This window comes from Brienomyrus brachyistius, chromosome 9 (assembly GCF_023856365.1).
Source record: "Brienomyrus brachyistius isolate T26 chromosome 9, BBRACH_0.4, whole genome shotgun sequence".
NCBI lineage: Eukaryota > Metazoa > Chordata > Actinopteri > Osteoglossiformes > Mormyridae > Brienomyrus > Brienomyrus brachyistius.
This window is the reverse complement of record NC_064541.1, coordinates 374,327-650,000: the sequence shown is the minus strand read 5'-3', so window position 1 is coordinate 650,000 and position 275,674 is coordinate 374,327. Positions and strand designations below refer to the sequence as shown.

Genomic DNA, 275,674 nt, shown 5'->3' with positions numbered 1-275,674 from the left:
TAAGAGGCAATAAAACAATAAGCTTACAGGAGACAAAGGCTGAGCTTGTACATCAAGCCCACATTGAACAAATTATCCTGATGCTGACTTGTTTTTTTCCCCCATAACACTAAAGAGATGAGTTGTTACAATGCAAAGCTGATGAGAGCCCTATTGCAACTGACACAGAACTCTGCTTTGGCCAGATTTCAACTTAGTTTCTCCCTAGTAGTGGCACATGTTTACTTCAGAGGGAGAGAAAGTCGATTACCTCCCTCCCCACGGTGGAAAGCAGGTTGTACTGAGACACCTTAATTCTGCCTTAAGCTCCACAGGAGATAATCAGACCTCTCAACAAGTGTAGCCACATATGAAATGCGTCAATCTGTTTCCAGGGCAACGGGACGTGTTTTGGAGAGCAGACTGTGGGAGTAAATTGGGACTTGGCTGCCACAAGGTTTCAAACCTTTTGAATAAAAAATTTTGCAGCCTTTTAAATGTTTTCAACTTTTAACTGAAAACATGTCAAGAATGGCAGAATTCCCATTACAGAGCTAGAACCATCCCTTAGGAGTTAAGAGCATTTGTTGAAGGAACTGATCTCTGTATTGCCCCAAAAGAGGCCCTTTTGTTTAAATCTGACCAGGTGAAGCACGCTAACTACCTATCTGCTGAGCGGCCTGCAGGACATTCCTCAGCTCCCCAGAAGCAGTCTGCTGCGCACTCTTATCCAGGTGCTGGTTGAAGAACTGCACAACCTTCTTCCAGGTCAGGCCTTCCTTGGAGAACAGCTCCTGCCTCTTCAGCCGCTTGGCCTGAAATAAAGCACAGAAGTACATTTAGAATGTCACCGTGGCAGCTGACAAGGGAAAAAAACACACACACAAGTGGCACCGGTGTGCTGATGCACTCAGATTAGACGAAATGGTAAGAGACGGGGGCTCGTCAAAAATGTGACCGGCTGAAACTAAAGCCTCTCAGTGCCCCGCAAATCCATCACCTTGGTGGTCGGCGGTGTGATTTCCTCTCAACGGTCCAGGCCTAAAAGAGTGAAAAGTGAGGTTCCTAATGTGAGCGTCGGGTGGGGGGTGATTGGGAGCAAAGAACAGGCACCAGCCGCTGCACATCCCACCACCATGCAGACAGAGGAGGAGAAAGCCTCTCTTCCCTTTGTGCTGCCTTTACCGCACGACTCAGCGAGCGCACGTCACGCAGAACAGCTGACGGCGGGGTTTCAGCAAGGCCACAGCTTAAAATGCTTAAATTCTTAAAAGATGACACCTGATTGAGGAAAAACGCCCCCCCCCCCCACCCTGCTTTAAGAACGCAACCGCAACCCAAAACCTGCAGCAAATCTCAGAGTACCCCCAACCCGACCAATAGGATGCATACAGCCATGATTAATATGGACCCTGTTAGCGGTAGCGAGCGAAAGTACCTCTGGAGAGAGATGGACTGCTGCCTTTATATTGGGAAGCTGTCATCATTGTAGGAGGAACAGGAGTGATAAATACCACAAAATTATCCCAACTGCTGCCTGCCTGCACCCTCCACAAGCCTTCTGCTGATACACCAGCACTCCCGTTAATAGGAGAGCTGAGGGTCCCATCCAGGGAACAGCCTTTCAGCGCGTCTCAGACTGCCGTCTCTCCAGCTCTACCGGGCACGTTCTCCATTTATGGCTCTAACACCACCTCTGCCCAGCTGTCTCCGTTAATTGGCCTTCCGTTACCTGTGCCCAGTACGATCGCTGCTTGCCAAGGCAAGCAGGAAACTCAACCGGGGTTACTTGGGGTTGCAGCCCTAAGCACATTTTTTCCCCCCCAATCGCCTTGCCGCTCACTGCTAAGAAAACGAAAGCGGGAGAATAATTCCCAGTGGCATCACCGAACGCTGCTAACAGAACCAAAATGCATGAGAATAATCTGCCATCAGAAAGCCTAATAGGATGTGGAGTTACTCTAAGAATGGCCTGTAGCTGCTGATGCTGCACAAACACAAAGCAGGTTTAACTCCATCATTATTTATTTGTTTTCATATATATAGATGTTGATGCCCCGTAGAGGTCTGATAACCAGGATTGAACACTATACCAAACCAAAACCACATACAAAACAGACCCTAAATCGCCTGTGAATATTCAATGCTGTTGAACTCTAACCATTGCAAGTTAGACAGAAGAGTGATTTTCAAGTCAGTAAATACATTACATTTTATTTATCTAGCAGATGCTTTTTACCCAACGTGACGCACATCTTCGGGAAAGCAGGCTCAGAAAAAATTAGGGTTACCTTGCTCTGCCGTTGAAATCATTCAGCCGACCCTCGCATTTGAACCTGCGACTTTGTGATCACACACACAGCGTCCTAACCGACAGAGGCACACGATGTCCAATGCAACCTCACTAATACGCACAATTCAGTGCCTTTTTTAATCAGTGAAAACAGGAACATTAATATTTTAAACAACAGCTCTCTACGAATAAGTATATATGATTTGCATCAATATCTCTGCAAGCACATGATAATGGGCGCAGGTTTCATTTCAGCATCCCCCAAAAAAACACACAGTATTCCTACGATATCGGTAGGGACATGTCCCTACTGTCCATAACCAAATCTACACCCTTGCACCTGATGCTCTTCCTCCAGCAATGCATCACCAATGCTACTACTCAGCCAAACCATCAACAAGCAGACGCCACAATGGACGGCCCTCATATCAAGGCTAGTCTGCGCTATGTCACTGACCTGTCACAGTCAGCAAGACCATGATTCACTGGAAAATTATACTTTCATTTCTTAGTTACATTTTTCATGCTGCTGTTTCTTTTTTTTTTGTGTCCCGAAAGGTAGTCCAGCAGCAATGAATTGCAATGACATTCAAATGGTGCAATTTGCTTGAAAAATTATTTCGTTCCAAGGCCTTGATCAATAAGATATTCTGACCAGTCCAGGACATTAAAAATTGGAAGTTTACAATCAGGACTAAAGAAACATTGTGAGCCACATTCTACGTAGTCAGCCATCAATACAGGGAGCAAACATGAAAAAAGAAAAATCGATTAAGCCAATGAATGGAATAAAATGGCTAATTCAGTGCTGTATCATCATCTGTACTCAGCCCCAGTTCCGGGCACTGATCTAACAGGTGAATTCTTACTGGATTCTTAAACCTCGAGCTAATTAACTTGTAAACTGTAGTTACATTATTCTAATTAAAAACTGCATAAAAATGCAAACACCTTCTCCATTCAGTGTGCTCTGAAAATCTATTAATAAATAATAATAATAATAATAATAATAATAATAATAATAAATAATAATAATACAACATCCTTCTTACAAGGGGCGGTATGGTGGTGCAGTGGTTAGCACTGTTGCCTCACACCTCTGGGACCCGGGTTTGAGTCTCCGCCTGGGTCACATGTGTGCGGAGTTTGCATGTTCTCCCCATGTCATCGGGGGGTTTCCTCCGGGTACTCCGGTTTCCCCCCACAGTCCAAAAACATGCTGAGGCTAATTGGAGTTACTAAATTGCCTGTAGGTGTGCATGTGTGAGTGTACGGTGTGTGAGTGTGCCCTGCGATGGGCTGGCCCCCCATCCTGGGTTGTTCCCTGCCTCGTGCCCATTGCTTCCAGGATAGGCTCCAGACCCCCAGCGACCCAGTAGGATAAGCGCTTTGGAAAATGGATGGATGGATGGATGGATCCTTCCATCCTTCTTACATTCATTACAGGGTCCTGGGGACCTGGAGCCTGTCCCAGCAGCGCTGGGGGCCAAGGCAGCACAACATTTTGGACACAATGTCGGCTCATTATTAATCAAGTAATTAATAAACAAAGAAACAAACTACTTCCACCACTACTACTAATGATAATAACAATAATAATAATAGGAAGGTAAAGTTAATAAACAGTAGTTTGTGGATGCCTATCTGAAATTGTGAAGTTACTCAGGGTCCCGTTTTCTTTACATAATACATAAATACATGGCCGGTTGTGGTTAGAGGTGACAGAAGAAACTGGTCAAATGAGAGGAAAACAAACAGAACAGAAGTGGAATCAAAGATTACAGAAGAAAACAATATTTATACAGAAGAATAAATCATTGAAAACATAAAAATACTACTAATGAAGAGGAACACTGGAAAATAATGGCAAGACTTATGAAACAAATGCATGCTGGTGTGTGGCTTGAGCAGAAAAACCCCGATTAATTACTTGCCTTCAGATCGTAGGCTTCCACCATGCAGTCATCCTGCTTGCTGACGTTGGAGAAGGAGCGCAGGGCGCCCGTGAGCCGCGGCGGAGCCATCGATCCCAGACTCACGCAGCCAGGGAACCTCGGTCTGAGAAAGACTAATAATAGTTATAAATAAATAAACCTGAAAATTAAACTAACACCCCTAAGCGGCAGGGATGTACAAGGCACGTGAGCCGTACTCTGAGAAACACAGGTCAGTATTTTGTATATCAGGATAATATCGGGGAATCACAAAACGGGAAAAACCCGATTGTGAATTACAATCTTTTTCAGGATAAGCACAATTTCCAGTTCCGTTTTAAGAAAAAAATGTTTAAAAAGCTTAAAGCTCATATTTACTGTAATATTTCGTGTGACTATGACGTCAGTACTGCATGACATGACCCTTTGCACTTTTTAATTAGGTTACATGTCATGATTGATGAAACAAGGTGTTGCCAAAACAATGCGTATATTATACGTATATTTATGGTGTTTTTCCGCATTTGCCTCTAAATCTTAATGACATCCACATAAAATATAAACGAAAAGAAATAAACATATCTTAAAGTCAAGTAATGTAAACCATGCGGAGATGGGAGCACAGCTAGCCGATAACAGGTAGCAAAGGCCCCAAACTTACAGCCACCTGAAGAAAACAATATTAAACTGTAGAATTATGTTACGTAATGCGTGGAATGTGTACAGTTTCCCAAAATAATTGCAGATTATACTTTTTTAATAGATTATACCAGCAATTTTAGCTGCTACAAGCAGTTGTCATCATCCTCTACAAAGGCAGCTAGCTTCTTCGGGTAGTTTACTTTCGACACTACTTTTTGCAAACGCGTATGACCTTCCATGAATAAACGTAAGGAATTTAAAATATATCACCAGTGTCTAGATATTATTATTTAACTCACATTCAACCCACGAAATGCCGCCTGAAACTTGCTGAAGTGTACACTACTTCGTGATTCCAACTAGAACCGGCATGGATCCGCAACGCCTTCTGGGTGTTGTATTTCTTTTACTGACAACGACAGTAATTCGCGAAAGGTGAAATTGAAACATAGAAACTACACTACCCAGAGAAAGCAGTAACCAGGAAGAAGCGTAAAGAATAATGTGCAAAACATTTCGAGACACTATTAATCGATGGCCGAGGGTACAATACTACACATTTCTGTAATTCACGCTGACGTTTTGTATAAACTATGTTACTTATGCTCAGTTTTGTGGTCAGTATGAAGTTCTGAATATATAGGATTTAATTCCATTATATATGGGATAATAATTCCATTGCAAAAATTACAAACTAAACACATTAGCGAGGTTAAGAGGTAAAACATATGGCTCCACATCTAAGCGCAGTATCTGAGGGAAACGCTCCCTTAATGTTAGACGGGCTGAAACTTTTTTTTACGTATGATCTTTTTACAGAACTGACGACCTTTTTATGAAAACTATGCCATCATCGTTCCATCCATCTTCTATAACTGCTTTCCTGTAGGAAGGCGCGATGATATTGCTGCCAGCAGTATCACACAATAAGTTTACGTTTTTTATTTCCTGACCTTATTAAATACGATGGATATCAATGCTAATTCACTTCTACTATTTAATCTAGAATATTGGTGCAGAAAATTACATATTATTGTTGCCTGCATGATTGGACACGGTCCTGTTTTGTATTGCTTCCATTACTGTCACCTGTTTGCCAGAATATTGTTACTGCTGTATCCAGCAAACCCATATGCATCAGGTTGAAGGTAAATATGCTGCCCTTGACAGATGTTGTTGTTGCTATCTAGATTAGGTCATTCTTAGAGCACAGTGCTTATATCTTTGCAAAACATATCTGCTTTGTAAAAATATAACCTGAAACCACTTCACCTTACTCACAAAATGGTGATTTCCTGGATACACCATAGCAGCTCACAAGTCCATAGCATTCATTCCCTTCAAAATATGCACCATTTATTCAGTACCTATTGTCATGTTTTTGATTTTGCTATGATAACCACTTGCCACCATGACTTCAACCAATGAATTCTACAATAAGGTGCTTATGGTGTACTTAACGATCTTTATTGTGCTTATAGACAAATTCATTAATAATGGCATTGTACGTTCTTCAGGGAATTCTGTGAATATAATTTCATATAATAATATATAAAGCAAAGTAGAATTTTTGCCTGAAGTGTTGTTTTGTTTGTCTTCATTGTGGCTCAGCATTCGTCCAGGTATATTTATCCATATGCCTGATAGAGCTGCCAGGTACTTGCTAAATGAACAGCGCTGCTCTGCCACACTTGTAACATTTTAGCTGTGAGTTCCCCTGGCTGTGAGTGTGTATCTGCGTGTGGCTTTTCCATATTCTCCCTTTGTTTGTGTTGGCTACTTCCACCTGTGCAGTTAGTGAATTGATGTCTTTAAATTGGTCCTTTGTGTGAGCATGCCTTCTCTGGAATTACATCCTGACTACACTGCTCCCTGCTTCACTGCCTGCGCTTTCTGGGATAGTATTCAAGCTCTTTGTGACCCTGTCTAGTTAGACAAAATGGATGGATGATTGAATAGACACTTGAATCTTTTGACTGAGCTTTAATCCATAGTCTAAAGTTAATTCTAATTATAGCCCTAGATTCATAACCTAAAGCAAATGCACCAGTGGTCCCAGCTCATTATATTGGCACTCACATAATATTGTTGAATGATTCAAAACTTGTCCTTCTGTAAGTAAGGTGCTTTTAATGAAAATAGTATGACCTGGAGTGTGTTCCACGATGCAGGATTTCTTGCTTAGCCGGATAACTTTTAGTCGGATTTAAGGTATTCTGAGCTAAATGTAAATTAATGACGATTAAGATCCATTTAGCCTAGACTACTTTAAATCCAACACGTTATCTGGCTAAGCGAGAAATCCTTTTTTGTGGAACACCCCCCAGGGTTGAATTGCAACAGTGGGTGAATGTGGATAAAAAAAAACTAGAAAAATAATGTGTATCGAAAAAACAATTTATTGAGTGAATGACGGACTGTAATTGTTATTTATTATCCTTGCTATGGACCGACTTTGGTGTCTTTAGTAAAATGAACTAACTAACTAATGAGAAATAAAATCAAACGTGAACTCACACACAAAATTTCATGACCAGAATCAAGTTGTAGCAAAAAGACGAACAACTTCCCGAATTCCCCAGTTAGTCAAAAACAAGCTAATGCAAAACAAAACCGCAGTTACCTTTACAGTACACATCAGGGAACACACATGTGCCCACAATACAGAGGTCCAACAGGAATAGGTGAAATCGTCAGCGTATAAAAGGTACAGAAATCACAAAAGGACAGATACCAAATAAAAAGGCCTACGCGAAAATCTACAATCCACAATAATCCATAACCAAGAAGAAAACGGAAAGGTATGAGCTCAGAAATCAACCCATGAGCAAGGCAACGCTGGCGGATTGTCCGTGCCGACCATCTTCTGAAGGTCTTCTGAAGCTGGAGACCAGAGACAAACACCGAAGACAGGGACCTGATCGAAGGGGAAATAATGGGAAGAAATGGGGGGTGGAATCTCTGGAATGGAACGAAAAACAGAAAGAGCACCATGTAAAAATGGGAAAAACTTTATTATGCACTGCAGTTTTCTATTTTACACACATCACTTTAAGGCAATGAATCGTTGTCATTTAATTCGTAATGTAAAGCTGTTAAATATTCACAGCAATGTTTTTTTCATTGTTTATGATGTCATGTTTCCTGTACTGCTCACTAGCTGTATATTCTGCGGTGTATCGCTTCTCACATGTATGTTGCTGAGGTTCATCCTTCTGGCCTTTCTGATGTCCTTCAGAGGGACACTTAAAATGTCCAGAAGAGCAGGCTTTCTTTGTTTCTCTTCACCACCATCGTGTTTTTTCCCATCCTTCTATTTTGGTAGGCAAAGGGTCCTACGGAGGCTTACCTGTCCTTTTAAAATAATGTGTGAAATTAACAACCACAGTTTTGTTTCACTTAAATAATGCTGAACTGAATGCAGACTGAGTAATAATTTACTTCTCCGAAATCCAGGTTAAGGGTTATATTTTATAGTACATTAATTTTTATTTCCAGACTGAATTCCAAATTCATGTGAAAGGTGTCATTGTGTATCTGCATGTCTTAACCAGTGTCCTAATTTCACGTGAGCACCCCAACCATTGTGCTTTCCGCAGGCAAAGTCATTTTGTTGAGAGGTAACTAATCCCTCCCAGACGTGGTGAAAACGAAGCCTCAAGACACGTCAGAGACACGGGAGAGACAGGCGGAGAGAGAGAGCCAAGACTCTCATTGGATCGCCTGCTTATTGAGAGCTTTCATGCAACCTGGTGGACACTTGGTTTCAATTATATTAACCTAGATAATGTATCACTTTGTTAATGCACATTTGATACATTTTGCAGGTATTGTGAGATTTGAGGGGATGTGGAAGATTCTGTCTCCCACAGTGATTTCATTTTCCCACATCCCTGAGATGCTGCGCTAGGGGGACCCACTGGGGACGCATTCATTTCTGTAATGAGAGGAATATAATTATTATCTTCAAGCAGAAAAATAAAACCAGTGATGGCTGATCTTTGAAAAATCTGGTGTCCCGGGGTTATATCATGCGGGGATGCTGTTTTGATTATGCACTGAGAGAGTTTATCATGTTTGAATCATGTTAATTTAAGTAAATAATAAGACGGGAAACAAGGGCACAGATTTGTTTTGAAAGTTGTGTGGAGGCTGGAATGCAGGCCAGTCTGGGGAGTGTGGATGGAACAGATGCTCCTTACTAGTGTAACTACGATAGTTGCCTATCTGTGTGGGTGGGATATTAGAGCACAGGGCTGTGCACTGAGCCAGTTAAACCCATGCATGTTGGACTTTAGAGGCCAGAGAACAACTACCACAGATGTAGAGGCAATTCAATTATGGGTAAAAATTCTGACCTCCAAGTACAATTTCCCCTGGGAACACTCAAGAGGGTCACAAGTGACAGTAGAAACAAATTCTTGTAGATAAATTCTTATGGATGTGGTTGGGTGTGATTGAATCCATAATCCTTAGCTCATTGCAATGGGAAAGAAACATGTTCCCCTTCTGTGCATCCACTGGGATGGAGGAAATTACAGTTAATCCAAAAGAAATAATCATGGAGGTCATGAGATCTGCTGTTTTTCAAAGTACTCAAGTTATTCTCACAGACGTATATCTGCTTTTCACACCATTTGTGGGAGTTGTATTTAGACAAATATGTTCTGAAGGTAGAAGGAAAAATGATTGGTTTAGAGAGACAACCAATCAGATTACAGAGGAGGTGGGTCCCAGCAACTTGAGGAGGCAGGACCGACCAAACAAATGTTTTGGTCTTGTCTCCTCTAGTTGCTTGGACCCACCTCCGCTATAATCTGATTGGTTATCTCTCTGAACCAATCGTTTTCCTTCTGCCTTCAGATTCAGATTCAGACATTTCTGTCTAAGTAAAACTCCAGGAAGCCTTTACTCCAGCCTTGAATTAGTCTTTTTACCTTAAGCTTTCTGAATGTCCCATGGAGATGTGGTTGGTCTTGGTGCTGTTGTAGGACTCACCAAATCTGTATTAAAGTTACACCTTTCAGGGATTCCAAAAGAGCAACAGGAGCAATACCCTACAGTCATCAAAGAGATTTTCTTCGGCCTTGCAAAAGTAATCATTATCAGTTCAGTATAAATAAGGATTGGGGGTCATTACTCCACTGAATTGAGAATGGATCATAAATTACATTTCTTATATTTGACTTGATTTGAACTGAAATCGTCACAAAATCAGGGTCTTGACCTGGCAAATGTTATACCTGATTATTTAACAACATTGGGAAAAACATTCAGTGCAACTTGCTATCTGTGTTGCAAAAGGAATGTATGGAATGTATGGAATGTCAGAACTTTAATGGAAAAGTTGGCAGAAGCTAATGAGAGGTGCGATTTCGGTAGGTGGTTTCAAATTTCGGCATGTTAATGCAACCTGACAGCCAGTTAAAGATAATGAAGGCTGGCCTAGTGATCTTGAAAAGGTCTTGTTGGAGTTGCTTTATTCAATTAATTCCATAGGGGCTTAAGTTCATAGGGAAACTCTGGAGGTGACAAGAGAATCCTCATGTTTTAAATGCAAAACTCTTGCTAGGTCTGAAGACGGTCTTGTTTCCAGGTGGCTGGTACTCTTTATTTATGCCTTAGATTGGTATGTCACTGATGAGAAACGCCATTAAACAACTGCTGACACACAAGCTCTCAGTATCAAAGGATTTTGCATTTGGCCACCAGTATTTGTGACACATGAATGAACAGCCCAAAATACAGTTCAGACTTCAGATCAGGTACCAACACGCTTAACCCTGCCAGAATTAACCAATCACTTATCAGTGGGAGAAAAATGCTTTATATATTGGCAATGGTGTACATTTTCCTTTGTGCATCAGGAAAGATATTTCTTTTAAACGACATTTCAAGGACTTAATAATTAATGGTGAGTGACAGGACATTCTGTAACCGTACTCTGTGAACATGAGTCATATCTGAAATGTTATTGGCCTGATTATTTGTACTGCTTCTCACTTTTAAAAAGTGTCTCATCCCATGTTTGATCATCTAACCTATGTTTTGTGTTTATGGAAATACACAACCACACACACACACACACACACACATTCATATCTTTGTAGGGACTGTCCATTAATTTCTATGGGAAAAACCCTAATGCCACCTATGACAACCTTAACCCCTATCCAGCCCTAACCTGAACCATAAGTAACCAAAGAAAATACAAGATTTTGGCATTTTTACTTTTTTGATTGCAGTCACAGATTTTTATAAAATCCAGTGTTCCCTTTTGAGGATCGAAAAAATGGTCCCCACAACAACAAAATAACAGGTATCCGGTCCCCAAAATGTAATATGTGCAGGACTTACACACACTTTTCATATGTCTCTGCTACTCTGCCTCCATCAAAAGCTTGGATTTAAATCGTTATTGGCACGTGACAATGAAACGGGCAGAATAGGTGGAGGAAATGCTATGCAGAAACGGCTCCTTCTCCCCTGCGATGGTAAGGTTTGCATTGGGATTCCCCAGAAAAACTGAAAAAACAAGGGGACTTAATGAAAACTAGTGAAGGAAGCCCCACGCGGCCCCATTAGGGAACCTCCTCCAGCCAGTGCCAGAGCAGAGAGCAGGCATCACTAACAGGACCCCCCATTTGGTTCTCAGCCGTCAGAATGAAAGTTGACACAGGCCCAGCTGATTTGTAGTAGTAAATTAATGTTATTTGTATTATGTAAATGCCTTTGTGTGATCTATATCCTCCAAGCTTGCAGGCAGAATTTCAATATGAATGAGTCCAGTTCAAGTAAGAGCCCCTGTTAAAATCTGCTACTGCATTCTCCTACAGCACACAATGGCTGCTTGTCTCACAATGAAAGGAATCTGTTACTTCGATACAAAAAAGATTACAGTGGATCCGAAAGCATTCACGACGGACCACGATTGATATCTGTTCTTTCTAATGCATACTATATTATTTCTCACTTACGTGAAATAAATCTTTCATTTTTCCATTGATAAAACAATTGCTTTCACTTTGTTTGCTGTGGCAATCCGCATTCAATTCTTGGTTGTTAGTGTGTGCCACCTGGTGATTAGATGAGAATGGGATTTTTAAGGAGTTTCGCTATCAGCCCACTGAGTGGGTCATTTGTTTTTGTCGGAATGTGGCGGAAGCCTTCGTTAATGCAGATCCAGGACATACAACTCTGCCTGTCTGTGCAATCCTGGGCCGCAGATCAAATTATTCACATTTTGAGGAGACAATGCCTTATCCAGGCAACCAGCTGCCATTGGATACATTTTAATAAGTCACCTGTTAAAAGCATCCAGTCAAGGCCAGTTGTGTTCTCAGTCTGAAAGTGATTCATGTCACATGCCTGTTCATTCTAACACAGCTATATGAGGTATCATTTCCTCACAATAACTCCCTTCTACAGAATGAGTGCTGTGGAAACAATATGGTTTGTTAACAGACAGAGCCCCAGTAACATCTATAAGTGATTTAATTTCTCACCCGTTGCTTAGTGTCTGGTTCTATGATATCTTCACCTTTCCACTGCAAACATGCAATATTCAATGATATTTCAAAATGTAATATTTTTCAAATATCATAATGAAACATACAGTGCGCACAGAAGGTCTTGAGATGCTTGCTTGATTCAGTAAAAATATTGTAAATTTATTGGTTGCATAACAAAAATCAGTATTTAATTTGTTTACTATATATATATATATGGAATCCCTTTGGGAGCCAGTGACTACAACTGATATTAAAATCAAAATGGCAAGAACAGAACTGAATATTGTAAGTCAGTCAAAAAAATCATGACATTTAATAAAGTTGAAAATGTCTGTGTGGAAGATATGTGTGGATATGGTAAACATTGCCTGTCAATGGACTTTTGTTATGAAACCAATAAGTTTGCTAAATTTTTATAGAATTAAGTGAGCGTCCCAGGACTGTCTGTGAGCTCTGCAAAATTAAAAAAAAAAATCCCAATGGATTAATCAGAAAACGTGTCCCAGCAGCCAGCAGATGAGAACACATGTCCGGCCCTCATGGAACATGCTGGGGAGACAGATCACTGCAATGATTACATGTAACACAGAGCAGTGTTGTTGTGCTCCTGGCCATGAGACATGCCAAAGAATGTGCTAGGTCAGTGTTTCCCAATCCTGTCCTTGGGGACTCACAGACAGTCTACATTTTTGCTCTCCACCTGCTCCTACCGCAAGCTGTGAGGGAGCAAAAATGTGGACTGTTTGGCAGGGAGCTGGGAGGGAGCAAAAATGTAGCCTGTCTGTGAGTCCCCAAGGACAGGATTGGGAAACGCAGGCCTAGGTACATATTTATAGATTTATACAAAAGAAATCTATGTAGTGCTGTTTGTCTTGGTAACGTTTTTCTTATATGTGCAGTGAAATAATACTTTAAAATGGTAAAAAATTTTGTACTGTGAACTGAAAATGAAAATTACAGTAAACTCTTCCTGTGACCAGCCTGTAACATTCTGCATTTACAAAATAGTGTCAAAAGATATTTTATCACCTGTTTATATTTCACTGTCTCAAAAAAGATTAAAAATATTGCAAAAAGCTTTCCTGCATCCTGCCTCTAGCATTTTGCATTTACAAAATACAATGAAAAGGAAAAACATTTATCACATTTTTATATTTCACACTCCCAAAAAAGATTTTTTTATAATAAGTCCTGTACCACAAAATAGAATGCATTTGTTCAGTAATTTTTATGCTCTTGCGGGGCAGCTAAGAGGGCAGTTGACATTCTATTTAACTGTCCTGTTCCCACTCCATCAGATAACGGCTTCAATCAGGACAGAATGTGACCCAGGCTGGACGAGATTAACCCCTGGAAGAGTCGCTGGTATTGGTGGGTGGAAGGGAGGCACATGTAGGTCGGCTTAGTACTGTCAGATCTGCAGCAGGAAAGCATCTGCAAAACATAGGGTTTCTTGGCCAGAGAAAGCAGCCCTCCACTGTGACAGGATTTTGAATAGCATGCCCTGTTATACACATACACACACACACACACACACACACACACACGTAAATATGCATAGAATTCCAAAAGTTAGAGGTGTATGGGGGGCAGCTGAAAGCTGATTGGTCCCTGGAGTGCCCCCTCCCCTGTAACTTACCTGTTGAAACCATATCATTGGCTAGCAACAAGGATGGGTTCTCTGTATGAATTTTGATCTTGTTATGCCCCCCCCCCCCACCTTCAAAAATTTTAGTATCACCCCATCATAAATAAAATGCCGGTTTGAATTGAATCTCATTTTTGAATTAGCTGCTCTGTGACGGAGCTGTGCTAGAGGAGGATGGGTGGCAGTCTATATAGCATGGGCACTGAGGAGGCAATACCTGACCTAAGGTTTCAAATATGTAACAAGCAGTGCAGAGTAGGCCAGGCTTTTAAGTGTAGCTATAAGGATGGATGGAAGGATGGATGGATGAAAGAACAGTACATCATGGGTAACAAACTAGTTGTCAGGCATATTTTTCTTGCATAAATGAAATTGATAAATGGGCTCGCAACATTACGCAGAACTCTTACACTTTCCATGAAAACTTTTTTGTTTACGTCACACAAAATGCACTGTGAATGGTGCTGTAAGCACATCAGCAGCCCCAGTCCCTCTCCTCTGTGATTCGCTTCTCTCTCATCATCATAGTCGTAGAAAAAGACAACAGCAAGACGACTGAGGTCATTAAGTGGAAATGCTCCGTTTCGCCCCGTCTGCTTGTCTCCTATGGTCCTGACAATTTGCAGTTTGGGATGATCAATCCAACGAGACACAAATGAAGGGATTGATTTAAACCCCCAGCAACCAGACCCACTGCATCAGGAAAGTCCATCCATCATGCCCGCGGCAGGATCCGAGGAGTGTGGCTCCGCCCGTCGGCGGCGCCAGGAGTGCACGACGCAGCTCACTCCCATCCCGTTGCACATTAGCTAGCCGCATTGCGAAACAGACCAGTGTTTGGTCTTATGGATGAAGCCAAGTGTGAATACAGATACTGTATCCCAACACATACCACATGTCCTATTACACAGCAGATCCATTTTCCACAGCCTAACGCCGGACTGGCGGATATACAGGGAATGAGGAAATGAGGCAGTGTACACCCTGAGCACAACAGCAGGACACACACCCAATCGCACACCAAAGCCAGCAAGCTTCTGGTTCTCCACTGCACTTTATTATACTAAAAAGGGTCTTTGTTGGTGCAATTAATAATAAATGGTGCAATTAATAATAAATGTCTTTGATATTGCTGAACTTTGTTCCTCTGTTCTATTTGTTATAATGGTGACAGTTCGTTGCTTTGAGAAGCAAATAATGAGCTAATATACATATTACTGAAGGCAGTCGATTCATATTTAGGCAAATCTGCCGCTGCTCACATTTCTCTTTTTTTATATTCTTTTGATTTTTGCTTCTGTCGTCACACACCAATTGTCACAATAAGATTTAATTCGGATAAACAAAGAATAGCCACACAAATGAAATAAACTAATGGTATTTCTTGTAGGGCGCTGCTGTGACTCCACAGAACTCTTCGCTGGGTAGGAAAATAATTGTTTATTTTAAATATGGTTTAATTACTTCATACTGCAAAACTTTGCCAGGCTGGATGAGAATAATCGTAAAAACATGTAAATAAATTTGTACTGTTATTGATGACCAAAAAAAGCCAAAGCAAATGCTTGAAACATGTCGCATACACCCATGAAATACACCAGCAAAATTCTCAATCATGCACACACACACACACACACACACACACACACACACACACGCACCTTTCAATTTAATGAGATCCTACTGGATACACACTGTGATTGATAGGCTGTTATGCAATATGAAAGAACATCTGATAACAGGTATATTAGTAATTCTCATTCTTCTAAAAGACATTTTAATCTACTGAAGAGCTCATCTTCTTATTCTTTTTATCGGTTATCTTTTCATTTATGGTGAAGTGAAGTAGTTTCTTTTTCCAGCTCATTTATGTTTTAGGAAAGGTAGTGATCCACAAAAGATTTACATTTAGCCTGCTTCAGAGTTTGTGGACCTGTAGAGATCTAACGCCATTCTGGAATAATACCGTCGCTCATAATTCCAGTTGTTCCATTGTTCTGGAAGTTGCAAATAACCTGCATTTAGAAGACTCTAAATATGGTGGAGCAAATGTCGCTGAGTTTTGACTCAAGTAGAGTGTGTCTTTAAAGACAAGAACCAAACAACAGAGTCCAGATTTTATACAAAAGACAACAAAGATAAACAACCATACTTTATGGTTGATTTTACAAGTACTGTAGTATTTACATGAATATTCCTCAACCTCAGTAAATGAAAAATAGAACACAGCAGCTTATGCAAACACCAGGAAACAAATCAGTATGACCAATTTATGCTCAGTCCTGGCTGGGCTAATAGCTTGGTGAAGGGGTTACAAGGTCTGCTCAGGGGAAACACCAGAAAGTCAGAAAGTATTGGAGGAGGACAGGGAGACTCGGTCAAATGTTTAGCTTTTTAGGGTTTTTCAGTTTGAGTGGTTTTAGTTAATTTTCTTGAAGGGGATTTGATTGTCTGTGATTGTATTTGAATTTGTTGATTCCCTAACAAAGTGATTTGTTTTACCAAACTGACTTGTATAGTTTTGTCTTCTGCCCATGTCTCAAACCTTTCATTGCAGAGCTGGACATCCTGACAGCAGGAAACAGAACTTGCTTCAGCAGAAATCTTTGAGTGGCTGAGGTGTATCGGCGAGTGTAGTTGGCCATGTCTGATTGGTGAGTATCATAACTGATATTGCACACAGAAAACCAATCTCATACACTTCTTCAGTGCTCATTTTAAAATCTCTTTTTAAAAGGGTGCATTGTGAGTACCTTTGGCTTTAAATGCTGCAGTGTGTTTTCAGAGGACTGAGGTCAGACTGGGGAGCCTCTCATGCCTGGAGCAGATGCCTCCCCACCTGCTTCACCGTGATGTCATCGCAGCTAAAGCTTCTGATTGGCCTCCCACTGATTTACAACAGCTCTCTGTCTCTGGAGGAGATGTGACTGATACTTTGGATATACCCTCAAGCCCGTACAAATACCTAATAATCCTTTGTTTGTATACCAAACCTATTTTGCTGCATGTCTCTACAGCACTGTTTTCCAGTCCGTTCCTCGGGGATCTGCAGACAGTCCACATTTTTCTGCTACCAGGAACTGGAAGGGAGCAAAAACATAGACTGTCCGTCAGTCCCTGAGGACTGGGTTGGGAAACACTGTCCTACAGATACAGTTTTTTTTCTAGGAGTTCTTATTTCTTATGAGTTATGAGGTCTGTGTCTGCTCTGCCATGTGCACTTGTGCCACAACCTAAAAGACAGACTGCTGGTGGAAGATGAAAGGCACTGCATTCAGGTGTTCACACCTTTCTGGGTTCTCTTTAGACTCAGTATTGTACTTGGGAGTTGAGTGTCTCAGTCTGAACAAGATGTGCTCTCAGAGGCATCTCAGTATCTGAACAGTCTAGCACTTTCTTATTGTTATGTGACTGGAAAAGGTTTACGAAAAGGTTTATGGCCTGTTTTGATATTATTTAGGTATTGTTATAGTATTATTTATTTGTACTGTGTTAATAAAATGGTCAGACCAAATTATGGTGCTCAGTTTCACAAGTTGGTTGTCTGCCTTTACTTCTTCACCGACAACATTGCTGAACGACAGCACTGTAACACACCATCATTGATCAGAGAAGGGCAGTATTTAATTAAACGTATTTAATTACCTTTGAGCATTTTGTAATTTGTATTTTGCTGGATCAGATGTGATTTCTAAGAAATAACTTTGAGAGAATGTATTTTATGTATTTAAAATATTCAAAATACTTAATAAAATATATGATTGTATTTATTTTCTGTCATTTTAAGAACCTTCATCACCTCGCTTGCAGACTATCGCCTTTGGTTAGATGGAAGTAAATCATCTAGGGCTGGTCAATCCTATAGGCAACACAGGAGGCTGCCTGAGGCACCAGCTTCTAAGGGGGCGCCCACATGCCAGCCAATTTCACTTCACTTCAGATGGGGGGGGGGGGGGCAGTGGTGATACCTAGGCCACCACATTGGCAAGGACCGGTACTGACATGCAGGGGTGCTGCTAAGGATTTTGGGCCCCATGAAAAGAATCTTGACAGGGCCCCCAAAACATTTATTGGGGGCTTCTCTGGGCCCCCTCTCAGTCATGGGCCCCGAGAATCGTCATCGTTTACCCCCCCTTTACAGCGCCCCTGCTGACATGACCGAATCTGTTGGGCATATCTTGCTTATTGCTTGCTTTTCCTATGACCAGTAATCCAAGGAAAGAACCTGCTTTGGAGAATGCAAGTATGTCTAATGTGTCCATTTTTGGATATGATAAAGTGTGATTAGATATATAATCTGGGTTGACATGGCGCCGTGAGACACTTGGGGTCAAAGGATTCCCAATGACGCTAGATTGGCTGTTTGGATCCTTCATGGATCAAGAAACTTATGAAGACAGAACTAATTAAAGTCCAGATTTAAGTAATTCGAAGTTATTAACTAGTGATAAGATTGAGCTCTTTGCGATGTAAGCAGGTACCACCTGTCCTTGCTGTATAAACATGAATTGTTCTTAGTAGGGGAACACTGTGACATGTTGAACCTCATCTCCATAAGCAAGGGTCTGAACACAAAAACTGAAGTGCTGGTACAGGGATGCAGAAAAAATACATGCTGATTGTATCTCCAGCTGGGAACATAACCATGTGGTAAGGTGACTTGGCAGAGCAAAGCGGTTTTGTTTGCAATATTGTTCAAGGATAGCCAGAGATGGGTGACTGGGACTGGGCTAAAAAAGGTGGAGATAAGGTGTTGGGTTAACGGGCAGGGTTGGGCGAAAAGCTGAACTAATGCATCGGGACTGGAAGGATAACTGATTAGGAGGAGGAGAGCACAGTGTCGGGGCTGGTTTTAGCAGGTATTCCAGTTGCTGGGCATGGACTGATCCACATTATTCAGTTCCGATCCGATGCTGATACACAACTACAATATTGATACAGATTCCGATACGAGAGCTCTTTTTACTTTAATATTTAAATTATATACACACACAAACACACACTCACACACCATATACATAGTGTAGCGCCAGTGGGGTTTACATGTCCCAGGATGCCTCGTGAGTACTGTAAATAGCCCCTTGTTGTACTGTTGTGTTAATAGTTGTATTTTCTGATTGTGGCATGTATGTTTGCCTGTGTCTTATGTCTGATCCATGCATGTCCTTAGCTTTGTATAAATCTCCCATCATGTTTGAACCTTACAGTTCAGTGTCTGACCTCCCTGTGTTTCCTTGTTATGTTTGGTTCGGTGCTCATTGGGTGCCTATTATAGTCGTGTTAAGAACTGTAATAAAAGAGTGTGATCTTCCCAGCAAACAAGTCTCCTCGTCATCCGTGGCTATATTGGTGTCACAACTGGGATGCCGGGAGCGACCTCACTGGTGCTTTAGAACATTGTCATGCAAGCCTGTTCCAGCCTGGCGGACCTCGAGGCGGCCAAGAAGAGGCAGCACAGGAGGAAAACAACTAGGGACACAAAGCTCGTCTGCTGGTGCAGTGAGAGGAAGGGTCACCAGGTGCACTATTGCCCGTAAGCCAGAACGGGAGCAGCCAGCAGACAGGCAGAGAGCGCTGGAGCGAGGAAGGCTCCATCTGAGGTGCACCGGACCAGCACAGTGTGCCCTGAAGCCATCCTGCCAGTCAGCTGGACTCTCATCGGCGACGACCGCGTCATCAAGCGATGAAGGTGGGCTGTTCTATGGACTCTGGCCGCTCACCGGCCGTCACGTGTTCCCCACTCGTTAGGTGTGAAGAGCCGTGGAATGACCCCAGCTGCGAGCACAGCCAGCAGGCAGAGGCTGCTCTGCGTGACCGTGAGGAAGTGTGCCACAACTGGAAGGCCCAGCTAGCTGAAGAGCGCCGTGAGCTGGACGAGCGGCAGGAGCAGGACTATCAGAACCGGGAGTGTGTGTGTGTGGCAAGCTGGCCGGCTGGGAGCAGGAGCACAGCCCCCAGATGTGTCTGGCCGAGGCAGCGGAGGTGGTATTATGTGTCTGCGAGATGGCGCTGCTCGTCCTGGAGGAGGCGTGTTGAACACTGGTGACCTGGCTTCTGACTGCAGTGCACGAGAGGAACTGCAAAGCCACTTCATACAGGAGCAGGAGTCCCTGCGGCAGGACCAACCTGACACGCAACATCAGGGCCCCACTAAATGGGGGAGAAAGAAGGGCCAGGGCCCAGAGGAGGTCGCACTGCCAGTTACTCCATGCACTGGCAGTCCCCAGAGAAGGGACCCTGGTTGGTGGAGACACTGGGTGTCATGTTCCCTGGACAGGAGGACCCTCTGGAAGTGCTCTTAGATCCATGTAAGCTACACAAGAAGAAGGGTTGGCGGCCGGGGGGAGATCTGTCATGCCAGCGCCCGCTAACAGCTAACCACTCCAGTGCTTGGAGGCTAACAGCCCCCGTCATTGCAGGTGACGCAACAAGAGCCGCCACCGGGCCAGGGACTTGCGTCAGAACTGAGGTGGGGACTGGGGGTGGTAGTCACTGGGATGGTCGACCTCTGAGGAGGAGGCAGTGTAGCGCTTATGGGGTTTGCATGTCCCAGCATGCCTCGTGAGTACTGTAAATAGCCCTGTGTTGTACTGATGTGTTAATAGTTGCATTTCCCGATTGGGACGTGCACGTTTGCCAGTGTATTATATGCACCCTGTCTGATCCTTGTGAGAGCAGTGGCTGGGAACAGCAACTTATTGATGCTTGTGTGTTATTTCAATTTAAATTTTGGGTCTGCAGTTCACAAAATACAAATAAAATGTGATCTTTGTTCAAACAAAACACAACCTACAGTTTTAAGGCGTTTTAAAATGTTCAAACAAAAGGCAGCAGGGCTGTTATTTTTCTACATCTCACAGTTTAGATTCCTTACCAGGCTACAGACGATTCAGCTCTTCTGCCAGCTGATCCCTTCTTGCCCGCACTGCTGCCGGCATGTTGACATCGGCGTATGACGTTCAGCATCATGCCTTTTGAAGTCCTCTGAAGAGTCCTCATTTATGTCCAACAGGCATCCAGCACGCGTGGCAATGTTATGTAACATACAGCACGCCACAAGAAAAAAAAGGTTTGTTTTTTACTTAATATGTATTTATATTATTTATATTATATATGTTTTATTGGCCAGTATGACTACATGAAAGGACCAGTTATACACTATAATACAACTCATATAAATGAAATAAAATAAAATAAAATACCATTAGTGCACTTCCAGTGCATATCTGTGTCAATAACAAGCATCGTGCACCTGTACATTTATAAAATGCGCCGTTTTTACAGTGTGCCAGTGACGTTTGATGTGGTTTTTGTTGGTTAAAAGCACAATGTCATTTCACTGCCTTAAAATAGCAACGTGCCAACAATACTTCCGGCCACGCCTCAATTAAAAAGCGCCTCTCCTGTGAGCAGAAAGTGGGTGCATAATCATGTACTATTTTCACGACATGCATGCATGGTGTGAAAATGGGCAATGCTGGTATGAAACTAGCAAAACCGCTTTGCACCACACATTGCATAGCTGGAAAATGGAGCCCAGAATATCACAAGCTCTTGTACAGTGGTTGTCAACCTTTTTCACACTGTGACCCAATTTTTACCATGCCAGCTCTGTCGTGACCCTATATGAAATATAGGTTTAAATTAATGCTATGATGAAGCAGGCGATGCACTCTGCAATTTACGCCAATCAATGCCTATTGCACAAATCTGATTTGATGTGCCAGTGAATTTTAAATGAATCATCTGTGGTTTGGCTTCTTGGATTGGTTGAGTGAATAGTTTTGCACTAGGTAGTCGCAGACGCAAGACCCACTTATACAGGTTAATTCTAGGATTGGGGCTGCGAAATCTGATCGTAGATCAGCATAGGACCTTGCTGGTTCTAAAATGCTTACATTTTCTACTCTGCCTCGTGACCTTTTCAGAACTTTTGGGTTGCAACCCACGGGTTGAGAATAGTTACTGCAGTGTGTGTGCAAAACAGCCCAAGCTAGTGACTCCCAAATCATCCTTTGCTTTTTTTCATGTTACTCGTACAATTGCGTACACTTTGTTTAGCGAGATTTTCCACTAAATGCTGCTTCCACCTCTCAAAACCTTGTTTTTACAAAGATAACAAATCACTGTGCTACTAGTTATTAAAAGCATAGAATACTTCCGGATTGTCACCCTGTTATCTGATGTTCTTATGCTGCTCCTGCTGCAAAGGGTATGCGCATGATGTCACCACAGCAGGCAGAAGTCACTGCGCTCACATACACTGAGTGGTAAAAAGACCGAAAAAGAGCTGTCTTGCTACTGATTGTACAAATTGATTTAACAAGGAATAGGAACAATCTTTTTACAGACTAACCAAAACTAGAAAAGTAGGTCTTGGATGTGGATTTGTCACATATGGTCGATACCCAATCGATCTAATTGGCATGGATCGGTGTCGATAACGGATTGGATTGGTGCATCTCTACAGGTTACTGACGGCAGAAAGAAATCAGAATACACCAATTCATGCACTTTATGGAGAATGAAAGACAGGTGAAACTAATCAATACAAATAATCACAATCACTTGACTCTCTCAAATCCACCATTCACTCAGCCGCAGAATGATTTCTATGGGGAACACAATCATATGTAGGCCACCTTTTGCATGATATCTCTATCTGCATCTGTCCAAATTATTTGACCTTATATTAGATCTGGCAGACAGAACAATATTAGTAACAATGTGATATTAATAAAAATAAGGATAATGCTCACAATAGCAATTTAATAATAAAACACACATTCATAGAAACAGTATGAAATAATATGGATTATAATAATTGGAATGAAGTGAAATAAGTGAACCTTAATAAGAAGTTGATGGGTTATTATTTGCAGTGTGATCGCTGAGTACCTCCCCTGGGCATTCCTATCTCAGAACCTCCCTTTATCTAATTCACCCTCTATCTCTCACCCCGCCCCTTTCTCTCTCTGTCTCTCCATCTCTCCTTGGGGTACAGCTGAATTAAACACGGCTCCAAATTATGAGAGAATGATTGAGGGGCTCGATCAATAGCCTTTTAATCCCTCTTCCCCAATGGCCTCTTTTCTTGTTCATTTTGCCACCCTCTCACTCTGCTTCTTTATCAATTTGCTCCTCCATACCCACTTTTCAATTGGCCGCCCTATAGCGCACTCTTCCTTCTCCCCTGTTCTCCCTCTGTTTGTCTCTCCTCTTCTTTCTTGGAAGGATCACTTCTTCTGCCAATCAGAGAAGGATGAGGTCCCACATATCCCTGGGTCAGAAAAGATGGGGCTTGCATCTCACATTTTTAACCAATCACATTCTTCACTTTATGACATCACCGCATTCATTAACAACGGTGTTATTTGTTATGCTGCAAGGTGCACAGATTTTTTAAGTACTTATTCTGTATGCCTTTTGTTCAGGGTCGCATAGATATAAAACAGAGGAATATGCTTACCTGCTAAGGCTATACGGAGCAATGTAAAGGTGAAATCTTTATTTCATGATAATAATAATAATGACAAGGCTTGAACCGGTATCCTTCCAATCACAAGTACAGAGGCTTAGCCCCCTGAGATACACACTGCCCCATACAGGGTGACTGGATAGCTGGAAACCTTGAGTTTGAAAATGAGGAAAAAAAACACCCCAATGTGATGATGTCATACAATAAACACTGTGATTGGTTAAAAATGTGAAATGCAAGCCCGTACCTTGATGGCTTCGGAACACATATAAATTGTTTACTTTTTATTGTAACAATGAAATTGATTCACTTTTCAGCTCATCTTCATAGACACTGAGGGACGCCGCTCTACAGTTTGCTGACCACCTGTCCAACACAAGTGGTTTAACACCAAGCAACTTCAATTCACTGAACTGCTGCCTGGATCTGACAGTCAGGTTGAGCATACGGACTGCCTTCATGTATTTCTGCTAGAAACAGTATTTGCAGATGAAGTTATTTTTTTAGATTTCTGTCAGTCTTACTTTTTAATGAAGCCAGTTTTATATGTATTATTTGACATTTTCCAAAAGGTTGTGCTATATATTGCAGTACAATTTAATGAGGCAAATGTGACAACAGAGGAAATGCTGATCAACATGGCATAAGATCAAAGTTCGCCTCGTACCCCCAAATCATGCTGCTGGTCCAAAACTCACATGTCAAAATCAGAACTTCTGAACCTAAATGACAGAGAAAAGGCCTCTTAATCAAACACAGATCATGCACAGGTACAGTGACACATTTTCAGGGCAGCTATGAATGATCTATCTTTGTCTTTATTCAGTCACTCATTTATTTATTATTGCAACAATACAGGCAGTCCCCAGGTTACGAACGAGATCATTCCCTAAGCCTATATTTATGTCAAATTTGTAGCTAAGTCAGAAAAACAATATTACAGTAAATAATAATAATAATAATCATCAAAGTACATACGGTAGCGTACTGTACCTCAGCCCAATGAACTGCTGAAGCTGTGTGATATTTTCATGAGCATAACAAAGTACTGCGAGCGTTTGATATTACAAACCTTTGAATTTAACCCGAATATTTAATATAATAGTGTTTATGGTAGTCAGTTCGTAAGTATGAGTTGTCTGTAAGTCGGACATTTTTAACCTGGGGACTGTTTGTACGCTAACTGTATCCTTTTTGTTAGTGTGTGATGTTCTGGTAATCATATCATCCTTCAGTCAAATCAACGTTTTCTGTGTTACATCCTCCAGACTCCTACATTTGAGCTGTAGCACGGTTATGTTTAGTTTTAATTTTTTTAAGGGTTACATTTATTTTTATACAGTTTTGGAAGTGTGGGGTCATCTTAAGAAAGTACAAAATTTTGCACCCCTTGCAAAATTATTTCTAGCAAGCTATGCATAATTTTAATTTACACTGCACCGCAAAAGGTTAACATCAATTGTAAGGTCCAGTTTTGCACAATGGTAGATGGTAATCTCCAAGGAAAAGGGAAAAACACGTCTATAGCAGCTGTGAAAAAGATCAGCGATCGAGGCTGCTCTGCATTTAAAATTAGCTTCACCTGAGGTAAACGAGTAAAAGCTAAATTCACATCTGTTAGAGTATCATATAATATATTAGCAATATTATAGATAGCTGTAACAATACCTAATATTTAATATCCAACACAGTCATACATTCGGGCAGTGATGTGGATGGGCAGTGTTCATGCAGCTATATGGAATCTTTTTGTTTATTGGCCAGAGCCTCTCCCACTTTGACCACCCCAAAGTTCTGATTGGCTAGAAATCTTGTCCGTGTCATTTAAATAGCTCCCATAGCGCGATGCACAAACCAATCTGCTGAAAAAAATCCACTGAAGTCCCTCGACCACCATCCACTGTTATTCTTTATTCGTAAGCTGCACACCATCATGATATTAATGAAAATATTTCATCTGCTCTAATCTGTAGTCGCTCTGTGCTAACGACTACTAATTGCTGTCAGGGTCGACTCATTATGGACAACGAAGAAATCTTTAATTTCACATGATGGGGAGAGAATAAGGGGAGGAGAAAAAATCTGCATGAGCTCCCCTTGCTGTTTGTCAATGGCTGACACAGAGACCCTGCAGCGGAATCACGCCGCCGTTTAAGCAGATTATGTCAAACTCACCACTGTGTTCCTCCATCTCATTAAAACAAACCAGACTGCTAGGCTGAGCCTTTTGGGCCAGAAGATCTACGATACTGTTTGAGGCCCCTTCCAGGGCTAATCCAGAAAGAAAAAAACTACCCACATTATGAAGACGTGCCATTCCCAAGTCAACAAGTCAACTCAACAAGTCAACAAGTGTCTCAGAAGAGGAATTTATTGAGAGATAGCTGAGCAAGCAGAATTAATCGTTAATCAATAATTCAGCATTGCAGCAGTGTACTTAAGATTTTAATAAGACTGTTACTTATAAATTTACCTTAAGAAAACAATAATCCAGTTTGGCGGTAATTGCATTTAGTCAGTGGTGGTGGTAATGTTTGATGACTCTGTTAATGGATTTCTTCATCCGGCAAAAACATGCTGTTTTTAACGTGGCATTTTTCTGTCAATAACTATAGTATTTTCATATATTATGCTCAATTGAATTTTCTGGTGTCTTTACAGATGGTAATAAGAGAGATAACAGCTTTACCATGGAGTTCGCCCACGGACAACTCTCTCATACTAAATACTCAATAAGAGGTTAATTGTTGATTTTATTATTCATACGCAACAGGAAGAACACGTCTAATAAAACAGCCCAAGGCCTGTGTCATCTGTTTTCACTCTCTGAGCTGGATGTGTACTTTGGGGTGATTAAACTTATCTGCAGTTGTTGTGTTTTTTTTTTTGTTTTTTCAGTGGAGGCTGACGTTAAATGAGTCGCCTGAGGCCAATGATTCACCAGCAGTGGGACTGGATCTTATTTGTTCTGCACTGATGGCTAAGGCAGAGATGCCCAGCTCGAACCGCTGAACCAAACAAAAACACCTCTGGTTCATGTAGCTGTGCCGGTGACAGGGACCCTCCATCTTTGCGATGGTCAGCATTTTCTCCCTGCCGGGCCTTCAATGTAGAGCTACACGATTCTGGAGAAAACTGAAATTCAGAGTTCTGAAATCAGGTACCAACACTGAAATATTAGTGTCATAATATATTCAGACTAAAATAATGGCATCTGGAATGAGTAACACTTATATAAGAGCCATATCACTCAAGCACTGGTAGTTTCTACAGAGTAAAGTTCATGTTCAATAGTTTAACTCCACCTACATCATGAAGTGATGACCAGAGCTATTTATTATTGATATTATTATAAATATATCTGTACAATTCAGCAGTGTACCACTTCATGAAGAGAAACACACACACACAAATGCGCGGTTTGATTTTAAATCACTTGTCTGTAAATCATAACTGAAATGTTACACCATTGTTGAGAAACAGAGCAAGATAGTGAGCCTAATGGAAAAGGGGCGTGGAACTCGAATGAGACCCCTCATCGTTAATTAACAATCCTTCTTCCAGTAGTAATGTGATTTTTACATGCAGCACGTTTAAGACACTAAGGCAAACTCACTGTACGATATATCTGCCTCAAATGTGTTCCATTACTGACGGCTTCATCTCATACTGACATACACAAATACGCATACATGTTTAAGCATAAATCTACAATCCAGCATGGACGTGCATTTTAATATTTTAATCTACTGATCCAGGTTCAGATTTGAATTGGTTCCATAAATAAGCATTTTAGAAAGATCCTAGTACCTTGTGGCCCAAGAAACCCTGGTGAATGAGAAGGAGAGTGCTTTTTCCAGGCTATTAACTCACATCCATTTTCTCTTTATACATTTTTGTAGCAGAGGGATACTAAAGCAGATTAACAGCTATTGAGATGATCCATTATCTTTGGTCTGACCTCATTTTAATGTGACAGTTGCACAGCGACTGTGGAATGGTCCCGTTCTTACACTCACAGGTGCAACGACACCCTTGTTCTGATAATACACACAGGCAAATTCACACATTTTTGATCTGATGCAGTGGTTCCAGCAGGTAACTCAGGGGGTGAATAGGGCACAGATGCCGATGTTCTGCAGCCCGTGTTAAAGCAGAAATGCAGGGCGATGAAATTACATAAAGGCAATCGAACCAGCCAAGGCCTGGTTAGCAAACTGTTTTGTATCAGGGATTATTTCTCTGCTAGCTATTGCTTTTACTGGGAAAGGGACAATCGATTTAGTGTAATATTTTGGTGCTGTTACCTTTTGTCGCCTTTAAAGTTTTCTTGTTTTTCCCCTGGGCCCATTGTCTAATGCTGCAGTATGGTCTTCATGGTCAAGTAATGAAATGAATTACATGGATCAGACAAGAGGGACATGCTGATGAATGAAGGATAAGGGGAATTTTGTTCTCAATAGTTCAATCCCAGGCGTCAGTACTACCTGAAATCTGTGTTAGGTTAGTGATGTTCAGATTCTTAGGATTCTGGCCTTTTGGTCTCAGCCAGAATAACCCATTACTTTAGGGTGACGTATCTCTGTGCTTCCAGTCCATGCTTTGCCCGTGTCTCTCTGTACCTTAGTCATAATGGATATCTGACTACCATCTACCTTGTACAAAACTGAACTCATTTTTGTAATGTCAGGACTTTAGCTGTATGCTTGCAAAAAACTTGCTTTTTTGGAAATTAATCTTTAATTTTTATTAATTATTAAGAATAGCATAAGTCCAAGTCCACCATAACCCTCATCCAGACAGAATATTAAGTTTGAAGTATACAACTGTATTTAGTTCGCATTTGAATTGCTGCTATTTGTAACCTGGAAGTTGCTATTAATTGTTTGCCACAATAATATCATATAAGACATAAGTGGTCACTCTTAGGAGAATTTCCTGTGGCTGTGGTGTTATCATCACTGACTAGGGAGAAGAAATCAGGCCAGCTAGAGATTCAAGGAGAATGAGAATAAGTGTGAATGCTGTGATGGTTATCCTGAGTAAAGGCGTGATGCAGCAAATATCTCTATATTAGTATTTATTATAGGTTATTATTTTCATTGCCAGTTATCACTTCCTTAAACTAAAATTGTATTGTATTTAATTGATTCTATTGATTATTATAACCTAATATTATCTTTTTTCAGTGTGAAATTTATGTTCTATAGCGAACACTAATAAAACGTGAAATGTGTGTGAAATTTACATACTTGCAAATGCTAACAAATTGTTGGTGTGTCAAATCTAAGTGAAACTGAAATGAAATTATCTCAGAGAGTCGCGTCCCGCCTGTCATGTCCACCTGACCCCCCCCCCGACGTGGCCCTGATGAGCCACACTTGCTGTTTGTCTGCTCACTGGTGTTGCCCCACCCTTCCCATGTCCTTTCCCATACTTTCCTTCTTGTTTTGTCCCCTTATTTCCCTGTTACCTTCTAGTTAATAAAACCCACTTTTGCCTGACACTGGCCTTGAAGTCTTTTGTTCCGCATGCTGTGGTACAGAGTAGAAATATAATTCAAACTATATTTGAAATCTAAAAGATATATAAACTAAATTATCTTAGACTAGATATATAATTCAATAAATTCTCATTTTACTGGTTTTTACACTTTCGTTTAACCTGTTTTGATATAACAGATATATTCATGTTCCATTTAAGTAAACAACAACAATTTAAGGAGAAAAATACAAAACTTGAATTTCTCATTTCACTGCTGAAAATATGGGTAGAATTTGCCTTATAGCCCTTGATCTGACCAGACTTTTAAATGGAAATTAAACAGGAACACAAAGACATCAGTGCGTCAGAGAAATGTATGAAAAAATGTTTATCAGTTTTGTCGTTTATGTAAAATCACAAGAATATTTGCTGGGAAAAAAGGAAAATGTATTAAGGAATAAGCACTCAGTCAGTTCATGAGCTGTGCATGGGTAATGGCTGCTGTTAGAAGTGATGATGCTGGGAACGGCATTTGCAGTTGAACCATATAGTGAGGTACCTTGAAGTGAGCTTGTACACCGAGTGACAGCCAGCTTCTGTGAAACAGCACCTGCACACTCTTATCACTGACTGCAGGGGCAAACTTCAATGTCTGCAAATGGGGCTTTGTAAATGAAAAACATGACTATAAATATGTCACTTGCAGTTCACTGGATTGCCAAGGTACCGGTATGTGTTTATATAATATACAAATTTAGAAACAACGAGTGTAATTTCACATAATTCATAAACACCTTTTTCTCAATTAATACACATACATGTTCATTAACACCTTTTCTCACCCAATAGTTTTCTGGTAACACGCTACTTAAAACTGTAGTCTATAATGCATTATATATGCCTTCGTAATACATTAAAATGGTTGGTATAAGCATTAAGGATGTTTTGTATTGCATTGTAAAGGTATCTATATTGCATTATAGATGAGAGCTGCATATGTAAGGCATTCATAATGCACAATAAACACGGCTATAATGATTTATACCTTTTAATAAATATTTATAGTCATGTTTATAATACTTCATGAAGGCATTATCATGTGCGATGAATATGTTCATAGATTCTTATAGATATTACATTCATAGAAGTTTTTATCGTTTTTTTTCCAGCTAAGCGATGCCACAGCTACGTTTCATGCTTAGAAACGTGAATATCGCACATTGACATGGAAGATGTAAGGAACTCCTATGGATGCGAAATGATTTCCCCTTTTAAAGCTCTGACCTAAAGCTTCCTTAAGAACAATGCACCTTTGAGCGCAGTGCCGTCACTGCAGTCGTTTTTGTGAGAGCTGCTCCGCTAATGTATGGCCTGTTTGAATAAAGCAACCTCGCTGAAAGCCGTCCTTCCCACCACTTCCAGCTGCTGGCTGATTGCGCCGCTGCCGTGTCACTAATGCGATGGCTCGTTCTTAAAATAAACGGCTGTTCAAGCAGAGGCCCAAGTTCCTCAGCATAGTGACTGCCGGCTATTCAGTCAGATTTATTGTTCGCTTATCTGAATTTTCCCCAGCATTTTTCTTGACAGTAATGATTCTGTGTCATTTCATTCATGTCAGTTATGTTGCATTTTCTAAAAGACTGTTGAATGTAAATGTTACAGTGTAAATAGTTACAGGGTTGATTCCTTAAGTGTAATTGACTTGGCGTGGTGGGTAGTGGAAGTAGGTCTTCATGATTATATCGCTTTTCGCAAACCATACCAAAATGTGACTCGGAAGATTGTTGTTCCATTTTGGCATAGACGGCATGACGATCTGTAAGGCTTTTGTTCCTACTCCATGTCATGAACTGCCAAAGCTGGACACAGCCTTGAAATAGGCAATTTTTGACATTTTACAGCATCATCACAGAGTTGATATTTTTGTCTTCAAAATAGCCGTTTTGGAAAATGTCGCAAAAGCAGAAGCAGTGTCATAAATGCAGCCATTTATCTTTAGTACAGTTTACCAGAGATCCACCCAGTGGACCCCGGAATCATCAGTCTTATCAATCATATTTTACGATGTACCACCAGTCAATAATCAATACCTCTATAGATATACATGTAGGCATAGCTGAAAAACATCAGCTTGCTGCCTTTTGTGGGTTTTCTTGTATCAAGGTTATACAAATGTCTATAGGTATTTACATGAAAGTAACCAATGACTTTAGCGAGGCTAGTCCTGTGGCTGCCGCCTTTTTGAATTACGTCATGCGCTTACGGTCAATCCTGCAGTCCAGTGTGGCGGCCGCATGGGAAGGATAAATTAATGCAGGCCTAACAAGTTCATCCTTGTTAATGAAAAATGTTACTGCACAAACAATAAACTTTTTTTGGGCAAATTGCAGTGGTATAGATTTTTATTAAGAATAGCCAATAAGTCCAAGTCCACCATAACCCACATCCAGACAGAATATTAAGTTTGAAGTATACAACTGTATTTAGTTCGCATTTGAATCGCTGTTATTTGTAACCTGGAAGTTGCTATTAATAGCCCAGTGTTTGCCACAATAATATCAGATGAGGTAAGTGGTCACTCTTAGGAGAATTTCCTGTGGCTGTGGTGTTATTATCCCTGACTTGGGAGAAGAAAATCTCTATAGCAGTATTTATTATAGGTTATTATTTTTACTGCCAGTTATCAGATCCTTAAACTAAAATTGTATTGTATTTAATTACTGCTATTGATTTATTATAACCTAATGCTATGTTTTTCCATGTGAAATTGATGTACTATAGGGAAAGCTATTAAAAAGTTGGAACGTGTAATTTAAAAGAAGTTTTAATTAAATTATCTTATATATATATAATTCAATTATCATTTCGATGGTTTTTACACTTAGATTTCTTTACCTGTTTTGATAACAAGTAAATGCATTTTTCAAACAAGTTAAAACAACGGCAATTTAAGGAAAAAAAATACAAAAATTGAATTTCTCATTCAGCTGCTGCTGTAAACATGGCTTGAATTTCTTTTATAGCCCTTTGTGTGACATGATTTTTAAATGGAAACTAAATGGAAACACAAAGACATCAAGGCAGCGGTAGAGGGTGGGGTGTTGAAGTAGTGAGGAAGGCTTGTGGAATTGTACAAGAAGCGTGACGATTCACATTCAGTCCTGCCTTTCTTAGGATCCCAGGGGAAAATCAGCAGTGGCGACGTACTGCCAGTTCTTGTCAACAATGTGGCCATCTTATCATCATTTTACAGCTCGTCTGCATCAATGCAGCCTGACTACCATGACAGAATGCCTGCAAAAGCATACATATTAGTATTTTTTTCTCTGAATTATCACCTATCATAGTAATAACCTGTTATGTGTTAGTTAGCAGGCACTAAACTATTATTTTGTTTTGCTTTCCTTGGTTGAAACTGTGTGCGCCCTGCGGTGTGTTGGCGAGAGTTGGTTCCCGCCTGTGCCCATTACTCCCGGGATAGGCTCCAGTCCCTCCCGCGACCCCAGTTGGGATTAAGTGGTTTCAGAAAATGGAGGGATGGATGGATGGTTGAAACTGTATTTAAATGCATGAACTCATGAACTCATATCTAGGTATCTTTTTTGATACTGTGACCATGACATCAGTGCCTAAGGATGCATGCATAATGGTATCCAACCTTCCAAAATTACTTGTATGTAATTCTCGAGCAGTATAGCGATGGCTTCGACATCCAGCTCAATGGAGAAACAGTCGCCTTTTACCCTGAGTTAAAACCCTTTAACCTCAATTCCTCCTGTGAATATCTAGCTCAATAAATAGGAGAATGCAAGTTATTCAAGTTGTTATGGATAAGGTTGTTTGCAAAACAAATAAATAATGTAGTAATGCTCACAATTTTATATCTCACACATTATTCATCCAGACGGATGCCATCCTAGCACGGTGGCTGAGGTTAAGTACCTCGCTGAAGGGCATTTCATCGCAGTTTTCAAATCGCAGTCTTCCTCCCTGTCCTTTTTTGCCATTCTTCCCGCCGCTTTACTCACTCTGTCGCTTGTCTGCCAGTCGTGCGGCTCTCTCCCTGTCTATTCCTGCCTCTGCTGTCTTTATACCTGTGTCTCAACTTGTCTGCCCCCACATGTCCCTCTGATGTCTTGATTTTCCTGTAACTATGCCTGCCTACTATGTTTTACTTGGGCTGCAACATAGAATAAAAGCTCACCACGGCCATGCAATTTTATTTTTATAGCTTGTTATTTTGAGATGGAAATAAAAGGTAAAAACAGTTTTAAAAATAATCTGTAAATGCTACTATGGAGCAGAAAAAAGAATGATCAGTGTGACATATACATCACACTCTATGGTACTACAGTGTATTCAGAGGATGGTGTTAAGGTTTGTTTTGTTTTCCCTTGCTTCTATTTTAGGAAATAATAATAAGACTGGCTACATCCGAAGCATGACATGCTGTTACATGGAGCAGGTATGTGTGGTGTGCTGGTCAGCCAAGGGCCTTTAAGCCATGGTAGCGCTTCATAACTCAGAAAACAATCAAAAGGCTCTAAAACAGAAAAAATCACAAAAATAGTAACAATTCTAACAATGTATTTCATTCATGAACAGATTTTCATAGAAAATATCCAAAAATGCTCATTATCACAGCTGCTTGTCCTCCTGTTATGACACACCAAGGGCCTGTATCACAAAAACAGTTCAACAAAGTCAGGATTAGAAGATAAGTTTCATCTTAACAAAACCAGCCAAATGTAATTTCAGATAAATTATATCACAACGCTTGAATACCAGCAATCTATGTCAGCCAAGTTTTCTTACTGAAACCAAGATTACTCCTCGAGCATGTGCACATAAAAGTGTGCTGTGTGCAAGGATCAGCCAAACCTGCAAGCATGGATCGCAATAGGGCTACGTATTTAAATGCAGCTGAAGAGAGAATTACTGTGACAGTGAATAGCAATACCGTAGCTGCTGTCATGGCTGGAAGGGCGTGCTGCAGTGGGTCACTGACTACATAAATACAAATGTACAGTGTTGTTATGAAAATACATATAATTGTCTTAATTACCAAACATATGCTTTGCTGTTTTTGTAATTATTCATTACAATTTATTCCCATTTTTCCCATAATCACACACACACACACACACACACACACACACACACACATTTGTATGCATATCTTTGTGGGGACTCTCCATTCATTTCTATGGGAACAACCCTAATCCCTAATTCGATTGCTTTCACAGATTTTTATAAAATTCCCTTGTCGGGAGTGAAAAAATGGTCCTCACAAAGTCAAAGTACAGTATCAGGTTGTTATCACATTGTGGGACATTTGGTCCTCATAATGTAATACATGCATCACTGACACAAACACACGCAGTGTGGGTATGTGGCTGGGAATGTCAAAGGTGTTGACATATTTTAGAACTACATCTATGCTCATTCACAATTACGCCATTCAAGGTGCAAAGGATAGAATATAGAGGGTAGAACCTAAAGAGACAGGCATGTCCAGCAAAATGTGGTTTAAACGATGGACCATGGGGGACAACATGCACAACTTGATTTTCAGATTATGTATTTTTATACATATCAATTTATAATTCCATTGTGTACATTCACCAGCTACTGAACATGAAGTACCTATGCGAACATTGAAATATTAATTAAAATTTACCCGTAAAGTAGGCCTAATCTGGGAAACCAAGGGACGTACAAGAGTTGCTATCAACTCAAAATGCTAAACCAATATCTTGCTACAGCAGACATTGCCTCTTTTCATAGATATTAACAAGATTTAGCACACATAGTGAAAGGACTCTAAACACAAATATGATTGGTGCGCATCTCTGCCTGTGGACACCAAAGATCAATGATTAAAAACTGCCTGGCTTGCTTGTTGAAAGATATTACAGCCAGAAGACCGAATATCGAATATACAGCTAAATTTACCACAGCCACAGGATTTTCATGGACTAGCCATTTTGAGAGTTTGGGAAAACTCATTTACTGCATCGGGTAGCATACTTACTTCTTCTCTTTGACTGATCCAAGCACTGTTTCAGATATGCGATCCTGAAAGCTAACCTGCTCACAAGCAAGTATGGCGCGTAGCACGAGTTACCATGGTGATGTAGCCTGCTACGAAGTAAACCAGCATTTTGATATCGTAATACCAGACCTATCGCTGTTTACCCTGGAATCCGGCTTTGTGATACAGGCCCAAAACCAGTGTCTTGTCACCTACTTCAAAGTAGAGTGTTCCCCTTGTGCGGCAAAGAGTGAAACGTGCTCCAGGACTGGATATGAGAGGGACAGGGGAGGACAGGGACTGAGAGGCCAGACAAAAGGTGGTGTACGTTTTGAGACCAGTCTCAACACACATGCACATCTCTTCCTGACACCACTGGGAGCTCTTTAGTGATTCTTTTACTCAGGAACATTTGGCAACTTTCTCCCTGATCAAAACGACACTTATATATATATATATATATATATATAAATAAATATATATATATATATATATATATATATATATATATATATATATATATATATATATATATATATATATATATATATATATATATATATATATATACAGTACAACAACAATAGCAGCAACAACAACAACAGCAAGAATACCAACAAGAACAATACTGCTAAGTCTGATTTTGCATTTATGATATGTTTGATTGTTTTATAGGATAACCCCTGTGTAAGAAGAGTCTGATTTTGTGTGTGGTTGTACAGGCTGAGGTATTATTTCCACTGACAGATGAGATGAATAATTAATTTTCTCCACGACATGGAAGACTGCCTGTAATTAAAGAGAGAGGTTGAAGCAACTGAGCTCCTAGCAATGGAATGAACCGGCACACACAGGACTACAAAACATGCAAGCACACGGTGCAACAGTACATGCAGACACACACAATACATGGATAAGTACACTTAGGGATAAGAATTAATATCGTTTCAACAAGCACACACACTTCTGATAGTTCTTCGTAGTGGATCACAGGGCTGCCTTTCAGTATTTTACCCCCCTACAATCGCAGTCTTTATGCGGCTCACTGAGAGAGTCGTATCAAAGATCCCTTTCATTTCGTCACCCGTTCAGCTTAGATCACTTTCATCACCCTCACAAGCCCTCGCCGCAGGACGATCTTAATGCTGCCAGCGCGTGCCTCTTGCTTTCTAAATTGCGCGCTTAGCATCATGACTGCTTGAGCAGGACTAAGGTGCAGTTTTTGACAGATTTACATGAATAGTTCGTGCTCTTAAACTTATGATTTACTTTAATCTTAGATCATTTAAAAACAGACACGTAGACCATTGAAAGTAAAGGCACCAAAATCATACATGTTTATAACTGTTAGAAATGTTAGAACTACACTATTACTTCTACCGCGTTCTGAAAATGTTACGGGTAGCACATGCAAAGCGTAGAAATGTCTCTGCACACATGCGCTTGTCGTTAGTTGGAACATTTCTATAAATAAATAATTAATGAATCGCACAAGCATTCAACATTCACTACACTGCCAAGGAACACTGATACATTGGATATTAAAAATACAGATATATTAATGTTACTATTGACAGTATAATATTATTATCGCTTTCCTTCCAGGACATTCTCCTATTCAGGGTTGGTTGCTCGGATCAAGTCACCGGATTCACACTGCATTGGTTGTCATGGGATATTGAGACAGATGTCATTCACTACGCAAAGAAAAATATACGTGTAGTGAGCAAGCCTTATGCCATCCATCAGATGGGCTAAGAAGATCCGCCGGACTGCAGACCCCCTGTTGCTTTAAGCAGTGCCTCTTTTGCGCCGACAGGAGGCGTGTCTTCTCCATTGCCGGATCGTGTAGGGACTGGAGTCTGTAGGAGCGATCTCTGCTTTCCTATTGGAACAAATGAAGTACTTTCTCTGGCTCTTTTGGCCCTTCACGGCTCATTCGGACTAGATATTCCAACGTAAGAGTGCATTTTAAAAAGTTTATTACACGCGTTTCGATTACCGTTACTTTGGTTGTACTCAAAAAAATTATCCTAGAATTTGCTACCCCGAAAAACAACGCAGCTGAAAACAGGAGAGTTTTAATGAGATGTTCAAGTGTTGTGCTATTCTAAAAATTGCGTGTACATTAGTATTACTTTCGAAATTACGAGAAAGCCAGTATCACGCCGGGAAAGAATCCATCCCCGCGACATCTCTTTTCGGATCGTTCCACGGTGAGTGCTGTTTCTTTTCGTTTTTAAAAATTCCTTGTGTGGCATCGCATTGCATATTTTGCTTTCAGTAAACTTAAGAAGCCAAAGATTATTTATTAATGACCATATACGAACGTGACCTTGCGTTTCACAACTCCTATTTGAAATACAAGCCATGCAATTCAATTGTTTCCTGTGTTTTGTGTTCGTAGGCTACCTATGTTAAGGTTATTATATGCATGGAAAAAAAATCCTGTTGTCAGTGGCTTTAACGCGATTCGCTCTGTGAATAATCCGTACATAACGTTCAATCGTCCCTGGTGAAAAGTCTCCGACGACTAATGCATGCAAATTCTCCGTCCGATGGGCACATAATGGGGACGTTTCAAAGCCTTAAATCAAGTTTATGAGCCGGTGTCGCGGTCTGTCGCGGGCAAACCGCACAAATAAAACCACATTCAATTCTCACGCTACTTTTGTGGAGTCCACAGATTGAAATTGGAAACCGGTCATTAAAATGCAATAACCATCATAGTCCACGTGAAGATAGCTTGATAAAGAATTAACATCGGAACTGTCAGAGAATGACACCCCCCAATACACAAGTTAAATTAAAGGCTTATTCTTCTCAAAAAATGGGCTATCAGGATTGGTTTCTTAGCATCGGAGTAAATCCCTTCACAGTTTTACACCAAATATGGTATATAGTTTTCAGATTATGTTGAATAATTTCACTTTAATTGTTTATAGCTTGGAAACTACAAGGACATAATTTAAACGTATAGACGCGGACGACAATCGCCGAGTGCAAATCGCCTGCCCTTCACAAGTCGAGGCAGGAAAAATAACGTTCAATTAGTTATTATCATCATAACGACAATATCTGGTATTCAATGGGGGGAAATTTTGTACTCAGAGTCATTGATTTCATTATGGGAATCTGTCTACCTTTCTGCGGTAGGTCAGGAGGTTCTTCAGCCTGGGAATAAAATTTGACAGAACCGCGTAAGAGCACATTGTCTACTTCCGAGTACAATAAAATAATAACTTCTCAGAAATCGCTTCATAATGAATTGTGTTAAACATTGTTTTAATGCTCTTATGGCTGCATTTTAGCAATGACGAATTACATTGTAGATTTCACATAGGGGTTGCTTAATATTGGTATAGAATATTCAAAAAGTACCAGATGTATTACTATACGCAGGATATAAATAACAAACCAAAACGTACCGCTTCTCTGTGCGTTTTAAGCCACAAACCTCATCGTGTTGCTGTCCTTGGTGCTGAAATCTAGATGAAATCGATAAACGACGAAGCCATTTGTGCGGGCGATAAGATAAGCCGTGTTTTTACTAGAACTTTCGTAAACGATATCATTGCAGACTAACATTTTTTACACGGTTTATAATCTCAAAAGGCACTTAAGAAAAAACAGTAGAAGCATTTTAGAGAGCGATGCTGGGTTGTAATCGTGTACTGTGCATGGAGTAGCTTCACTGCTTCATGCCTCAGACGAGCAGTGTTTTCTCGACTCAGTGTAGAAGCTCTTTACACAATATCGGTAAGTATAATTGCGCGAAGTTACTATAAATTGGATGTTCTTTTCAAAGCTACAGACGTTGGAATAATATAAGGCATTATGTGAATATAACACAATAGTGTGAATTCTGCCAAGGTTGTAGTAGCTTTGAATAATTCACCCTTAGATAATTTTCCAGATGAAGTTATCACAACCTAAAGAAAAAGAAATCAGTAAAAACAACCAGTGGAAGAAATGAAGTTCATTAACGGGTCTCACATCCGTCAATTACACCTGTCCGCTACACAGTTAAAAATCACATTGCAAATATGCATTTCTGCCATCTGCATCTTTTTAACTGTTGTATTTTCTTTTAACATTAGAATGATAATTGTTATTTATTTAAATATTTTCCGGGAAAATATTACAAAAGTATCACTTCTGTTTCTGCTACTAATGACACTAATATTCATTAGCTTATTGTTTTCAGGTTCAGTATTTATAGCAACACTGAGTTGTGTTATAATCTCCGTGGAAATGTCCACAACGCGCTGTACCCGCTGTGGATCAATAAGGCTGTAAATGAATTGGTTCTCTGGATCGCCCAAGTCTTTTTGGATGACTCTCAATTTTCCGATTGAGTATGGGTGTGATATAGTTAGTCTTGCTAATATATGGCTATTTTACAAGTCTCTAACTATGACAATCACAAGCATTGCTGGTTTACAGATAGATCTTATCAGAAAATGAAATGTGTGCAATTCCTAACTGTCTTTGCACATTGTGGACATTCGAAGATGAATATTTATAGCACCAAAGGCATGCCCCCTCCCCCGCTACAGCAAAATTCTAATTATAGAAACGTTGCATCCTGTACTAGGGCGCAACACTGAATGATAGTTGCATGGATAACATGGGATCGGGAGCGCTCTGTGGTCAGTGGCACGAGCAGAAAAGGAAACTCTCCTCGCGCTTGCTCTCTCTCGCGCGCCCACTGATCTTGGCTCTACGTCAGAAGCTGTGCAGCAGTGCAGTAGAAGGGGAGCGCAGACAACTAGCTGCCTTATAGGTTGATCCTGCGATTCTGCCTTTGCGCGCTCCCCCTCTTCGTGGCGGTCCAGTCTGGATATTTAACGCTTCTCTTCCCTTCTTTTTTCAGACCCCCCGCGTATGGATTTCTTTCGGATTTGCACAGTCTAACATGGATGCCCCGCCGTTCCTTGAATCGGAAGGCTGTTTCTTGGCGCAGTGAGAGAGGGGACATGCAGGGATTGCTAATGGATTTGGGAAGCATATGCCCTCATCTCTAAGTGACCATGCCGTGATCCTGCGCCTGGGCCGTAACCCTGCTTAACGTCAACAGAAGAATTTCGGGGAATCTAACGATACGAGGAATGAACACTGTGCATTATACAAACACCATGAAGATTACCTCCCCATTGATAACTAATGTGAGCTTCAGGTGCACCGTTAGGTTTTCTCTGCTGCTATTACTATGTGTGGGATATTCTCGGGGGATGCCGCATGTTTTAAGATTTGGTAAGAACATTTTTCTTCACAAATTAATTATGTACATCAAAATGTATTTTTATGGTGGCGTTCAACAGTTTTTTTTCCTATGTGCTTAAGTTATTTTGGACGCCATAGCTACGGCTGCACTTCCCGTTCTACGTGTTGCCGTGACCCCATCAGTACCCTCGTTTTTTGTGTCTAATATGCACTCGCGTAACGGAGGCGGCCAGATAAGCTACAGGTGTACTGCCGTTCACTATCATGTGAATAAATCAAGAAATAATATGTAAGAAATATGAGTTAAAATCAAGAAAACAATCAATTCTGTCATGTCGAGGTAGCCTGAGAACACATGGTGAAAATTATGAAGTTACTAAACAAACACGTACGTCTGCTATCACCCAGCCGACCAACCAAAGTATCTATCTATCTATCTATCTATCTATCTATCTATCTATCTATCTATCTATCTATCTATCTATCTATCTATCTATCTATCTATCTAATTCCGTTAGGTTTTATGCCAGGGTTTCTTTTCACTAATCATAATTTTTTTTCTAGATTACACAAATGAACGTTAAAACACAACACTGCTAGCCTTTCACCAGTACTTTGTATTTTACATACCACACTATGTAGCCAAGGAAAATAAATAATTTTACTAAAGTCACGTAATGAATCAAATAACTTTGAGAAAATGTTATGAAAGATCCATATTTCCTAATGAATTTCCTCTGTTAAATGCTTAAATGCATGTAGCTGCAATTGAAATTACATATTACATGTCGATTAAAACGATTCTATTCCCAAAGTAACAGACAAAATGTTGAAATAGCCTTACGGGTTTGAATTTAAATGATTTTGATTAATGAGACGACTTAAAATTGCACTCCTTGCAGTTTTCCCATTTAGAGAAAGGCATGGCTTTTGTGGAAGGTAGATGTTTGTGTCTCGAGTAAGATTGGTAAGTATTTTGGAAGAAGCGTGCGGATCACGTGGTCCCTTTCTTCGGAGCTCAAGCATTAAGGCACCCATGACCTGTAACCTGAGAAACTTTTACTGTAAATTACTTGAACATTCTAATGCCAGTGGCATGTGAGTTTCTGCATGTGTTTGTGTAGCTTGTTTATCTGAGTTTGAATTTCCTATCCTGTTGATTCTTTGGTGCGCAAAACTCAATAATTCATATGATCTAAATCTGCTTCTTGTATAATTCCCAGGACTACGTGTCCTTCGTGTATTATTATTAGGTATGCCTTTTATATTGTATACTCACCGTTATGAACTGATGGACATAGGCCTTCGTTGTGTAATTATTAACCGGCCTCAGACATACCTACCTAGACCAAGCATATGTTAACTTTAAAAGTGCATGCCGACATTTAAAAGTAAGGAGAAGTAGTGACGAAAAGACTGATTTCTTATAACTTAAGCCTCGTCTCGCATTCATTGGTTGCTCTCGCTATGTTGCCATTAGCAACCATTGCACGGCATGCATTGTTCTCATCAGTTTTACATTTAACAGAATGATGCGAATTTGAAAAAAATACCTGGGCATATCAAGGGGATGCACTTCATGTTTGGTTACTCCAAACGCAGTTTGAGAATCTCATTCATTTACGGACACGGTCGGCCGGCGTGATTAGCCATCCATAGACGCTCATCAATTATTCCATCCTATCAGCAGTTTTCGCCGGAAACGCGTGTGGCGTTTGCCGAGCGCTGTATTGCTTTGATATGATTTCATATAATCGCCTTTCACCGTCGCGGCCCGTTAGTCTATCGCGGTTCTCAGTGTTCGGTGATACGACATCTCCCGTTTACAGTATTCCACAATGGCGTGCTTATACGAATGGCTGATGATCAAACGGCTGCCAGAGACACATATTACTAATCGTACGAAGCAAAAGCCCTGTTTGTAAGTCAGATCGCATCCACACTAGCTGGCACTATGGCAACGACCAGGGCTTTATCTATACTATTATCATTCCTCGTTAACTTCAGCACTCTTTTCGTCTTGCAAAAGCGGCTGGAAATGGAGGTGGGAAGCATCGGGAACAGGATACGCCTTGAAATGTACGTGTATGCTAAAACGTTCATTTGGATTTTTAAATAAATTTAAAGTAGTATATTGAGGAAGTATATGTTTTTAATGTCTGATTTACCATACCGAATCGTAGACCGTAAGCTTTACACTTTTCAGTGGAAGTCTACAAGTCACAGACTGCCCTAGTATTTAACGTCAGTTCATTGGTGAAGTTACTTTCTTGTTTCCATCCATCCATCCATCCATCCATCCATCCATTTTCTAATGCCTATCCTGCTCAGAGCCACGGGGAGCTCTCCTGCCCCCAATACTACCAGTACTATTTGTACTCCGTCATGGGCGGAGATCGCTCACCTCAGGAACTTCAGAGATATCCAGCCTGGCCCTTTCATCTGCACACGTCGTAGCATCGGTATCGGAAATGCTTAGATTTTAGAGATCAGCGTGGTTTAGAGTATAGACCTCTTTTTGGCGGAAGGGCGATGGATTGTCATCCAATGTGTGCAGTTGGATTAGGACTGTGACACAATGTTTCATGGAAATAATCAGCCTATTTGCGTCCTGGCTTTGCAGCAAACTAAATGATGCTTCATGACACTAGACAACATGCAACATACACTACAGTAGAGATTCCGTTAGGGAAGTGGACATTTCTAACAACAGCAATAATAATAATCATTATTATAATAACTTGATTTAGTTGAATTTGCTTAGTACCATTATGAAATTTAAACTACTTATCAGTTAATTATAGAATATGATCACCGTGTAACTATTCAATAGTTCGGCTTTTTTTTTTTTTAACCTGGGAAGAGTGTGCATTTGATTATTTAAACGAGGATGGCATTTCAATATTCGTCTGTTTTGGCTGAAGCCCATATCGACGGTTCGACTGTCTTCGTGAAGATGTGTTCTGATGGCAAACATTAATGGCACTTCTGGTTTTTACTTCACATATTTCCCTAGTGTCTAACAGACTCATTCAGTTATATAGAGATGAAAATATAGCCTAAGTGCATAAGCATGACAATGTTAATATGGATTATTGTTACCAAAATTATTGTTGTTCTTGGTAATGTTATTGTTGTTGCAACTGTTGTTATTTTAATAGTTAGAATTTGTATTGCAGTTTATAAAGCACACGTCCAGTAAGATGCTATTAACTGGGATTTTAATGTGACGTTAGATGCGGCCTACAATTATACATGGTTGTATTGTTCTAGAAACACATGCACACAATAGCCTGTATCCTTCTGGGAAGGCTTTTCCATTAGACGTTGGAACATTGCAGTTGGGATTTGCTGCCATTCAGGTTGGGTATTGATGTCGGGTGATCAGCTCCCTTTCTGTGAGCTTGTGTGGCCAAACGCTTCACAACTTGCTCTCAGACATTTTGACTTTCACTATCACTCAACTTGCGGTTGACCAGGGCAGCTCTAGCAGGACAGAAATGTGGAGACCCGACATGTTGGAAAGGTGTCTGATGACAGTGCTTGGTTGACTATCATCTTCTCTATGACCACCCATTCTGCTGCCATTGTTTGATGCTGGAGATGGCCTACTTCTGTGCTTAATTGTGAACCTGTACCATCCAAGTGTAAGATGATAACATCCTCAACTCTCCTCCCTAAATTCTGGGCCATCCTTGCATTTTGTTGGTAGAATCCGGAACCTGAAACTGAACCCAGCCATGCGGCGCCATCATGGCCATGATGTTGGCCTGCTGAGGATAGTGAGAATGTTATGAGGTCTGTGTTTAATGGTGCGGGGGGACACTGTCACACGCCCAATGTGAGACAGCATCACAGCCACATCTCCCCTATTCCATCTGCTTTCCCTGAAAGAGAAAATCTAAGCACAGAGGTTGTCTTTAAACTAGAAATTAACTTAGTGGCTGGTGTTCAATCGATTTAAATTTTTTTTTAGCAAGAATGCAAAATGATGCAGGTATTTCTGATTGACTGATTTTCACTTTGTGGGCAAAGCTGCTGAATAATATGATAACATTTTGATAACCAATTGAATGAGTTATGTCAGACACTGCAATGCTTTCACTCTGGGCATCCTATAACGAAGATAAGTAGCTAAACTCAAAACATTTAATTTAATCCTTTTGTAGTGACACTCTTGCAGTTCAAATTACAGTTGTGGATGACACTGTTGGTTACCTGAGAAGAGCTTGATATGCACACTTCCAGATCGATGTTACCATTGTCTCAAGGAAGAAAAGACGGCTTTAAATTACGGTCATAGCACACAAAGAACCACACTGTATGCGTTTTTCTGTGAATTGTTTGTGAGTAAGTAGCTTTTGTTTAAAAACAATGCCTGGATTAGTGAATCATTGAGTGGAAGTTGTTAGGTAACAAACAAGGCTTTATTAAATAAGCCAAAGTACTGAACAACTTGCTTCTCACCACATGTTAGTGGCTCCTAGTTCAAAAGGAGCCCATTTAGCATATTACCATGCTATATGTACATGATTTAGCATACCACCATGCTACCTGTATGTGATTTAGCATACCACCATGCTACCTGTATGTGATTTAGCATACCACCATGCTACCTGTATGTGATTTAGCATGCCACTATACTACCTGAATGTGCTAATATCATTATTATCAGACACCTTTGGGGATAAGCAGTAGCAGGCATATATAGCCACATATATAGCCACAGCACAAGCACGTATGGTTTCTGCAGCTTCTGTTTACCTCGGATGTGGACGGGCAGCACGAGTCTCCTTTTGGTTTTGCAGAAATGTCCTGAATATATTACCTGCTTTTCTATTCTGCTTTAATTTTGATAGTTATTCAAAAGTAACATAACCTGATGATTCGAGACCAGTTAATTTTATTTTCGACATTACAGCCATCAGATTTTATATCAGATTATGGATATATGGGTCTGTTCATTTCCAGTTATTTCATGTGTGATATGGCATTCATTGACATTTTACTATTTCTAATCACAGATTAATATAACAGATTTTCAGTCCTATGGAGTGGTGACTGTCTTCCTGCCATTAGTACAGATCAATTTTTTTCATATCCTTATGGCGACGGGCAGATTAAGGTTATGATTTAACTTCTTCAAATTCATATTCATGGTGTAGTATTTGCCACATGAGGCTGACATAATGCGACTGGTCTGGATAAAAAAAAAAAAACGAAACCTCATCAGTTGGCCAATAAAGCATCCAGAGCTTGTTGCCCAGGGTCAGGGGGCCATGTGTTTATTCCCACTGTGAACTTTTGACCCCTTGGTCATCTGCCATTGAGTTTCCGGCAAAGTGACAGTGGTGGAGCAGACTGGCCTCAGACGCCCACGGCGCTGTACTGATCCACTTATGCCGCTCGCACAGCGGGGGCGGGGCAGCGCCGACCAGCTCCGAGCACCTCCAAGCGCTGCAGATGCAGATACAATCTGAAACATCTTCAGCCTTTTTCCTCAGTGTCCCAGCAGGTTCCAAAACGCCCAACACCCCACAGACATGTAACAGTAGCTTACAGTAAAACAGCTTTGCTTTGAATGCGTCTCTCTGCAGCTGTGCAGGCTCCTCTGTTTACCCAGGCAGATAATAGGCACGTATCCCATGGTTGAATTTTAACTTAAGCGTCACATGCATGTGTAATATTACAAAAAAAAAAGTATATTCTATTCTTTCTCAATATTCTTATCTTACTACAGGAATCCTTTATCCGTATTAGAATCTTATACAGCTCTGGGAGATCTTAAGAGACCATTCGTTATTTTTTAAAAATCTGCATTTTTAAATTATAATCTTTAATTTAATCGTGGTTCTACTGACAGAAGGCTATGCTGAGCAGCAGGCTGCTTCCAGGTTCACATTTTTTGAAACAGCAGGACAGAAGAATAAGGTGAAGCAGGAGACACTGGGAACGACCAGAAACCAGCCAGGTAGAGGGCAGAAGCGACTTTGTAATGATAGAGATGGCCGTCAACTTATCCAGATTCTCTTGAATCGAAGGATGACTTCAAGTGACCTTCAAAAGGAATGGGGAACATGAAGTGCAGGTGTGAAGTGCACTGCTATGATGGTGCATATCAGGCTCCTAGAAGCTGGACGGAAGTCCCACAAAGCAAGGAAGAAGCCCTTCACTAATGAGAGAATAACATTTATTCACAGACACACAGGCATAAATTGAGAAGTGAGTGAAGCAAAAAAGTGTGTAGTGGTCTCTTAATTTTATCCACAGCTGTATTTGCACGTTTAATACGCTGTACTAGTGAGGCCAGTCCGATACAAAGCACAGTGGGCCATGGAAGCAACGTTTAAACTGGATTCCGTTTGAACATTCTAACATAACTTATTTTATATAAACAACACATTGTAGGCACAAAAATGAAGATTTGTATACAAATATTATTTAAAACCATAAACTCTGTCTTTATTGATGTGCCTGATGGATGCTTTTTATAAATATGTTTGTTATTAGATCAGGAAAATAGGAATCATTCAGATTTAATTTTGTATTGATGTAACAAGGAAATGTATTAAAGGAACTGGCCACAAGCAGCACTTCTGTGAATCAGATGACAGAAGGCCCCCAAAGGCAGGAAACGGCTTATTGTGCAAAGCCTGGCTTGAAGTGAAATCCCAAACCAGTGCATCTATTCTGTCAAACTGGGCTTCTTCAAACGGTAACACTGGCAGACACACTGACAGCTCTTTGCCAGCTTGCTTTTATTAACATTTTCCCCAATTATCATTAATTGTGGAAAAAAATTCTACTTCCTTAAATGGTTGCAAACCATATTCTTAGAAACCTGCCGTTCACCCATGGCAATAATGCCCCATAGTGGCCTGTGGGAAGGCCTGGCTCGCAGTACAGTGCTCAAGGCGGGCTGTAGGGGGCCCTTTAAGCTGCCATCAGAGGGGCACTGCAGGGCCCAGCCATTCCGGTCCACCCTCAATCTCTGTCCTGACCCCTATCTTATGTGTCTCACTTCAATTAAATTACACTGCGGATGAAATATTCCTGTTGCTCCAAACTGTACTTTGTTCATTCCATTGTTAATTGGATTGTCTAGTGATGCATTTCATTGAGTTAATACCTTAACTGCCCATTTAGAGTATGTATGCGGCTATTCATTCATTCATTCATTCATTCATTCATTTATTCATTCATGTGTTTATCTATCTATCTATCTATCTATCTATCTATCTATCTATCTGTCTGTCTGTTTGTTTGTTTATGGTTTGCATTTTCTGTGTGTGTGAATTTTAGACAGGAACCTGTAAATCGCACATGTCTCACACCTGGTCGGAAACCAGAATGGTAGAAGACTTTGCATGTTAAATGCAGAATTGAGAATTATAGGGGATTTTCTTCATACTTACATATCTTCCCTTGAGAATAATTGTCCAGGTAACATGCAGTTGTTCTGCAAGACTTCTATGACTTTTTCGTGAGGAGGGTTAGCCCTTACACTAGGAGTGATGAACCTGTTCCATGGAGGGACGGTGCAGGTTTTTGAGTTACCCTCTCCATCAGCTAATAATTAAGCAGTGGTTCTCATCTCCAGTCCTGAGGACCCACTGTTATTGGCTGATTGAGAAGTCATCCCAAAACCAGCACCCACACTGGCCCTACATGGAACAGGTTGTCTGCTGCAATAAACTAAACATGAAATGGATCAGATATCTGGACTGACTGCAGAAGCTACATGTGTTTCTTCTGTGGAATGTACTTAATAAAATACTAAAGCAATATCTTAAATAAGATGAAGAAAAACTCGGCTTTTATTTCTCACGCCATCGGAAATGGCTGGTGTTCTGATTCTACAGCTGATGCCGTATAGGGATATGAAGGAAAAAAGGCATCCATTTTACCCCTTCTGTCTTTGTCTTGCATCATTCTCTTCCAAAAGACTGTCAGTTGTACTTATGAGAAAGCAAATTTAATTTGCAGATCTTTTCCCAGTAAATATCGCTTTAAATCATTAATATTCATGATTTAATTAAAATTAATCTGCAGGGAAACTCAGCCGAGCACAATTCAAGATCGAGCGACTTAAGCAAAGTAATAGAGTATCATGTTAAGGTGTAAAGTTACGGAATGAATTTTTCGGCGCATGCTGCACTGCTTTTCCTGCAGAATTCCTTACCAGCATCAGGACGCAGCCTTAATGACGGTTAAAGCTGTGAAGCAGTATCTTGTGCTCTATCCGTTTTTTGGAGGCTGCTTATTGGCTGGATGTTTGGGTGGCTCAGGCCTCAGGGGTTTGAATCCCACCCGTGGCGCTCTGCGTGAAAGGTGATTGTTCTCCTGGGTTTCGCCCGGTTCCTGCAAGTTCATCTGCAGTCCCAAAACATGCATTGAATTAGCGACTCTGAACTTCAGCATAATGTGTGACTGTGAGTGAGTGCACTGCAACGGACTGGCATCTGCCTGGGGGTGTCCCCCGCCCTGTGCCCTCTGACTCCTGGGATTTGTCCCAAGCTGACCGTGACCCCATCCTGGATAAGGAGTACAGAGAAATGATGGATGGATGGATATTGTAAGAACTGCCCTGGTCAGGATGGCAAATGGAGTTGAGCAAATGATACGGGGAGGGGGTGAGGAATCACAGGTTTATCGGGAATGAGGTTGTACAGGGCTTAGGAAGATACAGAGTCAACACAGCTCAGAGGGGGAGCATTAACAGCCCGGGCTGGGATTTTACAGGGGCCTGCAAAAAACCACTCTGTATTGTTAGATGTGAAAAAGAGATGGATAGAGTTAACCTGTCCTTCCCCAGGCAGCTGTGCTAAAGCCTACGACACATTGTGTTGTGTGGCAAGTCCAGTTTCACATTATATGAGGTTGAATCCATACTGTAAAATGGTTTTATAAACAGCCAGGAATCTTTAACTTCCAAACAGGTCATCTTTCGATGGGCACAAGGAGTCTGTAACAAACACTCTAATTTTATTGGGGGGGAGGGTAACATTATTAAGGCTATTAAAATGGGATGAGGGATGAGGACTAACTGGCTGACCCTGTGCTCAGACCCCAAGCTTCACTCTTACCTGTGTGTGTGTGTGTGTGTGTGTGTGTGTGTGTGTGTGCGTGTGCGTCTTAAAGGAGAGTGAGATGGGATATCTGTGTGTGTACCTGTGCTCATACTTGTGCAAATGGCAAATAAAGCATTATGTCACAATTTCATTTCATATTGTTTGTCGAACATTATATTCCGGGAATTTGCTTTAGAATGATGTGCATTAAGGACTTTTAAATATGCTAGGATTTGTTATGTCTTTATCTAATTTTATCATTTTAGGTGAGTAGTAGGCCAACTCTCCTTACAACCTTCTAACAGGCCAAAGCTGTAAAAAGACCAGTGAAAATGCCGGTGGTCATCTGTGGATAAGTAACTAAGGAGGCGATTTAATTAGGATGATTGGCCTACAGAGTGAAATGGATGTCTTGACACGCAGCTCAGCATTCCGGTTGCACAAGCTGAGAGGTTGCTGCTTTTGTTGCAGTTTTAATGCCCCTCTTTAACAGGCATAAATCTTTCCGGAAGGTTCAATGACTGGCTTGAGGACGGCGTGATTAATGCGTAGTGCGTATAGCTAATATCTAAATTGGCAGAGGTCTGTCTACTTAATTGTAAATGGGGCTTTTATGGAGGAACTGTATTTGGAAGGACAGACGTTGAAAAGGGCATTTGATTTACCCAGGGACATTAAGGATATAAAAAAGATGCACGTGCAAACTGCTAAGTACGTGTGTACTTGTGGCTTCATCCTGCAGAATCTCTCCCTTCCACAGAGACCTGAGAATTAGTGAGCTGTGTGCAATGAACTGTAGGTCAAGGTGCACTCTCACCATCGTCCCACTACGGATTCATAATTAACATTAGACAATCTTAACACAAATAGGACTCTTCTAGCTGTTTACGGTAAGAATTTCCCTTGGTGGGGTTTCAGAAGCGTGAGACACAGCAACAGCTGTCAAAACAGGGACACGGCTGCATATTTATAGGAAGGGTTATATATAGCGATATTTAACAGGGAGTACATTCCACATTACACTATAATTGAAATGTTTGAATCGCTCTCAATATTTGCTTACAATTTCCTCTTGTTCCCTGTGTTTTATCTTTATTCCTTTAGTTTTATCTGCCCCGCAGTTTTCTGAAGGACATGGGGGTTGGAGATGAAGGAATTTAAAATGATTATTATAATTGACTTTATTTGCCTGGGTGCTGCCAGGCTGAATTATCAGCTTTCACTCTCAAATCGAGTTTAGCATTGCTGCTCGCATCCCGGCCTGCTGCCAGCGTGCTCACAGTAAATATATTTAAATCGCATCTAAGCTGCTTAAAATTTTCACGTTTCACTCATAGCTAGTTCATAGAAATGTGACACTATCCCAGCTACATGGTGCGCATAAAAATAAATATCAGGCAGCCCTTATTTCTCACAGCGTGCTGAACAAATTCAACACGCTGAATAGGGCAACTGTCTAAGTGTCCTTCTGATGTTTCCCACCAAAAAAATCTCCATATGATGTAGGAATTAAGAATTCATTCTTTGTGCCTGCCTTCGCTGGCTGAAGACATGCAGACTGAGCTCTTGCGGCTCTGCAGAACATGCGCGTTTGCATACTGGCTGCGATTGGGCACCTCACACAGTGCACCTGGCAGCCAGCTTTCATATGGACTTACGCATTGATCTTGTTGCCCTTTTCATCGTTATGGGCAGTTAGAAGTTTGTGCTGTAAGACGAACACATGCTGAAGAAAAATGCAGTTTGTAGAGATTATCCCATTTCATTGTTACTTATAGGGTTCTATTTATCATAGTCAGAACCACAAACCGACAGCATTATCTGATTCACGTTGAGATGGTTTCTACAGCCACTTTATATGACAGAGCTGTGTCTGCATCAATATCTCATTTGCAGCCCCATGAATCTAAAGGATATTGCTAACAGGAGGTTCAGCTCAGTCTGTGTCCTAATGCACGTCTTTGAAGAAACCTAATATATTTCTGTACTAAAGAAATCAATAATATGGCAGGTTAATAATGGCCAGTTCAAACAGCTGGATTTTATTCCATCAATTGTGAGATTTTATAACTGTATGTGTCATCTGTACATACGGTGCGCATGTATGTAGGTGCCTGTAAAGTTGGCCTACCTACTGTATCACAGTACAAAGGCATAAAAACGTTTGGCACAAACACTCATGCTATTATCTGAAGCTTACCTTTGTTAAAATATGTCTGTATGGGCCCATGGAAGGCCTTTCTCTAATTGCCTCTGCGGAACAATCAAAGAGAAGATAGACACGGAGGTTATAATTAAAAGCTCCCTCGATGGTGATTGATACATGTTAGGATAACGAAGTCAATAAGTTTAATGATAGCCATTTACAGTGCATCACTCTGTAGGTCCTTTCCTATGGGCAACTGCTTTATGTTGCGGTTTTTCCGTTGTACCTTGAAGCAGAGGTTCTTGAGCTGATTTTCCCCATTCAGCATTTAATCGAGTGGTATGAGAGTCACATATAGCTATGTCCTACTTTTCTATATGTAGGTCCTCATATATGAACCTGAATAAAGACAAAAGGATAGAAAAAGATTCCAGTACTTACTTAGAAAACGAAATAGAAGGAAATTGTAGGTAAATTCACAAAGTGAAACTAGTATGTTTATGATCATGTGGGCATGTATTGTGATGAATAACATTATTGGTAGCCACTGTCTGATAACAAAAGTGCTGTCTGCAGAATTTAGAATGAAGAGATGGGACAGCAGGCTGACTGGTCTCATTTTTAGGTTAATATATAAAACCCTGGGGAAGGAAGAAACTGCGTGTCTTTGTGTGGGTGTGAATCTTTTTAGAACTCGTGTACATGCACCAGCAGGGCGAAACCGGAAACTGATGTTGTATTTTTACTTGGCCTCAACACCAAACTGTCAGTGCTTCATTCCCCCCCCGTGGAATTTAATGCATAACTCGCTGAACTTGGTGGGGGGGGGGGGCTGTCCCGTGCCGTGGCAGTACTGTAAGTCAGCCATTATCCGTTTGCCCTGTCATCCCTGGTCCCAACTGCCTTCAGTGTGAGAGCCAGTGATGGGCCCGCGAGTCGCAGGATGGCAGATCATGCACAACGAAGATGTGGCCAAGGGACAGCTGGGGGAGTGGCAAGGACCACACTTAGGGGCTGAATGACAGTGCCCTGGGGGTGCGTGGCATTTATGGAAATATCCCTCCATCCATCCATCCATCCCTCCATCCATCCATCCATCCATCCATCTTCTAGACTACTCATTGTAGTTCTGGATCGTGAAAGGTGACACAGAGAGATGTCAAAGTTCAAATTTTAAAGTTCTTTATTTTTGACAGAGAGTCGCATTCATACAATATACAGTGAATTGCTTGTTCTGGCAGATTCACTGAGGTTCAGGGTCATGTAAGGGGACACAGAGGGATGTCAAAGTTCAAATTTTAAAGTTCTTTATTTTTGACATAGAGTCGCATTCATACAATATACAGTGAACTGCTTGTTCTGGCAGATTCACTGAGGTTCAGGATTGTGAAAGGGGACACAGAGGGATGTCAAAGTTCAAATTTGAAAGTTCTTTATTTTTGACATAGAGTCGCATTCATACAATATACAGTGAACTGCTTGTTCTGGCAGATTCACTGAGGTTCAGGGTCATGTAAGGGGACACAGAGGGATGTCAAAGTTCACATTTTAAAGTTCTTTATTTTTGACATAGAGTCGTATTCATATAATATGCAGTGAACTACTTGTTCTGGCAGATTCACTGAGGTTCAGGATCATGAAAGGGGACACAGGGATGTCAAAGTTCTTTACTTTTGACATAGAGTCACATTCATACAATATACAGTGAACTGCTTGTTCTGGCAGATTCACTGAGGTTCAGGATTGTGAAAGGGGACACAGAGGGATGTCAAAGTTCAAATTTTAAAGTTCTTTATTTTTGGCATAGAGTCGCATTCATACAATATACAGTGAACTGCTTGTTCTGGCAGATTCACTGAGGTTCAGGGTCATGTAAGGGGACACAGAGGGATGTCAAAGTTCACATTTTAAAGTTCTTTATTTTTGACATAGAGTCGTATTCATATAATATGCAGTGAACTGCTTGTTCTGGCAGATTCACTGAGGTTCAGGATCATGAAAGGGGACACAGGGATGTCAAAGTTCTTTACTTTTGACATAGAGTCGCATTCATACAATATACAGTGAACTGCTTGTTCTGGCAGATTCACTGAGGTTCAGGGTCATGTAAGGGGACACAGAGGGATGTCAAAGTTCACATTTTAAAGTTCTTTATTTTTGACATAGAGTCGTATTCATATAATATGCAGTGAACTACTTGTTCTGGCAGATTCACTGAGGTTCAGGATCATGAAAGGGGACACAGGGATGTCAAAGTTCTTTACTTTTGACATAGAGTCACATTCATACAATATACAGTGAACTGCTTGTTCTGGCAGATTCACTGAGGTTCAGGATTGTGAAAGGGGACACAGAGGGATGTCAAAGTTCAAATTTTAAAGTTCTTTATTTTTGACATAGAGTCGCATTCATACAATATACAGTGAACTGCTTGTTCTGGCAGATTCACTGAGGTTCAGGGTCATGTAAGGGGACACAGAGGGATGTCAAAGTTCACATTTTAAAGTTCTTTATTTTTGACATAGAGTCGTATTCATATAATATGCAGTGAACTGCTTGTTCTGGCAGATTCACTGAGGTTCAGGATCATGAAAGGGGACACAGGGATGTCAAAGTTCTTTACTTTTGACATAGAGTCGCATTCATACAATATACAGTGAACTGCTTGTTATGGCAGATTCACTGAGGTTCAAGATCGTGAAAGGGGGCACAGAGGGATGTCAAAGTTCAAATTTTAAAGTTCTTTACTTTTGACATAGAGTCGCATTCATACAATATACAGTGAACTGCTTGTTCTGGCAGATTCACTGAGGTTCAGGATCGTGAAAGGGGGCACAGAGGGATGTCAAAGTTCAAATTTTAAAGTTCTTTATTTTTGACATAGAGTCGCATTCATACAATATACAGTGAACTGCTTGTTCTGGCAGATTCACTGAGGTTCAGGGTCATGTAAGGGGACACAGAGGGATGTCAAAGTTCAAATTTTAAAGTTTTTTATTTTTGACATAGAGTCGCATTCATACAATATACATTGAACTGCTTGTTCTGGCAGATTCACTGACTGTGCTCTTTAAAAAAAGGAATATATTATATATTATACTAGGTACAATATATCTAAGCATACAGCAGTGTAGGACACAAGGTTTAATGTAATGAGTATTTATTCTGCATGTCAGAACCCAAAATCCTAGATGCATATCATTTTATGCATTCTACAGTAATACTTTGGGTATTACATATTTGTAATAAAGATTAAATATGGACTGGAGATAAAAAGAAGTCAGGATGTGTAAGACTGTGTTTTTTGTGATTGGCCAAGGCGGTGAGAGCCTTCAAGTCTGTCTGCCTGTCATTTTAGGAGCCCACTCAGTGCAGCAGAGTCCACATTTGAGATGGACCCAAGTGCCTTGGAGCATTCTTCTGGCTGTCACTCGTCTCAAAGATGGCCATGTTCACGTCTGCCGGGAAGCTTTATTTTCATTCTCCAGGGCCCTGCTGTTGTTGCAGTGGCCATGACAGCTGGGACTGGCAATAGGATGGGGACTTGTGGAATGAAAAGTCAGATAAATGGATGCACAAGACACACAGCCTTCTAGATGAGGCAATTGTGCAGTTGGGACCAAGTAGCTGTAGTTATGTCTGGGGCAGCTGCAGTGTAAAGAGGCTTTTGGAAATTCACTGCATCACCAACATGGTAGCGGTGAATAGCTGGTAACAGATAAATAAGGTAGTGAAAACGGGGAATGATCTGAAAAAGTGGACTGTAAACAAGAATGTCACAACGCGAGCAGAGAGTAGGTAAAATATTGCTACATACATTAAGCAACCTAGCATACGCAAATGTCAATTGAGGATATTGTTATATATAACGAGATAGTTTGGAAATATTGCTACTTAATCAGACTGGTGTGGCTGTCATTCATATTAGCTAGAAAATGCAGAATGTTTACTGGTAATGAGAGACCGCACATGAGATGAATGCTCAGTTTGAAATTCTGAATGATAACCTAAACAGACAGTTAACCCTTCACGGAAATGCCCATTAACTAATGGGGTGGCCTTACTCGGGACTTCAGATCATGTTCATCATCACGAAAGATCATACTATGGAGTTTCAGGACTTGTGTGATCCATTAGCTCTGCTCGATAACCATGCAGAAGATTATGATTTTGACAAGAGCACAGATTTTTGTCCTCAGTAGACACAGAACAATCTATCCCCCTTTTCTCATGAAACTCAACTGGATTCAGCACATCACTAATATAAGTGTGTGTGTTGCTGCCTTAAATGCTAGCTTGGGGTAATGGAGCCGTCTTGGATTCTCGGTCCAAAGTATTACGCCCTGGGTGTGAGCATGAATATATATACATGTATATCTATATGTACTTACAGTATAAAAGTCGGCAATATGGTGCATGAGCAGAGGGGTACTCTCAGCTTTCTGATGAATTTTATCTTACCTACATATGTTTCAGCAGAAAAAAATTGTAGATGAATGAAATGTAGGTTTTATATGCTATGTATCTGATCCGCAAACTTCCTCAGAGAGAATTATTTTGGGTTCCAAGTTTGCATTTAATGTTGGCATGTTGATAATAATCTTACCTGCTAGAAGTAAATACAGATTAAAATCAATTAAACACGATTAACTACAGGAAATCATAGATGCCCTATGTCATAACTGCACATCTAATTCAGAATCATTATAAAGGTTACCTACCCATATCGTTTTCCTAACGACCTGGCAACAGTACGGCGAAGTTTAAATATACTCTGAAGCACTTAACTTTAAATGGAAATTCTCTTTGCAATGCAGAATAATGCACAATAAAAACGCATAAAGGGATAAATAAGCTGGAAAAAATAAACCCCAACACCTATGAAATGAATTTTTATTTCTCAAGCCTACTGAGAGAAGGTTCTGTGATGATGCATCCTCTCCTGCAGTGACGCTCAGCTCTGTCAGGCATCTGACTTCTCCCAGACCCTGGTGCGGCTCACCGGCAAGGCAGCCTGACAGCCTGCAATGTGCTCTGCGGTGACCATGTTGGGGGGGGGGAGACGGGGGGGACGGGAGTGGCACTTTTATTTCCTTTTGATATAATAGGCAGACTCAAATCAATCAATACAGTGGGCAGCAGGCAGTGGCGCTGCTGTAGAGAAAGGGACAAGGGCCGCTATAAAAAAGAGAGATAAAGGAGGAAATTAATAAATTAAGTAATTAAATATCATCCGAAACTGCACTGAATTATGATAAGGAATAAACATTTATTCACTTTAGCTTCCTCCGTAGACCATAATGAGTCTGGCCATAAAGATCATTGGTCAAATCTCTGAACAGCAGGGGCAATGGTGGTTAAAGACATAGGTCTGAAACCTGCAAGTTTATTTCACAGGAGGGCACCTGCCATTTTGTATTTAAACAAAGTGCGTGAAGTAAACTGTTCTATTGAATTATGCTGGTGTTCCAATTGCTGCAAATTTGTTTTGGATAAAATATTAACAATCGTCTGTGGACGAAAGGAATGATTTAAGCCAGCGAAAACCCAGTAGGCTGCGATACGTGTCTTTTGTCATTAGGCAATTAGATTATTTTTTGAGTTATCTCCTTCATTTTTTGTTTTGGTTAATGCCTAATGCCTCTTCATCCCTACAATGCCCCTGACAGCCTACAAAGTGCTTGGTTACACAGTTTGCCTTTTGGGAGACAAGCATGTAGCAGTGCTGATGTTTATACTCTAATTAATAGGATTCTGCACCCACAGGGCAGACACCCCATAACCTTATTTTGGACGCCATGCTGAGGTCAGAGCTCCTGGGACAGACCGCTAGCTGCATTAGTGTGGCACTTCGCAGAGAGACGTCTCCAGTTTTCCCCTCCAGGATATTTAGGTTTCCCGTTGTGCTGCGTTTTCCTTTCCATGGATTTGAATATGGGCTCTTGCGCCTTTGTCAATTAACTGGAATAAATACGCAGTGTTTTGGAAAATCCTGTCGCGATGATTCTCTTCTGAGGTGAAAAATAAGCACTCTAGCACTGAATGATTGTGTATTAGCAGGGCGTGACGGAGCAGGTTGCAGGGCGTTCGGCGCTGGCCCGCGTTACGGGCTGATCGAAGCGATCCGTTTTGTTTTACTTCCCTGGTGAAGTGCAGCGAGGAGAATGAATATTAGATAAACCAGCCTACCTGTCGATTCCCACTTGTCAAATCTAATGTGCTAAGGACATGCTGTTTGAAGCAGCAGTTCTGTAGGCCTTATAGGGGGTAAAACAAGGTTGTTTGTAACCTTGTTTTACTCCGAAAACTGATGGCCAGTCATGTATTGTGGTGAAACCGTGGTTCTTGAAGACTGAGAGTCTGAATCCCAGGTGGGACATTGTAGTGGCGTCCTTGCGAAAGGTCCTCCATCAGTTCTGCGAGTGAGACTGTGAGGGTGGCAGCTTATAGGCATCTATAACAATGATGTAAATGCTCTTAAAGAAGGAGGCCAGAGCCTAACCCAATTTTTACTTGCGAAATAGACACTTTCCATACTGAGTTTCCAGGTCTCTTTGGTGATAAAAAAAGCTAACAGGATAATGTAATACTGCTCAAAATAATTTCAGCATGGCTAGTGTGTCGAAGTGTCCAGAAATGCAGGCACTTGGAGAAAATTACGCAACTCTCGTTTTCCAAACGCAGATGTATAAGAAGCACGCATTTTGACTTGTTACTCTTGAATGTCGCTGCGTCGTCTCTCAAAAGATGCAATGACGTTTTGTGCTCAGTTCAAGAAAATAGTACATTTTTCATTAAATTATATTTCTATGTGGAATATTTATCCTACACATTAAAGATGGTTATGATAGGAGCCACACTACATCCATGACGAATGTCCAAACGAAGTAGTGTGTTAACTTAGGTTTCAGGTTACATCCTCAGCAAGGTGGAGATCGATACACCTTAAATAGTTTCCTGTACAAACAGAAAAAGGATGAGTGCACCATGATAATAGCATCTGCTAATTAAATGCATTATTTAACAATTCAACATTTTCATTCCTTTTAATTATTACTTGAATTTGTTCTGCTTAGCAATTTAGGGAGTATGGGGGCTTTGAAAAGGTTTTCTTAATTAGTTAATGTTTTGAAAGGTTTTCTGCAGAACAATGTGTAGACCTTCTGTTCCATTCAGTTTTTATTTCACAATTTTTCCCGTTGTCTGAAGGATGGCAATTATGGCATGTTTTAAGAGCGTAATTGTATCTCTTTTGATCGGTTAAAGTTGTCTGTGTGTTAACATTACACACTTGAATCCATAGTTTGGTTAACAGGATAGGGGATATTGATGGTCTATAATGAAAGACCATCAGAGCAGAGCTTGGAGCAGTGATTGGGAGCGATGGTTCAGCCTGACAGAGCGTCAGCATTGCCTGAATGTCTCCTGGGGCTTTACAAATCTGTGTGTTCTTTGCAGATTCTAGAGACTTGTTGACTTGTGAACTCAGTTACGGAGGTAAACAACATCTTCCCAAGTATGGAGTTTGACCAGGATTATGTCAGTCCTTGGTATCTTTGCATTATTCAGGATGATCAGTTGTGCATTTATTCTCCACAAAACTCTTTCTACCAGAGCTAAGAATAAAGTGAGAATCCTTTTTCGGTACTTTGTTTTTGGTACTTTTTATGCCTGTCTGTAAATCCGTTGTCTAAATCGAAGCCTTTATGGATTGCAAGATATATGCAGTATTCAGCATTATTAAGCTTGAGACCAGCAGATTGTGGGATTTGGCCATATGTACCCTCAGGCCAATAGGCAGAGTCACTTAGCAACCTTCTGCCATGTCCACACGGTGGTGTCTAAGCAGCCCTCAGCCACATAGACCCCCAGCCTCACTGCATGGCAGGAACAGTAGGGCTGGGGTATGGTGAGCACGGCATGTAGTGAGTTGGGATGCAGGTTCAGTGGTTCGTCATGGTGAGCGGGGCGATGTGGAAGTTTTGTGTTACAGACGGGTCTTTTCTCTCTGAAGTACAGTCCTGATGAAAAATATGTGACGCTTGTTTTGCTCTGCAGGAGAAAAGCCATCCGTTTGTTGCCTTAATTGAGTGATATTTTGGCTCTGCTGACCCTTGAAGAGCCGGCAGTCTGTGATCACTATTGGCTGGGATATCAGTCACATTATCACCATTCATCCCGATGCAGCAGCATAACCCTGCTAGCGCCTGTCGCCGTTTCCAGAAACATATTGAATTTTAGGCCTGAAACTGAATTACAGACAGGACATAAAAGCCAATCAGCTCCTGACGATATCTGAGTTGTAGCTGTCTTTATCACATTTTTTACCCAGGTTACCTGAATTTGAGCTCTCAGGCATCTGTTAAAACAAACAAATAAAGCCCAGATATGTAGAGAAATATCACACAGCAGGCCAAAGGAAAGCCTGATACAGGAAAGGTAGGGTTACAGTTTTTCTCTACTGCTTTGGCACATTTCATGAAGCATCTTTCTCCTGACTATATCTGAAAACAGTTTATGCATATAGCACAACACTATAGTAAGGCTGCAAAACAATCAAGTTTGGTTTCAAATGCAAATAATTCTATCAATGAATTAGTCAGTGGCACTAAAATCATTTTACTGTAACCTTGAGAGTCCAAATGTTATATTGTCAAAATGTCAGTGTTTGTCTGCTCCTGAACTCCAAAATTCTGAACGATAATTATTCTCACGGTCACTGACTGATCATTCTTCTTTCAAAAAGTGATACATATTCATGTGAGAGACATTATAAGGCTCTACATTAGAGTTTGTAAAGTTCACTGGGAAGAGAAAGCACTGGCATGCACCCGTAAGATCTCAGCACACAATAGCCGACTTAACAGTGACACAGCACTGCATAACACCAACACAGCAAAATGGCAAGACTAGAAAAACAAAGTGGCAAAAATACAACACTGTATTGCTGCATGTAATGGAATATATTCTTGAATTATTGTGGAAGTTTGGTGAACTGTTATGTATGTGGTGATTTACGCGATGATACTACATAATCCATTCTGAGCAATAAGACCTAAGCAAGTAACAATTATGCCAAATGATGACAATTGTGCAAAACCATTTGCATTCCTGTTGTAAAACAGTTGGTAATACTGTCTTGGGGCACAAATAGTATAGTATTATGCTACATTATGGTAGTTTTTCCTTTCCACTGTCGCCTCTGGCTTGCTCACTGGGAGCATTGGGCGGGGAAAATGTAAAGGGCTCTGAGACAATGTTGTGAAAATGCGCTGTACAAATGAAACTGAATTGAATTGAATATTAATTATGCATTAATTAACAAAAACTCTTAGTTATTTACTGATGTCATGTTAATCTATGATTCCTGAATCGTAGTGCATGCTAGCAGTTACTATATTTGTTACTGTTAATTCTGTAAATCTTTGTTAACTACTGAAGGAACAACTAAGGAACTACTGAAGGAACAAGATATGAACAACACAAGTAAAATACTGCTCTCGTTTGTTTATTTGTACTTCAGTAGTTACTGTGTCCTGTGAGGTGAAGTGTTACCAAACAGTTTAGGTTTGAGTGAAACAGTGAGAAATGTCGTTCTGATATGCACAGCATGGCATGGGGATTACACTCGTTCTTATGCAAATGTTCTTCTTCATTTAAGAAATGTGCCAAAGCGATCGAGAAAAAACTGCATTGACTAGCATTCTGCAGTTACTTCTGCTCGGTTCTGCTCAGCCTGGTGTAGAGCCCCTCCCCCCCCTCCCCATCCACCGGCTGTATGCGGACAAGACACAGAGCTTTGAAAAAGGAGGAGCAGAAGGGTGACTCAGGGGGGAGGACTGTTACAGTGCACCCCCAGGACTGGTGTTTAATTCCCGGTCCCACTCCATGTGTGGAGTCCCTATGCTCTTCCCATGTCACACCGGTGTCCTCCTGCAGTCCAAAAACAAGCGATTAGACTGATTAACATCTCCAGATTGCCTGTAGTGTCTTTGTGTGTGTGTCTCTGTGCCCTGCGATGGAATGGCGTCTTGTTCGGGCTGCATTTCTACCATCACTGCCTGGAATAGACTCGCCCCCCCACCCCACCCCCACCCCTGACTATCCTGCCCCTAGGAAGGTGGTTAAAAGATCGATGGATGGTCAAAGGGAGGAATGTAAGGGAAAGTGAAGAAGGATATTGAGATGAAAGAAAGGAGAACACATAGATTTTGCTTGCTGTAGCTGTTACTTTCTATACACTCTCTTACTCTTTTATTGTGGGTGGTTGTTTGTCACATTAGGGGGGAGAGGACCTCTGAATATTTAGGCATTTGTTCCAGCTTAGGTTTAGTAATCCGACATCTGAGCTTCCAGTCGCCTCCTGGAAATAGCTGGATGTCTTGCTGAGCTATTCAGCTACTGTACACAAATAAGAGGAAAAAAACAATTAGATGAAATGCAGGCCGCATTTGTTTCCGATACAACCAAGAATGTGTATCACAGATGTTCACAAGCATTGGTTTATTAAGTTTAAAGTAGTTCCTTTTATAGTAATTTATGAGACACGGCTTTCGAATAGTTCAATGGAATCATATTCGAAAGCGTGGAGTTTTATTTCAGAAAAGCTTTTATAAAACAGTCAAAAAAAAAAATCAAGGAACTTTTAAGAGGTCTAGTAAATTTGTTTATCACTATTGGATTGTATTCTGTCTATCGAATTGTTTTTAAGTTGACAGCTTAAGAATAGCTCTGTTTGCAGTCATTTATTCTGGAGTCACGTGGCTCTTCATTCACTGCAGCCCTTCCGTGGCAAATATGGCAGATATTGAACAAAAGCCCCCACACCACAGGAATGTTTCCCGTCTAAGGCTGCACCATCTAGTGCCCCAGCATCCCTGCCAAACACAAAAGCTTCAAGAACAATTTACCTTTATCAGGGGACCAACATAATGTGGCTGCTGCTGCAACGTTTCCCCTTCTCAATATCAATATTACAACAGGCAGCCTTGATGAGAGAGAGAGAAAGAGCTGAGGACAAAGGTGAGATACAGTCCTCTGAACTGAATATCACACCTCTTCAGCCGGTCGTCACGCTTGTAGTGAAGGTGTGCCTCTCTGTACAGGCTTCTCCATGTGATAATTCATAGGCTTCATCCGCAAGGACGTTGCATTGTCTTCTCATTAAGAATCTCCAAGTACCCAGTTATCAATGGATTGGAGAGTAAGATCATAAGCAGCGGCCTTCCCTTCATCCAGACTAATCCGCTCTGACTTTCTCATTTCCTGTCACAGAAAATCAATGTCCCTAACTTGAGACTTTGTGTGTCCCCCCCCCCATTAAACCTAGTCATCACAGAGCGGGGTGACATCCGGGAGGTGGGTGTATTAGGAGCAGAGGTCTGCCAGAAGCATCAGCAAAGCCATTCATCCAACTTCCAAAGCTACTGGGTCATGGTGAGCCTGGACAACAGCCCAGGAAACACACGGCACGAGGCAGGGTGACAGCATGGCGGTTCATCATGGAGCTCCACCAACACACACACACACACACACACATGCACACACACATGCACACTCACATGCACGCACACGTGCACACACAAACACACATACACGCATGCATGCGCATGTGCAGACACACACACAGACACACACACAGACACACACATATACGCACGTGCTTAGAGATGCCAAATCATCTAACTGGCAGTCTTGTCAGTGAGAGGAAACCTGAGTATCTGAAAGGACCCCACAAGGGCTGAAGGAGAGTATGCCAACCCACTTCAGCGTCATGAAAGCATCATGTGTAATGCGCTATTGTGTAAAATCAGGCAAAGATGAGTGGGCAAATTTGCATATATGATAGGGTGACATTGATCTCGTGTTCTGAGCGTGGTCACCCTGTGTCTGTGGGGATACCTGTGTGTGCTAAAACCAAAATCGAGAGGATGGAGTGGGTCTGTCTCTCCACGGGTCCTGAGGAGAGTCACGAGAGGGGAGAAAAGGGCCCCCCTCCCTCAGCATTGGTTATTCCTGGTTTGACCCTCAGAATGAGACGGCGATAGCGGCCCCCACTGGATCCACGTATCTCGGTGGCGACTACTTAGCGCGCGCCCGCCCTGGCAGGGAATAGACGCCTCCATATGGCACAGTAGGACCCTTCAGAGCGCGGGAGCTGTTCATTAGCATTCTGCGTGCCATGGGAAATTAGCAGCCCTCACACTTGTTTAAGCTTAATAAAAATCATTTTAGAGAAAGCGCCGGGATGAGGTTGCCATCTGTCACCTGCTAATGCCACTTTCCAATGTGCGAAAGCCGAAAGGAGAGGGGAGCGCGGCTCGCTCTGCCTCCCTCTCACGCCGTCCCCCCAGGCTCAGCGCTTGTGTTCATATTAAGTGGAGGAAAATCAGCTTTATGGCCGAATTTGCCATTGACACACATGCTCCTGATTGATTTTCACATCAACTTTTAGCTGCGCTGTGAAGATTAAGGATGAAAGCCTGTAATCATTACTCATTAACAGTGGGTTTGCCTATTTACCCTGCTGCACACGGACTGTAGGTTTATAAAACAGTACAGTAACTGTTGACTGTGAAATGAACAAGAGTGCTTCTTTAAAATGCAGCTTTGCAGAGATGTACTAGTAGAGTGCTGGTTAATGTAATGTATGTATAATGCTTCGGTCACCAACCTTTTTTACAGTGTGAGCTACTTTTACAAGGAAAATAGTCTGGGGAGCTGTTGCAACTCTACATTTTGCTGACTGACTTTTGTAAAGTTTTTCTTGTGTTTGTTTTATTCATATCTCTTGTCTCATATCTGTTCATACTTGTTCTCGCAAAGTGTGCTTTGGTAGGGCACTTCAGGCTTCGTAATGTCCACAGTCCCTTTACATTTTTGCTGTGGTGTGACTTGCTAAATGTGACTAAAATGGTTTGGACTTTAATGGTGGTGTCTAGTTTACTCTCTGTTGCCTATAAATGATGGAGGCTCAGTGATTAGCTAGAAATTGTAACAAACAAAATATCACCTTGTACTGGCGGTACAGTTTTACAAATAATCTTACATACTTAAGATCCCTACAAAGTGCTGGGCCCCCTGGGCCCTCCCAGGGTATCCGTGCCCCTTTGATGCCCCTTGTTAATGCGGTTTGGCTCACTCTTCCAGGGCTGTACGTTCGATCTCCACCACTGTGTGTATCGTGTTTACACGGGTCTCCACTGCAACTTCTTCTTTCCTCTTCCAGTCCAAAAACAGGAGGCCAGATGAACTGGTGTGTCTACATTACTCATAGTGTATGATCATGGCTGTGAGTGTGCAGCCTTCAATGCATGGCAGATCAGGCAGGGATTCTCCTGGCCTGATTCCTATGAGAGGTTTCAGGCTCTCTGTTTCCTTTAAGAGGTTTCAGACTCTGTTTCCTCTAAGAGGTTTCAGACTCTGTTTCCTATGAGAGGTTTCAGGCTCGCTCTTTCTTGTAAGAGGTTTCAGGCTCTTTGTTTCCTGTGAGAGGTATCAGGCTCTCTGTTTTCTCTAAGAGGTTTCAGACTCTGTTTCCTCTAAGAGGTTTCAGGCTCTCTGTTTCCTTTAAGAGGTTTCAGACTCTGTTTCCTGAGAGAGGTTTCAGGCTCTCTGTTTCCTCTAAGAGGTTTCAGGCTTGCTGCACTCAGCATATGGAAAATAAAGGGATGCCTGTCAACCCCATATAGCATGATGCAGTTTAAAACCTTCCATGGAGTCAAGGTTGAAAAATCACATTATGATTATTCCTTTTCCGATCTCACTCATTTTTCCAGAATGTTCTTTAATGGCTCTGACTATAGACTAGTTTCACTTTTATGGCATGATAGTGCTGACAAAAATTATGATGTAAAGTACAATAAGGCTGGAGAATGAAAAGGAACTGATGGATTTTATGTCTTAAAGTATAAGGTGTCGACATCTGCTAGAGGTCTATTCTGCATTTAATTATCACATTCTTATCAGGAAAAATCCATGGCAGTGTGTGCTGTACATTTGCAGAAAATACAAAACCCCACTTTTCACCATTTTACAATAACTTAGATCAGTCAATATAATAAATACAAATATACTGTTGTTTTGAGTTTATTTTTTGATTTATTATGCCATGAAAGGACAGAGGTGTATCCAGGCTTGGACAGCGGAATGTAATGCACCGTCCATTGAGTTTTGCTGGCTGATTTCTCTTCCTGCTCTAACAGAGGGTGGTGTGATTGCTCTAACGGAAACAGAATCTCCACAAACAATGCCCAACCCATGCCTTCTGGCTTCTCCTAATACCATTTTCCCCCGTTTTGGCTCTGATGGGTTTACTGTGGCACTTTGCTCACAGATCATTACAAAATCAAAGAGCCCTTTTAAGACAGACTCCCTCATTAATTTAATGAGATGTGCATTTTTCTAAGCAAGAAAATCTTAGATCTTAAAAAGGACATCGAGGCGCCTGAATAAACTATTTTGTTTTACGATTATTATGGTCAAAATTAAGGAGAAAACTTTATACTGTAATTGGAATTAAAAAGAAAATTAATCTCTTCCTCAAGAAAAATTGAGTTTAAAGAGAAAGTGAAAAATTCTGCATATATAAATTAAGCAGACATAAGCAGAAGGTAATCTAAAGTGGCATGGTTAGTGTTCATAGTTAAGTTTTAACCAAGAGTATTATGCTAAAATCATGTGATTAATAAATGCCAACTGAAGCCATGACTGTACATCTGCCAATAGCAATGTACTGCATATGGTCATATAACACACAGAAACACCACAGGCATGATGCACCCAGACAGGCAATGCAGGCAAACACGCAGAAACATTTAATTTACTTAGTGGACACATTCTTACACATATTGGATGATGCATGCAAGCAACCTGAGAGACAAACGCGCACACATGCATTAGTGATATGCATTGACAATGACACACAGCCAAACCTGGTGTGGTCTGGATGCTGGAAATGGGTTGGTACATCACGTAAGGGCCATGCATATTAATACTGATGCCAGTCACCCTGAAACACAGCTGGATGCGCGTGTGCAGGGAGTGCGAGATTAGTGATTGCTCGGTTTCCGCAGAAAAAATGTAACGGCCCCCACCCAGTCCGATAAACAGCCACATCACTTAGGCCTTGTGTTAGGCTAAAAGGTAGCAGGCTATGACAATAAAGATGAAACGTTTGTTCACTCATGCTTTCTTTAAACACTTTGTGGCGTGGGGGAGGGCGTGGATGTCGTGGAGGAGGGATGAGGTCACGGCACAAGCCTCTCTACTCTACTGTAACTAACTGTCTTAGAGTTTGACGCAAGTGTGGTAAAGGAGAGAGAGAGAAAGCATCTGGAAGCAGCAGACTGCCTCTTGTGGCTTTATGTCTGGCTCTGAATTAGAGAGCAAAGCAGCCGGTTTTACATGAAGCTCAGTCCACCTGCCACATCCTGGGGGTGCCTATATATCCCAAAACTTCCATTCTTCGGTTCCTGTGTCCTATGGACCAAGGATTTTCCTGGCTTTTCCTGTGATGGCCCATAATGCTCCTTGAATGACAGAAACTTTCCACCTTTGCAAATATGTATTCATCCATCCATCTGTCCGTCCGTCCGTCCATCTTTCAACTGCTTATTCAGATCAGGATCACATGTATTTTCATATACTGCGCAATATAAATAAATGTAAACTGCACAGGTTTATGCATGATTACACTGAAACATCTGAAGATAAAATGAATTAAAGGGATCATATAATAAATAATTGGCGAATATTCAGGGAATAAATAAAACTGCTGAAATGCACTGATTCTGAGTCAGGTTGCCAGAATAAGTCAGAGGGAACAGCTCTGCTTGTAGACAGCTCTACTTAAACCGAAGAGAGGAAAATAATTAAAACACTAAAAAAAAAAAATTGAGAAACGCGCCAACCATGTGTGAAAGCACGTCTCAGCAGGATCACAAAGTTGACCTCTGCCCCCAATTTATAAAGACAGTGAATCAGGGCAGGGAACGGGAGGAGGGGGCGTGGAGATTATTGCGGCTGGATGACCGGCTCCCTCGCCTGAGCCGCGCGTGTTTGGTGCCGCGGTCCTCGTTACGAGCTCTACACGGGAAGACGTGTGGGCTGAAGCGGCCAGGCGACTCCCACATACCAGCACCATTTAGCATTAAGTGCCACTTATTCAAATTGCGGAGCGGTTTGTGTTTAAACATATGTTTCGTAACACAGCGGGGATGGCAATTGCAAAGAAGAAATCTCGCTGTCTTCTCCTCTGCTTTTTTTGCCGGAAGTGTTAGCGATGCTGATCCCCTCCATCTCCACTTCCTGAGCTTTCCCTCTTTCCAGCTGCTGTTGATTCTGTCCAGCTAACCTCCCGACATCCTGCATCATAAATATGTTCCTCACCTATGATCCTCACAGAAACCTCCTTCCCACCACTGACAGCAGAGAGTCATGCTGTCCCTCCAGGCACAGTTAGACCCCCTCCTTCAGCCCTCCCTTCCTCTTACAGACAGCATGTCTCTCACACCCCAGGCTGAAGCGGCACAGACCAATGCACAGTATAGGCACACTGAGCACAGTGCATGATGCCTGGTCCCGGCCTGCAGCAATACATCCTGTACATGCATATCTGTGATTCTATCATGCTGAGAAAGCAGTCCGGCAGTGACCCTCCCAGGTAATGCCTGAAGGTTAAAAGTTGTGAGTAAGATTTCTGGCCAGGCCGAGAGTTTGAGGTCACTGGCAACTCGCGGATTTTACTGCAGTGCTCATAATTTATGACTGTATTACTCAAGGAAATGCTTATTATCAACGGGATTGGCCTACCCTACAGGTCACATAAGCAATTGCCTAGGGTGTTATTTGACTACTGGGTGTAAAAGAGCCAGTGAAAATATCATGAAAAATACTTCCGGTTGCATTTCACCATGTTATAGCTTTTTACACTAGTTTTAATATTTCACTTCTTTTCTCCCGAATCAGACACGAGCTAGCTAGTTAGCAGCCAGACACCCTGTGCTACGGAAATGTTTTAATATAAAGGAATTGACAAAATGTGTCTTCTGCTACTCTGGGTGGGGGGTGGGGGTCCCTGTAAAATCTCACCTAGGGCACCAGAACACCCTGGGCTGGCCCTCATCATTAATCGGGTTTAGGACAGCTATCTAGTTCACAGATCAGTTGCATCCAGCGAAACTCGCTCCATGGTTAAGATTGCCGTGCATCCAGAATAACACCACACACAATATATACTATCAAATGTCTTTCAAAAAAAATCATGGTCCACTTTTATACCAAAGCTTGTAACTGGAATAGACAGGCTTTATATATTCTGCTGTACACTCCGACATCAAAGCAGTCAAAGGGAATGAGGCTACACTAAAAGGGGATGATGGAAGTAATGCTGGACCAGATCTGTACATCGATGATTACAGGCCTGTCTGTCTGCTGCCATGACCACACAGTCCAGCATTACCGGTTCTACCATGAGCATTACCACTTCAGAGGTCTCATGGGGTCTGGCATGTAGCCAGGGGTCTGGGTCTGGATCTGTATCACTCACCCATAGTGGCTTGTCCGCTGTAGGGTCACAGCTAGCCTGAAATCCAAGGAACCACAGGGAAGAGGAAATCCTGAATGGGATTCAGGTGCGGGCACTCAAACATGCGCAGAAATAGCATTATGCCTGTGTTTCGATTGGAAAGAAACTAGATTTAACATACAATTATTATTACTGTTATTATTATTATTATTAGTATTATTATTATTATTCACAGATCTCAAGATTCTCCTTCTGAACCTTAATTATTAAGACTGGAAACCCATAAGAAGAAAATTTAGACTAGTGTGGTACTTGCCGAAGGAAAATGTGTACGTGTTAATATATAGCACCAGTTAATGGGCCGTCTCATGCCAAGAGATGAGAAATACCTTGAATTAGCTGTAACATACTTTAGCTGTAATTAGCTTCTCCATTATATGAGAGCCTTTATGCTGTGGGTAGCTTTACCCGATCAGACTGCTTTGTACTTAGAGTCATTCAGTATTTCCTGTGGTTTAAATACAGTTGACGCAGCACCACTGAAAGTATTGACAAACCTGACATTAGAGCATTTGTTCAAAGCCTATGAACATTATGTGTTCAATAATTTATTTTGCTTCACAGGTTCCTTATTGGAATTTTCCCTGCTTTGATTGTATTAGTAAAAGCCCTGCCCTTATCCCAGAGGTTCAATGGTGCTATATTATTGTTTTTTTCCAAAAACTACAATCCCATGGGCCCTGGATCTGAGACACTTTTTGGCTGGTCCAGGAGGAAGAGGTGCCTGAAGAAATTGCTTTGCAGGGCACCACACAGATTATGGAGAGTGTAATCACTTTCAAAAAGCAGAAGATTGAGAGATGAAGCCTCTGGTGTTTGAATATCACATTACCGAGAATTAATGTCTTTGTGAAACCCATTCTGTTTTTTTCTCTCTTTTTTTGGTGATATTATTATATGCGTCTGTTTCTCTCTGTCTCACTTGTATAATTCAATCTTTTAACATTTGCAACACAATAGATTGAGACCTTATCTTCTTGCACTATTTTTGTTCAATTCAGTGTTAGGTGATGACTAGTTTGCATGAGAGTTGCATCATGGACCCATTGTGACTTGGAAAAGATACCTCTGTGTCTGTTTGTGAAGGTGGCAGCGGGGTTGGGGGGGGGTAGTTGCAGATGAGAGGTTCATCTCTGTTGATGTGTGTCCTTATTTGCAAAAAAATAAATAGCTTTTATTTACTAGCCAGTTAGTGAAAGTCAGTGAAGCATATCGAGCTTCTCTCGCGCTCAATGAAACAAAAGGAGACAAATTTTATTATTGGAAATTGCATTGTTTTCACACCAAAATGATACAATGCACTCTGACAGAAGCTGTTTCTATCTAATACTGGAAAAAAATGCATCTCCTGGTTCAATCCTACCCCAAATCTTCATATAACTGACTCCTTTGCCCTGGGTTTTTAGTTTTGGAAAAAAAAATAGTTCCATACTGAAATATTAATTCATCCTTCTGAATCTAAATCCAGTTTTCTAATCTGCTGCTCATAAAAATTTCATTGTGAGACATTTGCTTTATTTGAATACGACCTACAGCATAGTTACATAGCATGACAAGGGTTTTAGATTTATGCAACATTAGAGAGTCAGGTCCCACAAGGCCAGCTCCCCAGATTATTCAAGCAAACATACCACACTCTTGCCATAAATGTGTGAATCTGCGTCTCTTAGAGAACTGGACGCCATCCAAAATGAATACCACGGCAATCACATAAAGGATGCTGACATCAAGCGAGGCTAATAATACTGTTTTGTTCTAGTAAAAATAACTAGAGACTGACTTGACATATGTCAAGCAAAACATAAGGTCAGAGCTGTCATGCGAACTTTGAACTTTGTATTTTTTTTTCACCTCGTCAATAATCTGTGTCTGTTTCCAATACTCCCAATGCATTTTGGGAAGTCAGGCATCTCCCTTTTCTTCTTTTTTCATTCTTTATAGTGAAAAAATGTCCTTTTTAAATTAAGTTATTCTTCTATGGTCAGGGACAATGCACCTACAAGAAAGAAGAAAAAAACCTGGCACAGTCTGACTTTCTGTAAGAACGGGATGTGTGGTTGTCAGTGGGCTGGCATTTGACAGATGATAGTGCTACTGCCAGGTGGTTTTGGCCCTTGGATACCATACTTGTGATCTCAGCAAAAGGAACTGACTCATCACAAGTCAAAAGAGGAAGAGGCAGAGATCATGGGTTCTGGGCACGCTCAGCATATGGGATCCTTTGAAACAGCCCATGCAGTCGGTGACCAGGCTTGACTTTCCTCAGCCCTTTTCCCAAATACCCATTTGTTTGAAAATAGATCTTGAGCCAACATGTCCTGCAGGCAATTCCTGCTCTGAAGAAGGTCCCATTTCCTGTTAGTCTGCCGCCTCACTGCGGTGCGGCGCGGGCAGAAACGTATGTCATTGCTCTGTTATGATTCGTGGGCCTGCCCCCACCCCCACACTCCCTGGTGGCACTTGGGTATATGTGTCCTTTTCAAAGTGCAGAAGGAGATCATTTGCGGAAAAGAGGACCGCAAGTGAGCCATTGTCTACAGGAAAAAAGGCTGTCAGCTACAGCCCCTCACAGGTCATCAATATACAGTTAAAACATTAATAAAGAAAACAAATGCACAGGCACAGAAAAGAGAGAGAGCAGCACAGTCTGGGTAGGTGTGATAGGGTTAGAGACAAAGAAACCAGACCATTCTTGACCACAGTTTACAGAGTCCTCCTCCCTTTGCCTGTTTTTGTTTTATTCTGTCTTACTGATGTTGTCATTTATCACAACACACCCATGCAATGTGCCTTGGGGCGACTCTGTTGTGGTAGGCGCTATATATAAAAGAATTAAACTGCATTGAATATATATCCAGCTACATAAGGTGCAGGTGCGCTGAATTATGGCAATAGTCCTCCCTTCTCTGAATGACAAAATGCAGAGAGATCAGCTTTACATCATAACTGGACTTTATAATGGTACGAGGTGTGCCCTTTGCTACATAAGCGCAGTAAGTTTAATAAAACTTTAATAGTGTTTATTTGGCTGCCAGATGTTTCAAGTTCATGTGCTCGTTTGCCGGCTTATGGCAGGCTTTCAAAGAGGAATCTCGTATATCCGCACGGACACATGCAGCGTGTGGTCAGGATGCAGAAACATCTCTCTGCGTGTGTGCACAGGCCATTGCTGTTTATTTACCCTAACAATGCAGGCCTCCTTCGCAGGCTGCGTGGTGAATTGCTGTAGATAATATAGTGCCACTGTTTTGCATGAGTGGGCATGCTGCTGTATGACAGAAACATGGGCTTTGAGTGCGTCATAGATTAGAGGCTGGATGTTTACAATCTGAGCCTGGTCTTGGATGCAACCGATGCAGCCATCAGCCTTGAAACAGAGCTACCTCAGCCAGGCCTGGGTGCATGAGGGGGCTTCGCTCCATCTTAATGTGTGGTATTTGTTTCTCGGGGGCGCTGGGTTTGTCTGCTATGTGTGTGGCTGGCATGCTGCTGGGTGCCTTCTCCACTGATGGAGGAGAGCCCCTCAGGTTTTCACAGTGTTTCAGAAGAATTTCACGTTTTTTTTCCCCAGTAGAACAGCTTGGAGTGCTGTGTCACATCACGCTAAACTGAGGTAGCAATGGTGCCGGGGAACGGCGGAAGACTCGCTCTGGGCTGGATGGCAAACAGGCGCGTGAGGCAGGTTTGGGAAGAAGGTCAGGGGGCGGGAGTGCAGATGAGTGGGGAGGGGAAAAATGGAAGACAGTGGTTTCAATGTCAACACAATGGAAGACAAATGCAAAACAAAAGAAACAAAAGGTAACGCAAAGGGCGAGTCGGATATCAGGGTCTCTGCACCAGCTGAATGAGCATATTTGTCACCTGTCTACCTGCTGGTTCCAGAATATCCCAGTCTCACAAAGGTGTTCTTTGGTACTAGAACTTGAGGGAATACACTGGATTCTGGCGGAAACTGACCTATCTTTTTAATGAAAGAATGAATGAATTTGGATTTGATCTTCGTATTTACATATATTAAAATACAAAGTCCATTTTGTCTCGATTTAGGATCCGCCTGTCCCCAGACAGTTGTGCCTTTCCTCCAGAGGGAAGCAGAAAGTGTAGCAGAGTAGTGTGGAGGTGAGAAGGAGTCTGCCAGCGCGACTGTCGATGCTGATCACACGCCCACAGAGAGCGCCGTGCCTAATGAGCGGCTGCCGTTCCACTGTTTTCCAGCAAATTAGCACCCTTAACGTGCAGAACATCTGCGCAGTGTCAGTCAGGACTGCGCAGCAGCAAGTCATAGTTGCGCAGCTAGAAGATGAAATGATCATTGCTGCAAAATGTTACATTAACATACAGCCCTTCTGTGCGGATTGGCTTATGGATTTCTTTCCCCCAGAAAATATTCTTTAACTAAATAAGTTTCGGTTAGAATTGCAGTCGAGGAGCTCAAAACGTGTTTCATTGTTCCAGGATTTGAAGCACCCTGAACAGGACTGTCCCACCCACATTAGGAGGCTTTCTGCCCCACAACCCCTGAGTCTTTTGGCCAGAAAAGCCACAGGAAATGGGAAACTGTCGTGACTTGGGGCTGCTGACTGGACAGGTGGCTGTGGAAAAAGGTGCCCTGGAAGAGGACTCAGGTTACGGATGATTGGTGTGAACTGGAACCAGAAAATGGTGACCTGGAGAGTGGGACTATAAGACAAAACCAAAAAATGGATTATGGGACCAAACCCAGGAATTTCCAGTTCCAATAAAGGACCCTGGCATGCGGCATGTAAATCAGAAATGGCAATTACATGTGTGTGTGTGTATACATATATATATATATATACATACACATATAAATATATGTGTGTGTATATATATATATATATATATATATATATATATATATATATATATATATATATGAAATAATTCATTCTCGTCATTTCTACTTCTTGACTATACAGTCGGAATTGCAGAAACAGATCATTTTTGTTTTTATTGAAAAAGAACTATGTGTAAATGGGGGGTGGGGGTGGGGGGGGATATCCATCCCAGGAGACACAGCTGCATCTGGTAGAAGGTGCATTACCATGGAAATCTGCAGGAACACCAGGGTGCCCTTCACAAGCTGCCAAGTCAGGCTTTCATAAAAGATAGCTGCTCTGCGGAGAGGAGAGGACAGCGCGGTCACACAGTCGCCTTCTCTATAAACAGCCCTATGTGATTTGAAGTGATACCTATGTGTTGCTCCAGCTGTGAGGCAACCTGGTTCACTGTAATACTGTGAGTAGGATACAAGTGCATGAATAACAATTTGGCTAATTCGAAGAATGGATAATTAGGTGGCGAGCGCCATCTCTTACCCTGAAAAGTAGGGCAGTGTTGTGTTTTCTCACAGAGCTGTGATGGATGGCTGAACTGATGCCGCAGATTTGGAGATGCACCACTGTCACCATTCATTGAGTTGTCATGATCAGTGGGAGGTCCTTCCCTGGGTAGAAAGCGTTTTACCCCTCCCATGGGGGGTGCAGCAGATCCTGAAGTCAGAGCAGATGGCTTCTTTTCTTGTGTGTGTCTGGGGGGGGGAGTGTAGAGAAAGCCAAGGACAAGACATTCTTGTATTCCCCAGAACCATACCTCCCCTCCCCGGCCCACCGTCACGGCAAATCGAACAGCTTCTTCTCTTGGTTTTTTATCTGGCCTAGGAGCATAGTTGCTGCACCTTTGCGATGGACGGGGTGTCGTGAGACGCTGTGTATGAATTGTGTGGCGATAGAAGGCTGAACTGGGTTTGCTGGTCATTACCTGACCCCCCCTGCCTGCCAGTAGCCCCGCGGTGCTGGACTCCGCTTCAGCTAATGTCATTTAAAATGCCATTTAAGGCATTAACTGGGCCGCAATGGATGCGAAGGCTTACACCTACTGATACACGGCCTTCTTCCGGAGGAGAAAGCGGCCCCATGCTGCGTAATCCCAAATAATGCCGCGACTGGACATGTACGGCACCCTGCCAGAGGATTATTCCCTCCCTCACGATCACAATTGCTCAGTTACTGAACACCGAGCCAGAGCAATGGGCCGCAGGCTGTCCTCTTATGCAGGCCACTCGGGTACCAAACATGAAGGATGCGGCAGATCCAGAATCTCCAGGGAGGAGGATTCAGCCGAGCGGGAGAGCTGCCGACAGCAAAGGTTCTTTCAAAGGCTTATTTGTGATAAATATCTAACCTGATTCCACCAGGTTGGAGCTTGAAGAATATGCAGTAAGCCCACTCGCCAAAAAATGATGCGCAGCGCAAAGGGCACTGCAGCCACAGAGGGTCGGGTGGCATCAAAAGTCACATAAATCGGTCATGCCTCACAAACAGCTTTACAGCATTACTGTGCACTAATTGTGTTTTTACGAAAAGTATATGGGAAATTTGTCACACTTTTATGAGAATTAGAACCTTTATTACCCTCTTATTAGTAGACTAATTTTGACCTTTCCGATTTGGTGTGGGGCAGTGTGTTGGTGCGGTGGTTCACACTGTTGCCATGCTTGGGACTATGGTCTCTGACCTTGCTCCGTATGTGGAGCTTGCATGCTCTCCACCGTGTTATTCTTTAGTACTCCGGTTTCCCCTCACAGTTCAACATCATTTCAAGGTGAATATCAGCTGCCATACTGTGCGTTTGTGTCTGTGAGTGTGCCCTACAATGGGTTGGTGCCCCATCCTGGGTTATTCCCTACCTTACCCCTGTAACTTTCAGGATAGGTTCCGGACCCCCATGACCCTGCATAAGACAAACAGCTTTTGTGTGAAGTCTGAAGCAGCCGTCTATGGTCCTTTCCTGGAGCAGCATCTTCATGGGGCTTTTATAAACATTTGCTTTATTATGGAAGCCACAGTAATGTCCACAGAGATCTCTGTTCGTCTTTTAACACTGTGTAAAAAACAAGCCTATTTGACCAAAGCAATGAGCAAAGAGTTGCAGCTTTTGTAAATAAATGTGCGAGTGGGACAAAATATTATTATTTTCTTGGATAGAATTAGTAACGGTTTCCTCTTGTGAGTGATGCCTTAAGCATAAGGGGAGTCTTCAATTCGAGAAGTTCAGTATAGCAACCACAGCCCTCTATTCCTTTAAATGTTCCCAAAAGAACATTCTGAAACCGTGACAACCTGTTTGATGAAGGTTCCGCAGTTGCCATGGAGCCCACCTGTCTGTGACCTTGCGGCTATGGTGGAGTCCCATTTGTTACCGAACCCAGATGTGGATGGTCTGTTCACTGAGGCAGGCCAGCCAATGAGAGCGCATCATGTTTAAGCAGCGACAGTTGCACATAAGATGGATGCAAGCTTCTCCAGCAGTATATCTTCATTTTCTGTGTAGTGGCTGCACACACATACCCATCACAGGTGTGTCTGTGTGTCTGTTTTCTGGATGTCTGTTTTCCCTTATTTATACATAAGATAAATTTAATATAGACATTTGGCAAAATTCCTTTTTAAATTACATAATTTTCGTAATGAAATATGCTATTCATATCGCAATCCTTCAATATACTATAGACAAACCTTTTTCACAGTTATTCTTTTCACTCTGTAGGCTTAACCAGACTTCCCACAGTATAATAATGTGGAATAATGTAATACTTATTCTACAGCATGTACACCATACTTTCCAAAAAAATGTTTTATATCTTCACATGGTGTACGGTATCATCATTCCCTTTCCATAAATTAACAAGCCAGGGTCCTGGGAACAATTCGGCAGAAAGTGAATTCTCAATAAAATGGCCCAAGCATTGAAAATACTTCATGGCTGTTAAGAGATAATAGACGACTGTGTAAGAATTGCCCCCGGCAGGACGATGAAAAAAACCAAATGACATGGGAATGGAAGTACAAAACAGGATCTTTATTTGGGAACTTTATCTGAGTTGAGAAGAATTTAACATAAACAGTGCATTTGACAAAAGCTAAAGACAGACATTTTAGCATTAGAAGACAAAATTGGTCAGGGTACTGTGACTGATAATGTGAGAGAAAACAGAACTCACGCTTTATACAATAACTGGCAATGAAGGTTTGTTCCAGCCATATTGTTGGATCACAGCACTGCTGTTTAACTTAGACTCACATGCTCTGATTAGCTGAATGGGCAAATTGCTACAAAGAGATAATGTCACCTGGTTGAATTCCCCTGGAAAGTGATCTCCAATTGGAGCTAAACTCCACCGTTCTCACATAGGAGTTGTTTATACTCACAGATGAAGACATTTACAGTTCAGCTTGTGACATTTTGAAGGTGCAGATAGTCTCCATACTTTTGCTTAACCTCTCTATCAGAAACACCACATGCAGTGTTAAGTGGGCACTGTACTCTGGCATACAGTAAGTGCCAGTCTTTTGATATCAGCTTGACAGCAGGTGTTGGTGAGCTGACAGGAGGTATTTGGTGCTAGTGTTTGTTTTATTGACAGTGGGTGGTTGTCTTGTTGCCTATGGATATTGATGCAGATGACAGTAGGTGTTTGTTTTATTGACAGTAACAGTCAGTGTAGTTGACAACAAGTGATGAACCTCCAGTTTAGTTTTCTTACTTGTTAAAGCTGCCTTTGTTTCTGGGCTGTGACAATGCTAAAGGTGATGTACAGGGTACAGTCTGTCATACTCAAGGAAGACACTGAGATAAATAAATAAGAGAATGCAAGCAACTCTCTTCTCAGCTTTGGGTTATTTAGCGATCCAAAAACCTAAAAAAAAAACGGACTCGATCAATGTTACACATGAAGAGGTTGCTAATGGGCATTAAAGTGAATTTATTAATTAAAGAAACCCAGGGGTTGTTTGGAAACAGTAAACCCTGTACTCCTAATCATAATATAGACATTACACTTTAATTAATTTACACAAAGAGCGTGTTGCCCTCAATAGCTTAGTCATCTGGCTAGAGATTACTGTTTAAGGTTTAACCCTCAGCCCCAAATGTGATAGATTATTCTGATCCTGAACCACAAAATTGTTACATATAGTCAAAGCAACTTGTTAACTGAAAACAGCAAAGATGCTGTTGACAGTTTGTGTCTGAATGTAAAGTTGCTTGGCTATAAAATCAGATTTGTGTTATGTGAACTGATGTTTAGTGTTGACCTGTATGGGTTCTGTCAAAAGACAATCTCATATAGTGCAGCCATACTAGAGCCAAATATATGCGGTAAGACGTGTTCACTTTCACTGGTCATAGGTGTCCGCTTATAACGCACCTGTAGCCACTCTTAACAGGGCAAAGAGAACACTTTATAAGGGAATGGTAATTTGCTGTAGCATTAGCTGATATAATGCAGTGTAGTAAATCTATGGGATTTCCACCTGTCGGAAAGGTCAGAGCTGAATTTTGATCAGGGATACAGGCCAGCTGCTCGATAGCAGGGCTTTGTGTATTGAAGGAAATAGCAGCAACACAGTGGAAAATGCTGGCACCTCATGTTCTCTTTGTTTCACCTTCATGTCATGTGAGCAAGCCTTATCTAGGGAAATTAACTTTAATTAAGAGCAAAGGCCACTATTTATTGAATTTATTTTTTACAACCCAAACAGAACACCGAGATAAGTTTAGGAGAGTCAATCAGTGGAAAAATGGACTGGAATTTCAAATGAAATTCATTTTGGCGAATGGAACTTATAGACAGAAAAACTACTAAGCACTGAATGTTAAGCTTTTTCATTTTAAGCTGTGTTTAATGCTACATTATCAGCATACTTCGTAGATATTAGTGTCAGTCAGATTTTAGTTCATCTGAATTATTTAAAGTCATGTGCAAAGATTTGTAACAATAAATCACTAAAAATAGGTACAATATATGAATATTGTAAAACTATTACATTATGTATCTATGGCCAAAATGTAAACTAGGTGAAGGAGGGAATAGATTGAATCACTGCTGTACATAAGAAATTTTTACCAGCATTTCAGCACACAGATGATATGAAACCGCTGCCGACAAAGTAATTTTAAACGTTTTCATAAAAAAAGAGAATTGGCTCTATAAACTAACAAATAAATTAAGATTTGCCTCTAGTTGCGAGAGGCATCGTGCTGGAGTACATTACGAAGTTAAATGGAAGAACAGAGGAAACAGCGATAAAGATACGCCTGTCATATACATCACAGGCTTTAGTGAGAAGCCTATAAGAATCCTACACCAAATGGCGCACATGTACTGTAGGAGTAAAGGGGTGGAAAATTCCATATTCACAGGAACATGGAATATGAGTTTAGCGTTTTAAAATAATCAAATACCTATCTGTAGCAATTTGTACATTTTTGACTGCTGCAGAGTATTGTTAATTATTATTATCATCATCCTCATTATTATTAACAGCAACAACAACAACAACAATAACAATTTGCAGCTGCTTTATGATCCGATATATGATTGAAGCCCTATTTTGACAATGAACATTTTCTTATGTCTCACATCATATCTCGTCTCTTGTGAAACCAAAATGATGTCTAAGACATAGCTGTTATTTAGCTCTTTGGTTTTAATAAAGACAGAATATGTTGTGCATGAATGTTACGATACGTTGGTGTTCTGATGCTGGTGGACATCAATCTGTCAACAATAAAGACATTTTTATTGTTCAGATAAATAATTGAAACAATGTCAAAATGTCAGGAACAATGTCAAAATGAAACCTGATTGATTTTTGATTATCTTAAAAAGAATATTGAGACAGATGATGCTTCATTACTTTATTTGCATTATTATATAATGGCAGTCAAAGAAAATGTTTAAAGTTGTTTATCTGGATAATAACTGTATATCTCCTTGGAGAAAAGTAGAACATATGAAAATAAACAGTAACAAAAAAAAGAAAAAAAATTAAGAAAAAAACTGGAATTTCCTCTTTCCCAATAAGTTGATATCTTGTTGGAAGGCGAGGTGAACAGCTTGTCCCCAAACGTCTCATCAGGGGCACCCCAGTCATTTCTCACATTTCACTATTAGCTCACTTAATCAATTAACTTAAGTAGTTAAAGAATTCGATGAGGTATTAATTAACCAAACGTGGTATGCTGGTTGAGTCAACAAACATATATGTATATTGGATTATTACTGCAAATACTGGGGAGACTTTTGGAGAGGTTTTTAAATGGATAAGTTAATGGACTTTGAAAGACAGAAAATTATAGTTTTGCACCAACATGATTATCGTTTACACATTGTTTTCATTGAATGCCTAAGACACTTGCACAGTACTCTATTTTGTTTATGTATATAAAGGATTTGTGTGTTACTTGTGACAATCTTATGGTTATGATTAACCTTTATACAGTCTTTGTAACATCTGTAGAATCACTAGCCTATATGAAAACTATAGTTTCACATATTCAATCATAAAGAAATGGTATTAAGTTATTAAAAAACCCGTAGGCCAAATTACTTATTGTTTAAGTGTGCAGGTAGACTTTTTACTGTTTTTTAGGTTCCCTGCTCATCTGTAGGACAGAAAGGCCCTTGTGTTGCTTATGCCCTTTTCTTTACAATTTCAGGTCCTTAGCCACCATACAACTTACTTTTCTTATACTTTAAATAAACAGCATTGGTAATACTGTTCATCGGGTGAACCTGCTTTATGAGGGCACATGAATATGAATACTTTTTCAAGTATTTTTCTTTTTTCCAACTCTAATTTAGAAGTTCGAGTTCCCTGATCAGCATAGGTTAAACTCCCTCAGGTTGGCATGGCAGCTGTTGTGACAGAAAAACAAAATCATGTTAACCTACTAACAACATCAGAATTATCGACTGAAATGATATCAATCAAAGCAATTGTTCTGTTTGCTGGAGCATAGCCTTTCCCACCCATAAATATAGTCACACTGTTTCTTAATGTAATGACTTAATATTTATTGCGATGATTCAAGAGAACAGCATCACCAAAGGTGCAAAAATAACATCTCTTCCAATTTCTTTTAGATTTTAATATTGTTTTAATTTTACTACAAGAGAAGCTAAAACCTGAAACAGAAGTAATGACATTTATGAGATAAAATGCAATTTTTTCCTTCTTTTGTAGAGGACTAGCTATGACTATTGATACATTTGCAGTGACCACATCAAATTCAGCAATGTGGAAACACAGGAATAGAAGCAGTGCACTTCAAGGCTTCCAGTTAGAAAACTAGCCTACAGAGAATTACGATATCGATCACGCTGACAGATTGGCGTGATCAGCAGCCAGTCTGCCTTGAGTTACAATCATAAAGAGCATGGTGAATCTGGGTAAACGCTGCGGTGCCCACTTACACAAGAGCATCGATTGAGGAGCGTGTACCTGTTTGATTAATAATTAACCGTTACTGAATTTTGTATCGATTGCGTGATGCCAGCTGTGATGTATTGAAGGAGGCAGGACCGAGTGTCAGCTATACACTGCAATCAGCTGGGTATGACAGGAAGACCAAGGGCCACCCACCGGGATCCCTCTGATGATCACTATGGGAACATTTCTACCTCCACGAACACAGAATCACAGGATTTGTTCTATTCATTAAAGGCAGCAGTTGAACGTAGCCCTGAATGCTTTTGTACGTTGAGATTAAAATGTGACTCTATGAAGAAATCTTCTGTGAAGCTTAAAATTGTTGTTGTGAGTACTGTATGGTTGTAGTACAAGGCAATTATTATTATTATTATTACTATTAAACTTTATTTTCGGGGCATCTCCTTTAGCTTTTGTGGACTTGATTGACTTTTAGGTGAGTAGGACTTAGTGGTCAAAATGGCAGCATGTTACTCAGCACAGTAGTGTGAAGCTCATTACTTTGGGTGGAACATTCTGAAACTCTGCCTGCAGACTCATGGAACCTCACATAGATTTGCACACATATTACTGAATTCCTCCTATGTGGTTATGGCACAGTGGCTCTCAGGGCAGTACTTCTACAGAGACACCACGCGTCACCCTGGCTCCTTCGAAAGGTTCAACCAGCCCCACCGCTTGCCCATAGTGTGTGCGGATGCATGTTGGGTGGGTGGTGAGCACCCAGCTCCCATGATGGGACGGTCGCTAGTTTGGGTCTGGCTTCAGCAGAAGACTCACATCTTTATTAGCCCCTTGATCGAGGCCTTTAACCTCCCTCTCCCCGCCCCCAAAATGCTCTAGGGGCACGAGATAAGTGGCTGTGCTCAGATGCAAAGCTTCTCTCACAGCTGTGCATACGTGTGTGTTCATCTTGAAGAAGAGTACGATTGTATACGCGATAATAAGCACTCCAATATACGCACACCAATGGCAAATATAACATCATCGCTTTAAAAAAGAGACTCCATCACCTCACCAAAGAAAAGCAGGAAGCAAAAAAGTAAAATGAAATAATGATTGTCAGATAAAACTATAGGAAACTCATCCATGCAACACGCATAAATGGTCATGTTGCCCTCCAGTCGTTCAATGCATTATCAGTAAAGGCAAAATGATGCATCAGTATCATGTCTAAGGAGCGTAATTTACTTTATATTTTCACATAATTTACCATTAATGTAAGGGGAAAGGCATTTATGTGAACATCTATTAAGTATGAATGAGGGTTGCAAATGCCCAGGCTTCCAATTATAGTTCATCCAATTTAACTAAGTTATCAGTTCCTTCAAGCTCATCACAACATGCAAATAGGCTTCCCCCTTGGGAAGAATGTTAATCAGGGTAAAATTTCCACAGTCATAGTTGCCAATTGTCTTCTTGTGGTTGTCGTTCACTGGATTCCCATATTCTTTACTATATTTTGATTGGGTTTCATGACCAAAATGATTAATGTAACTTTCATTTCACTACAATATGCTTAATATGAAGCCGCACTTTCTTTAGAGCATATAGTTATCATAAAAAAATGTGAAAGAATTGCCATGTATAATGCAAATTAATTTCTATAGCATTTTCAGATAATCTTTTGCGGCAGTATTGGTATGTAAATAGTCTGAATCTTTCATTGTTATGCTGTAAAATAAACAAGTAATATACAGTCAAATCTCTGATTGCTAGTAACTTAGTTGGCAAGTATTTTGCAAGATGAGCAAAAATTTAAAATAAATTTTAACTTGACAAACGAGCGAGGTCTTGCAATACAAATATTACGTATAAGCTTTGTCTGCCGCGCGTCACGTGATCACAACTGAGCCGATGGTTCTTCCTTCTCTCTCGCTGTGGGATTGTGGGAAATCATCTCCCATGCTCGGTCTTGGTCTGCGTGCCTCACTCGTTTTCAAAATTTTGTAGAAAAGCACCACCTGAATAAGGGTGTAGCAGTACGAGCGATGAATCTGTTTAACAACAATGCAATGTCCATATTTCCGCAAAATCGAAAATGAGGCAAGGCGGCTGTCATTGGGTAGGTTCCTTGTTAAAGTTGCACAACAAGAAAAAGATTCTAGTGAGCCAACAGATGATGGCACTGATCAGCAGTGATTCCGTTAGTTTTAATGAAAGCCTTCCTACAAAATAACCATCCTTTTCTCCTCTTTCTCGTCTCCCTAACACCATCCATGATTCTTTTCAAATGTAAAGTGCAGGTTAATTTGTTTTATGGATTTTTTACTTTATATTTTGTATTAATCATTTTTATATGAATATTTTTGGGTTGTGGAACGAATCATCTGAGTTTCCATTATTTCTAATAGGAAAATTGGGAAAAATGCAAAATCGTAAACTGAGAAATCAAGCTAACGGTCATGGAGTACAGCATCCGAAATCAGGGAGGAAAATTTTGATTTGGCTATATGGTTTGTCCCAAGGGTTTAAGTATGTGACCGATAATGCAACACAGGTGTTAACAATCAGTAAGCCGAACAGTCCCTTCAGGATATGTGTGTGTGTGTGTGTGTGTGTGTGTGGGGGGGGATTCTGTATGGTGAAATCTGAGGTCTGAGATGGCATGACTGTAGATATGAAAGTGGTCATTAATTTGACAGATTTACAGTTTTCTGATGCCAGATATTAAATGGAAATTATGAATAATAATTATGAAATGAGTCACTTTGTATAAATGCTAATCACATAGTAGGAATTCATAACCCAATGGTAACATTCTGTCTGTTCCTCATCCAGGTGGAATCTTTGAATCTATCGAAAGTGGCCCATCAGGAGCAGAAGAACTGGCCTTCAAATTTGCTTTAAACACAATCAACAGAAACAGAACTCTACTGCCAAACACAACTCTGACATACGACATCCAAAGGATTAACATTTATGACAGTTTTGAAGCTTCAAGAAAAGGTAAACTTTTTTTATAGAAAAAATATATAACTTGTACTTAATGAGCGGTTAAGAACTGTGTATTTGCTTGAGTGGGGTTTTTAGTCGTCTACTGGTGTGTATATGCCAGGAAAAACACAACTATGTGGTTAAGAAATAATTAGTTTTATATAATGACGGCCATAAGCAGCCGGAGTGGCACTGATGATGAAGTCTATCATGGTTAACCGTCCATTCCTGGTAAAGTCTGCTTTAGGGTCACTGTGTACCGCGGCCATCCCACTGCAAATCCGGATGATTAATCGCTGCAGTGATTTTGCATTACGTATATATAATTTCTGATTTTGAAGGTTTTAAAAATTCTGCACCCACAGAGGGTGGAGTTGTGCATAGCCTTATGTCATAGTGTTCCCCAAGCTGCAACCAGTAAATAGGAACTGTAAATCACAGTCCGTAAATAGCTCACTGCGTAAATGGGACACTGCGGCCAGCATATGTACCCATACACTGATGTCCTCTCATTACAAGGATTGAGCCCAATCTTAGTTTTCTTATGCTGTTATATTAAGCTTTTGTTATCAGTCTGAATAAATTACAGCTGTGTGTTTAAAAGAGACCCAACTGGATTAAATTCAGTTCAACCTTCAACAAGCTTCTGGACAGCAGAAGTGCAAAATAGATTGAAAACTGTGCACTTGTTATTCATTTATTTCAGTATGGATTGTGTAGAAACCTTGCTAAGTTTGTCCATAGGACTTTGGAAATACACAAACATAAATTCAAGAATCTGAAAGGGATATACTTTGTTTCACCTCTTTTATATATATAAAAAAATTATTTAAAAAGCATCAGGAAGAGGTTTGACTGCTTGCTGACTGGGTGATAAACAGAGAGGTAGCAATTCTTTCCTCTGACCAAACAGCTATTAGAACTCCAAAACTAATAAATTGATTACTAAATCAAATTTTAATATACTTATATACTATATTAAATAAATGATTTAATCAATGGAAGTTTTTTTTCAGCTCTCTGACGCCAGCAACCAATACGTGCATGCCACATTACATCGTTTACAACCCGAATAAAGTATTTGAAATGAATTTAGTACATACAATCAAGAAAATTATTTATTTAATAGGTATTTTTTTAAAGCTGGTTTTGCAGGCATTGACGGTACAGTTATGTACCTACACTGGCTAGCATAGGATCTGTCAGCATATTTGCCCTTTTTTTCCTCCTGTTATTGATAGACTTCTGTCTTCTCTCCAGCCTGTGACCAGCTGTCCCTGGGGGTGGCAGCCATCTTTGGTCCCTCCCACAGCTCCTCGGCCAATGCTGTCCAATCCATCTGCAACGCGCTGGGCGTGCCACACATCCAGACCAAATGGAAGCACCAGGTCTCTGATAACAGGGACTCCTTCTACGTCAGCCTCTACCCAGATTTCTCCTCCCTCAGCCGGGCTATTCTAGACCTGGTCCATTTCTTCAAGTGGAAGACGGTCACCGTTGTCTATGACGACAGCACAGGTGAGTGCTAGTCAGACTCCTGCCCAGTCGGACAGAACTGTTGGTGTGATGTTGGAGTTGACAGACTTTTGGCTTGCTTTTGCTGCCCTGGGGTCTTTGAAACATTACATCTCAGTGCTAATCTCAGCTTCTCTACTTTTTGAAAAAATGGCCATGAAATTAGCAGATGTAGTTTTAAACTGTAAAAGGACACCATGGTTAACTACTGAATATGAAAAAGAATACAAAGCCTTATGAGAAATGTACGACTGTGTGTCCATTCAGCCAGCCATCCATCTATTTTCTGAAACTACTTGTCCTATTCAGGGTTGCGGGGGTCGAGAGCCTATCCCAGAGGCTACAGGCACTGCAGGGCAGTGAACTACCCAGGATGGGGCACCAACCCATTGCATGCCACGCGCACACACACACACACACACACACACACACACACACACACACACACACACACACACACACACACACACACACACACACACACACACACAAAAAACCAGGTTGGTTATTATATCTTGGTGGGGATTCTCCATTCAATTCTATAGGGAAAACTCTCATCCCAACATGATGACCTTAAGCCCTACCCAGCCCTAACCTTAACCATAAGTAACCAAACAAAACAAGAAACTTTTTACTTTTCTGATCACATTCACAGATCTTTGTGGGAACCTGAAACATGGCCCTCACAATGTCAAAAAACAGCTTTTTATTACATTGTGGGGCACATTTGGTCCCCACAATGTAATATAAACCTACTCCACACACCATTTACTTCTGTGTATGTTATATATAATTTAAATTGTAGTGGCAACAATTTAGAAAATGGTGGTTGGCACATATGCAGATGCTCCTTTTTGTGTGTTACAGAAATCTGTACAGTATGAGGCTGCAGCAGCGCCCCTAAATCTTGGAGCCCTTTCATTTTCCTGCAGCTGAAATTGATTTCTACTGGACCTGATGCTGCTGTTGATCCATGTAGATGGTTATGGTGACTTTGAGATAGGGTTAACAGCGATATGATTTTCGTGTCACAAGGCTGGGAAATTGGATCCCCAGGGACCACATGAGATGCAGATCTTTCCCATTATTTTAATCCCGAAGTCCCCACTGGCGTTGATTCTGCTAAATGTCTGGATCTAATTTTAACATTCCCCCTAAGTAGCTTAAAATAAACATGCAGTCATTTTCTGAAGTTGCATGAAAAAAAGCTGGTGAAAATTTGGTTCATTTGGTACATTGGTTTGCACAGCTCACTTAATTTAAGGGAAATGTTTTCAAAGCATTTCTAGGATGGTTGGATTTTCTGTAAGTGGTGTTGCCACAAAACTCAAGGATTAATAAAATTCCATTCCACATATGCATTTAGAAAACGTGTTTATTTGAGTTTCTCATCCAACATGTGAATCAGTTAGCTGGAAAAGCCCAGCTTATGTATCAGAAAGTCAAGAAAATGTGCTTTAATGTCACATCGGTGTCACCTTTTGTGAGGATATCATGGGTTAATGGAATCTGTGATTTTGTTAGCTGCAAAGCAGAAGCAGGTGCTTTCAGAGAAGAAGTGCGCAGTGAATGTGTAGTGTCATGCCTGGCCACCTTGTTGCTGCTAAAGCAGGGTTTATGTGCCTGTTGCCATGACAATGCCACCAGCAACAGAGAGAATAGGGAGAGAACTGGAAAGCACAGGTAATCATGTAAGAGCAATAAGTAACATACAACTAAAGTAACACAGCTATTAATTAATTATGCAGTCACCCCTTCTCATGAAATTAAAAAGTCAAACAGTTGTTTAATTATTCATTAATTGATTACGCAGTCATAGCTCTATGGATGGTAAAATAAATTTTGCTATCCGTAAAGCAGTGCATAATTAATTACCCTGTCGAATTAATATTTCTGTGTCGCACTGGGATTCTGTCATTATTTAAATATACATATAATTTTCACTCCCTCCACCTGTGCATACACCGCGAGTCTGGAGCCAATCCCAGGAAGCACAGGTCACAATGTGGGTAGCCCCCGGGGAGCCTGTCCCTCACAGGGGACACTCGGGCCAGTTGATGAGGGCTGATTTGCCTAAGCGCATGTTTTTGGCTGTGGGAGGGAATCACGTGACCTAAAGAGAACGTGCGCAGTGTGCGTGTGTGTATATATATATATATATATATACACACACATACTTTATAGCTTTGGTCAGCTGGTTGGAGTGAGATTTTCAATTCGAAGGCTGCACACACATGCATACACATTTACATACGAGTAACACCTTTATTACCTTGTAAATAGTCTGTAGGGTGTGCAAACCGCTCCAACGCTTTTGATATAGCTGTTAGATTTTTAATGGAATAATATATACAATATACTTGCCGTCAGATTTCTTGCGTGAGCCTATGTGTCACGCCAGATGAGTTGGCAGCCCCGCATTAGTCTGCAGAAAGCATGGTAGTAGCAATGGATTGTACTGAATCGCCAATAAACTTGAAACCTGAGCTGCTGTAATACTCAGAGAAGATTTTCCCCCGCCCAATCGTTACCATAAGTGTGTTTATAGCCACGCTGATGTCTTTTTTAATTTTGTTCATTTAAAGGTCAGCGTGGGCTCGTAAGAGCGCATTCACCGAGGAGCGTTTGACTGTTGGACATTTGCGGCGAGCCGCTTTAGCGAAGGCAGATGAAAGTTGAGCGGCGTTTTCCGAAGGGTTTTGTGGAAGAAAGCGGTCGATGTTCCAATGTGTTTATGATGCTGACCTTTATTCGGCATCTCGAGAGACTGAGTGTAAAAAGAAAAAAAACGCAGTCATACAGACCTGATTCACGATAAGCGCCTTGAAGCTCAGAGACCGCGTCCACCTCTTGTCAGAACTGCCACGCAGATCGATATATATTTTTGTATTTACTCAGGCCGGGGTCCTCCAAGTATATCTCAGAGTAAGGTAGCGACGTGAATATGAGCAAGCTGTGCTGGAAAAGATCCAGCGCGTCCCAGGTCCCCTCCAGTAATCTGTTTCAATTTGATGTGTGTGAGTGCACCGATCTCGCGCAGGAGACAGTAATGAATAAGGCACTGCGAGTGCAATGTCCATCACGCGCCCCACTGCAGCCTGCCACCCTGTTTGGTGCCTCGTGAGCTGTTGGCATTAATGCGGTGGTAATTCAGGTTTACCGTTTCAATTTTTAACGATGTTTTTTAATTAAATAAGTGCCATAATGAACCGGCGTGCACTGCGGTGTTTTATAAGCGTCAGCCGGCGCGCTGGCTGCTCGGCAGAAGGCTCGTAACGCTCTTAATGGACATGACGGCGTCGTGATGCCTGCAGTGAAATCTCTCCTTGTTCACAACCTGACCGTGGCACCGTTGACTGTCTGCGCCAAACAAAGTTAGACCAATTAAATGTCATCTCGTTTTCTAATGCCATCTTAAGCGCGAACACAATTTATCATTCACATTCTTTTGCTGTTTAGTTTTTAGACAGCAAATTACTTTCATTTATTAGAACAATCTCCATTTACTTCGGTGCAGCCATTGCTAGCACGAAAAACATGGAATCTGGTTATTTTATTTAAAAAGAGAAAGACGTGATGGACAGGCACCCAGTCCAGGGCACCTCCCGCCTGTGCCCTCTGCTTCCTTAGGTAATTGTATGTTATGTAAATCGATGTTAAGCTATTCAGTGAATTGTTTCGTCTCATTTACCCTTTCCCATAAAATATTTTTGTCTCGGGGGGGGGCTATCACAGGGATAACATGGTTGTAAAGGGTGGGATCTGGAAGAAACCAATCTCACATGGTGAGAAACTGTAAACTCCATGCAAGTCCCCCAAACTCTGACCTACCATCCACCCTGTATTACATACGCTAGTGGCCAAAATTGTGGAAACACTTCCAGTATTTAGGAATTGCAGAGCTTTATTCAGCTGTTGCTCCAGTTACTTATTTAATCATCCAATGTATGATTTTACAAATATCTTACATTGGAAGATGAAATAAGTAACTGGAGCAACATCTGAATAAAGTTATGCAATCTCTAAAAACTGGAAGTATTTCCACAATTTTGGCCACTTGTATGTATGTGCACGTGTTCCCCCAGTCTGATAAAAATCTATTATTTTGACATTGTAGGGATCATTTTTTATATAAATACAAATATGTGTGTGTGTATGTTTATTGTATATATTGTATTGTCACGATCGCCCGGGAACGCTGGGGAGCGGGTGATCGCTCGGGCAGGCAGACGGGCAGAAAGCAGGCAGACAGGCCAAAAACGGGGAATTACGGGGTTTATTACGGGTTAGGGAACAAGGAAACATCTGACGCCAATGAACATCAATGACAGACGAACGACTCAGGCAAGACATGGACTTAAAAAGACAGGACTGGTTGAAAATAATCAGACACAGCTGGGCACGATCAGGGAAGCACACGTGGATAATCAGGGGGGCGTGGCACACACGAGGATCGTACGAGCTGGGCGTGACATGTATGTTATAGGTATATAAAAATAGGTTTATATGTATGAGATGGCTGCACAGTCCAGAGTTATGGGACAAATCCTGCTCTGTACTGGTGAAGTTGCATGGTCTTCCTGTCTTTAACAGGTTTCCTCTGGTATTGTCTTTAAATTACACTTAGTATGCGTGTTTGTGTAATATGATGGAGGCCTTTTGCACTACCTAGAGCGGGGAGGATTAAAATAAGTGTATAGTGCTCACTGGCCGCACCCCATGTGACCCTGAACGCTGAAGCAGCTGGAGGATGGATGGAATGATGTACACATGCAGTAATACACATGATGATTTTGCTACATATTCTGCTGTATGAATGAATACAATTTTTTGATAAAAATGTCAGGGATGCTGTGAGATGAAATTTATAATTATCGTACTGTAAAAGAGCTTTTCATTTAAACGGTTATGTAGAATAATTATCGCATTTTAGTTTGATACAGCGTTAAAAAAACTCCCCACAAAATACCCCACATTTGAGGTGAAATCTGAGGTCAAATTCAGCTCAAACAGTCTGTAATATAAGTATGTACATTTTTTTGGATGCATTCTTTGAACGGCCAGGACAAGCGGTTAGAGAGTGGATGGATGAATGGATGTTTGAAAGACATGTAGAAGATACACGATATTGTCAGTCATCAGATGCCATAAACTGGATTTGCCCTTCTGCCATGTCTAATTATCTGCTACAGCTCATTTTTAATTACAAAGAATACATGATAATATTTGGCATTGTTCTTCTGCACTGTGGATGATGGATCGTTGTTTCACTGAGAACTGTACCTCATCTTACCTACTTAATGTTTATTTAAAGCTTAGAATAATTTTAATGGTATTGAAATACTTTTTTATTTGTGACTGCAAAGCTCAGCAGAGGATAGGATGCATACTTACATTCTCTCATCTGCTTAAATTAGTATTTTAAATAAAATTAGGAATACATGAATATGAATGTAATAATCACCTTCTTCTAGACATATCTCATTATGCACACAATTACACATATAATTATATTACCTGATCAAATAAGGAACAGCTAGTTATGTAATCAAAGAAGGCATTTTCTTTGAATGTTTATAGGCTAAATTACACATAGATGCAAGTTCAATTTTGTTCTTTTTAAATAATTGTCATAGGATCTTTATCAGATTCTATATTATGTTTAATTGTTCATGATATAATTAAAGGACGATTTGCATAATTGAAGGTGGCTGTAATTTATTAGAAATCTCAAAGTTTATCAATGAAGCAACATTCTGGTCACGTTTATTTTTATTGTTAGTTTTTCCCTTTCATCCTTGATTTGCCTCCATAAGCGTATGGTGTAATTAAGTACAGAGAGTGGCATGAACCCTTGTGACAAGGTGTTTAAGATTATAACACGCATATAGTTGCGAGCCAGATGTTCCCATATATTAAATAAATTGTGCTTAATTGCTGTGGAGAGCTGCAGCATATTAATGTGCAGCTTGGAGCTCAAAGTCAGAGTGACAAAGGTGTTTTCTCCCTGGTCAGTCAGTGAACCCCTTTGCAGTCCCCTGAAAGGTCCAGAAAAAGAAAGGAGAAATTAAATTCTTTCATGAATGGGTGCATGTGTGTAATTGCCCAAAATGAATGGTTCTGTGTCCCTGAATGAACTGTTAAAACCTTTGACCGGAAACACGTTTTAATGTTTTTTTTTCCCTCCCATTTATTCACCACGTTTAATCGAATGTGAAAATAAAGAAAGGGCAGTGGCGTTGCCGCATTAAGCCCGACCTTTTGTACCTGGAGCGAGCCTTGTGATTTACCACTGGCCGCCAGAGCAGAACGGAGCGTCGCCGTGGGCGACGGGCAGACGGCCCCATCCAAAAACACCTGTCTCTCTCTTCCTCCACGAGGCCGGCTGGCGAGCCGGCGAAGGTTGTTCCGCTTAACATATTTGGAGGCTTTGAGCAGCATGTTTGAGTGATGCAACTGTTTTGGTTATTTATTGGTGACTTTCTTCCCCTCCCCCCACTCACGGCTCGTGGGGAGCTCCCTGTGACCGAGAGGACTGCTAATAAACGTTCTGAGCGGATGAAATATTCATGCGGAGTTAAATTTGGATCCCGGAGACGTTGGGAGGAATTAGGCGCAGTCTGTAAAGATCAAAGCTGACAGGGCCACTTTTGGCTTGCAGAAAACTCTCCTGTGAATTTTTCTATTTTTGGTGGCACCTTATTAGACACGCAGAGGTGGATTCCCTGAGTTATTCATGCGTTTTTGGTTTATTGTCCTATATCTTACAATATATTGTCATTTTATTTTGATGCATTTGTTTTTGTTTGTTTTCCATGCTATGGAATAGATCACACTTCAGCATATACACGTGGCTGAACGCTACTGAATGTGAAAAACAAACGAGAATCTGAATGTAAAACTGTCTCGACTTGTGGACGGAAGCATGTGACATGGTGTCAGGCAGGGAACAGGGAATGTCGTGTCTTTTTCAGGGGGAGCAGGACGGCGCAGGAACGGGACTGACAGCACACACTGAGGAAATAAGACAAGAACAGAAAGCTGGCGTTTTGGCAGGGACTGAAATGCAGACAGTGGGTGGGCTGAGGGCAGGAGAGCGTGGACCTGTCAGCGGCTTCTACCGCTCGGGTAGTTGTTGCGTCTCTCCGCTTACTAGAGGCAAAAGCAAAAAATCAGTTTATACCCATGACAGGGAGAGATGAGATTAATCATCACAGCAGACTTGATCAGTTTACATTAATTTATTTAGCAGACACTTTTGTCCAAAGCAACACACAAGTGAGGATTAGTGAGCAAGGTCAGACACAGTCCCTGAGGAGGTTGGGGTTACGGGCCTGGCTCAAGGGCCTGATGGTGCAATCATTCTGCAAGCCATGGGCTTTGAACTAGTGACCTTCCGATCACGGGCACAGTGTCCTGACAGGCAGAGCCACATACCCCCAGATCCCTCAATGATCAGCACCTCCGCAACCTCTAACCTTATTAGCTATATTAAGGAATAAAAGTGCACATGGCCCACTCAGTATAGTGGAGTACAAACAACAGAGAAACATGGACAGTAAGTGGAGGTTTGCAGACAGTGTGCTTAACAATCTGCACATCTAATCAGTGGAGAGTCATTCAGAGGGACTGGAACAACTGGAAAGTGTGGAGGGGATCACCCTTGGCATTCCTGTGGAGTCACTCAGTGGTCTTTGCTCAGCCCCCGGAGGCCGATTTGTGTGACTCCTAGCTGCATGTGTCCAGCTGCATCTTGCAGCTTCTGAGCCTTCGGGGTTGTATCAGCTCGCCATGGCCGAGGAAGCAGCAGTGGTGTGCGACAGGGCATTGCGGCGTGACCCGCAGGCCCAACGTGCCGGCCTAGCGCGCAGGCCTACTGCGCCGGCCTTGGATAGAGGAGCGCCTGGGGTCCGCTAGAGAAGATCCCGCTTCGCGTTTAGCGTCCCACAGTGTGACGCATTCAAGCGGAAAAAGAATCTAAGTAAACAACGCTTTGAGGAAATCGCCTTGGGACTCGACAATGCAGGATGAGAAAACATCTGGTTATGGCTGCTGCTTCACCAAGTATATAGAGAATATTCCTCCTTGTGTATTACCCATGCCAGAAAATGTACCTGTTTTATACAAACTTAATTTAAAATATTAATATAGTTTTTACCCAAATTTTACCGGGGCTCGATATGCCATACACTGTTTGCTGCCCATGCCAGTTCAAAAAGAGTAAAGTCTATGATAGACCACATTATACTGACAAGGAGCACATATGATTTTCAGGCGATTCTGATATATGTCATCGGTTACCCTCATCTTTCTGGAATAACCTGATAAATGAAGCTAGCAAAATAATGAGCAAACGACTCATGTTGAGCTGGTTACGGCTATTACAGATGTCCCCGGCTAGTTTTGAAGAGGAATTTCCAGATTATGGGAATCATTAAGCATCTATCCATCGGACTCATTTATGTAATTCTAATTAAAATACATCCATCCATTTCCTGCGAGGGCTTATTTGGTGCATAGTCACAGAGTCCCTGGATGGGACAGTAATTCATCTGAAACATATGTCTTTTTGTAGCGGGGGGTAACCAAGGCACCTGAAGGAAGTCCATGCAAACCCAGCATGTTTATGCAGACTCTGCAAACATAGGCTGGGGCAGGAATGAAGCCCACCAGCAGGGGGCGTGAGCCCACTGCGTTCCCACTGATCTAGTGTAAAAGCTCAGCAAGTTTAAAAAAAAGCATGTGAAGTAGCTTCAAATGTGACATGATTTGGTCTCTGCTGCAATAGAGAACTTCAGAGTGATCATTATATCTGGTAAATCATTTCGAGGGAGCTTTATCTATAATGGATATCGTGGTTTTGTGGCTTCGCTGGCATATACAGTAATGTAATGGCAAAGTGATATTAGCAGTAAGACAGCAAGGAAAGTGGGCAATAACATATGCTTCGGGGTTAGAGAATAGAGTTGTGGGAATGGGCAGTTTGGCTCCTGACAGATGTGTGTGAGAGAGACCTGGGCTAGTGGCTAGGTCAATAGCAAGGGGAAGGCAGGAGAGAACAGACAACAAAAAATGGCAGTTCACCCTAGCAAAATGCTCAGTAACAGACAAAAGGTACTGATGGACACACAGCCACAGAGTAATTAGAGTCAGCACGTTAGGAACGATGTCTAACAGATTCTAGCAGCCTAATGGCACTGCAGCACTGCAAGCTGGCCCAGGCTATGTAGCCAGGTGGGAACAGGTGTCATCATCAGATTGGCTCTCAGCCGGATCGAGGCATGATGGGAAGGGCATGTCATGGGAGTTCCTCCGGAAATCAAAAAAAATGTTTTGGCATCCACCCACCCCACCCTCTAGTGGCAGGAAGCCTTAACAAACAAATATTCTTAGTAGAGGACAATCCTGGTTTGCTTTGGACCATAAATGGGGAACTTTATGTGTTAGATGGAAATGGAAGGAGCAAACGAGAATGTTTGCAAGGGTTGTGTGGATCGTGTGCCTCTCCATTGCCACTGCTGCTGCTGACAGGCCCCAGGAGCCACTGAGCAACTGCTTAACTTCAGTTTGCAGGCATATGGATGGGAGTGGGGTCATTGTCCAGGGTACTGAATTTTTATGTTGTGAAGTGGTGCTGAATAGACAGTGTTCCCGACATCGAGGACCATGCCCCTGCGACCCTCTGCCCCCCCACGGCGTTACGGCCAGGGGAAGCAGCGAGGTTCTAGCCGGTGAATTGCATTTTTTTGTGTTATGCAAATGTGCAGTGGCCACGGGAGCGATTCCTTTCTCCGTAAATGTGCTCCTCTTCACGGTGTTCCATTCACCGTGTTCTCTCCCTAGGTCTCATTCGGTTGCAAGAGCTTATAAAAGCCCCGTCTCGCTACAACATTCGGCTGAAGATACGACAGTTGCCGGCAGAGACGAAGGACGCCAAACCGCTGCTGAAGGAGATGAAGAGAGGGAAAGAGTTCCACGTTATCTTTGACTGTGGGCATGAGATGGCAGCTGGGATCCTTAAGCAGGTGAACCATTGTCTCTGCATGCTCTCTCTCTCTCTCTCCCCCTCTCTCTTTCTCTCTCTCTCTCTCTCTCTCTCTCTCTCTCACACACACACACACCCCTGCAGATTGAAATACTTACACCCAAGTATAATAGAAGCACTGGATGGGCAGTACTGGATGGCTATAACTTATATTTTTATCTTTTATTTCATTCTGACAGCGCTATTTATCACAATGTTATTTATAAATTGTTTGCAGTGGGTGAATTATTTTTGCCATTGACTGATCTGTCTGTTTGTGGGCATTTGAAACTTGATGTCACAATGGGTTTCTCTTAAATGCCTCATATGGTATAAATATTAAATGTAGGCACAGTTTCCAAATGCAGAAAACATCCAGCACTGTGAATGTGAGGCAGCAGTTAAAGATTGAAGGCCTGGCTTCTTTGCAGAAACAGAAGGCCTGTTAGCCAAAAAATGCAGCCCAGACTGACAGGTGACGATCTCTGTGCCATAACGAGCTGAGAAGGATGAAGCTCCCGATTGTCTCATTAATACAAAAGACTGGCTCCTAAGGACCAGAATCCATGGCTTGTCATTGTTTACAGGGGTTATGTATTAGAAGAAATTAATCATGGCTGTACTGCAGGTGAAAGTGGATGGGTCATGATACACAGGGTATCATCAATTGTTGACCAGTGCCTTGCTAATTAATAGTTTTGTACTTTATCTCCACTTTCCTGCTTGTTGTAATATGCTCTATATTTAATGATGTTCATGCCAATAAAACAATAGATACTGGGATATTACTGCAACACTGATCTGCCAATTGTAAAGCCGTATATTAATCTGACAAAGAAGTTAGCGCATGAATGCTGAAACGGTAGCAACATTTGTCATCATTTATCTAATCTGTGCCATGGATTCTACAGGAAATAATCCTGCTCCAAACACCATATGAATTACCATTTTAGCATTACCATTGCATAAACTACTATTGATTAATTAAATGTATCATTTTAATCAGGAAAGCTCCTTAATTAAAATGTTTTTTTTTTTGGTTTCTTTTCATGCACTAAAGAAATGTAATCTTGTAAATAACTTCGGTGTTTTGTATCTCTGCAATGCTTTCATGGAAATGGATGTTTTAAACTTCTATAATTAAAGAGCTGTGGTTTTCTCCCAGGATTCCAGACTTGCATTAAATATTAAAGATAACATGGTTCACCCAGGCACTTACAAGGCTATTAATCAATTGCCGAAATGCAGATTGATAGTGAAGGTCAAGGACGCCTTGCATCAGTGGCAAGTGGCATGCAGTGTATGTCCCACTAATGAGCTGTAATAGAAGGCAGCTTCATTTTGTAGCATACCACTAATAATCAGGCTCATTTCTCTCTGTGAAACTTCTGCAGTGCTCGATGGATTACATCACAATGTTCTTCGGCAAACTGTTTGTTCTGATCTGTTCTGTTAACCCATCATTTCAACAAGCGATGTAATTCATAGAACAAGCCAGCCCCTATGATCTATCTCCAGGAATGCGTGTTCGGGGTTGCTGGTGTGGCTTGCACAAAGTAGCTATAGTAACAATATATGACCGCTGTAAATAAAAAGTGATAGTCAATGACCTAATTGCATTTAAAATAGGTGAATACTGCCTCTGCCAATCAGAATTAGCTGAAATTATCTGAGAAAAATCGATTACTGTCCATCTTTATAGATAGGATTATGGTTGCTTTCCATGCTTGCTTTTCAGGAACTGGTTATGGGTTTCTGCAGGACAAGAACTTGGTACAATAACAGCCCCATTGATATAAAATACAACATTATAGACACAACAAAAATAAGATTCAAGGCTAATTGCAATACAATGTTACTATACAACATAGTGCATCTATGCCCTATGCAGCTTAGTGCATGCGAGCACAATAACGCAATGTCATACAACAAACAGAATGTACAACAACACTGATGTACAACAGCCAAGTAATACTGCAACACTGAACTGAGTTGAGGTGCTGTGATCGGCCACCTGACGAGGTGCATGGCAGCCCTGCCACCTCTAATCTTCATCCTTGCAGTGAAAGGGACTTCTACCTGGTATGTGATCTTTTCAGCAGTGGAGACCACCTGCTGTGGCCTGATCTTAGAGAGGGAGGGCGTTGGGGGGGGGGGGGGGGGGGGGACCAGGCTATGATTGAGGTAGTCAGCAGTAGTTCATCATGATGGAAGGTGAGCTTAGCATTGGAAGGCCAACCTCTCCTAGGATTTACTAATGATGGAGGTGGAGATAATGTCCCACCTCAAGGTGCTGGTGGACCTCAGAAATATTAATGGCTCAACCAATGACTTGGCTTGGCCATTGATTTTGAAGGAGAGTCATGCAGGAGGATGTCTACTAGTGTCCACCAGTCCACTACCCTTGACACCATCTTGATAGTGTTGACTTGGAGGTTATGAGTGCACCATGCTACAAGACTGATCACCTTCATTCAGAAGGTCTCATCATTAGATATGAGGCCCGCTACTATCGTGTCATCCATAGACAAGGAATTTGGTGCATTTGTAGAGGTGTCAGCCTTTTCTGCATGCTGACATTTTCATGCATATGATCTGTTCTAAGTGTCCTATATGTGATGAAAATGATGACTGTGACAAAGATGCACTAAAGCCGTCCCCCAGCACTACTGCTGTAACAAGCTTAGTGTCAGGGCTTACACAAGCCACTTTACATGTTCCATTAGTGGGACTGCTAATTTGCATTTAACATAATAGAAAAGCATTGCATGTTGCCTGCAGTGCCATCTTGCTCTGTTCATAGTTCCATTCAAGAACCAGAACTTTTGAGTTAACTTTTCTGGGTACACAAGCTATTTGAGAACTTGTGCTTGTCATGGATTCCGATTGTTTGCCCTGTATTATGTATGTTCTGTCTTATGCAAGCAAATGAAAAAAAAACATATAATGTAAGTTCCTGAACATTAAATTCTGCAATTATACATATCCTAACAGGACAAATCCTCACAGGGGAATCAGTCCAAGATGCTGGAGACTAAATTATGTTGTTTAAATTCTGTTATGCAACATTTTCAGTAACAATCGACTAACAAAACGAACCAACCCATCTGCTTGTAGACTTTAAATCTCTTTTTTGAGTGGCTGGTAGCAAATGTTATTAATTTTCCACACAACAACTTCACAGTCAAATCCAAACTTTCATTTTAAGCTTATTCTTTCTGTTTTGCCTTTCTTACCCCATCTTGTTATGTGAAAATCAGATTCTGTAAACAGTGAGTGGACTGTATAATTTCTGCTTTACAGAAATGTTGATGTAGTCATTGGGCTTTGTGTGGTTATTCCTGATTGCTATTGGGGTTTGCGGACCTTTTGAAATGAGGTGTACGCTGCCTGATGAGGGGATTGGCTTGAGGGTGGGATGGAGGGACGGGGAGTGGGGATCAGTCTAAGGGAGAAATGAATTGCCCACAATGCAGGGGACAGTGCCAAAGGTGACCCTTTAGATGCACCTCATTAAATGCATGCACATACCTGTCAAACACGCACACTCTCACACACACTTACACACACACACACACCAGACACCGTCAGAAACGCACACAGACACAGACACAGACACACACACACCAATTTGTATTTGTGTCTTCCTGGGACTGTCCATTCATTTCTTACTATGGGCAAAACCTTAACCCCAACAATGGCAACCTTAACTCCTACCCAGCCCTAACCTTTCCCATAAGTACCCAAACGAAATACATGATGATTGAAATTTTTAGATTTTTGATTGATTGATTTATATACAACTGAGTTTCGCCCCGTGGGGATCAAAAAATGGTCTCCACAATGTCAAAATAACATGTTTTTATCACATTGTGGGAACATTTGGTCCTCATGATGAAATATATATATATATATATATATATATATATATATATATATATATATATATATATATATATATATATGACCACACACACACACACACAATAACATACATACATACATATATATATATATATATATATATATATATATATATATATATATATATATATATATTTTAAAGGAGAGAAACACATAGGAAAATGCGAAGTCAAGGACATCAAATATAAAATAACCAGACTTTTAATCTTACAGACTGTTATGGGTGGGTATGGAAAGAAAACAAATGTCAGTTCTTTTCCCAGTGTTTATGAAATGCTTCAAAAGGCTTTCAAAGGAATATCTCTGTGCAGAAATGGTATAAAACGTTACCATGGCACTAAAATAACAATGAGCTGGACAGGCATATGGAGTAACTGTCATTTGGAGAGAGCGCCTTTCCCTTTCCTGCGTGTACCATTAGTCCTCCACACCACTCGGCTATTATTTCCTTTTAAACATTAACTCAGACTAATTTATGCAGTTTCCCTGCAGTTTACTCTTGGTACCATCATGCATTATGCATGAAAGATGAGGTTATCGCTTTATGTTGTGCACAGAACAAAACTGTGAATTTTTTATTTAAATAAGGATTTTAAAATAGCAAAGATACAGGCATGCAAACACGTTCCCTCTTGATTTTTTTCCCCCTGACGTCCTCTTTCAACAAAATGGTCTCTAATGTTTTTTTTTCTCTCTCTCTGTGAATCTGAGTTGCGGCCCTCGCAAATAGGTTACGTTGTAGATACACTGAGCTGTTTTTGTGCCGCGCGCCAGACTCGCGTGTCAGCGAGGCATTGGTACGGTGACAGACACTGTTTTCCTATCTCTCTTGCAGGCGCTAGCCATGGGTATGATGACGGAGTATTACCACTACATCTTTACAACGCTGGTAAGCAATTTTACACACAATGGTATTTGGCGCCGCTGTTTAGGCGCTAATGGATATTTATTTCTCAGCGCCTCCATTACGAGACGTGAGCATTTCACGACTGTTTAATAGGCTGAGTGGAAAGCTGTAGTTTTTTGACAATAAGAGCGAGCCAGATGGATCCAGCGTACTGTTTGTGGTGTTTAACAAGCAGACTAACGTCCTTGAAGGAGGTGAATCCATATGAGGTAGCTTTTAAACTTATGAGCAGCAGAAACTACAGCACAGCAGAGGGCGGGGATCTGGCTGGCGATGCCCAGTCTGCAGCAGTGGCCGACTGGGGTGTGACCCTATCCAACGCCGCGACTACATGACGACCTTGTACTTATTTCTAAATGGAAACTGATCAGTTAAGATTCATGTCATAAATTAAATGTGCGTGTAAATTTGTCTGCCCAATAGATACGCATGCAGTTTCCCGGTGTCATTATTTTGTTTACCAATAGAATAATTAATAGTTAACCGGAAAAAGTCGGTATTGATGCTTGCACATGAGGCTAATATTTGACACAATTACAAAGAACCTTGCTAGCCTTTCTGGAGATTTATAGTTAGATTTTATGGCTGTACAATGTGATAGGTCTTGTTTCACTGCCTATTTCAGAGGCATATTTCCTTGATAAGACTTTGACAAGCATTCCTTAGTCCCCTTGGACATTAGGTCGATATCCATTCCGCCCTTCGGATGAGAGATAGGGTAATCATACTTCATAGAGCTCAGCGTGATGAGAGACGGTCAAGAAAATTGATTTTGAATGAGGGTTCTCCTTTGTTTAAATGCAGTTAATCATTATTGTCCGGCTTAAGATTACCGCGAGCACACAATAGTAAACACAAAATGGCTTTGATGTATGTAGAAAGGAGGGATGGCTTTTTCATATGGATGACAGTCAGTTTATGTCTCCTTACAACCCTGATGATTCTCTGATGGCACGGGCATCTGTGTCTGCTGCCCCCTCCTGAGACCCTGCCGCCTGGTCCGGCTCACCCAGGATCCCCCCCCCCCCCCCCCCCCCCCCGCTAAGTTTAGGTCTCCATGCAGCAGAAGGGGTTTTCAGATTGCGAGAAGTTTATGAAAAAAGTGAAAATGGAGGAAAAATAGGAATTGGGGAGGTGATTTAGCCAAGAACTTTGGCAGACAAGTGGGCCAGAATTGTGAGCTTAATTTGCCAACCAGAAAATACAAACCAGCCATAGAGAGCCGGCATATGGCCTTCATCTTCTGCCAGCTTTCGTTCTCATTGCTGGTGTAATTTCTTGGAGATAAGCGTGTGCTAGTCGCCATTAGTGGGTGTTTTTTTCTGTCTGCGCGAATGTACAAGAGCAGACCTGTATGGTTGCGTCTGGCTGTGTCTCTCTCTCAGAAGTTTGTCCATACAAGCTCCTGCCTGTGAGTGTGCGTGAATTTCAGGATCTCTGTGTAGGTGTGACACAGCATCTGTGTTCATGAGGCTGCTTTGACGTCTGTTGTGCACAGTGCACAGGTTTGTGTGTACGTGTGTGTATTTAAATCATCACAGCAGAACTCATATGAAAAGGTCCGCTTGGCGTGATGGTTGCAGGGATGTTCCAGCTGCTGTATCGTACTTTATGGACGATCAAGACACAGAACAACCTGAAAACGCTGCATTCGATCACATTAATGTTGCCCACACACTGCCAGTGCTGCCAGTTAATGGCCTGCACCTGGTTTCCATTTCTAGGATCTCTTCGCCCTGGATGTGGAACCGTACCGCTACAGCGGGGTTAACATGACTGGCTTCCGGATCCTCAACACCGAGAACACACAGGTGTCCTCTATCATCGAGAAGTGGTCCATGGAGAGGCTTCAGGCGCCCCCGAAACCCGACTCGGGCCTGCTAGACGGGTTCATGACGGTAAGTGAGCTGGCTGATACCCTGTAAAATGCAGCGACTCTACGCGGTTTTGCGGCCAGAGCATTAGAAGATCAAAGACTTTATCTTCATGATGTTCTGTTTAAATCTTTAATATGCTTGCAGCTAAATGTTTATATGTTACATGTCAGCTTTGTGAAGTACTGCCAATTTGCATCTTTAGAAGCATCAGAGTAAATAATTACAATGTCGGAAGATTTGGAACAATTTCTTTCTGAATAACAACCTCTTATTAATCACTGCTTTTCCAATTTAAATGATAAAATCAGTAAAATATTTAAAATGTCAATTGTTCTATGTTCTATTCTCGGGCAGACTATGATTTTCGTTGTTCTTGGGACATTTAGAGGGAATGACTTTGACTGGGAATGACCCGGTGTCCGCTGGCTGTGAGTGCGAGGCCCCTACGCAGCGGAAACGGAGCCGTTTTGACAGCTTGATTGGCCATCGCTGGGGCTCAGGCGTCTGTAAAATCTCACAGACAGTAATGACCGCTCTTCAACGCTCCAACACTTATGCTCTTTAGCTGGGAACGCAGCCAGAAATGAAAACTGTCAGGGTACAAAGACAGAGAAATTAGAGTTCCGGTTTTGAGGCATCTGCCAAAACAACTGTTACGATGATAGAGGTGGAGCGCTACAAACTGGTCTGAGACCAGTCAAGGTTCCGTGAGCGGCTGATGTGAAGCGAGTGCTGATTTGAAGGGGGTCACTAGCTGGTAGACGGAAGGGCATTTCGTTTTGTGTGAAGCTTCAGATCATTGCAGTTTGCTTTGTTGCTGCGCGTTGACTCTGGGTGTTGATGGAACAGTTTAACTATTAATGTTCCTCTGATGTTTGTTGGGTGAGGAAGTAGGTGCGGTGCAGGTGTGGGGTGCCCTTAAGTTTATATATGAGGCTTTTAGCACATAGTCAGTTAAAACTCAGAGCCTTTGCACCAGCTAACTCAGGCCAGCTGTCGTGATCTCATCTCTGAGTGGAAGGACTCAACAGTGCGCTTAAAATCACCTCCGCCCTACTCCCTAGCATCTGCTCTTTGCTTTTAGCTCTCCTTGCAGATAAATAACTTTAATTTCTTTTGACTAAAGAAAAAAGAGATTTATGTACGTCAAGGCTGTACGGCTTGTGAATGAGATAATAGAATGTGAGTTAGAATGAGCGATTGATTAATTAGGCAAATGGCAAATCAGTCAACGCCTAATGCATATTGACATGGCAAAAGGTTTCTTAAACGTTTGATTAACTGCTTCATTTGTGCGACTTATTTATGGTTTGCTGTCTTAAAAAACAAACTTTTTGAAACACCGAGTAGGGATCTGATGAATGCGATTTTTTTAGTTTGTCATACGCAAACAGTTTTCCATACGTCGTTCTTCGTTGAATCACATGATGATGACGTCGATGACCGCGACCGAGTTCTATGATTTCCTGGGGGTCGCCGCATGGTACTGATGAATTCTGCTGATGTAAGTACAGTAAAACCTCGGATCGCGAGTAACTTGGTTTGCAGCATTTTAAAATAAATTATAACTTGATAAACGAGCGAGGTCTTGTAATACGAGTATTATGTATAGGCTTCGTCTGCCAAGCGTCACGTAATTACAACTGAGCCGATGGTTCTTCTCTCTCTCTCTCTCTCTCCTCTCTCCTCTCTCTCTCTCTCTCTCTCTCTCTCTCTCTCTCTCTCTCTCTCTCTCTCTCTCTCTGCGGGATTGTGGGTAATCGTTTCCCATACTCAGTCTCAGTCGGCGTGCCTCACTCGTATAGTCAAAAGTTAGTAGAAAAGCACCACCCAAATAAAGCCGTAGCAGTGCGAGCGATGAATCTATTTAACGACAATACAATGTCCACATTTCCTCGAAATTGGAAAGGAGGCAAAAGCAGCTGTCATTGGATAGGTTCCTTGTTAAAGTTGCACAAAAAGAAAAAAATTCCAGTGAGCCAACAGATGATTCGGGTGATTCTGTTAGTTATAGTGAAAGTCGTCCTACAAAATAACCCTCCTCTTCTCCTCTCTCTCATCTCTATCACACCATCCACGATTCTTTTCAAAGGTAAAGTGCAGGTTAATTTGTTTTATGTATTTTTTACTTTATTTTTTTAATTCATCATTTTTATATGAATATTTTTGAGTTGCGGAATGAATCATCTGTATTTCCATTATTTCTAATGGGAAAATTCGCTTTGATATACAAGTTCTTTGGATTACGAGCACGTTTCCGGAACGAATTATGCTGGCAATCCGAGGTTTTATTGTAGTTTTATCACATTTAAATTATGGCAATATTGTCCTTCAAATTACACGTGACCTTGACTCGTTTTATGTTGCCTTCAGGTAAATCTTTCAGAACAATTGAAAAATAAGGGGTAACAATGAAGCTGTTTGATTTTGTGGTTTAGTCAAGTGTAGATGACTGCATGTTCCAGTTTGTAGGATGTTAGCTAGTGGATGCCGAACATTTACGCACAATTGCCTGCACAGGTTGGCACTGAGCTCATCCAGCACTCTGAACCGCAGGGTAAAGTGTGAACAGCAGTGACTATCTGAGGGGCGGCACACTGGTGCAGTTGTTAGCACTGTCACCTCACACCTCTGGGACTTGACTTAAAATCTCAGCTAGGGTTCAATGTGTGTGGAGTTTGCATGTTCTCCCTGTGTCATTGGGGGGGGGGGGTTCCTTTGGGTACTCTGATTTCCCCCCCACAGTTAAAAAACATGTTGAGGATACTTGGACTTACCAAATTGCCTGTAGATCTGCATATGTGAGTGAATGGTGTGTGAGTGTGCCTTGTGATGGGTTAGCATCCCATCTTCGGTTGTTCCCTGCTTTGTACCTATAGGCTCTGTGACCCTGAATAGGACTAACATTTACAGAAAATGGGTGGAAGGATGGATGAATATCTGCCACGTACTCAGCTGGCAAAAAAATGGTCATAACTTTATCCTTCTCCTTTTATTTGGCAGGAACGACAAATAAAATAATGAAATACTGCTCAGTAATGCAGGCGTTATGAAATAAAAATAACAATTAGTCTGTTGAAATATTATCCTCGAAAGTGTGGCTTTTAGTTTGTTTGTGAGTTCTGGATTATAAACTCTAATTCTGCATTTTTTGTTTATGCTACTATTAATCTGCTTTTGAAAACTTCTGCCCAGAGCCACAGCTTAACACGCATAATGAAAATGACCCAACAGGCTTGGCAGGACATTAGCATATTTTCTTTCTCAGCTAATTGCTTTACCTCCTGTGTGATTTACTCAGCACACCCTAATCTTGTGCAGATTATGCAGCACCAGGGTCTGGTCCGAGCCACAGATCTCTCAGTAAACAAGGATTGCTTGAGTTTGACTGAGAGTGACCGCAGCTTTCCATCTCTTTGTCTCACTTCTTCGTCCCGTGCTTTGCTCAAGGTCAGGAGAACACAGCATGGTCAGCTGACTCGCTCTTTTTTTAACGTAGAAGCGGACAACCTTCAGGAGTGAGGTTTTTGTGTTGTTGGATTTGATTTGACCCAGCAGCATAAGTTTTTATTTCCTGCATTTTTAGATTCCTCACAAATGACGCTCCCAGTGTAGGCCGAAGGGCTAAGGTGTGATCTGTGCTCTCGGATTGTTTAAATATAAAAAAACTAATTCATATTCGACACAGAATGACTTGTAAGCATGATGGACAGCAGCTTGGGCAAATCTAAACGGACACATCCGAATAGGTTGTCACCCTCTCGAGGGCTCCATTTTCAGCTTGCGTGACACATATTGACATAAATTTCTGCAAATCCAGACTGTGCAGAAATGAGGGGAAAAAAATCTATCTCAGCATTCAAATGAAGGGAGATCATATTTAACAGAGCTCAGCCTTTGTGATGCCAGGGAGAGGCAGGAAGCAGAGCTCTCCCTTACCACCCAGGATAGCCGCTCTCCTCCATCGGGCTGTCCATCACAGCGTCTGTGGGATTGTGGCAGCAGAAAAATCTCAGTGTACCAGCAGGAGATACTGCTATCTGAGAGGCACGCAGGAGCACAGCAGCCAGCTGGACCGGCTGAAGAAATACAGATCTTAAAAGATCAAATAAAGGCTTATGGTCTGGGGGTGGAATTGTTGGGGGGTAGGGGGAGGTTTCAACTGGAAAAGCTACATCCAGCATCTCATCGGCATCTTTCAAAAACCACAGCCTCAAAATAGCCAGAAAATGAGCCGGTCATATTCTTTTAAACATGGATCTGATGAACCGCGTACATCAGGTAATCACTGTCGTAGACGCTTAATAATCTTAAGCAGTCATTTCACTCTTTATGTAATGATGACCTGCAGCATGCACAATTTGCTGGCATGCAGCGGAAACCCCGAAAGGAAAAAGCCGCAAAATTTGTTATTGTAGCCATATAACACAATGCGCCCCCGTGTGGATAACGGTGGATTGCGACGATGCGCCCCCTTGTGGATGTTGGTGGATGTGAGGCTGTAAAGTGAGAAGGCGAGTGTGTCTTTGTGCATACGGACGGGTGGGCTAGTTTGGACGAGAGGTCCGAGCCCCCGTCCTCTCCCAGCCTCATGTGGAAGCTCTGTTGGAAGGGAACGCTGACCCGGACGCTACCCGCAAATTAAAGAGCGGTTAGCGGCGGCCTCTCTTCCCGGCTTGTTAGGGAGCTGTTGGTTTTGGAAACGGGAAGCGTGATTTGGCTCCCCGCTGGCCACATGCCGCGCAAAGTATGCTTGGACCAGGACCCAGCATGCATTTTTCCGGCAGCTGGGCCGGCACGGGGTCCAGCTGGCGCTTGCCCCCGTCCTCTCGCTCGCCTCGTGGGCCAAGAGCAAGGTGTCGGCGCCATGCCCCCCCCCCGCGGAAACGGAGCCCTCTCCTCGCCTTCCGCAGGCCCCCGAATCGACGGATGGCGCTGCAGCACACTGAGCCTGATGGCAGGACTCTGCAAACAGCGACACATGTGACCGATGGCCAGTTCCCGCCCCTTCGCTGTCGCTGCCTGCGGGGCTCTATGCTAACAGCACGTTCTTTCCATCTCTCATGGAGGCACCTGTTATGTCAATTGGTGCATTTTCCTGTGACCAATCCCAGCTCGCCAGGTCTGTCAGGTGTCTGTCTGGTTCTGTTTAATCTCATAGTAAATAAAAAGAGTATATGAACAAGAATTGTTCCTCCCGCTGCCTGAAAAGCAACTGAATAATCGGATGTAGTTCCAAGTCTGAAGCCTTTTAGCACTCAGGGGAGACAGCGTTTTGGCTTCAAGACTAACTCAGATTTCTTTAGTTAAATTATTCTAGTATATTTAACAATATTATATTTGGGATAGGCTCTGGACCACCCATGACCCTCAATCGGAAGAATGGTTACAGATGATGGATGGATGGATGGATATGCTAATATATTACACCTAACAGAACACCAATAAAAACACATATAACCTTTTCAAGAATGAAAAGAAATGAAATGAAGAAAGTGTGGAGAGTAATTAAAATACAGTGAGAATATAAGTGCAGTGGCATAGTGGGTGTGGAGCCTTAGCTACAGAGGCAGATTTAGCAGTAGTCTTTGTTAATATTAACATGCTGTTCTCCTGGGGGAAACGGTTAAAATGATGACAGAATGGTATCACTTAAAATAGCACCACTTCTCTATAGGATTTGTTTTATATATATATATATATATATATATATATATATATATATATATATATATATATAAAACATTAAGAAAGTGCAGGTATTTCCTGTAATTATTAAGCATGTCTACAATGCTTTAAAGTTTTTATGGCATCTGTCATTCACCAACAGAAACTGTATTAGCTTGATTAAATTAGCAGTGTTATTTTATATATTTTTTTGCGGTTTAAAAAGTAAAGTTGCTAGGATGCACTTTTACTTTTCTACAATTGTGCAAAAAAACAACTTACAGGTTCTTATTACTCTTCTAATTAGAGCTTCTATTATCTGGGGAGGGACTCATTTCCCAGTCCAGGTTGGAGTGCCCCCCCCCGGACCTATATGTGTACTTGTGGATTTTGCATAGATTTTTTGAGGGTGCCAAGCTTTCCTTCTACAGTCCATAAACATACAAGCAGATGAATTTTTATTTCTGGATGGACTGGCATCTCATACAGGGTGTCCCCTGTTTTGTGCCCTGTGCTACCTGTGAGAAACTGTCCATGAAGAGTGTGTGCATTTGACAGTGAGTGTGATCATGTGTCTTTAGTCCCGCATACAATAATATTTTAAATGTACAAGAAGGGGCGGCATGGTGGTGCAGTGGTTAGCACTGTTGCCTCACACCTCTGGGACCCGGGTTCGAGTCTCCGCCTGGGTCACATGTGTGGAGTTTACATGTTCTCCCCATGTCGTCGTGGGGTTTCCCCCCACAGTCCAAAAACATGCTGAGGCTAATTGGAGTTACTAAATTGCCTGTACGTGTGCATGTGTGAGTCAATGGTATGTGAGTGTGCCCTGCGATGGGCTGGCCCCCCATCCTGGGTTGTTCCCTGCCTCGTGCCCATTGATTCCGGGATAGACTCCGGACCCCCCGCGACCCAGTAGGATAAGCAGTTTGGAAAATGGATGGATGGATGTATAAGAAGAAAAAGTTGTGTAGCTTTGGAGCACAGCAGTGATCAGCTTCTGTAGATCTTATACATCATTGCCCTCTGTTAACCTTCAGTGAAAAAAGCAAATATTTAGCCAAATTATGAGTTTATTATGTTTCATAATAGGTGATGGTGGACAGTGTCGAATGCTGAAGCAGCAGCTTAGCATTCAGCCCATAATAGGCAGGCAGTTGGACCTGTCCACACTCCTTCATAAATACCCTATATTGTCCAACATTAACATTTAAGTGCAAGGAATGGTTCCGAAAGAGTTTACAAGAAAGGTCAATGTTTTAGTCCTAAAGTCATTTGGTGTGTTTATAGCAATGGACTATTTCTGGACCCATGGACTTCAGTAAATGTGTAATCTCATGCTTCTAGTCATTACATAGTAGAGTGTGCCCCTGCCTTGTGCCTGTTCTCCCTGACTTAGGCTGAATGGATGGATGGATTTTTTTTGTCTTTTTGTACTGTAGAATTCTCTCATATCTCCTGTAGAATGTTTTTTACTGTAGTGTAGTCCAAATCCTGTTCCGTGAATTGACTGACTATATTTATATACACAAATCCATCCATCCATCCATCCATCCATCCATCCATCCATCCATCCATCCATCCATCCATCCATCCATCCACGTTTCAGGCCTTTATCCTAGTCAGTATTGCAGGTATAATAGACAAATATTCACTTCCAGATGCTTTAAATGACAATTTATAACAATTTCTTTAAATACTGTATGGACTTTTCCATTTATGAAAATAAGATGACAGTATGTGCTTTTCTGCCTTGTTCAGGCCGAATGGCCACGTATCCCGTCTTTAGCTGCCAGCCTCACTCCCAATCTCCCTGGGCCATTTGTCCAGCCCCCAAGGGTTCACGGTGAATTGCCACCAAAGCCTGAATTTAAAAAATCCACCTTAGGCCATTTCTATTAATGGGATAATTCTAATAATAAAATTCCGCGTCTCTGTGGCCATACTGTCATGGACGTGACACGCCAGAGGGCCACCGTGTCAGGGCCTTACGCATTTAAAAATGCGACTCTGAGAGCAGGGGGGAGATTGCAGACAGGGAGACAGAGTGTGGCAGCATGGAGGAAGCTTCAGGCTGATGAGGGAGGCGACTTTCTGCAGATACATTCCCAGATAACGATGGCAGCAGCAACAACAATAATCATTATCGTCAGCGATAATCACAGCGTTGGAGTCTTAAATTAATTCAGCTATGGATGAACTATGGTCCATAAAAATCACAGCTGGAGGAACATTATGCAGCGATGAGTAGGAGACGGAGCGCCACTCTCATTTCCGTGACGCCCAGCTCCCTCCGCTGAGCGCTTTGACGTCAGCTCTCCTGTTTCCCCAATGCACACTTAAGCAGAGTTTCCTGGAGTTTACACTAAAGACAATGCACACTGTTTGACTATCGCACACAGTACCACGCAGTTAAATGCTGTGTTCTTCCTGATGGACAATCTGTTCCAGTAATAGGCTGCTCTTTTTGTGTAGCGATTACACTCTGTTAGCACTGACCATAACATTGCAGTCTTACCATTCTAGAATGATAAACACTGTGAATATTACAACTGTTACGTTAATCGCACAGACAATAACTGGCATCTCGCAAATGCTGAAGTGTTACAATGAATAAAAAAAACTTAAGTGTCACTAAAATCATTCTTGCTATAACATTTTGGTGTGACTGCAGGGTAACTTACCTACCTTGCTAATTGGCATTTTCGAGTTTGATTACAGCAAAAAGATCGATATGCACACATACATATATATTTGATTGTTTGCGGGGGAATATTACATTAGATTACCATTATTAATTTTAACGGACATATTTTTTAATTGCAGTGTTTCCATATAATTGTGACCATACCTGCACAGAGTATACAAACAAATTTTATCTGAATTTTCAGTAGGAATCAAATACTTTCACCAGACTTAATGGAACTGAAAGCTGTTTATGCTGGAACCGAACCGTGAATGTAAGATTGACCAGCTTGTGGAGGCACTTATAAACACGTGTACGATGGGGGAGTGTAGCTTATGAGGGACATGTACCCTTTCTCCGGTCCTTATAGCTGGCATTTTCTGGCCCCTGCTAAGTACCCAAACCCTGACTCGTGACCTCACATCCAGTTATAGCCCTTTCTTTGACCTAATGCCAGTTTTTTTTCCTCTGAGTGTTTTAGCCTCTAGCGCTGATATAAAAATGGCTCTTTTTTTTTTGCTGCTGTTAAATCTGTCTCCATGCCTATCTCACATGGTTCCTGCCTGGAGGTAGTCTTACCGTGCCTGATCGTCCAGTGGCAAAAAATAAGAAAATTCTTTGAATTATAGTCGTTCTTTCTACTACAGCTGAATGTGGGGATGTATTTATTCTTTTTTTTTTTTTGGCTACAGATGGTCTGGATGAAGGTCTTTCGTTTGACTCTGCATTTTAATTATGTTTTTTTGCGTTTTTTTTTCCCCTTTAGAAATTCCCCCATTTAGATCATTGGCTAAAACCTGAATCCGGCATACGGGCCGATCAATTAAAATAAAAATATTCATGGCCGGCACAGCGATGTTTTGATAATTGGAATAGCTACCCTTAGAGATTTAGGATTTTAGGTCTTAAAAGTGAGATCAAATGGCAAGCTTGTGGAGGCGTCCACGGGATCGTTGGCGGCATGGTGGGCCTATTCAGGCTCGACTCGTTATGCCTGCTTATTACTGTGAGGAGGGAGGCCCATTTTCCTAAATGTCCTTTTAATCAGGCGCGAGTCGCGCGGCATGGTGCTAAGTGGGCAGTCCCTCTGCCAACACCCTCGGCCTGTCAGTGATGTATAGGGGATAATGGCACACTCGTATACCCTCCCTTTCTCTGACTTCATAATATTTTCTGTGTTTATTATTTATCTGTTCGCTCCCCAGACATCCTAATCCAGCATGACTCACATTGAGCGTCATTACCCAGTTAAACATCTGGCCAACATCTCCCTTGAATGCCAAGCAGCATCCGCAGAAGTTAAAACTACAGTGTCTTGGGCCTAAATGTATTTTTTTTTTTTTTTAAATCAATTGCTGCATTCTACTTCCTCCTTAGTCATATTCCGAGTCACATTCACATCTCACAAACGATATATTTTTTTTCTTCTTCACCAAAATGTCACTTTTTGCCTCCACACAAATTCAAATCCACCTGTGTGCTGACTGCAGCCAGCAGGGGTGGGCAATGCCTGTTTGTGCTTTATTTATGGCAAGAAAAAATAGCTTGAAGCACTAAAAAAATTAAAATAGCAGTAATGCAATAACTGATTCCTGGACTGGAGCCATATAACTGACCAGTCAGCTTACTGTATAAGTCCTTTTGTCTGAAAGAGATAATGCTCAATATCAGTCACTGTGTTGGATCCTGTTGCAATAACCTTCATATATAAATACTGCAACTAATTCACAAGTGAAAGATGTGACAGGAGAGACGAAAAGCTGGGCTTTCTGTGTCTGGTTCTGGCTTTTTGTATGGCAGGACTAGCATTTCAAAAGACTGATATTTCAAAGGTTTGAACAATTTTGTTTTTCTGATCAGTTCTACAAGTATAAAGGACACAGGGGCATGAAAAGCAAGTAAGGTCACAACATTTAATGCCGGATTGCAATGAGTCATGCATGGTCTTCAAACCGTTTTGATAATAGGGTTTCCCCCCCCCCCCTGTCATTTACAAAGTGCTGCCTCCACGAGGCTGTTTGCACAGAGTATTCTCAAGGGTACCGTCATAAAGCCCGCAGAATGTATCTGGGGAAGAAGATTCTTCTCTGTCACCTCTGAGTCGCCAGGGGAGTAACCCTTGTGCACTTGGGAAATAGCTCAGGACTCACTCAACATTTTTGTTGTGTTTTTTAAGACTGAGCTTTTTATTGGGTACTTAAGTGAGAGATTGAGAATCACAGAGCCAGTTAGCTCATTGTACGGACAGTGACTTGGGAGAGTGCCATTTAGGAACATACTACATGGTGCTTCACTGCACTCAAGGTCCCATAGAGTGCAAATAACTGCAATGCCAGTAACTGAATCAGTATATCAACTGCGGGGGCCATTAACTGTGTTTGTGGTTGTTTACTGTTAACGTTCATGTCAACTAAGTCAATGTTCGGAAGATTAAGTAGTTTTTTGTAAACGTTTTGTTGTGCATCGCAGTGACATACAAGATGATAAGTGATATTGTTTATGGAGAGCTGAGATATAAGTGGCTTATATTAGGCCATAACATATATACACATTACATTGACAAAAATATTGGGATACCTGGCTATTACACCTACAGGAGCTACAGGCACTGATGCTGGATGTGAAGGCCTGGCTCAAAATCTCTGTTGTAGTTCATCACAAGGTGTTTGATGGGGTTGAGGTCGGAACTCTGTGTGGTCCAGTCAAGTTCTTTCATGTTGTTTTGTTCATGCTGGAACAGAAAAAGGCCTTCCCCAAACTGTTCCCACAAATTCGGAAGCATTGAATTGCTCAAAAAGTCTTGGTATGTTGAAGCATTAAGAGTTCCCTTCACTGAAACCAAGGGGCCTAGCATAACCACTGAAAAACAACCCCAAACCATTATCCTTCCTCCAGCAAACTTTTCCGTTGGCACAATGCAGTCAGGCAGGTAATGTTCTCCTGGCATCTGCCACACCCAGACTTGTCCAATAGACTGCCAGACAGAGAAGTGTGATTCTTCTGCCACAACACATTTCCACTGCTCCAGAGTCCAGTGGCGGCATGCTTTACCACTCCATCCAACGCTTGGCATTGCGCTTGGTGATGTAAGGCTTGCATGCAGCTGCCTGGCCATAGAAGCCCATTCCATGAAGCTCTCAGCTCACAATTTTTGTGCTGGGGTTAATGCCAGAGGAAGTTTGAAACTCTGCATTTATTGAGTCAACAGAGCTTTGCCGACTTTTATGCACTATGCTCCTCAGTTACTTTACCTGGTTTGCCACATCATGGCTGAATTTCTGTTGTTCCTAAATGCTTCTACTTTGCAATAATACCACAGTTGACTGTGGAATATCAGGGAAGAAATTTCACAACTTACTTTTTGCAAAGGTGCCATCCCATGTCAATGTCATATAGTGTACGTTGATTGATAAAATCCTACCGATAAAGCACCAATAATATCTCAGAACATTTATGATGAAATGTAAATGAGCCCAAGACAATGCTGAGAAGCTATGCTTCCTGTATAATCACTTACTGCCCATAATTTGGCATCATTAGTAAGTGTTATGGTTCAGTCTGTGATTAAACCATGACCAAATGGGTGTCCAGAGCATATGCCAAATAAAAACTTTAAATCCAAAAGTTATATATTTTTAAAGCTATTATTGTTATGTAGAACAGACTATTGTGGTCTATTTAATTTTTGACTTTAGTCAATATTATCGGTTTCTGGAATTTTAGCTCCTTATTATGGGTATCAGGATTGATCAGTATTGATCTGACCCTAGTAGCTATAGATATTCTGGTCATCTGTAATTCGGTGAATTTTTTATTTTATTCACTGAGGGATGTATGGGATAAGAGAAGGTTGCTTACTGTATGTTTGCTTGCTATTTTCCACCATTAAACCAAGTACTGCGCTGATTTGTCTGTGTTTTCTCAGATTTAATGAATTGAGAGGTGTTTGTTGACACATTATGGGATAGTGAATTACGAAGTGGCACCTACCTCCAAAAAAAACCCAACGTGAAACCAAAAACAAACATCAACCCATCCCTCCTCACCTCCAGGTAGAGGAAGTGTGACGGTATGTTAACATGAAAACTCCCCTGAGCCGCCACTTCTCACGTTGGTGACGTGGTGGTGCCGCCTGATGATCTGGTGGGCCAGTGCGTCACTGTGCCCTCCAGGCAGCATGTACACCAACAGCGGCAGCGTGTTATGCACCATGGTGCTGATGCCGTGTGACATCTGCATAGTGGGAAGGTTTACAGGTCTACGTCAGGTGTGTTGACTCTACTGGGCTCTCCTTCTAGAACAGGACAAGCAAATACTCTTCATAAAAAACACACAACTTTGCCTTTTAAATTCAGCCTATGGGAGGCCTGAAATGTCAATGGGATTCTCTGGTGGGTCAGGCTGCTTCTGGGGAGCAAGTCGAATCAGTGGTTTGCTGTGACTGCGGGGGTTCATATGGCCTCCTTCCTCTTATTACATATTACTAGATGCCAGGAGCTTCTTGTTACCCTTGTGATAATGAGGTGATTATTTTAACTTTCCACACAGTTAGGGACTTGTAGAGCTTGTTTTCCATTCCATTATAATAGCATCACCTCTGTACCTTGGCATGGATACGCCTGAAAACTCAAGGTGCATCCAATTGATCCGAGGTGGTTGTGTATCCTTAGGCGAAGGGGAGATGTTGTTGGATTAAGGAAATTCTCAGGCCAGAAGCAATATTGTTAAGCACACTTACTCAGGCATAATTTGAATTATACAGCTAGATATACACTTATGCTGCTGTGTACTATTCTGTCGGAAATTATGACTTGATGTGGCTGTATCAGCACAGACACGCCTTCAACAAAACTGCAAATGTTGTATTTCGATTATCTCCTCCTTATTCGGTGACCCTTTGGGGCTCTTTGCGTGGTCGTATAGTCTGAAGAACAAAAAAGGCTCAAATACAAACCGGCCTGCACAACTTGGTTTGCCGCATCAAGCATGATAACTTCCTCTCCAGAAATCAGTTACCAGAATATGTCAGAAATCAACAGAATTCAACTACTTAATAAAACGTTTCTGGGAGGTGGTGTGGCTGTGTTGTTTCTTTTTGGGGGGGGGGGGTGTCAAAACTAGAAAAGCAGCGGGGTGTATATGAGGTTTTCTAATGGATGCATCATGCTGGTAGACTATTCTTACCAACAGGAGACATGTGTGAGAGCCAATACACATTAGGGCGAAATGGCCCGTTGTAAGCACGTGGAACATGCTCGCTTGGGATTAAAAAAACTCATGGCCCATCACGGCCCATCGCCAAAACAACAGAAAAAACAATGACATTAAATTGGAGTCTGAAAACAGATGAGTTCCTATTTACTAGCTCATTGATTCCTCCTTTATTCTGGGTCCTGTCTTGGGCTGTGATGGCCATTCCCCCCTGCCCAGCCCAACCCCACCCCCTCCCACCCAGCTCACAATGGGACCCCCACCACTTTGGTTTCCCTTTGACTGCACTGGGGAGAAGAGAGAAGGCAGTGATGTAGGGGGCCATTCTGGCAGCAAACCAAGCCAATTTGCTGTCGGCAGCTCATCTGCGTTTAAGTAACACAGAAATGTGTGGAAAATGGGAGGCTGTGTAAACAGAGGTATTGTGTCGGGGGAAAAGTGTGTCAGAAAGGGTGCTTGCTGTGAAATTGTCTGGACGTGTGTACCATTCAACTTTCTGACGGTTTACAAGAAAACCTCAAATATTCATGGAGAAAAAAAATGATATATATATTTTTTCCCTTTAGCCTAAATGACATAATTACACATTTTTGAAGACTTCTATAGTAACATTGAATCAGAAGACGCCATTTTAATATTTCTTGTTCCGTTTTACCCATTATGATGATTTTTTTTTACAGTCTGCAAATTAATCAAAAACTCAGCAAGGGTCAGTGGAAATGCAAACAGTTGCTTGTTTTCAGGTGGGTGACTGGCACACTGAGCCATGACCCTCCAGCATGCCTTAGGATTTAAGAGTTTCATGGAGACATTTAGCTGTCCCAAGGTGATGCACCAATGATGATGAGGAGGAGTATGATGAGTGGCGGACCTGAAAGGATGGTGACGGAAACAGACGGATCCAGGCGCTGTGGAAACCACTTCCCAGTTTTAGAATGTTTGCCAAACACAGAAGCCTTGCAAACTCAATTAAAACCCAGATTTCCCCCAGGAAGAAAGGAAATGTGAAATTATCCTTGCTTGTTAAACCTGTCACTTAATTTCAGTCTAATTATTAGTTATGATCCCAGAGACCTCTAGGCTAATTGTTTTTTCCCTCTTCGTCTTCGTTCCATTTTCTGAAGACTAGTAGGTTTTCTGTGACTCTCCGTATTTTACAAAATTGTGACGTATATTGATGTAGCAAGAGCTTGAGGTAACTGGATTACTTGTCTCGAGCCTTTTAGTTTGATTTGGTTTGACAGCTACATTTCGTCTTGAATATGTTTCAAATTTGAAACCTTTTTTATGGAGGACGACCTACTTTTTTGTTACGAACTATCTGTCTTCAGGGATAGATCTGTCTCAATCACAGAAGTAAGTTAATCTCTTTTATTATTTACACGCTGAAACTCCTGAATAAGAAGCACATAGTCGCACCATGTGCTGCTTTTATATGGCACCTACTGAGTTGTTTGAAAAGCGTTTGTTCAGATATAAGAAACATGAAAGCACCTGCACATTATTCTTATTGCACTCGCACCGCATCACTTAAATCTTCAAACGCCTCACGGTTTGATAATTCTGTTACCATGGTTACAGCGTGGAGGCTTCCGAATTGTCACGGAGGTTCAAGACGAGGACGTAGAAAAATGGGCTGAGACTGACTGGGGTGTGAATGGTGCCAGGGAGTCACGTAGAGCTGGGAGGGCGTGATCAGGTCGAGCAGATCAGGAAAGGAAGAGGAGAGGTGGAGAGACAGAAGACAAAGGAACGATGAGTTTCAGGTTAGAAGGGAAAAGAAGGCCAAGGAGAAAGCGTGTCAGGTGGCCCAGCAGACTGCAAAAAACCCCTTATTCCATTAAAATATCAAAAGCTTGGACTCCCCTGGAGGTCAAGTTAAAGCATCCTCTACGCCTGAATCGCCCCATCGAACACCTATGACACCCCTGCAAGACAGACACCGATATCACTCATGTTTTGTAATTGTACAAGGAATTGTAAATTATAACGTGCGTCATTGTGGGGTTTCCCTCTGGTTTCTCTGGTTTCCCCCCACAGTTCAAAAACTTGCCGTGGTCAATTGGAGTTACCATAGGTGTGAGTGTGCGTGTGCCCTCTGATGGGTTGGCACCCTGTCCTGGGTTGTTCCCTGCCTTGTGCACTTCTGGGACAGGCTCCAGATCCCAGCAAACGGATGGATGGATGGAACACGCCATTGTTGGCCATGTTCTCTGTCACCTCCTGAACCAAGCTTACCAAGCACTGCACTCAGTCTGTCATTGTTGAGATGATGTCCCAGCCTGGAACAAGTTTAGGAATTTTTTTTGTGTGCCTCAAACAGGCTTTGTGAGAGTGGCAGCTGTACCCCACGGCTGATTTCATGTTAACGGTCGCTATAGGGAGTCTGCCTTTGTGGCATCCAGGGTAGGAGCGTGCCCACCTGGGTCTGTGCCTAGGCAGGGCGACTCAGCATTGAGAATCAAGCATCACTTCCTCTTCGTGGAGCTTCAGGGTAGCACATGAATGACATGAACCGAAGAATGATGGAGGAAATGGAGGAGCATCACTGCTGGCAACAGTTCTGCAGCTTATTTATAATAAACCCTATTGGGTTTATTGTACTGATTTTTAGCAGGAGGAAATGGCATTTTTAAATTTTCCTAGTGGCTTAGAGAGAGAGCGAGATCTTCCTAGAGAGCATCATGAAGACCACGTTGTGAGCGTACTCGTCTAAGCAGAAACTCCATCTGGCTAACCAGAGGTTAAATTGAATTGTCTGTATTAAAAGGAAAATGGGAATGCAAAAATAGTAAGATTGTCGGCTATATAATGTATTTTTAGTAAGCGTATCCCATTGGTTTATCTCTTTATTGTGAAAGTCACTTTGATGTGCATAGTGTGTGATGAAGTGAGGTGATGTCAGCTCTAAATGAGTTTTCATCCTCATGATAGAAATTAATCAAAGTGCCCATAGCCCGCTGATGAAGTGATTTTCTGACTCTGTGAGAAAGGCCCTCTTCTGAAAGTCATGAGAAGGTGTCGTTTTACGCTGACTCATACACTTACATATCTGGAGAAGATAACTGCGAATGCCAGTATCCCTGACGATTCTCAGAAAGACGGATGAACGTGCTGATGAGCGCCCCCCTTTTGTTTGACCCAAATCACAATGAGGCCTCTGTCTCTTTTTTGCTGGGACCAAATTAAAAGTTCTATGCTCTCACTGGCCACTAGGGAGTGCTGACCCATACCCTGGGGAAATCTGCAGGAAAAATGATCTGTTCCGTGTAGTAATTTAATCTTTTATTTGAAATGAGCGATTCATTATGCATGTACGGTATATGCGTGGCTATGGATACATGGATATATATATATATATGTTTAAAATACATATACATTTTCTGTCATGCTATATAAATACTTCCATAAAAGGAGAAGGGAAGTGTACTGAAAATGAGAATAATGAAAAATCTATTAGCGGTAGCTAATTATTTTAACGTGCAGCTCATTTCTGCAGGGTACAACTATTAAATATCAGGAGGATATGAGGGATCTAGAACAGTGATTGGAAGAGAGTTAAGGCTTTGCCTGTTCTGCAGAAATAATTGGGGGACCAGAAGCAGGGAATTCTCAAGGCATCGGTGGTGATTTGAGCCGATTGATATTCCGCTCAAAGTGTGGGGCCAACCTCTGGTCCTCATATTTGACCAAGCGGCAGGTTTGGAGGGTAAATGCGTGTGCTGGCAGGGCCGTGCATCGCAGAGGAACATCGGAGGCCGAGTCAGAGCCCTGCAGACCAGACATGCTCAAGTGGGCCTCTAACATGTTCTCATTACCCAGAAGGCCAAGCAAGGTCAGGGTGATGTGTGTGGAATGGAACGATGAGGGCTTGCCGTTTTTTAAAATCACTCCATCGCCTCATTGAGTGTCACACCCACCCCTTGGAGATTTGTGTTCTCAGCTGGCTGCTGCAGGAAGCATCGCTGCAGAATCAGTGATGCCTTATGAGGATCCTGTCAGGCTGCATATACTGTTTATCTATCTATCTGTCTGTCTGTCTGTCTGTCATCCATCCATCCATCCATCTATTAAAATATTTTCAAGCAGTAACTCTTCCCAAGAATGGTGTGTGAGTGTGCCCTGCGATTGGCTGGGTCCTCATCCTTGGTTGTTCCCTGCCTCGTGCCCATTGCTCTCGGGGTAGGCTCCGGACCCCCCGCGACCCAGTAGGATAAGCGGTTTGGAAAATGGATGGATGGATGGAACTCTTCCCAATCATGGCTTAATGGTTATGAACAGGCACTTGTAATTGAAAGATGACCAACAAAGTACTACTGAGGTACTTTGAGTAAGGTACCATCCCAAAGCACTGCTGCCTGGGTGTTGAATTAGCTGCCCCTTACTGCGTCACATATTGGTTAAATGCGGAGGACACATTGTGTGCTGTGGTGTGTCAACAATGGCAACTAATCACTTTCCCTTTTCTATGTAGATTTTAGGCCTATGACTTATAATACATGTGGATGTTTTTTTGCTCTAATTGGAATTTATTGGTTTTAATTTTTAGAATTAATCCCTTTGCAATAGTAGTATTGGACTGTAGGGAACAGAACAGAAGTAGAACTTATTATTTATTAAACCATATTCATGCCTTTAAAAAGGAAAAATCATCTCTGTGTAATATTGCTTTTTCTATTAATTCTGTACCCATAATGCAGTCTGGCAACTTGCTGTTGGGCTGGTTGACAGGAGGGCTACAATAAGGAAGTTTCCCAGGTGCACAGCGTTCCTGCTCACTTTCCCAACACTGATAACAAACTTACTCACTAACAAGTTCGGGCTAACACTTAGGCTGGAAGCAACTTTATGGTTCGGTAAAGGGCGCTCAGGTTTGCTGTGCTGTTAGCAATGGCTTCTCTGACACTCTGAAGAAGACAAAATAAAGATGAAAGATCAGAAAACACATGATCTGTAATCTGGGCACATTTCTGAGTTAATCTATTGGCCTGACACGATGAAGCTACTACATACTGATTTAACATAATTTGTTGATTAAAAATCTGATTTACCACTTACTTTGCATTCTGAAATAAACAGACACAATGACTTATGTCCTGTTAGCCCTTGGCAGTGCCCCACAAAGAGCAAGAGACAATTGGGCCAGAGGGCCTTAGGGAGTTAGATAGGAAGGTGAAAAGGGAAATCTACGCTTAAAGAAGACTGTGTTCTGCTGGGCATCATCTCAGAACCCTCCACCTCGAATAAAAGACGTCCTTGCTGCCAGTTACAGATTCCTCTGTGTTTGCTCTCTGTGATTAACTGCGGAGGAAAGTGAGATCTGCTCCATTCCTTATTGTCTCCTTGTTTTCCGAAGCGCTGCAGGACAGTCGCCTGGGACTTTGGAGCCACTGAGAGGCGTCTTTGACATTGACTGGCTTGCTGTCTGTTCTTATTTGAGCCCAGCCTTCTCTGACCCTTCCCCAGACCTGAAGCGCATCACCTGCCGACCGCCGCACTGCAAATCAATCAGGGAAAAAAAACATGGCAGCCTAGCATTATGCAGTAATCTGCATCCATAACTATGCTTTTAATTAAAGTACGGGCCCGGTAACGGTTTCAAGCGACAGACTTCTCGTGCTTTTATTGATTCAGTGGCCATATGCTGCTGTCATCAATAACTGAGGCTTATTTGACAGCAAAACTTTTTTTTTTCCTCTCTTTCTTTTTTTGTTTTTTTTTTTGCTGCGGTGCTGTTTGTGCAGGCTGCTTCTGGATGCTCGCCGTCGTGTCTGCACTGGACCCTGAGCAGTCAGCTCCACTATCACTGTATGTTACCGCAGCGTATGTCTGCAGGGCCTGTTCATGTGGCCGTCTACGCAGTCAACCTCTTTGGAGATGCACGGAGCTCCGCGAAGACTCGCCGTGTGTGTTTGCAGCACTGTCTGTGCATCGAGCTTCAGCCCAGGATCCTGGGGGCTTTTTCCTGAGCCGTCACAGAAAATCTCATGTCTTTCATGCGCTCGTAGCTATTTCGGTTTTAAGGCAGACATGCATGTGACGCTGTGCTATTTCCGCACTCCCACCACCCGGGCAGTATCACGTCGTCTTTTAAAATACATAAATACCATAAATCATCTATAAAATCATACCATAAATCATCTTACAGTAATATATGTCTTTGGCAGAGGTTATAACAGCAGAGATCTTCTCCCTGCTCCATCCTCTGTTGGACAGGTGAGGTTATTTTTCCAATATTAATGCCAGAACAATATCACATTGAAATTCCCTATGGAATGAAAATGAAAAAAAGAAAGAGGTGTCCAAGGTAATGATGGGAAAATCTGACTTGCTGGAGCTGATTTAATCTTTCCTGATCAACTACAGATCCAGGACCAAACTGTAGATCCGGTAAAAGCAGAAAAAGGCAAATGAGTCATTCTTTTAAAACACATGCAGTGGGAACAGCGTCACATTTGAGCATTTTACTGGTATTATAGTTTGACCTGGTTACTATTGATACTATTTTTGACTTCTGCCTGCCTGTCTATTTATGTAGATATATGTGTCTGAATATATCTATATATTTGTCTGAAGCCATAGCTGTAATCATGTAAGGAACTTGCATGAAGGTACAATTGAAATCAGAATATAAGTAGAAATGTCACAGGAAAAAGCAAACATTTTCACTATACTGATGGAACCATGGAAAGATTAATATATGGCACAACTTAAGTCATTAAAAGTGTAGAAACTGAATCTACAGCACATGCACCTGCAATGGGATTTTTTTAGAAACGTTTCGTGAGTATAGAATGTGATGTGTATCCAAATGTTTCATTTTCTTCTCTTGATTGCTTAGGTCTGACAGTGTCACAGCCTAGGTGTCACCTGAGATCATTATACACGGTCAATCCCGGCAGCTGCTGGCTCGCCTTCTGAATAAACGGCAATAATGTGTGAGAATCCAAACAAGCAGACAACCGTAGGCAGCTTCTGCCTGGGTGCGCGTTATTCTCAAGAAGAGCGAATGCTTTCTCAGCTCTTTCTCGCTGGGCTTCGCTTGAGAGGGTCGGCGTGAGGCGATGGAGGGATTGGAGCTGTGCGTTCATATCGTTTGCAGCCCCCCCTCCCCCCCCGTCGGCCAGGTTTGCTGAGGCTGTTTATGTTTCAATCAAAGGAGCCAGAGCACCGTGACGGACTGTGGCGTTTCCGGGGATCGAGCGCCTTCGCGAGTAAACACCAAGATGCCGCGACGGATTGTTTCTCAAAATTTCAAGCATCTCACGAATTGCCAATACTCAGATGGGTACAAGCAGAGTCGTCCCATGACTCATGCAAAGAAAAAATCTAAACAAAAATGGAAACAAACTCAATTTCTTTGAATTTCAGCAGTAATTTAAATTTTGCCCGGTCAGGTGGTCCTTCCTTTCCGTACCGAACTCGGCTAAATTAAAAACCGTTTAAAATTTATTGAAAAAGCAATGCTGAACAGGAAGTGTGTGTGTGCACATTTTTGTGCATTTGAAAAACATAATCATTGCAAAAGGCATTGCTAGTTTTAATTGGCAGTTGAAGAAGGAGCGCGGCCCGAGCAGGCAGGCAGGACCGGAGCAGGCAGGCAGGACCGGAGCCAGCCACAGGCGAGCACGTACACAACAATTCATAAATGACTGAAGTCAGTCGACGGTTAGGAGATTGGCTTAAGCTCTCTCTGAGTTCACAGCTGTGTGATAAACGAGACACGGGGAGTGCGAACAGAAAAGTATCAGGGAAATATTTATATTAGCCGACACAAGGGAAATGTGGCTTTTGAGGCATTTAGGTCTAATTCTGTTTGGTGGTGACATAATTGATTTTAATGAGGTGTTTATGGAGTGAGACAACAGCAGAATGGAGGCACCTCTGTCCATAATTTAGTCTCTCTCTCTCTCTCTCTATATATATATATATATATATATATATATATATATATATATATATATATATATATATATATATATATATATATACTGTATATGTATATATATATATACATACTGTATATGTATATACACACACACATATCATCTATATATAATGCATGTATATATAGGCAAGTATCTTGTGCTCATTTCGTTCTGCTGTTATATATTCTCTGCTATAATAGTGCTCTCTTTTGATGTCCTACCTCTATTAGTCTTGTATGGTGCTTGGTGAGACGGGGAAGGTTATGTCCGGCAGTGTCGGGTATATCCAGAACTTGTACTTTACGTGCAGTACTCAGAAGTATGACCCGGCACTGAGAGGTGTGTGCTGATGGTGTATCCAGGACGAGGGAACTGTGAAACTTTCCCCATTGTGCAGAACTGCCTGATGCTCAAGTGCAGCTTTCGAACAATATGCTGGCCGATAATGGAGTCATTACTGCCTTTCAGCTTTGCAGAGAGCCTTGTGTTGGTCCTTTTTTAGTGCTTAGTGAGCTGTTGCTATCGGCTTTTGGCTACCAGAAGCATGCATAAGGGCCTCTCAGACAATAGCGCTGCGGTAAACTGGAACGCAGCTGCGCCTGCAGTGCCTGGGCTGGCCGCCAGTGAGGTCTTGTGTGGTCTTTGTGTGCTGTGCTCCTGTGTGGCCTCCACTGGCCCTCTCCGTGCCTCCTCTAACGGAATGCACTGTATAGTTCCGGCAGCTCGGAGAAGCGGGCTGGCAGATTAGCCTGTTTCACAGTTCTGTGCAATGCAAGGCGCTGATTGGCGCTTGCGTGAGCAGCCATAACAGGACGTCCGATTCATGCCTGGGGCAGTTTAGCAGAATGGGGTAGCTGATTTGTGTTTGCCTCCCACGTGCGGCATTGTGCCTCTCGGTAGCGAAAGTAGCCATCATAGCTCATTAAACTGTGTGGCTAACGCGGCACAGGATGGCTCTTTCGTCTCGTAGTCTGACCCTTCGACCATTAGCTGCCACCCGACACTGTCTTACTGTGGTGACTGACGGACGCAGATGTCTGACGGGGGCCTAGAAGTGGTGGTCGAGGAAATGGTTGGCGCAGTGAGCAATTGGCTGGTTGGGCTGTGTGCAGACGTACACCTGCACACTCGGAGAGGAAGGCATCGGAAAGACAAACACTCTCATAGGCATGCCGGTGTGCTGTATGCACACCAGCAGAAACAAGTAGTAGTGTATTTACCCACACAAAAACAGGCATGGACACTGACACCAATACATTTGCATAAACATTCACAAAAACACAATTAGGCTCTCACACTGACAGACAGACCCTCTGGGGGCCATTGTCAGCCGATGACTAGACCCTCCGGGGTAAACCTAGACCGGAGCCTTGATGGAGGGGCTGTGTGTGTCACTAAGGAGTACGGGGAACCGTTCCATCGTCCGTAGGTTAATGAGCCTTAGGTGGGATTGGCAGGGGTTATTAATGGCTTTTATTACAACGAAGAGCTTCTCTTCCACTAGTATAGGTCCAAGAAATGATTTTAACGGAGGATCTCAGGATGGAGTGTATGATTGCGCTGTCCTTCGAGGAAATCTGAAAAGGGTCTGAGACAGTGCCTTCATTCCCTCTTCTTATTATTGAATCACACGGCAAAATTAGGGAAACTTTAATCCAGTACTTCAGTCCAGTGGGGTGAGTCACTCCATTTCCCTTTTAATTGCTTTGCTTCTGCGCACGCAGCTTTCAGGCACTATAGGCTGGGCATGAGGGAGGCCTTTTCCGGTCCATGATGCTGGACATCCAGTGTTTTCTGTATGCCAAAATCCCTCCACACTTATATGTGTAGGACGTCTCTAAGGACAGTCCTAATTACTATGCAAATTTATATAATTTATTTAAGGATTGGAACTTGATCAAACATGGCGTTGTATGAATACACAGATCCACTTTTTGCTATGAATGGTGAAAAAATATAGTATTCCATAAAAAATAAGTGCTGATGAGTAATCTGCTAGACGACTGTCAAATGTGCCAAAAACGTTTCCACATGACAGATTTTTAACAGGGTTGTACTGAAACAAAACATTATTAATGTTTTCTAAGATCTTAAATATAGGGATTATTTTACAAAATAGGGCTTTTATTTTTTCCTTATTTCTTAAAGCGACACATTTGTAGGATGAACAAACGGCACAGAATTCCGAAACCTAAAGCTGCCACCACTCTTGGAACGATTGGGTGGTGGTCTACAGACTAATGAAACACATGATGATGGTTTTAGGTGTAGCAGGACTAATGAGACACTTTTTACGGTCATAGACAGGTGAGTGATCTACAGACTAATGCAACACATTAAGATGGTTTAAACTATATTGGGACTAATGGGATAGTTTCTGTGGTTGCAGGCAGGGTGGTAGTCTACAGACCAATTGGACATGTTACGATTGTTTGAATTATAATGGGACTAATGAGACACTTTCTATGATTGCAGGCAGGGTGGTAGTCTACAGACTAACACATCGTGATACTTATAACTGTCAAGGGACTAATGAGACACTTTGTGTGTTTGCAGGCAGAGTGGTGGTCTACAGACTAACACATTGTGATACTTATAATTGTAAGGAGACTAATGGGATGCTTTCTGTGTTTGCAGACAGACGCGGCTCTCATGTACGATGCTGTCCACATCGTCGCTGTGGCAGTCCAGCAGTCCCAGCAGATCACGGTCAGTTCCCTGCAGTGCAACCGCCACAAGCCTTGGCGTTTCGGCAATCGCTTCATGGCGCTGATCAAAGAGGTACGGGGGCAACTCTTTCCGGCCGCACACACACACGCACTGACGGGTACAGTGTACCCGTGTACAGTGACTGTACATCCACTCAGGAGCATGCATGTGTCCCTACACGCATGTGGACGCACATGCAATGAAAGCAAGAATGCGAGTTAATAAGAATGTTTATTAATAATTTCCTTCATCATTAATTACTTTTGATTGTATTATTTGAAATAAAAAATAACAGTAATTAAAGTGGTAGTGCAGCAATTTTTATGTCCATGCAAATAAAACTATTCGGTTTGAAGAGAAAAGGAGACATTATCTCTTGCCTTTCTTCTGTGTAGTAGTTCTAATTCTGGGTTTTAATTTCTAAAAGCCAATTTATAAAGAATCTTTGTGTGTACACCTGCGCATGTGTGCTTGTTAGAATGTGTGCAAATATTATTCCTCCAGGGCTTTCCGTTTCCCAGTCCAGGATATTGTATATTTGAAATTAGTCTCACAGAGAACTTCTAATTTATCTTAATCTTCAGTAATTATTGTTCAGCGTGCCAGATTCTGGAAAGTGGGACAGCTAATCCAAGCCTCCCCATCACTTAAGCGCGGGACTGTGCAGCCTATATTTAGGCATGATAAACCTCCTCAGTGTTTGCTCTCCAGTATATCAGGAGATTGTCGCTAAGACCTGAGCCACAGAGTGTGTTGGGGGGGGGGGGGGGGGGCACAGGATAGTGTGTGACACATTAAAGCACAATAGTTCTCGGCATTGAACCAGCGCAGAAGTAATCTCCAATCTCTTATTTTCGCTGCCATTTCTCCCGGCGGTAGAAAGTTTTCTCAGTTCCTTTGTAACGATTCTTCCAGTAGCGCTGAACTCTATGCCCGACAAGTGGAGTCAGGTTCTGCGCTGTCGCACACAAAAGCAGTTACCGGCTGCCCCCACCCCCCACACTGTAAGCAGGAATCTCCTGAGGTGTGGCAGAGTCCTAGATAAACCTCAGACTCCGATGTGCACTGTCATTTAAACCCCGGCCTGTGCAGTGTACCTGTGACCCTCTGAGTTAACACAGGAATTGCAGTTTCTGTTACCAAAGGCAAGTTCTCATTACAGCACATGTAGGCATATTGCTCAGCCATTTCCATATACCTTTTCATCCTGTCATGACAGCATAATGATACTTTATATGCCATTTGAACATGTACAGGTTCATAGGAATGCTTTTATTTTCACATATTCCGTGTTCTTCTCCTATGAGAGTGAGGTACGTGGTCCGAACACAAGGTCAGCCACATTTCTGATGCCCCAGAGCAGTTTTGGGGGTCGAGAGCCTTGCACAAGGGCCCAATATGATTACTCTGCTGACCGTGGGATTCAATCCAATGACCTTCCGGCCACAGGCCCAGACTGCTAACCCACAGAGGCACTGATCTAGAGTAAAAGCTTAACTTAATCTCTCTAAACTTGGCATTGCTGTAGTGTCAAAGGTCAGGGGTAAATGTGCAAGGAAATGTGATTAAAATCACTGATCACCATTTTTTTAAATTGCTATGTAATGTAGATCATATTCTTTGTACCTTAATCCGGTATAAATTGCCACTGTTGTAAAGACAAACTGAAAATTGCTGCCTGAATTCTCTTTATCCAGCAGCTGTATGTCAGGATCCGTCAGAGATGTTTTAATATGCTTGAAGGGACGGTGGCTTAGGTCATGTGTCATGGATGAGATCTCTGTGCACTTGAGTGACAGCGCATCAGTGTGTATAAGCAGTCATGACAAATGACACTGTTTGTGCGGGTTCCTGATTGAACATATCACACTGTGCTAAGTGTACTGCTCTCGGTATGCGAGCAGGATCAATGCCTGCTTTCCCATTTAATGCAGATCTGGCAGATGCGTTCATTTAAAGTTGCTCCAATAGCGTCTGCTTGCCCCTGTTTGTGCCTCTGGCTTTGTGCTGAATCAGGTTACTTTTGATCGTCCTACTCAAAAAAAAATTTGGCTAAATGGCCAGTCTCCGTGACAGTGAATTACAGTGATGGTGTTTAAATATTAGGGTGCTTACATGAAGTACAACTGGTCTCGCATTCAAGAGGTACAGTGCATCGATCACGTCACGCCACAATCTCATCCGTATCAGAAATCAGCTTCAGCGATGGTTAGGCATTAGCCCTATGCATTATTTGTGTTCACTGTGGGCATTTCTCAGTTATCTGTGACCTTGAATATATTTCATCCTGTCCAGTTTCTTGAAGGTGAATAGTGATTTTTTTATTGAATAATCATCTAATATTTCTCTTTTGCAAGCACTGTATTTATTTTTCCTTTCGTTCGCTCCTTTGTTATGGATTATTTTTTGCCCTTTCCACCCCTTTAGGCCCACTGGGAAGGCTTGACAGGACGGATAACTTTCAACAAAACCAACGGCCTGAGGACCGATTTTGACTTGGACGTGATCAGCCTGAAAGAGGAGGGACTTGAGAAGGTACCGCAGGAGCGTGGTGATGGCTGTCCGTGCTCTGTGTGTCTGAGAGCGAGGAGCGGAGATGGGCAGACACGCATGCGGACAGGGAGGCGCAGGGGGAATCGGCTCATCCAGATGGAGGGCTGCCTGCTCCTCTGCAGTCTGTGACTCCCCCCCCCCCCCCATCCACACCTCCACCCCCTCCCCCCACGACTGTGCGTGCCTCTACACTTCTCTGAATAATTTACTCTTCTAATAAAAACCCCTTTAGAAGCCCTCCAGGTTCAAGGAGGCTGAATTAAAGAGTTGATTTGCAATTACAAACTACAGTTTAAACATTTCTGAAGGCATCTGAAGTGCTTTGTTTGGCAGTTGAGTTTATTGCTTTGAAAATGATCTGCAAGGCAGCACCAAGGCTGCTGAGAGTCCCAGGGCTGTTGACTCTGTACAAGAGGATCCTGAGAGCCAAAGGTTTCTCCTCAGGTCAGCCAGGGTGGGCTTCTCATAACCGTCATCCCCCTGCCCTGGGAGGTGGCCAGCGATGTTCACCAGCACTCCTCAGCTCACTTCTGGGTCTTTCGCCGTGGGAGGTTGTTAGTGCGCGTGTGTGTGTGTGTGTGTGTGTGTGTGTGTGTGTGTGTGTGTGTGTGTGTGTGTGTGTGTGTGCAAAACCAACACAGAATTCAGACGCCAAAGCTTTTCTGGGTTATATGTATCAGAGGTGGATGTTCTTAATAAAGGAAGACCTTTAAAGAGAGAGTAGAATGTGACCAGTGGTGGAGGAATGAAGTGCCACCTATTTAGACAGCCTCAGAAGTTAAATTAAAATGTAAAATTTAGTTTGTGCTTCTGGGACAGCTGTTTAAATATTTGCTAATATACCATATAATTCAGTATGAGTGTCCTCTGTGCTCGTGGCTGTAGAGTGTGTTGTGACTTCAGCACATTTGTCATGCGTGACAGTTTAGATAAAAGCATGTGGCTGAGGGCCCTGCTTCCTCCCTTAATATGAAAGGGGTGGTGGGTATTGGTGTTTGTTTTTGGTATGAATCCATGACACCCCCAGACTCTTCATCACTATTATCTATACTATCCTAGAATATTATGTCTTTCATTATGATGTAGGATCATAGACTGCAGAACCGGGTGGGGGGAGGGGGGGTAACTTTTGGAGCAACATTAAGATTGCAGTGACGAACAATTACAAACAAATTATCTGCAAATAACTGAATGATGCAGAGTCTAAGACTTTAAACCGTTAAAACTTTATTGATAAAAGGCCTGAATCACATCCATGTTCTTTAAAAACACAGATTATAAGAGTTTTCAAAGCAAACATACAAGTGCACGAAACTTACATTCTGTACTCAGATACATTCTGTGGTCCATGTGAAGAAAGGCAGACCATACTTGTATTTTGCATGCCTGGTGCTTGGATTTGCACTGTTTATGTAAGCACTGTATGACTTCCCACAGATTGGAACATGGGACCCCCCGAGTGGCCTGAACATGACTGAGAACCAGAAGGGCAAGTCTACCAACGTCACCGATTCCTTATCCAACAGGTCACTGGTTGTGTCCACCATTCTGGTAAATGCATTTTCTTTGTCCTGACCTTCTATACCAGTCCTTCATAAAGAGTGCATGCAAATCAAAAATAAGATCATGTGAAAAATAAAATCAGAAATCCAAATATTATGCTGATGTCACCCGGCTGGGAAGTAAAGAAATATGTGTAACAGCATTACGTATTCAAAATATAAATAAAAAAAATTATTTTGTTACAGTTACAGGAAAAAAAGACTATAAGATAACCAATATATGTAGAAGAAATTTGGGCTTTTACCAGGAATACACTTAAAACAAAGAACCGTTTTCTGTAGAAACAGCACATGTGCACGCAATGCCTCTCTCAAAGCATTACTCTACCCTCATGAGATCCATTCACCAAGGCAGTCACTACAAAACATGCTTTCACTGTGTGGAAATTGCACCGCTGTTTACACCGCCGTAGATGTGTGTGTGCGTGTGTGTCTGTGTGTGTTCGTGTTGAATTGTTTCTTGTACCTGTTTTAATGGAGTAATATAGACATGTAGAGAACTGATTTCTGCAATGCGCAAAGCACAGATGGAATTGCATAATCTAAACAAAAAAAATGGAATTGACGTTAAAACACAAAATCTTATGGAATTTAACAGGTTTCTGATTAATCAAAGGCCATTATAAATTATTGTCAATGCTAATTATCTGCTGTGGTTTCTTTATTCGATTGTTAGGTTATATTACAAAATGACCACATTTACTAGAAAATGTGAATGCTGTATGGTCTCAGTACTCTGTTTTACTTTGCTCTTCCATCCAAAACACTGTCCATTTCCACGGATGCAGGACAGATCTTTTCAGTATGAGTAGGAATGAATTCAGGTAGGACTAACTGACTAATCCAATAAGATTTCACAGTCTAAAGTTCTCCTTCCTATCTGTCAGTCAGTTACTGTCACTAGATCCAACAGAGTAAAGTACAGGTAACTTTTAAGAACTTCAGAACTTCAGAAAGAGAATTGACCAGAACTGTTTAAAATACTCACTGCATTAACACCAAAAAAACTGCAATGGTACCTTCCGGTATCAATCATGTGTTCATATAAGGACTTGAAAATTAATGCAAAACAGTGTTTTTCATAGGTTCATTCATTATTACCAGTGTAATTTATACAAAGACCACTTCATTTTCACATAGATTAACATTAACATATTATTTTCAATAAACAAGACATAAAACAAAGCAATGCTGATAATAGTAATAATGAGAGCAGGCAAATACGAAAACAGTTTGCTATCCTGAAAATGATTACAAAATGGGAGCTTTAAGAAAAACATTCTCTGAACTGCTGGTATTTTTTTTTTTGCCCAAAGATACAAAATGTGTTGCCTTTCATCGCCGAGGTACTGAAAGGATGTGAGTCATAATGACAAAATAGGAAGCCATCTGTACTGCCATTATTACATTGCAAAGAGGCAAAACAATGATATCAAATAAAATTGATGGTTGTCATTATTTATCCTCTATTTTCCATGCATATTGTATACAAAATTGCAGTTATTATTTGAGATCACACATTCCAGTAATTGCTGTGTTGAACTAGATGCATATACACAGTGTGATAGTTTAACCATGAAAAGTGTGGGTAATATTCAGGTTTAGAGAGGAATTTATCTTCCACGGTATGTAGGAGAACTACTTAACTATGGTTTAGTTAAACTTAAACAGCTCTGATATGAATGGAAACCTGTGTTTCCGTGGGATGTCCAGTGCTGTCAGGTAACTGTTTCTTTCCAGGGTAAATACAGAAGTCAAAATGGAGCCATTGTGTAAACCAGAGACCAGACCACAGGGGAACATTCTGAAGGCATTCCTACTATTTGTCAATTTTAGGACCATGTCTGAGACTGATTGGAGGCACTGAAGGGGAACCTCACAAGCTCACCTCTTTCAGGGAGGAGTCTATTTCCATGTATAAACAATTTGTATGCTAGACACGAGGAACAATTAATTGAATTTGATATGAGGCTTTAATTTACTCCCATTGTGCAATCTATCAGTCACCAATCGAGGTGCATTAAGGTGTACAAATTTACATCCTTACTGTCAGGCGCCTGAGGATCAAAGGTGTCACAAGGAGACAGAGAGAGAGAGGGGAAATGATGAAAGCAAACGTCTTAAAATGAATAAATAATGTATTCAGGTTTGTTATGAATTTTTTATTGTGTCGGTATTCTCCGCAAAATATATTTTGATGGGCTGCGGGAAAACAGCAAGCTGGGTTCCCCGATTCTGAGCACGTCGTCATTATTAGGAATGAACAAAACAAAAATTACGAAGATCATTGGGAACATGTCTGGGATCTGTAAGGAGACAGGGCAAGGACTGTTGCCTGTAAAAAATGTATGTCTGCATATTTCAGCAATTTATTGTTACTGGATTCATACCGCTTGAATCAGGCTTTTGTAAGAGTTGTGTGTGAACCCTGCCTAAAGGTGCATATTTACATACGACCCCCATGACCCAGAGCTAATGACCTGAAACACAGAAGCACAGATTGAGCTCACAGATCAATAAAAGTACAAAATAAAGGTGTGATGCAAGGCATTACAGATATTAGACCATAAAAATTGAGAATAAGAGTCAGATTTAAATCATGAGTGATGTTTTAATCCACATACATGAGCCCTGCTACTGTGGTCTTGCTTCTTCATTTGAAGAAGACTCTTCTTTCGAACAAGCGTACCCTGTTTCATTAGATGTCATAGTGCTGAGGAGCCTGTATTAGTGCTTGGAATGTTCATGTTCCACAAATGAGGTGCTGTGTTCTGTGCCAGCCTGACTTTACAATAGCTTGGTAAAGAGATACAGTTGTTAATGGTGTGAGTTCCTTTAGGTGAATAGTCAAATAAATGAAAAAAAAAAAACTAAGAGTAATCACCTAATTCGTATCCATTTAAATGTTCCGCAGTGACGCAGTGGGTAGTACGGTTATCTCACACCTTCTGGATTAGGGATTTCAGTCCCTGTTAACTCCAATGTCCCCACAATGTGGTAAATACCTGTTATTTTGACATTGTTGGGAGCACCTTCTGGGTCCCCACAGGAGAAACTCAATTTTTATAAAAATCTATGACTGCATTCAAAAAATTGAAAGTGTAAGTATATTGAAGTATATGAAAGTATATTATATTGGTATGCTTGGTTACTTCTGGTTAAGGTTAGACCTGGTTAGGGGTTTATGGTTGTCATTATTGGGATTGGGGTTTTGCCCATAGAAATGTGCAAGCAAATGTGTTTGTGTGACATTTGCGGGTTTCTTCCAGGTTCTCTAGTTTCCCTCTGAAGTCCAGAAAAGCAGTTAAGCAATTGGCTTCTCTAAATAGCCAGCAGGGTATGACGGAGAGTGTGTGCTTGAGCATGTGTGTGCCCTGTGATGGTCTGGCATCCACAGTTTACCCCTGCCTTGTGCCCTGGGCCCCCCCCCCCCCCCCCATTCTGAGCGGGACAAACCGTTGGAAAATCTAGCCTTCAGTTAGATTGGCCTGACTAAACGTTAATCTAGCTAGAACAATTTCTTACATGGAAAGCTGTAAGTGTTTTATAATATATAGATACTATGGTGTGAAATATTAGGACCCTTCACCTGCTGTTCCTCCTGTTCAGATGCGCAGGCTGTTTCCATGAACAAGATTTAAGTTCACTGTGGAATATCAGAATTCTCCTGGTGAAACGTTTACTTTTTAGCTCACATAAAAGTTTAGGATTTGTATTGTAGTGTATTTGTGGGTGATAACTGATTCTGTGACCGGTCACACTGTTGAGTTGGTGTTTTTTGCCCTGCTAACGCCACAATGTGAAAAGAAGAGATCGATAACACCAAAATGAATGTTTAAAATGACTGAAATGGTTGAAAATCATTTGTTTCCAAGGAGACATATAATCTATTGTGCAATTTACTTGAGAAGGATAAGGATAATTTTGCGGTTATTGAATGTATCTCCTGAGTAAAACAAATGCCTTATTGTTTTAATTAGATTTGTTTTTAATTTAGATATGCCTTTAGTTTTTCAGGAGGGTGGTCGTATGCATTCTGCTCAGTCTCCGAATGAGATGGTAATTTTCAATATGTGGAATTGAGCGCAATGATAACTATACTGCCTGCTTACTAGCTTATCAGTTTGTCTGGAATAAGACTCCTATATGACCTTTGATGACCTTTGAACGGAGGCACCATGTGATGGAGGTCCATGTCTGGATGTATCTGCGTTCCATTCCCGACCGGGAGAGTGGCTTACAGCTATATCCCTGTGTTGGTGGTTTATTGTGTTCGAAAGAGAAATAAAAAAAAAAACCTAAGTGGAAACGCATTTTGTATTTTTCTATTGTAACAGGAGAAGTTCTGACATGATGCAAGGTTTCGCTTCATTATAGCGAAAGGCTGTGATGTTTTCATGGGCTTAATTTGAGGGTAGCCCATTAAAAAAGCTCCCTCTTTCGTCAAAGTAATGGAAATAAAAATCCACGTATGATAATTACTATCCGTTTTCCAAACCGGTTATCCTACTGGGTCGCGGGAGGTCCGGAGCCTATCCCAGAAGCAATGGGCATGAGGCAGGGAACTACCCAGGAGGGGGGCCAGCCCATCGCAGGGGCCACTCACACACCAGTCACTCACACATGCACACCTATGGGCAATTTAGCTACTGATAATTACCAAATAATGTAATTATTGGTTACTGAGTTCTACGTGCTCTTTTATCTGTGAACATAGGACGGATTAATTTGGTGTCCTAATTGGCAAGAGTGAGGGCCCTCCTGATTGAGTTGACAGTTATTCAAATTCTGGATTTCTAGTACACTAAAGGCTCAAATCATAGCAGGGGAGCCTAAAATATTGCACATTCAGGCATTTGGGGTTGTTTGGCAGAGTTTTCAAGCTAGAAGTTTCTGCCAAGTGCAGTCTATCTGGCATGACGATCCCCGGTAGTCAATAGCACTGGTCTGTCCTTGGTATCGTCCACGACCCTTCATGCCTCCCCCGGCTCCATTCTGCTCTGCAGGTTCCTCTCAAACTAGGTCAGAAATAGAGGCAGTGCCCCCCTCACCCCATCTATCATGTTTAGGGCAGTGATCAGAATTCTGGGAGACCCTGGTGTTTATAGAGCAGAATCACCAGGAGAAATGCTGGACTGTTTAACTTCCCCTTAAAGAATTATTGATGTTTTATTGGTTTTGTTTTTTTTTTGCCCCATTTTACGGTATTTTTTTATGTTGTCATTTTCCTGTGGATATAAAATACTTGAAAACAACAAGCATTCTATTATTTCCAGTGAATGTTCTCTGGGTTTGTTTATGGTTACTTGAATTTGCTGAGGCTAATTTAGGACTGAACCATTTTTACGAAATATCAAGGATATACTTCAGATTTGTCATAAATGGCTATTTCATGAGCTGATGTAATGAAGTGACCAGAGCCGAAAGCTGTGCGCTACTGTATAAAACAGTGATACTTCCATGGTCATGGTTAGTCAGTGCATGGCACCTCTGTTGCCATGACAACACAGATACACAGAGCCAGTCCACTTCCAGCTATTCAGAGGATCTTGTTTTTCTGATAGAGCTGGAGAGGAAAGTATCCAGCGGGCCTCTGCATGAAAGTAGAAACACAGCGGGGATCAAGCATGCGCTCGTTGTTCTGGAGAGGACATGCTCCTGTGTGTCCTGAAGGAGACATGGATTCTCCTTTTGGTCCTGGTACACTGAGGTGTCTGGGATATGTCCAGGGTTACGGTGCTGCTAAGATTATTACTATTCTAATGGCTTATTTTTATGCCGTCTGTGAATATAAGGTTTGTTGGCATACTGATTCCAGCTTCGATAGAATCTGATAGAGGCTCTGAATTCATGTTGTGGCACTCCTCCATGCATGCCGGTCCCAAAATACTGTGCCATTAAGATCTACTGATCAGTGATGATCAGGGATGTGCACAGGCTGGTCTTCGTAGTCTCTCCCTTGCTAATTTAAGTGTCTCTTGGAAATGCCTTATTCTTCTTTTTTGACCCTTCTTTTATCTACCTTTTCTTTGGTGTCCTTTATACTCTTCAAAGCCCCCATAGCTGTGTTTTCCCCTATGACAGTGTCAGCCTTCACATTCTCAGCCTGTATGGCCCAGTCTGAGCTGCTCTTTAAAGAAAGAATCAATAAGTGACCTTGCCCACTTTCTGGTCCTACATCCTGGATCCCCTTAATATTCCCCACAGGTAACTAAACACCTGATTGGTGTGCATGGTAACTAACTGCTTACTCTGTGTCTTATCACAGGATGTGCAGGTTAGCTTTTCCCCTCCCTGAGGGTGTAATCAAGGTCCATACCTTGAATCTTGAACCTCGCCTTTCTCAGCCACTCCTATATATACCAAGGCTGTCCTGACATTTTATAGCCTATATACCAGGGATTCCCCGGCATTATATAGCCTATATACCAGGGCTGCCCCGACATTATATAGCCTATATACCAGGGCTGCCCTGACATTATATAGCCTATATACCAGGGCTGGCGCGGCATTATATAGCCTATATATCAGGGTTGTCCCGGCATTATATAGCCTATATACCAAGGATTCCCTGGCATTATATAGCCTGTATACCAGGGATTTTCCAGCATTATATAGCCTGTATACCAGGGCTGCCCCGACATTTTATAGCCTATATACCAGGGTTGCCCGGGCATTATATAGCCTATATACCAGGGATTCCCTGGCATTATATAGCCTATATACCAGGAATGCCCAGCCCCTTGATCGATTTCGGCACGTTTCCAGGTCGATCACAGGAGATGGTACTCTACACCCCTCCACCGCCCCAATTCCCGGGCTACTTTCTGCTGCCAGTCTGCCCCTGTGCCACAGTGTTCTGTTTTTATTCAAGGTGTGGAAGCAGGGTAAACATTTGATGTACACAGTCTGTCTTCAGTTGTTCTGTGGATCCCCTTGCAGTTCAAGTCTTAGGGTATTTACTTCCTTATATCACATTACAAATTTCTGCTTCAGTTAGGATATTTCAGGTATACGCTTCTGGCTTATACTATCTGCCAGTAAATAAACAAAATAAATTTCCTGCTGTGTAGTGAGTTCCATAGGAATTTTTCTGTATAGAAAAAGCATTGCTGTCTTTGGAAATTGGTATTGTGAGATTGGATGGATTTGGTTTAAATTTGTTTACTGTCTGTGATGTTTTAATTGCTAAGCAATGTTAAGGGACTGGTAATTTTCTTGTAAAACTCGACTCATGTAATTCTGCTTTAGCAAACTATGCTTTTCCTCTACAAAATAAAAAATATTTTCTCATTTTCATGCCATTTATTACATACTTGAGCAATCAACGATAAATAGTTGTGAGAACATTTTTGCCTGTTGGAAAGGCTATGGGATCAGACCTCTACTGGAGTAGCCAGCGGCACAGCTGATCGCATCGTTGCCTCATACCTCTAGTAATTGGGCTTCGATTGGTACTTGCGTGGAGGTTGTATGTCCTCTCCAGATTCTTTCTGCACTTCAAGGACATTCATTTATAACTGACAACAGAATGTGAGTATGTGTCCTATGAAGATGTCCCATCCAAGATATCTGCCTGCTCTGTTCTGCATGTGTCTTAAGCAGTATGGGTTAGCATATACCTCCTCCTGTGACCTGTAAGGCACTGTCAGTTACAAGAAGGATGGATGAATTGCTTATGTGCTTACTGGTCTTGTTCGGGTTATTGGGTTAATGCCCAGAAATATACATTACCTTTTTCTTAATAGTGCAGGTGGTTGTTTGTGTGCTTATAAATGTCATATTCTCTTCAGCACAAATAATATTATGATGGAGTTGTCCCTTTGCAGTATTATTGGTAATAAATATGCAAATGGAATGTGAGAGTGGCTGTCTGGGTGGTGATTTAATTTACTTTTATCTGTCATTGCAAGCGACCCATTTGCACTATTGCTGTGTCTCGTGTATAGGATCAATACCATATTGAATATCCAATACATGCTTGATTCTTTGGCTGTAGCCCAGGATATCGTTGTAAGATAGACCTCAGAAGGATTCAAATGCAGTTCTCTTATTCGTTTTTTTGTTTTTTCATGAGAAAATAAGTATGCAAATAAATGAATAACTTTCGTTTTACGAAGTATATGTGTTTTAGGGCTGCCCGTTACCAACAGTTTTTCTATGGATTACTATTTTACTGATTAATCCATTAATATAAACGATTAATTTTCTTCCAGAAAATCAAGCAGACCATTTAATTTAAGTAAATTTTATTTTGACGACAACAGACTATGTTATTGCAGGGCTTTAGATAATGGACACTGGCTTTTTGGCACTATTATTCTCTCCCACAATTCTATAAGCAAATTAGTAGGACACTTAAAATATTAATGAAATGCATATTTCGACGCCCAAAAGCTGTCACTCTGCATAAATATGGTTTACCCTTATGTTTATTATATTTGGTTAGTTGAGCACGCCGCATGCAACTGTTTTGGTAAATCCTGGTGTTTCCATGGACAATACTTATGGTAGGGTCTGTCGCCCAGAATAGCGCCTGTGTGTTTTCGCTTCACTGCCACTGTGGTATGCCATCAAACTTTGCCACCTTTCTGTTTTATGATAATTTTAACTACTACATAGTGATATTAAAAGAAAGCATTTGTTATATTGGATTGAAACATTTTAGAAATCCATCCATTTTCCAAACCGCTTATCCTATTGGGTCGCGGGGGGTCCGGAGCCTATCCCGGAAACAATGGGCACGAGGCAGGGAACAACCCAGGATGGGGGGCCAGCCCATCGCAGGGCACACTCACACACCATGCACTCACACCTACGGGCAATTTAGCAACTCCAATTAGCCTCAGCATGTTTTTGGACTGTGGGGGGAAACCAGAGTACCCGGAGGAAACCCCACGACGACATGGGGAGAACATGCAAACTCCACACACATGTGACCCAGGCGGAGACTCAAACCCGGGTCCCAGAGGTGTGAGGCAACAGTGCTAACCACTGCACCACCATGCCGCCCCCATTTTAGAAATCATAATGGTAATTTCATAAAAATAATTTTAAAAGAAACAATGTGTCGATTTAAAATGTTGATGTTGACGTCATTGTCTTCGTTGACTGATCACAGCAGCCCTAATGTGTTTCAGTAGTTTCGAGAGAAAAGCTTGCGTTATCTCTGCTCGTCATAACGTGTGGCCTTGACATCATCATATCTCAGCCTAAAAGCTTCTGCCCCCTTCAAACGCTTGCAATAATCTACTGTACTTCATGAGCTTTGGCAGAGTCTGGTAGAGAGAGTGAGAGATGGAGGCAGATGGAGGCTGAAGGAGCAGAGGTAATCTCCTCAGCTTCACAAAGCTCAGCAGTGCGCTTTGGCGCCTGTACTTCAGCATATCACTGTATTTAATCTTTCGCATGGGTCACTTTCAGCATGAAAGCACAAGTGAGAGATATGAAGGATTATTCCGTTGTTGGCAAGCGATGCTTTTGGCACCTTCTACTGGTGTAGAGTATCAGAAAGGCCATGTGTTGATCTTTATTCTTTACCCCCAAGAACCGATTTTCTTCCAGATATCCGTGTGTGAGCAGGCAACGGAAGTTTTTGGAATAACAGGTGTCCTTTGGCCATAATGTCCGAAAAGCTAGGCTTAGTCATCGCCGTCATGCTGAGTCTAGCCTCGCCCAGCCTCGCCCATATCACGACTGGTCACTCTTTTCTGTCCACTGCTACAGGAGGAGCCCTATGTCATGTTCAAGAAGTCAGACAAGCCTCTGTATGGCAACGATCGTTTTGAAGGCTACTGCATTGACCTCCTGCGTGAGCTTGCTAACATACTGGGCTTCAGCTACGAAGTGCGCCTGGTTGAGGATGGCAAGTACGGCGCACAGGAGGAAACCACTGGTCAGTGGAACGGCATCGTCAAGGAGCTCATGGACCACGTGAGTCTCAGTTACTCTAATAATAAGCTGAAAACCTAGAAATAGTCATGAGGCTTTCAGTGTTGTGTATGATTCTGTTTCAGTAGTGATCCTTTCTTTGAAGCATTTAGATCTTTCAGGTTGAAAGTTTGTGTTTAAGGAAAGTAAGTGTTTGTTAACAAATCATTAGCTTGTCATGACCGTGCTGGACATTTGGATTTTGCCAAGTTTGATTTGTCCCTGGGTCAACAAGGGAGGGGCTTGCGTTTCATGTCTTTAAACGATGACAGTCTTCATCGTATGACATCACATTTTTTTCTCATGTTCCCACAGCAGTGTGTGGCTTAGCAGGCGAAACCATTGTGCTCGTGATTGGAAGGTTGCTGGTTCAGTCCTTGTTGTTGTTGTTGTTGTTATTATTATTACTATTATTATTATTATTATCTTCATGATCATCTTCATGAAATAAAGATGCACCCTTACATTGCTCTGTACAGCCTTTGCAGGTAAGCATGTTCCTATGTCTATGTTTATCATTGAATTCTATCATTTTACGTGTCTCTTAACAAAATACATACATACACGAAATAAAACAAGTACTTTAGAAATTTGGATTTAATGAATGCGGTGATGTTATTCAATGAAAACAGTGATTGGTTAAAGAAGTGCAACGCAAGCCCCTCCCTTGTTTACCCAGGGACACATTGAACTTGGGATGTGCTGAAAGTGCTTATTAAAACAGTATTAACAGTAGTAGTAAGATGTACAAGAAGCCAGTAAGAACCTGTGTAAAGGGAAGGCTCGTCGACTGTTACGGGAAGCTCGTGGCATCCTGGCTAATGCCACAGCTGCACACTTACACCCCCAGTCTTGATGCTGAGATGCTGATCCCTTGTCCCCTCATGTTTAGCAAATCAAATTACAACCAAAGTGGTTTAATAACATTACATCACGTTGCTTGTATAATGCCTAAATTGAAACTGACGTGTTGCATTGTTGCGCTGTGGAGGTACGCACGAGGAAAAGCAATTTGTCTGGAATCATCCCACACTTTTTAATCATATTACCACTCAATTACCAACTTTAGCCAAAGAAATTGGTATTATTGAATTACAATTCCCTACATCGGCAAACAAATCTAGATTCATTCCCCTCATTTGTGTGCTCCCTCTGCATAATCTGAGAGTCAGGGGGTTGAAATGAATATAATGCAGTCCTTAGGTTGGTTATATAGTGAAGGAAAGATGGGTGGGCTGTGTTATTGCTGGGGGGGGAGCATTCTGTTTTGCCCCAAAGCATTTCTTAAAAGATAGAAATGCTATCATTTTTATATAAAACCATTGCTGGCATATGGGCTGTAAACTGTAGGGACAATGATTTGAGTGTGATTTGTAAGGAGCCTCACCATGAAGAGCAAGCATAAGCAGGTGTGAATCAGATTGATTCTTCGCTTCAGGCTCAACACCACATGATGGGAGATATCGGTTATTGATCGCAAAGAGCAGTTTGCCCTGTTGGATGAGGAAAGAGTCTAATTACCCGTGACAGAAAGAGGATCCTGTTTCCTATGAAATGTGTGGGTGGGTTAATTCCCCGATTTATGCACAAAAGGGAACACGCACAATTCATCTTCCGTAGACAAACCCCTTAAAGGTTTGTCAAATGATAACGTAAAGGAGGATGAAACTCAGATTAATACAAATTCCTTCAAACTGTGGAAACGAGACCTAAATATATATATTTTTTTCTTTAATCAGACAGTTTCTCTTTGTTGAACCTCCCCTTGATTCAATCTGCACAAATGTCTCTTTAACTTTGAATGACTAATTTAAGCACGCTTGCCTTACTTTGTGTTCATTACTTAACATCAAAAGTTTTTCTAAGAAGAAGGCTGTTCAGGTGAAGTGAAGTGGATTTACTGTAATTTGTTTCTCAGTGTCAAAGGCAAATCACAAATCAGCAGAAATAATCCAGCCAGTACCATCTTTACACCAATGACTAGATAATAAATGGGGTACACCCTGAACAGGATACCCGTCTATTGCAGGGCACAGGGCTGGGGACACCCTGGACAGGATGACAGTCCATAACAGGGCATAGGGCAGGGGACACCCTGGACAGGATGCCCGTCTATTGCAGGGCACAGGGCTAGGGACACCCTGGACAGGATGCCAGTCCATAACAGGGCATAGGGCTGGGGGACACCCTGGACAGGATACCAGTCCATCACTTTGCATAGAGGACACCCTGGACGGGATGCCGGTCCATTATAGGGCACTAGAGCCCTAATCCCAAGAATGACAACCCTAACCCTACCCAGCCTTAACTTAAACCATAAGTAACCAAATAGATAGACTTTTAGTTTTTAGAATGCACTCACAGATTTTTATAACTTTGAGTTTCTCCTCATGGAGATGGAAAAGGTAGATCCCAAAACATCAGAATAACAGGTTATCACATTGTGTGGACAGTTGATCCACATAATGTAATATATACATGACACATACACACACACACACGTATCCATATTTTTATGGGGATTCTATATAGTATAAATTCCTTAACCCCTACATAGTGCTAAACTTAAGCACCAACGGTTTTTATTACATTATGGGGAAATCTGGTCCCCACAATGTAATAATTGCAAAATTACAGTCCTAAAGGCAGATGGCAACAGTTCTGTGAGCAAATTCAAATTTAATGCTTTCGTGGAATAGAAGTTACTGGAATAGAAAACACAAAAATATTGTGTTTTCCGTCAGTACATAGGAAACTTAACGTAGTAGATAATCTGATCATTTTTCAACTTTGAGCCTGAAATTTTGAGCCACATTTTCATATGAGTCTCACATGATCAAAGTTAAAATCCACGTTACATCCATGTTTTCTGCAGTATTGCTGTACCTCTTATTTAGCAAAATCATATTTGACTATTCCGATACGTGACGCTGTCACAGATTTAATGAGCTCTCAGGCGTTACATGACTGAGGGGGGAAACCTTAAAAATGCCCAAAGTCCGGGAAGAGACAGTTTTCTCTTAGATCCTCCCCCAGGAGTGACCTCTGCTTCTGGGCCACCTCCACTCTCGCTCGATACCCGTGGATAGGGGCCGTCCTTAGAAACTTATCGCGGAGCAGAACTGTTGAAGCAGCAGTTGCTAAATCAACACTCCTTAACTGATAAACAAGGCCTTTAAATTTTGACTTGCCAGCAGCGGTTACTGTCTCTCGTGTGCACAGGGCTCGTTTCCGTAATTGGATTGCCTCTAATGCATCTCCCTCCCATGACTTATGGTCCGTTTCTCTCCGCTGCTCTGCTTTGTGTCCACAGAAAGCTGACCTTGCAGTGGCTCCTTTGGCTATTACCTACGTGAGGGAGAAGGTCATCGACTTCTCCAAACCCTTCATGACACTGGGGATAAGTATTTTGTACCGGAAGCCCAATGGTACAAACCCCGGAGTTTTCTCCTTCCTCAACCCGCTCTCGCCTGATATCTGGATGTATATTCTGCTGGCTTACTTGGGTGTCAGTTGTGTGCTGTTTGTCATAGCCAGGTAACATGTCCGTTTCAGTGATTTTAAAAATGCACACACACACACGAACACACATGCCATTAACCTTTCACACTAACTTTAATCTCTTTCTGATAAAAAAAGATTCTGGCACTGGGTAGAATTCCGCTGACGGATGCTAGTGAGATCTGTTTCAGTGGTATGTCACTGTCTGTGTTGCAAAATGCACAGATCAAGAATGTTTTCTAAAAAGAAGAATTACAAAACATGATGTAGCCCATGCAAATCAGACTGTTATGATTGGTTGAAGGTCCAGGCCTTTATTGGCCACACCAACCGAGGCATGTTTAACCAGCCAATGAGCTGTTGTGCTGGCATGTCTCTCTTCTTCACTTGCCTTTTTTCTGGTTCATTCATTCAATCAGAAGTCGGCGCACGGCCTCCCGGTGTTAAGTATTGTGAGGAGGCTTGTCATGTATAATAATAAAATCACAAAATAAAATACCAAACAATGGAGTGATGCTTTCTGCAAAATCTAGTCCAATTCCATGTTCCTGCCACTGTAATGTTATAAGGCTAAGATGAAAAGCAGTTGGATGAAACTAAAACATGGAAAATGAGCTGAGAAAAACTCCCAATACGAATGTCTGAATAATGTATAATACGAACAGACCTCAATTTAGATTGTCGGCAAAATTCTCGCAAGTGCTGGTTTCTGATATAGTAGTGCTGAGAATATGTGAGCACAAACTCATTGTGAGAGGGGTATGCTTTATCTGAAATCAGCTTTGGGTTCCAGAGCCCAATCTAGCCGGGGACTCGGCCCTCCTAGAACAATCGGAAGAGTTGCTGACTTCTTCTCGTTCTACAAGTTAGCTCAGTTTGCACCTTGGTGCAGAGGACACCATGCTCAAACCCTGCACGCACCCACGTTCCCAGGGGAGAGAAATCGTATATGTGCGTGTCCATGTATGCTTGCACGTGTGCGTGCCTGAGGAGAAACAGAAGCACAGAGTGTCCAAGCACAATCATTGCCCCCTCTTCATCCTGTTAGAAGCATTATAACTATTTTTCATTTCTTCTCTCTATTCTTTTCATCATGCTTCAAATGCCGTGGATTGTTTTTTATGGAGTAATGATGAGACTTTATGGTATTCCGGCCCATAAAAGGGTGGGGAAAAAAATCCGTTTTAGGAGTATTGTTGTCACTGGCAGGGCATACTTGGTATAAATATAGTATTCAGGGGCTGTAGAACTAAAGAGACTGAATCATAAAGCGTTATTTTCCCTTTTCTTTCCACACTCAAATTTATAATGAAGAATGTGCTGGCAAAGAGACGAATGAGTCTGGCTAATTATAATTAGCTGTAATGTTTATGCAGTTGGCCACATTATCTAAATCTAACTTTCAAAAATGCATTCCTTCTTGAGTCCATCTTCCTTGGGATAATGACAAATAACGCTTCTGCAATGCAAATTCACACGGCCGTGAAGACCAGAGTGAGGCTAGATTAACTTTAGCCAATGTCATTGTGACAAAAATTAAATCTAATTGTTGTGAATGGATTTACATTTGAGTAAATCCCAGTTGATACATGGTGTTTTGGTTTTTTAAGTTGTTGTGTGCCTTTCATTGGCTTTAATTATGCTCAGTGACTGGTGGTGCTTTTAATAGACCAGTATAAGGATAGATTTCATATTCTTATCACATGGAGGGCTGACATTTACTGTTGGGTGAAGGGCGCTGATGAATTATCAAACGCTCTAAAATGGATAACTGTTTTGCCGTGGTGTTCAATGCAAATCTAATCAGCTGTCAGAAAGGCTGTTGTCATGTGAAAATTAAATGCCAGGATGTCGGCACAAAACTCTTTCCCTTCTTTACGATGTTGCCATTCCAGGAAGACAAACTTAATTTTTCCATGAATTGCCCCACTGTCTAGGAAAACAATACTGAGTTCCCCATTAACTACAGACTTTCTCTGCCTTGATGTGACAGATCAGTGTTAAGGTTAGATCAATTTGTGAATTACGCCATTAGTGTAATTTACTGGATTTGGTTGCCAGTGCGTTATTTTTTTATGTCCAGTTATGGTTTATTGAGCTCATCATACTAAAAAAAATCCTATAGACTGGGTACATGTGTAGCCATATTTCTTTACTATGCAGATATGTTTTTTTAAGGTTTTTTTAATGCCTTTGCCATCTCTGTCTCATGATTTTAGATGCGATGATTTCATCAGTACCTGTTGTCTGAACATGGCTGGTAATTTCTGGTCTTGTCCATTGGACTCCCTGAGCTGAAGAATTGGCAGAATCTGAGAAAGACCAATGATCCAAACCTTCCCCTTACCGGGGGAAGATGAAGGCAGACCTTTGTAAGTGTACCTAGCAGAATGACTGGGAGCTTCTTTATGCAGGCTCTGATAGATCCTGTGATGTAGTCCTGCTCCAAGGTTAGAATTCTGGTGACATCTATAGGATGGTCCTGCAATAGGTCACATGGTCATGTAGGGCGTCAGGACTGTGGAGAGTAGATGATATGCAGGGACATGGGCTTGCCAGGTGGTCATGCTTTGTTCTAAGGAGAATCTAGGATCTTCTCAGTCCTTCAAACTTGTATCTCCTCAAGGTTTTAAAAATAAACAATAGTGTGACCATGTGGATTTTTTTTGTATTCACTCTACGAACATGGATATATAAGCTGAAGCATGGTGGAAAAAAGAGAAGAAATGAAAAAACAAATAATTAACCCTAGAACTTTTGGGCCAGCAGCAGTATTTTCTCTTCCATCCCGAGAGTTTTAAGGTTAATGTCCATTTTTCCAATGTTACTGGCAATATGATCACACAAATAAAAACAAAGCTGCAACTGTCATCTAAGTTGGTTCAGAATATGCACCTAACTGTTTAAGAACTCGTAAAAACACAACTGGGTAAGTTGTATTTTCTGATTCAAGCTGTTTATCTTATGCTCATATTTCAAACAAATGAGAACTTTATCGGCATGCTCGTCTCTTTCGCCCTTTTATTGATATTCAGCCTTAGGAACATTACCACAGATGTTAGCCTAAGTCTGTGAGAGGAAAAAAAACATGTAGAACTGATTTGGTTTGGAAATGTTTGTGTATGGTATGCTCAAGGCTGCTGGTATGTCTGCGCTTGCCCCTGTTGTGTGTTTGTGTGTGAGAGACAGAGAGAGAATGTCCGCCAAATCACAGGGTTACTACCTGATATCTGCCATTTAAAGAGAACATCTTTGACTTGCCGATCAAAACTAAAATATTCAGGATGCTTGTATTTTCTGCATATTTCATAGTTGATCTATCGCTTCCATTCGTTATTTTGTCTCTGTGTTCTGTGGAGCAGTTTATGAAAGAGGGAACTTTAATGAGTTCCCTAATAATGAGAAGCTTTATTGCCTAGTCATTTTGGGAATCAAATATTATTTCTTTTTCCTCTGTTTTGCTTTTGCTTAAATTTAGGCCTTTTTACAACATTGTTTGAGGTGAATAACTTAGCCTTGTAATCGGAGTGTTTAATTAGGCTTCTCTTTCTACAATGGTTACTTGTGCAGATGATTAATTATGGTTTAAGGATATGGCGAAACAGCAGTGTTGTTGCTCTCTATAATGTGAACACCAAAAATTAGTGTGACAAAATACACCAGATTTAGGGGAGACAATTGGCCATTGTTTCAACATGTTTTTGCTGCAGAGCAACAACACAAATAGCCTGTAATTATTTAAGCAAAGGGATTAGAAAGGAATAGTAAAGCAAATCTCAAGTGATGGTAATCTTAGCAGAACGTTAATTGTTGCATTGACTGAGCTGTAAATTAATTGATGTGCGTAGCTTCAGTGGAGCGTTTACTTCCAAGGAATGCTGTGGTTTAAATCTCCTACAAGTTGGGTCGTCCCTGAAGCCTGTTTTGTTGGGTCAAAGAAACAAAGGCAGTGTGTGTGTGTGTGTGTGTTTGTGTGTGTGTGTGTGTGTGTGTGTGTGGGGGGGGGGGGGTGGGGTCAATGGAGAGGGGAAAGGGCCTCACAGCTTACACAGGGCAGCTACGGTGTCTTAGGTCTTCTTGCATGCTGAATTATTGTCAAAGATTAGGCAGAGGTCACCCGAATGGTGCATTTGTTATTTGTCTTATCTAATTCCCCCCCCCCCAAACTGCTCCCTCCTCTAAATACTCTTTGAATTAGTTTCACCCCCCCAGCACACACATGCACAGTCCCGGTAGTCACAAAGCTATTATTCTGCAGAATAAACTGTTTTTGTGTACGTAAACCTGTGAAAATGACATTGTGAGGAATGCTTCCTCGCTGGCACTGTGTGTGGTGAGCATTCCTGCCCGTTTTTCTCAACATGGGCCAAGTACACTAGCACACTGAATAGGTACATTAGCATTCCAGTAAAAGTGAGAATAACAGCTCCATTATCATATCTCACAGAAAGGTATTTCACCGGTTTGAGATGTTTCGCATGTTTTACTGCACTTTACATTACAAATGGCTGCACAGTCCCATGATGCTTTGCAGCAGATGTTTCTTCCCTCCCATATCTGTCTGGTTTACCCCCTGGTGGATGGATTTTTCTACCTCCCCTCGCAGTCATACCTCAGCCAGATGAAGGCATTGGCTCCCAAAATATCCACATGGTTTTTTAGCATCTGAATAACATGTTGAAGTTTGTGCCCACTGCATAATTGGCAGTAGGGTGAGCTCCCCTTTCCCTGTTCCTGGACAGGGTAACTCAGCCCCGTCTGATGCCAGTCTCCGCTGTCCCCATCCTCACCTCATTCTCAACTTTTTCAAAGTTCTAGCCTAAATTTTTGAGGGAAGTCTTTCATTAACAATGCATAAACGTCCCATATCTTTTTTTTTCCAAGGATCTAGGTTCAAAACAAACAAACAGATGAAAGTGCCCCAAGTATGTGATGCCGTTTATTTACGGCAATTATGTTTCAGGATTATGGAGAATCTGGAACACATTCCACCATCACAGCCCATGATCTCTAACTGAATGAACAGGTTAAAGATGGAGGTCTGAGCATCAGAAACCTGTAATGGGTAACTGTAGAAAACAGGAAAAGCAGGGAAAAAAGTTCCTTACCAAACCATGGAGTGTGACTTGCTGTGGCATGAAGAAGGGGTTTAATGAATTATACAATTATTATTTTCAGGAAAGTTCCCTAAAGAGATAAACCACAACTGTATATATATCCCTTTGGCCGCTATTCTAAATGTTAGCAGTTCCATAATGCATGGGAAATCAGACCCACTGAACAGTCCAACATTTACATTTCATCTGTATCAATTAGATTTCTGTGTCTCCATGTTCTCTGTTGCCTCCAGATGGTTCCTGAATACTGTTTACTCTTTATCCACACTGCTTAACCCCCCCCCCCCCCCCACCTATGGCCTGGTTGTTATGGTCCCACTCTATTCACTGACATGCAGTCTACCTACTACATCTGCTTACAGCATCTTGATTTCCTACCCCCCGATTCCACCCCTCACTACGCTGCTTAGCCTTCTACTCTGCGGCCAAGAGACTTACATCACTAAATAGCCTTGATTCAGATTCTTGGAACAATGTTCGGTCTTCTTAACAAGAGGTCGGCGGTTAATATTCACCTTGTTTGCTATAATAGGTAATAGATTTTTGTTCGATTCATTATTGCCCCCTGGAAAACTGTGATCAGTACTAATCCTCGGTAGCTAGGAGCTGCACTGGCAGATTTCTCACCCAGAATGGTAAGGAGGCTTATAAACCAGAGCCACTGTCTCCCCTACCCCCCCACCCCGTATCTCATGTGCCCGTAATCTCACACCACATGTTATGAAAGTGATAGCTAAGCAGCACCAGGCAATTTCACGCACATATCTTACCAACGCCAGCCTTTCAGCGTCTTGGTGGTCTAACTGTTATCAGGTGATCAAGGACTTGATTTTGATTGGCAGGTGCAAGTTCTCCTGTAGACTTGCATTTTATTTAGCAAACTCTTTTCTCCTGAGCAACATGCATTATTGAGAAAGCAGAGAGCAATTGGGGTTAATAGCCTTGTTCAACGGCCCCACCGCGAATCACTCTGTCGACCCTGGGATTTAAACACAGTTTTCATGCCAGTGTCCTAACCCACTCAGCCACACACTGCCCCTTCAGGCCAATGACGGTACAGCCAGCATGCCGTTAAGCTTTCTGCATTAACTGGGCAGGCATGTTTTTAGAGTATCCCTGTAGAAATAAACAAACTCTGCCAAATCGGTTCTAATACAAAATCCCATAGTCCCACAATCCTTTTCTAATACTCAAAGTCCTTTGAATCAGTACATCAACATCAGCAGTGTCCTGCTTTTGACCGTCTCCCTCGCAGTTTCCTGGTCCTAATGCGGCTGTGCTTTCACCAAGCATCCCTCTATGCCGCAGCAGTTCTCACTATTCATCATTTTGGCACTTTGTCATCACCTCGCTTCTTACTGCTCTTCTTCCCTTTGCTGCTTGATTGTCCACTAACTGCAGAACTAAGCAACTGCTAAGTAACTTTAAACACATGAGAGCCTCTCATTGCTGACATTACACACTGCTCATGGTCTTGCTGCTTCTCATGTGATGGGCTATTAATCTAAGATGTAGTCCGCCCTATATCCTATGTCCATGTCCTCGGACACCCACAGACAGTCCAGGTTTTTTCTCCCTCCCAGCTCCGGAGCAAAAATATCTGACTGGGAGATCAGAGGAAGCAAAATCATGGACCGACTGTGGGTCCCCAAGGACCAGATTGGGAGACACTGCCCAACGTATCTGGAGTTCTGCAGCAGCTTACTTAATTGGATTATTTCAAAAGAATATGGAGGCATATCAAGAAAGACAGAACCGTAATGTAGCAATAAATATGAGCAATTTGAGCTTTGCTGTTTTTGGTAAACCAGACCAGGCAAGCTCATACAAGGCAGAGAATTTCCCTCATCCTGACTGGGCACTATGATCTCATTTAACGCTACATCCTTTATGTTGCTAGACCAGGTTGAGGAGAGCAGTCTTGCCTGTGCATCCACTTGTTTTTTTGTCTCATGCACATTTAATCAGCTTTCTGTGCAATGTCTTGGGTGATAAATCAGGCATTTATGGGGGTCAGACTTTAAATGAAACACTGATTGGTACCACAGATTGGCAAACAAACCAGCCAGCAGGTTGACACAAACCGATTCAAGCGAGAGAACGGTGACCATATCTTCCTGATTTCTGAAAGCCTGCCGATTGTTCACGTCATAATAGATTTAAGTTACTCCTATATTTTAGGGCTATGGGTTTTTGCCAGTGTAATGTGAAAAAGTAGGCATTTGTGGACCTAATGTCTAAAGACCACTTCATCATCATTTGATTATTCGTCGCTTCTCATTGTGACTAGCTTAACTTTAACCGTTTTCTGATCTTAGCACTTCAGAGTAAAGAAATCAGGTCGTGATACTTAATTGTAGCCCAATCAACCTTTACTAATGTAATGTCACTTTTACTTAACATAAATAAATGGAAATCTCTTTGCCTGTGAAGTGTGTGTGTAGGGAGTGGGTGTGCAATATCATGTTGGGATGATGAGAACGGAGTGTTTGATCTCATGAATTTTAATAAGTTTGAAAGATTATCATGATTGCTTTTTCCAAAGTGACAAAGAAGTTATTGAGATTTCATTGATTAAATTGCAGAATTATTTTCTTTTAATATGAATATTCCAGAATGTACTTTTCACTTGGCTAGACAGCTGCCTGAAATTAGAAAAAAAGAAAATGAGTTTAATTAACTTTAGATTTTTCAAGCAATAACGGTTGTTTATAATGTAACCCTTCACAATGGAGTTGTCACATATATTTTATGTTTTATCTAAACAAAGATATTAACATCTAACTAATGCTAAGTGCTGTATGTAAATGTTACCAAGTGTCCATTATATATGTTTCTTTTCCTTTAGATTTGCGTTTTATTGTATTGAACAGCGTAAAATGACTTGCATCTCTAATACTATCTGTATGCATTGAGAATTGTTACTTTTTATGATGATAACTATGTATTCTATTCTATAAATTTGCATTGTGATTGTTTCCTTAATCGGTGTTTAACATCTGTCTCTCCCGCTATCTCTACAGGTGAACCGAGCTTTATTTACAAGAAAGAATTCCAACGTCCATTCTTGTGCTAAAACTGTGTGTTCTTCTCTGTCAATTGCCACAGGTTTAGTCCCTATGAGTGGTATAACCCTCATCCCTGCAACCCAGACTCTGACGTGGTGGAAAACAATTTCACGTTGCTAAATAGTTTCTGGTTCGGAGTTGGAGCTCTCATGCAGCAAGGTAGACGCCTCTGCCTGCTCCCCTTTGTGGCTCACGTCCCACTCTTTGCTGGGGGTCAATCTGCACTTATCAGGCCCAAACTGATGCATGGGTGCCTCTGTGCATGTAGCTAGATGCAGAACTTGATTGCAAAGATAAAGAAGCAGGGTTGGGCCAAGAGAAGGCTTTGGGGCGGCTAAGGAGCTTGTTCCCGGGAAATGGGTGATGTGTGTGTGGTGCAGACCTAACCGACAAGCAGGGAGAAACCAGCCTCACTCACCCAGCCATGCATGACACCTTCATTCACTCCTACTCACCCTCACAGATCCTCAGATTGGGTAAGTGTCATCCACATCAGACAGAGAGAGGAACAATGTCTGTCTGTTTAGCCTAGCCCTCTCATTTTCGGTTTCCTCCTGTAACCTGTCACCATATCTTCTCAACTAGTCTTCCGCCCCCAGAGTTCAGAAAAAGAAACTATGTATGGCATCGGTGAAACGGAGCAATTTCATTCAAAGCTAATGCGTTTTCCGACCTGCATGCCAATGAGATATGTTGCATTGTAAGCGCAGCGCCAGTCAGTACAGTCATGTTGTTGGCTGATGCAACATATCGGAGGCTGAGGATGACAAGTGTGCAAGGCAGCATGGTTTCTGTTGAGCCTGCTCTGAAAGCGAATGTAGCGTACAGACAGGAGGCTTCCAGACATCTGCTGGGAGCTGAACTTTTACTGATGCATTTTGGCGTATTTGAAGTCCAGCAGAATGTGGCTGGCAGTTATTCCATGGCCCATTCTTGCATGCACAACAAACATGACGCATGGTAAAATTATTTTGTCATGCAGAATTTAAGAATGATGATGAATATAATATGAAGGGCTAAGACCAGACTAGATTTTAAGCCTGTCATGGAATTGCAGTAAATAACTCCGAACAGAAGTGCAATCTAATGGGATTGTCCAATGTCCCCTCACTCATATGCGGTGACTAGAGAATTAATATTTTAGCCATTATCTTCATTGTGAAGATAGTTGTTAATCCAGAACATACTCTAGTCACATGTTTTTTGTTAGTTTTTTTTGTAAATACACCATACCATTGTAATAAAATTCCATACACTTCTGAACATTTATGGGACGTTCTTATGGATGGATGGTTTATCTTTTTGTTCTTGTTCATTTGATCTTTTTACTTGTGACCTGCTCATGGTGGTCTAGATATACTTAGGATACTCCGGTGACGCAGTACAGATGCAAATCCACTTGAAGTGATGTTGAGAAGATCTGGAGATGGACCTGGGGGAGAGAGGGAGGGCAGGATGAAAAAATTCAGACACTGTTCCCCCCCACAGCATGATGCCCCTTCTTGCAAACACACACGGCTGCTGTGGACTACAGTGTAGAGAGGCTCCCGTGTTCATGGCTTGCTAGCCCCCAGAAAACTGTGGGATGTGGTGTTTTGGACATGACGTTACCTTGGGTACATGACAGTCAGCCCCAACCAGGTTCTGTTGTGATGCACCTGGCCTAATGCGGGCCAGCTTGGGGCATTCAAGCACATGGGGTAAGGCGTGAGCTGGGATTTATGGATCTTCCACCATTTCTCCTTCCCTGGTTTTGCTCCTTAGTTATTTTTTTTTTGTTCTTTGTTTTCATTTTTTGTTCTTTGTTGTTTTTTCCTGTCTTGTTTCAAAGGGCAGTGCAGACTGCTGGTTATGATGGGTAATCATGTTCCTGGTTGAATCATGTCTAACTGCCTGGCTTGACCAGGTAGCAGGCACGTCTCTCTCTTCCTTTACAGCTCTCTAGGCAGATGTCTGAAGGTGGAGGTGGCTGTCATGTCCAGGCTCGTTTCTAGAGTGACAGGTTTTAGACCAAACTGTGAGAAAGTCATAACAAGGGTGCTGAAGGGATGTTTGAAAATTAAATAAAAAAAAAAACTCTATGGTCACTTCAAAGAGCAAAGATCTTTCCCACAGTCCTTTTGCCTGAATTTGCCAGATTACAACTTAAAAGAGCTTTAGATTGCTTGAGAAAAATAATATTAACTTGGTGCTGTCCTTCCATGGACCGTTCTTCATCTTCTGGCCTCACTCCATCAATTCCAGTGTGACCTTTGACTTGCCCCACTCATATCTTTCATGAGGCTTGCTTGAAATTACAAATACTTCTGATGACCTGGAGACCTACGGTTAGGGAGGCTTTATGTAAAGAAGCAAAGCCTTGCTCATTTTTAGTAAATCCAGCTTTTAAACATGTTTTAAAGCAATTTTAAAACAATATAATTATTATTGTTGCTGTGGTTGTTGTTTCTAAACGAAGTGCAATTAAGGTGCTTATAAACGATGACGTCCATCACATTTTTCCTGCTGATTGTTCAGGTGGCGCCTTCCCCATGTGCACTGCCGTGTAACGAATGGACCCTTCCTGTGTTATTGAACTGTTTATCTGGAAAAAAAAAAGCAGTATTGATTCATGGGCAATCAACTTCAGCCAGAAACGCGGAGCTGAAATGAGTGTGAATTGGGACTGTGGGACTACTATATATAAAAGTATTCTTTGCTGTTTTGTTTCAATTTCTATTTTAAATCTTCATTCAAGACTAGCAAGGACTCAAATTTTTGTGAATCCTGGAAAACTAGAGAGAAGCTTGGAAAGAATCAAATATTAATCTGACAAATAAGTGAAAAGAATCTAAAAGTTACTTTTAATTTTATTAGATAGTTACATACAGGTAGAGCCACTGTTTAATCAAATCTGGCTGCAATATTTCAGATGTCAACATATTAAAAAATATTACAGGAAAATGTTACTATAAAGGATAATTCAAATGCATAGAACAATGGGGGTTAAGATTGTCTGTATGATTAAGCAACGGAAGCTGCCTGATGCTGTCTGAAATTAATTTAACAGACGTATACATGATTCAGCCATCTCCACCTCTGTACTGCCTTGCGCCATTTTAAAGTTAAGAAAATGCCTTCTGCAGTTACCTGAAATCACCAGCTTATGAACACCGTCAGCATCATTATCCAGCTGAAGATTTTTCAAAGCAAATAAGACTCTCTCAACATAGCAGAGTCACACTTAGATACCTGGTGTGATTTGAAAACACACTTAGTAACCGTTTGGGTAGGACTCCCAGAGTTTCATGTTCCAGAATGAGTCCAGAAACTCTCACCGTCAGAGACATACCACGGGGGAGTGCTTGCTCTGTGAAGTCTGCTTGTAATATGAATTTTAAAGGAGGTAGATGACTCATAAACACCTGTCAGTTTAAAATTAATCTACGAGATGAAAATATTGGGCTTCTCCTACCTCGTTTGTGATGAACTGCAGCGTAGAATCTGAGCCTATGTGTTAACTTGTTTGTGTGGTAATATTACAATGCCGTTAATTGTGTGTGTTGAAGCTAGTAAACGCAGATATCCATATTCAAACCACCCAACATCTAGTCTGGTCTGTGTCACTAAAGCAAGGCCCGGCCAGGCCTCCCCTCCTGGAGATATCCTGGGTGTGGTCTGGGTGGGAAACCCTGTCTTGTTCTGAGTGACCCACAGCCAGAGCAAATTGGGTTGATGTCTCTCTCTGCTCCCCCCTCCTTGCCAGGTTCAGAGCTGATGCCCAAAGCCCTCTCCACCAGGATAGTGGGGGGCATCTGGTGGTTTTTCACTCTCATCATCATTTCTTCCTACACCGCTAACCTCGCAGCCTTCCTCACCGTGGAGCGCATGGAGTCGCCCATCGACTCCGCCGACGACCTCGCCAAGCAGACCAAGATCGAGTATGGTGTGGTGGAAGATGGCTCCACCATGACCTTCTTTAAGGTGGGCCGCTGCCATTTGTAATCCGTAGTGATTATTTTCCATTGTGATAAAAAAAAAAAAAAACATCTTGGTGTGAAAGACCATTTTCCTGTGACCAGTTTCTCACTAAATAATAAAGCTGATTTTGAGCACAGTTATCTTTATGGTGTAACGATACAGTATTATTATTGTTATTGCAGAGTTCACAGTCAATGAGACAGAGATTTCTCTGTTGCTCTGATGGGGGCATTTAGTGTAGCACTTCCTGATTTTTTTTTGCCAAGTTCAGTATATCCCTGGGTCAACAAGGGAGGGGCTTGCGTTTTGCTTCAATAACCAATCACAGTCTTCATTGTATGACATCACCGCATTCATTAAAACCAGCGTTTTGTGTTAAGTGGCAAGGTGCACAGATCTTCCTGCCTTATTCTGTATGCCTTTTGTTTAGGGACATGTCATAGATACAAAACATAGGAATATTCTTACCTGCAAAGGCTTCAGAGAGCAATGTAAGGGTGCGTCTTTATTTCATGATGATAATAACAACAACAACAATAATAATAATAATAATAATAGTAACAAGGTTTGAACCACTATCTTTCCACAGGCAGAGACGCTTAGCCCCCTGAGATACACCCCCCCTCCCCCCCCGTGCTGGGTGACTGGATGGCTGGAAGCCTTGAGTTAGGAAATGAAAAAAAAAACGGACCAGTGTTATGATGTCATATGTTGAAGACTGTGATTGGTTAAAGAAGCAAAATGCAAGCCCCTCCCTTGTTGATCCAGGCACATGAACTCTGCAAAATCAGGATGTCCTTTAGTATATGTTAGCATATGTCAAAGAGCTTGTAATTGTCCCTTGTGTATACTTACTCAGCAATAAAAGCTTAAAATCATTCTGTATGTATGACACATTGTAAGCATAACGCACTGGATGTCCTTCAATGTAACTGATTGGTGGTATAAGAAGATATTGTTGGTGAGCCTTTGGACTTTGACATCCTGTGGCAACATAGGCCTATAATTTACTGTCTTTGATCCTGAACATTGTTTGCTTGCTGGTTTCTTCAGTGTTGCAATCCAATATTAAATATCAAAAGTCCAGTGTACAGTAGTTCACCCGTATCCATGGGTGTTACATTCCAAGATCTGCTGTAGATACAGTAGCTGAAACTGCGGATAATAGCAAACAATCCACGGACCCCATATATAAAGGATGAAGGAACAATTAAAAAACATAGGCTACTGTTACAATAGTTTTCATTGTAAAATGTGTATGTTGTACCTGTACATAACCTGTAATGGGAACATTTTATTTGAACATTATATTGTGGGCGGGGCGGCATGGTGGTGCAGTGATTAGCACTGTTGCCTCACACCTCTGGGACCCGGGTTCGAGTCTCCACCTGGGTCACATGTGTGTGGAGTTTGCATGTTCTCCCCATGTCGTCGTGGGGTTTCCTCCAGGTACTCTGGTTTCCCTCCACAGTCCAAAAACATGCTGAGGCTAATTGGACTTGCTAAATTGCCCGTAGGTGTGCATGTGTGTGTGAATGGTGTGTGTGTGAATGATGTGTGAGTGTGCCCTACGATGGGCTGGCCTCCCATCCTGGGTTATTCCCTGCCTCGTGCCCATTGCTTCCGGGATAGGCTCCGGACCCCCCGCGACCCAGTAAGATAAGCGGTTTGGAAGATGGATGGATGGATGTATTGCGGGCACTCACTGACTTAAAGCCTGTCCTCGCTTGGCATGCAGTTTGAAACATATCAAATATTTCAGGAATGTTTTTTAATAAGTGGGTGCTACTATACAGCTTATACAGTAGCATAAAGCAGTCACCTTAGGACCACTAAGATAGGATAGCCAAACTTAATATATTATATACTTATATTTGACAAAAAAGTCTCTGTTTTGGGCTTTGTGGGTCCCTCCTTCATCATCCAGACACAATCACCATGGCAATCACAATTGTATATTTATGCATGAGAATTGTTTGGCATTTAGGTGGAAGTCAGTTGCATTGACACTGGGGACAATAGTGGGTGGGACAGGTCATATGCAGCAGAGCTTCTGCTGTTTCACAGAGGACTTAATGGATCCATTGCACTCTCTTCTGGGCGCCTAATGTGACATTTGCCTATTTATAACTATGGCTGTAATCCGGTGTGCTGTAGACTCACATTCCTGGAGAGCTGTGAGGCTGGGGCCCTGATTGCTACAATGTGTGATTTCCCAGATGTATGGATTGGTGAGACTGTTAGCCGGATAGTTGGCTTACTGACTGGGGCTTTGATTCCTGCTCCTTCTGTGTGTGTTGAGTTCTCCTCATGTTCCAGTGAGGTTTCTCTGGATACATCTTTCTCCTCCCATAGTCCAAAAAAGTGATGTTAGGGTAATTGCTGTTAAGGGTAATCACCCTTATTTCAAGAGAGTGTACCTTGGATTGAACTGGAGTCCCATTCAGCATGTCCCTGTCTCGTTCCTTCTGCTTACTGTGATAGGATCAAAGCACGTTATGATCTTTTGTTGGACAAGTGCTTATAGATGAATGCTCTGAGCATAGAAGTTGCCCTGATCAACCTTGTTAAAGAAGCTAAAAAAATCAATATTTCAGTATGATTCCTGCCACAAGTGATGCCACCAGTATTGGTTTTGAGTGTACAAGACCATGTCGGTCCCTGAACAACAAGGCTGAAGAGGATTTTACATGCGGTTGTTATAGTCCACTTAGCTGAGATTTCTCCATAAACCTCTCAATCAAGCTTTGCAGTGATTTGCTCGTCACCACGTTTGAGACACAGGACAGCTGTAATCTATATCTGAATCTACGCAGGGCCTTTACAGCATACAGCAGCCATCTGTTCCCAAACCTTCCTGCTTTGCAATGAGCTTTGGCACTGAATTGTGGGACGCTATGTTATTTGGATTTAATAGTAATCAGCAGGTTAGTTGTTTTCTTTGTAAACGAGGCAGAAATGCCTAAACATTTTTGGTGCTGTTAATCAAACTGAGAAAAGGATTCCTTCTGATTTGCTGCACCCTCATTAGTCATCTCGCACTTTCACTTTTTACCCATTGACAGCTTGTGCGGAAACAAACATAGTTCCATTAATTACACATCGGTATGAAGTCTTTAAGATTACAAAATGGGTAGCACTCCCTGGATTGGCTCACTGTTCATTTTCACGATTTCAAAGAAAAAAAAAAAAGATACAAATCCTGCCATTTATGCAATTATTTACACAGATTTATTCTGGAAAAATAAATGTATAATGATGGGTAATTATGTGAATGGCAGCTTGGGAGAGTCTGGGAATCAGTTTAGAACATGAGTATTTTTTATGTTCTACCGAGGAAGCATCCCTGCAGACTTTGAACACCAACACTGAATTATTTATTAACTGCAGTCACTTCATCTCACTTATCTAATAAAATCACATCTTATTAGGGGCCTGAGAGTGCTGCTGTGTGCTGCCGCCGCTGCTGTGAGCAGAGACGAGGCCGAGCCGCCTCACGCAGCCACTCTGAATGCCGCCCGCTCCAGGAAGGCCACGCCCACCATGATATTTTTGTTGTGTTTTATTTTTTGTTAAGCAGCCTGCCGTATTGAGTGTAAGTGGGATATGTAGAGCGTTTTGACACACAGCAGTGAGGGAGGGAGAGGGAGGAGAGGAAACTGGTGGAAGATGGGATGTGGGGGGGGGGAGATTTATGCTAAGCACTGTCTTGCCCCCAGGCCTGCTCAAGTTCCCATCACTCGCAGCCTCTCTGCAACGGCTGCCCCCCTCCTGTAATGAAGCTCCTTCTTCCCCACGCTTGGCAGATAGCAGATTCCCCTGGGCAGATAATCACCAAACCACTGTTATCCTGGTTACAGGCAATAACAATCAATGGTTATTCCATTCCCCCCCCCCCCCCAGTTCGGTTTGCAATATTAATATGGGGCTATTATAAGTAAGGAAAATGGAGGCTGGAACGAAAGCTGCAAATAGGGTAGTGGTGACAGCGTGCGAAGGCCGCTGGCTTTTGAAATTCTAGGCCTGGCATCACCTCTGACCTTCGGTTGAACAGAGCTTGTCACTTTGAAATTCCGCTCGACCTATCAGAATTGATGGCAAGGGCAAAGCATGCCCCATCGCCCTGACAACCACATGAATCTCATCATGGTGCATGTTGGCTGAATTTGAAAGGCAGTCATGCTTCTGATCTATGTATTTTAACACACGGAAGCACCCATGGAGTCAGGCAAACACATATGGCCGATATTCCATTAAGTGGGAGATTGATTTGGCTGTATTTTAAATATATTCCTTTTAATGTGATTTTTGTTTAGATCTTTTGGGGATAAAATTCACTGCTGGGTATGTTTTTAACGGACCTGTTTGTGTCTGTGACTGAATGTTGGTGGCAGTAGTCAGTATACTAGAACAATACTAGTGTTTGGATGGCAAAGGAAAATATATTTTTTTAATGATTCTTTTATTATAAGAAATAAGATTAACTCCGTAATAACTTCAATGCTAAAAATTTTATGTTGACAGAGATCACTGATTACCTACAGTGTAGATGCTTCAGCAACATATTAACCATTTGAATCATTTCCACACCAAAACTGTATAACATGCCGATTTTATATTTGACCCCATGAATACTGTACCTGGCTGCAGGTTTTTTGGACGGCAAAACATGAAGAAAAATTACCTGATAGCAGAAAGTCGACAGGTTCTAAAAGCTATATTCATTTTTTAATAGATTTGTTTTTTTGTCATTTTAAAATCTGTTCTAGCTTTTTGTTTTATCATCAAAAATGCTCTTATCAAACACAAAAGCTAGGCTGGCAGTCTGACTTTTCCTACTGATGGTTTTTTTCCACTTTATGTTTTCATACGTGTCAACATCAAAACAATCTGCTGAGCAAAGCACATCCTCTTTTCTGCCTTTTTTCTCCTGTCACCCTTCAGCCAATTCTTTTCTTCTGTTCACTATTTTAAAACAACCACAACCGTATGCTTTTTTGCAAAAGGCATCTTTGCTCTGCACCCTGTCCCAGCTCAGGTCGGGACCGAGTCTTGCCAGACAGGAACCTGGCATCATTGACTGGGTACCGTCTCTGTGCTATTCTGTCTGTAACAGGAATGGCTAAATGATCCCCCCCCCCACATTTGGGCACCGACCCCTAGACAAGTCTATATGGGTCCACCCTTGATTAGATGCCTGCCTGCCTTTATTATGTTGTGGGACGCGCACACACAGACACACACACACACACAGGGTGGACATGTGACTCATTCTCCAGCTGGTCTCTATGTCACTGTGTTTTTATTAGTACTTATTCATATTTTGTTACTCTTCTTAATCCGTAATGCTTAGCACATGGTGTAGTGGCCAGCAAAATATTTTAATTTGGAGTCTTGTCTGAGCTCTCTCCATGCTAACGGAAAATGCTAAGGAATATTTCAGAGTGAATTCGGAATCAGAACTCAGAAGTAGCTTTTTAAAGCAGATATAATAACTGAGTGAAAACTAATTAGCTTCCATCTCTCCGTTTACTGCTTATCCAGTAGAGGGTGATCCTAGAGCCTCTTCCTGCAAGTTTAGAACATGAGGTAGGGCACAGCCTGGACAGTATGCCAGTCTATTACAGGTTGCAGGGCTGGGGAACACTCTGGAGAGGATGCCAGTCCATCACAGGGCACAGGGCAGGGGACATCCTGGACAGGATGCCAGTCCATCACAGGGCACAGGGCAGGGGACATCCTGGACAGGATGCCAGTCCATCACAGGGCAGGGGACACCCTGGACAGGATGCCAGTCCATCACAGGGCACAGGGCAGGGGACATCCTGGACAGGATGCCAGTCCATCACAGGGCAGGGGACACCCTGGACAGGATGCCAGTCCATCACAGGGCAGGGGACACCCTGGACAGGATGCCAGTCCATCACAGGGCAGGGGACACCCTGGACAGGATGCCAGTCCATCACAGGGCTCACACTCACAAACTGTATGCAATTTATAGACGCCATTTGATCCGATTGCATGTTTTTGGAAAGTGAGCATAAATCCGTGCCAACCAGCAGCCACACAGACTTCCCACACTGAGCCTGGAGTAGTAAATAAAAAACCCCAACCCCAGAGGTGTGAGGCTGTGGGGCTCCCTACTGTATCACCTGCTCACCAAAATGTACAGGTACAAAAACAAGCCAAAGCCCACATCTTACTAGCTATCACTTTAGAAAAACAGAAATACAAGTGAGTGGTTTAATAGAGAAATGTTACTGTTACTCGAGAGCAGTGTAATGGCTGCAGTCCAGATGCTTTATTAGACTTGTATTCTGATAAAGAACGTCTGGTAGGCAGTCATGACCCAATATACACAGTTTCAATGGTCCACATGGGAGTTGGGGACCATGCCATTTATTTATTTTTTTGTCGTTAAACATTTTATCTTTAGCCATCAATCAGGCCCATGTGTCAGTGCAGACATGTGGACACTGTGGTTTAATGTCAAGGAATTCCTGGTCATGTTTGTTTGCTTAACTCAGGGACATTTGCTCTTTGTCACCAGGTGACAGTTTAGTGTTTGAGTCTGTGATGTATCACAAGTCCTATCTGTCAAGTTTAAGACACAGGACTTGTATGAAAAAATCCCTTTTATTTTTGAATATATTCTAATTTCTGCACAAGCTCCTGATTTCTTTGATTGTTGTTCTTTGAAAATATGCAAAACACTTTTCAAATCAAGATGTCCTGACGGGTCTGACAATGTGAGACAGCAAGGCCTTCTGGGGGATTATTTAATCACTGTATACACATACGCACACACACACACTGGATTTGTAATTATATCTTTGTGGGGATTTTGCATTTGTTTCTATGGGGAAAACGCTAATCCCAACATGATGACCATAACCCCTACCCAGCCCTAACTTTAACCATTAGTAACCAAACAAAATATGAGTTTTTGGCATTTTTACTTTTCTGATTGCATTCAAAGATCTTTGTTGGGATCTGAAAAATGGTCCCCATAACATCAAAATAACAGGTTTTTATTGCATCGTGGGGAACATTTAGTCCCCACAATGTAATGTACACATAATCCACACGCAGACACACACACATAGAGAAACATAAATACGTCTGCAAACACAAACATTAAAAAGTAATACATTTACATAGATACGCAGATATTAAACTGAAAATGCAAATATAAAATCTATAAAAATATTAAATCCCCCTCATTGAAAATCAGACTTGTGATGTGTTGAGACTTTAAATCCTGAAAGTAAACAAACAAACACACGATGCAGTATGTTTCCTGAGTGAGTGCTGCCTTAATTGATTGGTGATTTATTTTCCCTTTTAATTAAGTATTTTACAAGTCCTTTGGTATGCAGTTTGCCAAGTAACAGCATTGATTCCTCAATGGGGCCACTTATTCAATTTACATTTGGTTTATTTGATTAGGCAATTCATCTTCTCCAGAATATAATAGTGCTGTAGTACATAAATACATGCTGAGTTGGATGAGCGTCTGTGTGTCATTACATGGTCATAAAATTCTTTAGTTTTTTTTTAACTTGTAATAGCAACTTATTGGAATTTTTTAAGTGAATGGGATTCACTGACCTGCGGTCGCATTTATATAATAAGAAAATTAATTGCACTTGTTTGTTTGTTTGTTGTTGTTTTTTTTTACCTTAAAAAATGACAGTGACGCCTGCATTTCCAACAATTCCGGGGGCACATTTTCAGACTTACTGGACCCTGTGCGGGGCCCCAGGGGTGTGCTTTCACAGACCTCTGCCGTGCTTTTTAATTGCACAAGTGTTCCTCTGTGTGGAGAACGAAGCGCTGCAGCCACACCGGCTCTGTGCGTCTCGCTGTGCTGAGCAGGGCAATTGGAGGCACGCCTTCCCTCCATAACGCTCAACTAAACTCGGGCACTTGAAACGGATTGGGAGCAACAGGGCCGAGTTGCTGAGATGTGGACCTTTTTAATGAGCTCCTCTAAAGAGCTCAGGGGAGATCTCAGCTCCGTTCCCAGGCGTTCAGAGGAGCCAGGCTTCAGCGCTGAAATCGATACCGCCCATCGAAAAATGCTATTTCATCATCAGATCAAATCCTACGCGCGGAAATGTAAAGTGGCTTAATTTCACTCAATCGGGAGGAAATAACACAAGTCTGTATCCATATGCAATGAGGGGAATGTGAGTGAGACTTACTTATTTACGAGGGAGACTCTCAAGGTGATTTGGAATGAGCATGTTTGCCTGTCTGTTCTTGATTAAAGCTTATAAGTGTGTATTGTTCTGGAGTACGTCATTCATCACTGCCAAGCCCATTATCATCACAGTGCAGAAATAATGCATTAGCGCAAGGGGAACATTCCACAATGGCGGTAAAGTTCATGTACAGCCTCCTCCTCGCTTATAAATTCATAGACGCTGGTACTTTACAGATTTTGTCATCCAGTAAGTGGCAACCATGGACCATGGTGTCAGATAAAGTTTCCAGCGGAAGTGGTTAAAGGTTGTGGGCATTTCAGTATTAGAAGACAATGTGCCTACTGTAACTTCAGGAAGCATCAATATACAGTAAAAACAAGTTACTTTGGTTATGTGCTGCAGACGTAGGGTGTGGTTTATCTAGAGAAGGTTGTCCGGTGACAGTATTGTGTTTTTTTTCCCCCATATAACCAGTATTCTAAAGATGACTCTTCTACTTGGATTGCTCTGTGTTGCTTGGTAACTCCAGTCACCCCAGATCTGTTTTCATGTCTTTGGTTCCATTTCCGGTCCCTCAAAGATTCTGTCCTTAAGTCACACCAGATTCTAATCAGCAGTGTACATCACAGCACACCAGACTTTGCTCTGTAAATGTGTCATTTTGGGCCACACACTATACAAACCGCTGTTCTCATTGAGGTCCCACTCTGCATTCTCCTCTTAGCAGTACGGTCATTCCAGCTCACTGTTGCAGAGACTTCATTCTGTAATGGCAGCTCATTTGAAATCGGAATCATTTTAAAATCGCCGGGCTATTACTGGAGCACGTTAGTGATAAAACAACATTGGGAATTCAGTTGAGAGTAACAAAGGTTTGTAATTTCATTTTTAACTCCTCGCCTGGAAAAATTCCTTAAGCTGCCTCTGCTACAAAGTTCAGTGGCTTTAATGGGTATCGTAACATTATTTTTAGTAATATGTGTTCATAGTTGGTGTGGAGGAGAAAAATATTTTGAAAAGTAGCCGGCAAATAAAAGGCACTCAAAGCTTTGCTCCAAAACCATACACCTTGCCTTACGGGTGCCGAAAATATATTACATGCTTTGCAGCGATTATCAGTGTGATCTATCTCCAACCTGGTGTTATTTAAGCATGAGTAATGTGAACTTCTTTATGTAGTAGTAATAAAAATCTCTCTCATTCATATATTATTCTCTCCTCTTCGTACAGCCGGGAAATAGTTAAATAATGGTTAATTTCTGTCTGCTAAAATATTCCAATGAAACTTTTCATATACTGTAAATTGCAATATCTTCAATACTTATCACTTGTATGTTTAACAATATAATCTTTAGATATAATAAATTTCGAATTCCGAATATTGGAAGGTTGCAAGCTGTGTGCTGCCAGTTTTGTTTGAAGGATTTATTCAGTTGGTATCAAATTCATCTATTGCTAAGAAGAAATGGCCTTGCAGGATGCCAGACCTATATGGTAGGGTAACCCTGATTTAACCAAATTCTGCGTCATCCAAATTACCTTTTGCGTTTGTGCACCTTTCTGTGATGTCTTGTATGTACAAAGGACTTGGAGCCAGAATGATGTCACAATGAGGTATCGACTCTATCGATTCTAGGGACTCCCTATAGCAAAAGATGGGGCCCTCCATCTCACCTTCCACATGGGAAAATTACCATTATTTTAGCTTGAAGTCTAAATTAATAATGTAAACAAAGAAATTAATAATCACAAGTCCCGTGGTTTCATGTTTGCGAAAAACAGAATACATAAATAAAGCAGATCTGTTGTTGCAGTGTACTATGTAGTCAGTCGCCCTCGGGGCCCCCCCAGCTTGAGGGCCCCAGGCTATTGCCCTCCTTGCCTGTCCAGTCCCTGCACCTCGGAGCAGGTCTGTGCCACATGAGCCATCTTGGCCTGGGGGCTACGCCAGGCCCTTATTCTTTAGTAAACCCTTGTCTTTGAGGACACTGGTCCTCATCTATATGAAGCCGAAATCCAAAACATGGAATTTTCCATGGCTCAAAGAAATGGTGTATTCCCTCCTGCAAATCTTATTTTGTATATTTTCGTTCATATTTACCTTCCAGTAGAACTCTTATGCTTTCAGCGCTTGTTGTTTTTCATGATTCATTTTATTCTATACTCTCTTTTTTCTCTCATCAGACTTATTTCACCACCAGTGTTTACCGCAATTTTGCTTGATCCTTTGTACATGTTTTCACAGGAAGATTTTAAGTCTGTTCCTGTTTCTGGCCTTTTAAGCTCAAAACATAAATGAATTAAATTGATATGATGGATTGGTAGACCAGGCTTATTTGCAGATTTGAACGGCTCCTGCAATGTGAATTGATTGAGGTAACAAAATCTGAATGGCAGGGAAAAGTCATAACCTGTAAATGACACTTTGATCTAAAGGTTGTACTACATACCTGTATATTACGGAAAAATCAAACGTAAATATAGTAAGACTTTATGAACCTGTAGATTTGACATGTTGCTTTTCGTTGACTCCCACTGTTTCACAGCAATTAGCACGTAACAGTTGATCATAATTTGCTATCCTCTTTCATGCTACTGATCCATGTGAAATGATGCAGATAGTTCAGTGCGTCATTTGCAAGGAGTGTACAATACAGCTTTGCATATAGATTAGACTGCCATCCATGAATGGTTCTTTTGGATTAATCAATCAATCAATCAATAAGCAAATGAATTAATGAATGAATGAAGTTTAGTCTGCATACATTTGACCAAAGAGTCAACATCCAATTAAAAATGTAAAAATAAGTCATGGCACAAATGGATTGAAGCATCATCATCCAGAAAGGGTTGTAGGAACTATCATCGTGATCAGTGTCAGCACTGGGTGCAGTATCAGGTTCCCAAAATTTACTTAATACTTAAACATGAATACTGAGATATATTTTTCAGGTGGGACAGTTATGCCCTTATAATTTGTTTTCAGAATCTGAATCATTTATTGGGAAGCATTTATTATCTCAGACAAAATTGTTCGTGATTACAAACTGCACAACCACACAAATAGGTGGGAATAGACAAAAATAGACAATGCACTGTGCCACATGCTCATCTGTAACATACGGTATTTCATTGGCTGGAGGGATTTTAGTTTAGCATTGCCTGAAACTTTTCACTGTCAGATGGAATGGTGAGTAAGTCAGGCTCTCTATTGCTTTATATCGCCCTCGCCTGGGATTTAAATGCAGCCTCAGCTCTGCTGGAGTCTGCATATTCTCCCTTTGTTGATTTTCTCCTACAGTCCAAAGACATGCATTTAGGCCTCTTGTAGTCCCACCTTGTTGCCTCTGCTGACTGTGATAGGCTCTGGGACCCCCACATGACCCTTTGCCTCCACTGTGACTGGACGATGGATGGCAGGTGTGAAGTGGAATCCCCATAGACATCTACAGTACAGGATCAAACAGACGATATCAAACCAAGCTTATTTGTCTTACATGGTGTATTATCATGTATTATTCAAGTTTTCTGTCATTATTAATAATATTAAATTGTTATAATGTATTGATATATAATTATGATACTACACCAGTCTTTGTTTTATGTGCATTCAGTATCCAAATTATCACTTATCCTGATCAGATGCAAAACCCCCACTTACACTTTTTATAATTATCCTGTCTGTCTTGTTCACTACTTATATGGGAATAGCATTTTTAAGAAGCAATGGATGATATTTCATGATTGTATTTTGTTTTATTTTTTTGTGGAATTTTCCCCAAGTAGAATTGTTTCAAATTTCATTCAATGCATTATACACAGTATTGTTATGATTTAATTTGGTCAAACTATTCATAATTAGTAACAAGTAAAAAAAACAGCAAACAGCAGTAGAATCTGAATATTATACATCTAGACTTGCTGTCACAGTAAATGACAATAATTTAGTTACTACAGAAGTTTTGGTACTTAAATATTGGGTTTATGTGATCCCTGTGGATTGATGGATTCATGAAAGTGGATTTTCATGTAGAGAAGCTCAATAGTCACTGTCAGTATGTGTACTGCATATTTGAAAAGGAATATCTGGGGCTCATTTGAACGCTTGATATAAGAAAATCTTTTTGTTTTAAAATAAATCATCTATCTGCATCTTAGCATAAATCTTGTGGTAGCACCAGTGGAAACGATCTTAAATAATAGTGATATTGTGTAATATTTTGTATTGATGAAACCCTTCTATTAAAACTCCAAAGGTGAGCCTATCCCCGGTAGCTTCTTTGAGTTGAAGTGGTTATCTATCCTCACGTGTATTCAAATAGAACAATTTTGCATTATCAGCAGGCCACTCGGCAAGCTAAATCAGCTGATTTCTCAAGGGTGACTCGAAAAGATTCTGATAGGCAGTTCACAAATCACCCAGTTGATCTAAAATATTGATTGGCCACAAAAAGTCATTACCATGCGATGATGGCAGATGGGTCCTTCAAGATGTAACTTCATTTTGTGCAGAAAATATTCCTTTCAGAGAATTTAATACTCACACAATTATAGAACATACAAATTCTGCTGCTTTTGCAGTACAAAGCTATAATGTCTATTCTCCCTGCAGGTAAATGCTGATTGGTAGAGATGATATAGAGAAGAAAGTGTTAGCAAGTCACGGTTTCGGCAGTGTGACCAAAAGCACGAAAAGGGAAAATAAACTAGCTAGGAATGGCTTACCTTGACGAGACATCAGCTTCGGTGAATGGTCACCCAAAAAACACATTGTAAAATTGTAAAACTGTATGCTGTGGAAGTTTGGGGAAAAAGTAACTGCTTATCAAAAAATCAAATAATGCAGGTACTCTAACGGTGCTATATGCAGGGAGTTAAGAAGCTATCTGTGGAACTTAAAAAGAACACAATTCAGCTTTCTACTAGATGTCATTATGAGTAATATTTGAATCTGTATCACTTTCGTCTCTGTGGAATAAAGGAGTTTCTGATGCCAGTTGTTTATGAGAAATGATACCCTTTATCTCACAATTCTATAAAAGAACATTTTTGTAGCCTATTATAGCCTTAACTTCTTTGTTTGCAAAGAATGTGTTGCTTGGCTCGTCCGCCGCAAACAAACCTTTTTCAGGGGCAATTTGTAGTCATTATCACGTGGCAGTCTTACCAGCAGTGCTACAGTACCATGAAGAAAGCATCCATGAAGAAAGGGTGGGGTGCACGTAATGACCAGGAAGGGGGTGTCTGTACTTTGGTGTCAGAAAAATGACTAATTTCTAAAAAAAAAAAAAAAACACTTTAATTGTAAATTACCTTTGGCTTGTCTTGACAGCCATTTTTTTTTTCGAAGTCAAGTGGCTTTTTATCTATTTCAGGGTCCTTATTCTCACTTTATAGGCTGAATTTCAGTATTTGTATATTTGCCGGATTAAAAATAAGGTCGGGTATAAACTGTCACCAGTGCAAAATAAAATTAATATATTCTGCATTTATTATGACACATGGCAGCTGTTAATTCAACAGAAGTTTGGATCAGAAGACACAAAAATAATTTGATTTGTTTTGGAATGTGTATGTGAATCAGTCCTGTAAATGGAGGGACTGAATAAGGCTGGAACGTTAGAGCAAATACAGGAGCTGTTTTATATTTAGACATTGTGAGGTTTTGATGGCCTGTGAAATTGCAGCCATTTTAAAGATATTTTTGCACCTGTTATAACAGCGCTGTCTCGTCAGTGGAGGTGCTTGGTCATTTAGCAGGAAGTCCTTATACGGTCATTCCTGACTGCTGCCCTGCCCATTCTCTCTCCCCAGAAAACCAAGATCTCAACCTACGACAAAATGTGGGAGTTCATGAGCAGTCGCAGGCACTCAGTGATGGTGAAGAACGTGGAGGAGGGCATCCAGCGAGTGCTAACATCCGACTATGCCTTCCTCATGGAGTCCACCACCATCGAGTTCGTCACGCAGCGCAACTGCAACCTGACACAGATTGGCGGTCTCATCGACTCCAAGGCCTACGGGGTGGGCACGCCCATGGGTAGGTTCAGCATGAACTGCCCTTTCATGCACTTACCAGTCTGTTTTATAAGCTAATGGAAGTGAAGGCCAGGGGAGTCAACAGCTCCTGTTCACAGAGGCCAAGCCGCATATACCCAGGATGCATTTTCTCATTCACACTTACATGCTATAAATATTTCAGCCCAGAAGGAGAATGACAAATTATCGGGCAAATGGCATGTGAACGATTGAACAAGTAACTAATAAACCAAAACAGAGAGACATCACTTCCATTTCATTCCAGAAAAAGGAAGGTGAATTTTTTTCAACTTTCTTCTGCGACAAAATGTGTGATTTTCAGTCTCACAGATGTGTATTCTGTAGCCTTGGTGGGCCCCGCTAATGCGGGATTCAGAACAGACAGCTTTCGGATGTTACTCTGGGATGTCTCAGCAGAATGCAGTCGGGCAGGTTTCTCTCTGTTTTGCTGCTCACGTCTTGTGGGAATGTGAAATGCATGGACACAAACCAATTGATGTGTATCTGTTGTTCACTTGGTATGATATGCTTACAGATCTGTGAGAACAAATACCGAAAAAGTTTATGTGGAGACAAATTCCATATAAAGTTTATGTGAAAGAAAACTTAGGGACACATTAGCAAAGAGATGGGTGAAATACAGGATGCAGTGGTTCGTTTTATGCAGTGGTCACGCACGGGAAAAAATTGAGTGGTTTTTCTTTGTTTGGAGGATGGTTACAAATTTTGAAACATATTGCTGTAATCTCTGGTAAAAATTGGCAGGATATGTAAATTACACAGGTCAAAGTGTGTGCTTGATGATTATTAGGCATATTTTTCGAAATATTTTTCATACACCCCAGACCAAAGTTTGAACTGCTCAGTGAGGACATTTTTGGCAGTCATTTCAAAGACCTGCTATGGACCAGAATCTGCTTTAATTAACTCATCCCTTAGGTTTAATGTGTGACGATTTTTTTGTCTATACTTCAACTCGGGCCTTGGTCAGAACTTTGAGTAACAATCGTTACCGTCTTGCGCTGATTAGCAGGATGTTGTCATGACGCCTCTCTGAACGGCGGGGCGAGGTGATTAACGACTCTGCCAACAACCACCCGAAATGGACTTCACACACTGTTGCCTTCTCACAAGCAGGGCATTAATCCTATGGACGGTGCTGGTCGAGTCATTTCCCGCCGTTGTTTATGCCACGGATCATTATCTCAGTTCCACACTCTGCATTTCCATGGGCACTTATGCGTTTTAAAGCTTGAGAGTACACAGGTTTCTCCGAGTGTGCGTGGTGTGCATATGTGTGTGTGTGTGTGTGTGTGTGTGTGTGTGTGTGTGTGTGTGTGTTTGTGTGTGTGTGTGTGTGTGCGTGTGTGTGTGTGTGTTTGTGTGTGTGTGTGTGTGTGTGTGTGTGTGTGTGTGTGTGTGTGCGTGTGTGTTTGTGTGTGTGTGTGCGTGTGTGTGTTTGTGTGTGTGTGTGTGTGTGTGTGTGTGTGTGTGTGTGTGTGTGTGTGTGTGTGTGTGTGTGTGTGTGTGTGTGTGTGTGTGCGTGTGGTCCCTAGAATGTGATAAAAGCTTGTTATTTTGATGCTGTTGGAACCATTTTTTCGATCGACACAAGGGGGAATTCAACTTTTATAAAAATCTGTGAATGCAATCAAAAATATATAAATGCCAAAAGTCTTGTATTTTGTTTGATCACTTATGGTTAAGGTTAGGACTGGTTAGGGGTTAAGGTCGTCATTGTTGGAATAGAGTTTTGCCCATGGAAATGAATGGATGGTCCCCAGAAAGATACATGTCTGTCTGTCTGTCTGGCTGTTTAGCCACTGTAAAGCAGCATTTAGTGTTGTTGGTCCCCAGTGTGAAATTTGCAAGCTGTCAAGAATGACCCAGTTGGATAACTAATTCTCACCTTTTTTTTTAACAGTACCATATATTTTCCCATGAATTTCTTAGTGTCACTGTACGGGTTTTTAATTATGAACATTTCACTCATTCCGCTCCACCTCATCCCCTAAGAGTGACTCGGGAAGCATAAATCGCTGTCCAAATCTAAACGACATCATTCGCTGAGGTAACCTGTTGGAGAGCAATCGCCAGCGTGCACGATGTCTGTGGAGTATTTTACCGCACAGCATCACCGTGACCGGCTGCGTGCCGGCAGAGCCAATGTGAAATAAATATCCAGAGGGAAAAAAAAACACAAAGTGTGACTCCCACATTGGGGACACCCCCGTACTGTCACCAAGAAAAGACATCCCTCTGCAGTGCGAGTTATATAATCGCAGACATACGAAAATAGAACTGCAGAAATCAGGGACGGAAGGCAAAACAAAGACAAAAGAAAATATACATGCGAAACATAATCTGTGGTGTGAGTGCTTTGTAGAATGTTTAAAAAAAAATTTATGTATCTTGCATGGCAGTGCACAGTTCCGGAGTCCCTTACAAAGCTTATAATTTGCTCCTTATCTCCAGCTACCAGAGCTGGGTATTAGCTGGGCATTAGGTTATGCACCTCAGGTCCTAGGGTTAGAACCAGCAATCATCGAATTGCAAATTGACAGGAAGCGCACATAAAGACGATGCACCAAGTAGCGAATCTGGCCGTCCTCGTACACCACAGCCTCTCGGGACGCTGTACATGTGCACTGGTTCTGTGTGGCCCACCCTGCACCTATGAATCTTCTGGCTCGTTAACGCAGTCACTTAAACCGTGCTAATGCTGCTAATTTGTTTTCAAGCCTCCAGATTAAAAATGTAGAAGGTTCCGTTTGTCATTAAGAAACACAGAGTGCAAAAAAAAAAAAAAAACTAATCTGCAATGATGTTAAAGGACAAAATCTCAGTGCTACAAATACGATTTTGGTCTTATAGCAGCTCATTTGAATTTTCGTGTTTACAAAGAATGCATTGGGGACATCACCAGTTCCCTTTTAGCACGCTGCAGCTACTCTCCTTTTGCAGCACAGTTTACTAGACAGCATTTTCCTCAATCAGGATTTAACGTATTAGTCACTAAGGGCCCGGTGGGCACATTCATTTTCACGAGTGAATGCACGGTGGGGAACAAAAAAAAACTTAATTTTTCATATGGCTGAATCAAGGAAGAAGTCAGTTTGCATTAGAGAAAATAACCAATAGTTTTTTTCTTTCCATATTATTTTATTATTTTTTTTTTACAGAGGATACTGTCAGTTGTACTTAGCTTAAGGTTAGACGTACTTTAATCAAACTGCTGTCAGGCAACACTCAGGTTTTGTTTCCTGCATAATTCTTTGCTCACTCATCACCATCGTTTGTCTCCTTGAAGACTTCTCAGGCTTATTCTGCCCTTATGCACTATATCAGTGTAAATATGCTCCTTTTTTCCTCCGGTAGGGATAAATTTGGCTTTTACGTGAAGCGGGCACGGCGCTGTGGGTGTGCTGTGCTCCGTGCGGAGGTGGGGGTTACTCTGAAGCTTAGAGTCTGACCCAGGCTTCCCACGCTCAAAGCAGGTTCTGCCCTTGTGGGAAGCCCAGGATACCAAACTTGAAGGTTCTTCCATTGTCAAGGGCACGGAGGACTGCGAGTTCCTTGTCCTTTAATGCTGACAAGTCAGCAGTGTAACCTACCTTTTAAACCCTGGCATCTCATCGGGTTAGTGCATCACATTACTTAAAAGAGGCATCAGATGTACTCTGAATGGCGCTGTGGTGGGCATACAGCAGACAAATATCCAGCATGGGGATTAGGTACAGAATCGTTTCTTTATTGTGGACATGGTACCCTTTATGGGAACTGAGTAGTAACAGAACCAACACAGCACAAATAGGAGAATCAACAAAGAGAGGAGCCATTTTGCTGATAAAAAGGAACTTACTGAGCATAATTATGAACAGAATCCAGTTTTCCAAGAATGCAGGGTGGAAGGAACCAACAGAAGTTACCCCAGTCAGCCGACTCTCTGTGAGATGCCTTTTTGGTTTGTCGAGAATGTAAATTATGTTCTCCTGCATGTGTGTAGGAGGCTTCAGAAGGGCCCACTGGGGGTCTGCATCACTGGGAGCACTTGAAATCTCCTGATACCTATAGTGTCCCAGAATGAGGTAAACGTAGGAACCTCTTCAAAGCACTCAAACTGGGAAGTAATTTATCTTCTAAGACAGCGACAGCAACAGGAAACATTGCTGCATAACTGTTTTTAATTAGTGAGAGCGGCTCTAACGGCTGAAAGATATTGCCAGGACCCCAAATTCGCAGCAAGGTGTGATATCAACATTAGCAGTTCTGCTAAAATAGTCACAGTTAAGGCGCCTTGGGGCAGAAGGTTCTCCGCGCAGGGTGCATTAACTCAAAGATTGAAGGGCCTCATAGCCAAGTACCCACACATTCTGCTGTTACTGAGTGCAGAAGATCAGTATACTGCTGTTTTGTAATGTTTAGTAACTTTGCACCCAAATGCAGATAATTTTACCCATAGATTCAGTGGGAGAAGTTTTGATTCCAGGCAAAGCTGTGCCAACGGCAGCTTGACAGTGCAGCCAAATTGCTTGCATACTGTACTTGTCACCATATATTTTTTGATGCAAATGGATATTTTACGAAATATATATTAGAGCATAATTCTGAGAAGTATAATACCCTTTCTTGGGATTTCATTCCACAAGCATCTAGTTGCTGAGCTACTGCAGTAATGAATTTCCAGACACGGGCAATGCCAGGGTCCCCCGTCTTCCAGCGGGCTAACCGTCAATCCCCATCCACCTCCCAGGCTCTCCATACCGGGACAAGATCACCATCGCCATCCTGCAGCTGCAGGAGGAGGGGAAGCTGCACATGATGAAGGAAAAGTGGTGGCGAGGCAATGGCTGCCCAGAGGAGGAGAGCAAGGAGGCGAGCGCCCTGGGCGTGCAGAACATCGGCGGCATCTTCATCGTGCTGGCCGCTGGCCTCGTCCTCTCTGTGTTTGTGGCCGTCGGCGAGTTCTTGTATAAGTCCAAACAAAATGCACAACTCGAAAAGGTAAAAAAACATTTTCACATTTCTGGCCTGCAATGATAATGTGCAAAATGTGTATATTTGTGTGTGTATATATATTATATATATATATGTGTGTGTGTGTGTGCGTGTGTGATTACTTGAGTTTTCTTTGCTTTACCTTATATACCTTTTTATATGCTTACAAACGATGCTATTTTCTGATGTCATTTTTGGTATTTTTGTGAACGATTGTTTTTTAAAGAGCGGCTCTAACATACTGTCGAAAAGCACAATTGCTGATGCTAATTTCACAAAAGTGCATGTATGCGTGTAGATGTGCGTGACACTGAATTTGATTATTATTACTCACTTCTGAGTAACTAAAACATGTCAGATGCCTGAACCACCTCTGGTTTTGTACAGAGGTCGTCATAATGTGTTTTATGTATGAGTTTATTCTTGCATTTGCCTTGATGATTGATCTGAAATAAGGTGAAGAATGTAGAGCAGTATTAAGCTATAGAGATGCCAAGAGGGTAGAATGTCAGCCATAGATGCAAGATGAATACCTTGTGTTCAGATGACAGTCAGCATGCATTTGAAGCTGCCATCTTGGTGATCATGTCTCATGTTATGCTCTGCTTGGTTTGGCCTAAGCTACCACACCATCACTTTCTGTCTGAGCCTCGCTCAGTTCTTTACAAGTCCTACGTCTAATGGGATAAGTGCTGCAGAATTTAATAGCCAACCAAGTGCATTCATGCGACTGCATGCCCAGATGACCTGGCAAACGCGAGGACCATTTCCTGTGATGTGTCCCAACGTTTTCCACATTTCAACAGTTGTCGGCCTCCATAATATCTCCATGTTTCACATGCAGCATGCGTTCATCTATTTTAGGGGGTCTGATCACGGGAAGCCTGAGGCGTGAGGCAGGGTACACCAGGGACACCAATCCGTCGGAGGACACTTACACACAGTCCTGCATTATAAGCAATTTAGAGACACCCGAAAGGCATGTTTTTGAACTGCAGGATGAAACCTGTGTAAATAAAGGGAACTGGGGCTTGGAATGAACCCACAACCCTGGAACACTGGACACTGTTGTACCTGCTGAATGACCACGCCTCTCATGCCATGTACAAAAAGCAAAAGAGCATTACTGACGTCGAAGCAACAGATCTTAAAATACATTCCCATTCGCATACAGTATTTCTCATTATTCAGCAGTAAAAACTCTCATTATTCATCACATTGTTAAAAACATTTTGTTTCGCTGTTCCACATTCGTTCATGTGCTTAAAACGAAAAAGCTTTCGCTTTCATTTTCAATTTCTGCTGTCCTCCCGATCTCCTTCCCAGCAATGGGTCTGTATCAACATTAGCCATGTAAATCTTGATCATTCATCACCACTTAGCCTGCCTCTCCAGGGGACGGCTTTAAAAGCCTTTCCTACACCCTTTATCGATTGGAAACGGTGTTTTTGTTTGTTGAACCATCAACCATGTATTGATATTTTCAACGCGTTCTGCTGTGAGGTATTGTTCTACGATAAGTCCTTTGTTATTGACCCTCTCAGAAATATAGTCCCTCGGTGAATAATTGTAGGGGTCCTCCTTTCTTTTTTAACGGAAGGTGAGGAATGAAGCCCTAGTGAAAGTCAGCAAGCAGTGACAGCAGCCCTGACCCACTCTCTGTTAAATACGCCAGACGCTCAGAAACTGATTGTGGCAGCGCGGATCTTACAGCGGTTCGCAAACTAACGTGGCACTAAGAGGACATGTTGTGCTTACTTTCAGATCTCTAAATCTGGGGGGTATAAGACGTCCCTTTAATGTCTGCATAAAAGTTTATATGTGAAAATGAAGGGAGAATAGCTAATTGCATATATTTCATGTTGTGAGCAATAAATCTCAGAATGCAAGAAGTGTTTATTAATTCCGTAGGTGGTGTTTTGATGAAAAATTGTGTTTATTTTCACCTCAGACTGTATTACAAGTAACTTTCATTTTACAGTGCTTGACACATAGTTGTTGAATATTTTAATAAAAGACTGAAAACTTGTAGGATGGCGTTTTTGAGATTCGCTGTTTGATCATTCAGCCTGTGAGTTCTAGCTAATTCAGAGTTATTGTTCCCAGGTTGCTCTCATGCCTCCACACAGTCTCATGACCACATGCTTCGCTTGACATGACACCCTTTCTATCCACTTGGTTCATGTATGCGCATTCCAGCTGTCAAACATGCCACCATGCCCAGATATGTACACACAGGCATCGATCCACAGCCTGGCAGACATTTTATATGAGTTTATACAAACACACTATACTTCTTTTAGAGAAAGATAAACTTGCCATTGGTCACTTGTAGCTACTCTTAAATGTTTAAAATGGTTTACATTGGTATGGTTATGGAAATATTAAAAGCTTATGTATTACTTTAAAGGATCTGTAAACTGTACTCAGAACAAATCAAAGGCTGTTCTGTTTATCCAAGGTTTTTTTATTATTATCATTCTTTTATTATTTTCATTATTGATACACATTTTTGTTATTTTTGGTTTCATCAAAAATTCTCTTTAATGAAATGAGAATGAAGATGTTTCTTTGTGTTTTTATCTATGGAAACAACCCTCATCAAAATAAAAAGTGTACATGCAGTACCTATGTTCTCTATCCTGCACATACTACAGAACTGTGACAGCAGAACAACTATAGCAATGAAAATTAAAAATGGAGTTAGGTATTAGCTGGCTAATACTTTCGTTCAAGCAGCGCCCAGCGTTGCACGATCAAACAATCCAGTGCCTTGCTTAAAGGTACAGTACCCGAAATTCTGGGCACCTTCTAGTATTTCAACCAGCAACCCTTAAGCAAGAAATGCACGTCATGAATGACATGACCGATCTCCATGCCTCTGTCTGAATTACACTACCATTCCATCAGAGAACGCAGACCCACCCTAATAACTATGGTTTCTGTAGGGTCACATGTCATCGTTTTCCTCGTTCTCCCATCATGGCTGACAGCGGTGGTTCCTCTGGGATGACCAACTGTTCACTGCGATGCCCATGTCCGCTTAAAGGCCACTGCCATTTCTCCATTTTCTCCTCCCTTTCCCTCCTTCTCCATTGCTTTCTGTCATCTGGATGTTATGATTCTATCCTCTCTTGCAATGGGCCAAACTGGTTAAAGCAGCCACCTCCTCGGTACATAGCTATTACCCATCACTAAGTGTGGAGACGCGCTATTCTGAACCTCGACAAAAGATGGCAAAAAGAGCGAGGGACGCAGAGACAAAAAGGTAGAGCGAGAGAAGCTGAGAGGGGCGTTCTAGCATGAGAGCTGTCAGAGGATCCAGGTTAGTGCTTCTGTGTTTATTTTTTAAAGTGTTTCACTGCCTCTGTCTGTCTTTCAGTTTCCGCATGACTGACTCGATTTAAAAGCACGTCACGTTTGCTGAGGATGCGGGTGTGAAATGGCATAGTGCGCGGGAAAGAAATCGCAGGCTGTATAATGACTGAGTAAATTGAAACTGGTTTCCTTTTTCTGCTTTTAATGAAAGTAGATTGATGTATTAATACGTCCCACAACTAGATTTCCGCCTTCCATGCAATCAGCCGATTGTCGTCTGCTTGCTGCAACAAAAATCCCACTGTCTGTGAAGAAGTTGTTATCATTATTACCACGATCAATTTGATATGTTAGTATGAAATCTCTCTATTCAAGTTAGACCCCCTCAATCATGCTCTTCATCCTGTATTGTGGACTTAGCATTGGGAGAGTTGGTTGGCTGGAGGCAACGAGAAATAAAGGTGGCAGATTGTGACTCCTGGGGGTTTTAATGATCTCCGTCCAGGACAATCCTAGAGTTTAAGCTCCTTCTGGGATGCAGGGGCCCTTGAAGTAAATGACTTCCTGTTTGGTGTCTGTGGTGAGCTGGATCACTACGCTGCTGCTGAAAGTGTATGAAATATTTTTGCCCCATGTTGTGCATCAAAAGAGGTATTGATTCAGACATAAAACACTGTAGATGGCATTTGCTCCATGTCACTCCATTATTGCTATTTATTACTGGCATGAAACTTTATCTGCCACTCTAAATGAAAACAGCACACCCAGACGCTTCTGCCCATACAAAATACTCTACAGTGCATAAAGAAAACAGAGGAGAGTATAACTATTTTGGTCATTGGATTTTTTGATTTTTTTTTTTATGGTGACTACAAGTCATTTTTATATGGAGACTAAGCAATGCCTATGGTTCTTGTTTCCGCAAAGGCCAAACACATCATGGTGTCTCAGGCAAGACTTACTGACACCACCCCAGGGCTTAATTGGTCATGGAGATGCTTAGGATTTTAGCTCGCAGAAATGTTGTATGCATCAGTAAGTCATCCTACTTGATGGAGGAAGATGAGTAAAGGGTTAGTCAATGTGCTCTGGGCTCTGATCCTGAACTGCTGGGAAAAGTGACACAAACAAGAGCAGGACAGGGAAAGAATATGGAGTAGCGTAAAAGAAGGTAGGGCCTAATATAGTAGGAAAGGGTGTTTACAGCTATAGAGAGGGCGGGGATATGCAGATTAGATCAGAACTCAGCTGCGGTGAGAGGGCGGGGATATGCAGATTAGATCAGAACTCAGCTGCGGTGAGAGGGCGGGGATATGCAGATTAGATCAGAACCCAGCTGTGGGGAGAGGGAGGGGCTGTGCAGGTTAGACCAGAACCCAGCTGTGGGGAGAGGGAGGGGCTGTGCAGCTTAAACCAGAACCCAGCTGCGGGGAGAGGGAGGGGCTGTGCAGGTTAGACCAGAACCCAGCTGTGGGGAGAGGGAGGGGCTGTGCAGTTTAGACCAGAACCCAGCTGTGGGGAGAGGGAGGGGCTGTGCAGGTTAGACCAGAACCCAGCTGTGGGGAGAGGGAGGGGCTGTGCAGGTTTAGACCAGAACCCAGCTGTGGGGAGAGGGAGGGGCTGTGCAGTTTAGACCAGAACCCAGCTGTGGGGAGAGGGAGGGGCTGTGCAGGTTTACCAGAACCCAGCTGTGGGGAGAGGGAGGGGCTGTGCAGTTTAGACCAGAACCCAGCTGTGGGGAGAGGGAGGGGCTGTGCAGGTTTAGACCAGAACCCAGCAGTGATTATGAAATCCTCAGCAGCCTTTCTGCCAATGCATCCCATAACGCTTGGATGGGAACATTTTTCCAACCTATCTTCTCTTCTACAGAGGTCCTTCTGCAGTGCCATGGTGGACGAGCTCCGCGTGTCACTCAAGTGTCAACGGCGGCTGAAACACAAGCCCCAGGCTCCCGTCATGGTCAAAACCGAGGAGGTCATCAACATGCACACATTCAACGACAGGAGACTGCCCGGCAAGGAAACCATGGCGTAAAGAATTGTAGTAATAAGACAACACGCCATTTTGCTTTTGTTCGGTGATGGAAACGGGGACCGGGGGGTGGGATTATGGGGGGTAGCTGGCTGAGTTTGGGGAAAGGAAATGGGTGAATGCCTGGAGCACAGACTGTCATCATTGTTCAAAACAATTTGCCAGAAAAGAAAAATGTTTCCTGTGGAAATATTCAAACCCGGGCAAAATCCAATGAGTTACCTCATAAATCTGACACTTGGGAGCTTGTGCAGCAAAATTCAGAAAATAAAATGTAAAAAAAAAGATAATATTACAAAAAGACTCTGATGGTTTGGAGCAGAGTTAAGGGATGTGTATTTGCATTTGAGTTTAATGGGCATTGTCTCAGTTTAACTGTCCTTTCTTTGGAATTTCAATGTAAATCTGAGTTCTCTAGAGAACACAACTATTGCGTTTCATGAACACAATATGCATTACACACGTATACAGTATAAAACTGGAAAAACAAGTAGTACGTGGACTGCAAGGGAATATGTGGTGTTCTTGTTTGACGTTTTCTATGACCTTATGTTTTCTAACCTTTATAATTGATATAATAAAATGTAGTACAAAAGTTTGGTTCAAAAATATTTGGGGGAAAAATCCCAGCAACATAAACCAAAAATGATAAGTTGCAAGTCCTAAAGTACAATTGATCTGAAAAAGCAGAGAGGAAATACCATCCTACCCGCAATAAGTTATTAAAAGGTGTCGAGATTATAAAATACTGGCTGAGATATATACGTAATATATAATCTGTCTTTTTTAAGTATTTGATGGTAGAGTATCAGGCTGCTGTTGGACCTTGAGAGGATCGATGAGCTGCACCCAAAGACAGGCATTGAGACCCATCGTCACTTGAGAAACCGTGACCCTCCCCCCCCCCCACAACTGGAATGTAGATCCTGGGGGCTAAAGCAAACTACCAGCTACTAGAAACGAGACAGCTGTATTTATTTACTTATTATTTTAATTTATTAATTTGCTTGTTTATCATTTTATGCGCGTCATTAAGACTCAAAATTGTGAGGATTCACCTCAAATAAAATTGCCGGTTTCCGTTCATTTTTATATATATATATATATATATATATATATATATATATATATATATATATATATATAATTATTTTTTTTCTGTTTCTTATTCCTATTTTAGGGGCAAAATCTTCACGTGTTCTTGTGGAAATGCAAGATTTCTATGAAAAAGTGTTTTTTGTAAGAGTAACGAAAAAAAATTAAAAAAAAAAACAAAAAGAAAAAAACAATTTTGTAATCATTTTTATCAACCAAACTGGCCATGGGGGTGTCTGGGTCTGGGGGTGTCAGTGAACCCTCCCCCACACACACGTGCTCTGCGGCTGCCTGAGCAGGATCAACGCTACGGGGGGTGTCCATGGAAACTGAGAACGCTCTCCATGCGTCTGTGTTCGTTTGTTTAGGGCTGGGGGCCCTAGCATGCCTGGTAGTGCAGAAGCAACACCTTTTCGACAAAACCTATTTTTTATCTTGTAAAGGAATCACATTTAAAGAAAATATTTTTACTTGGAGTAACAAGAGAGTAGACACACAAAAACTGTATATATATATATATATACAGCAAATAAAAGTAAGACGGAGGTGGACTCTGCCAATGTTGCTTTTCATTCTACCCCTGATTTCCAATAGACTGCTAGTATTCAGTGCTGAGAAATTGTGTGTAAATGATTTAAAATGGAAGATATATATATATATATATATATATATATATAAAATAAAAAATACTAAACTAATTTTGACCATGTTGTGAAAACAAAATGGAGTGCACACAGTTTACTGTTTGAATTTGATGCACAACTTTAAAAAAAAAAAAAAAAAATTAAAAAAATATACGAAATGTTTGCTTTGTTGGTTTTTCTCTTCAAGTACATGCCAGAGAAAAGTGCATTTCTAATTAAATGGACATAGGTGGGTTTTTTTGGATAGATAAGCTTTATACACAATAGAGTTTGTTAGAGGTCATTTCCAAGCCTGAGCAAGACTGGTCACTCACACAGCCGCAGAGAGCTCTGACTTGTGAGATGTTACATCCAGTGACTGACTTGCAGTCCCTTCAGTTACCTCAGTCAGTACAGATCCATACAGTGACACAAAACCTTAGAGTACAGATACTCCCAACACGAAGTACTTTTAAAGTTATGGTATTGTACGAGCTCTTTCAACTCCAACAAGAAAGTAGTGTTTTGACAGGCAAAGAACACACCGTTCAACGTCTTGCATCTTGCGTGTGATTTAATGTCTTGTTATTGCCACTGAAAGTGCTTAAATGCCCACAATAAACTTCGTTTTAATCATGTTTGATAAGATCCATCCTCGACCTTTCTGAAAGGCGTGGCGTTAAAGCATCACGAAGTGTTGCACGCTGTGAGATCCTGCCAACGGGCTGATTCAAGTTGCAGGACAATGTAGGAAATACACTAAAATCTCTGAGAGCTCAGGCCATCTTCTGAAAAAAAAGCACTTGTATTCCCTTAAAATATAATCTCCTATCCATAAAAATGAAATAAGAATAAATAACGTTTCTCCTCTGATCGCTCTGCTTACATTTGGAATCTGAAGCCATTGGGCCATTGTGATCTCTAAACAAATGAAAATAATTTCTATGACTCTCTGGTTAATTAAGGCATTATTACACACAAACTCTCTCACTCCAACTACATATCAATTGTGCAGTGCATCTGTCTTATTCAAGGCTGCTTTTCGCCATGTGCATTGCAGACCAAAGTATCTCCTATCTTTTCATTAACTCAGCTATTACATTCAATTTGGAATTAATTGGTTAAACACAAGAGAAATGGCAGCGAGGCAGTGCTTAGCGGAAGATGCTCATTTGTAGCACTGACTGAGTGAGTTTTTCTTTCTCTTTGGCCAAACTGGTGAAGTGCTAAGCAGCACTTAAAATGGTGAGGCGCTGGTAGGGTGATAATGCGACACGGGTCCTTCACCTGGCCCTCTCTGTTTCCGCACAAGTTCACAGAACAGAGAGCCGTGTGCTGAAGGGCTGACACACACACACACACACACACACACACAATGTTAAGCAATAAATAGCTGCTTATGAAATGGAGATTAATGCAAAGCACAAGCCCTGAGAAAATATACTGCTCAAAGTATAACCTCTCACAGCAAATATAACATTTAGTGCCAGTCAGAAAGAGCTCCCTTGGCAACTGAAGCAACGTCATTCCAAGCACATTAACATCTTTCTTTTTCTTTCTTTCTTTCTTTCTTTCTTTCTTTCTTTCTTTCTTTCTTTCTCGTTCTTGCGACATCACATCTACACATTGCATTTTAGAGCCAGGTCATACAAAATTTTGAGAATAAAAAGCATGCAAGCCCATGGACCTCTGAACACAGGGGTTTGACGTGGGTTTGATGGGGCGGGGGATTGGAAGGTGGACAGGAGGCCATCTACAGACATCAGCATACTTTCCATTGCTCGATCTATCTATCGATCTATTGCTCATCCACATTTAATAACTTCTTTCCTAGTATCGGGTCTTAGTGCCAGTCATTTCATCTTGTCTGGTTTTAGACTTTCCTTCTGAATGCATGCGACCTGGTTTGATATAATGTGTTCTGCACAATTAATGTTAAAAGCTCCTGGATTGGGTGGTATGGTGGCACGGTGCTTAGCGCTGTTGCTTCTGACTTGTAGGATCAGGGTTCAAGGCTCTGTGTGTGGAGTTTGCCTGTTCTCCCTGTGTCATTTTGCCGTTTTCCCTGGGTGCTCTGATCCCCCCCCACCCCCACCCCCACAGTCCAAAAACATGCTGAGACTAATTGGAGTTACCAAATTGCCTGTAGGTCTGCATGTGTGAGTGAACGGTGTGTGAGTGTGCCCTGCGATGGGTTGGTGCCTTATCCTGGGTTGAGCCCATAGGCTCTGGACCCCCTGCGACCGTAAATGATACAAGTGCTTACAGAAAATGGATGAAGGGAAATCACTAGACTTTCAATGGGAGACATTCTTCCAATGCTGGAACTTTAGTTCTAAACGTGCATTTTGGCAGTGTGTGGTTCTGTGCGTCAGGAGTCTGCCCGTGACTAGACTGTCAGTGGTTCAAATCCCAGTGTTGGCAGAGTGATGTCACCATCGGGCCCCTGAGCAAAGGCCCTTAACACCAATTGCTCCAGAGACACTGGCTCACCCTGCTTTCCAATCCTCACCTGCTTGCAAGTAATGATATTTTAAAGAAGATGCTGGTTATTTATTAAGTTCATAGATATTTAATAAGTGCATTATTTCTGGAAGGAAAAGGGAAAAAGGTCACGGAGAAACGGAACCTGGCCACCAACAAAAAAAAAACGTATGTAAAGGGTGGAATGACTCATACAGAAACATTCTGAATGTCGACAGAAAGCATCTAGTGAGAAAGAAAGCATTCAATATGGTGAAGGGTAACATGAATACATTCTTACGGGTAAAGCGGCAAAGGTCACAGAGAAAGGCTTGAACAAAGTAGGATGAGTGCGGTGAATGGGAAAATATGAGCAGGACAAGAGTGCATATGTTCATGGATGGTTCAAGAGAGCTTCAGGAGGAGGTTGGACACTTGTGGGTAGTTAATGCCGGCTGTGACAGAAAGGTGTCAGAACACACTGCATCACAGCCTGCTGAGTATGGAGCTGCGTAGCTGCAGAGCGGTCAGAGTGTCCATGCCAACCCCTGTCCACCGCTGAAAGTGCCAACCATGGCGGGGACTATTCCGGAATGCATTCGTCAATTCCAGTCCAAATTAGGAAATGCATTACGGTGGCAGATAAGTGTCAACTACCCTGCAAATTCAGAAAAAAAACTATTCTGAAAACATATGCAAATAAAAAATAAAAATGCCAAAAAATGTGATCGCAACGAAACGGAAGTGAATCACAATGATTCACAATTAGACTGACATAGAGTATGTGGATGCTGGATGTGGATTACAGATATTTCTTGCCCACAGGGACACCATCAAGGGCACTGGCAGATTTAGGTAGGGGCGACATGGGCAGCCTTCCAGGATGGCATCTTGCCGGGGGCAACATGGGGCACCCACACAAAAAAAATCGGTTGTGACGTTTGCATGATTTTCTTTCACATTTGCACATCACATCAACGATATGATGTCACTGTTGTGGGTGAAATTAACCTCGTCAGAGTGAGCTTGCAGGCTACCACTCAGAAGTACGAGATGGGGATGGGGCTGGGCTGACCTCAGGGTGCCCCACTGGAAGCCCTAGGTAGGGGAGTGGGAAAATCTATCAAATAATGCACCCCTAAGTTTGTAATATACTGATGCAATTAGTAAAAATGTCTCATTATTTGTATCATTCCTAGTTTCTTATTATGGGTGGTGGGAGATAAACACTTTTGTGGTTGGCGTATGGGGGTTTCCCTGGACGCCATAGAACCACCACTAAAGGAACAACACCTCAATCATTGAAAACCTCTGACCCAACACATGTAACCCCAACCTCTGATGAGTCAGCGGGACAGAGAATCAGGCCAGATTAGGCCCAATTCTAAGTCTCCCGCCTCTGGGAATAATGCACTACAGTGACTCAGTATCAGTGTTTTTGGAAAAGGAAAAATATAAAAAAGGGCATTTTTAAAACGCATATTAGTTGGTTTGTCATATTTTTACAATGACGTCCAAGCCTCCATCCATCTTTCAATTTTTATTTCCATGATATCTCAGTGTATCTCAGGTATCACTGTTGCGTCACACCTTGCACAATTCACTGACTTATACGTATGTGATCTACAACAGATCGGCATCCTATCCACTGTGTGGAGTACGGGGGCTAAGTTCCTTCGGATAGGCTTAAAGACAGCCACCGACCCTGACCGCTAAAAGCCGATAAAAGATGGATGGATGGATGTATTATTATTGTTATCTACTATATAACTTTCAAGAAGAGGTCTTGTGACAGAATGTGCTATGCCCCTGTCACGCTTTCATGTCTGGCTTGAAGCAGGAATAAGTATAGAAACTATTTTTTTGTACCCTGTCATCAGAACACCAGGGGCTGCGGCAGATCCCCCTGCGACATATTTATTTATGGAGTTTTATTTGGCAACATTTACATACATGTTATCTGAATGTATCTTTAACCATGCTTGTCACTTGAAGGTGAGTTCGAGGCAAACATGTTGCTTTTTTCCCCATTCCTATGCCAACCAAAAAACAGGCTTACAAAGCCAAATCAGGTTTGTCAGGCTGGAAGTACCTGCTGTTCCATTATTAGACACCCCGACTGTCACCATTGACAGTCAGGTGGTTCATAAAGCTAGCCTGTTTAAAATTATTACTTACCTTATCTAATATCACAATGTATTCACATTAAGATAAAACTAGCAGTAAGCATTCGTATATGAAAATGCACAAATGTCAGCTGGATTAATATGTAATAACTAATTAAAAAATAGACGTGGGCTTACCTCAGCTGAAAAGCATTAATTTTTAATTACTTTAATATTTCTTGAGTATAACAGAGGTGGTGCCGTGCTTAGTGCCGTCGTTTTACACCAATTCTCCGTCCGGGTTCCATGTGTGTGGAGTTTGCATGTTCTCCCCATGTCGTCGTGGGGTTTCCTCCAGGTGCTTCAGGTTCCTCCCACAGTCCAAAAACATGCTGAGGTTAATTGGAGTTATTAAATTGCCTGTAGGCTTGGCTGTGTGAGTGAATGGTGTGAGTGGGCTCTGCGATGGGTTGGCACCTCATCCTGGGCTGTTCTCGCCTTGTGCCCATAGCCTCTGGGATGGGCTCTGGACCCCCCCGCGACCCAGAATAGGACGTTAAATAAAGTGCGTATGTAAAATGTATGAATATTGAGGGTTGTAGACTGAAAGCTTAAAATGTTTCTCGTCTGCAACTGACATTTCAGGTTCCGACCCAGAGAAATCCCAATGCCAAATCATCGACCGCATGTGACTGAATGTGTATATCAGCAGTGGTGGACAGGCTTCTGCCAATCTGCTAATTAGCGAAGCTAACTTCTTCCTTGGCAAATGGAAGTTTCCACGAACTGAAAACCATTTAGCTTCCCTTAAATTTAGTTCCGGTAGCAGTAAATCCGCTAACATTTTCACAGGTAAAATAAATAAAGTTTATTATTCAAAAATGTTTTTTAAACCCTAAAATCATACATATTTGTTCCTGTCTGTTGTGAACATGTCTGCAACAGTCTATCTGGCACGCTGTTGGTTGAGTATGAGTAAACACAAGACGTGATTGGTCGATAACTTGTCGGATTTAAGATAGTCTATGCTACATGAAGAAAAGATAAAGCCCATTTTAACTGGGGTACCCTGAACTAAACGGAGAATAGGGGCCTGTATCACAAAGCTGGAATATTAAGACATTTTCTATTAGTAAATCAGCAAACTACTTAAGCACAGATTAGAGTTTTTCATAACCTCAGGACGTCACAATCACTCTCCTTAGAGCCACCAAAAGGATTTAGTAGTTTGTTGGGTTAGTAGCTTAAAGGAAAAGTGATTCTCAACAGCTGGCCCACGGACAATAGTAGCTTTTCTGACATTAAATATACAGCCCCCAGTGGCAGCCCTGCCTATTTATACCTTTTGGTTCCACTGATTGCCTGTGAAATAAGCCAGACCATCCAACAGTGTATCGAAATATCATTATCACCACTGGAAAAAGGCACTTGAGGCTGTAGTAGCCCAATGGTTAGGGAAGCATGCTTGTGATTGAATGGTTGCTGGTTTGAATCCCCAACCAGCAAGATACCACTAATGTATTCTGAGCAAGTTACTGCTCCCATCCATCCATCCAATTTCTAAGCCGCTTATCCTACTGGGTTGCGGGGGGTCTGGAGCCTATCCTGGAAGCAATGGGCATGAGGCAGGGAACAACCCAGGATTGGGGGCCAGCCCATCGCAGAGCACACTCACACACCATTCACGCACACATGCGCAATTAGCCTCAGCATGTTTTTGGACTCTGGGGGGAAACCGGGCGGAGACTCGAACCCGGGTCCCGGAGGTGTGAGGCAACAGTGCTAACCACTGCACCACCATGCCGCCCCGTTACTGCTCCCCCAGTGCTAAATAATAGCTGTCCACTGCTATGTCCCTGTTAAATATGGCTTGAATGCAGAGGACACATTTTGTTGTTGTTGTAGTGTGTCATCTATGACTTTTATTCACTTTCACTTCACAGGTGTGAGGTAGTTCAGGGCAAAAGTAGTGTAGCACTGATGGGGCGCATGTCCCAGCATGCACCACGTGTAGTTGTAAATAGTCCTTGTATTGTTGCTGCTATAGTTAATGGTTATTTTTCCTTATTGTTGCGTGTGTTTACCTGTGTCTTGTATGTACTCGGCCCGATCCTCATGTATAATTAGCTTACATAAGTCTCCCACCATGTATGCGTCTTACAGTTCTGCGCCTGACAACCTCGTGTTTCTTGTATGTAATTGGACCAGCTCGTTGGGTGCCTGATGTCGTCCTTTTCAGGACTACCAATGAAGAGTGTGTTCTCCCCGGCATGTGAGTGTCCGTGTCTCTCTCCGCTCCTGCGATGCCTCGGTCTGTCCGACGCCACAAATTTTCTTACTGGTTCTGTTTTGTCTGTTTTAGACAGTTTTTATCGACCATTTGCCATATTACTATTTTTACTATTAGTATGGGGTTCTTCAAATGGATCCTGAATCAGGAACTCCCCTAGCTACTGTCCCTACAAATGTATGAATGAGGTTTAACAGTGTCCTGGCCCATCCGGTGTATTGTTAGGTCATAAGAACAAAGGTGAGTATATTGCCATACTTCCCATCAAGCCCAGTTAAACCAATTTTTGATCAATACGTGAGGGTTGGAGTTAAATTCACATGCTTAGGAAGCTCACCGTGAACCCATCCAGAGTGGTATTAACAGCAATAAGTCAGACCAATCACCCAATGGAAGCAACAATATTGCACCTTTGCCCGTGTCAATGTGAAGTGATGAAAAACAAGGTTTGTCCTCAAGTTACATTCCCCAGAAAGAAAAGGGAAAAAAGGAGACCCGAATGAGGAAAACGGTCGGGCAAAGGTAAGAGTGTGTTGACCGTTCGGGAGTTTCATTCAATCCCCATTGTACTTTAAGAGGGTGAAAAAACAGACAAGGAAAGTATAAAAATCTAGTAATCAAACAGAAGTGTATGTCCATTTGCTGGGGTTAATGACCCTCACACCAGTGTCGCACTGATAGTGTGCTGCATACTGACCCCCCAGTAATTACCCATGGGTTATATTAAATTCATTGGGTAGTAAATGAAAAATACTGTTTGGGTAACTTGGCTTAATTAAATAAAATTATTTCTTTGAGCATAACAGTGACTTATTCTTGCACATTTTTAATCTCACGAATATTAAGGGTTAGGGTTATCCAAAAGCCTAAGTTTTTTATTAAAACTAACTGAAACTTCAGCAAAACTGAAGAATTAATACAAGATCATAAGAAAATTATGTCTGCTATATTTCTTTTCTTTTTATAAATTTCAGTTGCATTATTAATTTCTGTAGCTGCCCCCCCCCCCCCCCCCAAACTAAAACCCTGCCTTCATATTGCTCCGCACCCCCTGTGAATCCTGTTGGATGGCCATCCATTCCCATGATATTTAACATTCTTTTGGGCAAACATGCAGTTATAGACTAGACCACTGGATTGCTTGATATGGTGGTAAATCTTGCTACACTTTGTGACTTAGATAATTCTCAGGGATAAACTTTCAGGATCCTACCTCCCTGTCAGCTGTCATACAGTTGAAATGATGAGACAGAATTCCAAAGATGCCCACACTTTATTACAGCCTCTTGTAGAATTTGAGCGATGAAGAAGGAAGGAATGAGCTCCGCATATAATAGTGTCAGATGAATCTCTGCGTTAAAGTGCGTGACTTTCTTCCAGAACCACAAGTGAGCAGCTGACTAAATAGTAATTGTTTCTCAATACCGTTGTTAGTTTCATAAACTATAACTTTATATGAACCCACTGTGCATCCCTTTGTCAAGCCACAATTCTTCTATAAATATCGGTTCCCTGCTCTACACTTACTCCTCATGCTTCATGCTTCCAGTGCACCATGACCATAGTTACTCAGTGAAAATACCTTTATCCTCAGAGTTTTCGGATGTTTTTTTTTCCTTAGATAAGGTTTAGGAATATATAATGACTGTTCACTCTAGATAAATTATTAGCAGAAAATGATTTTAATAACCCATCATTAATAAAATATAACATTAAAATTTCTATTGGTTTAAAATTGTCATATAAAGATTATACCATTATACAATAAGGCAGTGTTTCCCCAGCCAGTCCTCGGGGAACCCTGGCAGTCCACGTTTTTGTTTCCTCTCAGCTCCCTGCGCACCTGTACCGGGTATCCGGTGTTCCTGATTGGCTGCGAGCTGGGAGGGAGCAAAAAACATGGACTGTCCGGGTTTCCCCCGAGGACTGGGTTGGGAGACACTACAATATGGCATATGACATAGTTCTGATGACTGGCGCAGTTTTAAATAAGTATTTCAACATTCTGACTCCTTTTGGTTACAATGTTTTCACCCTGGAAGACATTTACATAGAGAGTTTTCCCTTCAGTCTGGCTATACGGCGTAGCAAAACAGAACCCATAAATATTCTATATGTAGGGTAAGATTTTAACATTTAAAACTATTTTTTTCCCAAATAGGATTGCATTTCTATTTCAAAAATATATTAACAGAATGTAAAAATACACATACACGTAAGAAGCTATTTTTAACCCCAGAACTGTACTTAAAGACCTCAGTGAATGTAATTTGCAGATTTGCCTTTCATATTTTAAAATGCAAATTACAAGCAATTAAATTTACATTTACCATTTTGAAACAGTATAAATTTATTACACAACTGCATTTGTTTAAACTTTTGCAATACATATTTAAGTACAAATTTCCAGATACACGTTAAACTACATTTTGCCATTCCAGAGCTTACAAAGTATAATCATGTGTACTACAGTATAATCATTCTTTCTTTATCCACATAAGATAGATAGATTATCTATCTATCTATCTATCTATCTATCTATCTATCTATCTATCTATCTATCTATCTAATCTCAGGACAAGTAATTAAATAAATTGATTAAAACAACCCTGTAACACAGTTTCAGCTCAAGCAGACAGTACTTGTTTCAGGCCTGGTTACTTTGTGAGTCTTTGACACCTCTCAGCAGTTTGTTGATGATTATTTACAATTTAGCCCCAAAATAAATCCACTAACCACTAAGTTAGTTAAATACTAGGAGTTATTCACTCATACAGTGGTATTCATTGGAAATATAAGGAAAGAGGACCAGTGTCAGAGGAATCACTTACGCATATAGTATTTGAGTTTTTTTACCATCTTCGGAGACTCGTCAAAAGTGGAAAACATACTGTAGGGGGTGCAAACTTCTGAAACTGAACAAAAGGTTCGAAATTTTGCACTACATAATTCTGATGCCAAGTCATTAGCAAACTGTACTATTGCATGCTCAATCACTTTATGCAGTATAATTAAAACACAATATTGGTCAATTGGTTCCAAAAGCCAATCTGAGATTGTTTACCCCAATTTACAGCCTGGTGAAACTGGAAGCTGTTGTCAATTACTTTGAGTGAGCTTGTGAATCGTCCGTGTGGCACGAATGCTTGCTTGCTTCACTAGTCTTAATAAGGAAAACAAGACGTGACCCCTGAGGACAGCTTAAATCCAGAGAGGTGTCATTAATGTTCCCTGTAGATGGGGGGTGGGGGTGGGTTCAATGCACTGTTGCCTCCAACCTGTGTGAAAATACCTTCGAAGGGACCAGACATATTAGTAGCATGTTTCCCACACAGACAGTAAACCTGACTGAGTATGGTGGGGGTTTTGATTTTTATTTTGTAAAAAACATTTTAATCTAGTTCTGATATAATGAGATATGAGTTAATAGCGAGATTGCCTGCACCAAATACTTTATACATTTCCTAAATTCTAATGTCAACTCAACCTAAGTAACAAAGTACAAAGGAGTAACAAAAGAGTAAGGAAGGATGAAGGAGTGACAGAAGAGTAAGGAAGGACAAAAGAATAACAAAGAAATGTTCATCCAAATATACAATACGTAAGTACATAAAACTATGAATAAAAAATAGATATTAAGGTAAGAATGGGCAAAGTCACACGCGCCCTTGTGCCCTGGATACTGGATCCATAACCAGATAACCAACATCTGGTTACATTAGCATGTGCAATATTACATCTGTCTGGATGCCAGCGCCAGCTAAAAATGAAATGGTCCATTGTGTGACATGAATGACAGCAGTATTCTCCATATGTACATTGTGCATTTTCTCCACAACCTTTGTGGATTGTACAATAGTTTTGAAATGAGAAAGCTAGAACTGTGTGAATGATCTGCAGTTTGGAGCAGTCACCTTCATATCCACATCCTGCCCCGCCTCCAGAAAGATTTCCTGGCAGTGTCACTATTCTCGAGGGTGCATATTTAAAGGGGACACCCTGAGTCCCGCTGACACATGCTAGGCCTTAGATTTCCCAAAATACACATTTTTCAACTTATTGAAATAGTGTCATCCAAACAGGAGCACAGCTAGAGATTTTAGGTCCCATGAAAGCATATTGTATAATCATATTGGGCTCCCAACCCAGACCAATCCAATTATGCCCCCCCCCTGCCCTTTGCAAGACACCTGCATTCAAATGATCCATATACATATTACATTTCCATGACACAGAATGAAACACAACTGTGTCACTGTGTTACGTCCTGCCTGCCGGGTCCCCATGACCCTCATGTCTCCTCCCTGATGTGACCCTGATGAGCCATACCTGTTGCTTGTTGTCCCTCATTAGTCTTTGTAAAAGAGTGCCTGTCTGCCTCATCACCCCCAGTCTGATCAATGACCTCCTGTTACCTGTGTCTCACTCTACACTGATCTTCCCATTTTGATGCCTTATGGTTCTGTTTTGTTTCCTTGCTTCTGTATATTTTCCTCAATAAAGGCCCCCTTTAATTCACCTTACATCTGCTCATGAGTTGTTCATTTCTGTCTCGTGATGCTCTGGTAGCAGATAAAGAATTTCAATCTAAAGGCTAAAAGACCATGTAGTAGCTACTCCAAACTGGACACATGAAATTCTTTACTTCAAAAGAAAAACTATATGCATAAGGATGTTTACCAAGACACTGTATTGTGATTTTGTATTATTAATATTATTATTTTTATTAACATGAACATGAATTCTGCTGATAGACAGAAATCATAACTGGACTTTCATTATTAAATAGGGCCAATTATTACCTGGAATATTACTGAATGCCCCTTCAGTAAAACAAAAAAAATGTTAATTGCCCATATCAAATGTTTTCTTCACAATACAAAGAAGGGCAATGTAATTAGCCCAGTAATATGTGGGAAGAACTGAAAACTAATGCAACCACAATGTAATGTTTATTTTTAAATGTTGTTAACCTATGCACAAAACAGAACAAATACAGTCACATCCGTAAACTGAGTGCCAGGCATTAAACTAAAACATATCACATTGATACTGCAAACCAATTAACAATGCATTCATAATGTGTCTGCTAACACATCAGACAGTACAGACAAATGCAGTTACTAACATTAATACATAATATAGTGAATATAATGAAATATATTGGGCATTTTACATCAATTAGAAAATCAATGACAAAGCCTGGGCACATGTAAGTGAATTTATTCAGTCTGAAAATCTGTTTCGCCAAATGCCTTTTAAACACGTTTCAAACCTGCCGGTGATGCATTAAGAATATGTGAAGATGTATATTTCATACTAGAAATATACTACTGGTGAATTGCAAATAAAATGCAAAATAATAAACATTTCATTGAGCACATGTGCTGTCACAAAAATTTCAAAAGACGTCGCAAGCAACACAGAATACTTTATTATTATCCAAATTATCAACATTGGTATTTCACTATATAGACTGATATGTCTAATACTGAAGTTTACTGGAAATGCTAAAAATCACCCTAACCCTTATAGTTGAATAACACAACACACTTTTGTTTCTGTATTAATGCATTTGTTCAGTTGATGTTGCGTCAATGTATTTGTCGAATATGGAGAGAATCATCCACCCATCTTCCAAAATGCTTATCATACTGGGTCGCAGGGGGTCCGGAGCCTATCCCGGAAGCATTGCGCACGAGGCAGGGAACAACCCAGGATGGGGGGCCAACCCATCGCAGGACACACTGACACACCAGTCACACCTACGGGCAATTTAGTAACTCCAATTAGCCTCAGCATGTTTTTGGACTGTGTAGGGAAACCGGAGTACCTGGAGGAAACCCCACGACGACATGGGGAGAACATGCAAACTGTGACCTAGGCGGAGACTCGAACCCGGGTCCCAGAGGTGTGAGGCAACAGTGCTAACCACTGCACCACCATACCACCCCGGAAAGAATCATTTAATTCAAAATCACCAGCATTTTTTTTAAATTAAGATAAAATGTAACAGCTTCAAAGAGATAAGTGAAGCGACCAATATTTCTTTAGGCCCCTAAAGCTAGTTTATGATTGTCGTTTCTGGTAGAAGGAATGCAACAGAACTTATTTTGTTATAGTAAACCATAAAATGAAAAGATCTTGCAGATATTTATCAATATTACTTACTTTATCTTTCAGTGACATAACAAGAAACATACTTACGTATGTTGACGGTTTGGACTGTTGTCTCAGGGGATTTTGAGCCAGATTAACTTTACCTTTTGAATTCTGTGTAAAAAGAACCATTTGAGTTTTTTTTTGGATTGCTAGTATCTGATTATTCAGTTTTCTGATTTAATCGGCTAAACTGATGTTTCACCGTGTTTCCAGCACATTTGGGATGACAAAATATATTAGAAATCCTTCTAAATGACAAATTTGTATTAAAGCAAATAAATAAACCAGCAAAAAACAAAATACAATATAATAAAAACTTGAAATAACTGAAATAGGAATTTAGAAATTTGTCTCTTCTTCTAAACCCTCTTTTCCCCTTTGGTCTTACGTGAATATTCAAATCCACAAACAGCAAATTTCTTTTGAGTAGTAAAGGTTAACTATAATTAAATGACTGGGATGAGAAATAAGACCAGAAAGCCCAAAAACTGACTAATATGACATTAACAGACCTGTTAATTGTTAAAAACAAATTAATCCTGAAGACAATGTGGCTGTACAGGGCCGTGATGTCATATGTGCGAAGACCTCAGTAATTCTGAAGGTGATTGAAAGGCCACTCGTTAAGGACGGCTGAGTGGGCGTTTTCAAGGGTAAATGATGAAGCGTTTCACATCACTTTCAATAATAACCTTAATTTGGGGACACAACAACATCTTGAACTAATTTACTATTCTATTCAGAGGACTTCATGCTCGTTATCCATCTTTTAGAATGATGACCTAACCTTCCATTTTACAGCAAATACAAACTCATAAAGGGGGGGAAATGGACTGTATCGAAAGAAAGAACAATTAAGTATTTATTTATATTATTGTTTTGGTAATTAAATATATATATATATATATATATATATATATATATATATATATATATATATATATATATACAACATTATGTTGCACAAATATCCATCTCAATACTGTTTTGCTCAAGAGACTAAATGAAGGAATGATTAGCATTTAAAGCATTCTTTAGCTATATGCAATCATAAAATTGAACAGTGTAGCATGATGGGATTTATATTCAAGCACTTCTTTTCATCACCCACTTTTCACCCCCTAAAAGTATTTTGGAGACACTGGAACACCCAACAAACAGGAAGATTCCAAAACCTTTCCTTTCTTTAAGGTTCTTGATAGTGGGATAGTAGTAGACCTTTAACCATTTTCACTTAAAATCCCATTTTCATTTAGACTCTATATATGCAAAGAAAACATAGAAAGAAGGGATTCCTGCTCTTCTGTCTGCTGTGGAAAAACCACAGCATGAAACCACATCGAGACACGCAACTGTATCCAAAAACCAGATTCAATATCCAATCCAGGTTACATTCAGTTTGACTCTTCAGGATCTGGGAACCGAGCCCACAACTGAGGCCACTGACCTTGATGTTTGGGGTAACAGTACTAAATGTACTAGCTGCTAAACTGGCAGAATGAAATGCGCAGATTTATTTTTGAAAAGTTGTATTTGTTTGCATTATTTTAAAATTATACTTTCCTTCGTGGTTATTGTTATACTGCAAATTGTCCTGGTACATCAGGCATTCCTGATCATTTATCATGCACTATACTAAGTAAAATTTCGCTTACTGATTAATTGATGTGCGAAAGTCTCCTTCATGAGATCTGTGGTTTTGGCCCAGCCTCCGGCTGGAAGCCCAGGCCGTATCTGCAGAGGGGGAGATGATTGGCCAAACGAGTCCCATACCAGTTTAAATCTCCTGAGCTGACCGCAAAACCTCAATTAAAAAACAACTGGAGCTCAGCAGTCGACTTGATATTCAGCAACTGTCCAATAAATGCTCTTATTAGACCGATCCATTTGCCTTAGTCTGTCATTCGCCTTTTACTGTTTATGGGTGTTTCCGACTTGGATGGAGAATAAAGCAAAACTAATGTGTTAATGGCCTCCACTCTGCTCAGAGGAGAGTGCAACCTTGAGATGAAAACCGCGAGATTTATTCTGCCTTTGCTAAGTGCCTGTCAATTCATTCTCCTACAGACCATTTGCTTCTGGCATCCAAAGACAATGTCATGCTTGGAGGGGGGTGGTTTAGGGGTGATGCCTGAACAGCGGTCTTTAGAAAACCGAAAGCGTTCTTTGTCATTGTGCAGACAGCAAGTCCCAAGAAAGTCAATCTTCCCCTGTCCCATCTTGCTCTCCTTTGAGACAGATACACACATGAGGGTGAAGCCGGGGGTCACAGCACATGCTCAGCTATTTTTCCAGCACTCATTGGAGCAGTGCTTGGAATTAAGGACCTTGCGCAAAAGCTCAGCACTGATCTGATGACTCTACCGCCCTAGGATTCAAACCTGCAACATTTTAAACTTTGGCATTTGACCTGCAGTGCCACCCAGCACTGTCTACTCAAACATGGGTGGAATTTAAATGAATATTTATAGAAAATTAATACAAAAAATGAACTAGCAATATGCAATACTCAGAATTCACTTTGCTGTAGTCTTGTCAAATAATTGCACATAAAGTGTTATCATTTTATTTTCTTCCTTTTAATGAATCTGTCAAGCAAGTGTTTACTTTGAATTGAAATGGTAGATTAATGTAATCAGTCTTGTAAGAAACCTTACCATTGCATTTCTTATAGTTTAATTCCAGGGAGGGGGTGAGGGGGGTGAGTGTCCCTACATTAGACACCTCATATAATATTAGCCACCAAACTGTGACAAAACAGCCCAATGCATCACCTGAGGAAAAAGATTTTCCATTTCCTCCCTAGAAAAACATATAAATATTCAGGCAGTTTAAGCATAGCAGCTTCCCATTGCAGCAGGCCGACACCTCTATCGTAGCGCTATAGGAAATTATCTTCACACTTTTCTGGTCACAGTAACACAAGTTCCACTCGGCTCCGTGGGCCCCGCCCTTCCCCACTGCCAATCGCCAGGCCCTCCCATCTTGCTGCCTGCTATCCTCACCTCATTCTTTATGACGGCATGTTGCTGGGGACAGTTCCAGATGGACGGGTGCGTCGTGCTTCCTTGATCTTACCGAACTCAGTCTTATCAGCGGCGGTGGGCTGGTCTGCCTGTCAGTAACTGGTTTGTCGCAGGAAAGCACACAGTCTGTCACGCAACAGAGAGGGAGATGAAGGATAAATAATCATTAAAAATGGTCATTAGAAAGACAAGACTGCTAACCGAAGGGTGTTATATAAGCTTCGAAACTCGGACTCGGAAAGTCAGGATTTGGGAGGATCCCGAGGTGTCCGATGAGTGCAGCCTGCTTATGCATCATGCATCCATGTGTTAGGATGTGGCCAAACACAGCTAGTCAGCTAATATGGACGCCTTTGTGCATCACTGGAGCAGCTGTCATGGAGAAGAACCCTCTCCCAGCTCGCATTTATTTTACTAATCCGAGTTGGGTTACTGTGTTGGGCAACAGGAACCCTGGTTCCACCTTACCTCCAACTGTCTACCCCCGCCTCTGGTGTACATACCCCAACAGCATTAAAATTAGATAGATCTCCTTTCTGTGCTCTACAGGTTACCCCATTTAAAGAAAAAAAAAGAAAGAAAAACTGTATATTATGGGTTGCCTCAGCATGACAGGAAAGTATGCTTTGCATGGTACATTATGTAATAAGTGACCGTTTATATTGTACATGGTGTAAGTGACTAATTATTGCACAGAGATCCCTTTAATTTCTACCAGGACATTTACAATTAAAAGTATGCTTAGAATATGCAATGCCTGAATGCATTCGCCATCTTCTGCCCTTTGGAAGATAGAGAGGACATTTTTGTGTGTGGAAGACTGCATAGGAAAATGAATGAACTTGCTTGTCTTTGGAAGAGCTCTTCAGTACTTTGTGTAAGATAACCTGTCAGGTTTCAGGTAACTGTCTCTTTTTTGTCTTAATATTTGTCTTAATAAGTTATGTTTTGCTTATACACCATAATATTGATGTACTCATTAGCCCAAGGTTAGGAACTACAAATAGTCATAGAAGACTCTAATATTGGCAGTATTTGAATGCATGCAAATTTCTGCACAAAATACAACTCTGGGAAAAATTAAGAGACCACTCTATATTTTTAAAGAAATCTGCATTTTTAAATCCTGATTTAATCATGGTTCTGCTGGCAGAAGGCTACACTGAGCAGCAGGTTCCTTCCAGGAACAGCGGAACACAAGAAGGTGAAGCAGAGAGACACTGGAAACGAGCAGAAACCAACCAGGTAAAGGGTGGAGGAGACACTGGGTGAAAATTCTCACGTGACCTTCACTGAGCAGAGCGGGGCACGTCTCTGTGACGTGCTGCACAGCGCCATTCCCAGGCCAGTTCCTGCTCACCCACAGTCATTCCCTTCTTCATTGTGTCCATGTATATTTACAGTTCATTAAAAAAAAATCACATTAGAATCTACTCTGATAAAATCAAAATAACTGATAAAAAGTGCTAGCAAACAGAACCGCAACTACTCTATTCATGAATGTAATAACAGGGAGGGAAAAATAATTCACACATGAATGTATTTCTTAAAAAAACACACATATAAACTTTTTTTTAATGAAATGTAGTAATAATTTAGCTACACATTTGGACACTTGGCAATTACACTTACAAGAACGTTTATGGCATCCCATTATAAATCCATAGGCATCAATATGGAGTTGGTCCTGCCTTTGCTTTGCATTTTTGTACCATTTTGTACCATTAATGTTGTTTATGCTTTGGGGTACAAAACTGTACCAGAGCTGAACCTTTTTTCTGACAGTTTATTCACTTTGAGCGTATCCACTCGAAAAAGCAACACAATAAAATTAATAATAATAATGAACTATTTAAAAATACAGTATTGTATTGTCTTTGCCAGGGGTGGTTTTCTTGCAGTGCCTGAAGTCAGCAATATATCTAAATTGATCTAAATTTAATTGATCCAAATTTGTGACACATCAAAAGGATTATATGCAACAGTAATAGTACAAATACAAAATAAGAGCCGACAGAAGTCTCTACATTCTAAGTTCAGATACATTCAGATTGAAATGATGTCAATGAAATGCATAACACCACTTTACACCGTCCATCCATCCATCCATCCATCCATCCATCCATCCATCCATCCATCCATCCAGCCGTTATCTACCGCTTTTCCGGGTCGGGTCGCAGTGGCAGCAGTCTAAGCAGGGAAACCCAGACTTCCCTCTCCCCGGCCACTTCATCCAGCTCCTCTGGGGGAATTCCGAGGTGTTCCCAGGCCAGCTGGAGGAGCGCTCTCCAACACCCCTTCCAAGGACTCCAAAAAGGGTGGGTATTCTGAACTGCCATTTGGCGCATAAACGCAAACAACAGTCAGGACCCGTCCCCAAACCCGAAGGCGAAGGGAGGCTACCCTCTCGTCTACTGCGGTAAACCCCAATGTACAGGCGCCCAGCCAGGGGGCAATAAGTATGTCCACCCTTGTTCGGCACCTCTCCCTGCGAGCAACTTAGAGTCCCCTCAAGGAGACTGGTTCCAGAGCCCAAGCCGTGCGTCAAGGTGAACCCGACTATATCCAGTCGGAACCTGATAACCTAGCACACCAGCTCAGGGTCCTTCCCCATCAGAGAGATGACCTTCCATGTCCCTAGAGCTAGCTTCTGCAGGCGAGGATCGGACCGCCAAGGTCCCCGCCTTCGGCCACTGCCCAACTCGCACTGCACCCACCCCTTTGGCCCCTCCTATAGGTGCTGAGCCCATTGGAGGGTGGACCCACATGCATTCTTCGGGCTGTGCCTGATCAGGCCCCATGGGTGCAGGCCTGGCCACCAGGAGCTCGCCTTCGAGTCCCACCTGGCTCCGGGGGGGGGGGCCCGGTGACCCGTGTCCGGGGGAGGGAAAACGTGGCTCTATGCTTCTACTCATCATAAGGGGTCTGATGAGCCGCACTCTGTCTGGTTCCTCACCCAGGACCTGTTTGTCTTGGGTGACCCTACCAGGGACATAAAGCCCCGAGCAACTTAGGTGCTTTTCCACCACACAGAGTACGGTACTTTCGCTTTTCCATTAACTTCCGGTCGAGTACCAATACCGAAAGTTCCAGTACCAAAACTGCCAAACCAGGTACTTCTTTGGTACTTTGGTACTTTGGGGTGGGACTTGGAAACGTATTTGCTGTCAATTGGTTATGCAAATAACCTGCCACTGAAACACAAAATACAATCACCATCTTTTGAAACACACAGCGAACAGCGAGAAATAAAATAAAAAGCAGTAGAAACAAAAATATTAAAAAAGTAAAACTGAACCTGGTAGGTAGGAGATTTTTTCACATGTTGCATCTTACTCGCCAATAAGACACACATGTAAGCTAGACCAAAGCCTGGGGTCAGATTCAGGGTCAGCTTGTTATTCGGTGCCCCTGTAGAAGTTTTCAGGGTTAAGGACCTTGCTTAAGGGCCTCACCTTGATATGATCATTCCGCCAGCCTCGGGATTCAAACCAATAACATTACAATCAGGGGCACAGAACCATACACCACCCCCATTTCCACAAGACCTAGTTATATTGCGAATTCTAATTTTCTGCTCTTTATCCTGATTTTGATTGTGGCTATAGCTGTGATGGAACTTGATGCCAAATGGAAGAGAGAATATAGAAAATAATGTAAAAACAATAGCATGATCAGTAAGTTAACAAAAAAAGATGCTTTATCAGTGCTGTGATCACCCAGCGGAATTCATGTGCACTGCAAGATGAAGGGAAATATCAGCAGTTTATGAAGTGGAGCATAAGTGCAAAGTTCACATGTACACAGTTAGGAATAAGGACTTTTTAAATGCTTTTTTTGAAAGAAAATACGCCATTAAGATCATGAATGAATTAAATCACATGGAAAGCCAGACAGTGCAGGATGAACTGAATAAATGTTACGGCACTTCAAAGGCTGACTCAGTTCCCTGATGCGCTGGTAGGATGTGCTGCCGAGTAGTTGGGCGCCCACGTCTCGCCCAGATCACATTCACCAGCGCCCAGTCTGTACCCTACCAGGGTGATCAGAACCAGCACAGGCAACTGACAGATGGCAAAGGTCTGATCCCAGGAGAGGGGGAATTCGCTGGAGCATGGTTACCTAGCTGATCGATCACCGTCGCCGAGCCTCAGCTCGAAGCGGGGGTCCGAGAAGCAGGATGGCGGGGGTGCGGCTGCTGCCTTGTGCCAGGGAATGCGGGAGTCCTCGCTCATCTTCCATCCAGTCCCCTTCTGTTAGGCGCTTAATTAACGGGACAGAGTCTAAGCCCATCGGGAAGCAGTTTCCCCCTTTCCTTCTTGATGTCCCGTCATCATTCACTGAAGTTTTTACCCTCAGCCGAACACGAGCGGATGGGGAGGAGCAAAGTCAGAAATGTAGCTGCGGAAATGGTGAGCCACAATAAACTGATGTCTTGAAAGGGGAAAGCGTGTGCAGAGAATGAACTGGAGCAAAACAAACCATTAAGGTTGTGTCAGGTGGGAAGATAGGAGTGAGGCAAAATGAAGACAGGAAAATGACATTTCAGCTGTCCTGTATGCTTGGGGAGATAGCCATTTTATTAAAGTGTGATGGAGCGGACACATTTTCAAATGAGTCCCTCCCCCTGCAGACATTTTTTACGTTACTTCATGTGGGCGTGGTGGAGCTGTCTGAGAACTCACTTATTCAGTAATATTCAATGCTAGATATTACAATTTGATTATTAAAATGAGAAAAAATAAACCCCTGGGATAGATTTGCATTCGGAATCAAAATGAAATTCGCAGGCTCTTTACAAAATATAAATTACATCAGTTGTTGTTAAATATAAATGAATTCAGATAAAGGAGGTAGTAGTGAGAGCATGAGAAGTTCTCTTGTTACAGTGATGAACATAAAGTGATGCAGGAAAGGAAATGGCTGGGGTTCGAAGTCCTGATCTGGAACACTAGACATGGAACAAAACAGAACATAATCCAGGGGAATGAATGAAAGAATGAATGAATGAATGAATAAATGAATGAATGAATGACTTTATTGTCATTGCATATGGTACAATGAAAGAGGGGAACAAGGCATAGGGGAAATGTATTGATACAGCAGGCTCCACTCACCAGACATTCCCTCCCAAGACGGTTGCAAGAAACAGCTTCTACTCCTCCCACAGACTGACTACCACATGAGGAGGAATATATCCATTATATCCCAAAATATCAGATACACATCATTTGCTAAATGTTAGTGTGTCTGGCTTGATGCATACATACCTAGGTAGCTGAAAAATGTACATTCTTTTCATGTATACAACAGCATATTTGTCAAAACCATTCAAATATGCACACGCATCCCGAGCCACACAGAAAAAGGTTGGAACACAAAAAGAAGAATTTATGCACTGAGAGATGACAAAAGGCATAGGCACCATCGGGGATTTCAGCTAAGGTTCCTCAGTAATCAAAGACGCTGTTGATGTTGTTTTCAGTTCTTATGGGGTCCACAGTAATATCTTGCTGTTGACACACTAAGCTTAACACCCAGACGTTCTCTGTGGCCACCGAAAGCTCTGGGAAATCATCACGGCTCTCGCTTTTCTCCAGGCCTTCGCTGGACTTCTTGTGATTGTATGGTGGTTCTTATCATTTTTGACACTCTTCCCAAAGATTCCTTCCAGCCTCCCTTCCCTCTGAAAATTAATTCACATTTTACTGCATTTTTTGGCTTTTATAAAGCAGAATTGCTAGTTAAAGAGCATGTTCCACTTGGGTATAATAATGCTTATAATAATGCTTAATTCATGATGGCCAAAGTACACCAAGGAGCAGCCTTAAACAATGTGGAGATTTAATAAATAGCCCATTCTAATTAGAAGATAAGACATTGCAGTAATATGTTAATTTGCTGGCAATTTTAGCTACATGTGTCAATTATTTCCTTTTGTAAGAATGATAATACTAATGAACCATTTATGAGCTCGAGTATTTGAGTATGTGTTGCACAAGCTGAAATGCTGTGGTTACTTTGGAACAACATTCTGAAGCTGTACGGGTCATGGGGGAGTAATTGACAGTGTCTTGCAGTTTAGGACAGTGATCAGTGGTCAATGCCGGCAGTGCTTAGACATCTCTGTGACCTGGACAGCAGTATGATGAGCTAGACATGTATGAAGGTGGTGTCCATCCATCCATCCATTTTCCAAACCGCTTATCCTACTGGGTCGTGGTGGGTCCGGAGCCTATCCCGGAAGCAATGGGCACGAGGCAGGGAATAACCCAGGATGGGGGGCCAGACCATCGCAGGGCACACTCACACACCATTCACATGCACACCTATGGGCAATTTAGCAAGTCCAATTAGCCTCAGCATGTTTTTGGACTGTGGGGTAAAACCGGAGTACCCAGAGGAAACCCCACGACGACATGGAGAGAACATGCAAACTCCACACACATGTGACCCAGGCGGAACCCGGGTCCCAGAGGTGTGAGGCAACAATGTTAACCACTGCACCACCATGCTGCCCCACTTGGTGTCTTAATAGAATATTTTTATAGGAAAAAGCCAGGAGCACATACTCCATTGCGATGATCAGCACAGCCCGGGTTTTATGTATTCATTAGCTTATACAATCCAGAGAATATCAAGCTTTTTATGAAAACTATCTGACAGCGTATGTAGGCACAAGTTAATGCATTACTTGTTCGGTTCAAGCTCCAGGAAACAGTGTTTGTATCTCTCCAGATGTGTATTATTTTGCAGTTCGAGCCATTTTATTATGCGGCAGAGAGAGCCTTCTTAATGGAAAAACCATTAGGGTAAATATTATGCAAATGAAACAGCCTGTCTCCTTCTGCTTTGTTTGAAGCCTAAGGGTTAGATAACGAGGTTTTATATTTTCCTGGAATGAGAATTAGCTTTCAAAAGCTTGGAGATAAAGGGGACCGACCAAAAGTTTAAATCATTTCCTCTTCAGCCTTACTGTTGGACTCCACTTAAGTTGTTCCTGCTGTCTTACACTCAAAATTTGGAAAAGCATATATTTTTCTATAGGAGAAGAAAAGAACAAGATTATGGGTTACTGACTCCTACATCACTCTGAATGATGTACCTTAAGCAGGGTCAAAAACCTCTGCACAGAATCGTTCATCACACTCATTACTCCATGACAAAGGCCACTGTTTTCTCCTATTTTTACTTATTTTTATTGACTGTCTATGGGAGACACGGAGGCATCTTTCAGGTTCAGTTTTCGTCCGGAAGTTGTTTTCCTTCTATGCTTCATAGTACGCCTTTAATTGGTTTGAATCTGTATACTGTGCGCACAATATCTTTTCAGCAAATGTAGAAATTACTTTCTTGTTATCAATAAATTAAAAAGAATTAATTTCTCTGGGTCCATTTTTTGAAAAACTATTTCCTTATTCATTATTAGATTTTTATATGTACACCACAGAAGCTGAATTTGTTTGGATTAAACAGTTTCCATCACTCTTAAACGACGTCAGGCTCTGAATGCGTGTAATAATTCTTGGCATTGATTTCTGAGGCAGCGTTGAATCGAGCTTAATGTTTTTGAGGGAATAACAATTAATTTTCAGAGGACCAAGTCTCTCTAAGCTAAGGAAAACATCTCTGAATCCGTAAACTGTAACCTACATTTTACACTCATCATAATCCCATTAACAGCTGTGTATTTATAGTATGTCGAAACAACAGAATAATTCATACTGCCATCCCTGTTTTTCACTGCAGATACATGGAGTCAGACAGGGCGGATGTATCAGGGCAGAAGAAATGCAGAGAATTAGATTTTATCTGAAGGGACCAGAGCATGAAGTATAAAATATATTAATAGAATCCTTCAAGTATTGATTTAAAAATATGTATTTTTCTCATCTTGTGTATCAGTACAAACTATTTCAAGGCCTAGGACTGGCACATTGACATGCATAATATTTAATATAGTTTACCTCATACTTGCATTATATGAGGATACAGGCTCACTGGCCACTTTATTAGGTACACCTGTTCAGTTGCTTGTTGAAGCAAATATCAGCAAATCATATGCCAACAGCACAAAGTTTAAAATTATGCAAATGCAGGTCAGGAGCTTTAGTAGTTGTTCACGTGAAACACCAGAATGGGGAAGAAATGTGATTTAAGTGACTGTGAACGTGGCATGGTTTTTGGTGCCAGATGAGCTAGTATGAATATTTCAGAAACTGCTGATCTACTGGGATTTTCACGCAGAACTATCTCTTGGGGTTACAAAGAATGGGTGAGAAAAGAAAAACCATCCAGTGAGCGACAGTTCTGTGGGAGAAGGGAAGGGGGAGATGATTAGTTCTCATTACTGACACACCATAACACACAGTGCACGACAACAAAATGCATCCTGTGCATCTAACCCATACGTCACATCATGACATAGCAGGGGGCACCTAATTGAGCACCCAGGATACAGTGCTTGGGGAAGGTACCTTACTGTACTTAGGTACTTTGCTGGTCAGGGATTCAAACCAGCAATCTTTTATTTACAAGTGCACATCCCTAACCATTAGGTCACCCTGTTGATGGCAGAAGGCTGAGAATAGTAGCCAGACTAGTTATGACTAATTAAAAGGCAACAGTAACTCAAATAACCACTCGTTACAACCAACGTATCTCCGAATGCACAACACGTCAAACCTTAAAGCGGATGGGCTACCAGGAAAGAGCAGGAAACTGAGGCTATAGTGGGCACAGACTCACCAAAACTGGATAAAGGAAGACTGGAAAAATGATGCCTGGTCAGATAAGTCTCGGTCTCTGCTGTGATTTTGAGATGGTAGGTGTAGAATTTGGAGTAAACAACATGAAAGCATGTATCCATCATACCTTGCATCAACAATTCAGACTGGTGGTGGGGTGGGGGATATTTACTTGGCACAGCACTGAGCTAAGTCAGCACCCAGGGAGCAGTACCTTGCTCAGGGTACCTCAGTGGTGCCTTGCAGGCCAGGGATTTGAACCTACAATCACTCAATTATAAGTGCACTTCCCTAACCATTAACACTAGAACTGCCAAATCTACGCAAATTTGCGTAAATTCCCTGGGCCTAACACCTACTAGCATCCCTGCTGAGAGTTTCTTGGGCCATTGTCCTCCTGCTTTTGTTGTGCAAACACACCCATTACCTGTGAGGCCTGGCACATTTGCATTTTTTTACTCAGAGCAGCTCAAATCCAAGGCAGGCTAAACCTCTGTGTGTGACATGGAAACCTTCACAAAAGTCTGCCATATCTATACCAAATATCCCACATGCTGACTGACCTGCAAATATGAAAGACACACATTCACAAAATATATGGAAGCACAAGTCTGTTTTATTTATAAAAAAAATTAAGTGTTTCAAACTTTGCAGTGTTTGCAGACCCAGTGACCATCATCCCTGCATTTGGCGCAAGTGAATTTGTAAAACTTTGCACTGGTAAACCTGCTGCGGTTTCTGTTGCAGTTCTCCTGTACCTGACACTGAGTTGTCCATACAAGTCCTGGCACAGCAGCAGCCTTCCTCTGTCCCCATAGCCTTTTGTGGCATAAATTGGCAATGGAGTTCCTTGGCTAGATGACTCAAAAATAATCTTCTTTTGCCTTCCCACCCTGTACATGCCTTGTACAGAACGTAGGAATTTGCCACCACCAGGTCCAGCATGTTGTAAAATACAGCTACTGGCCACCTGCATGTTGCTGCTCTTACGGAATACATGCGCGCCATTTGGTCCAACACATTTACACCACACTATAACAGCAGAGAGAGAGAGAGTCATGAGTGTATTTGCTTTTTTTCTACCTTCTTTCTATATAGGCCTGTATAGTACATATCAGAAAACATTGTAGCACTGATGTAAAATTATACACACATTCACATACCTTCATGTGGTTATAGTCTGTTATCGTGTTGGGTTTCCTCTTTCTGCCTTCACAGATCGCCACATCTTGGTCCAAGGAACTCAGAACACACACAATCTTGTTTTTTTAGGTGCATAAATTGTCAAGGAGACACTGCCACTTCTAAGCACTGACGCGGAGAATTCCTCTTGCTGTGCAGTGTCCTTTGAAATTGGAGGAAGTTCATACCAAACTTTATTCCCTGTGCTCAGTAGTGTTGTTTTGCGCTGAAGCAGTCTGTGTGACAGTGCCAGTGAGGTGAAGAAATTGTCCGTTGTGACATTTCTCCCGTCATCCAGAAATGGCTCCATCAGACTCATGACCATGTTCTCTGCCAGCCTCTCCCTTTTCTGGTGACTGGGGTCCTTTCCCAAGTTAGGGGACACGTTGCAGACGTATTTGGTCTCCAAATCCGTGGCCATCCAGAACTTGATCCCAAATTTGTCCGGCTTGGATGCGATATACCAAGTGACATGGAATGGATCCACATCTACTCCACGTTGTCTTTCCACCGGTGTCCCTCAGGGCTCGGTTCTTGGCCCTCTCCTATTCTCCCTCTACACTAAATCTCTTGGCGAAGTTATATCCTCACATGGCTTCTCCTACCACTGCTATGCCGATGACACTCAACTCATCCTCTCCTTCCCTCCCTCAGACACTCATGTCTCCACTAAGATCTCTACATGCTTGGCAGACATCTCATCTTGGATGACCACTCACCAGCTAAAACTCAAAACTAGTAAAACTGAGTTGCTTTACATCCCGGCTGACTCATCCCCCCTCCAGGACCTTGCGATCTCCTTTGACAACTCCCTGATCCGTCCTTCGGTTTCTGCTAGAAACCTTGGAGTTACCATAGATGATCGGTTGTCATTTTCCTCACATATCGCCAGTCTTTCTCGCTCTTGTCGGTTTCTCCTCTTTAACATCAGGAGGATACGTCCATTTCTTTCCACCCAGGCTACCCAGATACTCGTCCAGTCCCTCGTCATCTCACGCCTTGACTACTGCAACTCGCTTCTAGCGGGTTTACCACTGAGCGCCATCCGTCCCCTCCAACTGATTCAGAATGCAGCTGCTCGTCTTGTTTTCATCCTTCCCAAGTTCTCCCACACCACTCCTTTGCTGCGCTCCCTCCACTGGCTTCCTGTAGCTGCACGCATCAGATTCAAAACACTGATGCTCGCATACAAAGCCAAAAATTCTCTGGCACCATCCTACCTAAAGGACCTCATCACACCCCGCTCTGCACCACGATCTCTCCGATCCTCCAGCACTGCTCGACTGGTCCCACCTCCCCTCAAGGCACAAGGAAGACACGCATCTCGGCTCTTCTCTGTCCTGGCACCTAATTGATGGAATGAACTCCCCCTAGATGTCCGAACAGCTGAATCCTTGAATGTCTTCAAGCGACGACTCAAAACTTTTCTTTTTCAGAAATACCTGACGTAGAACTTCTATATTCTTACTCGACTCTTTTTCTGGTGTGTGTTTTAAAAAAATTAAATAAAATAAAAATTCTGCACTACTCAATGGCGTTCTCAGAGATAGTATTCGTAGCTGGGGTCCTTATTGAGCTAGCATCGGAAATTCATTGCAGAGTCTCAAAGCACTTATGTATGTCGCTCTGGCTAAGGGCGTCTGCCAAATCCTGTAAATGTAAATGTAAATATACTGCATGGACAATGAACCTTGGTCGAGAACAGCTGTACATCTATGTTCATGTGTTCTCCTGGAGTGAAACTTTCAGCACAGTTCTTGGTGAAGGCTGGCAGAGAACGTGGTCATGAGTCTGATGGAGTCATTTCTGGATGACGGGAGAAATGTCACAATGGACAATTTCTTCACCTCACTGTCACTGTCACACAGACTGCTTCACTTTACTGGGCATGGTGAATAACGTTTGCCGTGAACTTCCTCCATTGGCAAAGGACACTGCACAGGGAGAGGAATTCTCCACGTCAGTGTTTAGAATGGCGCGCATGTATTCAGTACGAGCAGCAACAAGCAAGTGGCCAGTAGCTGTGTTTTACAACATGCTGGACTTGGTGGCGGTGAATGCCTACGTTCTGTACAAAGCATCTACAGGGTGGAAAGGAAAAAGAAGATTGTTTCCGATTCTTCTAGCCAAGGAACTCCATTGCCAAATACAGGGATGATGGTCACTGGGTTTTCAAACGCTGCAAACACAGACTTTGAAAGATAGACAGACTGTGTGGGACAGTAACCACTGAGACAAAAGGCAGAAAGATGACGAAGAGATGAACCTGGAACTGAGGCACGGATACATCAATTTTTACATGAACAGCCAAACATGCAAAGCTGGAGAGATCACACAAAAACAAAATTCACTTTTGGTGTTATAATTCAGTGATGGCCAATGAAAATGAAATGACATTTTATTCTGTATGTGTATGAGCATGTCAAAAACCATGGACCATGACTTCACTCAGCTTATGACATTTATATACAAACATGCATTGGAGACTGAAGTGTTAGCATGTTTTCATTTTATTCATTTCATTCTATTAGCAACTTTTCATTCTATTTTCACTCAATTTGTTTTATAAATAACACAGACTTGTGTTTCCATATATTTTGTGAATGTGCGTCTTTCATATTTGCAGGTCAGTCAGCGTGTGGGATATTTGGTATAGATATGGCAGACTTTTGTGAAGGTTTCCATGTCACACACAGAGGTTTAGCCTGCCTTGGATTTGAGCTACTCTGAGTAAAAAATGCAAATGCGCCAGGCCTCACAGGTAATGGGTGTGTTTGCACAACAAAAGCAGGAGGAGGATGGGGCTGAAGACCTGCGAAAATCACAGCAGGGGTGACAAACACCTTGGGACTCTCAGCAGAGAATAAAAACTCGGTAAATCTAGTGTTAAGCCACCACAGTCACCTCACAACAGACAATAACATCAGGGAGTGAGGCTGGCTCATCTTCCAAAGGTACTGTAATTTTGTATATAATTTCTTTTATACTTTTTAAAATGACTATTCATAAATTCATTAAGTACTTTATTGTTATTAATTTATTACAATTTCTATTTATTTGCATATTTGAGCCCATTCACAGTCCATGTTCCCCTACTCACTCATTCTTTCCTTACTTTTCCTCCGTATAACTTACCATGAGCTTCAATTAGCCCACTCCTCTGCTTAAACTACTTAAATTTTGAGTGCCTAAGTGAATGCAGTTACGAAACTCAAAATAGCAAGTTTAAGTACGGGAGTAGGCTATTTGAGGGTAACAGCTATGCTCACTAGTCATAGTGATTTAGTAATGGTAACGGCAGACTTGGTCGCTAAAAAGGTACCACTTCATTTAGCATTTTTTTGCACAGTAAAACTAATTGAACTCTTCTGAATGTGAAATCCTGAGTTTCAGCATATACAGTGTTCTGTTTTGTTTTTCTTTTTTTCTATGATCGGGGACAACTTCATTCTTTTATTTTGTTTGACTTGTCGTTTTTATCTGTTATTAACCAATCAGAAAAAGTACTTATTTTGATTCGTTGAAATCGGACCAGGTGGACTAAACTTTGGCTGCTCAAATGCAATGCTGAAAATTAGGATTAATACAGGCACTGCAATAAATATCACTCAATTATTATGCATTTCCTAAAGAAATATTCTCCGTTAAATGGGCAGGGCGAGAATCTGTAAAAGAGAGTTAAGAACAATATAATGATTAGGAATTATTTGTTTAAGACAATGGGAGAGTTCGCTTTGTAGCTAAATTTTAATCCTCAGTTTTGCGATACAAATAGATTCTACCTGATTTACTGAGGCAGGTGCAAAGCAGGTAGACATAAAAATTATTTTCAAATGTGACTAGCAGAGACACTCGGATTATCAATGTGCAGAGAATCACTGTGCTGCTCCAACATCGCAATGTCTGGCAGCCATCAGCAATGGGTGATGGCTTCATCCATCAGCCAGACCCTACTTTGTTCCAGTTGAGCATCATTTAAATGCCACAGCCTACCTTAGTATTGCTGACCATGTCCATCCCTTTATGACTACAGTGTACCCAGTGTCTAATGGCTACTTCCAGTGATATAATGTGCCGTGTCAAAGCTCATATCATCTCAGACTGGTTCCTTGAACATAGCAATGAGTTCACTGTATTAAAATGGCTTCCACAGTCACCAGCTATGGAATGTGGTACAACGAGAGATTCGCATCATGAAGGTGCAGCTGACAAATCTGTAGCAACTGCCTGATGCCATGATGTCAACATGGACCAAAGTCTCTGAGGAATATTTCAAGCACCTTGTAGAATCTATGCCATGAAGAATTCAGGCAGTTCCGAAAGCAAAAGCAGGTCCAACACATTAATAGCACGGTGTCCCTAATGAAGTGGCCAGTTAATGTTTATTACTTGTGTAAGTGCGGAGCTAAGGGTACATTGTTCCGTAGAGAGATGTGAAAGCTTTATGCGTAATGATACGCTTAATAACACACAAATATACAAGTGGCTTCATGTTCACGCGTTAATAGAAGTATCATAACCATTTATGCTTCTAATATTATGTAAAATCTTCAAATTTTGAACACTTTGGTAACATTCTCTCTTCCTCGGTCACATGGCTTAAGGCTGTTAAACTTTCCTTGTTTTTTTCCCTTGATGGGTATTAATAAGAAATTAACAAAACAAAAAGTTTTGATGCTTCAGATTTATCAAATCTTTACCAATCTTTCAAAGAAAGACTTATAAGGTACTTATATAAGGTATTAATGAATTTCACTACAATAAGCAAGCTGATCTTTTCTAATATTACACACCAGCAAGGAAAAAAAAATTCCCTCCTTGATGAAGTTATTAATTAAAACTTAAACAGTAATTGTGTCTAGCAACATTTTTCAGCTCTGTCAAAACAATCCAGAAAAGTGGGACCTGTCATGCCTTATTGTTTAGAGATAATGGAGAAAACATGTATGTAATGAACTCTGTAACCAATCAGTTCCTGAGCATGCTTCTGTAAAATTGCCTATTCTCTATGATCCCCTGAGTGGGGTTGTATGTGACGTACCACAGCGCTGAACACAGGGGTGTCGTAAATGGGGTGGAAACTGTCAATGATCTAAGGCTTGAGGGTGAAGGCCCTGGACTCTTAGGTTCACCCCATTAAACCACACCTTTGTATGCTCTGGTGACCAATCACAGAAACCTGAGCCATGTCCATGCAGAGTAGAAGTATACTGCACTTCGGGACAAGGCGGAGATGTGTTTGGTTGGGCCAAATAAGTAACCAAATTGTGAATGATCAAATGAACAGTGAAAAAGGTGCAGTAGTATAGAAGAAGGACAGGGTATTCATGAGTCTGCTTTTGCACAACTGACACAAGGAATTGCACAGGAGCATAACTCACCATTTGCTGGCACATGAAGACAGCCCTGCCATTAAATATGAAAGGCTGTACATCCTCTTGTCTGATTGGTGTGTGCAGCGCTTAGCTAGAATGAAAGCAGTGACCTAAAAAAGTGACACTTTTCCTTTCCAGTCTATTACCATTTCACCCATCTTTTCATTACCACCTGACACAACATGCACATTAATCATGCCCGTTGCTAATTCATCTTTTGTAGATTGTATTGACAATGTACCCAACACCTTCTTTGGTGTGTCACTCCAGTGCTGTAAAATCAAGGGATTATTCAAGGTAAGCAGATTGTAGGCGAAATGGCAGTAATTTGGAAATTAGCGGGAGAACATTTAAAAATGAATCTGAGGAAGCATTTCTTGACACAGCGTGTAGTTAGAGTATGGAATAGTCTTCCTGCTAGTGTAGCACAGGCTAAAACCCTGGGTTCCTTTAAATCAGAGCTAGATAAGATTTTAACAACTCTGAGCTATTAGTTAAGTTCTCCCCAAACGAGCTTGATGGGCCAAATGGCCTCCTCTCATTTGTAAAATCCTTATGTTCTTATGTTATACATCAGTATTTGATCCTCCATGTTGCCATATTGATATTTAGGATAAAGTCTGAAGAGGATGATCAAGGTATACTTTTAGGTATCCCAAATTTATTTCTTCAGTGTGGATTGTAAATCATTGGATAAATGCAGCATATGAGAAGTTAAATACAATTTAAAAAGAGTTAAACTCAAACAGAAGCCTGAACTCAGAGGTAATCTGATAGTTTGAGTCTATGTTCCTGTGCTGTGTTGGGTCAGCTGATCTGGATGAGTCCTTTGTGGTGTATATCAGACAACGTAGATCTGTTCAAAAAAGTCCCTCAGATGCTCTACGTTTGATACTTTCACCTGCCCATTCGTGGCGCCATCGTTCTGGAGCCGGAGTGGTGCACTGCTCGCAACACTTTCGAGGACTTAGCGAAATGGCAGCCATTTTCATTGAGGAAAACAGCTGTCTGATCTGATTATCCATCCCTTTGATCTTCGACGCCTTCAAGCCTTTGAAAGACGGATGGCTGCTTGAAGAAACACAGAACAAAGGGGCGGTGAGGAGGGGTTCCTTCTGATCCATACAGAGCGGTATGACTATGGCTGTAAAAGAAGCAAAAGAATAAAAAATAAAAAGTGAAAGTAGGTGTTCAGAAAGAATAGGAAGCAGGGAGGCTCACTCACAATGCAAAGTTAAACTTCGAATTAGGGGAACTGTGACGGAACTTTGACTTTTTGGAAAATCTATTGTGGAATCTATAAACTATTTTTATGTATGCTACTATTTTTCCTAGCGACTGCCCCTCCTGGAGTTTCGAAAGCCCAAAGTCACTAGACACTCTGACTATATCAGGATGTATTGAGCATTAATCTACATCATACTTACCCTTCTGGAGTCTGAGGCCTGTCAGTTTCTTTTGAGTTAGTCTGACATGCCTTGGCATTTTTATATATTTCACATATATGAAAAACATTTACCTCAAAGTGCTACATGGGCTTTAATTAATCCAGCACAAACTCGGCACAGATAATCTGAAACCATTAAGCGGGAACCTTAAAGTGCCTTAAACTGAATTCGTGAACAATGCAGCCGTCATTCTGACATGTCATGTGTCCAGACATCTATTTTCCAGTCATGGCCAACATGCATGTGTCTCTAGTTCACATATATGCCAAATTATAATTAGGCACAACATCCTGATTTGACCATGATGCACTGAGGGCCATGAATGTGCACTGCAATACAGCCCCTGTCAATTTCTACTCTTCTTTCTGATCTGTAAGGCACTGCAGAAGACAGTTTGAAACATTCAGAGGTGAAGAGCACATCCCTAGGTGATGTTTGTACAGCAGTATCCTGGTACAGTCTATTTTTGGCATGAGTCGAACCAATGACCGTCTTGCTAATGTCACACACATAGCTAGCTCCACAAAGGCTCTCATTGCAGAGAATCTGTTTTTTTTTGCTGCTATACAGCAACCATCTGAGCGTTTACAAGCACACATTCAAGAAGAGTCCATGCTGAGCTTTTGCCAGGTGTTTGCTCCTAACTCCAGGCCTCCACCGTTCCAGGCCACTGCAGATTCTTGGCAATTCTTGTAAGCTCAGGAGGTAGCTGACAATCTCAGAGTCTGGTGCATTATGTTCAGAGGCATTTCAGCAGCAAGTGCAGCACAGACACTCACTGTCTACTGCTACCTCACCGCTTGCTCTCAGCGTCACGATGCACCCTGGGTGTCCGGCAGCATTGACGTTCGATTCTTTCAAACAGCCAATCATGGGTGGATGGAATTCTGACAAAACACCTCAATCACTGCCGAGCTCCTGGGCAGAGGGAATTACAGGAGGCCTGTAAACACTCATAAAATGGAAGCACAACTGCGTGTAAATGCAGTCAGATCTGGTTGGATGAAGCCAGGAACACAGCAATGCAGCAGAAGCAATATAGATCTTACAGATGCGGAAAAAAATGCACTAAGTCATATTCAACCCAAGTAATTCACTAAAAAGCATGACAGATGCAATATTGGTAAAACAATTAATTGTTTAATAGGTTGTTGAAATCGGTTAAAAGATGCATAATACAATCTCCATCCTAGGCATTTTTCTAGAAACAGCTGAGCTTGTGGACGCTGGGGATGTGTGGCCTGGCGAGTTTGGAAGTTCGTGTATGAAAAGTATTAACCTAGAACTCAATGGATTACAGCTGGACAATTTCTAGGAAATGTGTGCTAAGAAGATTAAATGTCTGTGACCTCCACTGAACATGCAACCAAGATCTCCAAGAAGGAATTGCTTCCATACTAAAAGACTCAGCCTGAACACAGATGTTTGTACCGATAAAACCTTTCAGATGTAGCATCACAATTTGCAAGATGAGTAATGTAAATTTACATAATTTAATACCACTGAGACATAAACAAAGTACGAAACATTCTAGCAAAAAGTGCAAAATTTACCACAATTCCAGGTAACCCTGAGTTCTACTATCTGATTAGTTGCCGTGGTTACCAGTTTCGCTGCCTCTTACACTGTATGTGCACTGCCATGAAATGACTTGAAGACTGCACCCCCCCTCCATTTTTCTTATGAAAAAGTCTCTATGTGTTAAAAAAGAACTAACATTCCAGCTTTCCACATAAAGACAGGTTCAAGGTGAAATTGAAATAGTTGAATATGTGAAAAGTTCTTTGAGTACTTTTGGCCAACTATTTCACCACTGATCATCAGAATGGCAACTGAGATAAAACACTCTTCACACATCCCTCCACATACCAATACAGCTATAATCTTAGTACCGCTTAAGCTGAACAAAGACCCAACTATATGCATGTCGTCGAGCACTAAGCGCTAAGCAATATGGATCTCTCTCTTACTACTCCTGCAGCTGGGTGGCAGAAATATGACGCCATCAGTGTGTCAACCATCAACTCTTTTTCTACTGATTTTTTACAAATCAAATCACAATACAGTTTGTTGAACTGCTCACATGCTCCAATAAATCCGACTGCTTTATGAAACAGAACAAGCACACAATTGTCCGGGGATATGAGGATGGATCAGAGGGTTTATCAGACAATCCTTCTCTCCTTCTATCACATAACTACACTCAGCGGCTGCTTTATTAGAGACAGCTGCTCATTAATGCATTGAGCAAATCATGTGGCTGCAGCGGAATATATACAGAATTCAGAAAGGATCACAAGACTCAGTGGCTTGTGTGAACATTAACATGTAAAAATGTGCAGTCAAAATGACGGCGACATGGAATGATTGTTCATTGTTCATTGATGATTTTCATGGACAAATTTGTCTGGAGTATAAAAAGTATGGTATGATAAACAAAAACAGTCAGTGGCAGTTCTGTTGCCAAAAATATCTTGTTAATGAGAGAGGCCAGAGGAGAAAGGCCAGACTTGTTAGAGCTAACAGGAAGGTCACAAGGGTAGAAAAGCACATCAGCACCACAGTGATGTCCAGATAGGGACAACCTGGCAACACTTAAAGACACTGTAGGCAAAAAGGGTATCTTACCTGGTATAACAAAGATATACGTAATAAAATGGCCACTAAGTACAGGGTTACATATCTCCTGCAATCATCAGTTTCAGATTTAGGCCACCATTAAGAGTCAAGCATAAAACACACATCACATGGCACAAAATGCTCCAAATGTAATTTATTAAGGGTTTAGCATTATTACCGCACACCTCCAGGGATTAGGGCTGCCAAGTCTCACGCATCTGGTGTGACACTCACACTCATGCAAGAAATCATACAGCAAATCTGTATTATTCCATTATACACCTAAAATTAGTTACATCAAAAGTGCCAGGGTAGTTTCATACCCTAAAGACTATTTACAAGGTAGTAAAACTCTTACATACATGTAAAGGCCTGTGTAGACTTGTCTCAAACTGAAAATTTCACACCAGCCAGCTGACAAAACTTAGCAACCCTGTGTTGTGTTTGCGGTGTGGGAGAGCTCCTCTAGTCCAAAAACATGTATTTAGGCGAAGGATGATTTTAATTCGCATTAGTGTTTGTTTGGGTCATTGTGTACTAGCAGGCCCTGGGATAGGATCCTGCCCTGTGATGGACTGGCACCCCGTTCTGGAAGTACCCCAGCATCTTGCCCTGTGATGGACTGGCACCTCGTCCTGGGTGTACCCCAGCATCCTGCCCTCTGATAGACTGGCACCCCGTCCTGGGTGTACCCCAGCCTCCTGCTCTGTGATGGACTGGCACCCCATTCTGGGTGTACCCCAGCATCCTGCCCTGTGATGGACTGGCACCCCGTCCTGGGTGTACCCCAGCATCCTGCCCTGTGATAGACTGGCACCCCGTCCTGGGTGTACCCCAGCATCTTGCCCTGTGATGGACTGCCACCCCGTCCTGGGTGTACCCCAGCCTCCTGCTCTGTGATGGACTGGCACCCCGTCCTGGGTGTACCCCAGCCTCCTGCTCTGTGATGGACTGGCACCCCATTCTGGGTGTACCCCAGCATCCTGCCCTGTGATGGACTGGCACCCCGTCCTGGGTGTACCCCAGCATCCTGCCCTGTGATAGACTGGCACCCCGTCCTGGGTGTACCCCAGCATCTTGCCCTGTGATGGACTGCCACCCCGTCCTGGGTGTACCCCAGCCTCCTGCTCTGTGATGGACTGGCACCCCGTTCTGGGTGTACCCCAGCATCTTGCCCTGTGATGGACTGCCACCCCGTCCTGGGTGTACCCCAGCCTCCTGCCCTGTGATGGACTGGCACCCCGTCCTGGGTGTACCCCAGCCTCCTGCCTTGTGATGGACTGGCACCCCGTCCTGGGTGTACCCCAGCATCCTGCCCTGTGATAGACTGGCACCCCGTCCTGGGTGTACCCCAGCCTCCTGCTCTGTGATGGACTGGCACCCCGTTCTGGGTGTACCCCAGCCTCCTGCTCTGTGATGGACTGGCACCCCGTCCTGGGTGTACCCCAGCATCTTGCCCTGTGATGGACTGGCACCCCGTCCTGGGTGTACCCCAGCCTCCTGCTCTGTGATGGACTGGCACCCCGTCCTGGGTGTACCCCAGCCTCCTGCCCTGTGATGGACTGGCACCCCATCCTGGGTGTACACCAGCATCTTGCCCTATGATGGACTGGCACCCCGTCCTGGGTGTACCCCAGCCTCCTGCCCTGTGATGGACTGGCACCCCGTCCTGGGTGTACACCAGCATCTTGCCCTATGATGGACTGGCACCCCGTCCTGGGTGTACCCCAGCCTCCTGCCCTGTGATGGACTGGCACCCCGTCCTGGGTGTACCCCAGCCTCCTGCCCTGTGATGGACTGGGACCCCGTCCTGGGTGTACCCCAGCCTCCTGCCCTGTGATGGACTGGCACCCCGTCCTGGGTGTACCCCAGCCTCCTGCTTTGTGATGGACTGGCACCCCGTCCTGGGTGTATCCCAGCCTCCTGCCCTGTGATGGACTGGCACCCCGTCCTGGGTGTACCCCAGCCTCCTGCTTTGTGATGGACTGGCACCCCGTCCTGGGTGTATCCCAGCCTCCTGCCCTGTGATGGACTGGCACCCCGTCCTGGGTGTATCCCAGCCTCCTGCCCTGTGATGGACTGGCACCCTGTCCTGGGTGTACCCCAGCCTCCTGCCTTGTGATGGACTGGCACCCCGTCCTGGGTGTACCCCAGCATCTTGCCCTATGATGGACTGGCACCCCGTCCTGGGTGTACCCCAGCCTCCTGCCCTGTGATGGACTGGCACCCCGTCCTGGGTGTACACCAGCATCTTGCCCTATGATGGACTGGCACCCCGTCCTGGGTGTACCCCAGCCTCCTGCCCTGTGATGGACTGGCACCCCCGTCCTGGGTGTACCCCAGCCTCCTGCCCTGTGATGGACTGGGACCCCCGTCCTGGGTGTACCCCAGCCTCCTGCCCTGTGATGGACTGGCACCCCGTCCTGGGTGTACCCCAGCCTCCTGCTTTTTGATGGACTGGCACCCCGTCCTGGGTGTATCCCAGCCTCCTGCCCTGTGATGGACTGGCACCCCGTCCTGGGTGTACCCCAGCCTCCTGCTTTGTGATGGACTGGCACCCCGTCCTGGGTGTATCCCAGCCTCCTGCCCTGTGATGGACTGGCACCCCGTCCTGGGTGTATCCCAGCCTCCTGCCCTGTGATGGACTGGCACCCTGTCCTGGGTGTACCCCAGCCTCCTGCCTTGTGATGGACTGGCACCCCGTCCTGGGTGTACCCCAGCCTCCTGCTCTGTGATGGACTGGCACCCCGTTCTGGGTTTACCCCAGCCTCCTGCCCTGTGATGGACTGGCACCCCCGTCCTGGGTGTACCCCAGCCTCCTGCTCTGTGATCGACTGGCACCCCATTCTGGGTGTACCCCAGCATCCTGCCCTGTGATGGACTGGCACCCCGTCCTGGGTGTACCCCAGCCTCCTGCCCTGTGATGGACTGGCACCCCGTCCTGGGTGTACCCCAGCATCTTGCCCTGTGATGGACTGGCACCCCATTCTTGGTGTACCCCAGCCTCCTGCCCTGTGATGTACTGGCACCCCGTCCTGGGTGTACCCCAGCATCTTGCCCTGTGATGGACTGGCACCCCGTCCTGGGTGTACCCCTGCCTCCTGCTCTGTGATGGACTGGCACCCCGTCCTGCGTGTACCCCAGCCTCCTGCTCTGTGATGGACTGGCACCCCGTCCTGGGTGTACCCCAGCATCTTGCCCTGTGATGGACTGGCACCCCGTCCTGGGTGTACCCCTGCCTCCTGCTCTGTGATGGACTGGCACCCCGTCCTGCGTGTACCCCAGCCTCCTGCTCTGTGATGGACTGGCACCCCGTTCTGGGTGTACCAGAGCATCCTGCCCTGTGATGGACTGGCACCCCGTCCTGGGTGTACCCCAGCCTCCTGCCCTGTGATGGACTGGGACCCCGTCCTGGGTGTACCCCAGCCTCCTGCCCTGTGATGGACTGGCACCCCGTCCTGGGTGTATCCCAGCGTCTTGCCCTGTGATGGACTGGCACCCCGTCCTGGGTGTACCCCAGCGTCCTGCTCTGTGATGGACTGGCACCCCGTTCTGGGTGTACCAGAGCATCCTGCCCTGTGATGGACTGGCACCCCGTCCTGGGTGTACCCCAGCCTCCTGCCCTGTGATGGACTGGCACCCCATCCTGGGTGTACCCCAGCCTCCTGCCCTGTGATGGACTGGCACCCCGTTCTGGGTGTACCCCAGCCTCCTGCCCTGTGATGGACTGGCACCCCCGTTCTGGGTGTACCCCAGCATCTTGTCCTGTGATGGACTGGCACCCCTTCCTGCGTGTATCCCAGCCTCCTGCCCTGTGATGGACTGGTACCGCAAGTCAAGGCTCTTCAGTGACACTGATCAGGATAATCAGTTAGAAGATAAATGGATGGATGGCCGTGTCTTAGAAATGTACAGAGGGTCAGTGACAAGAATGACCAGTCATGAGATTGACTATGAAATGAGAAGAATGGAATAAAATCATCGAAAGAGGCAGCAAAGTAATCAAGTATGAGTAACCCAGATTGATTATTAAATAATGTGGGGCTCACAGAAATGAAACAAATGCTGAACTGATGCTGCCACCAAAATACAGAGCATGCAAAAAATGCAGAAAGAAAGCAAAACATTGTAAAGACACAGATGCATTAGTCTGACTGTATACAGGTTATTGAATTTATGAAATCTAGTAATAAAGTAATGCAAAACAGTAAATAAACATGTTTTCCATTTAATGTACCAGCCACTTTTAATACAATAATTCATAAAATATGAACAACATAAATTCTCTAGGGTTTATTTTCATTTCTCTTAATATTGTTATTGATTCATAAAGACGTTATACTACGTTTGAGATGTAGAAACTGCATATACATTTCTTTTTCTTTTCCTACACGCCTCAATGAAAAATAAGAAAACATTGTGGTTATTGTTTGGGACAAAAATGGACTTGCAAATTCATCTGATTTTGAAGCCAAAAATATCATACTAAATACTGAGAACTGAGAGCTTAGGGAGGTGATACATTATAAAGTTAAATAATTTGAATTACAGTTAAATTATTCAAACATACAAGGCCAATTAAATACTCATGTAATTTAAAATCAAAGATGTTGCTGTGGAATATTCCCTCTCTAGGTTAAATATTTTGCATATTCTTGTTTTTAAATTGAAACAGTATACAATATCCTGACATAAGTATATTAAAGTCTGTTTAACCACTACATCTGAGACATTTCAGTGTGTCAATAGACAGCAACGTGCGCTACTGATATTGTAAAATGGTTTAAAGTTCTGAGAACTGGGACGATGGTTTGAAGAAAATCTCAATTGAGGCCATTTAGAAAGACTGACTGTTTACCTTTGACGTGTTTTGTAAGGGGATTAAATCATTGTTTCATACAGAGGTGTGCTCCAGTGTTCCAGTTCGGAAGAATATATTTTTATATATGGAAATGTGGACATTGCATTGTCGTTAAACAGATTCATTGTTCTCACTGCTACGGCCATATTCGGGTGGTGCTTTTCTAACAAATTTTGACTATACGAGTGAGGGACGCCAACTGAGACTGAGCACAGGAGGCAATTACCCACAATCCCGCAGCGAGAGAAAGAGAAGAAGGTTCAGTTGTGATCACGTGACGCTCGGCAGACAAAGCCTATACATAATACTCGTATTGCAACACCTTGCTCGTTTATCAAGTTAAATTTATTTAAAAATTTTGCTTGACTTGCAAAACACTCACAAACCAAGTTACTCGCGATCCGAGGTATGACTGTATATATATATATATATACATATATACATATATCCATCCATCCATCCATTTTCCAAACCGCTTATCCTATTGGGTCGCGGGGGGTCCGGAGCCTATCCCGGAATCAATGGGCACGAGGCAGGGAACAACCCAGGATGGGGGGCCAGCCCATCGCAGGGCACACTCACACACCATACACTCACACATGCACACCTATGGGCAATTCAGCAACTCCAATTAGCCTCAGCATGTTTTTGGACTGTGGGGGGAAACCGGAGTACCCGGAGGAAACCCCACGACGACACGGGGAGAACATGCAAACTCCGCACACATGTGACCCAGGCGGAGACTCGAACCCGGGTCCCAGAGGTGTGAGCCGACAGTGCTAACCACTGCACCACCATGCCGCCCCTATATATATATATATATATATATATATATATATTAACATAACTAAATGTATAAGAACTGCAGCAGTACTTAGAGTTTTCTGTTTTTCTGTTCCTGAAGAGGCAGGAATCCTCGGATGCTGCATTTAAAAAGTAGTGATCATTTGGTGTGGAGTTCTGGCCAAAACTGGTGGATTACAGAACATTTCCAGAGGGCATGGAAGTACTCGTCAGTGGCATTAAGAGTGTGGTGTTAATTCATCTTACAACCACTTCTTCTGGTCGGGGTCATGGGAGGCCTGCAGCATGGTTCATGCTGCCAAGGCCCACAGCCAGACCATCAGAGGGCACGTACATGCACATGCTCATGGCCACAGTTAGCACAGTAATGCTAATTAGTCTGCCTGCATGTCTTCAGAATGTGGGAGGAAATGTGACTCGGGCAGAACATGCACACTCCGCAAATACATACACAAACACACGCACACTCATGCACACACACACAGGTTTGTAGGGACTCTGTATTAATTTCTATGGTGAAAACGCTAATCCCAACATAAGACCTTAACCCACACCCACCCCTAACCTTGACCATAAGTAACCAAACAAAATATGAGACTTTTGCTACTTTTGGTTTTTGTGATTGCATTCACACACCTGAAAAATGCTCCCCGCAATGTAAAAATAACAGGTTTGTATTACATTGTGGGGAACAGTTGGTCCCCCACCACACACACACACACACGCGCACACACAGAGTGTAGTTGATTTTTATTACATTCATTTTTATTTGTTAGACAAGGAATTACAAAAAAACTTCCATCAGACTATTTTGTTTACTTTCGTTTTCTTGCTTCCATTTTCTTGATTAGTTGGTTTAGTTTTTGAAATTTTATGGCCTAAAATTTCATTTTTGTACTGTCCAATAATGTATGCTTTCACGCACTTCTTTGCTATTTTTGTGTTTTAGAATTTGTACTTTGTTTGCACAGGGATTTGCACAGGAAACTTCCAAGTGTTTGCAGCTTCATCAAGAATATGGACATAATGGACTTAAGGACTTGTACAAAATGGGCTGATAAATGAATACAAAATTCTGCAACAAAGTACATTACAGACTCTGGATTGACATCCACCTATCTTCCATAGCTGATTATCATCTGCAGGTTCTAGTATGTCACCAGTATCACAGGGCACAAGGCCACGGAGCCCCCAGATGGGAAGGGGTCCATCACAGACATACATTCACACATGCATAACCTTACACTGTCCCCAATGTCCATTCACCTAGCTGCATGACTGCAGACTGCAGAGGGAAACCAGAGGACAAGCAGAACATGTGCAAAACACAAACTCAAACAGAGTGGAAGTGGAAACTGGACGGTGTGAGGCTACAGTGTCTCTTACTGGGTCTGCACTCGCTTGCACTGTGAAATGCGTATGTATTCAGATTGTAATGTGTCCCATCCATCCATCCATCCATCATCCCAGCCTTCTGTCCTAAATAGGTCAGGGTCACAGTAAGTCTGAAGTCTGCCCTAGAAAGCAGACTGTGCCGGGCTGAAGGTACCCTGGATGGAATGAATGTGTCAAAAATCTGAAGAAGGTGCGATAGGCAATAAATAAATCACTAAAAGAAATACTGCAAAACGTGCGGCGGAAAACATTTCCCAGCATAACATTTGATGGATCAGCAGCGATGACTTGGCGTTAGACAGTCTGTTTTGTTGTTACTCTCATTATAATTTATTTTATATTCCATATGCCCCGCAATGGACTGGCGTGCAGCCTGGGGTAGGCTCCAAGCACCATCGCAATCCAGACCAGAGTAAGCGAGTAGAAGATAAACGGATGGATTACATTCTATGTCATGTGCCAAATGGTCATGTGGAGCTGCAATTTCATAGCTGTCATCATTTAAATACCACGTATTTGAAAATACGCATATTTAAAAAAACTTAATACGATGTGGACACTTTAGTGTAAAGAGCTAAGTAATATCATATAATATAAAGTGTTACATGAACTATTTTTACAGTTTAAAACATAGATTTGTTTATTATTGCCTTCTCTCTGTTGATGAATTTTTTATCAGAATAATAAAGTTAAAAAAAAAAAACTTTACACTCCAGAGGTCTAATTCATCTGGAAATCTCTTTAGCGAGAAATGTCTGCCAAGTCAACCTTAACCCGAGCCAAGAAGAAAACTCAGTCGAGCAAAACAAACAACCGTCTGCCATACTTGTCGCATTTGCAGTATTTACGAGCCGCTGTTTAATGAGTGAATGGGAAATTAATTATTTATCCAGTGACAATCTCACCTTTAGCACAAGAGCGTTGGAGGGAGAATCAGGCCTTGAAGTCCAGTGTGTTAGCAAGGCTAATTAAGACCGTAGAATGCAAATTTGATTGGCAGGTGGTTAAATCGTTCAGTACTCTTTTTTCCCCCCATGTAATTTAATTAAGCCTGATCCACTGGTGTTTCTAAGCTGGAGTTTCTTTTTCTAATCTAGGAAGGAAAGGAAAATGCAATTTACTTGGAACCCAGTGTATCGGACCATTATGCATAGAACAGCACACTGACAGTATGCGCTTTTGATAGTAGGTATTTACAAATTATATAAATAATACTTTCAGACAAATTGTCCAAAGGTGTAAATGCTCATGTGGATGGTGTATCTGCCATGCAATGGGTCACACCCTATCCTGGGTTATACCCTGGGATAAACCCATATAGAAAATGAATGAATGAATGACAATATAAAACCCAGAATTATTACACTGGAACAAAATTCTGGTACAGCAATGCAACTGATACAGTAAACGGAGACCTCAGCGAATTCCAAGTTGTATTAAATGAAAAATGTACAGCTCTTAGAATTATGTATCTCAACTCAAAGTTGACACGCATTTCTTCAAAATCATTTTAATGAAATTAAATCCCGCTAAATGTAATTCATCACAATTTATTATATGACAATATTTTTCCTGAATAATTCCAATATATGGGAGAAGAATAAGTATCTGTAAGTATAAAGATAAAGTGTGACAATCAGCGGTGACCGGGTGATTGCTCTGGTGGGCAAGCGGGCAGGAAATAGGCGAGCAGGTGGAACACGGGGTAAACTGGGGGTTTATTGAGGGACAGAACAAACGGGAGTAATGGACAAGCACTGACATCGACGAACATCAATGGACCTGGAACAAAAGAACAGAACAATTAACGAAGCACTGGAAACAAAACAGACGCAGAACATGGCCAGGGACAAGACGTAAGACAGGACATGACAAAGGGCAGGGAACGCAGAGAGACAGACTAGAAAGGGCGGAACAGAGGGAACAGGCGGAACAAAAGGAGCGGGAGTGACGGGAGGGAACATCGGGAAACCAGGAGCGGAGAGGGGCAGAACAAAGGGACCAGGAACAGAGGACATTGGGACACAGGCGGGAGGAGGAACAAATGCTAGAGGGACCGGGGCAGGAAAGAAGGGAGAGAAGGAGGGGGAATGAAGGGGAGCCCGAGGGAGCCCCAGCAGGCAACGGAAGGCAGCCGGAGGGGCTGCAGGCAGCCGGGAGGCCGGAGCAGGAGGGGACCTCGGAGGGGCAGAGGAGGCAGGGCGAGGGACCGACGGAGGGGCCAAGGAGGGAGCAGGAGGGAGCACCAGGGAAGGGGACGAGGGAGCTGGAGGGGACCCTGGCGAGGGCAGGAGAGGGGGGGAGCCGCAGCAGATGGCAACGTCCACCGACGCGCTAGAGCGGGGGGAACCACAGGCGACGGAGGAGCCGCCTCCGGGGAGCCCGTCAGCGACCGACCAGGCACCGGAGGGGGGAGCGAGGCAGGGTGACGAGGCCGCGGAGGGGGACGCACAGGACACTGACATGGGGGTCCTTGGCTGGGGTCCCGCTCGCTGGGGTGAGGACCGAGGACTCATCAGGGAGGTCCCCGAGGGGTCCCACTCAAGCTCCTCTACCTCAACGGAGGGAGGAGCGGTGGTCGAGCTCTCTGGGACCTCCTCAGGGACTGGAAGGACCAGGGCTTGGTCAGGGACAGGAGTGGGGCCAGAAACAAGAGCCCCAGGGAGCACAGTCATAAGAGGCGTAAGGGGTGCCTCGGGCGTGGGCACGGGGGCTGCAGGCTGGAGGTGCGCCTCGGGCGTGGGCGCGGGGGCTGCAGGCAGGAGGAGCGCCTCAAGCGTGGGCACGGGGGCTGCAGGCAGGAGGAGCGCCTCAGGCGTGGGCACGGGGGCTGTAGGCAGGAGGAGCGCCTCGGGCGTGGGCGCGGGGGCTGCAGGCAGAGGGGGCGCCTCCTTGGGAGCTGCAGGGACTGCAGCAGGTGACGGAGGCGGAAGGAGTGCCTCGGGAGGCACTGTAGCCGCTGCTGAGAAAGCCTGCCCCTTCCTCCATTGGAGCAGTCTCCTCAGGCTCTCCTCTGCGACGGCCAAGCTCTGGAGCGGAGACTCTAGGGTAACGGCGGCGAACTCCTTCTGCAGCTGTTCCAGGAGCTCAGCCGCCTCTGGGGAGTCTCTGAAGGCTGGTTCCCCCCTCACGTGCCAGAACAGATCCTGGAGGGCAAAAAACCACTTGGCCAGGATCATGGCTGTGGACTGAGTCGGAGCAGGGAGCGTACTGGCTGTAGCAGGTGCCAGAGGCAGCGACTGAGGCGGAGACAACGTCCACTGTCGTCGGGTCGTCCACTGGGGGGACAGGCAGGTCCCGCGCAGACGAGACGGGCGTGGCCCCTTTAAGGATCCGGGGAACCCGTGGAATAGCGTCCCTAACCGAGCGGGCCCCTTCGTTGGCCAGTCGCTCCGGCCGGAAGGAGTACTGTTTGAGGGGAGGCGGTAGCTCCTCGGCGACGGGTCGTGTCCTCAGAAAGGAGGGAGCAGCCCGTGCAGGCAGCTTAGCGGCGGCGGTGATCCCCGAACTGCCCGGAGAGTCCTCCTGATCATCGTCGAAGCGATCGCCGGCTTGCTCTTCCTTTTCTTCTGCCGGTTCCTGATGACGGCGGGAGGCTGCACGCTTTCAGCAAAGGCGGACGGCGGGAGAATAGTCCCTGGCTCGCGCGATGTGACGAACCACTCCTTCCGGAGCTCATTCAGCCGATGAAAGTTCTCGCGCACCTCCTCCGCGAGGTGCGCGTCCTCCTCCAAGGACATCCGGTCCAGGATATTCCAGCTCCGGTCGACGAGGTCCCATGCCGGGGGATCTTCCCGGATACCGGGCTGGGTAATCCAAAATAGCAGCTGGTTCACGTAACTGAGGTAGTCTTCCTCAGCTACGGAAGCTGCCCTTTCTTTTCGGTCTGTCATTCTGTGACGATCAGCGGTGACCGGGTGATCGCTCTGGTGGGCAAGCGGGCAGGAAATAGGCGAGCAGGCGGAACACGAGGTAAACTGGGGATTTATTGAGGGACAGAACAAACGGGAGTAACGGGCAAGCACTGACATCGATGAACATCAATGACAGACAAAGGAAACAGGTAAGACCAGGACTTAAATACAACAGGACTAAGCAACGTAATCCGACAGGGCTGAAGACAATCAGGGAAGCACACGTGGGTAAGGAGCCGACGAGCAGGTCATGACAATAAAGAATATTTTAAATGAATTTTTCTGCTAAGGAAGGAAGGACGGAAGGAAGGAAGAATAGAAAATGTGATTCTTTGGTCTCCTGGTGACCAAATGACCTGGTGACCAAATGACCTGTCTCTATAAGGCAAAGGTTCGCCCCCAAAGTGTTACAGAAGCCATACTTTACCGGCGAGCAAACAACTGCAAGTTCATCTCCTGTGACTGAGCAGATGTGCGCACCTCACACAGGTAGGCTGGGGCTAACGGCTCAGCGCTAAACCCCCGGGCACAGCTGGGGGGCCGCCACAATGCCGAATAAAGAATGTTATCGAGGCGATAATACAATAAGGCCGTGGTAATTGGTCCCAGTTCAGTGCCTAGCAACAGGGGCTCTAGAGAAATGAGATTCTCTCTCTTATGCATGTAAAACAATGCTCTCTGCAGCATGGAAACATTGAAACAAACCATGCCCTCATAAAAGGCTGGTCTACTTGTGGGAAACAGCCAGTGTCACCATGCTCCATGGTAAATCCTAAGCTTTTTTAAAGATAGTACATGTTTGATTGTGAAAAATATATGTCGTAGCTCAAGTTTCTTGGCCATCAATTAAAAGGGAAAGTGGTATTTTGTCAAGATGGATGCCCTGCATGTCCTCAGAGCAGCATAGCATGCCTCACACAGTGCTCACACTCATACTGTACAGTAGATGCCACGTTCCTCAGCTCTTTCCCTGACTCTATACTGTATAATTTAAACTTTTTAATCAATCCATGGGGAAATATAAAGGTGGCAGTTCAATTGAATGCATTAGTCACCATGTAAGTGAAAGACAAAGTCATTCTGGCTTTTATCTTTATTATATAATAATCAATTTGAATGTCTTTATTATTATTATTATTATTATTATTATTATTATTATTATTATTCTTACTGTTGTGATTGTTATGTCCATGCTGTTGATGTCTGTTCCTGGCAGCCATGTTGGTTGTATTCATCCAGACCTTTCTGTCCTCTCTCCAGGTATTCAGACATGATGTTTGTTGTGAAAATAAAGGCACTTTGTTACATATTGTCCTTTAAAAAAAATGCATTATGGTCATGCTGAACAAGACAGCTTCAGTTTTATACACATGAGTTGACCCATCCATCCATTTTCTAAATCCACTTGTCCTACTCAGGGTCACAGGGGGGTACAGAACCTATCCTGCAGGCCACAGGCACAAGGCAGGGAACATCCCCGGAGGGGGCACCAACCCATCACAGGACACACACACAACTATGGGCAATTTGGTAACTCCAATAAGCCTCAGCACTTCTTTGGATTGCAAGGGGAATCCAGAGTACCCAGAAGAAACCTTACAACGACACAGTAAGAACAACCTCTGAGGGGGACTCGAACCCAGATCCCAGCGGTGTGAGGTGACAGTGCTAGATAGAATTGAATATGAATATGTTACCCAGTATTAATATTATCATTAAATAAATAAGCAGTAGAAAATTCTATGACCATTCTCATGAGACCAATACGTTGCTCCCAACTGAAAGATCCCCTACATATGCTACAAATTAATAACTTTTCTTTGATATTACCCTCATAGTGATGCAATAAACAAAATGGAATACATCAAACGGAAAGCTTCCCATTCCAAACTGCCAGTCATACTATGTATTTGTAGTAGTTTTAACTAATTAGTTCCATTCAGAATTCAGCATTGTTACTTTTTATTACATTCCAATTTCATTGTTTGGACAGGACCCATTGATGCCTACTGTAGGTATTTCGTCCATCATATATCAGTATGTTGCACTATTACTTTCAACTGATGTATACGGTCATTATGAAATGCCTTATAAAGGAATGTGTCTTCTTTTCATACCTTATTCTAGATATTTATTCTAAAATACTCCTTAAGTCATCACAGCGAAGGAGAATACTTGAAATTATGATGGTTAATTTGCATCCAGTTAATAACTGCATAAAATACACTGAAATAAAGGCAATTACAATAGCACAACATTTCATATCTCCTTTAACAAGGTCCGCTCACTTTCAAAGCTTGTTCTCAGGTCTGTTTTCACATATTTTGTTAGATGAATATAAACTTGTTAAATTATTATGAAAAGGGTTATGAAACCATTTAAAAAAAAAACTAATGTACAAACAAGAGGATCTAGTTGCATAACTATAAAATTTATTTTAAAAGCAGAGTCTCGGAAACCACAGCACAAATACAAGCAGTATTTCCTAGTGCAGCTACGGAGAGATGCCAAATCCAAACCATACACCAAAAAAACCGCACTCATGAACGCAGGCAGACGATCGAAAACCAGTAGATATAACACAGAGAAAAATGACCAAATGCCAAAGCACAACACAAAATCCGGAAAACTGATCAGGCAAAGGCCACAAAGAGGAAGTAAAAAACGCTCAGTATGCTGGAAGACACATGTGACTGTAAAGGTCCTGATATGCTCATCGTGCACTTTACAGCGAGAGGTGCTGTAAAGTTCAGGCGAGGTGGAGCGTGGCCAGACTCGACGTGATGTAGGCATCACAAAAAAAGGGCAAAAACTGAATGCACTTTTGCAAAATTAGCAAGCACTGAGGGGGAAAAAATATTAATTGGTTAAGTAATTGATTGGTGTGATGCCGGGCGGCATGGTGGTGCAGTGGTTAGCACTGTTGCCTCACACCTCTGTGTCCCGGGATCGAGTCTCTGCCTGGGTCACATGTGTATGGAGTTTGCATGTTCTCCCCATGTCGTCGTGGGGTTTCCTCCGGGTACTCCGGTTTCCCCCCACAGTCCAAAAACATGCTAAGGCTAATTGGAGTTGCTAAATTGCCCATAGGTGTGCATGTGTGAGTGAGTGGTGCGTGAGTGTGCCCTGCGATGGGCTGGCCCCCCATCCTGGGTTGTTCCCTGCCTCATGCCCATTGCTTCTGGGATAGGCTCCGGACCCCCCCGCGACCCAGTAGGGTAAGTGGTTTGGAAAATGGATGGAAGGTGTGATGCCCGGCCTGTCCGCTCCTCGTTTGTGCCACGCCCCCTGACTACCCACGTGTTCTTTCCCGATTGTTGCCACCTGTGTCTGATTACTTTGATTAGTCTTGTCTTGTTTTAAGTCCTGGTCTTGCCTGTTACCCTTGTCCGTCATTGTGTGACTAGTGTGCATAGTGTGGATTGTCTGTGGCTTCCATGTTTCCCGTGTTCCAGTGCCAGAATAAACCCCCGTTTTCCCCAATCCTGCCTCGTCTGCCTGGTCTCTGGCCAACTACCCGCACGTTCGCTTGTCTGTCCGGTATAGATCGTGACAGAATGACGGACTAAAAGAAGAAGAGGAAGCAAGGGAGGAAGAGGACTCCCAAGGAGTCCATCAGTCTGGGTGCCTGCTCTCTCTCAAGCCCTTGGCTCCCTAGCGAGGGTGAAGAGAGGGAACTTGTCCTAAGCCCGGAGTCAGAACCGCTCCGTTTTGGAGCCCGTTTCCTGACCCGACTCTGGGATCGTAGCGACGAGGAGGAGGAGCTCGTCCTAATCCCGGGCGTTGCACCGTTCCCCGGGGACCAGCTGCCACCCCTCGAAAGGCACCAGTACCGCCCCGAAAGACTGAATAATTGGGGAGGTGTCCGCGCAGGTAGAGACGCGACCCCGCATGTGCCCCGCTTCCCAAAGGGGACCGTGTCCGTCTCTCCCTCGTCAGACTTGCCAGTCCAGCTGTTAGAGGCAAAAGCCCCTGCGGCGCCCCCCTCGCCTCTGTTAGAGGAAAGAGAGCGGCTGGCTCACAAGTTCTTCGCCCTCCAGGGGTTATATTGGAGGGTGTCGGACAGCTTCCCGACTCCAAGGGACACAGAAGTAGAGCAACACCTGGCCCAGCTCCAGAAGGACTTCGGGGCGTTTAACCCCGCCTCTGAGCCGGCGGCCCTCGAAGCCCTCGGGGAGGGCTTACAGAGGCCTCTCCAGCTCCGGACACCGGAGGACCCCGTACCGGAGCATCCGCCTCTACCCCCGGAGCTTGAACTGGAGCAGCCACCGGCGGACCCCGCTTTCGGGCGACCGCCGCCGCCTCCTGCACTGCTCGCAGCGCCGACACCCTTGCATCCTGCGTAGCCAGAGCAGACCCCACAACTGCCTGTGAGAACTGCGCGGCTTCCTCTGCCAGCGACACCTGCACCGGTGCAGCCGCCAGCTCCCACGGCTCCCGTGCTGGAGCAGTCGCCAGTGCCCGCGGTTCCCGCACCGGGGCAGCCACCTCCACTGCCTGCGCGACCGCCAGGGCCACCGACTCCAGCGATTGAGCACCCGCAAGTGCTCGGCAGCTCCCGCTGTCGAGTTGTCCTACCCGCCTGCAGCCTCCGAGCAGGCTCCCTGCCTGTCTGCAGCTCCCGCGCCCGCGCTTGGGGCACACTTCCTACCAGCAGCTCTCGCGCCCACGCCTGGGGCACACTCGCGACCTGCAGCTCCTGCGCCCACGCCCGAGGCGCTTCCTGAGACTCCCGTTATGACTCTGATTCCTGGCCCCGCTCCTGTTCCCACTCCCCTTGTGACTCTTATTCCTGACCCCTCTCCAGTCCCCACGGCCCAATTCCCTGAGGAGGTCTCGGAGGACCCCACCGCCACTCCTCCCTCCGTGGAGGGAGTGGAGCTAGAGTGGGATCCCTCAGGGACCCTTCTGGTAACCCCGTCACCATCGCCCCAGCGACCTCGACCCCGAGTAGGGGTAATTATGTCTGTGTCCCGTAAGGGGAGGGGGCACAGACGACAGACTAGGGTCCCGCCCACCCTGCCCCCTGGCTCGTCCTCGCTCGCCGGCGTGAAGCCTAGGTCAGCGCCTGCCGGTCAGCCTTTGCCTGCAGTTCCCCCTCCTCAACCTCATCTCCCTGCCTCGCGCCCTCCGAAAGGTCCTCGGCGGTCGCCTGCGGGTCCCCCAACAGCAGTTCCCCCCTTCTCCTTGCCCTCACCAGGGTCCCCTCCAGCTCCCTTGTCCCCTTCGACTCCCTCCTCAGCCCCTTTGTCGGTCCCTCGCCCTGTCTCCTCGGCCGCTCCGAGGTCCCCTCTGGCTCCGGCCTCCCGGCCACCTGCGGCCCCTCCGGCTGCCTCCCGTCGCCCGCAGGGGCTCCCTCGGACACCCCTTTACTCCCCCTCCTTCTTGCCCTATGCCCCTGCCTTTGTCCCTCCTGTCTTTGTCCCGCCTGCTTTTGTTCCTCGCCCATCGGTTCCGCCCTTTCATGCTCCTCATTTCCCGATGTTCCCTCCTTGCACTCCCGCTCCTAGTATCCCGCATGTCCCTCCTGTTTCTTACTTCCTGATCTGTCTCTCCGCTTTCCCGGTCCTGTGTCAAGTCTTGTCATACGTCCTGTCTCTCGCCATGTTTTGTTCTTCAGTCCTGTTCCCAGTCCTGCGTTAATCCCTGTTTTATTTTTCAGATCCAGTTTTTCCCTCATCCCGTCCTGCACCCCTCCGAGGCACGCCCGGTGAAGCGTGCCTTTAGGGGGGGGTTATGTGATGCCCGGCCCGTCCGCTCCTCGTTTGTGCCACGCCCCCTGACTACCCACGTGTTCTTTCCCGATCGTTGCCACCTGTGTCTGATTACTTTGATTAGTCTTGTCCTGTTTTAAGTCCTGGTCTTGCCTGTTACCCTTGTCCGTCATTGTGTGACTAGTGTGCGTAGTGTGGATCATCTGTGGCTTCCATCTGGCCAACTACCCGCACGTTCGCCTGTCCGTCCGGTATAGATCGTAACAATTGGTTAATTAACCAATTCGTGTTAATTAATATTGCATTAATAATTACAGCAGGCATTATTGTATACTATAAGTGTACTCAAGTGCTTATATAAGGTGTTGCAATCCCTTGAAAATCCTCAGGAATGCAGAGGATGACGTGAAGAGGAGAACAAAACCTGACACACACTTTTAAGCTTCATTTTATAGAAGCCGTTGTGTCAAAATGCCTTTCGGTAGCAACAAGAGCAAGAACTGCTAGGTTTCCAACTGCAGGAACAACTTTTCTGTTTGCTTTCGTCCTCCATATTGCTATGCCCTGTTACTATGGAAACAAATCCTTTCTGTGCCTCCCTATACCAACGAGACCTTGAGAAAAACAAGGGCAGTTTTCCTTTTTTATCATTTTTACTACAGTGATTTATTCTTGCAGGAAGTTCCATACGGCCGGACATTTTAAACATACACAAAGAGGAAATTGGAATTTGAGTGCAGCATGTTTAAAATGGATGCCAATGAAGTATACACACAGTGAAAAGCGATAACGAATCTCAATAAGAGGACAAATAGGCCATTGCAAGCAGCACACGTGAGTTCTGCAAAGGGTTAATCATTTCCTTGAAGAGCTCGGTAGCTTGTAAACAAATGGTTACAGCGATAATCAGCACAAGGGCAAGTGGTCCTGTGGTGTCTTTCCTTCATGCTGTCATATTTAATATATTTCCTGTTTGGTTGAGCCTCTTTTCCATGAACACCACTGATCTCTCTTATTGGAGTGTTGTTTTTATTGACTATATTCTGGATTTAATGGTCAAATAGGGTGACTCAGAGGGCTGTACGCTGACCGTGACCCTGCACTAGATAAGCTGCATGGAACACAAATGGGTAGTCAAAAGAGTCTAAAGGTCACCAGACTGACAAACAAACACTAGCTTTACTCATCATGCACCCTTTTACAATACGAGATTTAAAGCTGGTCTCTTATGAGGGACAAAAGTATTGGGACACCTGGCCATTACACCTACAGGAACTTTTATGACATCCAATTCTAAATCCATAGCCATCCATATGGAGTTGGTTCCCCCCTTTGCAGCTATACTGTAGCTGCCACACTTCTGGGAAGGCTTTGGAGTCTTTGGCCCACAAGACTTTGGAGTCTTTGAGGATTTTTGCCCAAATATCCAGAAGAACATTTGTGAGGTCAGGCATTGATGTTGGACGTGAAGGCCTGGCTTGCAATTTCTGTTCTACTTTATTCCAAATATGTTCAGTGGGGTTGAGGTCAGGACTCTGTACAGGTCAGTGAAGTTCCTCCACACCAAACTCAACCAACCATGTTTTTATGGACCTTGCTTTGTGCACTGGGGCACAGTCATGATGGAACAGAAAAGGGCCTTTCCCAAACTATTCCCACAAACCTAAACCTGACTGCATGGCTAGATGCTCGATTTTATACTCCTGTGGCAATGAATCTGAACGAAACACCTGACATCAGTCATTAAGAGGCCTCTCCTAATATGTATATATTCGTATATTCTGTATCACTGCAGCATTTGTAGCTATATTGGCTACTGTAACACGCATTGAGATTGATACTGAATGTTGGACTTTTGACCTTTATTTATAACATATTGTACATTCTCTGTCCTGCTGCTGCTACTGTTTGCACAATTATTTATTTATTGCCATCTACCTCCGTCTTGCATTTTTGCACACTTCTGCTGCTAAAATACAGTATCTGTCATGAAACTGTATTAATTCAAACTGGTACTGTTACTGCTTTTGTCAGCTGCACTGCATGTTGTCTTGTCCTGTATTATTGGATTATTGCTCCAGTGTTTATCTTGGACTCTCCCTCTCTTTGCACTCCTTGCACTCTTTATTGTTCTGTCCTGCCTGCACTTTTGTAGTCCTGTGTGTTGTTTCTGTTTTTGTTCTTTGTGTTGCACCATGGTCCTAAAGGAACAAGGTTTTGTTTCACTGTGTACTGTGTATATGGTAGAAATGACAATAAACCTAGTTGACTTGACTTGAAAATAGGATTCAAATTGGATATACTTGTGAAATACAGTTATTGTTTTTTTCCATTCATTCATTCATTTTTTGTTTCTTTCTTTATTTGTTTGTTTATTGTTTCTAACTATTATAATACTTTCCAGCTTTTGTTTTTTGGCCAAAGACAAATGTAATCAATGCAGGCTATTATACGGATCAGTGCGAGAATATATTCAGGTTATGCACTGAACTCGCATATACAAATTTGTGCCTCATTTTTTCTGTATCTTGTCAATGCTTACTGTATTATTTTGCATCCAATGTTTCCTATAATAATAAATATTAAATGACAAAAGAAAGTAAGTGCTTGTATTCCACCTCAGACAAATCTGTTGGTGTATTCTGTCGTCCTGTATCCCTCATTCATGTGAATCCTTCTCTGCTGGCTAAATAAAGGGAGATCAGGAGCGGACAACTGAACAGCTCAGTCTGGGATATGCTGATGTGGTGTAGCGGGAGCTGGCGGGAAGTCCCCCCAGAGGGGCGGTGTTTATTTATGGATAAGTGGGGGGAAATAGGGCGAGGTGTCAGCCAGGTGGTGGTTTGGGTCCACTGAATATAGGGAGAGGGCCAGAAGGGTGTAGGTGGAAACGACATGGGGTTTGCAGTTGGCTGACTGAGGGGGGTGTTTCTCCATCTGCCTGGGTTAGGGTCCCATGCTGCCGGTAGTAAAGCCGAGAGGGGGCCATCCCCTCTGGGCGGTTGTCCTCCAGGCTGCCTATTAGTGAGGGAACAGAAAACCCAAGCGGGTCGCTTACCATTCGCTCCTATATTGCTACCCACAATGCAGCTCTCTGGCTGTGCCAAGGGAGGCAGTCCCACCTGCTTGTTTCGCTTATTAGCCCTTGCCAGCCATATCCTGCCTGTATTCCGGAGCAACAGTGGCCCAAAAGTCAGTGAGTGGAAAATGCTCAGAACTATGGTCCATTCAAAAAGGAGGCAGTAGGGGCAGTAGGAAATGAAGACCTTATCCTTATAGTCATGGACAACAGACATAGATCTGAGGCCCAGTATACTGTAACACCACCCTCCCTCCCCCACCCCGACCCCACAGGACATGCCGGGAAAGAAAAAATGTGTCTGACTAATGAAGGAGCTGTCATTGCCCTTGGAAACGCTCTCTTTGATTAACAGGATAGGTCAAAGTGTCAATTTTAATTTAATCTTTGTTAAGAACAAAAATATCTTTCAAGGAGATGACTCTTACCCCTATACCGACAAGTCGTTCTGCAGCTGATGTCCTCTCTGAATCTTTGTGCCTATGGTACTATGAGAAACTTATTCCACATGCAAGGACTACTGGCTCGAGTGCCAGCACAGCCCATTTTTCTCTTGCATAAAAGGAGATCAGCATATGGGACCCCTAGCCCTCTAATCCCAAGAAAAACATTATGAGTCACCTGGAGGCCCTTGTACATTGAAATTCCTATACGCACAGACTTGTATGGACATTGTTTTTTTTTTTTATCTGTTTTTTAACTTTAACTTGTTTCCTTGGTTTTCCAAATGCTCTAGGCCAGAAAATACAATTTGGAAGTTTAACCCATATTATGAGAAAGTCAAATAACAAGGAGGGCTTGTGCTATATCAGCCCTGGAGCTGCAATGCTTTGAACTAGTGTCTGAGATAAAGTGCCTTGCTTCTGCAGAAACATACAAGACATGAAATCTACAAATCTAAACTATTATCTATGAAATATTTGATTCTTCATGCAGACTGTCAAAGTGGGGATATAAATATGACCCAGGCTTCATCCCTGCATTGGCACAGCAACTATATTGAAATAATGACTTATACTTGTGCAGAACTTTAGCAAACACAACTATTCATAGATAATGAGTTGGACTGTAAACCATCTGCTATTTTTCATAGGAAAATAGTTTTGTTAACCAAAGGTGATATTCTCTGATTCAATAGATGCCTTTGGGAATCAACATATCGAGACCTGGTGTTTTGGGGGTATTTCTGAAGTTGTAAATATAGAATTTATTCTGCTATAACCCCCTTGCCACTACCCTGTCCGGTGTTTCGTATTCACACACTGCCACCAGCATGGCAATGGTCACTAAAACACTCACTGTCAAATTAAATATTAAAACCTCAAAGCCCTTTCTAGAAGCCAGTCTAAGAATCGCTCGAGTGTGGAGAGATGTGGTTGTCCTTTAAAGATTCCAAAAAACTTAAGCGACTCTGTTTTGCCTTTCACTACTGGGTAACCTGCCAGTTTCTGATTGCATAATTATCCAGCTTTCTTGATTGACTCTCCACAGCCCCCACTGCCTTCAAAGTAGGATTTTGCCATCTGTTAAAATTGGGCCCAGATATTCTCAAGGCATCTTCCTTAAAGACCCGTTGCCAAACACAGACTCTTAAGCACATGCAGTAGTACTAAATGTTTCAGCTACTGATTTCAGTGGGTTTTAAAAAGTGTGACCAGGCATCTTCAGTGCTAAATACCAATAAGGATAAAAGTTGAACATTAGCAAATTATACATTCTACCTCATGCTATTACCTTTTCTGCACTTAAAAGTTAAAACTCCGGACAAATTTTCATATTCAAACAGAAAGTATCCAAATCTGCAATAGCATATGGATGTACTGATTTGTTCTAAAATGTCACAGACATTGTAACCCTGAATATAACGATCACTAAAGACACAGAAGCTTTTGTTGTAGGGGGTTCTGGAGGCTGATTTTATAATAACTCCAGTGTCGTGAGCATGGATAAACAGTCTGCCTGTAAACACTGACCATCTGCTGAACAATATTTGTATTAATTACAGTACTGTAAGTGTCTCTCCTGACAGAGGGGTGACCACTGGATATTACCGAGAAGTGTAAAGCGAAAAACAGACATTGGGGAGTACAGCTAAAGAACATGTAACATGTCCGAGGAAATTGTGAATAGCTTAAAACAAAATACTGCCTAAGGGAGTTGGTGGTTTATAATCATGCTGTTTTTGGACGTGGAATATTAGGCACCACAGCCTGGTCTTCCTTCCATAAATTACCATTTTACTCTGGTTGGGTGTTTGTGAGTTCCAGTGATCCTAGGAGCTATGTTGTTGGGGGCAGTTGCCCTAGTAGTGCCCTATAGCAAATATGTCCTACGTGAGGGGCTAGACTAAGGGCGATTCAGATGCCCCCTATGAAGCAGAAGAACACGGAAGCAGAAAACAGGGATATCCCCACCCAGGAGCCGGGTCTGGGGGGATCGCTGGCGAGTACCTGGTGGCAGGATCTCCACACATGGGGCCTGACCATGGCCTGAATGAGCCACATGGAACTGTTCTCCTGTGGGCCCACCCCCTGTAGAAGGAGCCATAAGGGTCCGGTGCATTGTGGGTCAGGAGGCAGTCGCAGGTGGAGGCCTTGGCAAACCGATTCCCGGCTACCAAAACAGCCTGCTCTGTTTTTATTTTCTTCTGTTGTTAATGAGTGGACATAGAATGGTAGTACGTCCTGATTTTCCGCAGTTCAGAATGTCCCCGGATCATCGTAGGCGGGGCTTGCTGTTCATTTTTTTTTGCCAATCACAGTCTTCATCGTATGACAGCAGCACATTCATTAAATCCAGGGTTTTACTGGATTTTTGCCTCGTTTTTCTCATATTTTTGTATTTAGCATGGATTTTTATTTTATTATACAAAGAAAATATTAGAGGTTTATTTGGTAATCAGACTGTTTATGGACTGGATTCTGTAGTCAGCACTGTCTATTTATTTGCTATTCCAACCCATTATAGTTACTCTTAATTATAATTTTTTTTTGTTTGTTTTTATTGTGTAAAGCACTTTGGTCAACTACTGCTAATTTTTAAACTGTGCTATATAATTAAAGTGAGTTCACCTCACCTGACTTACATTAATGCATGCTGTTAGTTTTTTTGTGTAGCTTACTGTAGCTGGGTTTTGGAAGAACTTTTGTTACTGTGAATCCCTGTTCCCAATGGGTGTGAAATACTGATACGTATTGATTATCTGCAGGCAGGCAGCATGATTCTTGCAGCTGTGTAAATGTGAGGGATACTTGTGGAAACAGACTTCAACCTGGCAGGATGGGTAACAGAACCATGTTAAGCAGGGATGGAGCAAGATCACGCTTAACAAACACGGCAGGGAGATTAGGAGTCACGATGGACAAAACATGCACAAGAAAGAAAGTGTTTGGCTGCAGAAGGGGTCAAACTAAGTGCAGAGCAGGACATCAGTGTGTGGGCATATCTGCTGGGCTTGGAGAAAACACAACTCTTACACGGTGTTTGGAAATAAGAAACAACTGAACGGAACAAGACTGCTGTTCACCAGCCTGCACCGTGCCCTTGTACATGTCCATGACCCTCAAATAAACAAGATCTCTTGATGGTTTAATCTTGGTAATATATGCTGTCAAGCTTGTTGTTATGAGTCACAGAACCGGATCCCTGAACCAGCCAGATCTTCTCCAAGCCTAGGTAAATTTCTTCAGCCAACCTCACCAGAGTTTTAGCACCTGGAACTAATTTCCCTGGTAACACTGTAAATGCTCCTTTGTCATGTTTCCCCTGTGTGAGGTACTGTGAGTCACACAAGTGTTGCCCTAGAATTATATCCCGTATTGTGATCCTTCCACATACCCTGATCCGTTGCCTGTATTTGCCAACTCCAAGTATTGGATCCCGATTCTGGGTTGTGTTAATCTTGCTCTGCCTATTGACATGTTGCCTTTCCTGAGTATAGTTCTTGGATTCTTTTTCAAATACATTATCTGAATAAACCATGAATTTCTCTGCACATGGCCCCCTGCAGTCTTCCTTACACTTGTCTTATTATTGTCATTCACTCATAATGTCATGCTTGTATGCTCCTTGTGTGTGCCACGCCCCCTGATTACCCACGTGTGCTTCCCTGATCGTCTCCACCTGTGTCCGATTACTTTGATCAGTCTTGTCCTATTTAAGTCTTAGTCTTGCTTGTCTCCCTTGTCCGTCATTGTGGTTAGGTGATGTTTCCTGTGGTTAAGGTGTGGATCTATGTTTCCTGCTCCCCATTTCCGAAATAAACCCCTGGTTTGCCCCGACTTCGACCCGTTTGCCTGTTCCTTGCCCGCCTACCCGCATGATCGCTGCACTGTTCACTGGTGATCGTGACAGAATGACAGATCGCAAAAAGAAGAGGAAACAGAGGAGAAAGAGGATCCGAGAGGAGCCTGAGATCCACCTGGGAGCTTGCTCGCTCTCCAGGCTCTGGCTCCCGACCGAGGAGGAGAAGGAGGAACCCGTCCTGCTCCCAGACCCAGGACCGATGCGTCTGGGAGCCTGCTTGTTGGCCCGGCTGTGGCTCACGAGCGACGACGAGGAGGAAGAGCCCTTCGTGTTCCCGGACCCGGAGCCAATCCCCCCGGAGCAACTACTGCCCCTCAAGCGGTATTTATTCCGGCCCGCGCGACTGGCCAACTGGGGAAGCATCAGAGCGGTACGAGACGTCATCCCGCGTGTGCCCCGCAACTCGAAAAGGGCCGCGGTTGTCTCACCCACTCGGAACTGCTCAGTCCCGCCGCCTGCGGCAGCCACTCCCGAGGCGCTCCCCACGCCTCTGCCAGAAGCAGCGGCTACCCTAGCCAATCGATTCTTCGCCCTCCAAGGGCTCTACTGGAGGGTGATTTAAGATTCCTCCGCCCTGGGTAGCCCGGAGCTAGAAAAGCTCACCCCGCAGCTCGGGAGGGACTTTGATGCCTTCACCCCCACCTCTGATCGATGGGACATCAAACGATTGGCAGAGGACTTAGAGGCTGATCCAGCTCCGCGCCAGTGCAGCCGCCCCTGTCTGCTGCTCCAGAGCCCGAGCAGCCGCCGCCGCCTGCGCATCCCGCGCAGGCGCCTGCGCTGCCGCCTGCGCAGCCCGAGCAGCCGCCTCCGCTGCCTGCCGTCCCTGCGCAGCAAGTGCAGCCACCTCTGCCTGCGGCTCCAGTGTCCGTGCAGCCGCCTCTGCCTTCGGCTCCAGCGCCCGAGCAGGCGCTCCCACTGCCTGCAGACCCCGAGCAGCCGCCTCCGCTGCCTGCCGTCCCTGCGCAGCAAGTGCAGCCACCTCTGCCTGCGGCTCCAGTGTCCGTGCAGCCGCCTCTGCCTATGGCTCCAGCGCCCGAGCAGGCGCTCCCACTGCCTGCAGACCCCGAGCAGGCACTCCCACTGCCTGCAGCTCCCACGCCCGGGGCGCTCCCTCCGCATCTAGTGACTGTGCCCCCTGTGACTCTCGTTCCTGACCCCTCTCCAGTCCCTTCTGCCCCAGTCCCTGAGGAGGTCCCGGAGGACCCCACCTTAGCTCCTCCCTCCTCGAAGGTAGAGGAGCTTGAATGGGACCCCTCGGGGACCCACCCGCCCTGCCCCTGGCTTGCCCTCCCTCGCCTGCGCTGGGGCTCGGTCGTCGCCTGCGGGTCCTGGCCCTCCAGGTCGGCTGTGATCGTGACACATAAGCTATATTGCACTAATTAAGAGGAAATGGCTTTGTAGACTGCTGTAAGCACCTTGGTGTTCACTTTAACAGTGGACTGGGCTGGGCATACAACACGGACATGCAAGGAATGACTGAGGACATTCAGGTCTTTTGACAAATGCAGCAGGTTACTGGTTATGTTTTACTGGTCCATTTTGACCAGTGAGTTTCTCCTTGCTGATGGTTTCTGAGGAAGTAAGGTGAGTTCAAGTAATGCTGGACAACCAAGCAAACTCATCAGGGAAGCCAGATCTGTCATAGAAACAAACCTGGACCCTGGAAACAGTTTCAAAAAAGACAATGGTGGCAAAATTGGAGAACATTTTGAGCAGTTGTGCCTTTTCTCCACGGGTTGCTCTCCTGGAACACCATCAGCCAGTAGTCCATCCCACCATGGTGTACTAAGAAGGGATCTTTCCTGCCCCCTCCCGACAGGCTGCCCTCCCCTGAGCAATTACACATTCCAGGACAGCATCTGCAGACCACGGCACCCCACATTACTGCAAATGACTAGGTGCGTCACATGTACATCCATTTTTAATTTATATTTATCTATTTTTCGCATGACCAGGTTTGCACTGTGTGTATTGCCTGCACAATTTGTCAAGTGTCTTGCATCCTGTGTTTGTCTCTGTGTATCTTATGTTCCTTTGCTACAGGAAACAAATGATGATCCTATGCCCCTGCTTATAGGTGTTGATTGCTGTTCTTTGAGTATCTTCGGAATAGGTTTGGAATCAGTGTGGACACAAAACCCCCTGATTGCAGCTGGTTTTCCAGTGCTCAAAGATGGCCTTTTGCCCAGGTACTGGGGGGGGGGGGGGGGGGCACAGATGCCTTGTATACTTATCCGTATGGCTACAGCTGGGGCAGGATACAGAGGTGGTAATCTTGATGGCATGAGACACAATGTGAGCCCTTCAGATGTATTCAATGGTAGATATATTCAGTGAGCAATACAGAGATAAATGACTGCATTGCTTCTGAACTGCATGAGAAACCCCTGGAAACACAGATATAACTTTACACACAGAGAGCCAGGGGAAGATGTGATGCTACAGCGCTAACCACTGAGCCACTGAACCCCCACTGAACTGTGCTTATCCCAAATAAAAAAAAACCCACCCAGAAATTCAATAACTCGTTTAGCTCAGCTTACATCTGTTATTCATCATGTCGATGCAAGGAGAACAAAATGCATTTGAAACCAACAGATGTACACAATTGTGTGAAATGCACATCTGATATAATTTACTTTCAGAGATATTCCTGGTGCTTGGTGGAGTTCAATAAAGGAGACATCCTTCAGCACCCAGTGAATTGTAAATCTAAAATAATCTTGAATGGGACGGCTAAGTCAACCAATTTATATAAGTCAACTTAGCAGTGGCAGAAGTCAACTTAAAATACCCAGAAGAGATGCACTAAACAATGCCAGACTAACTGCTAAAAAAAACAAGCCTGTAAGGAGACAAAAAAAGCCAGCAAGCCGAATGATAATGCCATGGCAACAGTATTAGTTGGTGAAGTTTGGCTGGTGGAGCAGCATAGCTTGCCTCCCAGACTCCGTTGGACTGGAACAGATATACATTAATTGGAAGTAAGTGTGACAGCTCAAGGGAGAAACATGGTTTTGGAGGGAAAAGGAGCCATCAGCAGACATCTACACTCATGAATAAATAGAAATGAGCGGAGGCCTGTGAAGTAAGACTTCAAACATGGTGTCCCATCACGTTTTGTACAATCGTCTTATTATGGGGATGATTAATTTCGCTACTTTGCCAATCTGAAATGCTTATAAAAAAAGGTCATAGAGACCACTTTCCGTATTTTTGGGATGCCTCCGTAATGTATAAACAGAATGAAAGAGTGAAGGATCATGAAAAAAATGAAAGTCAGGCCTTTCAGTGCCTTGGATGGCTCCATCTGAAGCAGACAGCACTCATTGTCAGAAAAGAGCACTGCAGGTAGTCAATGGAGAAATGTGAGCGATGTCGACCTGCAGTGAAACCCTCTGTTTTGAACAGGAGATGAAAGATGGGAGAGCCATTGTAGAGGGAGCTGTTAGGCCGAGCCTGTGAGAAGATAACAACCACCATCAAAACAAGTTTTCCGAGATATAAAAACTGTATCTGCTCTATACAGATTCATTCTATTTAATTGAACAATGCCTTGATTTCAAGACATGGTAATGTAGCAAGACGCACAAAGATACAGTAATACACAATTTCATTGGACTTTAGAAGATTATACTCGGAGAGATGCATGTGGTAAATTTCTGTAAGTCAGCCATGGTCTCCCATGTTTAAGATCTGGTAACACTATATTAACTACACCTCCATAATGCCTTTATAATGCATTCATAGAGTATTCATATGCAGAATGTAAGTATTTAACAGCTTGTAATACATTAATAACAAACATTATGACAATATGATGACATATCACATATAGCACTGTTGCCTCACACCTCTGGGACCCGGGTTCGAGTCTCCGCCTGGGTTACACGTGTGTGGAGTTTGCATGTTCTCCCCATGTCATCGTGGGGTTTCCTCTGGGTACTCCGGTTTTACCCCACAGTCCAAAAACATGCTGAGGCTAATTGGAGTCGCTAAATTGCCCATAGGAGTGCATGTGTGCGTGAATGGTGTGTGAGTGTGCCCTGCGATGGGCTGGCCCCCCATCCTGGGTTGTTCCCTGCCTTGTGCCTGTTACTTCCGGGATAGGCTCCGGTCCCCCTGCGACCCAGTAGGACAAGCGGTTTGGAAAATGGATGGATGGATGGATGAATATTAAAGCTATTGAGGTATGTTATAATGTTAAGGTATATTTACATGCTGCTTATGAATGTAATAAATGAATTATGAAGGTGCAGTTCATGTAAAGCATTACTTTATATTTAAATATAAAGCATTATATTTAATTCATACTGAGTGGTCCCAGTGTAAATGGCTTGCATACTGTACACTTAAAATGAACCAGAATTTGATTATAGAGCATAAATTGCCCACTGCACAATTACATCTTGGTCGTCATCTTTAGCAGTGATCAATCAACATATAGTTTTTACTTTAACCGGCTTATTTTTAAATAATCTGCTCTCTGTGTTAAATTTTTTATCTATTAGTGAGCCCTGTTTATGATTTTGTTTTTGTGTTCTGGCCTTATTTTTTGTGAAAAATAAAAAGGCACACAGGGAGTACTGTGTTCATTTAAACTCATAATGTTTGTTATACGATGTAAACTGCAGTTGAAGCTAATTTGGCTATAGACAATGTCGTGCAAGTTACTGAAAATTAGTAATTTCCAGAATCCCCACTTCCAGTTACTAGTTACTTCATTCAAAAGTAATTCAATTACTTTAGAAATTAATGCACATAAAAGTAATTAGTTACTAGGGAAAGTAACTTTTGCATTACTTCAATTCTCTTATTATTGCATGCATACCCAGACGTCACAATAGCTTAAGATAGTCTGTAGAAACACATAATGTAATAACTGCACATATGTGATAAAACAACGTAATAAAAACTCATTATGTAATTATCTGCCAGTAATGCAGTACAAATGATGAACGCATAATGTAGTAACTCTGCATATAGTGTAATAAGTTATTGCATTATGTGCAAGTTATTACATTAGGAAGATAGAGGAACATAACATTTTTTTTGTCAAAAATGCAATAAAATACTGGAATATTGTAATAACTAAATAATAACTAAATAAAATTGAATGCTTTAAGGTCCAATATGTACAGTGTTTAGGTAGCATAATCTCCATCCATCCCAACCATCACATCATGGCGCGCATGTACAGTACACACCCACACACATACACACACACGTCACACATACACACCCACACACACACACATTATGTGCACCAAGTTGTTACATTATTATTTTTATTATGTGCAGTTATTACATTATAATGCTTAACATTGTCGTTAAATGATTACATTCCATTTAGGTCTATTAACAGTTAAATTTAGCTTTAATTAGTTCAGCATAACTGTTACTCGTACAGTATTGTGACTAGTTCTGTCATGTTGTCAATATTTAAAATAAATGTATAATTTCTATTCAATTAAATTGTTTGTGTGGTTTTAACCAGTATGCCTACAGAACATGTGGGGTAAATAGAAAAAATCTGCCCTGTAGTATATGAACACAGGCCTGTATACAGTATAATGTAACCCTTTTGTCAATTATATAGCCTAATCGGGAAAAATAACAGTAGACTTTGCATAGTGATCTCATTAACATTGTGTTGCTGTTGAAATATATCGCGGTGGAATATTGAATCAATATTCGTTAGCGATGTTGCTGCCACGTTATGCCAGTGAGCAAATGACCTGATAGAGACGCTTTGCTGATGGATTTTAAAGCATCGCAGAGACATCATGCCTATACCTCTGTGCTGTCTGCGTACTTATTTTATTACAGTGTTGCTACTGTGACAGTGCGAGACAAAACAAATAGCAAATTTTATCTATCACTGTACTTAATATCACCCAGTCATTGTGCCACTTTAAGGTTGGATGATGTTAGATTATAAAGAGAATATTAAGGGTACGGGCTGCATTTGTCCATTAATATTTTCATGAAGGACAAAAGTAATGCCCATTTAAATTTCAATACTTTTCATTGTGCTATAAAATTTTAAGTATTTAGTTACTTTACCTGTTACCGTCAAAAGTAGTGAAATTAAAGCGATGGGGTACTTTGTAATGCATAACTACAAACACTGCATAAAGATCACCTCATGTTATCCTCCATTGCTGCCCGAATGCCAGAGCTTTCCCCAACTGGAGATAATCAGACCTTCGCACAGCAGAAGTCAGTGTTATCATGTCAATGTGCGCACCATCTCGTCACACACTGACCACTGCATATCTGCTGAAATCACTGAGGACACCAGGAAATATCGGGAAAACCACTATTGTTCTTATTGTATAGGCGTGCCATGAGCCTGGATAGCTCAGTCGCTTGAGCGTCAGACTTGAAGGCAGTGGTAGCTTAATGGTTAAAGAAGCACAGTTGTTATTGAAAGATTGCAGGGTTGAATCCCTGAGCAGCAAGGCACTGCCCCCTGGGTGCTGAATTAGCTGCACCCTGCTATGTGATGATGTCACATAAGGGTTAAATGCAGAAGACACATCTTGCTGTGGTGCGTCGTCACTGATTGCTGAATTTCTTTGGTATCCCCCTTTTTTTGATGATTAAAACCAACTAGAAGCTGAAGTAAATGTTCTTGCCAGACTTATATCATAAGAGTCGTTCCATTATTTAGTTATTTCTTTTATTAATCATTCTGAATGGTGCCAAACTAGACTCAATTTGTTTTGATTCCAACGAACAGGTATTCTGCAGTTTGGGTCACTGAATTCAGGTGTGATTCCTCATTCCAGTAACGCCCACAAAAAAGCCTTTTGGAAGACGGAAATCTCTCTTGAGATACAATAGGTCTTGACATTTAATCTTTTCATAGGATCATAAATTCATAAATATGACCTATTTAAAAAATGTATGCTTCAGCCTTAGGTATCAGACTTGTGTGTGGATTTTGTTTATAAATTATTAAAGTAATTATAAAGGTGTTTCCTTACATTACTGAAGGATTTTGGTTATAGATTTACTTTTTATTACGAAAAGCAAGCTATTTCCAGCTATGATGAATATGTCACCTGTGATGGGCTGGCCCCTCATCCTGGGTTGTTCCCTGCCTCGTGCCCATAGCTTCTGGGATAGGCTCCGGACCCCCCGCAACCCAGAAAGATAAGCGGTTTGGAAAACGGATGGATGGATGATTATGTCATATTAAAGTCAGACAAAGAATTAAAACCTGATATCAATGAACAGCAAAAATGGATTAGTAATATACACTAACACGTTTTAGAAATGTAATTATTTTAACTTTATAATCTCAAAGTTTTGTGTCATGAATATTGGAAAAATTTATATAAATTATATTGAAAACTACCCAAAATTCCATCCGTCTGAATTTTTACATTTTAATGGACTTTTCTGGTCCCTGATTACATGCACCTGTGCCATATTGAATATGTCTATTTGCATCCGCTGAAGCTGCTGAATACTACTTGTTGTGACGCCTCATTTCTCATTTTCCAGTTGCAGTCTGGGCATTTCCTTCAGTTTTAGATTTCTCAGGTGGTTGACCGCTTCCATTATTCCTTATTTCCAACTTTGAATTATTCCCCCTTGATCTAACTGTAGTTGACAATGTTTCGTCTTTTGGAATTAAATGCCATACCTGGATCCTAACCTGCAAGTTTCTAGAATTATCAATGTCATAACTAATGATAATGTAGCAAATGATTCTGCATAATTATTTGTATGAATGTGCCAAAGCATTAGTAATTTCCTCAAAGAAGAATGAAAAATTACTTTGATGATTTATGCAAGTGACTTAATGATGCGGAGGTTGGACAAGTAAAAATTTCTCACTTTGTACATAAATGATTTTACTGGTATATTCCTCTGATTACTGAGATCAAGTCCAGGGTAACCGCCTAGTATTGTGGAACCTCCAGGTTTATAACCTTTTTCTGAAACTACAGAAGCGTGAATGTATTTCTTCTGCTTCTTCGATTATGTGATCAGTGCTCTGGGAGTTCTTATTGACAAACTGAAAGCAGAAGCTGCTAAGGGGTGGTCTAAACATGCAGAAGTATTTACAATTTCATTCCAGTAGCCACACCACTCACTAAGCCCCTGAAGGAGGGTGGCCCTTGACTATGTCGAAACCTTGACTTATCATGGTCTGTGTATACGAGACTCCAGTTCCCAGAATCCCCACTTCCTGTTCACATTTTGTTACGCAACTGTGTCTATTCCCTCAGCTGTCTTATTTTATTTTTCTCTATTTAGCCTGCTTCTAGGTGGCCCTTCCTTGTGAAATTATCAGCAGTGTTTTGACCTGTATTTGGGTGTTTATTCTAGTCCTGCTTATGATTCTCCTTTCCTTGATTACCATGCCTGTTTGTTCTATGAGCTGTGCCTTTTTGACTTTAGTATTTTTGAACACTGGTCTTTCTCCTACCCCTAGTGTGCCAAGGTGTCATTTGTCCTGACCCTGCTTACTGGTTATGCCCTGGAATGGAGCACAGGGCAGTAAGAAGCCACCCTCTGGCCCAACTGTGGAATCCAACTGGGTAGCTAAAGGCTCTAAATGCGTGCACGTCCATCCAAGTGCTCCTGTATGGTCCCTTGCCCTTTTATGCAAACCTAATTAAACCCAACTGACAATTTATTTGTGAAATTGTTTAGAATTTTGGTTATGATCTCTATATAATTCAGATTTCTCTGATTTTTTTTAGGCTTTATTAATTGTGACCAGCGTTGGTTCTGAGTTGGGGTGTTACATGGGATTTGCTTTGGCTAATAAAGCAAATCTGCAAACACAGTACAAGGTATGTAACTTGTTTGGTCTCAGCTCAGGGATCGAAATGTGGCTACAGCATAGCACAGTTTCAACTTGGTTAGTCAGTGACACTGCACGATTCATCTTAGAGGCTCTGCTTCTCTACCTGTTGTCCAGTAATCTAAGCAGCTCAGCTTCTATCATCACTGTAGTTCAGGCACCATAGGTTATCTGATTGACTCAACTCAATGACTGTATGGCAGTTTATCACTGCACAAAGTAACGTAACTATCTAAGTTTCGATTTCTCTGAGCCAACTGACAGTCAAAAAACTACAGCCATTCAGTTGTTATGTGCTATGTTCTTATGCTGCGGTCTAGTGTGTATTTAGTCCCAGCTAGGACACATGATACCCTATCCTCCTTGAAATGTATTGGACTTTGCAGTTTCTGATAGCAAAAAGAACAGAACACAGTTACACAGTTTATTCAATGGGTAAAACAATATATGCCAATTACAATTCCCGTCATTACACGGAGATTAACTTGCATCTATACTTCAAGAGAGACAAAGGACTACATTCACACATGTAGCTGCAAGACAGATTTGGCTACAAATATTAATCATACAGAACCACGCAGGAGCTTTGATTACCGTGCCTCCACAGTGAAGGCAGCACATGGTGAGCATCACGCCTTCCTTCTGGGGGTTCTGGCTACAGAGTGCAGGAAAAATTAGCTCAATTTGTGTCTCCACCAATATGTAGGGAAATGTATTTTTTTATTATCAATTAATTACTTATATTAATTATTATGCGCCAGTGGTTTGTTTGTCCAACAAACTATATTATGCAAGTCCTGGTTAGTTACTGGAAGATTTATTTCCAGAATTTTAATGGAATTCATTAATCACAATATCACTACTTCACCTGGGTTAGAATGCTCCTCCCACGAATGTAACTCTCACCAGGTCAAGCAACAATTCTGTGACGAGACCCTTCTCATGGACATTAAGAAAGTCCTGCCATACTTTAAGACAAATATTGGACATCAAAAGCTTAGAGCGGTTGGTACCAGGAAAGTTACTTGTTATAGAGCCGTCACTCAGGCATAGAGTTATTTCTAACACTACAACTAACACATGACTGACATTACATTTTACATAAAACAAACACAAAATCACAGAATAAACTCAATGAGCAGGATAGAATATGGGAAGACAGTGACTACATTTAAATGGATACCTTTAAAGGGAAATACTGTTCTACACAGTAAGCCCTCGATCTTGAAAGCTTGACGCAAAATTATAAAACAGATGAACCGGACGAGTGTCACGCCCACACGGGCGGGAGAGGACAGCTGCTGGCAATTCCCTACTAATCGCTCCGGTACTTAAAGTGGATGTAACCTCGCTGTCATTGAGAAGTATTGTTGCCATGTTACGGAACTCTACCAAGCATTTCTGTCTTTTGTCTTCCCCGTTTGCCCTGCCTGCCTCGCCTGCCCTGTTGCCTCACCTGCCCTGCCCTGCCTGCCTCGCCTGTCCTGCCTACTTGCCCGCTCCTGCCTGCCCAGCCCTACATGCCTGACCCATCGTCCTCATTTCTCCCTCCCCATCATCGCCTCATCCTGTCCCTGCGTGTAGGAGTGACTTCACCGGCTACCAAACCTCGACTTATGACTCAACCTCTCTACTGGATCTCCCCTGTACCCAGCTCTCCTAATAAACCTCTGTTCTTCTGCATTTCAGGATCTGCCTCCTTTCTGATCGCCTGGCATCAGGTGGATCAACTGACTTTGCTCGTCTCTCAGCTGATGGAAGCGGCCCGGGCTAATCTACCTGCTTCCCACCTGAGGGTGTCCACTCCTGTCCCGGTAGTCATGCCAGAAAAGTATGACAGTAACCCAGATCATTGCCTAGCTTTTCTAATGCAATGTGGGTGGTACATGAAGGAGCACCCGGAGCATTTTGTAGAAGATATGGCTCGTACAGTATGCATTTTGTCATCTCGCTGCTCACCGGACAGGCATGCGACTGGGCGACTGCACTTTGGATGGATGACAGTTCGCTCCTGGATTCTGCACGGGACTTTCAGAGAGTGTTCAAAGAGATATTCGATCACCCCACAGTGGTCGAAGGGCTGCAGCCTTGGTGAGCAATTGTTTGACCTCAAACAAGGCACTCAAACAAGGCACCCGGAATTCTCCCTGGAATTCTGCACCAGCTTGGTGGGGCTGCGCTACATATTCCATGCGCTGGCCGGAGGACTGCTGCTGGATCATCTATCGCCGCACCCTGACTCTGGAGATCCAGGATGAGCTGACTTACAGCAGTTCCGCACTCTCTTTTGAAGATTATATCGGGCACTCCATCACCCTGGACAAAAGCATAAGGGAGCGTCATCGCGGGCGGACTCACTCGATGGTAACGCCCACTGCACTCGCGGTTCCCGAGGATCGCACGAAGCCCATGCAGTGTCGGCATTCCCCTCTATCCATGGCAGAAAGACGCCGGCCCATTGTGCACAGTCTCTGCCTTCACTGTGGAGAACCTGGTCATGCCTTCCACTCCTGTCTGGTTCGCCCCTTCTCACCCAGAAAACTCTCTAAAGGTAGGCATCTCATCTTTTTTTTGGAGTTTCTCATGTTCAGTTTACCACACCAGTGATTGTAATCTGTGCAGGAGAGGTGCAGTCTACATGGACTTTAATAGATTCAGGGGCAGCCAGGAATTTCATGGGCCACGCTCTGGCCCAACAGCTCAGAATTCCTCTGCAGGCACTCACCACACCTATTGCAGTCCTGGGTGTCAGTGGAGAGCCGCTAGAAGGAGGACAGGTCACCCATAGAATGTGCCCGGTGACATTGCGAGTGGGGGTGCTCCATGTGGAGAACATGGACTTCCTGGTGCTCCCCACGACTAAGGATCCCGTGATCCTAGGTCACCCTTGGTTGCAGGAACACATAGATTGACTGGTCTTCAGGTGAGCTGACTACCTGGGCAGCCCAATTTTTTTTTACCAGTGTATGGCTTTACCATGCTGTGCCTCCTCAGTGGAATGTCCGGACCCAGAGGATCTGTCTGTCACCCCAGCCGAAAACATGGATTTCCAGGACGTGTTCAGCAAAGACCTCTCCTTTCAACTACCCCCTCACAGGGAATGCGACTGCACTTTTGACCTCCTAGAGGGGGCATCGCTCCCTAAAGGTCGTCTCTAGCCCTTCTTCATGAATAAAGAAGCTAGGGAGACTTATATCCGGGAGAGACTAAAACAAAGTATTATCTGTTCATCTACCTCCCCAATTACAGCGGGGTTCTATTTCATGAAGAATAGATGGGGGACTATGTCCATGTATAGATTATCGGGCTCTCAACACCATTACAGTGAGATGGTGAGAGCCTTTGGCCTTAATCTCCTCTGCTCTAGTGCAACTCCGAGAAGCCAAGGTCTTCACCAAACTCAACCTCCGGAGGCATTAGCTCTTCTGAAAATCGAAAAGTGCTCCCTTGTGCCACCTTCTCTCCAAATTTCAGCCCACCAAGAACTTTCAACTGGTAGTGGAAGAATAGCACCATTAGCTGAAAGGAGCTCTGACAGCTCAGAAACATTCACTATGAGGAAACTCCTTGATGTCAGTGAAGATGGGGTTTCCAGTACCTGAATGACTGGAAGGTGTATGGCCTGAAGAATGCTCATGGGTCCCAGCCAACAACATTTTAGAAAAGGTGCTCATCAAGGTAAACTGGTCTAGAGCAACATCAGGTGGTGCTCCTTGGGATATACTGGCATATATTGCGGACTTCAGTTGCCAGAATCCCTTATGTTTACTTCTTATTCCCCATCACCCATTTTTTACTCGCCTGTTTCTATTCCCTCTGTTTACCTTGATTGTTTTGTTATCAGCCCTTCCTTGTGAGATTGTCAATCTTTTGTGCTGAATTTTAGTATTAATTCTAGTCCTTCCCTACTGTATTTTGACCCTTGCTTTGCGTTTCTGTTTACAACTCTGCCTAGCCCAGATTACCATGCCTCCCTGTTTTTGATTATTGCCTGTTTCTGACCTTTCACGTACCTTTGTCCATCTGGTTTTTGGTTTCAACTCTCGCCTGCTTTTTGACCTCCTGCTTTGGCCCCTGTACCAGCTACGGTTCCTGGCATTAAACATTTTTGATAATATCATTCAGGTGAGTAGGCATTGAATGCGCTGAAGACAAGGTTCACCAGTGCCCTGATTCTGAAGCATCCAGGTCCCACTTCATTTTATGGACATAGACCCTTCAGAACCTACAGAACCTGTTTGTCATTTGGTGACCACCAATGCTTTTTATTCCCTTATAAAGTTGCCTGCAGCAGAGAGAAACTGATATAGAGAATTGGGAAAACTTGGCAAATAAAATTGTCTGGAAGAGTGGAGGCATTGGCTCTAGGGAACTCAACATGCTTTCCTGGTCCCCACATACGACACCAACCTGGAATATCTCAGTATGGTCATAATAGTAAACTCCTGCCACCCATGTTGGTCTCTGTTTTCCAACTGCTTTCAATTTAGTTTGTCCTATAGGTGAGAATCCCTGAATTCCAAGGAAGAAATACCTATCTCCATGACAACCTAAAACCACAGAGAACCCCAGATATCTTATTGTCTTCTGCATGCATTGTTTACATTAGGTGAGAGATAATGGATCAGATTCAACGGTTCCTCACTCCTGATCCATCTCCAGTTAAAAGCCCTCCTGGTAAAATGTTTGTCTCGATCCCAGCATGTTCCTCTCCCCTACAGTGGATACACTTGATGCCTAGTTTAGGGCCCCAGGTACTGGATGTACACCACCACTTCTAAACAAAACTCCCTTATGGCCTGACACAATATATTAAAACCTGCCCATCAAAGGTGCCTTGGCAGTTACTAGATGGTTTCCTTGGTTTATGTGAACTTGGTCAGATATTGCAATATTCAAAAATTTTGGCCCCCACTGTCTAAAAAATTGCGGCCTTTACAAAATTTTGAGAGCCCTTTTTTTAAATAGTAATTTAATGTGCAAAGTTTCTGTCTTTAATGTGAAATGAGCTCACATTAATATGCATACAGTAAGCAACACCTTGTGCCAAGTAAATAAAAAGCAAACTATAGCTGTTCCAAAGAGAAGCGTGAAATCATCTTCATGTGTATTGAATACTGTATGTGAAAGAAAGCAGAAGACAGTTCTATTTAGGCTTTTATTTAGCTCTTAATACCCAGGGATGCATATAACTGGCACGCAAGTATGCATTTGGCATATAAAGCGATATGTGCAGAAATTTCTTGGTGCAGCAACGCAAATGCAAAAAAAATAAGTACGCAGTTGTGCTGTTATGACAAGAAATTACCATTCATTTTAACCCCTGCAAATGAAGTATACATTTGCTGTAAAAAGGTTAAATGCATGGTAATTAAGCTAGAACCCAGCTAACTGAGAAATCCAGGAAGGAATACTATTTATCTTAACGCACATTAAAAGGTACATTGTACTATGTCATCCAAAATCTCTTTTTGAAAATATATTGAAGTACCTTGAAAATCTGATACACCGCCCAATGCTAAAGGACTGTAAAAGTTGTTGATGGATTGGTGGTGAAGCCATGGTAAAGCAGACGATCTGTGGCCACGCCCCTAGCAGAAAATAGCTTGTTTTTGGATGAACACCTTTATTAATAAATAAAACTGGCCTGTGCCAGGTATCGTAACAGCGTTACACAGTAGTGTGTAGTTACGAAGTTACATAAAGTCATGTATGTACACACTGTGAACAACAGCATTGTTTGTATGAGCGTGTTTTTTTTTTTATTTATTTTTCAAAATCCTGGGACAATTTTTTCCCCTCGATCTCGGTTTTTAGGGACATTTTGAGATTTTGGGGCATTTTTGCTCTATGCCCCCGTTAATGTCCAACGCTGATTGATAGCAGTTTTGTTACTGGTATCCCCATTTCATAGGATTCAGCCTCTATCTTGGTAACATTGGACTGACTGCTGCCATGGAAGGGGGGGGGGGGGGGGGGGTTCGGATTAGTATTACATTGTGTTTTAGAAGTTCTATGATTCTTGCACACCCATTGTCAAAGCCACCAAAACAGTTTGAATAGGTTCCTGCTGTGGGCTGGGTAGCATAGAGTCTTCTTACCAATGCAATGAACATAACCTTATTGCAATGCATGTATCCTATGATTCTTTGACCAGCAGGAACATCCCAGCAGTGGTTGAGTGGCTGCATCACAAAAAAGACGTGTGGCCAGTAACACATATATGATTCCAGGATGCAATTCTTCATCACAACACCATGTAAATGCACACCACTGCCCTAAGTATTAACTCAGTCAAAGGACTCTACATCTGTCATATATTCCTCTGATTCTTCCAGTGAAGAGGTTCAGCCAATCATGAGGCAGACTAAAGTGATCTCCTACCATCTGCTACCTCCACAATATAAAATCACCCCAAACTCCCACATGTTCTTGTTGAAACAGGTGGTGCATTTATTATCTAAAGTGCCTGGTTACCCCAGCTTGCTCTGGCTCCATCCCTGATGCTGGATGATAGATCTGCATTTATTGTTTCCTTATGGATTCCTGGCAACAATGAAGCTAGCTGAGGTACCTGATGGATTGAACGGGTTAATGGCCCATAAGAATAGTCATGGGTCCCAGATTCGAACATCCTGGATTCCTCCTACATGAAATAATTTCATCTCACATGCCCAGAGCGGCCATCGTTCTCCTGCCCATAAATGCCTGACAATTCCTCTCACCCGAATATTAATAGGCTGTTCTAGTCCCTGATTACACGAATTTGTGCCACATTACTTATGACTGCTAAAACCCTCTGAATACTTGCCTGGTTGCAATGTCTCATCTCTAATTTTCAAGTGTTACTCTCAGTTTTGAATTTTTCTGATGTTTGACCTTTGCTTTATTCCTGATTTTCAACTCCGGATTGTCCTCCAGACTCTGTATTATGCCCCTGATCTAACCATGCCCAGCTTTTGAACTTGGATAATAATTCAACTTTCAGAATTAAATCCTGTACCTAACCTATGAGTTTTTCACTTCTTTGACACTGTGAGTTGAACATGTTTCCTTTATTCAGAAACACTCCAACTTTAAATTTCTGGGAGGTTTTTTTTTTTTTTTTTAAAAAAAATAGAGGTTTCACTTTGACAATCTTTTTTTGTGATATGTCAGATCTGCAAGTACATTTAAAGTGTTAAAAAAGCTTTTGGTGAATAAAAATGGGACTGGTTAGCTACATGGCAGGAGTCCTGGTGCCTTCACTTTTTCATCTTTGGCCCAAAGCAATACAAAGGTTTAAATTTATTTGAGGCCAGTTCCTACAGAATGTGGTTCCAGAACACAAATGACTAATTGCTTCTAAATGCCTGGATATACCGCTTTTAAGGGGTGGGTCTGCAATTTCAGATCATACCTGTTTGTTTTTTTCTGTGCATGAAAATAATCGTCAGTTACAAGTTGTGAGAATAAACAGTTCAATTTCAGAGCGCATGTCAAGGAATTTTCTTTTCCTTGTGATAATTGTTTTTCTCTATACGATTCAGTATGGTCGTGCGTGTGTTCCTATATGCACACATCTGTCTAAGCATGCCTTGCATATCTGCACATACGGCCTTCGCCCCAAAATAAGAAGGATTCATCTGCAGTACATTTTGACACTGACACTGCGATTTCATGGATGGAAATAACGGACACCTAAAGGAAACTGTGCTGACAGGGGGAGCAGACAAGGAGAAGGTCACCTCCTCATGTAGACTGCCATTTTCCCTAAGGAGGAGCTAAAGCTTTGTAATCAATATCAGTCGTAAGCAGCAAAATCCCTTGTATCCATTTCGTATCATGTCTATTTTGATTACCGAGTTCATTAACTAGCCCTGATAAATGTCGCAATCAAACTGTGCTAAATCATTTTTCAAAAAATCTTGCTGTGATTCAGTGAAGAGTCTGTGAATAAACAAACATAAGTTCCCACATTTGCCTCATAATAAAAACAAAGACACATGCACTGCGAAGCTGCTAAAATATCACTTCCTGGGGGTTTTAAGGGCAAACTAGGCTTTCTAAGAATGTGTGATGCCGATAGAAACACATTAGGTATGCTGCTTATAGCAGGTCAGGCTCAGAATACCATGCCATCAGCACAACACTCATGTAAGCTTACACTGCGTGCTACATTTCACAGTCCTCCCCACAAAGTATGTCTGATAAGACTGAGAAATATAGCAATTCACAGGCTGGGAGCTGCTGAGGTAATAACGATGCATGCGTTATGGGAACGTCAATAATCTTTCTCAAGACTGAAGCGAGAACTTGCAGTTTGTGAGAAGAAACATACAGATTAGAGATTTGTTTTTATAAATCATAGAGTTGTACATTTGAAGCATGGCTTCGGTAAAATCACTTTAAGTACTTTCGCATTGATTTCAAAATGCTAGGCTAATGTCGTTTATTGTTTCCTCTGGGGCGTCCACCATACGGCGGTTGTGATGAACCTTGAAAAGAGCTGTGGAAGGTCAGAGTATCTACAGAGCTCCGATTCTAGAAAGCCGTGCCGGGGCCTGAGGTGTGGTATTAATTTGTCATTTTTATAGACACATTTATTGAAGATAAACCCTAAGCCAGCAGTCACGCTGCTTATGTTTGTTTCGTTAACAGGCTGTAATTTGCACACTATCCCTCAGTTTCTGCAGCATTTGTTACCTGATTCCGTTAAGCCTATTGTTATTTTTCTATATTAGCCCACACCTCACTGTAATTCACCATATAATCGCAAGTCACCTGTCTGCTTCCTGCGTAAACAGACACCGCAAAGAGCTTCATTAGGAACAACAAAATTCAGGTGTCAGAGGAGCTTACTGTAGATATTTTGGCAGAGTGAGGCACAATTACTTAAATTCTGCCGTTAGTTCAAATGAAGTCAGCATTTTATAAGATATTACAAGACTTTCTTGGTTTCATTTTAATTGGCCTATAAAATACTCCTCCTAGATTAAATAATGGTAAGAATAATTTCTGTCAACAAATATCTTGATATCTCTTGATACTTCACAAATAACCTGCACACACACACATCATTTCCATATCTAATCCTACCCCAAAGGACCTCACCGGCACATAGAAAAGAGGAGGCAATCGTATAAGCAAAGGATGACTTTGAATTCTTTTCATCTGTTTCAGTGCATTTAAATTTGCCTTGGGCAGACATTCTACAATTTCTGATACTTAAAATAATGTTTTACATCAGCGGAATCTTAAAAGATTATTCTGGACTTAACGCAGGTATATTTAACATGAAAGATAAGGAACTGCAATGGCGTGTGTTTTATGTACAAAAACGGGACTAGTGATGCGTACAGTTTTAATGTCATCCTTTCCTATTCTGGAAACAGCGGATAACTGTTAGAATATAGTTACAATACCCAACAAAGAATGTTGAGCCTGTGAATGTCATATTCAAACCATGGCCTAAATAACTGGTTGTCTATAAACAGAAAGGCATTAAGTGACCTGCAGAGAGATGCTAAAATTAGCCACTCCCTGGATTTCTGATTTTTTTTTTCTTATTTTCACCAGTGCCAATTGCTAGCATTAAAATTGTGACCCTGTAGTCCTCTTAAGAAGATTATCTTCCTGAGCTCAATCAAAAAAAAAATAAATAAATAAAAATAAGAATAAAACAAGGGATCGGAAAGAAGTCAACAAACACCATGATGAGAATAAACAGCTTGACCGAAAAGAGCAGTACTTCTGTATTCACTCTTCTCACCACTGGTCTCCGAACTCCAGTCCTCAGCAGGCCATGTGAGAGCCCGGTGCCATGCATCATGCCATGCCCCGCCATCTTTGCCCTTTCTGCTCCTCGTCTGCAGTCATTATCTGGAGAGCGGGTAGCAGACAGACAGACAGATGGACGACGAAGGAGGGAATGAGAGGAGACCAGAAGGAGAGAACAGAGCTTAGACTCCCGTCCTCCTGTTGCTAAGCAGCAGCCGCCCATGGCCCAGCTGAGAGGCAGGCGACTTCATGAGTATTATCAGGCCAGAGTAGGAAAAGATGTCAATGAAACACAGGTGCCGTGACCAGGAGATACTGCCCTTCCTGGGCCTATAGCATTCAATAAGAAGAATACATGAGGGATGACGGGTGACAATGAATGACTGTTGACTAATGAAAAAAGTCATTGCTCTTTCCATTAGTGAAATTTTCATCTAGTACAAGTTTATATTTCTATGTGCCATATAGATAATGTTACTAATAAACAAAAACACTTAGATCCAGGATATGAAACCTAACCGATGGTACTTTTGTTGATTTTTCTTATACCATGTTTTACAGCTTTCTGCCTTTTTATATGGGAACTGGCTATCAAGTGTTGATTAGTGAACTAGACTTGTAAACTTGTTCCATCTTTAAGTCCCAACTGCCTTTTTCACTTTAGATCATGTCCTTTGAATGAGAGTTTATGTCCCTCTCAACACTGGGACTTTAAATTGGTGGAGGGGTTTGCTTCCTGTCTGGAGATTTATTGTTTGGTAAGGCCTAAGAGGGCAAACCCCTCATGAAAGATACCAATGAATATCAGAGTGAGTCAGAGTTACTAGGACCCACCCCAGTTTGGTCTGTTGGGCCAGAAGATGGCTTTTACTGCATTGCCAATGGCTATTGGCTTTGAGAACATGAAACACAAGCTCTCTGAGTTAGTGAGGGATATCATCCATATATAGTTAACCTCACCTCCAAGCCTGTTGTGGGAACCAAATACTTTGTGTGAAGATAGAGTCAGTCTTCCCATGAAGTTCCTTATGGGGAAACACCGTGGTGGAAGCATCATGGAAGTGGGATCATCCTGGAGGTGGGATCATCATGGAGGTGGGATCATTCTGGAGGTGGGATTATCCTGGAGATGGCAACATCCTGGAAGTGGTATCATCCTGGAGGTGGGATCATCCTGGAGATGGGATCATCATGGAGGTGGCCACATCCTGGAGGTGGGATCATCCTGGAGGTGAGATTATCATGGAGGTAGGATCATCATGGAGGTGGGGTCATCCTGGAGGTGGGATCATCATGGAGGTGGAATAATCCTGAAGATGGGATCATCATGGAGGTGGGATCATCCTGGAGGTGAGATCGTCATGGAGGTGGGATCATCCTGGAGGTGGGATCATCCTGGAGGTGGGATTATCATGGAGGTGGGATCATCCTAGAGTCTACAGTACTGTGCAAAAGTCTTAGACAGGGAAAGAAAATGATGTTTAGATTATCCTCATGTTGGTCTAAAACTATGATATTATGCCTGTCAAAGTGTGTCAACTTAGCCATTTCAGAAACTCTGCTAAAATCATGCTAGTATTTGCAGCGACCGTCCAGTGCAGCCATGTATTTTTTGACTTGGCCACTAGCACACCTCATACAGCTAGTCAATCTGTCACTGACTTTTTAAACCAATATATTTAATTATTTAATTGAGCTGTTGGTGAAATTTAACAAAATCATGGAACGGCTGAGGTGCCCCTGAGGAGAAGTTTGGGAACTGAAGCGGTGTTCATCTAGCCATCCAACTAGGTATCAGTAGCTTTTTAGAAAAGAGAAGAAATTACTAGTTTTTATTGTGTTACTCTTTTTTGTTTGCACACGTTCTAATGTTAAATTGTGTTTTTTGTTCTAAGTCGAAGTACACTTGCTACCCAGATAAACAGTGTTAAGCATTTCTTTGGACTGCCTAAGACTTTTGCACAGTACTGCATCTCTGATGAGATCCCCAGTGCCAGTCATATACAGACTCACATATTATATATCAGAGCCTTCTTCTCCGGAGCATTTGGGACCATCCTGACTACGGTAATCAGTGAGAACTGGGAGACTCTCAAGGAGCTCCTACCCACAAGCCACCAGATCACTAAATACCCCCATGACAGTTATAATTTAATACTCATTCCTTATATATGCACCATTCCTTACATATGCACCTGAGCCATATTGAACATCTCAGGTTTTTCTTTTCTGTCTCAATAGAACGTTCTGTTCTTCGTCTGTATATTCATCATGCATATTTATTATATTGTTTTTCTTTCTTTTTTATTCTTGTATTGATATTACTTCTTATTTTTTATTGCAGTGCACTTTCATTTCACTGCAGATTATAGTCTGACTGTATATCCTGCATGTGACAAATAAAAATCCTTGAATCCTCGCAAACCAAAGGGTTATGCGTTTCTTCGGGTAGACAAGGGAGTTGCCTTTATGTGTCTGTAAATTGGATAGAGGAAAACTGTGTGAATGCACAAAACATCAGACGGGAATAACTAGCTTTCTAAGAGACCATGAGTCAGGCACTTGAAAAGATACCTCCTGCAGACTCGAGGTGCTGCTAGGTGCTTCCATTACACACTTGGGGCATGATGGAGTTCTGTGGAGTGTAATTGGGAATAACGGCCTCTCAGATCTAAACTTAAGCAGTGAACTGTTGTTGGGCAGTTTGAGTACCTCTACCCTAAAGGGACAGAGTTGGAAAATATTTTAACAGTTTTGTGTACCTTCAAAAATGTTTTTGCATTCCTTCAAAATCTTGTCTGGTGACCTAGATACACAGTGCACTGACTCTCACAGATCACCGTATTGATTTTCACTTTGAACTTGGTCTAAAATACACAGATATAGTATTAATGCTTAATTCACATGGATTTGTTATTACTGAAGTCTGGTGAGGGAAAGCGAAAACACCTGCGTGGGAAGACAAAAGTTTTGCGAAGGAACGCAAAACAATTGCGAGGGAAGACAAAACTGTTTATAAATAATATTTTCCAAAGCTGTCCCCTCAGGGCTTCCATTGCTCTCTGTAAGGTAGGGGTGTAATATGCAAAAAAAAGAACCACGCACCCACAGCTTGCATAGTTTGAAAGATCAATTGCCATGTCACTAATAGAAACTAATAAATATAATGCAAATGAGGAGCTAGAATTATCAGTATTAACAAAATATAAATAGCTTAACTGGTCTGTTTCCCCCAGCTTACCTCAACCTGTAATGAATTATTAGTCCACAAAAATAAATAGCACAAATACAACATAAAAGAATCTCAACTGGCATCACTGTCGCCTTACACTTTTAGCAGTGTTCCCCATCTTGGTCAGCAAGGACCCAGTTGGTCAACATCCCTCCCAGCTCCCTGCCAGACAGTCACATTTTTGTGTAGCGTCCACAAAACTGAGTAAGCAAATACATGGATTGTCTGCATTTCCCCAAGGAATGGATTGGGAAACGCTGACCTAGAGGAGTTATGTGTGAGTCCTTCCTTGGTTCTGCACACAAGGAGTTTGCATGTTCTCTACATGATCATATGGGTCTTGGTGCCACCCCATTTTAATTGGCTCTGAGTGCTTTTTCGTCATCGAACGTGGAAGACATTTGAGTCCTAACATTATTATGTGTCGGCTGGGTGGCTCCGTAAACTAAGGGGTCTCAGTTAGAGTCTGTTTGCTAGCAGGTGCAACACGGGCCTCTTCAGGCAAACCTGACTCATGGAAACCTCTTGCTTTATTAACTTTGTGTTTAGGTCAAAGGCATAAAAATGCATCTAAAAAGGGTGAGCCGAATAAATGGTAACATTTTCATTATGTATTCCACCAGCTCTATCCCAATAATCTATTGATTGTTCTGGTATTAAAGAAGCTTAAAACTGGTAAATGAAGACATTGCTTTCAATTAAAGCTTAGAGTGAATAAAGCTTTGCAGAATAACGGTGACTCTATGGTAAAAAAAAAGGAAAATGAAAAGCATGACCTGAATATGAGTGCCTTAGATGCAGAAACACGGAAGCTTCTCCCTGCTCATTGGGCTGTAAGCATATCAAGGAAAGGGTGCAGAGTATATTGGGAAAAGAAAACAATATTAAGAGGTCAGAAGTGTCTGGTTTGTTATTAGCTAAAGGTTAAAAGCATCAGTTTTACTGTAACATAATAATTGTCTGATCTAAGAAAAGCGTTTTTATGTTGGTGACTGCCTTCAGTTTAAGTCTTTAAATGTCCTGCCCTTTACACTGTTGCCCCACCCATGACCTGCCCATTCCACCCCCATGACCTGCCCATTCCCCACCCATGAGCTGCCCATTCCCCACCCACGACCTGCCCATTCCACCCCCATGACCTGCCCATTCCACCCCCATGACCTGCCCATTCCCCACCCACGACCTGCCCATTCCCCACCCACGACCTGCCCATTCCCCACCCATGAGCTGCCCATTCCCCACCCACGACCTGCCCATTCCACCCCCCATGACCTGCCCATTCCCCACTCACGACCTGCCCATTCCCCACCCACGACCTGCCCATTCCCCACCCATGACCTGCCCATTCCCCACCCATTCCCTGCCCATGCCCCGCCCATGGCTCTCCCCTGAACACAATCAGGAACCAACACTGCTGTGATAGGCTAGCCTTCTGCCAGGGATGCACCCCTTCACGTCCTGGGAGAGACTGCAGACTCACCATGACATGCCACTGAATAAGCAGTTATGAACAACTGAGCTAAGGAGCACTCCGACATATTGATTTTATTTAGACAATTTGAGATACACTATATAGACAAAAATATTGGGACACACAATAGAATTATTGAATTCAGGTGGTACATTCAGACCCAATACCACAGGTGTACTCCTAGCCATGCAGTCAGGTTTACAAATATTTTTGAAAGAATGGGTTGTTCTGAAGAACTCAGTGAATTCAGACATGGTACTGTCATTGGATGCCACCTTTGCAATAAGGTGGTTCCCATCAAGAGAGTTTTGGCCAGCGGACCCCCCCAAGCCATACACTATCAGCATTATCTTTGCGTGAAAATATCCCAGGTTATATTTGATAAACTTTGTCGCATCAAAGTAATCACACAAGTTGAACTAGAAATGACCCAACTGAAAGCAGCCATATCAGCTGAGGATTCCTGGGGGCAGAACATTCATGGTGTGTCACCCATTACCAGACTTTGCATGCAAGTGGAAAAACATTTGTTGAACAGCTTTGCGTAGCTCAACAACTGAAAAAAAAGAAGTTAGTTTTGTCACTCCAAGAGACAGGAGGGCAACTATAAACATCGTTGAAAACATGCAACCTTGCCGTTCCACCTTCCAGAAGAAGAGCTGTTGTACTACCCTTGTGTGAGGTAGTTAAACTTCAATTGCTTCAACAAAGGTCTCCAAGGTTGTCGGCTAAACAGGTTTTATGTATTTTCTCTCAACCTTTCACGCATTATGTGTGCATGGCAGAGGGTTTCTGTGCAATATGCATGCTTCACACAAGTAGCACATTCCTGAAGCTAATGCACCGAAACAGGTACAGTGACATAGCGGTCAAAAGGATACCATTTGTATGCATAATAAGCCCGAGCTACTTCAACAAAAGTACTTTTTTGCTTACAGAAAAGCACGCAAAAATAGCTTTAATAGGACAACAGCTTCCAACAGTGGGGTGTCCTTCCTGGGTAAAAAAGCATGGGATCTATGTGAACGCTGTACAAGAGTGTAGGTCTTTTTCTTATAATTACAGAGCCACTAACTGCTCACTGCTTAGACTGAGTGTATAGATATATTTAAAAGGTACATTTACCTACAACCAGGGCACAACTGGGAGACCCTTGAGGCTACAGCCCCAGTAACAAATAATCCCATATGGAAAAGTTTTTTTGGCATTTTGCCCAAATCATACATGCTTCTTATATGATACTCAGAATAAAAATACAATCCATATACTGTAAACATAATGTTTTATTATACATATATGTCCTTTACATATATGAAATTAATTTACTCTCAAAGCCCTACAAAACATCCATGTACATAAGTACTACATTCATGTACAATCCATATTAAATGGATGTGCCATTAGTGATATATGTCCTTCATTCGTGTAAAATACTCACTCCTTTCATGTTTTGTCAAACATATAAGTTCCACGTTGATGTACAATAAATATGAATGTGTTGTTAGCATTACTTTTTATGCATGATTCTTTCACTGAACTCATCTGAATCATGGACAGTGTTGAATGATGGACAGTGCTGAACTCACCTGAATCATGGACAGTGTTGAATGGTGGACAGTGCTGAACTCATCTGAATCATGGACAGTGTTGAATGGTGGACAGTGCTGAACTCACCTGAATCATGGACAGTGTTGAATGATGGACAGTGCTGAACTCACCTGAATCATGGACAGTGTTGAATGGTGGACAGTGCTGAACTCATCTGAATCATGGACAGTGTTGAATGGTGGACAGTGCTGAACTCACCTGAATCATGGACAGTGTTGAATGATGGACAGTGCTGAACTCACCTGAATCATGGGGACAACTAGAATGAGTATTTTGAAAAGAAAGCATCCTTTTTCAGCTGAGAACGTAACATGATTTTTGTCATGTCTAATGAAACCAACTGAATGTGGAGAGATCGTTCATGTCTTTCATAATAATAAAACCAATATAAAACTTTATTAAAGAAACAATAAGCAATAAACATGTATTTCCTAGGGGCGGCATGGTGGTGCAGTGATTAGCACTGTTGCCTCACACCTCTGGGACCCGTGTTCGAGTCTCCGCCTGGGTCACATGTGTGCGGAGTTTGCATGTTCTCCCCATGTCGTCGTGGGGTTTTCTCCGGGTACTCCGGTTTCCCCCCACAGTCCAAAAACATGCTGAGGCTAATTGGAGTTGCTAAAATTGCCCATAGGTGTGAATGTGTGAGTGAATGGTGTGTGTGTGAGTGTGCCCTGCGATGGGCTGGCCCCCCATCCTGGGTTGTTCCCTGCCTCGTGCCCATTGATTCCGGGATAGGCTCCGGACCCCCCGCGACCCAGTAGGGTAAGCGGTTTGGAAAATGGATGGATGTATTTCCTACTAAAGCCATATGTTATCTCATATGGTAACATGTAAAGTTATTTTAAGAGTTTGATATTTTTCCTATATTTTTCCGTTGAGTGTCTTACATGTCAAGTGTGTTTTTGGTATGAATGTGGCTATAATCATACAAGAAAAAAAAACACTGACTTGTAAATGAACTTAATGCCTTGTAATATTTAACTAAAATAAGAAAAAGACTTGATAGTCTTATAGGAAGCAGGTGTTTTTTTCATATGGGATTGTACCCTCAAAGGTACCAATTGGTAGTGTTTTCTTCTGACAGTATACAGATATGCTTTAAAACAGGTGATTCCCAATGGCGCCATAGTGCTTCATTCTGAGCACATTCTTTAATTCTAAGAGTAAATAATTCACTGAATTTCCTAAAGCTGGTTCCTACATCTCAGTGCTGATGTATTTAGCTCAGCTCTTAATTCCTGCTTTACACAGAGCCCCCAGTCCCCCTCTGCCAGCCCAGGTACATACACAGGTCCAAATAGGACTATAATCTGTGTAATGACATCCAACAACTTCACTTTCCCAGCTGATATTCACTTTGCAAATCTGCCAGGGCCAAGCATTAGTGAACACAACAAAGAAGATCTGAGTTGCTATCAGTGAGAAGCCTCATGCATTTTTTATCATTCAAATACCTTCAAGGCCTTAGCAGCGGATATACGCTGCCTATCATCGGCACAACAAAAGCACCAGTCATAAATTTTACAGTGTCCGCCAAGCCCCTCCAGTGCCCTGTTCACCGACCCCCCTTCACTGCGTAAACCACCTCAATTCAGGACTCAGGGCAAGGAATTGTGTGAAGGCGCCAGCGATTTAAATCATTTTCTTCTGGAGAATTTTGCATTTGTCTCTCGTTATTTATCAAGATTTTATGATGAAACAAATGGAATTAGAAATAAATAATACAAAAGCTGGAAGGCATGGCTATGCAAAGCAGAAAGCATTCAAAGCATTTCACTGGCTTAGCTCTGAAATACAGTAGCTGATTGTCATTACGAATAACCGTGTGAATCTAATACTGACCCGTTTTGTATAACAGTCAAACTGGCCAGGAAATGTTTCATTGCAAAGGTTGAGTAAATGTTTTTCTCAAGGCTACAAAAGTTTATATAGTGTTTTATCTACTTGCATTTGAGTCAGTGTACTTAAAAGCCATGAATGTGGTTTGTAGTAAATCACATACAAAATCAATTTACAATTCTTATACAGAGAGATGTTTCACTGGACCACTTCATCTCAAGGGTGTCACTGCAGAGTCTGCAAGCCACAACCTTGGGTTACAAGTGTCATCAGGGCTCTGGCAGGGAGACACGGGCCCAGAGATGCGGGATGAAATGTTCTTCATTATTGTAGATCTTCCGAGCTAAGGGCTTCCCAAGGGCGAGACAGGTAAAATGGTCGGGGACAGAAGGTTTGGTCAGAAGCTGGGGTGGTCAGTCTGACAGGCAGGCACAGGACACGGAGACGGATGGAAGGGGAGACGAGAGGTCCGGGGGCTGGTAGGGAGGGCTGGACAGGAGGTTCAAGGTCATGGGCTGGTCTGGGGAAGGAAAGTCGGCAAGGTAAGGGACACAGGCAGACAGGAGCAGGTAGGTTTGAGAGAAAGACAAGAGACAATAAAGCGCTCGGTATTGCAATGAAACATTGGCAAATACTTCGCAACCATGGTTGCATCCGTTCTCCTTTTCCAGCTTCCCGTGTCAGAGCCTAATTGGTCGTCTCCGCGGATCCGCTCCTGGTGGGCGGGACAACAGGTACATGTTCCTCACCATCATGTTACATACGGACCATTAATTCACAATATTTAGTGCTTATCGGTCACAGTGTGGTTGATTGTTCACACTGAATACCTACCACTTCACCGAGAGTGTAAGTTTCAGAGAATATAATTTACACGCACAAAATGTTGTTTATGCAGTAATTTTTAAGGGAGAAAGCAGGTCATTTCCTTTGACAGTTTTATGATTTTCCAAGACCATGCCTTTAATACCAAACCTACGTATAATCACAGTGCATATTCTCACTCTATTGTGAACTTTTCACACCACTAAAAACAAATGAGTATGAGTGTACAACAAAGCAGCTCTAATTTCCAACAATAAAGGGCACCACCATACCAGTATTGGTGGCAACTTAAGAAATTTATATGTAATTCATCATGGGGATTATTCCTGTTGGATTCCTGCAGCTAGTGGTGGAGTCTTGTAGCTTGTGGTCCTACCCTGTTTATTTGTCAATAACCTGCCAACTATTTCTCTGAAACATTCATCCAACTGCACATTATGAATTGGTGGGAAGCAATGGTTCATAGAGGTAGATTGTAAAGATAAAAGGCAACCCATTCACCCATGTTTAACTGCTAAATTTTGTTTATATGAAGCAGGATTTCCTGTATGTAGAGATCATATAGTCTACGGAGGAGCTGCATTCCACGCCTGTGTCTTGTCTCTCAGTTATCCATGTCTGTTTATCCTTTGAGCCGAAATACTGGTTTAGATCCCCAAGCCTGTTCAAACCTTGAAGAGCAGCAATAGCTATAGTCCTTTGCTGTCCACTGTTCTCTAAATCAACATCCCAAGGATCTGTTCAATGTTACAGAGCAAGTGCATCTTTTACAAACATAAAATCTACAGCAGAGGCACGCGGTATATTTATTCATTCTACAGTATATTTACATTATAAATCGGTATCCTGCATTTTTTCCTTGTAATTTTAGTTTATGTTATTATGTGAATATGTCCAATAAGTTGGTTTTTGGTGCTCTGAGGTTAGCAGATGGTCTATCTGTCTGAAGGCTTCCTGTTTGGATGTGGTATATATATGGCATTTCTAATAGGAATGTGTGCTTAGGAAATCGCTCTGCCTGCAAACCCAGGTGCCATTTCCTGTTTGGCTCTGCACATATAATACTGCTTTCCTGCCGTATTATGATACGTGGCCATAATAGCCAGTATACCTATGATGTTATCAAAAAGACAAGGTATGTTTGTTTGTTGCGTGTAATTTTGGAGGACATGTCTGGTACTGGTGTGTGATGACAGGACTATGCAGTGGGGAAGTCATAGGAAAATACACACACGCCAACACAGATGTCTAAAAAGAATTTGTGCATAACATTCTCTTGCACAGTAAATGTGTGTTTTCCTGTTGGCACAGCAAGTAATTTAAAAATTTGTACTGTTATAGAACTGTGACCCAGGACAGTGACAGGACAGTGGTTACAGTTATAATCCAATCCCCCCTGAGGTAATTACCCAATCCCCAGGGTAGTTAGGGTAGTTAACTGTGACCGCGTAGGGTCATCTTAGTTTTAGAAACATTCTCCCATTGTAGAAAATGCCCTTGTGGAATAATTTGCTCTTCAGAGTAATAAAAGAGTGGCAGCAGAGTGGTTTGGTGGGCTAGCACTGTTGCCCCAATCCTTCGAGGTTGGGGGTCTGGAACTCACAAGTGCGTGTGATGTTTACATGTTCATCACATGCCTTGTGTGTTTCCTTCCTCACAGATGTGCAGTCAGGCTATTTAGCGTCATAAAACTGTAGTGGATAATCGTGTCCATGAGTGTGTGCCTGTGTGTGCCCTGTGCCGGGCTGGCATCCTAACCAGGGTGTCCCCCAGCCCTGTGTTGAACTGGCATCCTGTCCAGGGTGTCCCCCAGCCTTGTGCCCTGAAATGGACGGGCATCCTGTCCAGGGTGTCCCCCAGCCCTGCGATAAACTGGCATCCTGTCCAGGGTGTCCCCCAGCCCCGTGCCCTGTGATGGACTGGCATCCTGTCCAGGGTGTCCCCCAGCCCCATGCTCTGTGATGTGCTGGCATCCTGTCCAGGGGGTTCCCTGCCTCTAGTGCTGTGCTTGCTGGAACAGTCCTGTCCAGAATAAGTGGTTGAAAAGCATATGGATGTAATGAAAGACCTACAAGAGCATCTTTTATAATATAATTTTTTTTTTCAAATGTTGCCATTTTGAATAGCCAAAATTGCTTTGTAGCTTGATTTAGTACTGTATATCACTGCGTTCCCTGAAATTATATGTTCTGTTGTGAGCAATTATAGATCACAAATTTCATGACCTTAATGAGGAGTCCCTCCCTGTAAAAATTTCAACATATAATTTTCAGAGGTAAATATACATTTACTGCAGGCTTACCTTGATCGGACTCAGATGGAGATCTGTCAGTCATGCACACAAAGTTCAAAGTGCTGTAAGCTTATAATGGGCCTCAGTGCAACATTCTTTTAGGGTCCCCCCCCCATTTCTGGGCACATGATTATCCAAACAAATCTAAAAGACACCCCCCCACACACACCCCCTGAGAACAAAAATGTAAGCTGGGTTCAGTTGTGATGTCAATTTTTGGTATATAACTACATGCATTTCACACCTTATTTGAGATTCTTTTCTAAAGTGCGACTCTCCCACATATGATTCAGTGATAGGAATGCCAGTGTCATGATTCTATTGAATCTCGAAAATTATATTACACAATTGCATGGTAAACATCTTTAAAGGCTTTATACAAAGTCAGAATCGGACATACAAAACACGACCAGCAAAGCTTTTAACCATTAACAGATAAATAACACAAATGTCACGATCCAGGAATACTGGAGACTGCGATCGTGCAGGAAACAGGCAAGGGAAACCAGGTACGGGGAATAACGGGGTTTTATTAAGGAAACGGGGACTAGGAAGCATCGGACAGGGACTAACAATCATCCACAATGACGGACAAGGGTAACAGGCAAGACCAGGACTTAAAACAGGACAAGACTAAGCAAAGTAATCAGACAAGGCTGGAAACAATCAGGGACGTACACGCGGATAATCAGGGGGCGTGGCACACACGAGGAGCCGACGAGCCGGGTTATGACAACAAATGTACCAGCATCCATTTTTATAGCCTTGTCATAAAAAAAAAAGAAAAATTAAAAATTGGACACTCTGAGCTAGAAAGATTTGCCAGCCAGGTATCAGGTATGTATCAGAGGTGGAAAGTTCAAGTCCAGAAAGTACAAATCCAAACCAAGGTTTTGTTTCAACCAACCAGTGAAGCATAAAGAGTCACAGTCACAGAGTAGCCAACTTCCACCTCTGGTATATATATCATTTGGTTTATGGTGGTTCATGAGACAATGTTACATGCTTCAGTAATTTATAATAATAGATCAATAGCCTCCTGATCCTCCTTAAAAAGGAGCATATCGACCCTCCATAGGCCCTCCCGTCTCTGCCAGTGCAGCTCCGCTAACGATTCCAGGGTACCTATGGAACAATCCGTGTCAAGGGAGGTTAAGAGTTATCCTTAGCCCTGGGACCAAAGGGATATGGTCAAGAGAAGAAGATGTAAAGTTCTGGGTCCCTAAGGATGCTTACCCGCTGCAGGAGATAACAGAGCAGCTAAAGAGCTGGACTTGTGGCTTAGGACTCACAAGGGGATATTTATCCGGAATTGCTTCATAAAAAACAAGCACATTATGCTTGAGCCACTGATACCCGTAATGTAGCATACAAGCAGATGTTCTGTCCTGATTTCTCTTAGCCCAGGCCCTGTCAGCCTCACAGCCCTTGTTATGGTGAAAAAATGTTATTATACTTGCAGTAAAAGTCTGTCTTAGAAATGACAACAGAGTTAGAATGGATCAGACACAAGGTTACTGAAAGGGGACTAAGCGGCTGCTATTCCTGAAATCTTCCTGAAGTCTTAGTATTTCAAACATGACATCCATTCTTCAGTCTATAACACGCCACATGTATAAATATTTATGCCTCTGTGCATGTGGCACACAGTTCTTTCATATACATATATGAATCTATGTGATAAAATGACAAGTTCTATATATTTTTTAATTGAAATTTTATTTTTTTAAGCTCAAAATTTGCTTTCCTCCGTTGTTCAGTGAGATCTCAAAAGCCAGACAGCCCTGAGGCTAATTTAGACAGTTCAGGCTCTGTGAGTCCGTTACTTAAATGTTTTCATTACCGTATTTTTCCTTTTCCTGAAGGAACGCATGTTTGCAATTCTTAAACAGGTCAAGGTTTTAATGCAATATTCAGTGTTTCCAGCCTGTGCCAGATGTCTTGTCACAGAACGCTGGGACGCGGTACATCGCATTTATGTAAAGCTAGCCTCTTAGGGCTGCCTTGACTTAATTATTTATGACACCTGCTACTCATTGAGGTTTAGCTGGACCACATGGGGTCAAACATAACTTCAAACGGGTAACTGAAGATGAAGCTACTACACTGTGTAGCTGGCAGGTCCAATTTGCAGGCTAAAGACAAGTATGCAGGAGTGACGCAAACACTTGGAGAAACACGCGTTTTCGAAGACTGGAGTATCAGGGAAAATACAAGAAAAAATGGTAAATGTTTTATGAAGACAAAGAATTGCTTTTCTACTTCAGAAGAGCAAAAAAAAAATTATGTTTTTCTAGAAGAGAGGTAAAGACCAAAATTCAAGCTAAAGATTCCACTAAAAACTGGGTGCATGAAGATGTGCTATTGTTAGAGATTCAATAACACAACAACAACAACAACAAGTAACAACCTCCTAGTGCTTTTGTATTTAAATCTAGTTCTGTGGTTTGAAAAATACAGTTCAGTTTTCTGCCCATGTGATCTTCCTTGTAATGCACTCAATTAGAACATGCAGCACAAGAGTAATAACTTTGGCAGTAGTCTCTACTGTAGGTAAGAACAGACGGTTATTTATTTATTTTTAAAATTTAAATCTTTTGAATAAAGTAGTTTAGAGAGAGGCAACAAATAATAGACAGATTATTGTTGTAGCCGTGCATGTTTAAAGTTTTAATGGCCTGTTAAAACAACTGTTCACACTGTGGAAAGTATCCAAAAGAAAGGTTTATGTCTTTGGAGTAAAAAATATTGAATGGTTATCCCCTAATATGCGGGTAATAGGCTTTCTAAGACATTCAAGAGTCTCTCATTGTTAGTGTTTAATATATGGGCAAATCTCAGGGTAAGTACAGCAGTGCTGTGCCTGCGCAGCTGAGAACCAATAAATGTACTGTTTACCTACAAGGGAAGCGGTGGATGTTATGTTTATAAGGCTTAGTGTCCTCAAGGCTGTGGAGATAAGGGGAATCTGTCCATCTGAATAGCTCCACCACCGCTCACGTGTTTTCACCCCTTTGTCAAGCTGTAATATCCACAGCTGCCTTTAAAGAGCCTGCAGCATTTCTGTGTGAAATCGAGCTCCTTAACTGCTGGGTCACGACCTGTCACATCCCAAACATCTGCATGCACTATTGGGAGCTTGCTCACATTTACATTTTACATATTTAGCAGACATAACGAGTCGATTAGGCATAAGTGTGGCTTGGATGCCCTGGTACTGGTTTACTGATGATATGATATGATATGATATGATATGATATGACATATGATATATGTGATATGATTTGTCAACTCAATAGGGGGCCAGTATAGTTATACAAATGTATGAAATTGCAGCTATTTTTAAATAGTTTTGTTTGAAAATGAATTATTTAAATAATATTAATTATAATCATAAGTAGAATTACATTAATTAGTAAGATATAAGGTCATATTTGTTGGGAAATATACAAGCTATGTAAGACTATTCAAACAGTCGTCTACTTCAGGTAGCTTTTGTGAGATACTTTGATTTTTTTTAATGAAAACTACAAAAGGAAAACCTCTTTCAGGGGGCCAAACATTTTTGTAGGTGGGCTGGATCTGTCCCAGGGGCCGCCAATTGCT

At 42.4% G+C, this 275,674-nt stretch overlaps 2 protein-coding genes across 3 annotated transcripts in view; one reads left to right on the top strand and one right to left on the bottom strand.

Annotated features, from left to right (window-relative positions):
• Positions 1 to 5,243, bottom strand: part of ascc3 (activating signal cointegrator 1 complex subunit 3) — a 174,477-nt gene extending 169,234 nt beyond the window's left edge. The window contains exons 1-3 of one of the 2 annotated variants that reach the window (XM_049027147.1): positions 5,148 to 5,243; positions 4,207 to 4,340; positions 644 to 794 (exon numbers count right to left, since the gene is read on the bottom strand). In XM_049027147.1, coding sequence (XP_048883104.1) covers positions 644 to 794; positions 4,207 to 4,296 — 241 coding nt within the window. In that variant the 5' untranslated portion in view covers positions 4,297 to 4,340; positions 5,148 to 5,243. The remainder of the gene's footprint in view (positions 1 to 643; positions 795 to 4,206; positions 4,341 to 5,147) is intronic. The other variant, XM_049027146.1, reaches the window with a different exon arrangement.
• Positions 5,244 to 39,999: 34,756 nt separating this feature from the next.
• Positions 40,000 to 182,100, top strand: grik2 (glutamate receptor, ionotropic, kainate 2). The gene is given in 17 exon segments (XM_049027148.1): positions 40,000 to 40,067; positions 40,069 to 40,259; positions 84,111 to 84,278; positions 85,527 to 85,784; positions 95,625 to 95,806; positions 100,565 to 100,618; positions 102,361 to 102,534; positions 126,643 to 126,786; positions 129,142 to 129,249; positions 130,705 to 130,818; positions 140,556 to 140,762; positions 144,073 to 144,296; positions 152,486 to 152,604; positions 156,191 to 156,408; positions 170,430 to 170,655; positions 175,408 to 175,658; positions 180,840 to 182,100. Coding segments are annotated over 17 exon segments (2,856 nt in total). The 5' UTR covers positions 40,000 to 40,014; the 3' UTR covers positions 181,005 to 182,100.
• Positions 182,101 to 275,674: the final 93,574 nt, after the last annotated feature.